The following is a 274,472-nucleotide window of genomic DNA, read 5'->3' as shown; positions in this document are numbered from 1 at the left end:
CTCCACCCACCAATCCTCCAGACTTTGCTCGTGAGTCGTGACCTCTCTGAGCACTGTTTTACTTCTTATGAAGTTGCTAAAAATTCGCAGATACCTTAAAGAAATATATCGTTCTTACTAGATGGAATCCGTAAATTTCCTGAAAGGTGGTAAGAAGTGGTAGCCATCAATGGACAAAACTTTGAACAAATTACATTGAACGGATTTTTCAGAACAAAATTTAAAATTAAAAAAAAAAATCTTTAAAACTAATTTATAGGCCTAATAGAATGTGAAACTAAAAATAAAATTAAAAATATATTTATTCAAATATAAATATTAAATTCAAATATGTTCAAAGAAACGTCCACAATGTAGAGCAAATCTCGTAAAAATAGTACAAGAGAAATCGCAGATATTAACAATATCGACAAAAAAAGACAAACAAAAAACAATAATGATAATGAGCCCCATCAGGTTAATTGGATCGGTGGCGGAAAATCTAGTCTATCGAATGCAGGCCACTGGCTAGAATAAATTACTTAATAATGATTCAGAAGCAGAGAGGATGGAAAAAAATCGACCAGTCTATTATTATGCACCGAGTCGGAGTTAGATCGAGACCTAATTGGGTGTTATTTTCCGTATCTTGATTGAAAATTGCGCTTCATTTTTCCACCGGCATCAAACAAGTGATGCATCTTTTTCGAATCTCAGACGACGCGATCGAATTTGAATAATTTTGCATTTTGGAACATTGTTAAATTTTTTTTACATAAAGCAATGTTCATAGTTCAGTAACTGCACCGCTGCCAAGCATCAGCACTTTCAAGTCACAGTTGTTCTGATTTCAATTGTTGTGTCACAGTTTCTATTCGATCCTCAAACTTCGGTTCTTTATGTGTAATCCCAACCATGATTTTTCTTTGTTGTGGCGAATTTTAATTATAATCCATTCAAAATAAAAGTGAACTAACGCCATCAGGATTTTTAATGTATTGCAGTCACAATTCGTTTGAGAATAAGACAATAATTTCTTTCTCATTTTATTCTAGTCAAAAAGAAACACAGTGCTGTCTGATAAGTTCGAACATGTAACCAAACCTACCTGCAAAAGTTGTCCGGTTATCAAGCCTCTTAAATGCAGAATTTTTCAATATATTAATTATAGTAACTACAGATTATAAACTGACAAACGTTGTCCCAAATCGCTACTTATTATTACACTGATTGAAAATGCTGATGCCAGACAGAACAGATTGCGTCTCTAATCTTTACTTCGAACAGGAACGAGATAATGGAGACCTCTACTTTCCATTAAAATTCGTTAGAGATATAAGCAGTTTTATTGTTGAATATTAATTTGCTGCTGTCTTAATTGAACATGTTTTAGCGTGTTGAAGCTCCACTGAACATTATATGGACACGGTTCAGTGGTCACTGAAATATCTCAAAAAATAAAAAATGTTTACTTGGATTCACCGAAAAGAAAAGAATCAAGATCAGCTTGACATTACCTCTCTCAGAGATCAAGTATATGAAACATATACAAAGAGTGAATAGTTTTTCAATATATATAATTTAACATAATTATTTCAGAGGAAACTGTCAAAAAGACATCGAAGAGCTCTAATGGGACTTCCAAACGTTGCTTTTAAAATACTTCAGTTTTAGTACATGAGCATTTGGTTAAAATGTGTGAGGGGAGAAAGTAGAGCAGTGATAAAGTACACAATTATAAGTACTAACATGATAGTGTAAGCCTTTTCTAATAAAAATAATAAGTAATAATATAACAGTAATCATAGTCAAATATCATCTCCCACTGAATGACTGAAAAAAATTATCGAATATCGGATCATGCGCAATAGTAATTATATTATAATAAATATATATATTTATATATATATATATATATATATATATATATATATATATATATATATATATATATATCAAAATTTCATGTACATTTCAATATTCGTATAAAGTTAACACCATTCATAAATTCAATACTTCTTTTAATACTTTTGATATATCCTTTAAAATAAGCAGACTATAAATTTTTTCAACTCAAAACTTTCTTTTTTTCCAGTCCAATAAAGCTATATAAAAAGTTGCGAAGTCAATTGTATAGCGATATAGAACATTTCTCAGTAACAAAAAAGTTTAATCTTTTAGAAACCCTACAAAGATAAAAGAAGAACCGTTTCAGTATTATTTATTTAAGAGCATGATGGCGTCAGAACGTTACAATTAATATTGCAGAAATTAACGAATTACTTGGTTTTATTATCTTTATTTCTTCGAATTCTCAAATTTTTTTAATATTTTACGATACAGTTATTAGGAATTTGGGGTGTTAATAATTTTTTTTAGTTTAGACGGGCTGAAATGAGCACCGAAAATGGTGAACGCAGTGGACGCCTAAAAAAGTTTGTTACCGACGTAAACATTAAAAAAATCCACAAAATGATTTTGAACAAAATAAAGATAAAATCTCTAAAGATATCAACTGAATGTGTACATCATATTATTCACGAATATTTAGGTATGAGAGAGCTTCTGTCAAGTGGGTGTCGCGCGAGCTCACTTTTGACCAAAAACATCGACAAGTTGAAGATTCGGAGCAGTGTTTGAAGATGATCAAGCGTAATAAACCCGAGTTTTTGCGTCGATATGTGACAATGGATGAAACATGGCCACATCATTTCATTCCGAAGTCCAATCGATAGTCATCCGAGTGGACTGAACACGATGAACCCGCTCCAAAGCGTGGGAAAAAGCAACAGTCCGCTGGCAAGGTTATGACCTCTGTATTTTGGTTTGCGCATGAAATAATTTTTATTGACGACCTTGAAAAAAGAAGGACCATCAACAGCGGCTATTACATAGCTTTATTGGACCGTTTGAAGCACGAAATCGCCAAAAAACGGCCGAATTTGAAGAAAAAGAAAGTGCTGCTTCACCAAGATAATGCACCGAGTCACAAGTCAGTAAAAACGATGGCAAAAATCCATGAATTGGGCCTCAAATTGCTTCCTCATCCACCGCATTCTCCAGATATGGCCCCCAGCGACTATTTCCTGTTTTCAGACCTCAAAGGGATACTCGCTGGGAAGAAATTATCGTCGAATGAAGACGTGATCGTCGAAACTGAGGCCTATCTTGAAGCAAAGGACAAATCGTACTACAAAAATGTTATCGGAAGGTTGAAGGGTCGCTATAATCAGTGTATCAAACTAATTTTGCCAAAAAAAGTGTTTTACTATGGTAAGCCGGGGACATTTCAATTGACTTGCTAAATATTATTATTTGCTTGCATTTTCGGACTTGTGTAGATATATTCTTTTTTCAAATTCACTACTGTACAAATAGTAGATGATTTTCTAAAAAATATATAAAAAATATTTCCTCAGAATGTCTATTTATATAACCTTGTATTGTGTGGAATGTAATTTTATACCCGTAAATAGACTTCTGTAGAGAAGATAAATCACAATGCACTGTACTTTATTGATTATTTTATAAGATTTGCCAAAAAAACATTAATATTACATTGAGCTTTAAATGAAACAAACAAATCACACCAAAAAAAATGTTTGTTGGACACTGTTGGAATGCAGTAAACCGATTTATAATATATGGCAATGTAAACAAATAATTATGCAATCTAATTTGAATTCAACGTATAACTCTAAAACAGTTGTTAAGAACGGGCCTACTCTAACAGATGTTTTGCTGTACAGTCTGTTAAAATAATAAGATGTTTGTTAACATCATGATGCTTGTTATGAAAAATGTTTCCATATATCTCCACAAATATTTATATAATGCAGATCCCTAAAAACAATATAATACCGTATTGTCTTTAACATCTATTTCAAATTCCTTAGTCGCTTTATTTTTATGTTTAATATTATTTACTAAATATTTGTAACATTCTTGGATATAAAAATTAACTGAGGCAACTGATATTACATTAGTTGTTGAGATGCTAGAGTAAAAAGTTCAACTCATACACGGTATATACAAGATTCCACTTTGGAAGGTTGTCATAACCTATAGAAGCTATGTGTGATAATAATATTCTTGTTTTATTTGGAAATGTCATGTACGCTATTATGTACGGAATATAACTTGAATATCTGCTGCGGCTTCCCTTAGTCGTATGGATGTATGGCCATCGGTTGATTGAGGATTAAGACTTTTGGCGTAGAATTAAAAATATATAAGAAATAAAATAAAATATACAAGAAAAATTCTAAAAAAATTAAATGGATAATCAAATAATCAATCAATTAAGTACAATATTTGTTCATTGGGAATTTCAATCGTAGCGTAACTGGAACCCAATCTCGTCCGTCCATTATTATTGCCAATATTATTGAATTTTTTTTGCACTGTTTTACAAAATATCCAAAAATAAAAGTCCATTATTATATATACTTATAAATTATCTCAGAGTGGTCCAAAACGTTATTTGTACCTACATTTCAAACTAATTTACGCTAGTATTAACAAGAAATATTTACATATTTCAAATTATATAAAAATTTAAATGATACATGTTGCTGTTTACTAAACATCAAGTCATATATTACGAAGCAATATCGATATATTCCCGTAAAGTGTGTCGTTACTAATAGAAAGTAAGCTATCTGGCGACAGTTTATCTTAAATAATTGAACATCCGACACGGATACATGTGTAAGATTGATTTTCTACAAAACAGACTTAAATTTAATGAGAATTTTCATTACTAAAATTTCTTGAGAAAGTATGATAATGGGTGTTTATAAATCAATATAAAGAGAGACAAAGTTAATATAAAGAACACTACATATCTTGAGATCCTTACATCATAGAAAGTACCTTCTTGTATGAAAATGTAATTAACCCCAATAAAAATTGTATGCGATGATGTATCTGATATGTATGTTAATGCATCTAATATCTAATATTTTTAGTATAGTATCAGATATATAACCTTTAACTGTAAAAGACCTTCTAATAAAATAAGCGAATTACAGAAAGTCATGTAGGTCCAATTTGAATCAATATCTCCCAACCATATTTTTTCTAATCCTTATATTATTGGGCTGCATTATAACACCAAACCATCTTATAATCCAATTATGCCAAAACAAAATTATTCAATTAATTACCAGTGCATATCTCTACGTAACCAACGAAAAAACCATACGGAGTTATCCAATATTTCGCCTTAAAAGGTGAAATAAGGTTACTAAATCACTGCAACGTAGAGTAGAATTTTACTATTTGAACAACATGCAGGAAATCAGAACATTCAAGCTAACTAATAAAAATCACATGAATTTGTATAGTGTATAAGTGCTTAATTTTAAGTTTAGCTTAAGTAATCTCATTTAATTTTAATTTAGGAAATACTGATGTTTATATCTAACACTCCTCATGGTTGTATATTGATTCAAGTACAATGAAATAATAGTAATAAATCAATGTTACAAATTAAGCTAGTACTAAGCATATTTGATATAAAATATAATTGATATATTTTAAAAGTTAATAAGATTAAGTTAATTTAATAAGAAATGTTACAAATTATGTCAGTACTAAGCATATCTGGTGTAATAGACAATTAATACATTTTAAAAGTTAATAATAAGAAATAAAATATATAACGATTCAACTTATATAATAGTATTAAAATTAAAATCACTAGGCAGAACTACATATATACAGAATGCAAATATTAATTCACCAACGCAAAATTTTAGATACTCCAGTTAATCGTTTTAAAAATATGTTATATGACATTTTCCGCATTCCTTCTTGGTGGTCCTCCTAAAGGAATATGTCAGCAAATTCATATTATCAGTCGCCAGTATGTCGCCAAGGATACACGTATTAGTCTTCTGCCTGTTCCTTATTGGCTAAGTAGTGACCGTGCAACTTCCTGTATCATTATTTATTCATCGCAATTCGGAAAAATGCAAGAAAAATGTCTAATTGGCCAGAACCACGATCACTGCGTGGATAGGATTTAATTTTAGTATCCGAAGGAATACGTTTGCCAATGTTGCCGTATTTCTGTGAAATACATACAATATAATATTTGTTGCAAATAAATGTTGGCATATACTTTGATAAGCTATGTTTATTGGTAAAAATGTGAAGTAACACAGCAACTGTTAAATTCAATAGTTGTGACATTAATGTTATTTTCGTTATGTTATTTATAATTTTGTTATTGTTGGTTTTTACTTATTATCATAGATTTAAAATAACCAGCCACTAAAACCCATTAAAAAGACTTGGAGGACTAAAAAAGTTCCAAGACGTGAATTGAAAGACTTATAGAACGATGATTCCGTTCACACCCTCAATAACCATCAGTCAGATTAACAGTTGATGAATAGAATATTTCCAGATGTTTACATGCTATGGGGGAGGTCCAAGAGGAAGGAAAATAGGTACCATATAAAATGACTGAAAATACCAATTAAAACCATTTCGAAAATACGAATTTATTGCTGGCCAGGTAACAAAGGAAGAGTTTTCTACTATGACAATCCCAAATGCAAAAAGTCATAGGTTAATCCAGGAGAATCATCCACATGATACCGAAACCATCACCGAGTACCGCCATAAAGTTTTATTGTGCATCTGGTGAAACCAGCATGGTTTAGTGTATTACAAGCTGCTTAAATTGAATGAAACTGTTCCTGCCGATGTCTGTCGGTACCAGTTGAGCAAATTTTTGCGAGCGATTTATTGTTGCAAAAAAGTTGCAGTCATCCTCTTAAATGTTGAAACTTAGCCACACTTTACTAATGTTGCATCATGGCTTGGTTACTACATGGTTTCAAAATGCTGAAGAAATATGAAACTTAATTGATGATTGGATCGCTGCCAAGCTACAATTCTTCTTTTGACACATCATGACCATGTTGCCAGAAATATTGGAAAAAGTTCTAGAAAATAATGAAGATGATTTCGATTAATAGATATTGTACCAATTATTTTTCATAAATGCATTTTTAAAGTCAATACGTAATATTTCAATGTTATAATCGTATCGTAATGGCAATGGCTGGAGATTTTCAATTTTTGCTTCAACTTGAAGAAAAAGGCTACTCGAATGCTGTATGAAGATTATAGCAACCATACTTCATCGATTTCAATACGGAAATACTGGTTTCGAGGTTTTAAAAGCACTGATATTAGAAACGAATAGAAAAATCGTTTTGGATAGTGAAAAAAAATTGCACACGACGATTTGAAGGCATTATTCGATGAAACCGTTAATGGTGATCTATACTGACTAGAATTGATGCGTTTGAGATGAGCACTGTGCGAAAGACAATCAGAATACGAGCAAGGATACAATATTGTTATTCTTGAGCGTAACAATGGTCGAAAATATATTGCAAAACAGGTGAAATAATACTTAAAAACATAAAATGGAAAGTGCTACGCTATCGCCGTATTCTCCAAAATTTGCCACTGATTTCTGATTACTACTAGATCTAATATATGAATCTTAACCTGTCTGAACAGCGTTACACCTCTTATGAAGATACAAAAAATGGTCTCAAACGAAAGATCCACCGATCTTTCGAAATGATATCCGTAAATTTCCTGAAATATAGCAAAAAGTACTAGCTATCGATGAACGACTCTTCAATATTGTACCGATTTTACACAGTAAAGCTACAAATTGAAAAAAAAATCCTTTCAAATCAATTTATAGATTAAATATTTTTCGGCAAATAAAAAGCAAAATCATACATAAAAAAAAATTTGTTAAATCTATGTTGAAATATCAATATATTCCTAATATTCCTACTTTTTCTACTGTTCTATTTAATTTTAATTTAAAGAAAAAATATTTTTAAAAATAAAATATATTTTATTGCGTATAAGTACGTATATAAGTACTGGCTTGATTTAACATCCTTTGATTTCACGATCTCAAAAAATTCAACCGTGAATACCTATGTTTATCGATCCAGGAAAAATTAAACAGATATGGCTTCAGGAATGGAATCCATAAATGATAAAATCTCTCGTACTTCAAAATTTACTTCATAGTATAAAATATCTGTTCTCATCGAACAACCGAATTAATACCATATATGGAATATAACAGCTTTCAGACATAATCTCTAATAGGTATTTTCTCAATCAAAAGTATGTAATTTTCAGATTTCTGTGTCAATTATCGGTGCCAGACGGACAGCACCCATTTTAATGGAATAAATTATTGTTTTAGTTTCATCGTCGGTTCTTCAAAGTGGACAAAGCGAAAAAACGCACATACTGTTAAAGCAGCTGTGCGTGTAGTCTTAAACCTGCTTTTTCTGCAAGTATCCGACTGACACAAAGACCCAAGCCCGTTCTGCGGCTCAATCCAGCAAAAATGCGGTGACCGACCTACGACACGACAAATTCCATTATATAGCATGACGATCGAACCAACGTTTAGATCGTACGAGAGTTGCAGTTGCAACAGAGGGAACAGCGCCATCGTTAAATGTTCAATTATTGCGAATGATATAAAAAGTTTGCATCAGCCTCGAACCTGTTATAAAGTAAACATAACTTTCTATATTTGAAACGCATAAAAATTAAACTAGGAATTTAAAAAAATATATACAGCTTCATTTAAATATACTATAAAAAATACATCAATACTTGTTATAATATGTATCTATAGCCTATCCAAAGAAGTTTTGTACATACGTCATCTAAATTTGTGACGTCAAAACATCGTAATGTTGGCGCATTAACTCTGAGTTTCAGTTTGGTTTCACTTTGACATAAAATAAAATTCTAATCTAAATAAAATAATTCAACAAAAATACTGGTATCAGAAACAATTTATTTTACGAGGGTCACTAGTTGTATTTTGGGAATAGGAATAAAAACAAATAGTTAAGCTGCGAATATATTTTTATTGTTTTTCAAAGTACTCGTCACAATGATCGATACACTTTTGCACACGCTTAAACTAATTTTCAAAGCATTTATTCCACTCCGAATGAGGTATCTTCACAGCATAATTTTTGAACCCTTCAATAGCTCCTTCGGGCGATGAAAATCGTTGATCACGCAGTTTATCTTTCACGGATGGGAACAAAAAGAAGTCATTGGGTACCAAATCAGGGCTGCACGGCGGATGATCCATCAATTCTATGTTTTGAGTGCTCAAATAGCCTCTTGTTTGAGCCGATGTGTGAGAGCTCGCATTGTCATAATGAAGAACAATCCAGCGTCGCTTGTTTGTTTTCCTTACTTTACCAAAGAATTCTGGTAAACAAATGGTTGTGTACCAATCATAATTTACTGTTCTACGATCCTCTAGAGGCACTGTTGCAATATGACCAGTTTTTCCAAAGAAATAGGCCACCATATTCTTTGAAGTGCTTCGCACGAGAACAACTTTTGTTGGATTTAGTACATCTTGGAACACCCATACAGTCGACTGCGGCTTACTTTCGGGCTCATAGGAATATATCCTTGATTCGTCACCTGTCGCGATTTTATAAACGTCTTCGAAGCAGCGCGATTGAATTTCTTAAGCATTTCTTTGCACCAATCGACACGAGTCTTTTTTTGAGCGATTATCAAATTGTGTGGGATCCAACGCAAACATAACTTTCGCATAGCTAAGTGTTCATGTCAATTCGCATATATACTGGTGGAACTAATGGTTAGGGATGCCTCAATAGGTGTCATGACTATCTTGCTTAATAATTTCGCACACAGCATCGATGTTTTCTGGACCAACAGCCGATTTTGGACGACCTTCACGAAACTCGTCGGACAGCGAACTACGACCACGATTGAATTCACTAAACAAGCGACAGACGCTGATAATTTTTAAGTGTTTTTGTGAATAATTTTCCAGTCTTGTGATAATCACGTTGAAAATCGTAAAAAAATCATCGCAAGAAAATGTTCAGATTGGGGAAGTTTAATGAATTATTTTTTACACAAATAGAGATGACTTAATGTATATTTTTTATACTAATATGTAATTCAACTGTATGTCTATAGGTCCTGGTATTCTTCATATTCATTTAATGGATTCTATTTAATCAAGTTAGATTTATTATTATCCGAAAAAATTAAAAAGATTTTATTTTAACAGTAAAGTGTGGCTTCTCAAATTTTAGACATTTTATATATTAAATAAATCATTAAGCTATGGAGAGATAAGATGCTGATATCGAATAAAGATGTATCCTGTTTCCTCTTTATGTAATAAAACTAAACTTTCACAATAACAGTTAATAATTAACAAATTTGTGGTTTTTATTTTGTAATAAATATTTGCCTGATTTACGATGCAGTCGCTAAGAATAGGAAAAAGTAGAGGACCCTTTAAATTAAATGTTTTTTTTAAATACTGGAACCTTTATCTCGCTATGTCGTCGGTTGAGTTTGTCAAATTTTGATGAACAGTGTTTTTGAATAAGTATCATCGTAAAAGCATCGGAATGTGATTAAAAGTTGTTTGATATGTAATAACATTATGTCATTATTATTGCTGCAGCAAGACGGTGGAAGAAAAAAATTAGTTAACGAGTTACGTTAACTAATTTTTTAACGAGTTAACTTTATCCAGATGCAGCACGACGAATTCAGAGGTAGATAATTATTTATGATCAGAATAAATATCCAGAGAAATGAAAGAAAACAGATGGTTTTTACTCTGTTTAAGTTCAGTTGATTCTGCAAATAACTGCTGATCCCCTTAGCGTTTTAGAACCATTTATAAGACGGCATTACTAAAATGTAAGTCTACATATTCCAAGACCACTACTCCAATTCCTAAGCTATGTCCGGATTCTGTTGTTAATATTAGATTACAGATCAATATTATACAAACATTTATAGTTTATTCAAAGTTTTTTAGTAATGCGTCATGGATATTTGTGACGTCGAAACATTGCAGTGTTGCCGCATCAACTCTGAGTTTCAGGTCAGTTTAGCTTTGACATACAAGAAAATTTTAATCTAAATAAAACAACTGACAAAAATGTTATCAAATATAATTTATTTTAACAATATAGTACATTTAAGACATATATTATAGAAGGACTTAAAACTTAATTAAGAACACAGGTATAATAATTTTAGGTTAGATCTGTTTTGTTTATATTGGACTCTTTTACACAACACCCATGAGGTAGAGTTTCTAGGCGCGTATTTTTATGTAGTATCACTGTATATTTTATTCCTTCTGCTACATTCATTGTGTACACACACCATTCTTCATAAAATTAATCACTGAATTATCTATAATGCATTTACCATATCTACAAAACATTCATTCTCTCCTCATACGTTCTAACCTAATACTCACGTTTAATTCCGAACAATTACAATCATATCTGTGCATACAAACCTTTTACGTCCTACAATACAATTTTCTAGAGTTATATTCAATTAATTATGTGCATATCTTTAGTTGTTTACACTCGCATCACTCTCTCTCAGGAATTTCCAGCATTGCATATCATTATCACATATCCTGAAAGTTTCCTTCAGTCACTTTCATTTTCCCACTCATTGTCCAATTCAATCACTAAACTGTTAATTTCTAATCTGTTTAAAACATGTTCACGATTCCACCATTTATCAATTACTTCCTCTGTATGTCTTATCAAGTTCATTCAATCCGAAGGTGTTATGGTTGACAATGCTTCCTTCCACATATCCGAACAATTTTTGATGGAATATTCTTATTAACCAGCAATATATCTGCAATTAATGGTTAATAAATATAATGACCAACAGAACCTAATCGAATTATATTGTAACTTTTACCTTTTTCCATCAATTCTTGTTGTCTTTACATTTTTTTGTTACAGTCTTGTCAAGAGTGCCACAATGAGTCATTTTGAAATATTCAAGTTTCATCAAGATACACAAATTCAAATAGTTTATCTTCCTTGGCAATGTCCAGAAGTTCCATTTCTCTCCGAGGGTTATTATTACACTATTTAAATCCTATGCCCTGTAAGAGTGTATAAAAGGATATCTTATATCCCTCAAAAAGCTGCATGTCCCTAACTCTTTTATGTATACTTTCCAGACAGACAATTTTCTCTAAAATAATTTTATTAAATTATATTTATATCGATAAAATAGTTTGTGTACTTACTGTTCTTATACATATCGTATATTTGGTCTCGAATAGAGCCAATATCAAGATTGTCAAGATTCATCACCCACTTTTTATGTAGAAGGGTTTCCTTGAGTGAATTTAACGTATTATTCTTCATTTTGTAAGCGATGTTATTCACTGTATTTACACTAATATTTATTGTATGCTGTATTTAGCTTGACAGCGGCCCGCTAAAATACATTTTTTCAATAAAATTGTAGGGACTTATTTAATATCATCAATAATTACCTCTCTAACGGAAATTATAGGCGAAAGGGGGCCTCGTTCCCTTTCGAAATAATTTATTAAAACCCCGATCAATTTTAAATAGTGCATAGATCATTGCAGAAAGAAAGGCAGTCGGAGGCTTGACCTCTCAAATCGAACTATTTTATATAACGAATTTGTTTTCGGATGAGAGTCATTTTGTAAATTCAAAAGTAAAGCGTCAGAAAATCCTTATTCAGCCTATAGATATATCACCTGCGATGTCAATGCAAAAAACAATCGGCTATTACTTTTTTGAAGATGAAATTTATGTTAAAGTTTACATTCAAACGAATCAATATACATTTTTTCAATAGACTTTTTAATCAATACGCTAAGTAAACGCGCTAAACTAAACTTTCTTTTGGGACACCCCATATCTATCTTTGATATATAAAAATATTTGTTAACAGTCCGTGAACGTAGAATGGTAAAATGTGCGACCAGATAAGATAACGAAGTTATTCCGACTGAAAGAAGCAAATTGACCCAGGTTGAGTTTTTGTTTTCTTCTGTCAACCCACTTTATTTGTTTCTATGATACATACTTATAATAAAAAACATTATCCTATTATGCTTTTGTTGACTGAAGCATGTTATTTATCTTTCTATTGCTATTTTATTATTGGCCATTGGTTCGCATCATTATCTGCATATGTATTAATCTACTCATTTATAATACATACCACAAAGATATGACCTTATTAATTTCTTCAATGAAATGGTATGCGGTTGAGATAGTAAAAATTAGATTTAATTATCTTTCTTTAATGATGCATTGTTAGTTACATACATTGTAATTATTGGTTTTGTTAATATATGTAACGGAATAACTGTATTTTGCTAGATATTTTTGCAAATATATAAAATATTCACCATGCTTTTATCGACAGTAATTATTCATGTTTCTGTCAACAATAAAAATTATCAATTTCCTAGACCACGTAGAAATGTGAAAAATCATATTGTTATATAATCATATAATATAATTTGATATTTGTAGAAGTGTTACAGCAAATTATACTAACCTAATCGCTTCTAACCTTATTTAAAGTCAAAAGCCATTGAAATCATCACATTCATATATTTTTTCTAAATAATCAGAACATTATTTACAGAAAGTTTTTTGCGCAATAATGTAATAAGTTTCTGGCAGACTGTCAGCAGGAAATAGACTATGCATTAATTTTCAGAATATATAACACCATAATCAGGGCCTAACTTGATTAAAGCTGCTCACTGGGGCAACACATACGTAGACCGAACATTGACGTCTCTACAATGTTAATAACTCTCATACATCACAAATTGTTAATTTGGCTATCACGAACCTCCACTGTATTGTCTTAACCAGAGGTTTAAATTACCGGCGAACAAGACTTTAATTTTTTTTTAACAAGATAGACACCCAACTAGTATATATACCCACGCTGCTAGCAACAGGAATCTACACCAAGAAATTTGGGAATCCTATAAAACCCAATCAACTCCATCTGAACCCTCGACCTATCCTTTCTTCCACCATTACTAATAATGGGCTTTCATCTAGTCTTTTGTGACAAACTTTCGCCCTTCGTGTAAATAAAAAACTTTTATATTATATAGAAACACTCATATTAAAAGTATCTAAATTATGATATAAATCTAATTATTATATAAATATGCGCTTCAGAAACACAGAGAGCGCCACAAGCAGGAAATATTTTAACGAGAAATTAAAAATATATATTTTTATTGACAAAAAAATTTATGAGTAAAAATTGGAAACATCATGTTAGCCCAAAAACCAAAGCAGATTAGTCTCAAAGTCAAGCAGCTGTACTGGTTAGTCGGAAGCCAACTAACCTCTTAATCTCTTGGTGTTATGCACTACATGCACCTTGTTTATCCGATGTTGAAGCTACAGATTCATCTGTTACCATATAATCTATATAGAAACAAATGTTAAATTCTTCATTTCAATTTTAAAATCTCACATTTTCCTTATCTCTCATATAAATATAAATGTAATTTGGTTTGTGAAATCTTATCTCCTAATTGTAAATTGTTATATGACCTTAAATTTAATATAATAATTTTTATTTTCTAAACCACTAATACTTCAATGTCTAAAAAATATATTGAGAAATACAATTGACTTTATTAAAAATTGTGACCATTTGCTGGTAACAAATAACAAAAAAAAATTCATTTCAATTAAAATATCACACTTTATTTCCTTAAATAAGCAATTCAACTAACCTCTTGATCTCTTGGTGTTATGCACTACAGGCACCTTCTTTACACGATGTTGAAGGTATAGATTCATCCACCATATAATCTATATAGAAACAAATGTTTTTTTCTTGTTTTATTTTATATTTTATAATTTATTTTTTATTTCAATTTTAAAATCTCACATTTTCCTTTGTTTTGAAACATATTATATTTGCACTTACCTGTAATTCAAATTGAAGAATTTAATTTAGAAAGAATTTCTGGTGATTTCGGTATGAGGCTTGGCGCCATGTTTTCCTTTCCAATTCATAAAAATTACGTGTGAATAATGGGTCTATAGTTCTCCAGTCTGAAGAATGATGAACACTATTCTGCCTACATAAAAATCTATAAGGAATTCTCTTCAGTTTGGTATTATTGAATATTCATCATTAAATCTTTTCTGGCTTAAAGAAGGATTCTTTTGAAAACTATGTCTTAATATACTTTGTCACCTTCATATCCTGTATTCACAACTATCAAGAAATCTACCCAATACAATAATACTTAGTATATTTTAAAATAATAATAATCTGACAAAATCAAACGTAAATAAAATCCAGATTATAGGGTGATAGTTGGTGTTTTTTTTTTCACTCAACATTGCTTCTCATTAATTTTATCATGAAACATTTAATTCAAGAAAGCACTTCTAAAATATCGTTTTGATTCAATTAGTCGTAATGGAAAACTATACGCCTTGTTTTTTTAATTACAGTAGTATGATATAATTAACACATTGGCTAACTCGACCTTTTCTTACTATATAAAAATCGAATCGAATCGAATAAGATTAATTACGTTAAAACATAAACAAATGAATATATAGAGATTTACAAAGTATCAGTAAATGTAATGCAGCTATCCTCGATTAAGAAAGTAAATAATTTTCTTTTGGCAATACGACGGCAGGTTTATGTCCTCGGCAAGTATGACAGTAAAAACCAGCTTCATTTACCATTGCAAATTAACAGTATATCTAATTAGATATTCTACATCCTCAAGAAAAACAGTATTCGTGCAATGCAATCAACGACGTCTAACCTCATTTTACTGCTATTAAAGTTGTCAAACTAGACAGCCAGTAATCTTGCGCCTGTAGGCGGAAACCTCTCGACGAAAAGCGAGAAAATTAATGGATTTTCTCATTGAATCGTCTCCCAAGAGAATAAAAATCATTAATAGCCCGACTAGCGCCTGCTGTACTACTTTAAATCTAATTAGTTTGAACAATAAGGATTCTCAAGATTTTTTCCCACCATCTACAGCTTTATAACGAAAACCAAACTTGAATATACGAGGTTATGTCGTATGTTTGATTAAAAACTTTCTATTTGTATTTGTAAATATGATAACTAAAATACGATTTTATGAATTGAATTACATTTAAATCCGATCATTGTGAATCTGTTTTCTTCTTTTTTATATTTCAAATTGTCGGTCGGAGTACACAATACCAAATATTGTAATAAGAAGAGACTAGCAAAATTATGTTTCTTACTCTACTTTGTTGTTACAAAATTCCTTGCAACTATTGATAGTACCTTCGTTGGCCAGTTCGCCTTTAATAATTTTCTAAACTGCAATGTTTCTACCTTCCCATGGTCTTCAGGTTATGGATTTATTCCTAATCATTGGTATTCTCAAATTTCAATAGGCCATAGGTGAGCAACCGAATTATCTATGTTTTATCTGCCTTTGGTGACCGTACACCTCGAACTGTAATCTGCTTAAATTCCGTTAGGTGCTTTTCAAAGAATTATTACGATTGTATTACAATAATTGTAGTGTTTGTTTCCAAGTACCAACATGTTAGGCGAAGAAGTGTTTTTTTATAGCTTCCGATTCATCGCCAACCTACCGGTTACAAAGTTTTGAATTTTTATTGCGATCAAAACACCTTCTTTTTAGTAGTTTTATTTCAAGTATCAGAAGTGGTGTCATATTCTTCCTAGGCGCTAATAATAATCTCGATATATTTTTATTTTAAACTAAACGCTACTAAAGTTCGCTAATTTTAAACAAAAGGGCTAAAATTATGAACACTACCAATAATTAATTGAACAAATTAGTATATCTTCAAGTGACTTGAGATACCTCATCGCCATTTATGTCAAAACTTCTTAAATCGAACTGATAAATATACGATAACCTACAAAAATGCTGAAAAAATGATGCACTATAGAAAGATCTTTTTAGAGACAGCATGGTAGATATTTTATTTTATATAACATCTAAGTATTCAGTAGCAATGATGATGGAGAGATATCAATCTACACGTACAAAATGTAACAGAACCATTCCGTGCAAAACATCTCTAATACTATTACTGCATATATATCTAAAATAATCTGACGCTTTTACCAATTACTATAAAGAAATAGAAGACTTGTAGGAAAACCCTTCAATTAAGAAGAATTGAAATTAAATTTCTAACATGTTATGTATAAGGATAGTATTTTTTTATAGAACCCCCTACTTATTTTTGAAACTTTATTAATATATATTTATGTTCACATAAAATAGATATCAAAAGGATGGATACTATATTATTTTAAACTATTACGGATGTTTGTACTTGTTTGTCAATCAAGTAACCTTTAATATGTAATTTAGATTGTATATTGTATAATGCGTATTTTGCTTGTTGGTAAGTCTGTAGCAATTTACTATTGCTAAATATGGCTCTAAATATTGAGTACACCCTAAAATACAAATGCGGTATATTTTACTATGTAATAAATTATATTTCCTTTAATTAATCAAAATATATACCTAGTTAATTTCTAGACTCTTTCTTCATATTACGGCATAGGTTAGGAGGACATTTTTAATATCTCACGCAGAATAATTCAGCCATTATTATTAATTAATATTCAGATTTTTTCCTACAATAAGGTTTCTTTAGTTTTATAATACTCAATTATTCATTTTATAAAACATAAGCTTTTGTTATTTTTTGTATATTTAAACAATAATAATATTTTTATCAGGAGACTATTTTTAGACAATAGTTGAAATCTTCAATTAGACACTATAGATAAAATCCTAGCAACCCTAGCAATGGTAATAGATTTACTAATACGATAAGGCTACAAGAGAATAATTTTACCTTTTTGTGTTATTCTTAGTTAGACTATTCCTTCAAAACAGATTATTGCGAATTTTAGTGGAACAGAGTGTTTAAAATGTTCACAGACCATCATTCGTCACAAGTTGATCTAAAATTTAGACAACATTTTTATATTAAACTTTAAACATTGACAACATTTTGTGCGTTCGTTCATTACTTTAGGAGATGTGCTGTTGTCTACTTGTAGTAAGTCATCTAAAGTAACGAATAGAAGTATAGTACCTATAGAATCTGGAACCTTAAACATTTTATATTGTCTTGGAAAGCAACATGAAGTAGTTTCTCAAGTAATCTTCATAAAAGTCTATAGTCAATTTAACCCTTAGGAAAAACCTGAATACAAAAGGCGATGAATGGATATATGAGCACAAATTAAAGCAAAAATCTCATGGAACGAATTTCCAATCGACATAATCAAACAAAATCGACCAATTTCTGAAGTGGGCTGTGACTGATGATAAAAATTCCGATCACAACAATATTACATAAAAGCTGTTGTGGTCAAGCCTGGATTGACGGCCAGAAAGTTTTGCTGTACGTTTAGTTAAGTTTGATAAGGAATCAAATACTATCAATTATATAATTCGAAGCTATACTATGAACCATTCGACTCTCTGAAGGAAGCAATCATCCAGAATATATCAATATTGGTCATTAGAACAGCAATTGTATTTAAGCAGACAAGTTTTAACAACGCTAGCATATACTCATAGATGGCGACTCATCAGAAAGTCTAATAGCTTTGTTGGAAGATGCACATGCATCTACCTTATGGTAGGACTTAGTACTAAGTGATAAGTACCTATTCCTGTTGTCTGGCGAAAAATTATCCTCAAGAGAGTCTTATGAAAATTAACTACTTCAATCCATTAACTATAGAGACGAGTGAGCGAGTGTGAAGAAATTACCTTTAAAATACGAAAAGTTATCAAACAAAATTTGGAATATTTGGCCTAAACCTAAAATAATGGATCTAGTTTTACTACATCTAATTTATATATCTTATATATCTTTGACTTAACTAGAGACCATATTAGCGAATTCCTAAAGGAGTGTTAATATAAAAACTAACGAGTTTGATTACAAGAACTGCAAAAAATAATATTACATCAAGAAATCGCAATTTTTTGCTCTAATATCTGATAGAGCAACTGAAATAAACCAACCGAATAATTGTTGATCTGATTATACCGCCATAAATTCTGTATGACGTCATTATTTTTAATTAGGTTTTAGTTATTGCCTATCGTTTCATAAATTTTCGTATAATTTAAAATGATGAACTGATAGATGTAGTGCACTTAATGACGTATTTTTTTATAATTATACTAAAGCCGAAGCCTCGTTATTTAAGTCATTGAAATTAATTAGAACATTTATTAAATATAATTTCAGTAACACTTCAATTTAACATTATCAAGTTGCATTCGATATTCACTAAATTAGTTGTTTAGTTACCATAAAATAATAAATAGTCAAGTTACCAAGTTTTAATAACAAATCATTTATCATTTCTGAAGTGGTAACCTCATCTCGATGATCTTTGCTCCAATCATTAAAATAAGTGAACATAATAGAATATGTTAGGTGCGGAGGGCATATCCATAATTCAAAATATAATGGTCAAAAGGTAGTACTAATAACCCTACTAATGTTAGTATTACAAAAGTATATTCAAATATTGTTGTAAAAATGTTGTATAGTTATTATGTCCGATTCCACTACAGTTTAAGAGCACACTAATCTGTAAAAATTTCAAGGCATCTATATAAAATATAACAGGTCAATTGAAAAGTCCCCGGCCTGACACATAGATAACGGTACTAGAATTAAATCCATATGTTTTTTAGTTAGCCTAAGCCTCAAAAGATGCGTGTATAAATTTGACAGCTGTGGGATCATTAGTTTGTGAACTATAACATTTTGAGTGAAGTAACTTTTGTTATTGTAAAAAAATGGATAAAATGGAATTTGGCGTGTTGATAAAATATTGCTTTTTGAAGGTAAAAATGCAGTTGAAGCACAAACTTGGCTTGATGCCGAGTTTTCGGACACTACCCCAGGAAAATCAACCATCAATGATTGGTATTCTAAGTCTAGACGTGGTGGAATGAGCACCGAAGACGGTGAGTTCAGTAGACGCCCAACAGAGGTTGTTACCGAATATGAAAACATTTAAGAAATCCATAAAATGATTTTAGATGACCGTAAAGTGAAATTGAATGAAATAGCAGACACTCTAAAGATATCAACTGAACGTGTACATCATATCATTCACGAATATTTGGGTATGAGAAAGTTCTGTGCAAAGTGGGTGCCGCGCGAGTTCACTTTTGACCAAAAATAACGACGAATTGATGATTCGGAAGTTTGAAGATGATCAAGCGTAATAAAGCCGAGTTTTTACGTCGATATGTGACAATGGATAAAACATAGCTCCATCATTTCACTCCGAAGTCCAATAGACAGCCATCCGCGTGGACTACACACAATGAACCCGCTCCAAAGCATGGGAAAACGTAACAGTCTGCTGGTAAGGTTATGACCTCTGTATTCATTTCAAACAACCTTCATTAGTAATGGCAGATTTTAAAGAAGAATGTAGAAAATCTCTGCTCCATAAACAATACCATATTGGTTAATATTTAAGCATTTTTTAGTTTTTTTTTCATAACTTAATTATGCACTAAAATTGGCCTCATAAACCACCAATTATATTGCTCCTAACATTTATGAGTTCACATACACTATAGTCTTACACCTGTTTCACTTGCGCAATACTCCACGAGTTTGAGGCTGTTAAGCCTGCTAATGATTTGGTGTTCCTCTAGCCTACACCATAATTTTAGTACGTATTATTATTTTGGATTTTTTCGAAGAACCCAATACAGCTATCGAGATATAAAACATGCATTGTCTATCTGAACTGTCTGCTTTCCAGTCAAAAATTATAGTACTGTACACACATATTAGTGCCGTTTGTACCAACCAAAAAAAAACCAAAACAACTATTAAAAAATAAATTCAAATTCCCCTTTAAGTATGCCACTCCTCTTGATCAGTAAATACATCCAAGAAAATGTTATTTATCATTGATTTATTATTCATCAGAACATGAGGAAGAAAAGCATCTTCGTTATTCGATTCCATTCTCTCCCGTCATTTCCTATTTGATATCAATTTTTAGTAAACGAACCCATCGATTTATTTTACGAGAATGTTCGTTACCATCACCAAGTCCTCAATTGGAAACTTTTCATAATTAAATTGTACGATTACGCAGCTTCCTATAGACCTGCAACCGTAAAAATAATGATCGTTCCACATAGATGTCAGCCGAGAAACCATTAAAATACCTATTTTCTCGCAAGAGTGTACGTTGAAAAAGTTCTCTGATGCAAACATTTATGTACTGTTATCTATAAGTGCTTCTTGTGTGATAGTTTTATGAAATTTGTTAGAAAAGTAAAGAAGGTTTTTATTTCAGTGATAAGAACAGGTCATGAAATTATAGCCGTATATTTCTTGAAGTAATATAAGGAATGATATTGTATTTACAAATATAAATACTTCAAATGCATATATTTGTATTTCAATAATTTCTTGTCTTTATTAAGTTATTTCATTTTCAATGGTGGCTTTAGTTGGAACTATTGATACTATAACTAATAAGTAAAAATTTGCTCTCAGTTTAGTTGAATTAGTATTGTTGACTATATTCTGCATTGAATAAGTAAAGCTGCAGTTTTAAAAAGGTGACATGTTTCGGAAATTTTTCACAGCCATCCCGATTTTACAGGGACACAGAGGCTCTTAATTAACGTAGTTTGTAAATATCACGGTAAAATCGAACACAGTTTCTGTTTTAAAAATGCTTGTTTTACTGTTTTAAAAAAGAAGACAACTATGTATGAACTTTATGATGGTGTTCAATGTCAAGATTAAATAATTGCATTAACTGTGTGTAATTACTATACAAGCATTTTGATTTTAATCATCATACAGGTCGTTCTAACAATTTTTCCTCTTTATAATAAATATCTATATATCTCAGTTCCTCATAGTTTACAACATATAGACTATTTATAAATAATCTATACAAAATAAAATTGAACTCACGTCATTATGATGCCTTGTCTATTCATATTTGTAAATTCGTTTAAAAAAATACAGTATTTTTTATACTCATTTTATTCTAGTTAAAAAGGACGCAATGATATTTGATGTTTCTGGACATGGAACCCAATCAGCCTAAAAAATTCACTTAGATGTCGTCTAGGATAATAAGAGGCTATAAACCGGCAAACGTTGTTTTGGTAAATTTTATATCACTGCTGTTTGTGATGATTCTAATGAAAAGTCGTCTCTCAGATTGTGTTTCTAATCAGTTACTTCATAAAAGAATGAGATAATGGGGGGCCCTTCTTTTCTGTGTCTATTGATAAAATCTCTCAAAAATGAGAAACAGTATAAAGTTGGATTCAAGGAAAAACATCCATATATTAAGCGGATGACGAATCAAGATCACTTTATGATATGCAATTTTATGAAGCCTATAAAAACAGTGAGTAGTTTTTTCAATAGAAACATAATTGAATACAATTATTTCAGAGAAAAATGTAGCAATTAAAAGTAATCACAGAGAACTTGGAGATATGGAGCTCTTTGAGGGATGTAAACTATCCTTTCAAACACTTTTATATATAAGTATACAATTTAAATGCTGCAAAGATAACCCCCAAAGTGGTCTAATGGAACTTGTTTTTCAAAGAATACAGTTCTTAAAAACATATAATAAATTTACGGATGATTTTTTATTTTGAGCTATCTGGATGATATATGGATATTTCAAAATGGAATACTGTGCCACTCTTGAAAAGCTAATAAAAACAGTGTATTAATATAGGATAACTGTAGAAAACCATTTCGTAGAGTTTGAAACATTGGTATGCATAGATTTAATTAATTTAATCAAGAATAATGTCATTTAAAATGACTTGACAGAAAACACAGCAATGAAAGAAACAAGAATTAAATGTGAAAATAAAAAGGAAATAAGCTCTACCAAACTTGGGAAATCATTCTGTATGGGGTATACGATGGAAACTTGGACAGAAACAGTGCTATTGAGAAGATCATCAACGGCAAACGGGCAGACGAAGGTACAAGCAATATTTTTTTTTTGTTTCTCTAGGAAGTTTCTAATACTGCACAAGTAATGCGGCCCTGGCTACGAACACTGTGTACTGTGTGACTACTTTTTACTATCGACTGTTTCAGTCGCTATTTTTGTTTATTGACTAGTGTCATTCTACTGGTTTTTAACGTTCTACCATTGCCGTCCACGACATTGAAAACATTGTGCCGAATTTATGATTATGTAGATTTATGTAATCTAATATATATGTTTTATATTTTATTTATAGTATGATTGTAAATAACAATAGCAATTAAATTGTTGATAAAGGTAATACCAATAAAACACGATACAACTATTTAGTGATCTTTACTACCTTCCTCTTTTTCAAATCAAATATATAAATTGTAAAAATAATCATTCTAAAGGAAACATAATATTAAAACGTTTCGAACTTAATAGAATACATTAATTATCTCTATCATTTTCTTTCCCAAAGAGTTCGAGAACCAGTGCTTACATCTCCGTCTCACTTATGACACGATTGAAAAAAACTTTCGTAATCACACATTGGAATGAAACAGAAATGGTTTACTTAAATTATATTGTGTCATTGTTAGTTTCCAAATAGTAAAATAGATGTAACATATTTGGGATCATCATTCCATTCTTTTTTTCATGCCGCCAGTTTAAGATTATTTAAAATGAAATAATAATAACTGTAATGGTATGATGAGTGACACATCTAGACATGGGGGTTTAGTTTATAGTAGAATAGATCCTTCTGTAAACCCTCAGTAACAGGTTAATTGAAAAGTCCCCGGCCTGGCACATAGATAGCGCTACTAGAATTAAATTAATATGTCTTTAGTTAGCCCTAACCCTCAAAAGATGCGTGTATAAATTCGGTAGCGGTCGAATAATTAGTTTGTGAGTTATAGAATTTTGAGTGAAGCAACTTTTGTTATTGCGAAAAAAAAATTACACACGTGTTGATAAAATATTGTTTTTGAAGGGAAAAAATACAGTTGAAGCAAAAACTTGGCTTGATGCCGAGTTTCCGGACACTGTCCCAGGAAAATCAACCATCAAACATCGGTATGCTAAATGCAGACGTGGTGAAATCACCACCGAAAACAGTGAACGCAGTGGACGCCCAAAAGAGGTTGTTACCGGCGAAAACATTTAAAAAATGAACAAAATGATTTTGAATGACCGTAAATTGAAATTATATGAAATAGCAGACACTCTAAAGATATCAACTGAACGTGTACATCATATCATTCATGAATATCTGACATGAGAAAGCTCTGTGCAAAGTAGGTGCCGCGCGAGCTCACTTTTGACCAAAAACAACGACAAGTTGATGATTCGTAGCAGTGTTTGAAGATGATCAAGCGTTATAAACCCGAGCTTTTGCGTCGATATGTGATTCAATGATTTTATGATATACATGGCTCCATCATTTCACTCCGAAGTCCAATCGACATTCATCCGAGTGGCCTGCACACGATGAACAAAGCGTGGGAAAAGGCAACAGTCGGCTAGCAATCTTATAGAGTCTGTTTTTTGTGATGCGCATGGTATAATTTTCATTGACTACCTTGAAAAAGGAAGGACCATCAACAGCGACTATTACATAGCGTTATTGGGCCGTTTGAAGGACGAAATCTCCGAAAAACGGCCGCATCTGAAAAAAAACGTGCTGCTTCATCAAGACAATGCACCGTCACAAGTGAGTGAAAACGACGGCAAAAATACATCCATCGACCATATTCTCCAGATCTGGCCCCCAGCGACTATTTCCTGTTCTCGGATCTCAAAAGAATGCTCGCTGGGAAGAAATGTTCGTCGAATGAAGAGGTAATCGCTGAAACTGAGGCCTATTTTGAAGCAAAGGACAAATCGTCGAGGGTCCCTATAATCAGTGTATCACCCCTGAACGGAATTATGTTGTATAAAAAAAATAATTTTTCCAAAAAATGTGTTTTACTACGGTAGGCCGGGGATCTTTCAATTGACCTGTTAGTAACTATTTTCAGTCGCTAGTTTTTTGACTATCGACTAGTTCAACTGTTTTCCGACTATCATCCAATCTTTTAGTAGATAGTTCGCAATGGAAGACGGGAGCACTGGTAGGCATAAAATTTGGCAGGGTTAAAGTTTATACGGAGAAAGAATTTTTAAGCCTCAAATATTTGTGAAGTACGCCCTACAAATAAGTAAATTCCAATAAAACGAAATATGTCCAACTCATGGAGACAAGAATAACCGTCAAATCGATAACACAAAATATATAAACAAATATTTTAGTTTCTAATTTATATTTGTAATTTAGTTTATAGTAGAATAGAGCCTTCTGTAAACCCTCACTATTGTTTTGTATTAGTTATTCAATAGTCTCCACTTCTTTCCATAAAATAATATAGTTTTTAATGTAAAATATCTAAGATCTATCTAAGACAAACTTTGTCTTAGAATCTTCACAGTACTATTCACCTTCCTATAACCATTCACATTTCATAGTTTATTTGTCTTACACTGTTAACTAGATTTCTGATTTCCAACAATTTTAACTTAATCCAATCCTCTTATAACATAAATAAGAATATACATCCACTAGCATTGCGTTCTTTAGCAAACAACATTCTTAAATCACGAATCCATTTCTCGCATAAATATCCACAACATATCTAATCGTTTAAAATAAACTGAGCTCGTTTATAGCAAACTGAAAATACCTTCCGGAATGTGACGTGTACGATGACTGCAGCCAACATAGAACAATGACGGAAAAATATGATTTCATCTGAGCTTATGGCCGTTTCTGGTACGACCTCACATTAATAAAGCATAAAATGTGGCGTCGCCTAAACGGTACTCTACGTCGAGAAATTTTGCTTTTAACCCAAATTCGACGTTCAACGGTAATCCGGTACGATTTAACGTACTAACGTTGGCTTTTGCAGTGCTACTAACACGATAATGCAACGGGATTCGCTCTCGAACTTGTTTTTCGGCGAAGGCCGCGCGGAAAAAAATAATTGCAAAAACGACATCAATAATTATAGGGTCGTTGTATAATCGGTTCTCTTTTTAAAATCGTCTTCTAACTGCGACAACTGGTTATTATGTGATTCAAAAATTAACGGTGCTTGATTTTATTAACTTTTTAGATATATTAAGCTCGTAAATATAATTTTTACACATCTCGTTTACATTCTACTGACGGCTCGAAATTATTAGGTTGCCGTTTTCAAGTTACTGTATTTTATTACGTATACCATCATCATTATTTCTGTTGTTATTTTTTCACAATCTGTTTTAATACTTTATATCCTGACACTAAAAAAACAACAAAAAATAATCGTACTATTATTAGATGTCCCGTATACTATTAGTACTAGTATACTATTAGCAGATGTACAACGCTTACGCCATTTTTCTAACAAATAGTGATCGAAATAAAATCTATATTCTATCCAAAGTTGCAGAGTACTACTTCATCTCAATTTTTAACGTCAATACGTCACAACGTTGCCGCATTTCCCTTTAGTATTTTACTAATATTAATTTATTTTAGCTTTAATATATAATAATACATTTTAATATAAATAAAATAATGAAAAACATTTTTACAATTACATTATAATACATCTAATGCATATAACAGGTTAACTGAAAGCTCCCCTGCCTACCACAATATTTTTTTTATTCAACATCCCCTCAAGGGTGATACACTGCTTATAACGACCCTCCAACTTTTCGATACCATTTTTGTAGTACGATTTGTCAGATTCGTCGATCACCTCTTCATTCGACGAAAATTTCTTGCCAGCGAGCATTCTTTTGAGATCTGAGAACAGGAAATAGTCGCTGGGATATTTCGTCCTTCAAACAGCCCAATAACGCTATGTAATAGTCGCTGTTGATGGTCCTTCCTTCTTCAAAGTAGTCAATGAAAATTATTCCATGCGCATCCCAAAATACAGACGCCATAAACTTGCGAGCCGACTGTTCCGTTTTCCCACGCATTGCAGCGGGTTCATTGCATGCAGTCCACTCGGATGACTGTCAATTGGACTTCGGAGTAAAATGATGAAGCCATGTTTCATCCATTGTCACATATCGACGCAAAAACTCTGGTTTATTACGCTTCATCATCTTCAAACACTGATCCGAATCATCAATTTGTCGTTGTTTTCGCGGCACCCACTTTGCACATAGCTTTCTTATATCCAACATTCAGTTGATATATTAAAGTGTCTGCTATTTCATTCAATTTCAATTTATAGTCATTCAAAACCATTTTGTGGACTTTTTGCTCTGTCTTCGATGCTCGTTTCACCACCTCTAGACTTAGCATACCAATCCTTGATGGTTGATTTTCCTGGGCAGTGTCCGGAAACTCGGCATCAAGCTAAGTCTTTGCTTCAACTGTATTTTTTCGCTTCAAAAGCAATATTTTATCAATACGCGAAATTCTTTTTTATTCATTTTTTCCACAAGAAGAAAAATTGCTTCACTCAAGATGCTATAACTCACAAAGTAATGAACCGACAACTGTTAAATGTATACACTCATTTTGAAAGTTAGGGCTAACTAAAAAACGTATGGATTTGATTCAAGTAGCGCCATCTATGTGTCAAGCTGGGGACTTTTCAATTTACCTGTTATTATCGAAGGACTTAAAGTGTAGTTAATTAAACTTCAGAGATACAGATAGAGTTTTTTAATTGCAGCATTCTCCCTAATACATTTGCCATATCTGTAAAACAGTTAGTATTCGTTTTCTCCTCGTACATTTTAACCAAATGCTCATATATATTCTGAACAATTATACACTTGTCTATGCACATAAATGTTTCATACTCTACACAGACTCTTACAGTTATCATATATTAATTATATACTTACCTTTAGATGTTTCCACTGTCACATTGAGACACTAATCAAGTCAATAACTAGGCTGTTAAAATCTAACACTAGTTTACAATTTCACCATTTGTAAATTTCTTCTTCCGTGTATCTGATGGAGTTCATCCAAACTGAAGGGTGTTATTGTAGACAATCCTTTCTACATATCCGAGCAGTTCTTGCTTGTACTGCTTGAATATTTTTATCGACCTGCTTGTGTATCTATTATTTGCCACATCCCATTACAATTCGGTTGTTGGAATTTTTTTGTTGGATTACTGATTCTGGCATGAAGATTAATATATCTGCAATGGATTATTAAAAACTTTTTCCTATTTCCACCAACTTTTGTTGCCTTTACACTTTTTTATTAGCGTCATGTCAACGGTGAGCTGATATTGAAATACCTATCTGAGCATAAATTGGACTAACAAGTCTTCTTTAATTTTATTATGTGCTTGTAAAAATTGTATTCATTTAAAAGCAATGTCTGGAAGTTACAGTGGAACTCTTCGTGCGTTAGTCTGCTAGTGCTACTGCATGGATGATACTCGTTCACAGCCTAAAGAGGACTAAACTCTGGTAACAGGATGTAAGATGTGAGAACTGAACTATAGTTTGTCACTATAAATAGACTAGAGTGTGTAAATTGTAATAATAATTATTAGCAATAAATTAATTGTTGGTATATGAAACCAGTTTTAATAATAAATAAATTAAAAAATATATATATTTAGAAAAAAATATAAAAGTCTGCTTTTACTAACTAGAAGTTTATCTGGACTGGACCTACAGTTTAACGTGGGCTCCAAACCACGGTCCTCAGCATTAAGCCAACCGACTGGCGAGTGACCAACTTTTGAAAATCATCCCAGAAGACATCCGGTCTTACCCAGCCTGGTTACTGGCGTGATTGGCATCATTTTCCTTGTAGGATTTTACATTCTTACCTAGCACAATCACAAACATAAACTTACGACCATGCCCTAGCAGGATTCAAACTCGCGGCTATCGCAACAGTAGGACGGCCGTCCTATCGCCTTTACCACTGCGCCACCAAGCCGGCATATATTTATTTTAGAGTTGCTTAAACAAATATAAAAAATAGAATAAAAGTAATAGACCACTTCATAATACAACTTAGAAATTACATTATATTTGAAATATAAACCAAAAACAAAAAAAAACAAAAAAGTTAAATAAATAATTCAAGGAATTTTATGCAGGGAAATAAAAATATGCATCAATTTTAAAGTAAGTTGGTGCATAAAAATCGTAGTATGAATATTAATAGATTCCTTCCTACGTGATAAACTGTTAAACTGTACGTAAAATTATTCATCCAAAGAAATTGGAATTATGGGCGGATAAAATTTTAAATTTTTTTCTTACAATAACAATCTTCGCACAAAGATTTTATTACTCGCGAGTTTTACATCAAGCGTTTAAATCATACCAATAAGCAGTCGCCTGATTCACTTGGCTTAGTTCGCTTGAACGTTTTGCTACTGCTTAAAAACCACTTCATTAACATTATTTTAAGCTAATAATATTAAAATTTTGAAAAGTGTGTCCTATCTTTGAAAAGAGAGAAATAAATAGATTAATAGGTATAGACGTAGAAGATAACTCTAAGTTTTTATTTCATTTAGATTTAACATTAAATACACATTAAAGTAAATACACGTGTTATAATACATTTCAACTAAAATCATATTTCAAAATTTGCAAACCTTTTAAAAAACGTTTTGTTAGAAATGGTTGGTGATTTATATACACACTCTACAAAATAAAAATAACTGTACAAGCATGTAATATAAATATTGCAAATACAAAATATTCACCTATCCAGTTCTTATATGCATATTCAATTCATATAACAGTTATATTATTTTAAGTTGCATGTAATCATAAGTTATAAAATGTTTTTGAGTCACTTCGTGAAAAATTCCCCTGAACTTGTGGATCAATGACCAACTAATGATACGCGTTACATTCCGGTTGGCCTATATGATTCAACATTACAAAATAAACAGAAGTAACATTTATCATCAATAAATCTTTATGGAATATTAATCAAGGTCATCGCGGTTTATACCTCTCTTTAAATGTTTAATTTATGTCTTTTATATGGTATATTTCTTTACAGCAATTTCGGATTACTGTAAATTTCTGTTATACGAACTGCATAACCAGATGTTATATATGCTTGACTACCTGTTGACTACATATTAACGATCACATTTAGTCGTCCCTCTCTCTCTCTTCCTCAGAGGCGTTTACATAAATTGATATTTTACGTATTTTGCATACTGGACATAAGTCTACGGTTATCAAAAATTACAATGTAATATTTAAATTACTGACTATTTTTGTGCCACTTTTTGAAGTTTCCCTTTTCTTTTTTTTTTACTTGTTGAAATGTTAGTTAAGTTTAAAATAAATTTTTAATTATAATATTTAATTTATAATTATTTTTAAATAATTAGGTTGTAGAGGAGGCTACCATACATATATTAAGTCGGTTAATGTATGTTCAAAACTCAGTACAATGTCCCATCTTCCGGGCAATTTACGGATTCTTTCTTGAAAGAACAATGAATCTTTTGTGGCTAGCCACTAATCGACTCACATAAGTAATTGGCGTTGGGAACTATCAACTGAAAACAGTCCAAACAGTAGATAGTCACAAAAGAGTCGAAACAGTCAAATGCACTGTTAGACTGTTTATATCAATTTGTGATGTCAGTCAAAGATGTACGAACCCTTTCCTGTATGAATTGTGAGAGAGGAAAGGACGAAGATAATTGCTTGGAGCAGTTAATTTTATATGTTCTTATATTTTCCAACGGTAGTATAAGCGAACGGAGAGAGAACATATTCCTTTACGTACTAACTTTAAAATAGAAAAGGAAAAAAGTAATTACCGAATAGTATTAACTTGCAATTAATAATTTCATTTTAAACGAAGTAGAATTACTTTTATATTTGTTTGTTTTTATGGATCTGTAAAAAGGAATGGAATTTTTCTATCTAAATTCTATCTAAATAAATGCTTTATCGTATTTTAACATGTTAATTGCTATATTTTTAAATAATATACTATAGTAAATATAGACAATGCAATAGAACTTAAACATAACCTAAAAGCTAAAGAATTACAATAACCATTAATACTAAATAAAAATTAAACATATACCTACTCATAGAAAAAAAACTAATTTATGACATAATTAAAAATGATCACTTTTTTAAATAAAGTAAATGCTTTATTTATTATTCAACGGAAATATTTTTTTAACAAAAATCGAAAGATTAATCGAAATATTACCTATTTTTGCCATAAAAACAGTTAAAAGTATTTTACTATTTATCATTCACAATTATAATCTTTCTATCCTATTACATTAATAATCCTGAAAAGTATCGTTCCAAAATGCTGCTCTGTTAATATACATTATATACGGTATATTGTTATTTACAAGCAAGCTACCAAAAAAATCATAAAACTATATATATATTATACATAAATATATGTAAGCATAAATTGGGTACATTTTTTTCAAGGTCGCGGCTAAGACGACAAAGCCAGAACGTAAAAAATCAGTCGAATCAAACTAGTATCAAAAATAGTAACTAAAGGTACACGCCTGAAACAGTCGATAGTAAAAAGTAGTAAATTCAGTCGAACCAATAATAACAACTGAAACAGTCGATAGTAAAAAGTAGTCAATTACCGTTGATAGTTCCCATCACTGTAAGTAATGTATGTCCTCAAGTATATTTTTGCCGGTTTTGCAACATATGGTCCAGCGTTGTCATACTGAAGTATAATATTGTTTTGTCTTTGCTCGTATTCCGGCCGTTTCTAGTGTAGTATTCGGTCAACGCATTCGATAAAACGCACCATTTGTAGTCGTTAGCGATTCCCATTGGTGGTCTCATTAGGTTTTAGCAGCTCATAGTCTTGTTCGGGTGTCCAGAAAGCTGTTTAACTTCGGTGTCAAAATCGCCATTTTTAAAATATCAAAAGCAGTATTCACTTGTTGAAATCGATTAAGCCAGCTGCCACAAGGGTCATATAGTATTTGATGATCTTCAGCTGTCTATCTTCAAAGTGAAGTGAAAAAGTAAAAGTTCCTGCGAATACTTGCATTGAAAAATGTTTTTGCTCACCTTTCCATGTATAGAAAAGTGAGGCTTCAATATGAAGTAGGTTATAAATGTACCTGTTGCGATAATACTCGGTAACATCATCTGTTGTAGTTCCTTTATAAGAACCTTTATGAGGTGTAGTATGATAAAATAACTTCGTTTGTTATGATGTATGTTATATACGTATACAGCATATATTTTATTGTAACCTATAACAAGTCAACTGTATAGAAATAAAAAATCTCCTCCGGTAGGTAGTTCAAGTTAAAAAATAGCAGGAATTGCGGCTAAAAGCTTTTACATCTAATTCCTCTATATATTGTTAAATATTTTAGAGCTTTTCAGATTTAAGTGCATTATTCGCAATATATATCAGGTTATTTGTAGCTCGGACATGACTACGATAAAATGGCGATAAAACTACGATTTGTTGCCGTTTAAAATGCATATAAAAATACCTTTGATCTTTATTCCTACATTAAAATACATACATAGCTATTTATAATGCACATATAAAGTATTTTTACAGAATAATTTTAACAATAATTAAACCATAATATTTTTTATTTAATTGATGTGTCATTAGTAGCACGAAAAATTATGTTAGCATTCTTCAAAGGTGATTAACAAGTTAAAATAATTTAATATAATAAACGACTAAAAATCAACGTTAATTATTCTGGACGCGCTATAAAAGGGATACCATTTACCTTCGGGAAAAAGTATACGTTATCATTGGTTTAATTATATTGGAGACGGTGAAAATTGGAATAGGCCACGTTTAAAAATATATTGCTACCATCACCAGTGATCTAATTCAATTAATTATTAAGTTAATTATGGTTCATTAGTGCTTATGTGTCTGATTTAAACACGACCTACTGATAAAAATCAGGTAGCCATATCTACAGTTGCTTTTTTGTTTTGTGTTTGTCGTATGGATGTAATTATTGGCATATGTGTTTTTCTGTTTTCATTATGAAATTATTCTAGATACAATCTAAATTGTTCAATAAGTGCGCGGAGACTTATGTGTTTCTCATAAATAGAATTAAATATTTCATACATGATCATATTTTTCATATATATTTTATGTTGCTCGAGATGATAGGGAATAAAACAAGATATAATAGATGATTGGTAAATTTTGTATGTACGTATTTCGATAATCGGCATCTAATTACGTTTATTATTTGTTAATTATATTGTTTTGTTCTTACATACTTGATAATTTGGTATGGTTATGAATATTTGATGATATTCGCAAAAAGATAACAGAACACTATATTTTTATTGGTAACTGAAGACACTGGTGAATAGTAGCAAAGCTTAGACGACAAACCAAGCTGATAAAATTACAAGACAAGAATCTAGACATATAAATTACATTTGGAGCACATAAGTGGTGTGAAAAAATAAATATAAAGGAAATACATCAATAATATGGTAATATAGATAATTTTACAACAAATGAATACATCCACATCCACAGTAATGAAGTTCTTTCTTTGACTAACAAGTCGCTGCCAAACACTGTCATAATCCAAAATTATAATGCACCTACACTAGTCAAAAACTTCACTCTTGGTTTAAAGTGCACCAGAATATCCTCGAACATTTTCTCTGTCAGCACAATCATCAAACCTCAACATAATTTCACCATCGAACCATTAGAGCAGAGAGTGAGAAGTAGATTGCCATCTCCAACATCATTGAATGAATCTCCGCTTGTTTAGCTACAAGAAATGGGACAATATTCTGTTGGTAACTGTTTAAATTCACTGTAACTGTAACTATATAGTAACCAGGTTTTATTGAATTGAAACAGTATTAAAAGAAAATAATGGCTAGGCACCTTATTAATATCTTACAATACAAAACATATTGGTCTTCATTGTATCCTCTCACTTAACATGACAACAAATTAATCATATTTTTAAAGCTCCTAAAGCATCAGTTTAAAAGTCAGAATTCTAACCCCAAAATTATCATTTTCATATTCAAACTCTCTATGGTAACTGAGTAAAATATAAATTCGAATTATCACTTATTATAAATGCTACTAAACCAAATGTAAACAAAAATATAAATTTGGAATAGATTAAAATTGAACCAAGATATATTTAAAGGTTGTTTGAGCAATGTGATTGAACAACTGAATGACTTTCATCTGAATAAAAAATAAAGCCCCAGTAACTTTTAATTCAAATCTTACAAATCATGCAGAAAACACAAAATAATCTTAATAAAAGAATTTAACCGACTTCAAGAAACAAACAAGGAACTCCCTAAAAATTTTAAAAATAATCAAACTTAGATTTATAACACAAAAAAAAACGTTGTAAAATAATATATATATATATATATATATATATATATATATATATATATATATATATATATATATATATATATATATATATATATATATATATATATATAAAATAATCATTGTAATAACAAAATAACGATAAACAAAATCCATATTTCACCCATGAATAGGTTTTGAAATATATAGATACTTATATAGTATACATATATTATATTCTACTATATACATACAATTTAGCTTAATACCTATCTAAACCTATATATCTATTTACAATATTATTTTAACTACTACCAACTGATCACTTTGAAGCCGGTGCCGAGCAACACATTAGATTTATTTAGTTTCTAATTAAATTTTTTGTATATGTCACAAATTTATATTATAATTTTTGTATTGTTTGGGTTGGCACTGACATCAAATTAAATCAATATTGGAAATAGATAAATAGGTTTAGGTAGATATTAAGCTAAATTGTGTGTTTATATAGTAGAGTATAAAATAGTGTAGTAGATAGGCTAAATAAGGCTTTTGTACATTTTAATTTTATTATTACAACGATTATTATGTACATATATTCTTTTAAAACATTTTATTTTGAGTTAAAGATCTAAGTTTGATTATCTTTTAAATTTTTAGTGAATTCCTTATTTATTTTTGATGTCCATTCAATTTTTGTGTTAAAAATATTTTATTTTTTTCTTTTTAGAGGCAGTTATTTCATTAAGTATAACAATGGGTAAACCAAGAGAGGTGCAGCCTGTATGAGGAAAATTTGGAATAAAGAAACAATGATTGAAAATAAGGAAAGCTTCAGACCTCAGGGTCCGCTACATAGTCTACATATCTAAACTAGAATAACAAAAAGTTGTTGCCCCCGTCGGGAATCGAACCCGCAACCCCCGTGTATGAGCTGAACGCTCGAACCAATACACCACAGAAGCAGATGCCGACCCTATAATTATGGCTTCTCATATGATATGGTTAGTATTTAAAAACCAAACTGAGTGGGTTTTACACTGAACTACTTCCGATTTTCCGTCACATCAGCAATAACATTATACACAAGTATCTGATTATTTTACAGAAAAAAATTAGTGAAAACTTTATAAATGGCTTAGTGTGGTTTTCCCTCGTTTTTCCCCCTTACCTCATCTAATCCTGACTTAGTTTCAATGGGACCACCTTGGAAGTGCACTTTCGGATAAAAAATAATTTTGAATATTGGCCCATAATTGACAGAGAAGTCGGCGAACATAGAAAATATATCTAGTCGAGTATGGAACATCCTCCTTTTTTGAATCCGTTTAAATTTCTTTAAAATAAATGCACCACAGCTTTTTATTTTCAAGTAGTTCTATCATTAAATTACACCAAGTGCATTTATATGGTATTATATGTGGGTTTGTCGGCCTCCATAAAGAAAGTTCTATAAACCGTGACAACTATTTTTCCCATATCACCTTTGTATTGCCTAGGCATAAGAAAATAATGAACCAAATGACTGTTATTATCGTAATTACGTCAATAGTTAAAACCTTAAATAATACACGGCCCTGTTTCTCAAAGTTTTTACTTTTATCAACGCAGCTAACTGAACGATGCCGATTTTTGAATCAACTATATTCGCAGTTGCTGCCCCTACAACCTAGTTTCCACACCTCCACTCGCTCTTCTGCATTTCTAGTCGCAAAAATCGTGGAACGACCTCTCTGTACGACGCACAACCGGATTCCACCGACATCATTGTCCGATTTTTTGCTTTTCTACCCTATGCGGCGACATCGAACAGTGGCTGTTCTCGGAGACGATATGAACGATTCAACTGATTCAATTTAGTACGAGGTATGCTCTCGTCCTAGTTATTTCAGACTAAATTAAGGTCGATTGATAGTTATCCGATGGTTTACTCATCTACGAGTTGTTGCAAATAAATATGTGCTTACACGAATAATGCCTTGCATTTTCATTGTTGAACAATATTTAATATAACTAATGATCGCCCAGTTGCCGAAATTCGATCGCAATGTTTTAAATTAATCATGTGTTTCTCATAAAAGAGTAAAAGGATTAATTTAATAATAATATGTTACTAAAAATTGTTTTCACGGTGTTTTCAATATAAGACCTGAAATGTATTTGATACATAATATTAATTAAAATAATAAATGTCTCTATATTAACACATCTTAAAATAGATGCAGAATAAAAATATAGGTATGAAATAATAAATTATGTAATACAGGTTTGTATATTAAAACAGAGAATATATGAATAAAACAATAGTGAAGTTGATTTTAGGCTTTAATATGTAACAGGTCAATTGATATTTTTTTGAGAAAACCTAGTTTATATATGATGGCAGATCCTGTAAAAAGTTCATGATTATAGAACACTGGTAGAGTATCTTAAATTTGTATAACAGGTCAATTTTGAAAAGTCCCTTGCCTACCATAGTAAACACATTTTTTGGCAAAATTATTTTTTTTTATTCAACATAATTCCCTTCAAGGGTGATACACTGATCATAGTGACCCTTCAACTTTTCGATACCATTTTTGTAGTACGATTTGTCCTTTGCTTCAAAATCGGTCTCAGTCTCGGCGATCACCTCTTCATTCGATGAAAATTTCTTCCCAGCGAGCATTCTTTTGAGACCTGAGAACAGAAACCAGTCGCTGGGGGACAGATCTGGAGAATACGGTGGATGAGGAAACAATTCGAAGCCCAATTCCTGGATTTTTGCCATCGTTTTAACTGGCTTGTGACACGGTGCATTGTCTTGGTGAAGCAGCACTTTCTTTTTCTTTAAATGCGGCCTTTTTCCGCGATTTCGTCCTTCAAATGGTCCAATAACGCTATGAAATAGTCGCTGTTGATATTCCTTCCTTTTTCAAGGTAGTCAATGAAAATTATTCCATGCGCATCCCAAAATACAGACACCATAACCTTGCCAGCCGACTGTAGCGTTTACCCATGCTTTCGAGCGGATTCATCGTATCGGATGACTTCGGAATGAAATGACGGAGCTATGTTTCATCCATTGTCACATATCGACCAAAAAATTCGGCAGCTGTCAAATTTATACACGCATCTTTTGAGGGTTATGTATAAGTAAAAAACATATTGATTCCCCCAACTTCCCCAAGCAGAACATGTTGAATATCTTGGCATGCACTTAAATCGACGCCTAACCTAGAAGAAGCACATACTCTCTAAACGGAAACAACTGGGACTAAAATTATATCAAATGTATTGGCTCATGGGGCGCAAATCCAAGTTATCATTAGATAACAAGGTATTGCTGTATGACTCTATACTCAAGCCCATTTGGGCATACGGAATCCAGCTATGGGTTACCGCTAGCAAATCTAATATATCCATCATTCAACGGTTCCAAAATAAGGTGTTGCGTGCCATTTTTGATGCTCCGTACTATATTTCAAATAAAGTGATACAACGCGATATTCCTCTAGAACCTATAACGAGTGTAATTCAATGTATTTGTATGAAGTACTTCGAAAAAGTGTTAATGCATCCCAATGTACTCGCTAATCAACTAAATATGCCACGTGATAGTGAAGTGCGTAGACTAAAACGTTTAACACCACCTGATCTGATTACTGGACGTATGTAGACTTTAGAATAAGCTTTAGAATAAGACTAATTAATTAAGATAATATTTTATACACAAGATTACTTAATGAAGTGATTTTCTACATGCCATGTATATATAATATAAACATAAGAAATACTTATTGCCAATAGGGCAGATTGTGGACTCACGAAGAGTAATAAAAAAAAATTTAATTTACTTTTAAACAATCAAAGGATAAGTAGTGCTCCGTATAAAAATACTTTTGCTATGTTTTTCTACGAATTTATATTTTATTACTGGTTCGACAAGATTACCTGTAATTTTCAACTTCTCAGGATGGGTAAAGCTTTGGATACGTCTCCAAGAAAATATAGAGAGTTATAAATGTTATAATGATAGCAGCTATTGTTGGAGTCCCAAAGTCCGTGGTCAATCGAGTTAAAATTAAAACTGATATTAAAAAGCTTTCCCTGGTACCTTTCCTATAATGACCTGGCGTAATCAAACATTCGATACAACACGATATTGTATATTGTCTCAAGTCATTATTCTTGTCCCATGTCACAAATATTAGAAACAGTTAAATGGACTATTAAATTAGATACCTAAATTATAGGAAAACAAGAAGCATTATACTTTTGTTAACCTAAAACTACACATTTTAATTAAATATAGATAAATGTTGTTAAGTCGTCACAATATGTATTGTATCATTAATTTAATATTAATAATTAAACTTGAAAGACAGTGTTAACAATCATAAAAAGAACATGACCAAAAACTACTGCTATATATGAAGAATATAATTTTACAGAACATAGAATGTATGAAATTGACGAGAGACTTCTATAATAATCTAAATGTTTTATCACTCTCGACTATTTATAAAAATATATAACCACTTTACCGCAGTCAACGTATGTAATTACTTTTTTCATAAAACTAAGTGTTGTACGCATTACAATTTAAACATCATGAAGATAATTTATATTTGTTACTTTTCTTTGGCTAAAATTAACAAGAAAAGCTGACCACTTTGATGCAATTAAAATAAATGTTTCATTCATGATATATGCTATTAGATACATACATATAATTTTATCAGCGATATCTATTAGTGGTTTTTTTGTATTATTTAATTAATATATTGTTACTAGTCGTTTCCGTCTAACTCGGTCTCTGGTGACACAAGATCAACAGTACACAAGATCAGATGGTTTAATCCTTTTGAGTCTGTGTCCTGTTCTGGTGGTATCCAAAAGTTGCAATATTTCAATATTAGAGTAGATAAAGCATTGGTCCCAGTACATTTCATTGTGGTACACCTGCTTTACCTTCTTTTATTGTAGAGTAAGCTTCTTCTTGCTTAACTCTAAACATTCTGGTTGTAATGTATGATTTTAATAGTTCGGTGTGTTTTTCTGGTAGCATTTTCTGTAGTTTATGAACAAGGCCTTCATAGGATTTTTCGTAGGATTTTTCAATAACATTCGTTATTCTGGTCAACTGTTAAGTGTTTGTTAATAAACCCAAACTGGTGTGTTGGTATTAGGTTTTCTCTCCCTATATCTATTAGTGGTAATTTAATATATATATATATATATATATATATATATATATACAAATTGTATCAAACTCTCAGAGAACTTTGCCACTGCCTCTATACCTATAAATACAAATACCTGTAGTTGTACAGATTCAACAACATATTGTCGCAAGACAAAATCATCCTCTAACATGACAACACTCGGCCACACGTTACAAGACTGGTGAAGGATACACTGTTGCAACTTGAATTGGAAGTTCTGCCCCACAAAGTATTTTCACCAGGTATAATGCTTACCGATTTCTACTTGTTCAGAACGATAGTACAAAATGACTTGACTGACACACGGTTTCTAAATAGTACAGAGGTGCAAAATGCAGAGAATCGATGATTTGATCACTGCCTAATACGGCATCGCCATGTCGTTTGAAATATGGGAAGAATTTGTAGAAAATGGTGGAGTATATTTCGCTAATATATATTATACCAATTATTCTTAATAACCGTCTTAAAATGAGAAATAATCAGATTACATTCGATTAATTTTTTTTTGAGATATACACAAATTGTGTACTCAATTGATGCAGCTTTCGCTAACACAATTGAATCCGGCTCTTCGAATCCAAAGCGAGTGATTGTTGGAGTTTGTGAGAGTTGGACAAATTGAAGCAATTGAATGAAGACATTTCTGAAAAATACCGAGTTTATAAAAGAAAACAAAAATATTCCACCAATAACGTGCTAACACAACTGAGGACAAAAATAATTATTGTTAAAATCAGTAAATTAAAGTACCAATTGTCCATCTTATTCGCCAGATTTAGCTTGTCTGACTTAGTGTCGTTCGAGGAAAACAAGTTTCACCAACGAAGACCTCGATATTTGAAAACAATTATAGTGATGGAAGCTATAACATGGAATAACAATGAAATAAATGTAGTTTAATAGGTTTGCAAATTCCTGAAAATATCCTACTTAGTTTTAAAAAATAGATTTCAGTAGTTACATATCTCCAAAGTACACCGATTAAGAATATGACTCGCATTTTGAATTACTTCCATTAGGTTCCCAGATATGATGCATTGAAAACTGATAAATTTGTTATATCGCCGAAATTTTTTGCAATTATTTTACATTCACGTGAAAACTGAAAAAGAGTTGAGGATTTGGGATTTTCACCACAAGAATAGCAGCATATTTTTCTGTAATCAATCTGAATTTCATAGGTTTCTGGATATGTTCATATTCTTGAAGAATATCTACATTCCTCTTGTTCATTTTCTCGTCAAATTTTTCAAGTTTCACATATTTTGTACTGCAAATAGTACACTGATTAAGAATTCAAATTTCATTTTAAATTAGCTCCATTACCTTCCGAGATATGACGCATAGAAAATTGATAAATTTGTTATATCGCCGATTTTGCAATTTTTTGACATTTGCAAAAACGTTTGCACTACAATGTACCCCCCCCCCACATTTGAAGTTTTCACTACAAGGGTAGCAGCATATTTTTCTATAAACAGCCTGAATTTTATTGGTGTCTAGGGATTTTTATATTTTCGAAAAATTCCTGCTGTCCCCACTTTGTTATTCTCTCACCAAATTTTACAAAATAGATCTGTCTAGTTACTTTCACATATTTTGTACTCCAAAGTATACCAGTTAAGAATATGACTCGCATTTTGAATTACCTTGAATAATTGTTCCATTATCTGAAATAGCAAATTTTGTACAGTGTATGTCGTTAAGTCCTGTTGGATTAAAGAGTTGATTACTTATCTAAATGTGAACCTACTACACGAGTAAACAAAGTAAGCAACCATTTCTCAGATAACCGTTCTAACAGGACTGGGTACGCTTATTCTCATGCAGCAGGATGGCGATTTAGGTATTTTCTTCAAAGATTTCAAAGATTGTCGTCGGCATTGTTGGGAACAGCTGTTACATTTTCCTCGCAAGAAACATACACACAACGCTTATGAAATACATCAGTTACATATTAGCATTTTGTTGCTAGCAAGAAACGTTTTCAGACACGGAAATGTTCAAAAGACTATGCGAAACTCGGTAATTTATGGGTACAAAATTAACTGTGAAAATTTACTTAAATAAAGGAGAAAATAATGACCAGAATACTTAACGGCTTTGTCGTTTGCTATTATTCGATTTTATTTTGTAATTTTCTAATTTCAAGAAACGCTTTTAACTGTTGAAATTGCTTCATAAATTCAATGTTTTTAATATAACGGGAATTACTAACATTCCTAAAATATATTATATATATATCCTTATGGGCTTTTGAGTTGTTTCTTAGTTTCACAAACAATTTATCTCTATATATTTATTGGCCCAGCAAAAATATTGCCTCCATTTTTGAGGAAAACTGTAGCACCTGGAGGCATTGAAAAGTCAATAGTCATTTAATTATTGTAAATACATTCCTTTAATATGCATTTCCACATTGTAAAAAAATTAATTACCTAACTGTGTTCGTTATTGTATTAATATACATGCTAAAGTCGAATTTGAATTTAAAAATTTATTTATTCATATATTTGTTGTTTTAATATACAAACATGTATTACTTCATTTATTATTCCATATTTATGTTTATAACATAAAAGTAAAGATCATATGTACTCACTTATCTTTGATGATGTGAAGTAATTACAATTCTGAAAATAATCTTACTTATGATCATTTTGTTATAATGTTAAATTGTTATGAATATAATGTCATAATGTTGTAATGTTAATATAATATTATAACGTGTAGTAATTTAAACTAATCAATATCTGTTGATCATTGAAACTTAGTGGAAATTAGATTTAATTAAATGCAATGTAGAATAGGTTAATGACAGGTTATTAATGATAGGTTTTGGGACATTTTAATATACAGCCATATATTACTTTAACTCATATTACATATTAAATATATTTATGATATCATATTGAAAATATTGTTAAAAGAATTTTAGTAGGTTTTGAGAAGATTTAAGGTTTTTACCACAAGAATAGCAGCATATTACTCTATAATCAACTTGAATTTCTTGGTTTCTGGCTATTTTCATATTCTTAAAATATTCCTACGTTCCCCCCTTGGTCATTTTCTCGTCAAATATTTAAAAATAGATACTGACCGCTGATTTTAGTAAGCTAACATATCATTTTTAAATTATACTCTTTATTATGCGATAAAATAATTCGAGTCGAATAAAAATGATCGTTAAAGCATGATCGTGGTCGAATTTCGACCACTGAGCAATTACTAGTTTATATTAATAATGCTTTATATTTTCTTCTATTACTTATTACATTGTTTTGATTGTTTTAAGTCTATGTCATATTCTGTGTATGGTGTTATCCAATAGTTGTAACACTTTGATATTAACATGAGAATGGAGTTTCTCCTCATACCTCTTTCCAATTATATTGATTTCCTTACCGACGGAAACTGTAGGTCAACATAGGTTTTTAACATTTGTTTGTATAATAGTAATTTTCCTTTTTTTTAACTTATTCCTTCCAGAGAAGTTTTGCATCAAGCTATTTAGATATTCTTAGTGTTCATATATGGAATTATTATTTAGGGTAAATTAGATGGCTCGGTGAATGGAGGTAAAACAAAATGAAACAGTGGTTTTTACATTATATAACCGTTATTTATTGAAGTAATATAAAAATGTAAAAACACAAATGAAAAAAAAAACGGCTGGCAGCGGTGTTACCTGAAGACGAGGCTTCGGCAGTCGATGGTGGCACGCCTAAACCAAACAATGGTTGAGCACTGAATGATTGGAAACACCCTTCAATAACATCCCAGATAAACGTCTCGGAGTTGCCAGCTATTCGTTATCGGGTTCTAGTTGGCGCTGCTGGCACCCCGGCCGTGTTCAGCATCTGGGATTATATTTCTGGGTATTTTATAGACCGTTATTCCACTATGTAAAGTTCGACATGCCTCAAGGTCGCTACAATTATATTCTTGTTTGATTAGAAAAAAATCTGCTACCGAATACCATCAAACATCTTTAGCACGTAAGCATTAAGTACCTAATACCATGTATACAGAAAAATCATTACTGGTTCTTCTAACAGAACTAGCTAGACTAAAAGCGCAATATTATGGTTTGGCACATATGTCATTTTATTCTACTGACATCAAGCCCCAAAGTTATCCATCCGATATTTTGTGAAAGTAACACCGTCATAGATTTATACCTCTTTGAAAATGTCAAGTTTCATGTCTGAAGATATGCATTTGTGGCACGCATTTGTTTTATTAATTAATCAAAAGAATAAACTTATAGCATGCTCTAACCTTGATAGACTCGTAATTTAAATTGAAAAAATTGATATATGTTCGTTTAATTTAAGCGTACATAATTAAATATCTAAAGCACAAGTATTGCCTAGTAATTAATTTTATAGTTAATTATTTTTAGACGGCATGAATTTTAACGAATTTCGTGAAAATCTTAGAAATCCCTATTAAAAGCTACTTTATAATTTAACCGTCTCTTTTCGGAAGGCAATGGTGAAATTTACATTTCAAATTAGTAGGGAGTTCTAAAAGTAAAACTGTATTAACAATTCGACAACCGTCCTAAACCAATAGCCGGTAATGGTAGGCAAATAACACCCTAGAAAACAAAGGCTTATTGAGGAAAAAATGTTAATGTTTATTTTCTAGAAACATAAAATGCACATTTATAAAATATCAGCTTTGTTATGTTAATATTGCTTCTAGCTGCCTATTATTGTTTTAGTTCATATAGATTTTACCCTTATGTTTTAACCAAATAAATTTTAAAATTAATTTTAATACATTCACTTGTTAGTCCTAATGATCAAGACAATAAAATGCTCTGGTTTGGTCTTGCTCTGGTTTAACGATAGTTACAGGTTCGAATCCCGCCAGTGCATTGGATGCATATTGAGTACAATATAAATAAACAAAGAACAAGCATACGAACTATATCAGTAATCAGGTTGGATATCTTCTGGGATTGGATCTAAGTTAGTCACTCGCCATTCTGAGGATACATTAGAAATTATCATGGTTTCGAGATTCGGCTACTTTCGGCACTATTCGGATAATGGTCGGCGCAACATATTTCGCAGAAAATCAAAATGATAAAAAGTTTAAGCTAGTTACTTTACGGATGTAATTTATTTTGGAAAAATTATTTATTTAACAAGATTATTTTAGAACCAAAAATAAATAATCAGGTTAAATATGTTTTGATCATATTTAAAATATTTTTTTACAATTAAAGTTCAGATACATACATGGGACTTATCTCACTCATATATAATAATTTCTTGCCATATTCTATCTATCTAGATTGAGCACTTTTTATTAATCTGTTATTTTTAATTGACTAACTTACGACTAATCAAAACTAATACATCAGTACGTATTAAAATAAAAATCCTATAACGTATAAGGTTATTAAGATATATGAGATAAATCTTGCTGTTTTACTAGTCCCTTTGGTTAATTTTTTCGCAAATCATCATCAATTACAGCCTTATTAGAGAGTACATATCTTCATAATCTTTTAAGTTTTAAATTACTACCGTTATACATGTAAAAACAGCGAATACCTTACAGCTTTATACAAAGTTTGCGTATTATTAATTCAGACTAATAAGATTTCATTCCGTAATTAATGAATGACAATTTTGATCTCAATGTTTCACAAAACCGTACAAAACATATATTGTTATAACATAAATATCTCACAATATTGTGCAGATACCATTTTTGTAAAGCCTTGTTAAGTTAGTAAAACTTTTTACACTAAATAAAACATAGAGTGTGTATGTTCTTTAAAAAAATTTCTGGTTATTTATTAACCTTTGGTCATATGGAATCCAACTATGGGGAATCGCTAGTATGTCAATATATCAATGCAACAGTTCCAAAATAAAGTGTTGCGTGCCATTGCCCCGTACTATGTTTCAATTGACGTGATACTAAGCAATATTCCTCTAGAACCAATAACGAGTGTAATTCAACGTGTTTATGTGAAATATTTCGAAAGCGTGTCAGTGAATCCCAATATACTCGCTAATCAGCTGAATAGTGCGTAGACTAAAACATCTATTTCATCATCTGATTATTGGACATATACAGACTTCAGAATAAAACTAATTAATTAAAATAATATTTTATATAGGAGATTTTCTTCATGCTATGTATTATTATATAAGCATAACAAATACATATTGCCCTCTGGGCAGATTGTGGAACTACTAAGAGTAATTGTCGTCTGTTCCAAGATATCTAATAACATATTTCAATTCTAATTCTACATATACACTACATATGTAAAGAAATCAACTAACCAGAAGGTAAAATAAACTTTTTGAGGATGAAGTAAAATCCAGCAGAAGGGTCTCAAACTCAAACAAGGTATATTTAAATAAATAGTTGCTATAAAGAAATTATATTTGACAAGATAAATATAGCTCAATATGAATCCTGTTGAAAATGTGACTATTGGGGTGGAGTAGTACACAACACTACCTTGTAATATATGTTAGATTTGTATATATCAATATTAATGTTATGACATTTAGTAAAAATCAATATCAAACAAAAATCAATTTCTTAAAGTACATGGAGACTACTAGATCAAAAACATAAATTTACAAAAAAGTGTTCAGGCCTACAAGAACATAAATTATTGATGATTTTAATTTACATATATTTATAATGGTAGGGTTTTATTTCCATGTATTTTCTTTATTTTGGAAGAAAATTATCGATATAAAAAGCAGATAGGGGTCTGTTTCTTTTCATGAAATAGAGACCTGATATGACAACATAGATTGCAAATCCAAAAATATATATCACCAATTTCCACTTGCTTTTAATTAACAGACCATAAATGAACCGAAATAAAGTTGTAAATCGATGGTAATCCCCAGACAGTAGCATTCATTTATATAATCATATAATAATATGGTAATAACCGGTATATTTCATTCTGTTAGAGCCTTTAATTAAAATATCTTCAGCTTTGGATGTCATGTGGTATGCACATACCATACATAAAATTGTTTATACGATTAGTCGTAGGAATATATAAAAATACCTGAGTTATTTATATTTCGTACTTTTAAAATATCTTTTATATTACTGTACATTTTTAAAATATAAATTAATCCAATTAAATAATATGAAATGAATGTATAATGAAGTAGATGTTATTACATAAATATTTCCAAACTCTCGTTTTATGTAATAAATGTATTATAATTATATAGTGTATTTTACAACTAGATTGGCTTTTTATATATTGAGAACTGCGTTTTATTTCTAATAGGTAACATAGCCAAAGTATAATAACGTTTTATTGATAATTTTATTATATGACAAGTAAATAATGATTATTCTAGAATTCATTCTTAACAAACTTATGTCAAAAATTGAGAATATTTCTATATGAATAAAATATGAGTCATTATTACCAAATTAATATTAAATTGCAATAAGACTGACTCTTAATAGATTAATAAAATTTTAAGGATCATAAGAGTGACTCAAATATAATCATCATCGTCATCACGTTGTATTTTGATGTAGGTCTCTTATTTTCTAAATCGCTCGGTAGAATCTTGATTGAAATAAAATAAATAGAAAGGTCAATTATTTTGTTTTCAAAAAGGTAAATTTCCATTGGTAAATCCATCTCCAATCCTTCAGGTGTACAGGAGTCACTACTGATTTCGAGAAAAATTACATAATTTTTAACAGGCAATTTATGAACGCTACCTAAAAAAAAACTGTTTGCTCTTTGAATATGCATCGAGACATTTTCAAACTTTTTCAAAATTGGAAAAGTGCCGTTTTGCAAGCACGTGTCCCATTGATGCGAGAAGTCGATAGTTGGACGGAGCAAAGTCTGTAGAGCACGGCGGCTGCGATAATATGTCCCATCCAAGTGCTTTCAATGCTTCTTTTTAACCAGTTTTGCTTTATGAGACGGTAAGTTATCGTGTTGTAAAATCACTTTCTGTCATTTTCTGAACATTTTCTGGACGTTTTTCGATCAAGGCAAGATTTAAATTAATCATTTGTTGCTGGTATCGATCATCACGCCGTTCTGGTTCCGCCACACACAAAATGCATTTAAGGTTTTCAAAATAAATCCACTTTTCATCACCAGTAACTATTCGATGCTGACATTTCCTCCGAAGCAACATTTGAAAGTACTTGCCTAACTGAAGTGGCACTCATCTTCCCATCCTTTGTCATACTTAACGCCTCTGCCTATTATTTTTGAGTTTGGATTAGGTCTTCACCCAATAAATCTTTTAGATTGACATCTTCAAACTTCTTCGGTCCACCGAAACGCCCTTTGTCTTATACATCGAAATTACCACTTTTGAATATTCAGAACAACACTTCACGTGTTTGTAAGATAAAAAATGTCTATAAATTTCTACCCTCAAACGATGACTTTCGATGGCTTTCTTCTTTGGTTTAAATAAGAAAGGTTAATTGCAAATGCACGTTTTCAGGCACGAATCACTAATAAAGAGGTGCTTCTTTCGCAAAATACATATATAGCTTTGAAGATTGATGTCAGTAGAATAAAATGACATATATGGTAAACTATAACAATGCATACTAAGTCTAGCGACATCTGTTAGAAAAACCGGTAATGACTTTTTAGTACATTTGGTATGGTAGTTTTTTAAATATCACAGAACAATTGTTTCATGGACATGAATAAATTTTCCAGTTGCAAAAATATTCAGTTTATGATTCGATATGAATTTTAATTAGGTATAAATAATTAAATGTTTATAATTTTATCTTACGTTATTAAGTATGAAGCCACTACAGTATTGTAAAATAAGATTTTGTCTATTTGATAAAACAAACTCTCTTATAATAGTATAGAGTATCTTTAAATTAACAGTCACACAAATGATTTCTTCGTCAATGGCCAAAATCAAATTATTTAAACATTAACAGGATCTATTAATCAAGCGCGGGTAAAGCTATCATTTCATCGAGCTATTTTTCTATGTCAGAAAATGAGTTATAATGTGTTAAAGTTGAATCATTAAGTAATTAAAGCTTTTAGTATGTTTTCCACGAATCGTAGATAAAGGAACTTTATAAATGACCAAAGATATTTGTTCCGAAGCTTTTGAAATGCACTGTAATATTACATATAGATTATTTATTTTTCTAAAAAAATGCGTTTATATTGTTATAATAATTAATGAAAATAAATCAATGTCGCAAAAATAATTAGTATACTAATTGGAATAAATGATTGTTATCAATAGTTGAGCATTTACTGTAAAAGAATAAAATCTTATATTTTATTCAAAATATTATGAATCACTATTTTTCAACTTGCCTGGTAGCAAACAGCTGCTATATCGGAAAAATTCTTTATTTTTGAGGCTATACACAAATCGACCCTTTTTTAGTATCTTCATATAATATTCGATGTATCAGATCACAATGGGTAAAGCCTAGTGAATACGTCGGATACGGTAAAAGCATATAATTGCATCTCTATCGGGAAAAATGGTTGTTTTCTTTGGTTTTATCATCCTATTCTGTGTCTTCTATTCCTCGAAATTTTTTCCTCCCTTTTTGATGAAAACGGCAGCACCGAGAGGTTAAAATTAAGTGAGTGTTTGAAGTCGCTAACAAAACAGATCTTCTTAGCATCTGTTACTGGCTATTGCTGATCTTTTTTGCAACAATATGTCATTCATTTTGTTGATTGGGCACCAGTAGATATTTGCAATAACAGTTTCACTCGGTTTTAGCAGCGCGTAATATACAGTATTTTATGGCTTTTGCGCGCATTATTCTTCCCGATTATAAAAATAAAAACTGGCATAGCTAAAATATTTTAATTACACTAAAACTTATTTATTACAAAGATAACTGTGTATACGGGATTAGTGACGACGGCCTTCACACCGTCAAAGTGACACCAAGTGTGCGCCCTTTAACAGATCGATATTTAAACTTTCTGTATTAACGAAGACTGTATAATTGCTGTTAGAAAGATGTTCTGTAAAGACTGCGAAGGTTGTTTTAACCTTTAGGCTGTATGAAGGTTGTTTTGCGAAGACTGTGAAGAATATTAAGATTTTGCGTGAGGATTGTGTTTAATTAGACGGGTACATTGCATTTTAACCCCCATTGACTACCTTGTGCCGTGAAAATAGACTGGCTTAACTATTCCTCTCGCCACATGAGTAGTAGTTATCTATAGAATTATACCTTTCCCACGGATTTTCAAGATAAATTTATTGTTTTCCAACTAATTTTTCATACTCTTAAAGGATCAATATCTTAGAAATTAGCTTTTATGTATAATTTTTTCGAATATTGTCTAATTGATTATTTTATATTTTAAGAGTATTAAATTATAAAGGATTTTCTATGAAGGAAATTTTAAATTTGTAAAAATATGACCAAGGCCCTTTATTAACCAGACACTACTCAATTTTCAAACGAAAACAGTTAAATAAAACATGTGTTAAACTAACAGTAAAACACTTCTTTGATTATCCGATAATGTATTGTAAACACAACGATTTCATTTTAATATACCAAACAATGAATGCAATCTATCACTGATAATGTCGTAATATTACGACGTACCATTCAAGCGGCAGTCAAATCAAACTAATGACCATACGGCGATGAAATTATTTAGAGATCAAAAAGATCTATTAGACAACGGTCAGTAGTGAACAGGCGGAATCTGCAGCTGTTAAGCTATCATTATTTCGAGATTTTTTCTTTCGTTGGCAAAGAGTCAGCTGTTCAATAAATTATACACTTTTGAATTTTAAGTATATAACAATCGTAATCATCTGGGCCTTTTAATTTGTTTGTTGTAGAGGAGTGTATGATGTTAAGTCGACTAATGGTCTGAAAAAGTGTTAAGCCCGAGTCATATAATTTGAATTTAAAGTTAGCTGACGTATAGCTACCGTAAAAATTATTGTAAATCTCTGTCTATTTTTGAAGAAGCTCTGCAGTCTTAATATACAACAAGTAATACAAATGTAACACGTTTATAAATGTTAATATTATATGTTAAGTTGTTGAATTAATACCTACTAAAATATATTTAATTGTTAATAAGCTATCAACGGTATATTAACTTCAATTAAAAGCAAATAAAAGCCTATAATATACGAGAGTGTTCCGATAGGTACTTAGACTACAAAAGAAAAGCGAAAATATTGGAAAAGTAGAGATTTATTTCTCATCCAAATCTCGATGCAGGCCAATAATTCGGCATAGTACAGCCCTGTGACCTTCTCTAGGTAGCCGATGTAGATCCCACCTTGTCAATCCCAGAAAACGCTGACCATCACCTTTCCGGTGGATAGTACAGCCTTCGACTTCTTCGGACCATATTCGCCGAGCGAAGTCCACTCTTTCGACCGTTCGCTGGTCTCTGGTGTATACCAGTGTATCAATGTTTCATCGACGGTGACAAAATGATGCAGAAACGCCTTCGATTGCGTTTGAATATCGTCAAACACGGCTCCGAAGTGGTCCCACGGTTGCTCTTATTATCCGAAGTGAGCAAACGCGGCACCCACCGGGCGGACAGCTTTCTGATGCACAAAATTTCATACAGGATGTGACCCACACAGTCTTTTCAGATGTCCACTGTTTCAGCTATCGGAGTGCCAGGGCTCTTCCTGAGAGGGGGACTCAAACGTCGACCTCAGAAGCGCGCAGTGCATCCTGCGCGGATTATGTCATGCACTGACTCTACCAACGAGACTCTGGCGACCGACTAAAGACGGAATAAACCGATAGAACAGGTACCAGGTCTAAATGCCTGATACCGCAGGCTAGAGGCGGTCCAGCCTTCAAATACTCGACAGATCAAAATTTAAGGGGAAATAGTAATTTCGAATTAAACAAGAGGGGAATATTACTAGTGGAGATAAGACGAAGTGGTAGATTAATTAGTGGTAACATAAATAGTGGTGATGTATTAAGGAAAATAGTGGCCTGAAGAAGTCGAGGGAGTGGTTTAAAAGACATCTGCTGCATGCGATCGCACACGAGAAAGCAAACATCGGGACCCAGTAAGCTGGTTTAGGGTAAATGATGTGTCTCGGTGAATGGAGGTAAAACGAAATAAAACAGTGGTGTTTACATAATGTGACCGTTATTTATTGGCAATATAAAAAAAATGTGAAAATACCAAATAATAAAACGGATGGCAGCGGAGTTACCTGAAGACGAGGCTTGGGCAGTCGATGGTGGCACGTCTTAACCAAACGAGGGTTGAGCACTGAATGACCGAAATACCCTTCAATAATATCCCAGATAAACGTCTCGGGGTTGCCGCCAGCTATTCGTTGTCGGGTTCCAGTTGGCACCCCGCCCGTGTTCAACATCTGCGATTATATTTCTGGGTATTTTGTAGACCGTTATTCCACGATGTAAAATTCGACATGCTCAAGGTCGCTACACTGGATAATAGGAGTTTAGCTCCTTTGAGGGTAAAACCTGTCCGATGGGGACAGGCATGAGGGAACCAAAATCAGGACTCACAACATCAGGAAATAAACCGAGTAGCGATCAAGGTAAGAAGTAGGTAATGTGGTAAACACCTTATGGATTGTTAAGGTGGCTTAATACAGAATGGAAAAGCGTCCTTAGGGATGTTCTCTTTTTTGTTAGGGCAGATGGGTATTGGGATGAATTCCGATAATGCAGCATTAGGCGAACATGAGGGAGAACATCCACATTTTTCTACAAAAAAAAATGAAACAGGGTTTGAACGACAATAAGATGGTTTAAATGCCCATCCCAGCTTCACACGTTATTCACATAATTCACACAAAATAACAGTTTTTCTTTTTTAAGTCCCCTCAACATATGTATTATAGGCCATCTGGCATTTATATACATCAAAAAGTGGGTAAAATAGATCATAAATGTATATAGACAAACGTATGGAACATATATAGATGGAGTAATTAGATACAGTCGTATAATATTGAACATACCAACATATATAGAACGCATATAAATGGAACTGTACGTGTAATGTAAGTATTTAAATCATATTCTTTTTAGTTCCATGATATTAACAGCTTGGACAAATTTGCTGAGATGAATAGGTAAATCATTATGGAAATCGAGAAACTCTCAATATTGTCAAAAACTAACATTCTACGAGACTGTAACACACTCTGTATGGAACGCCACAGTGGGTACATTATGGGGAGAAGCTCCCTGCAGAAGTTACGAGTGCATAACTTTATAGTGTCCCAACATGAGTCGATTTAGAATGATCTGGCAGAAGGTGATTTTGAAGAGGATGGTGGAGGAAAAGAAATTGTGCAACAATTTATTGCTATCTCCAAGTAGGTTCGAGGCCAGCTGGGTCATTATCAAGATCATATCGTTTTCTTTCCTTTGATTCCCTTGTGGAAATCCCGTTATTAGAAACTTAATTATCAGTTATGGTTTCAACGATTTGGATATGGTAATTTTGATACCAATCACAAAAAGTTACCTGTAGGACCAAATAAGATCGAAGACAATTAATTTATTGGTTTGTATCAATCAATAAGTTTCAATCAAAAATCTAGAGTTATGGACCAATTAAATAGCAATACCAAAAATGCACGAAACAAGCTCCTTTGGTCACATGCGAATTCTTTCAATATGATACTTATTTACCAATGTTCAAAAAATTCAGACATAAAAAAATAGGAATTTTTCTAATACTAGTATGTTATTTAATCTGTAGACCTTCACATAACCTAACAATTAATACATTTAATTTTATTTACACGCAATATTCTTAACATAACGAGTCGTACACATTAAGAAAGTTTTATGCACTTGCCGTCCGAAAGAGAAAATAAAATTAAAAATTTACACCGGGTTTTCGCTTTCTTATGAGCCCAAAGCTTCAACTAACAATTACGTAGAATTTTTTAATGTTCTTCTATGCTGTTACGTCGCCATTTATTGTCCAAATTGTTTAAATAACTAAAATATATACTCTAAAATTTATATATGTAATTTGAGGTGATTTATATAAAAGCACATAATAATATAATAAAAAACAAACAAGAGAACATACAGACGTAAACATATGAGTCGCTATTATTTATCATTCAAAATAGCATTGGAGCTTTGATGTACTGCTATTAAAAATTATAAGATAAACACAATTATCTACGCACATTTTTAACATAAAAAATAATTTATTTCTGTTTTGATGCAGATAAACACAAAAATATAATTGGAAATATTTCACAAGAAAAATGTCCAAATCGTAAAACATTTCATTAAGTTTATGTGGATACCGTGCTTTTAATTATTTATAATTTGTTCTTTTATAATTATTTATATTCTATAAATTATTTAAAATTTACACTGTTACACAAAAAAAGCGTATTTTTCATGATCAGCAGTTATATTTAGAAAATGTAAGGGTTACTATGTTAAAAAGGGTCGACAAAGCAATAGAATGTACACAGGTAAGAATAATTAAACCCCAATTGTGAACAGTGTGAAAATAGTGTGAAAATGTATATATGATAATAGTGCTTTATCATAGCATATAATTATTAGTTATTATTCAATTATTCAATGAAGCATATTGTAGCGCGTTTGAAAGATTTTATTCTTATTAATGAGTTCTGGATATAAAGGTATCGTCATTCTTTTACTCATCCAAAAGGCATTTTACTACAAAAATAATGATGCCCGAAAAAATTCGATTAATCTTGTCCTGTCCCGACCATCAATCTTTAAAAAAATTGGTGACAATCTTTAACATATCATAGTAGACCGATATATTAATATATTAAAATTTGGAACCATTTACCTAATTAACGTAAGATATTGTAAATAAGACTGGATTTTAAAACAAGCTCGATAGATGGATTCCAGGTGATCTAATAGTATCAATATCAATCAGTATCAATAGATAACAATATCTGCTATCAACTGTAAAAGCAATTTAAGCACATAATTAAACAACAGTTAAAATTGGTTAATTGGAAGGGCGCGGTCTTCCCTTACGCTACACAATATTAATGAATCCGAAAAAATTGGCTCAGGTTAGTTGGGAAGTTCTGGACTTTGCTTTAAAGATGTAAATCTGTCTTCAAAAGAGGTTTCTAGGTATCACTAGGTCCAGTTTCACTCTCAGAAATCAAAAAAAAAATGCTCAAAAAAATCTCGAAAAGTAGCCAAAGATCGTATATAGAAATATTATGTGTCATTGATTAGTTTTTTGACATTTCTTTGGAAAACAGGAAACACAGAATTAATTTTCTATTGAACACATTGTTAATAAATACCAAGTTAAAAAACAGTTGGCAAGGAAAACTATCAGAAAGAATAGATATACCAGGGCTGAAACTAAAATCAAGGAAATACTTACAAGGAACTATTAAAATCAGAAACTATTAAAATCAGAAGAAGAATATCAGAATCAGAAAAGAATGGACTAAATCAAACAAGATGTTGTGCTGATTGTAATCAAAGAGTTATGGAAATGGAAATGCCTAGACATGGGTGCTCTGTATTAAATCGTCTTCGAATCGAGGATAGCCGTTTTCGTGACATTTATGATGTATTCGAGACAGCATGTGGATGCGGAAACAAAAGACAACCATAACTCATAATATAAGAGATTACTAGATAAGAAAATTTAGTTAAGAAATCAAAGGAATTAATACTGCTACGTCAAAGTGCCTTATATATAAGTTTTCTCCTTTTTATGACTTTAAGAATAATACTTTAATATACCATCACGATTTTATTGATGGAATATGTATAAATTCCCATCAGTTTTGTAAGAAAAATTCGGCTATAAAGAGTTTTAGTTGACTAGAAATAGATTGTAACAAAACTAGCATTATAAAAGGTAACAGAACTGAAGTTAATTGAATAAAATACTCTGAATTCAGGTTATCAGAATAATAATATTCTTAACGACGACATAAATATAAGATTTGCTATATTGGGTCATAAAAGGAAATGCCTAGTATTATTCGAACTCCTTCATAAAAGAACTTGATTTCTTTTCGGTCTGATAACTTTCGCTTTCACGAAATTAAACACCTTTAAAAGGAACTAGGTTTACCACAAAATAGGGAAGTTCAATAAAAAATTTTTTATTGAAAATACGACCAGAAAGTCGCTATTTCGAACAAAAATTTACATTCTCTCTAAATTTCAATGAAGCTTTTACAGAATAGGCTATTAGAGCGAAAAAAATATTTTATAATATATATTTATTATTTCACGTTCAGATGTTAAGTAGTTACTACAATAATATATTTGAAAGCTCATCTTTATATCTGCGGTTGCGTAAACAAAACTAAAAGCTTCCTTTTACAATTCCACACACTACAGAATTTTTCATTATGGATCGGCCAATGCTGATAGGGAGGCCATATTATTTTGGCACCCTGTTTTTTATTATTCTATCACTGATGACAAACCCAGCACGTTTAAAACATTATTACTAACATAAATGTTCGTTAGTACAAACATTGTATTCATTTTATGTCTACGATGGCCATTCAATCTCGACTTTCAAACATTCTAAAATAAATTGCTGAATTTTGTATCCACAGTTTGATCAAAACTTGTGCAAGATTCGGATGATCAGAAGCTCAAATATATCATAAGATTTTTTTTTTTGACCCATAGCAATATTAACAAGAACAACCGGCATATATTGACCACTTAATTCTACACAATTTGTCCATCTTTCAGGCAATTCATGGATGCCATTAAAAAACCTTGAGCCAAATCAATCATCAAAACATTTTCTAATTTCTTCGAAATTGGCTTCGAAATGTGCTGCTCTGTAAGCGCCTGTCCAATTGATGTAAAAAGTTGATAGTCGGACTGGGCAAGGTCTGGGGAGTACGGCGGGTGCGGTAATATGTCCCATCTAGTGCTTTAAGCGCATCCTTGACCGTTTCTGCTTTATGAGCATTATCGTGCTGCAAAATTACTTTACTGTGTATTCGGGCCCATTCTGGACTTCCGGTTTTTTGGTTTTTCGATCAATGCATGGTTCAAATTAATCATTTGTTGTCAGTGGTTGGGCCCTCATTCAATATCTATTGCCGTTTCGCTTTTCAAACCTTTTCGGTCTACCAGAACATTATTTGCCAGGCACATCGGAATCTCCACTATTTAATTTTCGAAACTACGTCTCACATGTTTTTAAGGTTAGAACATACTCATATGTACAACTCAATACATAAACTCGTAAGTTTCTACCAGCAAACTGAGTTTCAGCGGCCGGCTTTTTTTCTATTTACTCATTAATTTTTCGGGCATGAAACTTGGCATTTTCAAAGAGGTATAAATCTATGACGTTATCACTTTGGTAAAATATTAACATGTATCTTTGAATCTTGATGTCAATAGAATAAAAAACATACATATCAAAACATAACATTACATAATTAAGTCTAGCAACATCTGTTAGAAAACCGGCAATGACTTTCCGGTAAACCTGCTATTATAATAGATAGCTTAACAATAAATTATATTGTTAAACACATAATGAAAAACTAAAACAACATGGTTTCATTGTTAATTCTATGAATTTGATATTATTCAAAACAGTAAACATTATGAAGACATATATATAGTAAACCGTTTCTTGTGTATTGTGCTCGGCCGACCACATTATAATCAAAGCCTATACACAAAAAGATTATTTTTACTGAACTTGATATTTCTGTAAAAAAAACTACGATCACGAACCGAAAATAAAAATCCGCCCGATCTCAAACAAGGCGAAGAAGCGACATCAGCGGTCGCTGGAGCAGCAACAGCGGAATCTACAAGGTCGTTTTGTCAATGACCGCCGCCAACATTACTTCCTTGAACTTGCCGCTGACGAGGACGACACGATCCGGCGCGGTTTTGGTGGGAGAGAGACGGGTGGCGCGACGACCGCGACTAGATTAAGTTGCAATGCTCTAATAGTCACCGTTTAGAAGCTCTGTTGTCGGTAATTAAATTAAGCGATAGTTATAAAGCACGGCACACTACGCTTTCGAACGTACGGATATTCAGGTAGACATTGTGGGCCGACCTATCCAGGATAAATTGCACGGGTATTTATAATGGTGATGGTTTATTAGAAATCGCCATTGAAATGTATACGATGCTGGGTCTCGATACGAGTGTCCTCGGAGCAGTTGTTGAGTGACAACACAATAAACATTTGTATTTCTATACAAGAATATTGACTGACTAGATACTATCGACCATGCGTATTTATCAAACTACCATCCTACGTTATAGTTAAGTGATACATATACGATTATTTATGGTGTTTTATAATTTTTGGTTTCATAGAGCATGATGATGCATTCGATCCATCAGCTGGACACGAGACCGTATGTAGAGAAAGAGAATAACCACTGGCTTTCTAACATTCCTGGATTGGTCGAAAAATATTGATATACCAATATATTAATATTCTTGGCTAATGGTTTTTTTTGACAGATTATAAGGAAAAAGAATTTTTAGGCCTAAAATTTGTGTAATATTCCCTAAATTAATTTTTGTAAAATTCGGAAACAAACAACGGGCAAATTTTAACGGGAAAAAAAATGGTTTTTCCACTTCGTTAGCCCGTAGCGGTGTATGTTTCATATTGATTTTTAATATTTTTGTGTATTCTTGAAATACCAATAAACCCCCTTCTAAGAAAATTGAATAATAAAATTGTTCCTTGATTATCTTTTACCTTACTGAAACAGGTCCTGGTATTAGGGATGCTGTATAATGAATGTATGCTGAAGTATAGATATTTTTTATTCTCCGATGTATCAATCTTCATTATCTGCATATTTATGAACGCAGGGTGAAAAAATATTGATAGGATTAACAATAACAAGAAGTACAGTAACAATTTGCTCAGTTTGTTACAAGAATTATTACCAACATTACTTAACCGTAACATTATTTAACTAAATTGAATCATTTATTTTTTTTAGTATTTTTTATTAATCTCCTAGAACGTCAACAATCTGCCCCTGGGCAATAAGTATTATTATATGATTTCAGTTATATAATATTACTATCCTGACATGTAGTAGATCACTTCAGTAAGTGATCTACTGTACAACTTATAATCTAAATCTTATTCTAGATACTATTCTAACTCATTTTAAAGTCTATCCTAACTTATTCTAAAAACTATTCTAGCTTATTCTAGAGATTATTAAATCTCACTCTATGTGTCTATTAATCAGTTCGTTATGGGGTCTATGGGGATATCGCGCTGAATCAGTTTGTTGGACACGTAGTATGGGGCATATACGATGTCTCCCAACAGTTTATTCTGGAACCTCTGGAGGATAACTATTTTAGATTTGCTACGTTAGAATTGAAAGTACCTCACAATTCAATACCATAGGTCCAAATGGGCTTAAATATTGACTTAAACAGCAAAACCTTATTATCTAATGATAATTTATATTTACGCCCTATCAGCCAATACATTTGATTTAGTTTAAGCACAAGCTGTTTGCGTTTTGTAACTATATGTTTTTTCTATGTCAAATGTCAATCGAAATGCATTACCAGATATTTAACGTTGTCTACTTGCGGAAGTTCTTAATTATTCAATTTTACTGAGGGATATGTTCTTCTTCTACAAAGGATGAATGTCATATGGGTAGATTTTGTACCATGGGATTTTTCTTTTTCTTATTTTGTTTACTTTTATTCTTATCATTTAAAAAATATTTGGAGATCCTTAAACCATTTAAACCTTAAAATTTAACAGTCTACTGAATTACAAATTCTCATTTATGTTAAAAATATACGTAAAAATAATCAGATTGCTTTAAATTAACATACATTTAGTAAAATTTTCAATGAAACTATAATGAAGAATATTGAAAATGTAATAGTTTATAGAATAACACTGTAGCTACAGAGCTAGCTGGTAGTACTCTATCAACGGACAATGTTTCTTGAAGACAGGGGTCATTTTCGTTGTTTTTTCTATTCCAAAAAAAAGAGAAAAGCACGACACAGGATGGTGTTTATAAATAATATTAATGGTGATGGGTGTTTAAGTAAACACCAACGTCATAATTGGCTTACTTGTTTTCCCTTTGGGAAGTTCCATTTTAAACATGAACTTCGCCCTAATCCGCGAAAGAGTAAAATTTCGTTTCCACATGAATTAATGGTGAAAAAATTGCCGAATTTTCCATTTGTTGAAACACCATTCGTTTCTGTTGAACCGCTGTTGAAATAAACAAAATCCAGGCACATATAACAATGATGCGCAAAAAATATTGTAGTCAAGCCTTGAAAACCTTCACAACCGATTGTAAAGCCAGGGTTAATGCCTAAGAAGGGTTAATGGTAAGTATTTCATGATATTAGAAAGAAATTGTCTATCACGAATTTCTCGTTAAATGGACTATCAACAACTAATGGGATTACGGTGTCTAAAAAACCCTCTAAATGTTGTAAAGCTGGCTCAAAAAAAGGTTTGTGAAAATCTCTCGGTTCAAATTTTCGCGCAGAAAAGTTCTGAAGTTCTATAGTGACAGATATATTACTTTACTGCAAAAATTACAAATGGTCATCGATAAAAATGAAAGAAACTGGTTCCAGACTTAGTTCCATAAGTTTTCTTTAACATCAGTCCAACAAACAATTTGTATAAAATTAGCCATAAGCTTATTATGAACGTATTATTAAAGTTAAAGGAACATAAAAAATGGAAAAAATATTACGTGAAGACAAGTGATGAAAATCGCAGGATAAAATTACCCGCATTACTAGAGTAGCCTTTCTACTGCAACCGCCTGATTCTATGGGAATCTGACCCCGACAATAAAAAACGATTCATTTTCTCAGCAATCAGATTTAGATGTACCGTTTGTGTTCAATTAGCATTAAACACTTGTTAAAATGATACGCGATTAAAGGTAGATCTTGAGAAATGATAACGGGTAAAAATAACAATTTAATTATCGGCCATTGTTTTTCTTTTTTTTTATTCTGTGCGTTAATTAATTAATTTTATAATCTGTAAGTAGTTGAATGATAGATATTTCGATAAAAGAGAAGAGCATGAAAAAAATTTCTGATCGCATAACTGTATGTTAAATGACAAAATTTGCCTCTCTTTTTGAGGAAAACGGGATATCTGGAGGCGTAAAATTTGGCAGTGTCAAAGCTTATATCGAGGAAGAACAATAACAACAAAACGTGCTGTATTTGCAAAAAATATATCGATTTTTTTTCTCCGATATATCTCCGAACTACTATTTTAAGAAATATTGATATATCGAAATATCGATATTTTTTAGGTTTACTGAAATGAGATGAAAGAAGATGAGAAAATGAGATACTGAAAATGACGCCCAAAATAAATAAACAATAAAGGCGCCATAGAAACGAAATGAGCCAATCAGATCCGATTTATCGCGATTTACCTGTGATTTGTCTGTAAAGCTTTGAGCTTGAAAAGACTTTATCGCAACCAACGTACCATGTAACTAGGGTGATAGTATGACGCCAATATTGAGTCCATTTATTTCAGGTGACAGTTTAGAAACTTATCAAATCGTCTTTCTAAGTTATTTTTTAGTTGTTATGTTGTTAGTTGTTAGGCAGAAGTTGTCTGTGGTAAAATAGGGTTACCTGAATGTAATCCAAACTTGCAGCAATTAATTTCAATACTTCTATTAATTCCTTCAAGTTTTCTAATTCTATGGTAGAGAAGGTGTTAGTTTTATCTCTTCGATCCGATGGTTAAATGTTTTTCGAACTACGAAGATATTGGACTCTTTTTAATCTTCTAGTAAATGAACAAGATGGACATGTGTTAAGTTTATCCAAGTTAATGTCCTATAAGTCCTTTTCTTTGAATAGCTTGTAAATATATCGTTTATGTAAGCCAATAGATTGTACTAAAGATCGCCATGTGATCGAAATTTAGCCACTATTTATTAAACTAATTTTTTTATTATTTAATAAATATATTGTTACTAGTCGTTTCCCTCCAACCTACAATTTGTCTTTATGCTATCTTAAATCTAGGTATATAACTAGGAGGACCCATCGGCCCTAACTCAGTCTCTGGTGAACTAATGTTTATACATGTCACTGCTGAATTTTTTAATATATGCCCCTCACTACACAACACTACACAAGATCAGATGGTTTGATTCTTTTGAGTCTGTGTCCTGTTCTGGTGTTATCCAAAAGTTGCAATATTTCAATATTAGTATGAGAATGGAGTCTTTCATCATGCCACCTTGCAATTCTCTTAATTTCTTGACTGTGGGTATCTGAAGGTCTCGATGTAGGTAATCAGTCCTATAGTATTTGGGTGCACCCAGAATAGCTCTCAGACTTTGTTCTGAAAAATTTGTATTTTATTAACGTTACTCTTTGCAGAACATCCCCATAATTGAACTCCTTATGTCCATATAGGTTTCAATATTTGCTTTTATAATAGCAATTTATTATGTACTGATAATTGTGATTTTCTTCCAATTAGCCAGTACATTTTCCTATATTTCAATTCCAGTTCTTTTCTTTTCTTCTTTATATGTTCCTTCCAGCGAAATTTTGCATCGAGATCCGTTCCAAGATATTTAGCGTTGCTGCTATATGGAATGATAGTGTTATTTAATATTATTGGTGCTTGTACGGTCTGTTTATAGGTGAACTGCACATGTACAGATTTACTTTCATTAATTCTTATTTTCCAAGATTGTGCCCAATTATATGTAATTGATCAAGTTGGTGAGTTTAATAATTCCCCTTCTTAGTAGTTTTTGCAGTAATTCTCCTGTTATTAAATCGTAGCCCGGTGATTTCCTGGGGTTAATGTCAGTTTTAATAACTTTGGTTAACTCTTTCGGCGTGACTAATTCAATCATCGAATTTTCAGCTTCTATGTACGGTAAATTATGTTCAATATTAGCTTAATATTCAGCAAATGCTTCTGCTTTTTGGCGATTGTCACATACCTAATTCCCATAGGCCCCCCATAGGCCTCTTATAGGTGGACTGTGTAGACATGAACGCTTTAGATGTTTTGTATTAAGCTAATCATATTTCTCTCACAACAGAGTGCAGGGAATAATTTAAAAATAATATGTTAACTTGTGTTCACAGTATTTTGAATATAAGATCAGAAATATATTTGATACATAAAATCGATTGTTATATTATAGTATTGATTTAAATTACTACACCGCTGAACATTATAATAAAGCATCAAAAGTAAGATTTGAATAGAAAGCGCTAAAATCATCCATTATTTTGATATCTCGCACCACCAAAAAATGCTTCTAGGTCTTCTAATAATGGATTTTTTTTTTTGAAAAATGCAAGAAAGAAAATATACACGGATATATGAGATAATTTTATTTCTCGAATTTAATATGTTTCATGGGTCTTTAACCACGAAATGACATACTATACAGTTATTCCATATAGCTTCCAACAGATGTGCAACGAAAGAAATATTTACCATCACTGTTTACGGCCAAGGCCGGGCACTCTTCAACAATGTTATTCAAGCTTTTCAACAATTGTGTTACTGTTAATAAATAATTTAAAAAAATAATCATATTTTAATTATTACACAAGATCCATATAACTGTTTAGTTTTATATAATATCCAACGGTTTATCTATTCTCACACTCTCGTGTTGATTGTACGAAAACACTTGTATCTTTTGAGAAATATCTTTTGTGTAGTCACGCCTCATTTAAATAATTCGTAATAAACATTCCTTATAAACAATACGATGCGTAATAATAATGTTCTTATATCAACACAATAGAACAAATGTTCTGGAAATATTTTTTAAATTACCTTAGCTTTGTTTAATGAAATTGGAACAATCTAAGTATGTTTTAGATTCTACTGTAAAACAAGATATAAATAAGTTATCCACGTGTCCAATGAAATAAGGTTACAAGAAATGTGTCTGTATGTAGTTGATTGAGTTAACCACGGTAATTATTAAATAAATTATAGGCTTATAGCTGGCCAATGGTTAAAGGATGGTCGTCCTACAGTAGCGATAGTCATGGGTTCAAATTCTGCTGGTGTATGTTCGTAAATTTATGTTTATCATTGTTTATAATTGAGAATGTTCAAAAGTCAGCAGTGCAAAATGCGACGTTTCCAAATTCGCCAGTCGGTAGTCCGAGAATGTTTAACCAGTTTAATGTTGATGACATTGATTCAGAGTCTACGCTAGAGTACGTCCAGTCCAGATAAAATAAGTTAATTGTTTGGTCCACTTAGTAAAATGATACTCTAAAATACATCCAAAAAATACTATTACATAATTCTTTTGAAACAAGACGCAAATGAATTATTTATGCTATAAGATGCTAAACCAGCTGAATAGTCAGTTGTGAGACGCGAAGAATCAGTTCTATGCAGGAACTATTTGTAGTGCTGTTATATTAGTATTTACTTCAGAATGAGAAGTAATGAGGAGAAAACTTGTGTAAAGCTTTGTTTGTTAATGAAAAGCGGCTTTTTTCAATAGTACATACGTGTGTCAGAGTATTTGTCTCGAACACATTTGAACGACCCTCGTACATAGTAAATTGATTCGGAACCTACAAATAAGTATTACTATTTTCACTATTTTATGTCAAAATAAAAGTTATACCATTTGAAACCCTTTTTAGCATTTGATACATGGTCTTCGAGTATTAGAAATATATATTGATTTTGATATCGAGAGCTATTTTAACTCAGTATTATCTTACATTTTGCCGCTTGTTATTGAATATTTATAATATAAATAAAATGAAAAGCATCTTAAAGCATATATCAGCTCTATAAATTAGAGATTTACAACAGATGGTTATACTGTGTATTAAATTACACTGAATAAATTTGGTTTTCTTCAGGGCTTCAGTTCTCAGTATGTCATTTCGTCGAAGTGCGAACAAAATGATTTTTTGTGCGTTGAAAATGCCATAATTTTTGCTTTTTTATTGAATACTGTGTGAAACTTAGGGCAACCATCAGCCGTCGATTTCAACAAGTGAACACTACTTCCGACATTTTCTTTTTTTAATTTTGACACTGAAGACAAAGAGCATTATGGATAGCCAAATTTTGAAGATGAGGATTTGAAGGTCTTACTCGACGAAACTATCAATGGGGTCGCTATCGACTACATTTGATGCGTTTGAGCGTGAAATGCGTAAAATACTACCGGAATGCGAGCAAACACACAGCAATGTTATTCTTCAGCACGACACAACGCTCGACCACATGTTGCAAAACTGCTGAAAACCTACTTCGAAACATTAAAATGAGAAGTGCTACCCCACCCGTCGTATTGTCCAAACCTTCCTCTTTCTGATTACTAATTGTTCCGACATATAAGTCATGATAGCGATTCGTAAATAGCCCTCAAAAGATACAACCTTCTTGCGAGATGAAATCCGTAAATTACCTGAAATATGAGAAAAATCAGTGGCTATAATAGACAATATATTGTATCGATTTTTGATAATATAGCTTCAAATTAAAAAAAAAACATTAAAACTAATTTATAGGTCTATTATAAAATTGCGACTGAACCAACTAGTATCCTATAAAATGACAATGTTTTAAGTTCAAACGAGATCATTAGGAATATGAGTTATTTTTATCACCCCTAGATTTGAAATATCTCAGCTAGTGCCGACGTCCTATGCTTAGCGCACATCTAACTGTTAACCCCGATGGAATCTTCGGCGGCCGAAGAACCGTCCAATGGTACCGACTCCTGGTGCTCTTCGTTGCGTAAAAGCGACGACGCGACCTTCTTCGGCTTACTCCCATAGCGGAAGGCCCAGAAGACGAACACCGGGTACCTCATCTGCAGCAAAAACGTCCAGTTGCAACCAACCCAAGCAGCAATTGGTTCTAGCCATTCTGCTTGTTAATTGGCGCGTTTCAAACAACTAAAACAGTATCAGTAGAATAAACTCAAATATCCACAGTGACTCTAACTAGTGTTGGTACTATATTTTCTTGTGTGTAGTGTCAAGTTCAAAAACGTCCAAAGACAATCCGAGGTTTTTAAATAAATTCCTTCTAACTAAAAAGGTAAGAATTAAAGCTTTAATATATATTGTTGTTAAAATAACATTTTATTCAGTATACATACAGGCATATCATTTTTTTTACCTCGAAATATTTTGTGTCTTAGAAAATTTGATAGAAAATACAACATAAAAATGAATACCTAATATTATAATTTTTGAATATTAAAAATACTCTTCTAAAATTTTCTAAAGCTTTATGGGTAGTTCAATATCATTTATTAATACCAATTAATTTTTAAATGAATGAATATTATTATGAACAAATATATCATGTATCAAAAAATGTATATATTTTACCGATAAATAATCAAACTAATGACTCAATCATAATGACATATTTCTATCAAAAAAAAAACATTGCTTTATCATAAAAGTATTTAATTGATATCAACACTTTTATCAGACAGAAAGTAATATTTTAAACGCAACATATACACAAGCTTTATCAAAATGCATATGGTGTACTTCAAGAAACAACAGCCATGACAAGAAACGTGCTACTATGCTTGAAAAGATATAATGAGAAAAATAAATCCAAGAAACCAGACAAAACAAATAAGAACCTATCAACAAGGCCTACAGTAAAAGCATTTTTTTATATTTTAAACCTTAATTAACGTCTATATTTTGTTACTAAAAATATTTGACAACTAAAAAATGTTTAACGATAAAATTTAATTAAACATTCCTCAGATGTTTATCCCGAAATGTAATGACAGGAATTCTATTCGATAAAATATAAAATTGAGTGCTTCAAATACTGCCAATATTTACTTTCCATTATTATTTCCATCGAAATATACCTGAAAATGGCGATAAAATATTAATTTGTTTTGCGATGATGTTTTACAGAACAGCCAGTATTAAATAATCGTAAATTGATATTTGAACAGTTATGCACAATAACATATTTAATATAGTTCAGTTGTTAACCGTACCACAAAAAAAAATAATTGAAAATAATGAAATTAATAGCAAAAAATATTCGACAAAAGATCTTAGAAATATTATTCTCTATTAGTAATTAAATATATATAAATAATTTTATTATAATTTATTAATTATATGAAAAAGATATATATAAGAAATGAAGATATATACTTTTGGATTCCGTATTATGGTCTACGTTACTAGAATAGCTGCAGTTTCCAGGATCTGCTCGGATAATTTATTAAATATAATACGGAATCCAAAAATTTTTTATATCTTCACTTCTTCTTAGTTCTTTATTTTAATTGAGATTCACAGTGCTACCTTCAACAACAGCTTTATGATAATTGTATATATAGTAATACCCACATATTTATAAATTTATTTACGTAAATAATTAATCCCATGTAGGTAAACATATCATTATAGTAACGAATTCATTAATCATGGTAAATGTAAAGCCAAATTTCAGGATGATTAAAATAAGATTCAAAATTCTTAAGATAAGAATAGTTGAACAACGTATCCATCAGAAGTATAAAATTCAAGCCATTCAAGTTAAATAGCTTCTACTTCACTGTGGTACTGTTCCTGTACTGGCTTCTGTTAATGAATTGAGAAAAATTGTACCATTTGAATTGTTGAGTTAACAATGAATGAGACTAAGTAAAACACTGCAGTGATTTTAATTGAATTAAGAGAAAAATAGGAAACTTTTAAGCTCTTGTTATAAAGATGTGTAACCTTTGTAAGCTTAATTTAAGGCTTTTATGCTTAATTGATAGTTAAACTACTGTTAATTTCCCTATTGACTATAACTTTATTTATTCCCTATATCAACATTAATTTCATTTTAGCAAAATCTAGTACCTCACTATCGTCACTCACTAAATATGAAGATCTAGTGTGATGTACTAAAGTGTTCGAAGCATCATTAAATAAGTGTCAACATTAATTTCATTTCAGCAAAAGCTAGTTCCTCAATATCGTCACTCAATAAATATGAAGATCTAGTGTGATGTACTAAAGTGTTCGAAGCATCATTCAATAAGTGTCAAAAATTTAATAACTTTACCAAGAATTAGTTCAAAAGAAGTTCATATTGAAATCGAGTCAAAGCGATTAAACCCAAATCTCTATGAAAAACGTATTTAAAGGTTAGAGCAAAAGAAAGCAATGAACATTTTGTAGTCAGTTCAGTTTCAACCCTTTCAAAGGAATATATATAGATATACGATATGTAGATATATATACGTGTTATGTTATATAAGAGAAATATAAATTTAAATAAGTTCTCAAATCATTAGTCAGAAAACTACAGTTTGATCTACATATTAGGAAAAAAAACTACAAAATTCTACACCTTATGAATGAAATCCTTCTACTACAATATTCCAGCGGTTAAAGGAGGATTTAAAATTAAAATGAAGCATCGTGGATAATATATTCCTATAGCATATTTGCATGGCCGCAGAGAATGTATTGAATAAAAGATAAAATTAAGACCTAAAAATAAATAAATGTTTACTCTGTGTCATAAATTCGACACAAATTATCTGAAAGAAGCTTAATATGAATTTGTTATATATTGTAATTTATCCATAAGGGTATACATATTCATAACACTTAAGAAGATGTCTAGTAAAATTTAATTTATGCATATGTGTGCGTATAATTTTCGGATATTTTTACTCTATAACATAGGTAAGCATCGATTTTTATAATTTCGTCGCTAGAATATGTACAAAAAACCAGATTCTGTCATGTAGATAAGTATTATTTAAATTTTTGGTATCACCATAGCAGCAAGCCATTATTACTAATTGAAGCATTTTCTATTTTAATATATAAATAATTATAATTTTAATTTCATGCGATCTATGACACAGTCTTGATCAACATCCAATATTAGAACAATACACTTGATTAATATCAATCATTATATACACTTATTTATAAATATTTTATTCGGTTTAATAAGACAATGCTCTAGAAAAATAGAAGATTCTGCTATTACTGCCATAGTTTGAATCCTTGAATGAAGATGACAGTATCCCAAACGAAAATCAACATAATAACATCGATAAACATCAAGATCTACAATAAAATTAGGAGGGGAACTACTATTAGCATATGCTGATAATCTAATATAATAGCCAAATGAAGATATATGCTAGAAAATAATGGAATTGAGAATAAAGAAAAAGAAAATAAACCTAATATGAGTTGTAACAAAAATAACAAGAAACAATAAAACGATAAATTGAAAACCAAGAATCCGGATATTTATGGGGTATATAATCATTCGTTAATGAATGATTATCGTATTCATAGGAAAGCGTGAATAATCCCAGTTATGCCAAAAACCAAGTTAGATAAGACTAGATGTCTTCTGGCATAGTATTTAGGTAGGTATAGTATTAAGCAGTGGATCGTAATTCGAAGCCCAAGTTAAACGGTAACCAGTCTACTAATCGTCGTTTGTTAAGTTGTTATATACAACCAGAAATACCAGAAATCTAACTAGGCAAAGAAATATTCTTCAAAATATATAACAATATAAAATATAAAAAGAAGTAAGCAACTTTCTTTGTCATAGGTGGTAAAGCAAAAAATTCTCAACCTGGGACAGAGATGGCGTTTCAATTAGCATTTTCCGTTTGCTTCTGTGCACATGTTCAATTCACATGATAGATTTCAACCCATTATCTCAAAATAATACATGCATATCGTATCTTACAGTCTATCTATACAACTCTGCGTTTTAGGTTAGCTAAATCTTAAGTATATTAATATATTCTTCTCTCTGCCTCTTGCATTTCAGTTATTAAGAAAATGGATACCTGTACCCAAACTTGAAGAAACTTATTTTTGAGAAGTGCTGCGAATGCTATGAAGAATTTAAAAAGGCCGTAGATAAATATTTTCACTCTCTTCCGGACTGTAGGTTCTGAGAAGAAATACTATTGGACCATTTAACTTTTTATATTACAATTTAAAAAGTACGTTACAAACATCCTGACTAGATGCATATGACAGGTCCAGATCTAAGAATTTAGTCCCAAAACTTAATTAGCGTTTGATGGATGTACTCCCATGGTGCATAAAACAATTAAAATGGTTTTTATTTCTTCAACCACCAAGTAGGTCCAGTATTATAACACATAATCTGGTACCCGTAAAGACCATTGGTACCCGTAAGTCTTTGTGCATGTCCTCATTTCTAATATTCTATTATGCATTAACAATACTATGAACAACTTTTTGATAAATCTAGATCATATTAGCTAGCGTTGGGAACTATCGACTGAAAACAGTCGAAACAGTCGATAGTCGCAAAACAATCGAGATAGTTAATAGTAAAAAAACTAGCGACTAAAAATATATATATTATATATGCTAATATTTTCCAACGGTAGAATAAGCGAGACGGAGATGTACATATTCCTTCACGTATTTTTAAAGTTTAAAATAGAAAAGAAGAAAAATAATTACTGAATACTATTAACATGCAATTAATAATTTCATTTTAAACGAAGTAGAATTACTTTTATATTTGATTGTTCTGTGGATCTGTAAAAAGGAATTGAGTTTATCTATGGAATGGAATAATACCCCACAAGGTCTTATCGTATATTAATATGTTACGAAATATGTTTTAACAAAAATCGAGAGAGTAATAGAAATATTACCTATAATTGCCATAAAAACAGTCAAAAGTGTTTTATTATTTATCGTTCAAAATTTCAATATTTTTATTCTATTACATTAACAACCTTGAAAAACATCGTTCCAAAATGCTCCTATATTAATATAAAATATATTATTATTTACAAGCTAACTACCAAAAAAAATCATAAAACTACGTATATTACATATAAATTTATGTAAGCATATAGGGTACATTTTTGTCAAGGTCGCGGCTAGGAGGATCAGTTCAATGAAACTAGTAGAACCAAAAATAGTAACTAAAAGTACACGACTAAAACAGTCGATAAATAGTAACAAAATCACTCGAATCAAAAATACCGACTGAAACAGTCGATAGTAAAAAGTAGTCAATTAGTAAACAGTGGATAGTCGATTTCAGTCGATACTTCCCTACACTAATATTAACATTGAATTTCTCTTTGTAACCCCATAGTTGTGTACCGTAAGCCCACAGCGGCTTTAATTTTTTTTATATAATAATCTATAATAGTCGTTAAGCCACACACATTTTTTAAGCCTCATACAAAGTTCTGTTAGTTTCTTTTTAACATGCACTTTCCATTGGAGCTTGGTATTTAATTCCATGCTCAAAACTAGCCATGTTTCCATACTAAATTACTCTAGCCGGCTTGGCGTAGTTAAGGCGACAGGACGGTCCACCTACTGTTGCGATAGTCGCGGGTTCGAATCCTGCTGGGACATGGGCGTAAATATTTGTTTGTGATTGTTTAAGATTTGTGATTATCATAAGGCAAGAGTGCAAAATCCAACAAGGAAAATATTTCCAGTCACGCCAGTAATCTGACTGGATAAGACCGGATGTCTTCTGGAATGATTTCTAAATTGGTCAATGGCCAAATGGTAGGTTTAATGCCGAGGATTGTGGTTCGGAGTCCACGTTAAACAGTAGGTCCAGTTCAGATAAACCCTAGTTAGTAAAAATGACTCTAAAATATATTTTATAAAAATTACTCTAAAACCAATTACCACTGGCGGGCAATGTATTTTTTCACATGTTAACAATATTAGCAAAAAACGTGTAGATGTATTGAACATATTTATCAAACATAACAACACAATAATTACTTTATTATTTTCCGTCTTGCCTCTCAACAGCTTGTTAATAATATAATAAATAAAGCGTGACAAATTACCATAATATTTTTTCGATGTATTCTCATTATATTCGCCAACTATCTATATGAAATTAATCGACAAGGAATAGAATAAGATAACGCGCGTTATAAAAAGCGATCAACGGACGAAGCGATAAAAGCGCTATTTTTCTACTAACGGATATCACCACAATTAACTCTATCTCGGCCATTAACGTTTAATGCTTAAAACAGCCTGTTCTCCGAAACATTTGATTTGAACGCCTCGATGCAAAATCGACCGTTTTACATTCAATTTTATTGGATCTATAAAAAGTTTTATTGACTAATGTGAGGAAATAAAATGAACGCCGGGAAATGAATGCTCAATAAAAATGACGCTACATGAAGTGCCGTATCTCAGAACTGTGTTAACACAGTGGGATTTTAAATGGCTGGTCAAGGCGGCGCAAGGCATACTTTATATGCATTTTGTCGCACTGAAAAAATGCCATTAAATTTTTACTACGTTTATATCAATATCTTGAAAATACACAATTTAAAAAAACTTAAAATTAAATTTCATATAAATTACACCATAACATGTTAAGTCATCTGAAAATTTAAGAAACCAAACAAAACGTTTTTTTAATACAAATTCGATTGTATTCCATATTGGAGACGTGTTGAGAGACTGAATGTAGCTAAATGTTCCTGAATCATTCTATATTACATCTTCAGGGCACTGAATTTTATGATGTTTGTGGCTAAAATGTTTTTGTTGTTTATTACTACTATTTGATTTGATTTTCTGTCTAGAACAAATGACATATAATTATGAATACCTCTCTAAGTGCTAACGTGCTAAGGGTTATAGAGATTTAAATTGCTAAAGCACATAACGTGTACTACTTTTAATATAAATACGATCAAATTAATATTGGTTAAGTTGGTGGCAAGGTTATGGCGTCTGTATTTTGGGATGCGTATGGAATAATTTTCATTGACTACCTTGAAAAAGGAAGGACCATCAACAGCGACTATTACATAACGTTATTGAACCGTTTGATGGACGAAATCGACGAAAAACAGCCGAATTTGAAGAAAAAGAAAGTGCTGCTTTATCAAGACAATTCACCGTGTCACAAGTCGATGGCAAAAATCTATGAATTGGGCTTTGAATGGCTTCCTCATCCACCGTATTCTCCAGATCTGGCAACTATTTCCTGTTCTCAAATCTCAAAAGAATGCCCGCTGGGAGGAGATTTTCGTCGAATGAATATGTTATCGCCGAAACGGAGACCTATTTTGAAGCAAAGGTCAAATCGTACTACAAAAATAGTATCGAAAAGTTAGAGGGTCACTATAATCACTGTATCACCCTTGAGGGGATTTATGTTGAATAAAAAAAAATTCGCCAAAAAAATTTGTTTTACTACGGTAGGCTGATGACTTTTCAATTCACCTGTTATAGGTGCTCGACGTAACATACCTGAACACTGTTTACAGATCTCAAAATAATTTTCAAGGTAGTGGGGATGGGCTTAAAGAAGTTTTGGACTGAATTTATCATTCTTGTAGAGCGTCTTGATGAATAAAATTTAATTTTGCTAAAAGTTGTTGTATAATTAGGAACATATTGAGTGATAAATACATATTATCTACCCCCGTAAATTCACACAGGTATCCTTAATTTATACTAGTACTAAGACGTTACCATAATGAACAACATAACTTTCCTTTGACGCAATCTAACAATAAAAAAAACAACATTAAAACATTAGACAGCGAAAAAATGCCCCAAAATCTCCGTTTCTTGAACTCATCCGTTTTTTTTTTCGAGTAGCAATTGTTTGATGGTTCACGATCGACGGTTTCACGCTAGTGTGAAATTTCAAATAACTGTTCACCACTTCATTCATTTTTTATTCCGTTTTCCTCCTGTAACCGATTTAAAATATATTTTTAATAGTTTTTTTCAACGCACTAGGTCCGTTAGAAGATCCACTAGCTTCTGAGTATACTGTTCTCTGATCATATTGTTTACTGCCACTGTTAAATGGATATAGAAATTAGTTTCACATGCTTACAAGCACAAAATACTCATTCACTATACGATTCTAATTGTACTATGATAACAAGGTGAAATTGTGAGTCAGATATTTTATAACACACGCAACATGTCGGTTAGACAATTATATAATTTTAATTAAAAATAGTGTACAGTTACTTTTTAAATAAATGAATTTTGATTAATTTTTTTTATTTTGTAAATCGAATTATATTGTTCTAGAAAAATTTATGAACTGTATGATGCTCACTATATTATAACTAACCAATTAAATCTTATTTTTCATTATACATTTATTTATTTTGTGGTTTAGAAGTATTATGAAAGTAAATGTTTTGCTGTTGGAGATTTTTAAAAACACTTGGCTTGGAACACTTTCAAATCAGACATACTCAGATAATCTATAATATATATTAACCTTATTCAACTATGAATTATATAATAGAAATATATATATATATATATATATATATATATATATATTTGATGTGGGAATAAATGCAAGAAATTATTGTAAAACTACATATCTATAAATTCTTATTTAATAACAAATAGAAATAGAACTGTAATATAAGAAAAGAAGACACATACGATATCTCAAAGTGAACACAAGATTTGAATTAAATTAAAAACAGTAATTTTTAATAGTTGAATCGTAAAATTCATAGAATAATGTAATATAGATTAGCACATACGTAGTCTTTTATCCTAAGTTTTCTATTTTTGCAATATACAGCTCATTCTAGGCTTGTCAACATATATATTTGAAACGTACTAAATTACTTTATCTAGGGAGTCAAATAAATATATAAATACTCACAGAAAAAAAGATATGTACACAACCAGGAAATATCTCATGAGTAGTAGAATATATAGAAACCACATGATATGCACATCAATAACATCCATTTACAGAACACCGATCACCAGTACTGCTCGACCAGCTCTTTTTTCGAAGATGCATTGATAGTTGCAGGCCAAAACAGGCACCAGTCACACATTGTGGATACATTTGTTTATTATTCTACAACCCTAAAAACTCGTATGCTGCTCCAATTTTACCAACCCTAATGTGCTATCTGTTCAACAAAAACTTCAAAACAATAAAAAATCATAAAAGATTCCGACAAAAATCATTTTATAAATAATGCAAACAAATTTGCTCTTAATAGAATCTGGTCAGTATGGCTGATATTATATATTATGAATAGAGTTTGAATTGAACAATATCGTATGGAACAAGTAGAAGTATATGACAAAAGAAATGAACAGACACTATTTCTAACCTATGTAGTATTTCTAACCCATTGTTATATAAAGGAATGCATTTATAATGTAAATACTTGTAAAATTAATTTATATATCGTTTTGTTAACAGAAAATATGAACTTCAGCAGTATTCGAACTCGCGACTATCGCAACAACAGGAGGACCGACCTGTCGCCTATCCTAATATAAACATTTAAATAACGTTATAACTACATGTCACTTCTAATAATTAAGCTCTGTAAACTTAATGATGTCGTTTGTTGCTTTACATTTCTATTTGATATCCTTTTGAAGCGTAATATCAACTAAATAACTTCTTTTATAAAATAATTCTATTGTAAACATTCTCTTCTATTGTCTTCTAGTTTGTTCTCTTCAAAAATTCTATTGTAGTTTAAATTTACTTATAAATTCACTAAATTTTATATCTGGGTTCGTTCTTTTATCATCATTGCCTTTATGTTTACTTTGTCTGATTCGGAATACCATATTAATAGTTTATATTAGAATAGAATACATTAAGTGCTTGATTGTAACCTGATCAATTCTTAACTTCACCGGCTTCGTTGGTGGAAGGCGATCCTCCTACCGTTCGAAACGGGTTCGAATCTTGCTGGGACATCGATGTACTTTATGTTTGTGATTGTAATTGTAAATGTCTTAGGCAATAGTTAAAAATCCGACAAGGAATAACTCAGTCACGCCAGTAACAAGCCGGGTAAGACAGAATATCTTCTGGGATGGTCTCTAAGTTGTTCACTAGCCAGTGGGTAGGCTTAATATAGAGGACCGTGGTTCGAAGCCCACGTTGGTCGTAAGGTCGTAGGTCCAGTCTAGATAAACGCTCGTTGGTAAAAAAGGAGACTTTAAAATATCAAAAAAAGTATTCACTTTAAAAAGGCATTTATTTATTCAGAATTTCGTAATGAAAGTGGTAGTTAAAAGGTGTTATTCTTGGTCAGTATACTGAGTGAGGTTGAAATTATTAATTGAGCTGCAACAGTGTATAGTTCACAGCTGATGCCACGTGTAACCCAGCGTTATCATGCAATAGGATGACTTTGGGTTTGTTACTCGCTATTGCTGCACTTTACTTTTTACAACAATACTAGGTTTAAATTATTCAAACGACAATAATAACGATTTGCAGTAACAGTTTCATTCAGTTTTAGCAGCTCCTAATACGGTACACCTTACTGTTCTCACTATATGTACTGGAAGACTTTATGGTCATGAATATCTCACTAACTGATTCTGTTCCTGCAATGCCGTAGAATACTTATTACTGCTAAACACAGCATATTAAAGAAAACTCTTCTTTATTGCCTGCAGGCATGAAAATGTGATGCTGAGACGGTTGGAAATGGCATTTTCTGTCAATTTATGTGCTAGCCATTTTCCCTCCTTTTGGATCTCTCCCCCCCCTTCTAGTTCTTTTTTTGCCTGACAATTTGTCTTGCAATTTAATTCGTTCGACCCTTCTTCGGTTCTCCAGGTTGCTCTTTATCATTGACATTAAAATCACCGCCATTAAATCATTAAAACCAAAATTGGCAATTGGAATATGACGGAGCAGCAAGCTATTTTATTCTATCAATGATTCTTGTACTTAACTCATGATATTTTTTGGAGTCAGCTTTCCATAAATGTCTCAAAACAATCAATAGTTAAAGCCTAGCTTCATATCAATATAGACACTCTTGTAACGCTTATTTTGCAGAACATTTTCAAGAAATGGATGATTGAATATTTTTTGGCCAATATATCAAAATTTTTTCAGTCGATATTTTTTTTTAAAAGTACCGACAGTTGTAAATATGAGTATCGAACTTTGAGTTACAAAATTAAAATGTCGATATTAAAAGCTAGGGTTTTTGAAAGAGAGTATCAAACTTTTGTTTTGGGATTTCTAGCCTCTTTCCTCAAATTAATTTTAAACGAAAAAGTAGGATTGAAGTGAAGAAATATCGATAGTATAAACATGAATTATAATATAAATTAGACTTTATAATTTTTTATCCAGTTGGTCCAAGAAGATACAATAATATGAATTTATTTTTTCATCATTTTGACTGACTGAATAAAATTCTCCATTGAGTATCAAAAAACTAATACTAAACTACTACTTGGTCGATTTTCGGTACCATAACCGACATCCCTACTGTTGCTGCGATTTGTGTTTACCTATTTATTCACCGATTACCACCATTTATCGCAAAAACAGATGGTTTTACTCAAACTCAGTGATATTTAACCTTTACAAAACTGTAGAAGGAACACAGGCAAAAACGCATGAAAAGCAACAGACTGGAATGGAGAATTTTAATCAATTTTCTTGACAAACATCCAATTCATCGAGACAATTACTTCCGTGATGTTGGTTTTTCAAAGTTAATTTTCGCCATCCCGAAGCTTGTGAAGAAATTTAAAGCTTGTTAAACGAGGGACCATAGAACGAACGAGGAATTGACGTTGAAGTTAAACGTAAAAATGAAAATTAACTTGACCTCTTAAGGAGGGCGACAATTTTTGCTGACGACGAAAACTGGCTACGGTTATGATTTAATAAGTAAGACATTCTGATCTGGAAGAATTTGCATTTTTTAATGTGTAACGAGAAGTTTTACGATGGGAAACGAGCATGGCGTCATAGCAGGAACTCGTTTGCGACTACGCCGCTTGAAATTAAAGCAATCCAAGAACGAAAAAAAACCGACTTTATGCAGTGAGAATTTACTTAATTTATGGTAAATAATGTTAATAAAGTTTATTAATGCAAATTTCGCAATTATATTCATAAATTATTATTAATGGCACTACGGAAACGAAGCGGTTATTCAAAATTGCAAATCAGTAGCGATAGATTATTAAAGTAGCATAAGACCAACCAACAAGTAATAAAGTTGATGGACGAAATACAGTAAAAACTCATTATTATATAGGGCAATAAACTATAAACAAGTTTAAATCAATAATTAATAATTAAAACGTTCTTTAATGACTGCCAATAAGCAAATAGCTACCATCTGCAACGCGCACAATTTTATAACTTAATTCCATCGTTTTTAATACAGGCTTTCGTCGATACTAATTAAGGCCTCATATTACAGTTAAAAAATGTGTAAATATGTCTTTATTTATTATAGAAAAAAATTATTGGTATCCAATATGTAATTGCTATAAAAATGCTAAAGATTCCTTTGATCTTTCCAGATTGTGCCAAATTGATGACACATCAAACAATAAATCCACAGCATAAAATAAAGAAACCTAGAGGAGCATCTCCTATGCTAAAGTTGGTTCTAAGTTACGCTCGGAATCCCCGTGTGAGGGCGCGTACGCATGCGCCGCGTGACAGTTGGTTACGGCGGGAAAATTAAAAATGTTTAGCGGGAATATTAAAAATTTTAGTGGGAAATTTAAAAAAATCTTTTAATTTTATTGGGAAAATAAAAAAATTAATATATTTAAATATATTTTATTAAGATATTACAATTACATTAATTTTCCTTGACCATAAAGACATTGATATAGTCACAGAGATATCTACATTACCCAAAATACGTAATCCACTGATATTATTAAATTCAATTAAATTTCAAATAAAACCAAAATGCAATTTTTCAAAAATATTTAATAATATAAAATAATAATATTTGTATTGGTATAGAATAAATACAAATATTATAAAATAACAAAATATTAAAATATAATATATAATTATATGTACATATGTACATAACTAAAAAATAGTGAAATATAAATATATAAATAAAAAATTATTAAATGTGGATATAAAAATGGCTGCAATATAATTGAAAACATATCATATCTCATGGCAAGTATAATCAAAATTGTCTATAGAGCTTTTTCCCTTTTTCATAGTTATTTAGTGCTATCAATTCAAATTAGATGTATTAAAGCTCATATATTTTTGTTCCCTCACACTAAAAGCAGAGCAGCACAGCTGAAAGTCTGTGTCTGTAATTATTTTACTTACTTGTTTAACACAAAAATGTATTGAGACAAGTTATAATTATTTTTACATTGTTATTGTGAAAATTATGGGACGGATAATTAAAACAGTTAAATCGTATGATATACGTCACAATGGAGAAAACATACCAGAAAGTATATACTTTAAAAAGTATAATACTTTAAACAACAGAAACAAAAAATTATGTTCCATTTCAGTAAATAATAATATATATGAGATATATAATAAAATTATTTCATTTAAGACACAAAAATGCTGATCGTAATTTATGTCAGACACATAAAAATGGCATCATCAACCAACTGAAACAATCAGTTTATAAAAATGAGCCAATCAAATGCCTTTGTAGGCCAATTCAAATGAACCACTCAAAAAGTGATCTCAGAGCCAGCATTTTAAATTTATATGATAGGCAGCGTTAAAAAAACGATTTTTAGTTAAGGCATTTGGGCATTTGGTTGATTCTTATACAAAGTCTGCTACGCAAACACGGCACGTGGTACCATAACATCACAGGACATCAAATTTAAATTTAAAAAAATATATAATTTCACAAGCAAACCTACTTTAACAAAATGCCATAAATAATCTCACATAACCTCAAAATAATTTAAAAATAACATAATGATAAAAAATGTCTAACCCATCAGAATAAAACAGTCAATGTACGTCATAGATAACGTTGAATATATTGCCTATTGCAGTATGCAAAAATATAAGATTCATTTTAAATCCAGAGTGGATATTTTCTTCTCGTTTAATCCTAGTTAAAAAGAGATAAAATGGTGTTTGAATCGTTAGAATATAAAACCGAATCAGACTATAATATTCGATTTGGGTTGGTACTACTGGACGATGTTGCCAAATGCCTACAACATTCTAGATTAGAGATAATAGAGTTTATGAAGTGGTAAGAGTTGTAAACCAAAATTCTAAGTTGATGCGGCAATATCGCGACTGCTAATATCATAAATTTTAATGATGCACATTGGTATTTTCATTGGACGGGCTATTTGTAACCCGTAGTTTTAGTAACTACAAATGAACTAATCAAATGCGTTCTAGGATAGCAAATCAAACCAACTAATAAATAATAAACAATTCGAAAAGATAATCGCAATGCCATCTAGTTAGTGGACGCCACGAAACAATTCTCCAAGGCCACCTATTAAATTAAATCTCTATTTATAAATTCTTTCTGTCTATAAATTACAGTGATTGAGTAGAACAACTTTCATTAATATTAATAATTTCCGAAATAATAAACGAACGAAAAAATCGTGTATACAAACATTGCTTTTTGATGAGATAAACTTCAGTTAAAGTTGTTAGCTTACTACTTATTTATAACAGAACATGAATAAAATTAATTCGATGCAAACATTCATACAGTATATTACAAAAACTTGCATAATAGTTATACAGTTTAAACCTGTGCGAAATATATATTAAAATAGTCATATAAGAAAAATTAAATTAATTATTAAAAGATAAGAAACAAGTTTTTATACTTTGAAACAATAATAAACAAATTAAACAAAATCAGAATTGTATGAAAGATAGAACATTTCTAGAAAATTGATTTCTAATAAATGTGAAAAAAACTGCATAATTCAGGTTATTCTTATAGAAAACTAACAAAATATATAATATCAAAATATTATTCAACTAATCAATCTTTTTGCGAAAATAACAAGAACATAATTTAAGTTAATCTTTTATAACATTTAGTTAAAAATAAGTAAATACCTTATTTTAGACTAAATAACTAAGTTTTATAATATGGTGGTGAATTATTTTTAATTCAAAACAAGCTAAATTCGTATTTCAATGCACTTACTTCCGTAATGGTATTTTGAAGAAGTAATGGTATCATTACTTCCGTAATGATTATATTATTGAAAAACATATTTAATTCTATAGTTCAGGTAGTTTCAATTGGAACTCGCTAGTCTAAGAGATATAGCATTTTAATAATAGTCAGACAATAATATGGGTTTATTTTTAACCACCTTGGCCCCTTGAATAAAATTCCGTTTTATCATAAAAAAACTGATGTTGCACTCTGAATAATTTCTGGACCTTAATTGAAATAGCAGATTCACGAAATTCTTTAATCTTTGGTTCTAAAATCATTATGATATTCCAGTCATTTTTAATAATGAGACAAAGCACAAAGTCATTTTTAAAGAATTCTACTATGTTCATATATCGTTGCGACACCTATGATGTTAATCTTCCCTGGCACGTTAGCGAATCATATTTGGCTTCATAAAAAAATTAAATATATGACAGTTAATAACGTTATTTTTGCGAGTCAATATAAATTTTTAAAGGCTTTAACGTCGAATAACACAAATAACTTCATTCAAATCTAATCTAACAGTAACTGTTATTAAATACTAAAACTGTCAAAAGTCGATTTATAAAATGATTTTGCTTTATTTTCTGTTATCCTAATAGTAGCTAAAAATATTGAAAATTAATAGACTTAACTAGAGAATTAGTTGATCTAAAACAGGCCGAATGTGCTGTTAAATCTCTGTTATTATTGTTCATGATTGAGGCGAAGATTTATCGCATTATTGGAAAGCAAAATTTAATACCAATTTCGTACACACCTAGTTATTTTCTTGCATTATCTACAGCTGCGAATTATACAATTTCATTATAAATCACGTTCGCGCCAAATAATACTTTCCGCGAATAAAATTCCATCGAAAAGCGAACCGTTCTTGGTTTCAATGCCTTTGGAGATGTATGCAGACACCGGTAGATGCAAAAAACCATGTAGCACTGCTAACGGTACCGCCGGTACCGTTATCGGACCATAATTATTTATAATTTTATTATTTATTGTTCCAAACCAATTCTAATCTTTCTCATCGAGTCGTGAGCCGACCATTTTAATTGGTCCTCATTGTTGCTGCGCTGGATTTCCTCTGGGAAATCGCCGAGCCAACGGAGCCGCGGAAAATTCATGTTATTATTCCAGACGATGTCTTTTAAACTATTATATGATCCAGAATATAGTTACGGTTATTACATTCTCAGTTTAGAATATACTTAGATTGTTTAGAGAATTAATTGAAGGGAGTTAAATAATTATCCGTTTTAGCCGTTTTATTAGTTTTATTATAGGAATTTTTTTTTAAATTTAAGATGTAAAAACATAATTCATATTATCAGTGGGGAAATAAGTAAATCAGTGGGGGAGGTAAAGAGATTCAATCAACTACAAAGACTATTTAGAGAGATGCAAATATGGGGTTGAATGAAGACCTCAAACCTACTAGTAATACAAAGCTGCTAAAACAAAGTTCTTAGATTAAATACCTACGCTTATGTTTACATAACCAACGAAGAACTGCACGATGGCCTTGAAATCAAATGGATCTATAAAGTTGTCCAAGATTTCGTCTTAAGAACATGAAGGAGGGTTACTAAGGGAATCGGTATACCCTTAAGCTTCAGCTAAGTAGTCTAATTTAATTTTCTAATTAGTTACTGAATTAATTTAGGAAATACCAAAGTATTTATTTCTTATAACTTATCTTACTTGTGTATTAGTGCAAGTACAACAGAACGATAGCAATAAATTAGTTTTTAAATTAAGATTCCACTAAGCATATCTAACTTAAAATGTAATAAAGAAAATATGATATTCACAATAATTATATATTATATTTCTATCGATGATTATATCACAATTATATTGCCCTACTTCTTCCACCAAGAAATCATATCATAAACAAAAGTTCTAAATCTCTTTTTAACCGACTTCGAAAAAGGAGGAGGTTCTATATTCGCCTGTATATTTTTTTAACGTACGTTCGCAGATTTCTCCGTCAATTGTACGCGATTTTCAATTTTTTTTTTTTATTCGAAAGAGTGCACTTCCAAGGTGATCCCATTGGATCCAGATCAGGATATGTGGGGGAAGGGGGGAAATAGACGCAAACGCTCAATTTTCAAAGGCACGTACAAAGTTTTCACATATTTTTTATTAAAAATATACAAATATTTATGTATAATTTTATTGCTGAGTTGATATGACGGAAAATCGGAACTCGTTCAGTGTAAAAGCCATTTAGTTTGTTTTTTAAGCACTGACTATACCATATAAGACGTCGTAGAAACATTTTAGACAACTGCCTCTATGGTGTAATGGTTAAAGCGTTTAGTCCCAAACGGAGGTAGCGGGTTCGATTCCTGTCGGGGACGATAACTTTTTGTTGTTGTTTAGTTAAAACATTGTCAAATCACCTAGGCTAGATAGCGGACCCCGGGGCATGAAGCACTCCTTATTTTCAATAATTGTTTCCTTTTTCCTATTTTCTCTCATACGGCCTGCACCTTTATTTGGCTTACCCATTGTAATATTAAGTAAAATAGCTTCGTAATTTATTAAGCAAATATCTAACCCTAAAAAGAGAAAAAAAATATTTTTAACAAAAAAATTCAAACGACTTCAAAATATAAATAATGAAATAATAGAAGAATAAAAATAATCAAATTTAGATTTTTAACACTAAAGAAAAGCGTTTTAAAACAAAATGTGTACATAATAATCGTAATAACTAAACTAAAATAAACAAAATACTTATTTCATTTATCTACTATTTATCTACAGTGGTAAAGGCGATGGACGGTCCTGCTACTGTTGCGATAGCCGCGGGTTATAATCCTGCTGGGGCATGGTCGTAAATTTATGTTTGTGATTGTTTAAAATTTGTGAATGTTCTAGGCAAGAGTGTAGAATCCGACAAGTATCCCTGTCACGCCAGTAACCGGGCTGGGTAAGACCGGATGTCTTCTGTGATGATTTCCAAAGTTGGTCACTCGCCAGTCGGTAGGCTTAATGCTGAGGACCGTGGTTCGGAGCCCACGTTAAATTGTAGGCCCAGTCCAGATAAACCCATAGTTGGTAAAAGGAGACTTTAAAATATATTTTAAATAAAAACCTATTAATAATTAATTTAATAATCAAACTTAGATTAAAATAAAATATGTACATAATAATTGTTGTAATAATTAAATTAAAATAAACAAAATCCTTATTTAACCTATCTACCATGCGTATTTTAATCAAACAATATAAAAATAATAATATAATTTTGTGACATATACAAAAAATTAAATTACTAACAAAAAAATTCTAATTTATTGCTCGTACCGACTTCGAAATACGAAGTATGAGTTAACAACTGCTAAACAACCTAACCTGACTCTCAAACTAGATATTTTTGACATTTATCTACATAAAATAACATTTAGTATTATTGTGTAGTGTATATAACAATCATGGAATGGTCAAAATTGTATTATCGACATTCATTTGTCCTTTAGTTTGAAGAACTTTTGGCTACCACAGGAATTATCTGAAAATTCCATCTCGAACCCATTCAATATCGCTTGTTTTTCATCCACTTCAATATCGTTTCATTGCTTATCGGACAAAAAAATATTTTGGGAGTATTTCTGTGGAGTATCATGGCTGGTGATGAAAAGTGGATGTACTACGATAGTCGCAAAAGCACAAAGTCATGGGTAAATCCAGGAGAGCCATCCTCAATGACACCGAAGTGAAATATTCATGGTCAACACACTCAAAGTTAACTTATTACATAATAATACTCGGCCACACATTGCAATAATTGTGAAGGACACATTGGTGCAGCTTGAATGGGGGATTTCCTCCCCACTCACTGTGCTCACCGAACATAGCTACTTGTGATTATAATCAGTTGACTCTACCATTCTCGCCAATTTTTCTCACTTCGTTTAACATTACCAACTATTTTCTAAACATTATCGGTAATCTATGAACAGATTGATTTCTTCAAATATATTTTTTTCAAATTTAAGAAGAAAAGTAAATTTTCCCTATAAAATTCGAATAAAAAATGAAAAAATATGTGATGCTGATAGAAAAGCCTCTTATAAGATATTACGACACGTCTTGTCCTGAATATTATCTAAAAATCCCATCATTTACTGCTATTAAGTTAAACTGCTTTTACCACGAATGAAATCACCATTGATCAAGATAAACCGCAAAGATATATAGTATGTAAGGATTATATTTAGACATACCTTTAGTATTGGTTAGACAGATACCATTATTTATTATTCCTGTAACTTAAACTTTTTTTAAAACATATAAGCTTGGAAATATTTTAGGTAAGGTGAGACGTTAAAATATATATGTAATACACGATTATAAAACAAGCCCCTTTAGTGAATTCAATACTTTCTTGAATCGATTCCTGATACATTAAAGAGTTTGACAGTAAAATACTTAGACGGGATTTAATACTTCTATATCTAGATATAGAAGAATATCTTCTGGTAGATATTAAAAAAATGTTATTAAGAAATGAAGTTAAGAATTTAATTGGGATTAAGCACACATATTTTTTGTTGTTATGCAAGAGAAACGATGGGAAGCAACTTAGTTAAATGGGGTACTATATTCCGTGCATACTGAGTTCTTCAAAAAATCGATCAATTATCAAAAGTTTTCCAACATCAATGTTTTATACAAACATGTAAGCAATTTTGTTAATTTTGTATTTTCGATGAAATAAAAATATACATCATAATAAATACCACCCAATTTCTTTACCTACCTTTTCGAAATTAACAAAGAAAAATAGGACGAGAAGATCCTTCTTGAGTGTTCATTTTTAAAACATAATAGCATATAGTCTATTCAAAGTTATTTTGTACATACGTCATCTAAATTTGTGACGTCAAAACGTCGCAATGTTGCCGTATCAATTCTGAGTTTAAGTTCATTTTAGCTTTGACATTCAACAAAAGTCTAATTTAAATTAAACAATTAAAAAAAAAACTTTTATCAAATATAATTTCAAAGGACTTAACAGTGCAATTGTCTGATTCTAAAACGAATGTACAATTTGCGACATGGTAATACATTTAATATCTTGATTACGTATGTACAAAAAAAAATGTTAGAGATTTTAAAAAGTTTATTTAAAAAACATTAAAAATTATGAGTTACTTTCAAACCTCATCAAAAAGGATCACAAAAACCATTAAATAAACAGACCGTTATTAAAATGCCTTAATGATAAAATATCGTTTCGTTTCGTATTAATCATCGTTTCACGATTATAAATTCAAGATGAATTTTAAATTGTTATTACGACATACCGCATTCATTTAAAACTCATAAAGTCGAACCGTCTTACATAATTACCACAACCGTTACGTGTACATGCAAGTTTGTCAACAGAGACGACACCCGTCCTCTATTTCTGAATAAATTGGGAGCTAGTTTCACTAGTCGAAGAGGCCACCGTTCCGCCTTCTTATGCGAATTTAATTGAAACGGTTTCCGATTTTACTGTTAACGAAATTAGAGCCGGTGGACGATTGTTTGTCGTCGAAGCTGTTATTTCTTCGAGTGCGTCCTCGGGGAAGGCGAACCTTCTTGTCCGGTCGAGCTGGGGATCATTTGTCTGTTCACCGTTCGTGAAATTGGTTGTCGGAAAAGATTATTTCGAACGTGGACGGTGCCAGATCGGATCCGACATGCTTTCCGTTTGTCCCGATTATTTAACCGATCTCTGGGGATTCGTTCCTGTTTTGTTAAAAACAGATTGTTACGCTGCGTTTCGTTCAATTGTTTGATACAGTTCAGAAATCGCAATAAAGATGTTCGTCAAAGCCGGCAATGAAAGAACAAATTAAACAAAATCATTTGTTATTTTGATATAAGTAATAAATAAAGATGCCGTAAATAACTACGTACTACTATGATAAAAACTAATAGTAAAATATTAAAATCGTGGCTTAAAATAGGACAAACTATCATCAAAGACCACTATGATTTATCGACTCACTACTTTTAAAATGAGATAAACACAATATTTTTGTAACCAACTCCCGCGTCTTCAGTCTTTACTCCTCCTAAGTTACACCCTTGGATTTGCACTACTTCGTTCATTTACACACCCCTACGCCAATTCTTAAAATAACAACGCTGCGCCTCCCTCATTTGGTACAAGCTTCTTCTCCTTCCTTGGGCAAGAGCACATTCGATGGGCGATGGCTTCAAATACAAAGCGCACTTAACAATGTCTTGGTGGTGGATGACTCAACAATAACCACTGAACTCTTCACAAATTCAAAATACCGGTTTTTTTATCAATCGGGTATTCCATAGAATTATCCTTTTATTTCGGTATCACTTTTCCTTCTTTATTTTCTTATTCTGGATGGTTTCCAGAAAACGCTCGTGAAATTCTCCTCACATGATAACGTTGTTGAACATGAAGGCTGATTACTGCACAACTAAATCCGAGGTCTCCTCAGTAATATCTTATCCTTCACATCACTATGTATATACTAACACTTTTTCCTCCTACCATCCTTAAGCCGAAGCGCTGACGTGTATCCGCTACTTCACACCTCAGTCTCTTTCATAGCAGATGAGTGAACTCGATGGCTGTAGATAAAATGGCAGTGGCTCAATCTCAATCGATTTAGCGTGACATTCTTTCACCACCCTCCCACCTCTATATACGAAAAATTGAACAACTGCCATTTCCTCTGTCTACATCTATCGATGTAGAAGCTTCTTGAATTCCCCAAAAAAAAATCAATTTCCTTTCACAAAATCTAACCTAAACCAAACGCATGAATGAATTACTTATCTAGTTACCAAGCAACTTTTCATTCAAAGTGTCAGTACTCTGGCATGTCTTAGTAGTTGTTTTATATATAAACTTTCAAGTTTGTCACCATTCTGTTACTATTGTTATTGATCCTTGATTGAATTATAACATATTATTAACAATACTCCGGCGAAATGATCACATTCGTCAAAACCGACAAAGAAAAACATCTTATCACTGACTTGGCTTTATAATAGCACTAACCATAAAGCCCTTTAATGTTATCGAGAAACATATAATATTAAATAATTAACATTTTCAATCAAATAGCATCAGAAAGATACAACTTCCGATTACTTATAGAAAATAATTTCAATGGTCAAGGCTAAATAGATATCCAATTATTAGGTTCTTGGATATATTTTGATCAGTGATATTTATTAATGAACTGTTAAATTCGAAAGTTTTGACATTTCACTACGTAAAATAATTTTTTTTTTAATTTTTGAATCGAAATTCAAATTTCAAATCATTTTTTCAAATCTTGAATTGTACTACCCAAGCGCATGCATTACCTTTGGAAATGTATACTAATGCTGCTCCATTATATCCTAATTTTCGGTTTCGGTTTCACAGATTCAAAAGTGGTAATTTTCATAACAAATAACGACCCAAAGGATCAAAAAGACTGAAGGCTATACAATTTAAGATTTATTGATGATTGAGAGCTCAAACTCTAAAATGACATTCACACAGTATACCAAACGCTGAATCAGTTGGTTCCAGAAGTATACATACGATGGAAGTGATCCACCAGAAGGTGGTAATATAGCTATTATGCGAATTGACTGAAAATGAAATTTGAAACCATCTCAACATTGCAGTTTCATTGCCAGATAAGAAACGACGATCTTTCGGTTGCATATTGTGACTGGAGAAAAAAATGGTTCCATTATAAAAATCCCAAGTGCAAAAAGCTGTGCGTAAGGCTAGGAATATACAAACACATCGACACCAAAGCAGAATATCCATGGCTATATTCTGTTGTGAAAGATACACTGTTACAACAGAAGTAGGAAATTCAGTCTCATCCAGCTTACTCACCAGATATAGCACCTTCTGATTACCGCTTGCTCAGACTGATGTATTATAACTCAGGTGATACACAGTTTCGAATTGCTGAAAAAATTCCACAATGGATCGCTTCTGAATCAACATCGTCTATTCGATGATATTTTTTCGTGATGCCAGGAAGATAGCTGATAAAAATCAATAATTCAAACTGACTAGGAAACTAATAAAGTAAGAACTAGATATGATAAATAATAAATAGTAGGAAAACTAAGAAAGAAAAAATAATAAAATTCGGCTTGGTGGCGCAGTGGTAAAGGCGATGGGACGGTCCCCCTAATGTTGCGATAGCCGCGGGTTCGACAGGCAAAATCCGACAAGGATCCCAGTCACGTCAGTAACCAGGCTGGGTAAGACCGGATGTCTTCTGGGATGATTTCTAAAGTTGGTCACTCGCCAGTCGGTAGGTTTAATGCTAAGGACCGTGGTTCGGAGGTTACGTTAAACTTTACGCCCAGTCCAGATATACCCATAGTTGGTAAAAGGAGACTTTAAAAAATAAAAAATAATAACAAAAATAAGAATTTTCACCAAAAACAACAATATTAAAATTAAAAAACAATTTTAGACCACAACTACCAAGTTTATAACACATATTTTATATAAAGACATATAAATCTTGATAGAGATAAATTGACAACAAGAGGGCAATAAAATAAGAACCAGATATAATAACCAGGGCGTCAGACCTATTAACTTGTAGGAAAATTATGGGGCAGTTTAAACGTAATACAAGCCACATAAAAAGCTAAATAATTTATTTGGACGTAATAAAAATGCATTTTATAGAGGATATATGGTGACGGGGACTGAATTTTAAACAGTCGTTTTTAGACAAATATGACATACCGATGAAGCACGGTAAACACAATAAGATATTTATCAAAGTCGCATGGTTAGTGAGAAAGTTCAGTCTCGCCGAACAGCTTTAGATTTATGTTGGTTATTGTCAATAGTTCTTCCACTGACATCTACTTACCGTACTTGTTGAGCTTTTGAGATATTTATGACCATGTTTATGAAAGAACGAAACAATAAAGATGTGTATAAGTTTTGTTTAAAAAAAAATCGGATACATTTTTGATAAGTATAGAGATTGAAATACTTTTTCGTCGTCTAAAAGCATGTATTGCAGAATAAAGAATATCTTGAATGTTAGCGGCAATAACGCAAGTAATAGTAAAACCCATCGGCCCTATTCTTAGTCTTGGTTGTAATAATGTTTATGTATTAACATAGCTGTTTATTATTAAATGCACCTCACTACATTACACTCCACAAAATCAAATGATTTGATTACTTTGCGTTTGTGTCTCATTCTGATATTTAATCACCCAGATATTTTTTTTTCTTTTTACATGCACCTTCCAGCGAAATTTGCCATCATGATTCATACCCATATACTAAACCGTTGTTACTATATGGAAATAGTATTATTCATTGTTACTGGTTCTTCTGCGGTTTGATCTGGCATGAACTGCACATGCACAGATTTATTGTTGTTAATTTCTATTTTGCAGGTTTGGTTCTAATTTTTTATGTGGTCACTTGTTAGTGTATTCGTTTAGCTTCTTCGCTTTTATATCCCTATATATTCTATTATATCCCACAACAAAAATGGCAGTATCATCAGTACATTTAGCCATCATGCTATTTTCAATTTGTGATTATCCCATGTGTAGGGTAGATAAAGAATTGGCCCGAATAAACTTCCTTAGTTTCTTTCTTGCTTTAGTTTCTTTTATTATAAAGTAGCATCATCTCGTTTGTTTCCAAATAATCAGGCTGTAATGTTAGATTTTTATAACAGCAGACACTTGATGATTAGAAGAATGTGAAATAGTCCAATGAATCATAGTTTACATTGTTTTTGACAAACGGGCAATTTTATATGCTCTGCACAGTCAAGCATGGTGGAGATCTAGTTATAATTTGGCGGAAATATTATGGCATTCAACTGGTTACCCTAAATGAATATTTCGATATACTCAATGACAAAATTCTTACTATGAATAGCAATCTTGATGCAAAACTTCACTGGAAGGAATGTATAAAAAAGAAAAGAAAAGAACTGGAATTGAAATTTAGGAAAACGTATTGGCTAATTGGAAAAAAAATCACAATTATTAATATATAATAAAATGGTATTATATAAGCAAATACTGAAACCTATATGGATATACGGAATTCAATTATGGGGATGTTCTGCAAAGAATAACTTAAACAAAATAAAAAAAAATCAGAACAAAGTCGGTCAAGAAATCAAGAGAACTTTAAGGGCGCATGAAGAAAGACTCCATGCTCATGAGAATATTGAAGTATTGCAACTTTTGGATACCACCAAAGCAGAACACAGACTCAACAATGAAACCATCTAATCTTGTATAGTGTTGTGTAGTGAGCTGCATATAATTAAAAAAAAATACGGCAGTAACATGTATAAACATTATTTCACCAGAGACTGAGATAGAGCCGATGGGTCCTCCTAGTTATATTCCTAGATTTAAGTTATCATAAAAAAATTATAGGTTATTCGGAAACGACTGGTAATAATGTAATAATTAAATAATAAATAAAGAAAAGCCAGTACAATTGCCGTACCTCAACATAATTGGGCCTTTATGGAGAATCCAGTATGAGGAGTAGATTTCCATCTCCAACGTTATTGAAGCAATTAGCGGATATTTTCGTACGAGAATGCGACAACTTTCTATTGGAAACTATTCAAATACTATGCTACTATGCAGCTGTCTTAAAGCAAATAGTGGCACTACATCTTGTTTACATATAAATAATGTGTATATATGAGGTGTTCATATTATTTTGTTCATCCCCTATACCTGGCCCAAATTGTGATTCTATTTTAATTGTTAACCCTTTTTATTTTTATTACAAACTAATTTAATTATCTCTGAAGTAATATGATTATTTAAAATAAAATAGTTAATAGTAGCTTTTTATAACAACTCGACATTTCCTTTTATATCTTACCAAGTCTAAGCCTTGATATAACTGATTACATCTAAACGTTAATCTTATCTACAAAAAGATTAACATTCACTATTATCTGATTTCTCCAAGAGTTCGTGAACGCATATTAGATAATCAGATACGGTCTTTGGGTCGATAAAAAGTAAAGTTACTAACAAGATTTTAAGTCAGTATTTGAATGAGATGAATGAGATTTAATATAAGGATTTTCAGGTTTGTTGTTTGCATTAAGTAAAATAATTCTATTGCTTGATGGAACATAACAGTGTGTAATTTAAGTTGATTGTTAACACCGGTTTCTTGTTAGTATTTAAAATCAATGACGATAGGATTGCATATTTAAGCCCCATAATTTCTTATGAACGTAGGGCAAACGAACGTAGAACGTAAGGCGTAAAATATGTAAAATTTAATATGTACTTCCGTAAGGTTTTGTAAATTTCCGACAAATCAGATATTATTCTTCCGTTATTTAGGTCTATGAATATAAAGACCTTACTGGAACTGCTTCACTTAGCTTTCGAAATTAGTATGTTTTATCGTTCTGATATCCATTCATGTATAAAATATAAGTCATTAGAGAATATAAGTATTCAGTAAGTATTAATTCATTAGAGAATATAAGTCATTAGAGATATATTTAGAAAATAGACCTTATTGGTATGGCTAAGATATTAACCTAAACAGAATTGACCTTTCAGTTTCTCACTAATATGGACAAAAGTTATAATATATTGAATCTAAAATTGATGAAGAAGTTCGTTTCAGTTACTTATTATCTGCAACGACGTATACCGAGAAACAATAAATAATATATTGAGTTGGAGAAAAAGTAATTTCGGGTGTTATGATTATCACAGCGAATTTATTTATAACTAGCGACCCGCCCCGGCTTCGCATGGGTGCAATGCTGATACTAAATTAAATACACTACAGAAAAAATATGGACGTTGTATATAAAAACATAGCGGCCCGCTCCGACTTTGCACGGGCATAAAATATATATGCCTATGTCACTCAATGAAAACATGATTAAAATCGATCCAGTATTTTTGGTTCATTCATTACTGCCCTTGGCCTGCACGCATTAAATTTAAAGTAAAACAATTCCTCTTCCCCTATACTTACTATGAAGATTTCCTGCTATCTTTGGAATATCTAAATTCATACAATTTTTATTACATTACACATTTTTAAACGCAAATTTTAAATTTGTAATATCTCCGAAAATATTTGTTTAATTTACATGCTGTAAGGAACCATATTGATCTATATTAATTGCACACTGTATTTAAGGTACTTAATTCGATAAGGATTAATGCCGTATTGCTTAAAATAGCTTCGTAAATAAGCCATTTTCTCACGTAAAAAGTAAACAATAAAAATGGTTAATGTGGGTTATCCCTAAAAGATAAATATATACCATCGCGGACTTTTTTGTAGACCTTTTTATGGTGTACAATACTGTAGTACATTAATTTGATCTAACTCGTAGGGTTAGGCAGCGTTTTTGCTAATTGCTAAATAAGCCTAAAAAATAGGTTAATTTACGACATCACGTTAGAAACCTCTAAAATTAGCAATGTTGCCTTAGTATATTATGCATGTATTATACATATAAACCTTCCTCTTGAATCACTCTATCTATTGAAAGAAACCGCATCAAAATCCGTTGCGTAGTTTGAAAGATTTAAGCGCACATAGGGATATAGGGTCAGAAAAGGCGACTTTGTTTTATACTATGTAGTGATATATCTACCTATCGTTTTCTACAATATAAATATAACTTACCTTTCCAAGTTGCTCGGTTATTTTCAATATTCAAGAGTGAATTTAATGTATGTTCAATTTCTGTACTTTCTAGATTCTGTTAATTCTTCGTATAACTGTTTTCTTATGAGCCGCACAAATGATCCAAGTACTATAATTATTTAACCTGGACAATTTCATAAATTGCAGGTTTATTTTACTGCAAGAACAATTTGTTTGTTCGCCTGTTCGTAAATTGCTCAGATTACCATGCAATTTTAGTTAAAAAATCACCGATTTATTATCCAACATTCACATTTTTTAGTTGTAATATTTTAGTTGTATATTTTAATATAACTAATTGTTATTATCATGCAGAAGAGCTATTTGATAATTAATACGCGTCATTTGAAAATAATTTTATGCACCTATGAACTTTTTCTGAAGTTTAAATAATTATGAAACAAAATGAAAAATGAAACAGCTGTCTTCTTGTTAAAATAGTGTTCTATCGAACAAAACTTATTTCATCACAGAATTTGTCTTTATTATTTTGTTTAGAGTAATAATATATTAATATGAATGATTCCTAAGCTATTTTTCCATGTTTGTAATTTTCAAGAATAATTTTTGTCTTTACTTTCTTGAGATAATAATATATTATTGATATTATTGATTTATAATACGTTTGGTATTAATTTCGATAATTCGAATTTTAGAACATTTAACAGACTATTATATTTATTGACTAATATGTTTATTTTTGTTTTAGGTAACAAGCCAAAAATAATTACGAACAACTATGAGAATTAAGGTAATATATGTTTTAATCTTTATACTCAATATTTATAACATAATTTTAAATAAAAATATATGTTATGAGACATTTATAATGGGTTATTAATTTAGTTTTGAGGGATTAATAACAAATGGTGTTATTAAGACTACTTCACATTTACACATTTGTAATGGTCTGTCAAAATTACAAAGAACGATCTGAATGACTAGCAAGGCTATGAACACGATTTGTTTTCGAAATCCTAATAAAAATCCAAAAAGATGAGAAAAGTTAGAGTTTATTATCATTCACTGTAATACACAGTTTTTATTTTATTACTAAATACAAAAATATAATAATTATTTCACGGAATTTTCAAATGACATCAATGGTTAACTTCTTACTTCGATTTAGTTTGATACATTTCTTTGAATTTCTGTTATGATCTAAAAGGGTTAAGTATGATTCCAGAATGTCAGTTTAATTTTTGATTAAACATTTTATTTAATGCTACTTGACGATATATATTATCGTAATGTAAAAAAATATTTTTACAGAAAAAATAAGTTCATTCTTCATAAATAAGTTGCTAAAAAGTAAGTAATAATCAAACTTAGACTTTTAACACAAAAAAAAGTTTTTAAATAAAAATCAGTTTGAAATCCGTTCCCAAACACTTAAATTAAATTAGATTTGTTTTGTTCCTAATTTAATTCTTTGTTTTATGACATAAAATTATATTATTATTTTTGTATTGTTTGAGTTCTCGGCATCGATATCAAACTGATTTAATTTTTTTTTAATTATTACAGATTATTACGTACATATTGTATTTTAAAACGTTTTTTTTTCGTGTTAAAAGTCTAATTTTGATATTTTTTTATTTTTAGCCACGTCCTTATTCCAAGTCGGTTCAATTTTTTTTGTAAAAATATTTTATATTTCTCTTTTTATTGTTAGATATTTACTCAATAAATTAAGCTGTTATTTTATTAAGTATTAAAAAAATAGGAATAAAGAAACAATGATCGAAAATAAGAAATGGTTCAGGCACTGGGGCACGGTACCTAGCCTAAATGATTTGACAAATGTTCTATTTAAACTAGAGAGAAAGTTATTGTCACCTAACCCCAATAATTAATTTTGTTATAGCAATAATATTTTCTAGGCTCTTAGATTTTATATGTATCCAATAAATCATATTATTAGCCTTTCTTTTCTATTTTCCTGACTACTAATAGTTGTTACACCAATAGTCAGAGGTCATAAACTTATTGAACTACATCCTTTTTTATCTTACTTAACTAAATACTCTACGATAGTCATCCTAAATCAACTCTAACAGTAACCATTTAGCGATAAACTATTGTATGAATGGCCAATCAATAACAGGCAATTTTTTATAACAACCCGATAGATCATATCAAGCCTTTTTATCAACATATAATGATCGAATCGCGCATCAGCTTCATTTAAGCCGTTCCTGATTCGGATCTAGACCCGGGCGGTCTGTGATGGATCGGTTTTGCAATTTGGAAATAAAGGCGATATTAAAAAAAACGATTGGTGCTTTTTAAAGTTGGCCTAGCATGGCAAACGTGATTAAAGTAATACAATGATCGTGTTGATCAGATGATTATTCGATTACTCATATATGTTGAGTAACTGAGAAGATAATTTAATTAGTATTATAAATAAAGGTATGCGCGTGCCTTATGAGAACATATGCATGTCATGGATATCAAGATGATAACTTAACGGTTTTATAATATGTTTATGATTAGAGCTTTTTGCAATAACATAACGGATGTTTTTTTTATTAATTGTTCATTAGATTATTCATTCTTAACTAATTGAAATAATGAGTAAAAAATGTCTTTATAAATCTATCAATTCCAGAAATACGGTATTACAGAAATAAAAATTAAAGAACAGAAATTTTAAAACAAAAACTATTATTTATGTTACTTTAGAGGTATTTTGTTTTACGGAAATAAGTGGCGACGTATTGGACATCAAAAGCTATACTGCCGACTCAGTCATATTCTAATGTAAACAAAACTCTTATTTCAAGACACACCTCCTTCGTAAAGGAACGGCTAAAGGGATGTGTCTGGACATTGTCCAGTATTTATTATGAACCTTCGCCTGGCAGTTTACCTTAGATCATCTTCTGAATGCATTGTATTTGCCAAAATTTCCATGTCTTGCCCTGTATAGAATGGTTTTCCTGGTTTCGATAATTCCGAATTCCAATAGGCTCCTGGCTGAGTAACCAAGCTATTGCAATCCGCATTTGATTGCCGTTCACTTTGAACTACAAACTTCTGTTCCAATTCCGTTAGACTATGTTAATTCACAGCAACTTAAGTCCATCTTTGGTGGCCTTATACACTGAACTGCTCGATATAGATATTGATTAATACTAATGCAATTTTCTGAGAATTTATTTATTGAAAAATTAAACCTGATATATTACCTTAATATCTTATAACTAATGAACATTCACTTATTATAATAACTTTTATGGATTATCATCAGAACTTTTATATATTATTAGAAGAATACTAATATTTTCATGTCGCGAGGTCGTGAAATATCACTGTTACAGATTCAGCGCTAAATAATTTACTAGAATGCATTCCATTCATTATCCATGCGTTGAATAACTTATTTTTACGTGTGTCGATATTCCACTGAAGGAAAAAAAAGCGTTTAAATATAACGTTTCCACGATCGCAGTCGCATTTCGAGCCGACCACCGAAGCAAATGGAACACGATTTTCCGAGCTGGTAAATGCGTAATTTGTATGGAAGTTCGTCGGTACCACCCAGACACGCTCCACAGTTCCTAGAATGGTACCCGCTGGTGCATCTCTTAAATTATAATCGTTTCTTTCACAGAACGTAAGGTTCTCATCCGGTAATGGCTCTGTGTAATTCATAACTTGTTTCTGTTTCCGATAAAGATGGGACTTCATGACTATATTACTGTGTTGTTATCGTCTACGTGTTCGGATTGGAATCCTTTCTTCAAAGTGGTGAAAACAAAACCCAACACTTCCTTCAGTTAGCTAGAAATGATCATACGTACATTTTACTGAGTCCTTAGTTAATTATCCTGTCATTTTGTACTCTTTTTGTAAACTCAAAAATGCAATACAAAAACAGTGATACATGATGTCTGATTAATTACTAATATTAAATTTCGTTTTCCATCAGTAAAACTGAGAAAAAAATACGAATAAGGAATAAGACAATTTGTACCTGTTTTTAACGCCCAAGCTCAACCCATTAACCCATTAACGCAAAGATGATCGCTAGACTCGCTTTAAAATTAGACATAATGAATGTTAAACTTGGCACTTCTAAATAAACGATTTACCAACACAACATTTCAATTAAATTAAAAAATGCGTTTTTCTTAACTGTCATTTTCGCACACATACCTGATCAAAATACACGCAAGCATTTTCTACATAGGATAGGCTTATGCATAGAATATAATGTCAGATAAGTGACATTTTTCACTAGTACTTTATATAATTGTAATTGACTTAATTCAACTTAAGTTAAAAAAACTTTATTCAACTGTTAGATGTGAGCTTATTGGCATATATTTTTAAAAATATATCGAGTGATGATCTAGTGGGTCAATTGTCATACAATAATTAATTTGTTTCATACATGTGACACCATTGCGTTAAAACATCATAAGTCTACTGACGTCTCCAATTCAAAATGTGCCCAAACAATGACAAATAGATGTATTTGTATTTCTACAATCGCTTTACGAAGAGTACAAAGTAAAAATGCGCTTCATGTCTTCTGATGTTATCTCCTATAAAGCTCCACTTTTACTAACCCTAATTGGCAAAGCTGATTTTACTTATTGATATATTCCAAAATTCTAGACTGATAAGATAATTATTTGTATAAAACTATTTTTCTTTAAACATCTTATCATTCTGCTGTAAACATATTGTCATATTATCATTACATTACCAGATCGAAGTAAATTGTGTTGGAAAATGTCTAAGATAGAAAGAACTCCAGAAAACTGAATCAAAATAAGACAGTAGAGAATCATACAATAAGCCAAATTTTTCTAATATTAAAATAAATTTTAATACCAATTTATAAAACAATAACTAAAATATATAACTTCTAGTACAATAAGAACTGTTATTAAATATTTAAAACATAACAATTGATGTGCTAAAAGCACTGAGCCTTAATATGTCAGTGACTTATGCTCTATAGTGATAAAATTTCAGTGGTCCTAAGACTACTGTGACAAATTAACCATTGTAATAAAATATACAGGTGTTTTAAGATCAATTTCTCACAAATATATAGTTTCCTGAGTACCGAAAATATCAGTTCCTGAGGTAGTAATGGAGAATAACTTGAAAAAAGTAATTTTGTTGAGAAATATTTATTTCAAATCTAAAATCCCAAAATATAAAAGGCAACCCCGTATAAAGATTTTTTTTAAAACAAGTCACCTCGTTGCCTTCGAAAGAAAGTACCATTCGAAATGGTTGCGGTACTAAATATGCGTATTAGCATACAATGTTGTATAGGTATCTGGTAAAATAATGGCTATTCTAACTGTTTCTACCTGCCGCCGCCACTAAGATTAGAATTTTTCAAAGCCGATCTGCCCATGTATTATGCATGCCGTACACTTGTTACCCGTTCCCGTCAAATGAGCTATTTTCTGCTCAATTAGGAGAATCGGAATTAGTTTTTGTCGTTACCGAACGGCAGGCCTCGTTAGGAAATGGTGAGAGACACCATGGTCGTTATTTCTTGTATAATTGAGTTGTGCACGTCATAGGCTGGTTCGATACAACAGGACATAAGACAAATAATAAAAGCAAAAAACGTTCACCTATTCATAGGCGTAATACAATTAGAATAGGATACATGTTAACAATTTACGATGATCCAAATATTAAAATTAAACAATTGCTTAATATTTATAAATTAACAAAATTTTCCTCATGTAACTCTTCCTAATTATTATGAAACCTAAAATTAGCTACCCATCACTGATTACATAAAAAAACAACTTATTAAAAAACAGAAAAATAAACACCGAAAGTATGTTAAACTAAAATTACTTCAAATGCCCTTAATTTAAAGAATTTAAATTATTAAAGTTCAACGTCTATTAATTTAAAAGACAATTTTATTAATATTATATAGTTAACATTATAAGATAAATAAAATCAATTATTTCTGAAACCCATAATCTGCATGGTAATCAGTTATCAGAAAGTGAGTGTCATGTTATTACATCAAATAACATCTAAAGTGTTTTATTATGAATGAAATTGTATTTCACTTACTGATTTACATTTAGATGAAGCCTATTTTCATCATTATTCAGCATAATTCCTTATCGACACTACAGTTTACAGTATAAGAAAACTACAATACCTATTTATCTATACAGTAAAGCTTGTACATGTCATATTAAAAAAGAGTGATATTAATGATATAAAGAAAACTGGCTCTTAATAACAAAATCAAAATTACATAAACACTTACGCGAGTCGTTTTTAACCAATCTGAAACAAATCCTTTGAAAATGGATCCAAAAATAAATAAAACATACCTGTTTAATATGCATTTCGTACATCAACCCCGCCTAACCTAAAACTGTCAAAGCAAAATCGAAACCAAATTTTGCGATTAAAAGCATCAATGGCCGTTTTAATTAAAGCAGTCGTGGGCACAATAAATCTCACTCGCCGGCCTATTAATCAAACAAAATCCAAAACTGACTGATTGACACTTGGCAAACAGGCACAATTAACTTGTCAGTTTTTTTCCCACCTGCTTTTCGAGAGATACCGATCGGGCACAGTGAAGAACCGTCAAGTTATGCTAAGTATTATTTTTGTGAGGATATTTAAATTTGTTTTTCTTCGAGCAGATGACTTTGTCAAGTAAAAAATGTGCGTGCTGTATAATGTTTTTTTTTGTGTAATTTAATTGAAGATGATGTTCAGTGATAGTTTTTATCAGTGGCATTTTTTTGGGTGCTAAACGAAAATGCTTTTTGAAGGTTAGAATCACACTATATTTTTTACGTTATTTTTTAATTACTCAAAACAGTAAATAAATAATTAAAAATAACGATTGTGCGGCATTTCTAATATTAAAGTTATTGGGATTATATTAGAAAAATAGACATATAGGTTAGAATCACACTGTTTTTCAGGTTACTTTTTGATTACTCTAAACCGTTACATTTTTAATATTAAAGTTGTTGTGATTATATCGGAAAAATAGACGACAGATATTTTTATATCTCAAATGTCTGGTTATATATCCGTTTACGAAAATCTTACTTTGTAAATAAGCTATTGTTACAAGTTTGCTAAAGCATAGAGACTTTTATAACCCTCGCTTATGGTTTATGAAGAGTACCTTTATGAAAAGAGTCATAAAATTTTTTTTTGTTTTGCGTTTGTTTGTTTCTGGAAGCTGAGTTAATACGATACGAGAACCAATCCAAATTTATTGAGTAATAAATAAGTACGAGAACCTTAATATTTACAGTTTATAGGACACTATGTAAAATATAATCTCCTTATAAGTTTCGATGAATGCAAAGTAAAAACTTGCGTTAAACCCGAAGATATAGTTAACAGGATCGTTACCACGGGAATTATCTTGACCTAGGGTCGAACACAAAACCGTATAAAATAGCTCTGCCCGTTATATATGATGATCAGCGTGAAATTGTGTGGGATAGTCCATTAAGTCTTAGTAATAAATAACTTGAAGGTGTTTTTTTGTTGTTGTTATTTTTACAAGTACCTATATACCAACTGAGGTGAAAAAATATCATTAAAAATTGTAGTAGTGTTGGAAAACAAAAATAAACAACAGAAACAATATATTAAAAATACAAAATAAAAGATTGTTTAATAGGTTTTGTCGTTCTATAAGAATAATGCCGGTTATGATTTATAATAAAACTCGATAACAAAACTACTAGAGGTCAGAAGTAATTAAATTTGTTAAATATGATACATATTAAAACAATTAATTTGCTGAATTTACTGATTAGGAAATTTTTTTGCAATAAAAAATTGCTCGCTTCACCTAGGAACATTCCTAAGGGTTTTAATAAATCTATTTCTAGTTAATCAACGATCAATAAGGAAGAAGCCATAATATTATTAATGTCATCTAAATTATTATTATGTATCTGTTAACTAAATCATCATTAGATTTTGTTAGAAAAATGAGTATTAAGGATATTAAGTTGGTAATAAGTAAGTAATTTTCATGTTTAAATTAACCTCTTAAATATAATTTAAGGATATTAGGTGATTGCATGTATATTAATCATTTTTCACTTCAAAAGGATATTTATCGAATAATGTTTACAATACATGTTAATGAAAATATTTTCCACAACTTTTTTTCATTTTCCTGGCAACATGACAATAACGTGTCAAACAAGTTGGTTTAGCAGCAATCATCGATCCTTGTTTGCATTTCAAGTTTTTTTCAATAAAAAATTACTCGCATTACCTAAGAACATTCCTAAGGGTTTTAATAAATCTATTTCTAGTTAATCAATGATCAATAAGGAAGAAGCCATAATATTATAAGCCATAATGTCATCTAAATTATTATTATGTATCTGTTAATTAAGTTATCATTAGATATTGTTAGAAAAATGAGTATTAAGAATATTAAGTTGGTAATAAGTAAGTAATTTTCATGTTTAAATTAACCTCTTAAATATAATTTAAGGATATTAGGTGATTGCATGTATATTAATCATTTTTCACTTCAAAAGGATATTTATCGAATAATGTTTACAATACATGTTAATGAAAATATTTTCCACAACTTTTTTCCATTTTCCTGGCAACATGACAATAACGTGTCAAACAAGTTGGTTTAGCAGCAATCATCGATCCTTGTTTGCATTTCAAGTTTTTTTCAATAAAAAATTACTCGCATTACCTAAGAACATTCCTAAGGGTTTTAATAAATCTATTTCTAGTTAATCAATGATCAATAAGGAAGAAGCCATAATATTATAAGCCATAATGTCATCTAAATTATTATTATGTATCTGTTAATTAAGTTATCATTAGATATTGTTAGAAAAATGAGTATTAAGAATATTAAGTTGGTAATAAGTAAGTAATTTTCATGTTTAAATTAACCTCAAAAATATAATTTAAAGATATTGGGTGATTGCATGTATATTAATCATTTTTCACTTTAAAGGATATTTATCGAATAATGTTTACAATACATGTTAATGCAAATATTTTCCACAACTTTTTTCCGTTTTTCTGGCAAAATGACAATAACGTGTAATAAACAAGTTGGTTTAGCAGCAATCATCGATCCTTGTTTGCATTTCAAGTTTTTTTCAAATAAAAAATTACTCGCATTACCTAAGAACATCCCTAAGGGTTTTAATAAATCTATTTCTAGTTAATCAATGATCAATAAGGAAGAAGCCATAATATTATAAGCCATAATGTTATCTAAATTATTATTATGTATCTGTTAACTAAATCATCATTAAATTTTGTTAGAAAAATGAGTATTAAGAATATTAAGTTGGTAATAAGTAAGTAATTTTCATGTTTAAATTAACCTCATAAATATAATTTAAAGATATTAGGTGATTGCATGTATATTAATCATTTTTCACTTTAAAAGGATATTTATCGAATAATGTTTACAATACATGTTAATGCAAATATTTTTCACAACTTTTTTCCGTTTTTCTGGCAAAATGACAATAACGTGTAATAAACGAGTTGGTTTAGCAGCAATCATCAATCCTTGTTTGCATTTCTTCAGCATTTCAATACAGTGTTCCAGCCAAGCCATGCTATATAAATCTGATCAAGAGGTAATTACTATGACTGTGGAGTACACTACGTGCGTCAGAACTTCCTATTCGAACTGCAACAGTGTATAACAGAATGACTTTGCGTCTATAACTTGCTATTGTTGTCATTTAATTTGCTCAATTGACGTCGGTAGATATTTGCAGTAGAGGTTTCATTCGGTTTTACACTACAACTTATTGATAACCCGTACTATATCCCACCAAGGCTTTATGGGTATGAATATTTCGATTTGGTGTCAATGTGGATAGACTAACCTATGACTTTTTGCTCTTGGAGTTATCGTAGTAGATCCAGTTTTCATCTCAATATCCCACAGATTTCTTTCCTCAGAATACACCATAGAAAACTCCTTCAGATTCATCAGCTGTTAGTGTCTGAAAGTTCTTTGACAATTCGAGTTGGATCTTGACCTTTGTCGTCCAATAAGCAGTAAATGTTAAAACCAAGATTAACAGTTGGGAGATTGGGATCATTGGGAAGCAGCATCATCAAAAAGTTGCTAAAAATATTATGATATTATGAATATTATTTAAAATATTGGAAGATATACACAAATCAACCATAAGGAATGTCAAAAATGCAGTTTTGAGGTTTGTGTGACATATGTATACCCTGATGACTTCAATAAAATTTAATGAACTACTTTTATTTTATGACCAAAACATGTCATATACATACATGTCAAAACTATCAAATATAACTGTTAGGTTAGACTGTTTAACAGTTGTTTATATTGTTACTTTGCATGTTATTATAACAATATATATCGCTGATCAAAATACGGGCAAGCAAATAACACCGCCCTAAATCAGGGAAATAGGAGGTATCAAAAAGTGGCTCGCAAGTACTGGAAATTAACGCTAATATGTTAATGCAGCCAAATTGAAATTTCGTCCTTGTAAGTCAAACCGCATTTCTATTGTAAGCAGTTTAATCCCGTCTTCCTTAATATCCTTAGGGTGAGACTTAATGTGTTTCTATAGCGCGTGTCCAGAATAAATTACAGCTATTAAATTTTCTTGAAGTTTTAAATGTATTCAAACATTATTCAATCGATAAAATGTGACTTTTTTTATAAATGAGCAACGCTAAACTTTCTTCAACAGCATACACATACGTACATTTAACAGTCTCAAGGTAACGATTAAAGCACTCTCATTTGGTTAATGGAGGTTCCTGTTTTCAATATTGTTAATTGTGCTCATTTAAAATTCTTGTCAAAAGTGATCAAATTTAATTAAGATGGACTGAATACCATATCAACATTAACAGAGATGTAACAAACTAGTGAAGAACAATGAAAAAACTGTATCCTGTGATGTTTTAATAACTTTGATGTTGTATTTCTAGTTATAGTGATTACAAGCTTACAGTAATATAATATAAGCAATATCTTGTATATCGAAAATTCAAAGTAATGTCCAAATAGCAACACAATTATCTGATTTCAAACATATATTATTGTCCGAATTCTTGTTGTATTTCATAAAGTTTCCTTTTTACCAACTACGGTTTTCCTTTTTTTTACCTGGTTTACCTGGACTGAAGTTATTGCTTTTCTATTAACCATTAAATATATATTTATATAGAATAAACACTAACTTATTATAACACAAAGAGAACCTATTAACTAAATATATTAATAAGAAGAATATTCTTTATTTCTAAATCATCAAAAATGTCCATTCAGTTTTTTTTCATTTTAATATTTAATGCGTTTATAGTAAATAATCATGCTTATTATTTGTTCTTCAAACCTACTAGTACTACCACCTTCACTGCAATTTTTGTTCGTGATAATATATTGATAATGAGTTGCAATTATATTTATTTAATTTTCAATCGCACAGTATTACATAATTTGTTAAGATCCAGTAAATTATGATTAAGATGTGGGATTATTTAAGGAGCAAAATAAAAAGACAAGTTGATATGAATCAATGTTTCTTTTTAATTGAATGCCCTACTTTTAACACGCATTTAACAAATTAACAAATGCAGTTCTAGGTATATTTAAGTTTACTTTAGTTGTTATTAACTTATCATTAAAACTACAATATGTAACCAAAAGCCACTATTAACTTAAAAACAAAAATCAACTAAGTATAAAATCCTGTTAAATCCTGTTAAATTTGTGGAAATAACCTAGCTTCTTTATATCAGCGTTGCTGTATTCAAAAAAAGTTATTTAGACTTTAACTTCACCCTGGTAAATCAATATACGTAGATTATTATTGCTTATTTCTGGATCAGGATATATAAAAAAAGTTTACGATAGGAAAATCGTGAAAATCATTAAACGAAAGCACGTATTGCCGTTTGTCAGATTTTTAGACTCTGCATACTTAAAAATATTTGATTAAGAAACTAATACATACAATGTGTTATTACAGGATATAAATCAAAGAACATAATAAACATATTACGTTGGAGAATCGTATTTAGATAGTCTTCCAGATATATCACGAATAGAACAAGATCAATTATTAAATAACAATTATGATGTACTTATTATTGATAGAGTTGTCAATATTTCAACCAATATAAGTAGCGTTGGGAACTATCGACTGAAAACAGTCCAAATAGTCGATAGTCGCCAAACAGTCGAAACAGTCAATAGTCAAAAAACTAGGGACTGAAAATAGTAATTAGTATTTTCAGTCAAATGGGCGGTCCAACTGTTTTGTTCATTTCCTGATGTCAGACGAAGATGTATGAACCCTTTCCTGTATAAATTGTAAGAAAGGCAAAGATGGAGATAATTGCTTGGAACAGTTACTTTTCTGTGCTTATATTGTCCAACGAAAAGAAAAAAATAATTGCTAAATACTATTAACATGCAATTAATAATTTCATTTTAAACGAAGTAGAATTATTTTTATATTTGAATGTTTTGTGGATCTGTAAAAAGGAAAAGGATTTTTATATGAAATGGAATAATACCCCCACAGTTTGATCGTATTTTAATATGTTAATTGCTATTTTCAAATAATATACCATAATAAATATAGACAATACATTAGAATTTAAACAAAATCTAAAAAATAAAGATGTACAATAATGCTAAATAAAAATTAAACATACACCTAATCATAAAAAAAACTAATTCATGACATAATTAAAAATGATCACACAATAACTATTGAAGCTTTTTTAAATAAAGTGAATAGTTTATTTATTATTGAATGGAAATATTGAATAAAATATTACCTATTATTGCCATAAAACAGTCAAAATAATTTTACTATTTATCATTCACAATTTTAATCTTTTTACCCTATTATATCAACAATCTTGAAAATTATCGTTCCAAAATGCTGCTATATTAATATACAATATATTGTTATTTACAAGCAAATTAGTAAAAAATCATAAAACTATATATATTACATATAAATCTATGTACGCATAAATTGGGTACATTTTGTCACGACTAGGATGGCAGAGCTAGAACGTTAAAAATCAGTCGAATGAAACTAGTAGAACCATAATAGTAACTGAAAGTACACGAGTGAAACAGTCGATAGTAAATAGTAACAAAATCAGTCCGGCCGAAAATAGCAACTGAAAACGGTCGACAGTAAAAAGTAGTCAATTACTAAACAGTGAATAGTCGATTTCTATCGATAGTTCCCAACACTAAATATAAGCTTTGTAGCATTTACCCCTCAATAAAAATCAGCAAATTTTGGTAAAACCATACATTAAAATCATATCATCAAACATATATGATAAAATAAAGTCACTTTGATAGAAAAATGTGTAAACGTATTGCTAAAAAAACGGTTATACTTTCTTCTATAATATTATTATCGGTTTATTACATGTTACTTTATACTATCTGGTTTTTCAGTCAAGTTTTTGTCGAATTCTTGGACATTTGGCCAATAAACCATTCTTTAATACGTAACTTGAGACACCGTTCATTACTATTAATGAAGATTTATTTTAACCGTAATGAATGAAAATCACTTTACGGTCGCTAAACTGGTTTGTCTGATAAATAATCATAATAGCCACCGACGACATGATAAAAAATCACATATACAAGATAGTTATAATGGAGAATGACTCACCGAATTTAAAATTGATTCTTCGAAGAAAAAACACGACGATTCGTACATTGAGAGACGCATGGATTCATTGTTGTGTAAAGAGCTTGTTTTTTAACAGGCTTTGATCTAACAGAACCAAATATGTGGTAAAGAAACTATTTGGTTACAAAAAACTTAAATGACGCGTTCACTCTTTAAATGTTTTGATTAGTTTTTTCCAATATTTCTGAAAATAATAAGGGTTTTCTGGGAATCAAATTTTATTAACTGGCTGTTTTTTTTTGTATTTAATTTTATTTTTAGAGTAACTATTTCATAGTAGTAGACAATTTTTTAATTCCTCATTTTGTAAATTTGCTTTTTAAATAAGTTTATTGACAAAGGTATAGCGAAAAGTAAATTTTATAAAGCATTTATTAATAAAACTGTTCGTTTTATTATCCCATTCCTCGACTCCTATTTCCATTATAGTACTTTTCACTCACTTTGGTCACCTGCACTGGTCCTTTTCTACTTGCTTCTTTCCTATTGTTTCCAACAGCAAGTATCGCAGTACAATTTCCATTTGTGATATATCTCATGTGAGAAATTAGGATAGACTTCATCACACTTTCCTGTGATACATCTTTAACTTATTTTTTAGGCTTCCATTTGTTAGTCTGAATATACTAGTTGAGATGCAATAATTTAGGGGTTTAGTGTGCTTCGGTAACATTTTATGAAGTCTCGCATAGTAAACTTCGCCGAAGACTTGAGCTTTATCCAAAAATATAGCTGAAAATATTTTTTATCTTCGTAAGTTTTTACAATAATATCAGTGATTATAACAGATATAAACAGATGGGCAAGCAGCTATCACCTATCTTTCAAACATCTGGAACATAGTTTAATCCTAAGTTTGTAGGTTTTATAAATTGCTTCCTTTTTAAATTTTGCAGCCCTTGTCTGGTTATTAAATTATAACCAGAAGCTTTCTTTGGTTTGATGTCAATTTTTATAACTTTGTTGATATTCTTTGGCGTGACTTCGTCAAATGTTCACCCTCATCGAGCGATTACTTATATTCAAATTCACTTTGATTTTATTTGCAAGTTTCCTTTAAGAGGCAGCTATAGCTGCTTCAAAGCTCGAAAGAAACTCATAACTCAGTTATATTTGAAAGGTATGTTGTATACAGACGTCTAATTAGAATTTTTGACATCAGGCAACACAGTTGGCGACATTTTCTTTTGTCTAAGGGCGTTTTCACATCTGCCGGCACAGACATGAGACCGATATCGGTGGATCCGTAATCTCACGTAAACAAACGGAACCTTTACACACTCGCTGATATGTCGATATCGTGTCGTCGCCGGCAACGGCATGTCGGCGGGAAGCAATCGCTCCACTCGTGTCGACGCCTATTTATTTTCTGTGTACAGAGATATATTTAAGGTTAAAAGAGGAAAATGTTTAGCTTCAAATATGATATTGTAAGACTAATTGAATTAGTAGAATAAAAGTCTTGTATATGAGACAAGAGAGAAGTGAAAATGATAAAAACAAAGTACGGTGTCATGTCGGTGCCGTGCCGGTGACGTGTCGGTACCGGCAGATGTGAAAACGCCCATTGATATATCAAGCACAGTTTTATATTTTTTGTTATATATTATATGTTAACTATAATCTATCCAATAAAATATCCAATGCACGTCATCAAAATGTATGACGTCAGAACGCCACCTTAAATTAGAATTTTGGTTTACAACGTTTGCCAGTTTGTAATATCTTATTATTATTACTAATATTTTGTAGACATTTGACAGTGACCACTACCAATACAAATCGAATTTTATAGTTTGTCACATTACACAGCATTCGGTCTCTTTTTAACGAGGTAACTTGAGAAGGAACAATCCACTTCGAATTTAAAACGAATATTACGTTTTTACAAACTGCATTTGACAGTATATTTGACGACATGTAAATGGCTCTATGCAATTGGGTGTTTTATTGGAAGGACTATACATAAATCCAGTGGTTTCATTTTTTTATGAAAAACAAAAACAAAGTGAAACCAGAAGAGAGTAAACAGAGTAAAAAACGCTCGGAAAATCATTATATTATTAATAAAATAACAATGTTTTTCGAGTACGTCAAGATAACGTTCAATAATTGATATAAAATTACTAAATATAATCACCATATTACTAATGTAGCATCCCTTTAGTCAAATTCCAGGTGGTGTAAAACTTAACTTATGGGACTGGACTGAACCAAAAACTTGGGTTCATGTTCTCCCATATCCGGTGTGTTGTTGCTCCAATATATTGCTTAATTGCCAACTTTACCTAAAATAATTCAAAAATGTATTTATTTCAATGCATGTGATGATTTTACCCTTAGTAAACAATTTTTACATTCTTAATAGTATGATATTTGCTTATGAAAAGATATTGAAAACACCTTGTATAAAATCAAACAGAAAAAATGCATACCGCCTTGTCGGCCGAACAAAAAATACCGCGACATCACCAAGACAAAAAACCACTTAAGTACATCCCGCCTACTACGATACAATCGGTCGTCTCCTCACGACCGACGGTCAACTAGATCAAGTTTTATCCCATGACCGTTCGGTTCAGCGAGCTGAAGATGCGTCCGACATCCACGACAACGAGCTGACCGCGGTGCCCCGGCACTCCCCCCTCCTCCCCGTCGTCGCCGCACCCCTCGCCATGTCGATTAAAATCATTATCGAGCATCAGATTTTTTCCGAACGGTTCTCGTTTCAAAGATGATTTATGTTCAAGGTCTCGTCTCCCTGCACCCCCTTCGAGCCGGGCGAAGATTCCTGCGTGGCACCACTCCCGTACTGCGGAGTACAATTACACCAGCTCTGAACTATTTGTTTGATGGCCTTCTTCATTTTTTTCTTCTCGTTGCGTTTGTGTAGTCTTTTTCATTTTGATGCAGCTCGCGTCAAACAAGATTATGATTTCTTATGGCTTGTTAAGAAGCTTAAGCAAATTACCGATCGATATAATATTGTTGAAAGAGCGAACTTCTTTTGTTTAGTTTCATTTATGTTGAAGACAAAGTGTAAAAATATTTAAAGATCCGTCGACGTATTCATTTAGAGTATTATACTTGGATTTATTACATAATAAAAGCAATAAAAATAGGAAAAACTTAATAAGCTGTATCATTTGGACTTTGACACTCAAACTTGTGGCTGATATTGAAAAAAAGCACAAAACATCTGGAAAATATTTTTATTTTATTTTATTTCAAATACAATTTTAAGTTCTCTTGAGAAAAAAAATATGGCAAAGCTAATTATTATCCTCTAGGAACGAACGCACGAAATAATGAGCGTATACTGACGCCCGAAGCCCCAGCAGCAATTAAAGAAATATATTAAATTTCATTCGCCCCTGTTAAATAGACAATGGTTTGATTTTAATGACGAAAATGAGAAAATGTATTTCAGTTCCAACTTGCAAGCCTCCGAGGCCTCGAACTGCGACTGTTTATTCTGGTTTAATTAAAATGCCGTTCTTTAATATTTGAAGTCCTTTTGCTCTTATTCCGTTACCAGGTACCCAAACAAGTAAAAGTTTTTAAACGACTAGAGACTCTCCAGCTCAACTATTAATTATTTCCATCTCAAGAATTACCTGAAATTTCCCTGGAGTGGAATAATCGCTGTTATTACTTCTTTAGAGTTTTTAATTAGATATCTGATTTAAATATTATATATTTCAGTTTATGAATTTATGTTTTAAAAAATAATGCAAGTATAATTAGGTAATCATAATTATGTATTCTTTGAAACAGATTGTTTCCCTTTAAATAGAAAACAGTAGTTAATATTTCTTTAAAATGTTTATAGGGAAACACTTTTCAATTTTAAAACTTAAATTCATGTCAAAATGTTCGCTCATATAATATGACGTCAATATATAGTTAGTAAAGTCATTTATTTCCATCCTATTTGCCTAATTTAGTAGTCTCAAAAAAACTTTTATATAAACCTATTTTTTTTTCAAAGGAAAACATAATAAGTATCAGATATGTGTATGAATATATAGATATACTAACTATACTGAAGATGTATATCTTAAATTAGAAGATTACTTTTTAAAATAACAAGAGTTAGAAATTATTATAGAAAAATATCACTAAAATTATGTCGAATAATGAAATAAATCCCTCATATATTTCATATTTCCCTATCAAACGACAGAACTTGTTGAACAGGCTTTTAACGAGTTGATAATCTCGTAACATTCATCTTCAACCGTTTTGAAAATTTAATTTTTAAGAGTTAAAACTAATATCACTATTAAAATAATTACATAACATTTCTAATTTAACTTAAAATTATTTCTAATTTTACAATTTATGATTACGTAAAGGTCCTTTTTAACAAAATACTCACATAATAATGTTCTGCTAGAAACTCAATTAGACAACTAGTGTCTCAACTAGAAACTCTATCTTTAATATAACACATATATAAAAGTGTTCTTAAATTAATTTCTATGACTGAAAACAGCATAAGTGACTAACAAATCATTTTACATCAGGCGTTAACTGACCGTGTCAAAAGTGATATAATGTCTAAGTTCTTTATTGTTTTCCGTTATCTATATCAGTTCTTAGTTTTGCAACATTCTCATATTGCCTCATCCGTCTTTTAACATCAACTGGTGGTTTGTGAAAACCAGATTTATGTTCGACGTTGTCATAACTCTTCACCATATCTTCATAATTTATAGTGATTTATTTACTAGTAAAACATCGAGTATTATTTATGTATGTACAGTATTTTCATCAGCTGTAAATTTTATATTAACCAAACGTTTTAAGCATTTGAAGTAATTCGTATATTACTTTTTAACGCGTATTAAGTTCATCAAGTATTCAATAAGTTCGCTGTAATAAATTAGAAATGTTAGAATACTGGAAAATGCCACTCTATAGGATCAATTACCTCCTCAATTAACAAAACGTGTTATTCATATATCACTTTATTAGTTGATTTCTAAAAACGATCTGGAATCGATGGTGGTGAAACTAAACATTACGAACATTGTTAATTTAATACGCTGGAATGTGCTAGCGAATAGAGAAGATACTGTGAACATAACTACTGCATATTTAATATATTCAAATTTAATTTAATATTGAGACTTAAAACGACGCCGACTTTTGTTTTACCAATAACTAAGAGATGGTCCTCAAACTTATTAAATAAGCTAGTAATAGATTACTGACTTAACTTATGACTAAAAATAAGAGATACCTAGTTGTTCATATAACATTAGTGATGAAATACATTCTCTCCAACAATAATACAAGCTCTCCTCGTTCATTTTAATGCATATAAACACTATATTGTCCTGATTATGTACATGTGGCACCTAATAACCTGCAAAGAATATATATACTCATGTATAAAGCTGTCAGCTAGACTAATAGTTCAACACATTATAACTAACGTTGGGTACTATCGACTGAAAATGGTCAATACAAAACATGGTGTATAGTCGCGAAAGAGTTGAACTAATCGATTTTAAAAAATACTAGCGACTTTGTTTTACCAATAACCAAGAGATGGTCCTCAAACTTATTAAATAAGCTAGTAATAGATTATTGACTTAACTTATAACTATAAATAAGAGATACCTAGAATAAAATTTCAAAAGAAAATAACGGATGTTGGTTATGCAAAGTTGGACATATAACATTACTGATGAAATACATTCTCTACAACAATAATACAAGCTCTCCTCGTTCATTTTAATCAAATAATTATTTAATAATAATAATTTTATTTAATAATAATAATTTTATTTAATAATAATAATTTTATTTAATAATAATAATTTTATTTAATAATAATAATTTTATTTAATAATAATAAACACTGTATTTTCCTGATTATGTACATGTGACACCTAATAACTTGCAAAGAATATATATATACCTCATGTATAAAGCTGTCAGCTAGACTAGTAGTTCCACACATTATAACTAACGTTGGGTACTATCGACTGAAAATGATCAACACAAAACATGGTGTATAGTCGCGAAACAGTTGAACTAATCGATTTTAAAAAATACTAGCGACTTAGATATTAATTACTATTTCAGTCATTTTTCTATTAGTGATAACAGACGGAGATGTACGAATTCCTTCCCGTGCTAACTTTGAAAGAGAAAAGGACGGAGGTTATTTGATTATCTGTGATAAACAGATAAATTAGATAAGTCATCTTAAATACTTTTTAATTGGCAAGTTGGAGTGTGAAAAAAGAAATGGAAGAATAATCCCAAGTAAATTCAATCACATATCAATATTCGGAAAGTAACAATGACATGATATAATTAGGGCAATTAGTTTATTTCTATTTCAGGCCAACACGTGCTTACTAGATTTTTTTCAACCATGTCATAAGTAAGACGGCGATGTACATATTCCTTTGCGAACTTTCTTTGGGAAAGAAAAGGAAAGAGAAATTGCTGTAATTTATTACCTTAAAAATAATTTTCATCTTGAATTATGTAAAATTATTTTTATATTTCATATATTTGACTTGATTGTAAAAACCACTAAATATTTGTATTGTATGGTATTTTCTCATTCAATCTTCATCAACTATTAAGCTAAGTTCTTTATCATTAAGAATATTTTAAGATAATTAATCCTTGAAATTTGAATGACAGAAATTTTAACATTCAAAAATCTTGAACAAATATCGAGAATCTTAGAAAATCGAAGAAGTCAAAAAAAAACAATAGTTGCCAAGATAACATAAATACAGGAAAAATAGTTTTTCTATTTTTCAATCAAAATGTTCTTTTTTACCTTTTTACATTAATAAATAATATTGCTATATTAATGTACAATATATTGTTATTTAAAATCATAATAAAAACAAAACATAAAGCCATATATATTATATATAAATCTACGTAAATATAAATTTAATATAATATTTTGAAGGCCGTGAGTAGAACGTCGAAGCCAGAGCAGTCGAATGAAACTTATTAGTCCGAAAATAATAACTGAAACACGACCAAAACATTCAATAATAAAAAGTAGTCAAATCAGTCGGACAGAAAATAGCGACTAAAACAATCGATAGTAAAAGTAGCCAATTACTAAACAGTCGATAGTCATTTTCAGTCGATAGTTTCCAACGCTAATTATAACCATTATTACTAGCTATATGTTTCTATTAATTAGGCATTAAGAGGACGGCACTATTTTACTTCTCATATCTGATGAAAAAAATTAATAAAAAGAGAATATTAAGCTTATTTAATTTTTTTAATTCTTAAGGCTTGGTATGCGTTAATTTTAAAAGAATTACTAATAATACATTTCATTAAAATTCAACATTGCTTATATATATTTATTTAAGAAATTAACTGCGAAAAGTACAGAATTCCCTTGAGACCCTTTTCCAATCATCTCTTATATACAAAGTACGAAATTCGACGCGCTAGATGGTGCTCGAGATTTTTTCAAGCTATTTGCCCGGCAATCCATCATAGTTACCTTCATAGGCGTACAGATGGGATTCTGTGAAAGCGTCAAGATATAACAAGGATTATATGATTTAATTAAATACATATGATCGCATTTGATATCCGTATGAAAACGGCTTTTATGTGGTATAATTTTTTCCTCGACTTCTTAATTTATCACTCAACTCAACGCTTCCTAATATAATAAAACCTCTTCGAGTATACTAAACCATACCGCATTTCTATGTAAATTCTTGTTGCTTTCGGATTTACCAGTTATGAATAAATGAAATAACCAGACATAGTTAACATAACAAGTCACGAATCGGGAATGTAAGACGATGTTAAAATTAAAATATATTATACTTTTATATAAAATATTATTTCCTGAATATTTGCAATTATTCATGAAGTATTTATTGAACCAGTCTACAGGAATGTTGTATAAAATTAAAATATACACGTCATTCTATCCGAAAAACTATAAAAATCAGCGCGGTCACAATTATTACACCGGTCAACATAATTTTTGCTTATGGGACATGTGTACGTAATTTTTCTTATTTTTTTTTAACCTAAATAAGAATAATTTTACGAAGTAAGAATAAGAACAAGAAATAGTTCTGCATTTATTTTTATGTGTGATATAATTCTAAAATCCAACTCAATAAAAATACCTCAATAAAATCAGTTGTACCACAAGGAAGTGTACTGTGACCAATGCTTTGTCTACTCTACACTTGTGATATACCACAAATGGAGAATAATACGATGGTTACATTTTCTGATGATACTGCGATTATAGATCTCGGAGACAATAGTGAAGAAGCCTCACTAAAATTACACCAGGCAAGTGACAATATAAATAATTGGACACAAGCTTAGAAAATAGAAATTAATGAAAGTACAAGCACAAATAACATTAAATAATATTATCATTCCATATAGCAACAACACTAAATATCTCGGAATGAATCTTGATGCAAAACTTCGCCGGAAGAAATATATAAAGAAGAAAATTGGAATTAAATATAGGAAAATGTACTGGCTAATTGGAAGAAAATCACACTTATCTGTACATAATAAATTGCTATTTTATAAGCAAATTCTGAAACCTATATGGACATACGGAGTTCAATTATAAAGAGTAACATAAATAAAATACAATTTTTTCATAACAATGTCCTGAGAGGTATTGTGGGCGCACCCAAGTACTATAGGACTGATTATCTACATCGAGGCCTTCAGATACCTACAGTCAGTCAAGAAATCAAGAGAATTGCAAGGGGGCATGAAGAAAGACTTCATTCTCATGAAGATATTGAAGTATTGCAGTTTTTGCATACCACCAGAACAGGACGCAGACTCAAAAGAATCAAGATGAGGTGCGTATAATTAAAAATATAGCAGTGACATGTATAAACATTATTTCACCAGAGAGTGAGATAGGGCCAATGAGTCCTCTTAATCGGAAACGACTAATAGCAATGTAATAATTAAATAATAAAAAAATCTTGGATTTAAGTCTCTTTTTAAGTCATTGAGATCTTCAAATTTGAAGAGGTGTGGTATTTTTGGTTCAGATACAGATGAACTCCATGATGGATGGCTTCCTTGAAAGAATTGTTGATTTCCTAATACAGGAGGAGCAGGTACAGGTTTTTTTTGTGTGCGATACTGGAGCTGATATCCTTGGTAGATCAGGATAAGATGGTTTCTTTGAATTTTTACCTTTAAATGGATTTACAATTAACAAATAACAATATGTCTGATGGTCTGCTTGGCTCTGCAAACTTCATTGCTCTTTTTTCACCTCTGTACCAGCCGACAATAAAACGTAACAATAAAAAAAGAAAAGAAAATGAATTCACCCTCCAGAACATATTTGCAAAGGTTACATGACACATGCGAAGCCCATCTTTTGTCTTCACTTTTAACAGGTAGATTTAAGTCAACTTTATATGCTTCGAAAATCTTTAGATTTGAATTTAAATCGTACTGTTTTTCTTAGTTTAATAGATCTGCCGCAAATATAACAAAACGAGTTAGCATCTCGTTTACAACTTCTCGAAGCTATTTTGAACTGGTAAAAATGTATGTGAAACACATTATGTCCCTGTAACAAAGAGTTATAGTCTGTTATACACATATTAGCGACACTAGAGACACTACCCCCACTCTTACGTCCCTTTCAACATCCGCAGCGCACAAAGACCAACATTAATTGGGGTCGAAAATCGAAAATGGTCAAATCGCTATAACTTTTTTGAAAGCAAACATTTTCGACCTACAATCGCACTTTTCACATAATTTTGTTCATATATATCAGGATATATTAAAGTAAAACCCATGCACATGGCATTTTTATTTTTCTCTACACCGGTGTTATATTTATGGTATAAAAGTACTTATTAACGAAACCTTTGATAAAATGTTGATCGTATAAGAAAATACTGTGCGAAAAAGATCCTATTCGAAGCCCAAAGAAGCTTCATAAATGATTGCAAAACCCACATTGATACCGAGAGATGTAATACTAAATGTTCAATGATATTAGAAAACATGTATTCATCATAAGTTGGGTAAGTCGAACTGGGTCAAAGTATTAATCCGACTGTACCATTGACGCTGAAAATTTTTTAATAAGCGATTAGAACTTATCTATAGAGAAGGCCAATCTCTCTATTTCTGTAAAACAAGATGTTTTGATGCATCCACTGTATGCCCCGTACCTTGGTCCGTCCGTCTTAATGGCATAAAGAGGTTTGTGAAAATCATTTGAGTCAGTTTATCACCTTGTTTACGTCTTTGTTTAGTGTCTTAAGTTTATATGAGGAAATAAATTTTGAGAAACATTTTTAAACCAAAATACTTTTTCTCCAATCAATTACTTGTTAATTTAATAAACAAATAATATGTTTCATTTTGATTAAAGATATTCAAAGGGTCTGGCTATGCCTGGTTCAGGTTATTAGATTTAAAGAACTTCTGAACAAAGTCATCTATCATAATTTGAAAGTCGTGTTGGAAGTCTTTTTGACGGATAATCTCTTTCGAACACTTCCTTAATTAACCCTATTCAATTAACTCATGTGATCATCATTTGAAATTAATATCTACTTATTAAATGAATTTCCACTTTACCGAAAAAAAATATTTTATCGAAAAATTATCCAGTTGTATTATAAGTAATTAAAGAACATCATTAATTAGAATATTTTAAGATGATATCACGGACTTAATAATATTTTAATACAGAAAATCGAAAATGGCTTAATAATATTTAATGTTTAAATTTAAAGTTAAATGATAGGTGACTTAGAATTTGGTTGATATTGTTACTGAATATGATAGAGCGAAGACATAGATTGTACATTTGGAGGAAACAATTTTTATTAATAAATAATATCTCATTGATATTAGTAAAAATTACAATCTGAACAATATTTACGAGTAATTTTATATCTTTAGGTTCACTCAATTTGTTTACACTAATGTTAACATATACACTAACATTGTACTCTGCGTTTACACTAACAACACAGTTCCCTAGAACAAAAAGCTTAATCTCTAGAGATCGCTATTTCTGAAGTATCGATATATCGATATTTGAGAAAAATCGATTTTTTTGCCCGGTATATTTTTGACAAATAGAGATATTTCTTACACATTACAAAAAAACATTATAAATTGGTACTTAAGGTTTAGTGTATTTTGGTACATAATTTGCTAAAATATCCCTTTTGCTACAAAAAATATTTCGATTTTTATATGACGATATATCGATATAATTTTTTGAATATCGACAACGACACATCGATATTTTCTAAAATATCAACATATCGAAATATCAATATTTTTTTAGCCAACTGACACCCCTACCACAAGACATAAGCAACAGCCCTTAATACTTCAGTTCTAAAACCACGGAATTATATCTATAGTCTATTCAGTTTTTTTGTACATACGTCATCTAAATTTGTGACATCAAAACATCGCAATGTTGCCGCATCAACGAGTTTTACTTCAGTTTGGTTTTGACGTATAACAAAATTCTAATCTAAATAAAGTAATAAAACAAAATTGTTATAAAATATAATTTATTTTAACATTAAAGTACATCTAAAAACTACACATAGTTATACAGCTACAATAGTTTATAGGTTAGAGTTATAACCTCTTATCACTATTGATTTCAAACATTTTGCATACGTCTGACAACCGGACTTTGACAGGCTCACTTGTTTACGTATTTGAACAAGAATAAAAATATTGTTTGATTCTGAAATGAACTTACAAATTGCGGCAGGCAATACATTAAACATCTTGATGACATATATACAAAAAAAGACTATATATTAATTTTCTTGACAAAACACATGCATGGCAACAGATGACATATTTGTCTCATGGTTTTCTTATTCAGTTACCTTTATTCTTCCTTACATGTGCCCTTCAGCTTCGAAGCTCAGCTTCGCCTCCAGAGCCATACTAAATATTTTGTTGTGCTGTGTACACCTGAATATTATTTATTCTGAGGGATGTATTAATTTCTTTTATATGCAAAATTGACATGGAGAGATTTAGTTCTACTTCAAACTGATTCTATATTACTTGGTACAATTGTTAATTTTCTTTGTATTTTAATTACTGCTTCCTGATAATCTTTACCTACAGTCATTATGGCAGTAGTATCCAAAACACTACCTTGGGGCATTCTTGCTTTTATTATTTTAATTTCCGAATAGGCATCCTCATGCTTAACCTTGAACCCATCTTAACTTAACTTATCTTGATAATATCTTGCTTATATTTATAATTTTATTTTTACTTAAGAACTATTAGAGGCAACGTACGTAAAATTAAGCAAGAAAATAAATTGTATATATTTGCCGCATTAAATGATCTGCAACCAGGTACGAATAGGAACGTACCAACGCAACTGAAATGATACGTGTGTGGGCTGCATTGCGTGCAGACACTTGGAAAATCTGCAGTGTTCTCTTTTCCGTCGATTCTTTGTCTGCAAGCCCTCTAATTTAATAGTTAAACGGTTAGGGTTATATAACTCGCCTTTCAAGTCAAACGAAACCAACCTGTAATTAATTGGACCTTCTTTATCATTAGGACGAATTAATTTCTAAGAATAACAGTGCGTGAAAAGCTATTACAGTAAAAGGTATATCTACGTCGTTTCTAATGGATGGAAATGGTTAGGTAGAAAGAAAGTTAACGTTAAGGTTGATTAAAAGCAATATTTCAAATATACATATAGAATTGAGAAACTGACAATTTCACCCTATATATCTTCCATAATTAGCGTTTCTTAGTTTCAAATCCAATAATTCAATAACTAATATAGATTAACAATTCTTGTTCAAGCAGGCGAGAGAAAGGGTGGTATTTTAATTACCGTCAAAATATGAATGTTTGAGATTCAAAATTATTAGGCCCTTGCATGTATTTTGATCAGCTATGTTTATTTGTAATGCGAAGTATCGGTGTAAACAACAATAAACAACAAAAAAACAATATTCATTGTCATTCTAAATAATCTGACCAGGGACAAGCATCTTATCCTACTGCCAGTACTAAAATATTTACTCTCCATTGTTTTGTTTTTTTTTTAACAAATTACTAGAATTAATTTTAAATATAATTTACATTGTTGTAATTTGAGTTTTAAGTATTTCAACATTTAGTTGTTCCAGTGGATTCCCTTCCATTTTCTAACAACTGGTCAAAGTTTACCTCACCTGTGTTCTTTTAAAGAGACTCTATTCAGATTATACCAAAAAGTATTCACGATCTTTAGAAACTCAACCGCTTTATTTAATACAATTCTACAGAGGTTGTGTGTTTTTGATATTTGCCAAATTTTCTTAATAATCCTATTTTCTTTAATTTCTTGTTAATCTTAATAATCAACACATCTGTCATATGCCTTAAATTTTTGTTTTAATTTCCTCTATTATAATTCCACAATACATACGGTAGTCAATAGTAGTAGTATAGGAATAATAAAGAATAGTCAATCATTAACTCAGATTCCAGAAATCTTTATATGGTTTATTTCGATTTGATATATTTCCACGTTCCCATCGTTAAATCGCCCCAATTAAATTCCTAGCTAATAAATATAAGTACTTTAATAATAATCAAAATAACACAATACAAAATGAAATTGCTTTGACGTGAATATAGATACACAAATGAGGCAGAGATATATATAGATTATTAAATTATGAATCCTTATTAGCAATACCCTTTCGAACTAATTCTCAACCGTTATATTCACTAACAAGAATGCAGACCAATTAAAATAAAACAGATAGTGCATCAATATTTAAAAAAACTCGTAAAGCTTGACGAATTAGTGCCCCAAAAATAGAACCTGAATATTTATCCGAGAATCAACTTAATTATTTCACAAGCTAAATAAACCGTCAGTGAAATGAAACGGTCTTCTTCTGTAAAACTTTCAAACCAGAAAACCCAGTTCACCTATCGGACATTCTAATCGCAACAGCGCCAAACACTGTAACAAAACCAAGAAATGTTCACCCAAGACGTTACAGAAAACCATTCGTCTCAAATCAAGTTTCCATTTGCATATCGGCCACCAAATAGACGAACGAAGACCAAAAGATGGACGCTAGTCTTCGATTTACCTTCATTTTTACTTCCCCTCTCGCTCGTTCGTTCTTAGGTTCCCGATCGTCCTTCGATCGGCGAAGGCCTTGACAATGGCATACGGCGACGGTTCAACGTACCTGCGCTGTTGCAATTTACATTTCACGCAACCGTTGCTTGCACTGATTGGCATGGAGAGGGGGTAACGGATGGATTCGCGGTAGCTTATCAAAGACGCAACCGCGAATGTTTAGAAGACCGTAACAGAACTCGAGGAAGGATGTAAAAATTAAAATGCATATATATATATATATATCTATATATATCTATATATATATATCTATATATCTATATATATCTATATCTATATATATATATATATATATATATATATATATATATATATATATATATATATATCTTGTCTCTGCAGTAGTTTGAATGTAGTAGAACTTGGAGGAACCAACTGGTGGAGAAAATTCCAACCAGTGCATCAACAAAGGCTGCAATTAAGGAATGGCTTAAAGTACATAAAATAAGTTTCATACATAAAATAAAATATAATATAAAATAATATATATATATGTATATATATATATATATATATATATATATATATATATATATATATATATCATCATAAAATCAGCTTTTAAAGAACTTGGAATTGTCCAAATTGGCTTTATAATTGTATTATAGATCAACCTCTTTGATTTTGGATCAAATTGAAAATATATTCCGACTAACCAGTATAGTTGTTTTATTTTGGTTCTAATGTGTTTGCTATATAATGTTTGCTTTTTGTCTAACGTGATAACTTTTTAATGCTTAATAATATTTTAACATGCTCACTTTCCATTTTAATATCGTTTCAAAATTGCTTAGCGGCATTTTGCGGTACAACGTTGCCAAATTTTGATTTTAAAAATTACGCGTCCGTAGTTTATTTTTTATATATATTTTAAAGTCTTCATAATAAAAACTAGGGTTTATCTGAAGTGGACCTACGGTTTAACGTGGGCTCCGAACTACGGTCCTCGGCATTACGCCTACTGACGACGAAAGAAAACATCCCAGAAGGCATCCGGTCTTACTCAGCTTGGTTACTGGTGTGACTGGGATCATTTTCCTTGTCGGATTTGGCACTCTTGTTTAACGACAATTACAAATGTTAAACAACCACGAATATAAATGTATGACCATGCCCCAGCAGGATTCGAACCCACGACTATCGCAACAGTAAGAGGACTATCCTATGGCCTTTACTACTGCGCCAATCAAGCCCGGCATTTGATGGAATTTCAAATAAATAATACAAATATAACTGTTACCAGAAAATTAGTATAATAAAAATTAGGAAAGATCATCTCAAGTTTAAGTAAATTTTGTACATTTTTGTCATTTTGTAAATTGGCCTTTTAAACTTATTAAAGTCTTTTTTATTTCTATATTTCGAACCAGATAGACAATTTTTATGCATATACATTCTTTGTTCCAGGTAAGACAATTTGCAAACATACAATTCATCGCATCCACCATCAGGTAAGAAACCATTACCATTTACATCAACTGCATGAAATCACAAGTACGACGGACCACGACTGTTAAAAATCCGAAACATCATTTCTATTACGGGCAACTATTTGTTTGGAGCGAGGCACAAAAAGGAACGAAATAGAAATAAGTAGACACTTTGAAAAATCGTTTTGAATAATGTGGCAGCGCCTAGGCGCTACCAGGAACGATCTCTTTCTCTTTGCGGTCCATCGCCCTCGATGAGGACGATCGCGAGCCCGAATAAAAATCTCGAGAACGAGATGAGGCGCCTGGAGGCTGACCGCGCGTGTAACTGACCTACGATGAACTTCCAAGGCCGTTGCCTGGTTATTATTAGCCAGCTCTCCAGGCTGGCTGTCTTAATGAATGTCGGACTTGAAGCCGTTGCAGACTGCCGCTGGCGCAGGCCGAGGAAAGGCGAAATTTTCCGATAGCCGACGGGTCATTTCATGGTTGCTTTTTTCGCCGATAATGATTTGCAACCAAATAGGTAAAGCAAATTGCTACGAATACTGCAGAAGCTCTATAAGGAAGAGGATTTTTCTCCGGTATATAATCGACTTTGATTGTAAAAACGTTGATGGACGCAGGAAACATTTTGACGTTTGTTCCTAACAATCAACCAATAAATACCATACATATATTCAAAAAAAAGTATAAAAAACATATATTAGCCTATAGATTTATTTTAATGCTTTAGAACAGATGGTGTCTATATGTATTAAATGATTAACCGATGGATCTGTATTAACCACATCGGGTACATAGGTAACCAACTTCATGTTGAAGTCTTATTGACACATCACACTGCCTTCAGTTTTCAGTATATGTTATTTCGAAATACGAAAAAAATATTTTTTCAGTGCATTGAAAATGTCTGAATTTTTACCTAATAAGTCGCATTTACGGGAAATTTTACTTTTTTACTGCCCCTTGGGGAAAAAGGTGGGTGAAGGTCATCGAATGCTGTGTGAAGCTTAGGGTAACCATACTCCATCGATTTCAACGTATGAATACTGGGTTCGATGTTTTAAAAGTGGTGATTTTGACATAGAAGACAAAGAGCGTTCTGGAATGGCAAACAAATTTGAAGACGACGATTTGAAAGCATTACTCGATAAAACCATCAATGGTGATCGCTATCGATTACAAATGATGCGTTTGAACAGAGCATTGTGCGAAATTTATCCTTCTCCGAAACGTACTTTGAAACAAATGTTCCCGGAATACGAATAAAAACGCATCAATGGTATTCTTCTGCATGATAAAACCCAACCACATATTACAAAACCGATGAAAACATACATGGAAACATTAAAATGGGATGCTACTACACTCGCAGCATTCTCCAGATCTTGCTCCTTCTGATTACTGTATGTTCCAACATATGAGTCTTAACCTGTCTGATCTGCGTTTCAATTCTTATGGAGATATAAATAAATGGGTCGGCATCGAAAAATGGTGTATAAATTCAAGTCGCCTGAAAGATTGGCAAAGTAATGGTTATCGAAGGACAATACTTTAAATAAAAAGTATTATACTGATATTACAGAAAACATAAATTACTGAAAATGATATGACGTTAAAAATATTTAAAAATTAAGTAATTACTCATTGCGAAATCCTATCCCCCTCAAGCCAAACTGTCAACATGTAATATTATTTGCTTGTTCGCGTCGTTAATTTGAACCTATTTTTCCTATGGACCGATAACTTTTGGTTTTCTTTTCACAATTATGTGTCTTCTCACACACTAGTGGTTCATTGGGACTTTTTCAAAAAATTCATTTTATATGTCCATATTCACCTTATTTAGTACCGCTGGATTACCACTCCTTCCCAAATTCATAAAACCGCTTCAGGTCCACCGTTTTGACTCAATCAAGGGGAATTCATCTGAATAGAAGAAAGCTTTAAGTGTTTTTAAATGTTTTGAAAAGTGATTCAAGAAATTAAATTTAACATTGAAAAATCTGTTTCGAAGACATGCACATCCCTATAATTACCTACCATATATACATACTAGTCACTCGAAATACTGTGTACTACAAAGACGGTTTTTCGCAGACTTCAAAAGAGTCTTTTTTAAAGAATTGCATCTGCATAGAAAGACGCGTGGCACAAATGAAGAAATGAATATTTTGAATATTTGAAGCAATCAGTTGAAACCTATTTTGAAACCAAAAATTAATGGAATGTTTTATGGAAAATGCATAAAAAATTATAGAAATGCTGAATTTGACGATCGATCCTCGAAGGTGATGAATGTATTGTTGCTTTAAATAAATATGACACCATTAAGTTTATAAAATTAATAAATGAATAGATACTTTTTTTAAGTTTCAAAAAGCTATGTGTACAACGCGTGTCACATTCAATAACAGTATATTCATTTTAATTAATGATTATAATCGATAAAAGCATAAGGAGTGATGTGAATACATTAAAAAGTATCCAAAAAATGAATCGATAAGATACTTAATTATTTAGAATGAAGAAAAACATTAGTTCAAAATAATAACATCAGCTTATTGTAATCCTCATGATCAAATGACTTAGTGAGAATATGCTTGAATTACATGCGGGAAACTTTTAACACAGTTCAAAAACTCTTAGTGAAAACCAGCATATTAATATACGCATTTTGTAACATCCCTTCAATTTACCACATTTAACCCCCTACGCCCTCTAGCTGTTATGATAAAAAGGAATATCATACAGAGGCGCATTTTTAACAATCTTATGGATTCCTACAAAAATAGAAAATCCTTTTGTGGTAATATATTATGTATCATACTGAATAATAATTTTATACGTCCATATTATTTGATGATTGCGATAAAAATACATGAACCGTATCATTCTCGAAACATAACTGTAAGATGTGTAAATATAATCCAGTATAGAAATTTATTTAGTGGCACTATAGTAATACCAATAATGCCACACCTTAAATGCATAATATAATGACATACTAACGTTGAAGCAGCGACCTTGTTGGGCAGCGACGTGGTAAAATTGAAAATCAAAGTATCTCGGGTCGCCACTCTAAATTATAGGTGTAATTTTTCATCTCACTTATCTGCTAGCAGGAGAGATCTACGCAACTATTAAATTCATGATGACAAATGGCCTTTGAAGTTGGTCTCAATGTACTAAAGAAAGTTAATTCCTTGATAAATTTAACATCTTTATGAGTACATCGTTTCTGCATTGTTAGCCATAAAAATACAAAAGTTATCTATGTATAACAGTATTTTACTATATATCTTGATGTGAATCACAATGTAGTCACGTTAAAGTAATACAACAACATAAACATGTAAGCAGATGTATACAAACCTTTTAACTTACCATTAGGAAAGGAAACATGTAATAGTTAGTTAATTATAATAATTGAGATTACATATAGAACTTGAGAATTTGAAGTAAAATAACGGAATTTTATGTTATTTAAAATTCAAGTTAAAGAAAGTTCCCAAAAATGACATCAAACTCGAAAAGAATAAGAATAATCAAGATATTAACTTGCTTAAACAGTCTTTTCTTCATCGAAAAAATGTTGTGTAACCAAACCACAAAATTCGATTTTAACCACTGACTTGAAAATAACAGTTGTTTCGTTAAAATCACTATTTTCTATATACAACGATTCACAGAACTTATCCTACTCATCGTTAGATATCTGTGTATCAGAATAATATCCAATATAAAATACAAAACTTAATTTCTGCTGTTACAGTTATTGTACAATTCTTTTAATTAAATCTATATAATTAATTATAAATATTACCGTTAATTTGAGGTCAAACTTCATTTATGAAAAGATTATATGTTAAAGTATACACCCAATATTGATTATATTAACACAATGGTTATAAAAAGCAGAAGGAAACTAAAGTTAGTTTATAAACTGTACAGAAATGTAGATTTCAAATGTGTGTATAGTAGCGTTGGAGAACTTATTATTATAAGTACTTATTATTATAGTTACTTAAATAAAATAATTATTTAATTGTACTAAATTGTTGTTGTAAACATTGTATATTTTTTGTATTGTATTGTATTGTAAATAACTACAGTTTATATTGTAACAGTAGCATTAATAGTTATTTAAATAAAAACAGAAATACTGTTCTGCGGTTGCAAGTTAGTTGCAAAAACTATATAATAGATGATAACTTATTTTGGGCTAATATTTTGTTAGTATACAAGCTAAATTGGACATTTGTGATGTTTAGCAAGTCTAATATTATTTGTGTCGAAAAAATAGTGACTCGCAAGCATGGGTAAGAACAGATTGTCAAGGTAGTAGAAGATATCTTCTTCAGATGAAAATGCCGAAAATTGGAATACGTTTTGAAAGTACCGATATTAATATTATTAGGCTGTCTATATAGCTATTCCTGATGGGCTTTACTTAGTTTTATCACTTCCTTTGTGCTTGCCAATATTGTACTGATAACACATAGCACCTGTCACCAAAATAGTAGCATCTACTACAAAACATTAGTTTTAAACCAAATTTATTCGACCTTGTCATCAATACCGCTGCATATGATAAAAATAATCCATATAAAAAGATTTCTTAAAAAGCATAACTGTAACATATCAATTTTTCATCACCTGTGATGACACGGTTCAAACCTTTCTCTCGCTTGAATGGACACGAATTTTAATCGATTAATTCTTCAGTTTCTCATCTTCGAAACTATTTGGGTTGACCAAAATATTTTTTGTCAGCTGTATCGAAATCACTTAACAATACTTACTGGTTTTTATCAATGAAGTATGGTGTATATTCACCGTAAAAAAGAAAGTTGTAAATTACCTCAGAACCCATCATTTTCCAAACTGATAAATATTATAGTTCACAAAACACCTCAATTGTTTTCACTTCAGTAAAATGACATAAAAAACTACCGCTTAATAATAAAGCTTTTATATAAATATATCTATATATTATGATAAGCTTTATTTAATATACTTATTGTTGCCATTTTGAAGGTATTATGCCTCTCTCAGAGAAACTCTTGCTCTATCTTCAAAAAGACAGGGGCCGTCGATTTTTATAAGTGAATTTTCTTTTCGGGATGAACTAATCCACCATACAAAGGAACCAGTTGTAACTACTGGTGCCAAAACACCACAGAGGAAAACTACGATTAATTGGCTATTACAGTATCTAAAGTCGCCAGGCTAGCTTGTTCAATTTTATTTAAAAAGTTATATAGTTATGTATAACTTTTTATAGTTATGTTGTTATAGTTATATATTCACAAAACTGTGTCAAACAACAAATAAATATTACATTTCATAAAACACAATACTGGCACCATGAACACAAAAAAATGATTTTTGTGCATTAGTGATTTTAAATTATTCCTAGTTAAAATTTGCACAAAATATGTTGTTTTTCAATTAACATCGTAAATTCTAAGAGCTATTCTTACCGCTCACATAGACATGTTCTAAAACACTGTGTCTTCTTTTAAAAAATAGAACTAATTTAAAAATTAATTTATGTTTATAATATAAAAATAAAAGACTGTTCCCTTATTAAATAATTAAATGTATAGATTCCATATAAAACCCATATAAAACAATAAACCTTCCAATAAGACAAATATAGATTTTTTCGTCTCATCTTACCCTGATTAAAAAGAGACAGAATGATATCTGATCCATTGGAAACTGTAAGCATATCAGTCTGCAAAATTCGATTTGTGTTGGTAAAGAACGACACTGTTGTCAAATGTCTAAAAAATTCTTCAAATTACTAGTAAACCAAAATTCTAAGTTTATATATAAAAATATCCAAGTTTATGCATGTTAATCTCCAGAGAGCGCACCAAGCGGAAATATTTAGAGCGGGATATTTAATTTAAAACAGAATATTAGTTAACATTTGAAAGGAACATTTTCTAAACACATAAAGATCTGATCTAATCTAAATTATTGTGTTTAACAAATATGAATAAAATCTATTAAAAATACACTGAAATTCATATTTTTAGTTTAAAATTTCAAGTTTTAAATTTTCATATTTTTTTCTCATCCGCCATGGCAAACAATACTTTGTTATTTTTCTTATTGCAATTTCTTCTTTTGGTTGCTGTTGACAATTAGCCATATTTAGAATTGAGAATATTGAGAATTATATTTGAGATTTTCTGATGAAATCTAATTGAGAGTTGTAACTAAATTAAGCAAATATGTTTTTGGTATTTATTAAAAATCAAAATATATCATATTCACTAATGAATTAAAAATAGATTCCCGACAGCGTTAAAAAATAAATCAGTTGTTTTTCCTTTTATATAGCCCCCTGGTGACTAAGACGCACAATAAAAACATAGTTACCATTGCGACTATTTCATTTCCCATTCTATTACTCTATGTTTTGTAGTTTAGAAGTAGAGTATTTTGTTGTCATATATTTTTAAATTGTTACAAACTATATTTCGATGATATAATTCAAGTCATAAATATGTTTAAAATACCATAAGCTGTCAACTAATTATGTCCACTTTTTGTCGAAAGAAGGCCCCACGCGAACAAGAAAAATACAACTCGCGTATTTTATGCAAGCTAGCAGCACCAGACCCGATGACACACTTTGGCCGGCGCTAAAATAAGAATTATTCAACATCTAAGAATTTTTCCATCCCACGAACTAACTGTACCCTGTCCTACTGGCAGAGATCTTCGATATTCAGATTCAGTCGTAGGAGGTTCTTATTTCGGCTGGCCTTTCGCTTGACCGATGAATGATTCTCATCAGGTTGACCACCTTTTCGTGCAATTCCTCCTATTCATACGCGCATATAAGAATTAATCGAGTACGGTGCAGAAATCGCAATATTGACCTACAATGTCGCTATTGCATTAACATGATTAACTAAGCAGAGTTCGAGTTTTCTGGTATGGACTAATTCATATAAGTTCAATTCAATTTTTAGTAATAATATACGAAATAATAAATTTATAATTATTTTAGTTACCGTAGATAATCAAAACATGTATCTTTCATTTAAAATAACTGAGATCTGATGACTTTTATGATAAAAATTATCAGCATCTTTGTAATAAATTATTTAGAACAATTTGTACCTTTCTTTCGATATTTATTGATACACAATTATTGTCTAACATTTTTTTTATTAATCCATCTGTTTTGGTCTGAGATAATGTTAATATTCTATTGTCCAGATATTTATCCATTTATATTTTGGAGCTGATCGTTTCTGTTATAATTTAATTATTGTAAAGGGATTATTCTCGAAGAGTACACAGTACACATAATTGTGTTGTATATTTACAAAATTGATCAATAACAGAACTTCATCAAAATCAGTAAATAGTTTCAGTGGTGGGAAATGTTTTTGCAGCCTTTTAGATAGTTACCTAACATATCAAAATCGAGAAAAAGTTTTTAAGAATAACATGTATTCTGCCAAGAAGTCTATTCTGTAGCCAAAGAAACATTTCTCAAAACATACTTCCTTATTTTTTATTTTAAGATTGAACATTCCAGTACTAGTATTCTTTCTAATCTACATAATCTATACTATCAGAAATTTTTAAATCAAACTTGTCAGTTTAAAAAAGGGTTCCTCGTTTGACCCTCTATTTCCCTTTACGCTACATATTTGTATTCAAATAACACTATAACTTAAATTCAACTCTGAATCGCCAATTTAATGTATATACACTAATGCATTGACATTAGCAAATTTACTCTACTATGATATTTGGAGTGATTTTCGAAAATGTACACACACCAAAACTTGGTTAATTCAGGTTCAAACGTGAGTCTAATTTAACATTTAATTTCACTTCTAAATAAGTTGACTGGATTCCAATTTGCATATTTATTCTGCGAGAGAATCTAAAAATAAAGCCAGAAAAGGGAAACGAACTGTTTGTTTCTGTTTACATTCATTAGTTATTCTTTACGTATTTTGAACAGTCACTTTTTGAGACACGCTTTCCTTAACCGCAATAGTCAATTTATACATTTCTATTTCTGGTTCTATTTTGGGGGACCTCTCATACATATTATAATTGCACTGTTTTGTTTACGTACTCGATAGCTTGATGGCTACGAATAGTTGCAAAACATGTTTGCCGACCTAAAAACTACTTTCCTTGTACTCGATATGCAAATTATCGCAAAAAGTCGAAATATTTTTTGTCCAAGACGAAGTATATTTAACATCAAGAAATCGCTGATATCCCAGAGTGAAAATCTATAGCAAAATTAATTACTATATTATTATGTTGTTAAAATACTTGTAAGATAATTACAAACAGCTTTTCTAAAATGAAAATAAATAAACTGCCAGTTTGTTGGAATTTTGATTCAATAATAATTACCTACCAACAACAATGTTTATTTCAAAAATGAAGTAACGCATGAGGAAGACAATTAAAAGCTAAAAGTTATTCAGGAAGAAAATTGCACCTCGCATGATTAATAAAAAGGCGTTATGATTATATGAGTATTTTTTCTTTATATTTTACAGTCTCTTTTTTACCAATGAGGGCTTATCTGGACTCGAAGAAATTTAATTCATCAACAATCGACGTGTTATTGCTATTATCGGAGAAGATTGTAAAATAGTTGTAGGCGATAAGAAGTTCACTGGGTTATCTAGTTATAAATAAAAGTCTGAATTTAAACAATAGTAATTTCAACAAATATTTAATATTAAGTATAGAGCCCAGTAATTTTAATTAATTAATAAATAAAGAAATTAATTCCACACGTTACTCCTATGGATTACTAAATCCATTTTTAGCTCTATTTGCACAAAATTTTAAAATTAAAATTATTTTCTTATGACATTTTCTTTTTTTTTTATTACTCTTCGTGAGTTCACAATCTGCCCTATTGGCAATAAGTATTTCTTATGTCCATATTATATATACATGGCATGTAGAAAATCACTTCATTAAGCAATCTTCTGTATAAAATATTATCTTAATTAATTAGTCTTATTCTAAAGCTTATTCTAAAGTCTACATATGTCCAGTAATCAGATCAGGTGGTGTTAAACGTTTTAGTCTACGCACTTCACGATCACGTCGCGTATTTAGCTGATTAGCGAGTACATTGGGATGCACTCTTTCGAAGTACTTCACACAAACACGTTGAATTACACTCGTTATAGGTTCTAGAGGAATATCGCGTTGTATCACTTTATTTGAAATATAGTACGGAGCATCAACAATGGCACGCAACACCTTATTTTGGAACCGTTGAATGATGGATATATTAGATTTGCTAGCGGTACCCCATAGTTGGATTCCATATGCCCAAATGGGCTTGAGTATAGACTCAAATAGCAATACCTTGTTATCTAATGATAACTTGTATTTGCGCCCGATGAGCCAATACATTTGATATAATTTAAGTCCAAGTTGTTTCCGTTTAGAGACATGACATTTTCTAAATCAGTTTTTATATTCGTTGGAAAAATTTCTAAAAACTACTTTTAAAAAATAGTACAGCTGACATAAATCCTAGTTGATAAAAATATAAACAATATTTTTAAAGATAATTAGACATGGTAATTTGTTACATTACTACAAAAATAAAGCAAACCATTATTGTTTTAGTTGGTATATTAAGGTGAAAATTTAGTGGTCCAAAAAATAATTTAAATGAATACGTTATAATGGTTAAACGACTGACTGACTTTGTATGGAACGGTTCGGTCACTTCCTGCAAAATTTGTGAAAATCTACATGAAATCGTATAAGTCGATAATCCTACTCCACTAGTTGTATTCACCAAACATTGCCTCTTTTGATTGCCACTTTCTTTAGTGGATAATTCGTGGTCTGACCAAAAATGGGGTCGTTTTTTAACCCATAACTTTTACACTGGCTAAGTCATAGCTAGCAAAGAGCCAATATTTACTCAATAATTACAATAAATTACTAATATTAGGCCTATAAATTGGTTTTAAAGTTGTTTTTTTTAATTTGAAGTTTAATTGTGAAAAATCGATAAAATTTATTTATTCAAAGTATTGTCCACCGACAGCCGCCACGTTTTTCCATCTTTCAGTCAATTTAGGGATTCTATCTCGAAAGAACGATGTATCTTTTGAGGGTATCAAGGAATCGATCCATTTTTTATATAAAATAAATTTTTAGAAATAAAACGCTGCTCAGGCAGGTAACGACTGATATATTGCAACTAGTACTAATCAGAAGGAGCAAGGTCTTCAACATTAATGTGTTGCCAGTATATTTTCACCAGTTTATTTTAGTTCTTGTATCAAGCGCATCAGTTATAGTCGATAGCGATCCCTACTGATGGTCTCATGGAGTAATTTCTTCAAATCCTCGTCTTCAATTTTTTTGACAGTCCAGAACGCCTTTTGCCCTTCAACTATGGAAAAAAAAAATTTAAATTCCCACGTATAAGATTTACTCGGTATAAACTTAAACATTTTTAACGCACTGAACAAAAAATGTGTTCATATTTCGACGAAGCACTGAACATATTAGCAAGTGAAGTCTATAAAAGAGGCTTCAACTTAAAATTGGTTACATATATACCAGATGCGATTTAATACATAGTGATACAATCCGTTGTAAATCTTTTAAAATTTACAGGCCTGATATATTTGAAAAACCAAAGAAAGGAAGCTACCAACTTATGTGCACTTCCTAAATATTTTCTTTACCTTTTTTCATTCACTTTTAGTAAAATTGATGTCTCTTAGTTAATGGATCTTTAACCTCGTTTTAGTTCCAAGATGATACCTAAATATAACGTTTAAACAGTTACGAGCAATTAAAACCAGCAAAATAACTAGCACGAATTTAACGAGAAATACTTCTCGCCAATCTCCGAACCCGTATTTAGCATAATTACTTTGAATCCCACGAAAAGAAATATTTAGGTTAGATTACGTGTCCTCTTCGGTCCGATTCCGCCAGCTTTTCGACATCGGGTCTTCGTGCGCCTCGAACAAAAGACCATCGGATGCCCGAGTGGCCGGATGTATCCGGCGATGGTGGTTCAAAAAATGCAAATGACCCAAGATTGGCCATCTTAGGAGAACGAAAACAGTTACGCGACGCAAATAAAGATCGTTATTAAGGTTAAGTAAATTCCGACGTAACGGATTACGCGAAAGTCGATAACTTTATTGATACATAAAGTAATAATTTGCCCGATAAATGACGAAAAAGTACGTAATCATGGTCTAAAAATTATAATAACGGTTTCGCGGAATTAATTTACTGGCGCCGAGGCTTTTATTCAGATTTATTATGTATTAGAATTTGTAATTAAAGTTATTTCATCGACATGAAAGGTCTTCCTTGTCCTTACAAAAGCCTGAGTACTACGAGGGTCAAGCTACATTTTCTGAAAGTACAAAACCTAGTTAATCACTACTAAACTAATGGTTGTTTATTAAATATTAGTAAAATAATCATTTTAAGTTATGAAATTCTGCTTCCAGTAAAAATCAAGTAAAAATTGTAGAGATATCACGAGAGAACTCATCAGATAGAATTGGGTGTTTGAAAGTATCAGATATCTAAATATCATTGTAAACAACTATTAAATAACCTAACATAACCGAACTATTAAACTCGATGATTTTTATATTGTTCTATAAAAAGTAACAGTATTTTAATTAGTATTATTGACTGTCTATATCAATATATGAAACGCCCAAATTTGCATTTTCGCTATTCATTAATCTTGTTTGTTGAAAATTCTGTTGCCGAAGCCCATCAAGCACTTTTAGAAATTAATGGTGATGCTGCTCCGTCATATCTCGATTATCGGTTTTGATTTCAACGATTTAAAAGTGGTGGTTTTGATGTAAATGTCGAAGAATGGCCTGAAGAGCCAAACAGTTCGAAAATAATAGTTTGTCAGACTTGCTGGAGCAAAAACCCAGCTCAAACTATCAAAGAATTGATAAGATTGCTTAGCAATTCATGAATAAACTATTTCCAGATGGATAATATTAAAGTCTTGAGGGAAAATGTCAATACAAACACTTTCAACATAGCGTTTTTATAGCTTACCAATCAAAGAAAGAAGGGTTTTCTGTAGCGTATTGTGACAGGAGATGCAAAGTGCAAAGTAACTACAACAATCCCAAGCCCAAAATGTCATGGATTAGCCTAGGCGGAATATTCATGACCATAAAGTCTTACTGTGCTTATGGTGGGCTGAGCAAGAGGTAGTTAGGTGTAGTATTAGGAGCTGCTGAACTCAAATGAAATTGTCGCCGAGAATATCTCCTTACGTCAGCTAGACAAATTCAGTGACAAAATTGTTGACCTTAGGATGATGTATTGTTGCCAAAATCATCCTCTTGTATGACAACGCTAGACCACACATTCAAGAGTTGTGAAGAATACTATTGCAGCTAGGGGAAGTGCTGCTACCTCGAAAGGGAAGCGCTACTACATCGAAAGTACTCAACAGATATCGTATCTTCTGACTAAATTAGTTTGAATGCCGCGGCATTGGCAGATTTCTAAAAGCTAAGCTAAAGAAATGGCGAAAATGGAGGTGGAAATATTGCTCTTTCAATGCGTTATCACCGGGTTGCGGTTCTCAGTAATTTTCGGGAATGTATAGATAGTATAAAGATATAGTAAATAGCCCCCTATCAGTTTCTATTAAATCACAATCACTATCAGTAAAATAATTACTTATGCCACAATAATGGCGAAGCTAGTGACTCCCCACAAGTAAAATAAAGGTAAATCGGTTTGTGTCCCATCATCTGGCGGATTAAAGATGAAAAAGTAAATCTGTTGACTGATGAAATAAATAAAATGTATGTTAAAATTGTTAGTAGTTTACGGTTTTAATAATCGCGCTCCTTGGATATTCTTATATTGAAACTTTAAGACATTTTCAGAAAAACGAATCGGATAAATAATATTCAATGACTGATGATTAGCACTAAACAAACTCGTATTTATAGTTTCGATTCTTTTTGCTTACTAGATTTGGCAATGTGTAACTATGCGTAAAAATAGTTTCAATAAAAAATATTTGACACAATTGTCATTCTGATGGTATTGCTCAATACTTACATAATCACTTTTAAACTAAATAAGGTTAGTATAATTAATGTTGAATATTTTATTGAAAACGGAAATTCTTATTATAATGATCTATTTATAATTCTATTTATATTTTATAGTATTTTTTCTATTTAGGATAATTATATTTTCCCCTCGTATTAGTAATAGTTGACTAAGCCAAAAAAAAAATTATGTTATAACCGGCACTCCAAAATTGGTTAACAGTTTTTATTATTTGATTTATTAAATTTTCTTAAAAATTCTAGGAAGGATCCATCTATAAATTTAACAAAAAAAATCTAAGTAAAGTAATTTATTTCCAAAAACTAATTTAGAAAAATTACTAAAAAAATTTCTATATTTATTGTCAGGCCTAACAGGCTTTCCTAAGAAGCGAACTAAATTAAAAAGTCAATTATCAATAAATTATGAAAAACTAAGTATATTAATTGCCGGCTTGATAGGCGCCGTGGTAAAGGCGACAGGACAGTCCACCTACTGTTGCGATAGTCGCAGGTTCGAATCGTGTTGGGGCATTGTCATAAATTTATGTTTGTGATTGTTTAATATTTCTGATTGTCCTAGGTGCAAAGTGCAAGAGTGCAAAATCCGACAAGGAAAATGATCCCAGTCACGCCAGTAACCGGACTGGGTAAGACCGGATGTCTTCTGGGATGATCTCTAAGTTGATCACTGGCCAGGCTCAGTAGGCTTAATGCCGAGGACCATGGTTCGAAGCACAAGTTAAGCAGTGGGTCCAATCCAGATAAAGCCTTATTGATAAAGATAAGACTCTAAAATATAACAAAAAAATCTTTATTTGGTGCTCTTTTGATTATGATACGATCTATTTTCATTAACAGCTTCAGATCTAACTATGTTGAAATGGTTTCTCATTGATAGTTATGTACAAAACATCATGTACAATGCTGATGAGAATCTGATCTCATAAAAGTAGTGACAATTTTACATACTTCAATTGTTTTGCTCGAAATAATATTGGCAAATATGAATTATGTTTATCTTGTCAAATATATGTTTTGTAAAAATTTTTTGCGGACATTTAACCATAGATGTGTACATGTTTTCGATAAAAACAATTCACCGTAAGTTTCTTCAATATTTTCAGTTTCAATGATATGAAATTATATCTACAATTCAAAAGTTAAACCAAAAAAAAATAGCACATTAATTGAAAAAATATTTTGAGGAAAAAATTAAATCGACTTCAAAAAATAAATAACAAACTCCCTAAAAATTAAAAAATAATCAAACTTACATTTTTAACAAAAAAAACAATTTATAATAAAATATGTACATAATTATTATGTACATATTTTATTATACACTATTATGTACGTTGTAATAACTAAATAAAAATAAACCAAAATATTATTTAGGTTAAATATTTAAATTTACTAATTTTCTATTTAGTAAAATGAAAAAAGAATTTTGAAAATCGACCCACACTTGATGGAAAAATAAGCGAACATACATTAAAAAAAAGAATTTTTTTTAAATTTAATTTACATTACCACGCTTAACAGTGACAGATATTTTAGTGTCAAACGTCTAAACTTTAAAACCTGTAATAATGAAGACGTCCGTTTATTTTTGAAGGAAATTAATTTTCTTTTTTGAGATTAACTGAACAAATCTCAAACTCATATCATTGAATTGATTGAATTCATTGAAAATTGAAATCATTGAATTTTAAAGAGTAAATGTTTGATGTTTTACATTTTTTGGAGGTATACTGATGAATCTATTGTGCCTATTATAGACGCATCAAACTGATATCAGGTCAACTAAACATATAACTTACGGAGAGCTGTTGATGCACGCAAAATAAATATCTGAAAATATAATAGAATCCGAAAATATTTATATGTTTCAGAAATTTAAATAAAGCAATAGTCATCTTAAAAACAACTTTTATTGAACAAGTAATATAACATTAAAAAATAAAAACACATGTCAATTCCCCATCTAAAATAAAAAAATATAAGGAAAGCTTAGAAAACATCCGTTATGGTTAGACGTCTAGCGTAAAAAGGAACAAATAATGCAGTCGAATACACAAATTTACAAGCATCAGTGAATGGTATCTACGCTTCAGATCAAAAACACCATCAAGCTTACATATATGGACAACAATGAGGAAGTCCTTCCTGACTGTGTTCGCGGCGTTCTTCGAGGAATTAATGATTTAACAGTACCAGATAGCATAAATATATCCGAGTTTATTAACCCTGTTGCCGGCTGTTTGCTTTTTTCCCCGATTAGCACCTGTTGCTCTTTTTTTTACGAGAAAACTTCTAGAGTCCGAGCAACTACCGGGCCATTTAGACAGAATTAATAAAATCACTATGAGCATGTCGTGTCGACAGGTAACTGAACGGATGTAGCAACTTGTACTGGCATATGGGAGAATGTTTCGTTATCAAGACCTGTTTTAAATTAGTGGACGTTGTTCGACCTTTCAACAGCAAAATTGTATAAACCATATGGCATATGTGTATCAATTTAAAAATAGATATGTCTTTGGTATATAATGGATATTCAAACATTCTAATTCGATGATGACATATTTAATATTTATTTTATTCAAATGTATTCAAATCATTTTTTATAGATATTATCTGTAAACATGTTTAATTAGTTATGTGTAAATAACTATTTATTTACAATTAATGTTTTCAAAAAATATGTTAAAAAGTAAAAGAACTGATAATCAGAGTCCTTCCTCAGCGCCACCTATTGGATCCAATTTTGAATATAAACCACTTCGGGAAACACTCAAACCTACACAAATTTAGGAAAAGTTCAATGACGAACAGTCGTACAGACCTTGTTATGTTTTATAGGTTTAATACCAATTGAATGGAATTACTATTTAAAACTGCCAGCTCATTAACACAGCGAACAAGGTAGACCGTCTAGTTACTGAAACGAAAATCATGAGTTCGAATCCCCTTCGACACCCCCGGATAAAAATATAAGTCCGACAAGAAAAAATCAAGAAGAACAGATGTTTTCTAAATTGGCTATAGCTGTTATTTCTAGGATGTGTCTAGCCTATCCACTGTTAAGTAAGTCGATAAGCTTAATGCGCCGACTAACATGATTTTAAGCCCACGTTAAATGGTAGGTCTAGCTAGCTCAGCTGATCCCCAGTTGATCAAAAAGAAACTATAATACATAAACAATAAAAAAAAGACAAACTAACGTTATATTTTATTAATTTATGGAAAAAAAATTAAAGAAATTTAATAAATAAAAATATATAAATTGCAATCATCATAACATTTTAGTGTCATAGAAAGGTTTCTTAATATGTATAGTTGATAAAGAATACCTTGGACAACCGAAGGAATTGTAGTATAAATTATTCGATGGTCATAGCAGGTAAAACAACTATAGCAAATCACTGTCGATCGTATTGCAAACAAGACAGTCATTGAAACTGAATGTCTGCAATCATCTCAATATTCAACAAATATTATCTTTTCTACCACCTGCTTGATATTTAATAACTCCTGGAAAGACTTAAAAGACGTATATGTACACTGACATGGAATTCAAATGATAGGAGAAAGACAAATAAAACATATCATCATCACTCTAATAATTCAATAAAATACTAACAAGAAGCAAAAAGCATAAAAAAACAACAATAATTAAATTCCAAGTTAAAAGGGTAGCGGTTTATTGTTCAAAATAAAATATTAAACGATAATTTGTGCTAATAAAGAACACACCTATTAAAAGTTTCATTAAGAACACTAAACGTCAAAATCACACTCGTTGGTTCGAGCTGGAGCCTCAAGACGTTATTTTATGGCACAAAAAAGACGCCAAGCCATATTCTGTTCCAGTTATTCGTATTTTATACAATATGTAGCAATACTAAAATGATAACGCTTCTTTTTTATGGTCCAGCAAATAAAAATGTTATTAAAATAAAATCCAACTGTTCAATTAAAGAAAATGCTGTTCTATTTATACCATGTTATTGAATTTCTGTTTATTCTCCAATCATTAAATTATTTTAATAACTTTCAATAAAAAACAGGTCAACATTATTTAAAAAATTTATATATTAAGGTTTGCTTTATTAAATAAAAATATCTATGGCACATTTTCATTGCTCCCTCTTTATTCTTAATATTTGTTTATATAGTCCTAATAAATTAAAGAATATTTAGCATTTTGGCTATTTTGGCATTTGACATCTATTTTGTCAAAGCGATTAATGCTCATTAGATGTAGATTATGTTAAAAACCTATATGAAACGCTGCTGAAAAGTTGTGTGAAAAAGAAAATAGAGAAAGCTTCAGTTTTGTCGCGTCCTTCTAGTAGCCAAAATATTGATTACATATAGGTACCCCGTAAAGAACCTACAAAGGTGTCTTTTTGTAATGTTTACATGAATCGTAGAGTCTAAAAAATTGGAATATTTTTTACTAAAAGTTTAAATAGAATTCCTGCAGTATCTTAAAGTTTTGCCAAGGAGTATATTTCAGAATACAGCGATTTTTTATATGCTGTTGACAGTTGCCTATTTAAACTATTGTTTGCTAATCTGTTATATATAATTTCCATGGAAAGTTACACCATTAAGCAGCATAATTAAATATTAAATTGTTATTATCAACAAGAGTGTTTATTAGGACCCCAATTTTTCGAAGATATTTAGCAACATGGTCCACTAGTACCAACCCAAAGCAAATTTCATAGGTAGATTCGATTACACTTTTACAAACTGCAATTTTATTGGCAAATGACGTGCATTATCTGTTTCATTGAACGGGCACTAACCATTCGAAACCATTTTATGATAATCATGTAAGCATTTCGCAATAAAAAAAAACTTGATCAGTACGTCCACGTCCAATTGCTAACTAAATAACACACTTAATGTGATCTTGACAATAGAAAATGAAACTGTTCGAGGAAGAAAGAACTTTTAAATTAAGAATAAATATATCTGTAAACAAAAAAAATGGTATGACGCAAAGCTTCAAAAAGGCCAAAGATTGCGCAAAAAATATAAGGAAGTTTCGTTTTATATCTTTGTTGAAAATAATAAACTGTTATATACCTGCGTACAAGAAAATAGTTGCAATGTAATGATTTAACCATATAGCGGAGCCGACTCGTTGAGATTTCGTTAATTTTCGATTCTCTATAATCAACGGTTCGTTGAAAGCAGTGGTTATTACTCAAGTCGGCATGTGGTAAATAATACGCCGTAATAGTGGCGATGAGTAGGATTCAATCATATTTGACTCATTCAAAAGCCTCATTCAAAAGTAATATCGTTGCTCATAATGAGGATGATACATTGAAACTGCAATTTATGCAAAATGGGTGTTGCCTATGCACGTTAAGTATATGCATTGGCGGAAAGGTCTCGCTATGAAATATTGACATTATATCCGTTGGAGACTTACGCGATGAAAAACATTAAAGTAGCGGCTTCCGTCAATCAAGACCCTTAGAAGATAAAGTGTTGTTAGCAGGGGAAAAACTTTATATCCTTTATGGGAAATTAATTAGATAAAGATGACGGCAATGATATTTAATAGATAAAAGCGAAGAAATTAATGAATAGGATGGTTACACAGAAGACGTGTATACCGGAAGCGATAATATCAGTGATCATGAAGCTAAGCAGGTTTATATTTATGTTGTGTTTCCATCAGGATGATGAGTATGCATTTTACATTCTTGTTTTTATTACATATGTATTATTATATAAATATTGCTGACAGATAGTGTATCTCATTGTTAACAAACCAATGTTGTTTCTGGATAAAATTAACCTTCAAACAACCTTCATAACTTTACAAACATTAATACACTTAATGTGATCTTGACAATAAAAAATTAAACTGTTCGAGGAAGAAAGAACTTTTAAAATAAGAATAAATATATCTGTAATTAAACAAAAATAATCGAAAAATTTAATTAGAATGTAAGTATAAATGAAAAAATGGTATGACGCAAAGCTTCAAAAAGGCCAAGGATTGCGCTAAAAATATAAGGAAGTTTCGTTTTATATCTTTGTTGAAAATATATTTAATAGATAAAAACGAAGAAATTAATGAATAGGATGGTTACACAGAAGACGTGTATACCGGAAGCGATAATATCAGTGATCATGAAGCTAAGCAGGTTTATATTTATGTTGTGTTTCCATCAGGATGATGAGTATGCATTTTACATTCTTGTTTTTATTATATATGTATTATTATATAAATATTGCTGACAGATAGTGTACCTCATTGTTAACAAACCAATGTTGTTTCTGGATAAAATTAACCTTGAAACAACCTTCATAACTTTACAAACATTAAACAGTAAACGAATGAAATATTACTGACTGCATATATCGCAGGGTACAAAACACGTCCTTTTCATCTGCCATATTGGCGACCATATTGTTTACAACAATCATGTACAATTCGAGGAAACAGATCTTAAACTATTCAAAGAGACTAAATATTGGCCCTGATTAAATTATTCGTAGAAATATTATGTCATTCTGATGCCAATATATGGAGGTCTGACAATTGAGCTTGACTCAAATGATTTAGAGAACTTATAACACAACGTGTTACTGTGTATTAAATCATAATCACACAGTTTGTAATCAACTTCATGATAAAGCGTCACTGCCAAGCTTTACTTTTCAGTATGTGTCATTTCATCGAAATATGAACAAAAAAATGTTATAGTGCGTTAAAAATGTCTGAAGTTTTACTTCTTACTTCAATTTGAAGAATAAGGCGATTAAAGGTCATTAAAAACTTGATATTTGAACTATATATTAATAGAAAAATTAAAAAATTACAAATTAAAAGCAGCAGTATGAGAATTACCCGGTCCCGCATTGTAGGGCTGTGGCCACCGAAAAAAATATCGATATTTCGATACATCGATATTTTAAAATATATCGATATGTCGTTTTCGAATATTTTAAAAAATAATTTCGATATTTTTTTGCAATATATATTGGTATTTTTATACAAACCCTTACAATTAAATAATATTAAGCACCAAAATACACTATAACCCTTTAAAATTAAGCACCAAGATAAACAGTTTATTAAAAATAATTAAATGGTTTTTTATGTTATCAGTACTTAAAAATTAAACTAAAATTAAAACCATTGATTTGACAGCTGCAATATCTGCCCAGGGCATAGATATTTTTAATTTACACTGTCTATGTGTTATTTGTCTTATGTAAAAACATAAAATTCGATAAAAAACTAAACTGTACTAGACCGGATATATTTTTAGATGGATTTTCACTCATTCAGTCAGCATCAAACTAAAAATAATTTAAATAATCACTCACTGGGCTTTTGGTATACTGTTAATTCAAAAAACTTCCTTCCATACACTGAATGAAATATTAATATCTAAATAATTTGCATTTGATTCTCATCACCTCAACGTCAAATCAAACAACGGCAATAAATCAAAAGCGAAAATTGATCTCATCTATCTAACACCGGCAGACCAAAATTTTAGACGTGATCTCAACGAAAAACAGTTAAACGGATGCCTGAATCCGACGTCGAAACTGTTATTTTTTCGTTTTCGTCCATTTTTTTATGACAAATCATTCGAAAGCACCGTAACACCGACGAATATTCTTCCGAAACGTATTATACACTTTTTAACCGACTTCGAAAAAGGAGGAAGTTCTATGTTCGGCCGATTTCTCCGACAATTGTGGACCGATGTTCAAAATACTTTTATTATTCGAAATAGTGCACTTCCGAGATGGTCCCATTGGAACTAAGTTGGAGGGAAGAGGAGGAATTCGAGGGAAAACCTTCAATTTCCAAGGCACCTACAACGTTTTCATATATTTTTTATCTAAAATAATCAGATATTTGGGTATAATGTTAGTGCTGAACTGATGTGATGAAAAATCGGAAGTAGTTCAATGTAAAAGCAATTCAGTTTGCTTTTTAGGCACTAGACATATCATAGGAGAAATCGTAGCAGCTGTTTCTATTGTGTAATTGTTAGAACGTTAAGCTCGCACGCAGAGGTCGCGGGTTCGATTCGGGTTTGATTGGAACATTTGTCAAATTACCTAGACTAGGTAGCGGACCCCAGGACCTGAAACGTTCCTTATCTTCATTCATTGTTTCTTTATTCTTATTTTTCCTCATACAGGCTGTACTTTTACTTGGGATATCCATTGTAATACTTAATAAAATAACTGCATAATTTATTGAGTAAATATCTAAAACTAAAAGAAGAAAAATAAAATATTTTTAACAAAAAAATTGAACCGACTTCAAAAAAAGATAAGGAACCCACTAAAAAGTAAAAAATAACCTAGATTAACTTAGATTTTTAACACAAAAAAAACGTTTTAAAATAAAATATGTACATAATAATCATAAGAAACTTATTTAACCTATCTACTACACGTATTTTATATTGTACTATATATACACAATTTAGCTTAATGCCTACCTAAACCTATTTATCCTTTTGCAATATTATTTTTGACTACTACCAACTTATCACATTGAAGTCGGTACCGAGCAACAAATTAGATTTGTTTTGTTGGTAATTTAATTTTGTGCATATATTACAAAATTATATTATTAATTTGTATTGTTTAGGCTTGCTATTTTAGACTCGTTTAACTACTTTTTTGTTAAAAATATTTCATAATAAATCAATATGCCATCGTCATCAGACATATGGTACCGATGAAGCTTTTAAATCGTAACTGTAGTTTGCATTCTCAGTTGATACGTTCGCATTTTTTTTCTTGCCGCAACGTTTTACTCCTTAGATGGAGGAGTTAATTAGTTAATTAGTTGTATCAGGTAAACGAGAGGGGATAGGTTTGGAATGTAATTAAGCTGAATGTTGAGGCGTAATAAAAAGCAAGTAGATATTCACTTGCAAGAAGCAGATATAAGGAAATAAAACGGTAACAGTACACCATTCCGTTTTACCATAAAAAGTCGGAATTTATTGTTGATGCTATCTAGTTCAGATCCACATATTTAGCAAGTCTATAGCTCGGTTTTATGTGTTTCCGATAGTATCGATACTATATTATTCTTTTCAATCATAAAATCTTGGCGATGAACTAGACTCCGATTTTATTAGTATTTTAATATATTTGTCGATATTAACACTATTAGAATTTTTGATACAAATTATAAAACAATATTGGTTGAGCTAATTACTGGAATAACTGCTTATTACTATTATTAATTAATTATTACTATTATAACTATTAAACTGAGATAATTTTAACATTTTTCTTCATAAAATAACAGTTTTCATTTATAATTAGATGTATAGAAACTCTAATCACAAAACGTTCAAAATTACATTTTCAATACACATTATTTATCTTATTGGATTTGAAGAAATCTGTTTAGTTGTGATTTTAACACCAGTGAGAAAAGGTGGCCTCGATGACCAAAAATGTGTGAAGACAATGAATACAGTTATTGTACAGACATCTTAGCGGTTCATAAATTAATCAATCATTCCTTCCTTCCTAGTTTTACTATTTCTCAAGTTATAAATGTGAAGTTTTCTGGATCTACTACGACAAACCTAAGCACAAAAACTCAAGCATTACTCCAAAGCGAAATGTCCCCGAAGTCAATAAAATCTTGAAACATATATGGTGAAATCAGCAAAATATGGTATATTAAGAGCTACTAAAATCGAATGAAGCTGTAAATACAAATATATGCCGACATCAACTGAACAAATTGAACGAATGTTACTAAAAATATGGGAAAAAGTTGATTAGTATGAATGATGTTGAACCAATTTTCAAATATTAGAATACATGCAAGCCCTTAATACATTACCAGGTCTAGATAAAAAAAAAGTTTCTAGAAATGCATCTTCAATAATTACATTTTCATGTCAACTTTCCTCTAACTAGTGTATTTTTTGTAGCATTATTTTTCTTTACTATTAAAATAAACCCAATTTTTCTCTGAACATCTTTGAATATCTGCAAAAAATCAGGTTTGCTGGGATTTAGGTCATTCAAGAATTATTATTTTATTTTAACCATTTTGAATCAAATGGGACGTGAAACATTATATTAATGAAATAATACTTTAGAATTAAATTGAATAGAATTGGGATTATTTTTTATTTTGTATGAGTATGAGACCACAGTCAATAGCATGACATTATTGTATGCCATGTCTTTTTCGTACCTATATTGTTTATACCAAAATAGAGATGCGTATGCTTTAATAACCAATTTTTGCCTTAAAAATCAATAGTGCTTAATATTCTTAGTTTAGAAATTCAGTAATTATTACTTAACCCTTGTTTCACAATATTTTCCCATCAAACTATTGCAAGTCAAATGAGTGTGTCAACAATGATGTCATCCATATATCAGACAAAAAAGGTAACAAATATGTCTAAATATATTTTATTACCTGAAAATAGACTTTTTGCAAAAATAATTAAAATAACATTCAAATAATTGATCATTGAAACCATTACTTTCTTAATAAATTTATAACAATAGAAAGTTGTTATATGTTGAAAAATATATAACTAATAATATTGAAAATTTTGCTGAAGTATGATAAATTAATAAATTGAATAACTTTTTCATTACATTGTAGGGTGGTCAATGAACACCATTTTATTTCTATATTCAGCACACATAATAAAGCTGAACAGTTTTTAATTTAAATATATAAAACTACCTTAAGAATTTTTAAAATCCCTATGAATAAAAAGCTTGAATTAATTTAAATAATCTGTTTAATAATAAACACATGAACTAATACATTGTTTGCATATTCATATGAAACAAGAAAACTCTTCATATCGAGAAAACCTAAGTACTTGTTTTAATAAAACACATAATATAGAAGCCATAACTATGACCACAATATTACATACATGGCATTAATTTTCTGCAAACCATTAATCCGAATATGTCAATTCCATTGAACTGGTTTCCATTCGGTCAAATGAATTTAAAACTGTGATTCCTCTATTGTCCGACAAACACTGCACTGTACGATCTGAAGCCATCTATAACTAATGACTATTCAACTAAATTATGCACCTTGTGGGGAAACCGTCGAGAGCTATAAGCACCGCGTAAATTTACTTGCGGATTAGTTACATGGAAATTTGCTCGGAGTTTATAACCTCGAAGCACACGGACATAAAAAGAATAGCTTGATAAATAATTGATGGTGCGTTAAATCTAAAATTTTATCCAATGGATACGGTATTTTTAATAGGTTTTTTTTCTCTTCGTCGTCGTCAATAATTAACACTCGGTTGCGCTTAACGTATTTATAGGTTGGAATATAATATAGAAGCTCTGATCGCTACAGCAACAAAGGAAGTGAAATTCGATATTACGGAAAGGTTGGTGGTGTTTGAAAACGTAGCGTTGGCAAACGCAGAGCTAGACAGTCGTGATATTAATTGAATTGGAGGAAATAACATAAGTCACGTTCTTAAAGCCCATCAAGCCAGATGAGATAAAAAAGACAAAAAAAATGCGTTCAAATATCTGGATTATATTCTTTTTTCGCTTTAAAAGGACATTTTTTAAAAAAATCAACATATTCTCATCATTTTCTATATTTTCCCATCTGCTTAGCCACGTGGCGACATTGTGGTGTGAAAAGAACGGTATTAGCTGTCCAATCATCCGTGCATTTTACACTTATTCAGCATTTAGAACCCTGAACTGACACTGAAAATATACTAAAACAAAAGTCTTCTTCAACAAACAATTTTGAAACGATAAAAATGTTTTCAGTCAATTCGTGTGGAATCTTCCTGTCATTTGGATCTTTCTCATCAGCCAAAAACAATCGATTCATCTAATTTGAGCCGCGTTTTCGTCCTATAACTGTTGCAATTTATTATCCCATATTTTGTTTGGCCTCCAGGTCATTATTTATCATTGACATCTAAATCAACACTTTCAAATCGTTTAAACCAAAACCGACAATTGGAATATGATGACGCAGCATTACCATAAGTTTCTAAAAGTATTCTAAGGTTGATGATTACTAAATAATTACTGCCAAAGTAAAAACTTCGGTTTAACAATAATGTGTTATTAGATTGTACCATATATTTTTATCAGCGATATGTATTGGCCAGAATGCGAAGTATTAATATAAATAATTGTTAAATAACCTAAGCTATGTGTTAAAACCAAAAATTGGAATATGACGAAGTAGCATCACCATAAGTTTCTAAAAGTATTGTTATTGTACTATATTTCTCGATATTAAGTCGCTATATCAAAAAAAAATTCTTTTAAAATAATTTGTATATAATTGGTCGATAATTACTAAAAAAATTCTGCAAAATTAAAAACTTGAAATTGACAATAATATTTTATTAGGTTGTACCATTAGGTATTTATTAGGTACGTCATATTTTATCAGTATATATGTATTGGCCAGAATTCGAAGTATAAATAAATAAAATTCGATAATGTTAAAATTTCTTGATAAAATAACAGTTCTCAATTAGTATTCAGTGTAGACAGATTATAATCATGAAACACTCAAAATTACATTCAAGAAATCTGCTGTTATACTGCTTCGTCCAATCCCACTTGCGTTTTTGTTTCTAAAATTATTTGATGGAATTTGGCAACATATCTCTTTAAGTCAAACAAAAAAAGGTATGATTATGGTATATGAAAAGGTAGAATTTTCCTTGATTACAGTCTGTATACACTGAATTACTCAATAATACTAAATGTATGTAAGTTATCGACAGAAAGATATCATTTAAATTGAAATTATATATTTCTCATCCACTTTTAGGATTTAACCCTTATATTAAAATTAACGTTGAATTTCCATAAATGTAGCTCAAATCAGCTTGTTGCAGGTTTGTTAGCAATGATCTCTATTAATAAAATGTATCATTTGATTTAGTGAGCTAATAGCAGAGTTTCGCTAATTATTTTGGGAGTTGACCTCAAACTATAGAATAAGAAAACAACTGGTACTTCTGGTCATTTTACTATTCTAGCATAGAAGAAAGTTTGTATTTCTATAGCTTAGATTTGCCTTGTTGCTGTAATTCAGTCATTATGGAGAGACTTCCTCAAAAACCACATGTGCATTATTCTTGCATAAATTTTACAAACGCAGCAAATCAATGACTATAGCGCATAGAAGTTTCTGCAAAATGATATAGTAAGCATTCAACTTGAAAGTACCCAATTTCTTCAAATTTAAAGCTTAACATTATATAGAAAAGACAATATCCGGGAGACCACGTTTAAGAAGCACATGGTTATTTTTCACATATACAAAAACTGACACAACAATAAATTCCAGCTGGTGCAAGAAGTACAGCAGACGAACGCCCGTTAAAAGAAGCTTGAACTCGTAAACGAGAGAAAAATGTTTTCTTTTTTTGTCTTCCTTCCCTTTCTGTTTTCCGTTTTCCAACGTTTACCAATATCTTCTATCCAACCAGTACCAACGAGCCAGTGACCAACTTTGAGACCATCCCAGAAGACATCCAATCTTACCCAGCCTGGTTACTGGCATGACTGAGGGTGATTCCTCATCGGATTTTTCACTGTTGCCTATAAAGACATTTACAATTACAATCACAAACGTAAAGTACATATATGCCCCAGCAGGATTCGAACCCGTAACTACCGCAACAGTAGGAGGACGGTCCTGTCGCTGCGCCAACGAAGCGGGCAACATCTTGTATTAATGAATCTTATTTCCACGTTCACGTTGTTAGTGCTGAAATTCATATTTGAATGTGATTTTTAATTTTTTTTTCGAAAAATACACTTAAATAAATCCTCTAAATACTAACTTGCATTTGAAAAACCTTAATATATTAAAAGAATGAATAAATACCACCGTTTTATATTCAATAGGCATCACAATATTAAGGAATATGTTAAAACCAAATGAATGAAGACCTTGAATGAATCAGTAATTCCAATAAAGTCTTAATTAAAATGTGTAAAAGAGAATGGTATTCAACATTATTATGCAAAGCTATTAAAAACAAACAATTTAGTGTTCCATTCAACAGCACTTAGAATTATAGTTCGAGAAAAAGAATAATATAAAATTATATCCATATGTGCATTACTTTCTACTTTTTTCTAAATCTTTCTACCAAAGCAAACGACGATTTTCAAACTTTCACGCATTCCAATATTAATATTAATTCCAATCGCATATGTCAAATTCATATTCGTATTAAAAAAATCGTTCCTTCCTGGCCAATCAAGCACGTTCTTCAGAAGAGGGTTGAAAAAAAATAGAGACGATAAATAAAAAAACAAAGGCATTAAAAATAATCGTTAAAAACTTTCTTTAAAATATGACCCCACTCGGTGTAATGTCTGGTTATCTCGTTTCAATCGAGAACTTTTAAGAGTCTTAAATGAAATTTTTCTACTTTAATGCTCTCTGTAACGGTATCAGTTAAATTTATCGGAAAAGTTTCGAAACTCGGAATGTGGATTCCAATTAAGCAATGCTGACAAATAAATCCCAGCATTTACATGATACGATTTTTGCGTTAGTATTAATTACGTTAAACAATTAGCCGTGTGGGAGATTGATCACGTCAATTGGTTGATTGCAGCGGCAATTTTCAGAGGACTAATTTTAAAGCAACTGTTGCCAGAATGTTATAGTTTATTGTATTCTATAGAATGCACTTTTTTAATTGTATACAATAGGTTTACACACTTAAAGCACTTATTTATTTAAAAATGGTTAAAGTCGAATTTGGTTTGGTCATTTGGTCAAGGATAGTCGTGGTCAACTATCAAATATGGGATCATCAAATATCGTTATTTGATAATATATGGTCCCACTTGTAGTAAGTTATACAATAAAAGAATTTTTTATTTATTGTTTCTGACGCCTAATTAAAAATATTAAATATTGTTTCTGGAAAAATATTTTCGATATATTTTAATACAATAGAGTCATTACTGTTTTATAAGAAAAACTTTTGCAGAAGTAATCGCATTATTGTGAAAGTTTATGAGGAAGTAGGCCTATCTAAAACTAAAAATAAATGTAATGCATATCTAATGTAAGATGTGTAATATATTCCCGGAGTTATACAACCAATAAAATAATTCAAAATCGAAGAAATAAAGTAGTATTGAGAAAGAAATGTCTAAATTAACCCAGATCAAATTTTCCATCATAACTATGTTCTACAGCATGTTGAGCTTCACACAGGCTAGACTTCTGGTTTTTTTCAATCGATAAAATACCCTTACTCTGCAGTCACAAATAAACAATTTTTTTTGGGTTTGCATCCATAAACTGCCTGAAAGATAGTAAAAACTTATATTTTTCAATGAACGATACTCATACTTATAGAAATGAACCCAAATTTTCAGCAAAAATTAGCGAACATAATTGATAGGAAGCTTACCACCCTTACTTCATTTCAAAATATTTTAGTAAATCAAAGCCTTGTTAAAAAGTTTTTCATGTATTTTTATTACTCGATTAAATCTTTGAATATGAAAACATCATGTTTAAGCGTAAATTAGATAAATACAGTTCTAAGCTGAGATCAATTGTTATATCTAAAATAACTTGTACAGAAAATGTAACTGAATCAATAAAATTCGGTATTTAATCAGCAGAGAGTGGTGTGAATATGCGATCAGATTACTGACCAGTCGGCTTGGTGGCGCAGTGGTAAAGGCAACAGGACGGCACCCTACTGTTGCGATAGCTACGAGTTCGAATCCTGCTGGAGCGCGGTCGTAAATTTATGTTTGTGATTGATTAATATTTGTGATTGTCCTATGCAGGAGTGTAAAATTCAGCAAGGAAAATGATCCCAGTCACGCCAGTAACCAGGCTGGGTAAAATGTCTTCTGGTGGGATGATTTCTAAGTTGGTTACTCGCGTGGTTCGGAGCCCGCGTTAAATAGTAGGTCCAGCCCAGTACCTTCGCTTAGCAATTGTTTAGGCAATAGTGTAATATATGACAATTATCACCTCAATACTGCTAATAAGCAATATGGGTAACTCACTAGTCATAGTCGCTATGCTTCACAAATTGTTAAAGATTGATCCAAACGTGAGATAGAATCGAAAACATGTGAATTCAAAGACCACTTTAAACAGTAGATCTAGTAACAAAAAAAATAGCAAAAGGTTGAAATGGCCTAGAAGATTTTTACTAATTAATTAATTGTTTGGCTATTTATAGTTACTAATTTAATAGATTTATTTATTTTTAAATATTATTATTGAATACACGGTTATTATATGTACTAAAGAAATTATTAATACATTAATAAATTATTAATATAACAATAAATTATTAATAACTATTTTTTTAATAATTTTATTTCAAAACTTGTTGTTCTGACAATATTCTTTAAAACTACCATCCATTCAACATATTTAACCAAAACGTTCCCACCGTTTGTTTAAGTGTATTGTCACCCATTAACACATCCCAAACTTTTTTCACCTGTTTTTCACTTCTCGCTACCGAATTTTATACTCGACAACCTGACTAATCTTTTTTTTATTTTCTTTCAGGTAAACAACCTTTGCATGTCGTAAAGAGAATTCATTGTTTGGTAAGACAGATGTAACGTATTAATGACGCATTCAATTATCACTATATCACCAAACATAAGTTTAATTTTTTTTCTGTATTTTTTATTAATAGTTTTATGTAAAATATATGTTTCATTTTTAGTGAGGTACTTGGTAAAAATGCTATAACATTAGAGCAAAATTTAATCATTTGGTCAAAGAATAATTAGTACACTTATTTACGTTTAATTAGTTCTATATTTTTATAAAATATGAAATTATTTTTAAAGTAACTATGTAGGTGAACATGTCCACTGTTTTTTTTTTTGATGTTTCTATTATTATTATTCATAAAAATCTTACTAGCTTAGTAACTTAAATATTGAAATAATTAAAAAAACCCTTATGTTCTTCCATATTTCCTAATTAAGAACTGTAAACAGAGCTGAGCAAAATACTTGCTTGATTCGAATAATGAACTTTTTACAATTACATTTAATTTACATTTATAATGAAGAGTTTAATTTCGAAAGAAATTTATTAAATAAAATTCACTAAGGATAATGATGATATCTTCTTCAAGGGAAAACTATGCTACATTTATTTAATATCTGTGCATCCGACTATAAAACGTTCCCTAAATCAAGGATGCATTACACTTAAATTGTACGACCGATTAATATTATACTAATAAACCAATGTCTAATGATTTAATTACTAAACTGTATGAAACTCTGAACATATTTAAATTAAATTAAAACAAACGCAATATAGAACCGAAACGAATCAATGAAAGGGTTTCATGACTTTAGCATCGCAATTAAAACAAGCAATAAGTTTAAAGTAGTGACATCTATATATTGGACACAAAATATTTCTACAAAATTGCCTATAAATTTAAATATATTTTTCTTATGAGTATAAAAATGATAATTGACAAGATACTTGACCATTTGACAATGTTGAACAATAGAGGTGCAGTGTTGCCATTTTTTAAAGGTCACCATTTTACTTACGAGAGTGTACTGCGCGTAACGTACGTCTGCAGAACGTACTTATTAATAAGATAATAAGGAGCTAAAGGTATTTATGTTAAAATTTCATCAAAAGTCATTACTTTAGAACTAAAAACTAAAACGAACAGCAAGATAGAAAAGTTTAAGAAGAAATAAGAGAAAAAAGAATTTTCTAAAAGTTCCTCAAAGTCCGATGAGTCTTATTCCAATCCATAATAATGGGTAGATTCAAATGTATATATTCTTCTTACTTAATTAATAATAAATTCTCTCATTATAAACACACATTTCTAAAACTAATCAGATACCTATGGACATTGCTGAACCTCTTTTGCTACGATTTTTTGTATCTTTACGACTTGTTCGAACACGTTTAAATTTTCAATAACAACTTTTTGGGAATTTGCTTGCGAATTGCAACTATATGGTTAAATAAACAAGAATACCAGAGAACTGACATCAAAATAACTCACTTCTAATTTTTCTACGACGTATTTGTATTTCGGTTACGTATTTTAATTACAAGTTATTCAAATATTGCCCAACCCGGACCCTAAATGACCTGGCACCACTGATATATTATTAGTCCTAGGAACTATAGAAAAATAAACCGACCTAGATATGAAATTTCATGACCATTTTTTTTTATTTCGCCGCTCCGGCGTTAAATTTCGTTTCCCATCAAAGAGAGGACGCCCCCTTCGTCTCGACCCTCGGGCACTAGACATTCCAAGCACCATCTCCAGCAAATTATACCCGTCACCGAACAACATCATTGTTATTTTAAAACGTAAAACTTCGGAAACTGTTACAACCATAGCTGCACCGGCTCCAGGACAATCTTCCGCGGAATAGCCAATAAAACCTCCCCACCATTTTGATCGTTATTGGTGTCGTTGCTCGGGAAGCAGAAAAAAGAACGCACGGATAAAAATTGCCGGCGAATTCCTGCTGTAATAGGGATGTGTAACTGAGAGGAAATCCTGAGTGAGAGAGGCAATTAAATTGTTCCGTTAGATCTATGTTTTACAGGATCATCTTTGGCTGCTTGAAGATAGATAGCGGTCGATCCTTTGTTTGGTAATTGGTAGTTTGAACAATATTATCATATCATCTGTAGTTTAACTATTTTAAAACTATATATACCAAGTTGTTCAATAATAGGAAAGATTATCTAAAATACATTGTATTATTCGATAAAATATATTTGAATTTCAATAAAACCATTCAGTCGATTTCATTCTTTAAATGTAAATCCTGAAGGGTCTAGATATAGAAACGCCTTTCCCACGCGTAAGATTTTCGAGCTGTAAGAACGAGGAAGCTAAATATGGTTAATAGTGTGGATGTTGCACTAATACGTATTTTAATTCAATGATTTTCTAAACGATTGTTGAGCTTTTTGAGACGGTTCGTTATTTTCATGAAAAATTATTTCTCCTTTCATACATTTCTCAATGATATCAAAGTATCGGATACTAATTATTCCTTGATCTCTGGTTTTCACTAAAAATTTTGTGCAAATTTGTTTTGGTGATACAGCTTCCAAATTAATTTTACCCATAAAACCAAAAATATTGTGACTTGAAAACTTTGAACAGTTGTAAATATACAAATGAACTAACAATTTGTTGCCTGAAACATGATATGTGAGCCTTTATAAAAGTGTGATATTATTGTTAGGTAAATGATGCAATAGAATATTGTTTTTTCCTCAAACTTGGATATATATCCAATAATTTGAGTACAAATTATCATTATTAGCTATTTTAATACTACTAATTCTAAATCCCTAGACATATTAAAAACGACAACATTTTCAGCGACACTAAATATTGCTATACATTAATCTCCATCTATTAGAGACATTCAATTATTAGAGACATATCAGAATTATTTTAATTAAAACTGAACTGAACTGATGAAAGTGACCAGCAGAACGATAATGCTGCTAAGCGGCCAGGCAGCTTTTTGTTAAGATCACTGTGTTTTAGAACCGTATTATCACTTGATATTTTTGGTTATTTATTGAAAAAGGTATAAAATTCCTGGAAAGATGACCTCACGAATTTCCTTCTTATTTGATGTTATTATTTATAAAATTCATCCGATCCATATGCAAGTTAATCACTATTAATATAAAAAAAAAATTAAAAATGGGATAATTTAATCGGCTTACAAGGTAGTTCTCAAAGTTATCGTGTCTATCCATCACATGAAGCCAGAAACTTAATATTCAGGAAAAAGGAAAAAAATCAAGATTCGAGGAGTCATCTTCGAGTTTGTAACTGCTTAAAACTGAGTTAAACCATAATAACCATTACAAAATCCACATTGATTTATCAAAATGTAGAAAAGTATTTAGGCTCTAAACATATTGTAACAAAAATTTATATTAAAAAATTTTTATACTGTACTTGATCTCTATAAAAAAATTTTGCAACAGTTAGGCCAAATCTAACACTAGGTTGGTGATGTCATCTTCGTAATTTTGTCGAGATTCCATATTAATATATAATTATAGGTAAGATACGGATACACTTCTACAATCCAAAGATAAAAATTTAGATCTAGGCAATCACAAGAGGAGAAATCAGACGTCAAAGTCAGTTTGTAATACCATCTACTTGGAAAACCCCACAAAAGTTAACTAGAGTTAACTTTCGTTTGAAAATATATAGCATTCACCAGCTTTGGTAATATTTTGTTTAAAAAAATAGCTCAAAGGGCGAAAACGAATTCAGACATTCACTGAGAAGAATTGTTATATATATTACTCAAAATATGTTTATTTTCTACAACGATTTCCTATCAATCTGGCAACATGTAGTAAGTGGTAATCAGAAGGCGTTATATTCAGTGCAAATAGTATCTCCTTCACAGCATTTGAAACCTATTCTTTCTTTCTTTTACATTTTTTGCCTAACAAGCATGAAACTGTGATGTTGAAACAGTGCTAAATGGCATATTCAATCAAATTGTGTGCTAACCTTTTCAATAGTTCCCATCACATATAACTTCTGAAAAGAGTTTATTCGCCAACTGTTAAGCTCTTTGGAAATTGTTTGTGAGTTTTAACTAAGTTTTCGTGCAATAAAGCTCACAATTCAATCTCTTCAAATGTTTTTTGTCCTCTAGGCCATTCTTTGTCATAAATATAAAATCACCACTTTTATCAATATCACCATGAGTTTCTAAAAGCGTTGTATATGCTTCGGCAGCAGATTTATTCAATTAGTGAATATGAAAAATTCAAGTTTGAGTATTGAATGACTAGCGTCAGTATACTGTAAATAACACAATAATACTAAATAAAAAATTGTTTTATGTGGAGAAATGCCAATATCATAGGATATTTCGCTTATGACCAACAGATATCTCATATTAAAATACATGTAAGCACCTAATTGGAAAATCTATCTAATAATAATAGCTTTGTGTTTTTAACAACGTTTTGAACAACCCTCATATATACAGATATGAATCTCACTAATTGGTTACATGACAAGGGAATAGTATTTTATTTCAGCTTCTAAAAGAAAGAACGATTCCACAATCGTAAATAGCTTGGGAGCCATCTTTCGAGTGGTAAAAAAAACCTTATATAGAACCGCTTTAACATAAACGTGAACAAGATAACTGATAAAGTCAACGGAAATAAACATAAAACGATCGTAAATCACTCCATAAAACGGACCCGAACCTAACAAAATCGCCGACAAAATAGGATCCGAAACAGATTCACGTGCCGCATTTATCCAAAAGAAAAAAACCCTCTCGAACGATAAACGATTACCCGGTAGAAATCGTACCGATAAGAAGGCCGTCGCAAGTCAATCCGAACTGTGGAGAGGAAATATGGATCGGAACGTCCGCGTGACCTCGATGACTTGCCTACGTCTCGGCCTACTTTCGATGTAATCGCCAAATGGCCTCTGACACTCACCGTTGGATAAAAATGGAAATATTCGTCACGAAAATGGCCGATTGGAGCGTTTTAAGTTTACATATATGTCGGATGGGCACGGCATGAGATATTGAGAAAAATCACTATGACCCTTAGTTATGAGAATCAGGAACAGTTACTTCGGTAAGAATAAAACAAAAAAAATACGTGGGAGTTTTTCACGGTTAACGATAATAGCAGGTGTAGATAAAAAGAAATGAATTATTCTTACATGATATAATTCCATTTCAGCTTTATTTAACCTACTGAACACATTAGAATAATACAATTTGGCCTGTTATAAAATCCCTTTTTGGCCTGAAACCGAGAAGAGGAATCCGATTACGCATACCTGGTCGCGAAAACCCGCATGAATAAGCGATTTGAACTGGTTATGTGAAGACTGCTTCAGCGATACTCGCTAAACCCCATGCTGATCATGCTGATCCCATGACCCTAACTGATACCTCTTACTGTTGAATACTAATGATATAGTTTGTCTTCGTAAAATGGTCTTAATGATTTTACGAAGTCAAACAATATCATTCCAGATCAGCAATTCGGGTTCCGCGCCAAACACTCAGCCGTTCATCAGGCTCATCGGTTCTTGGACCTAAACAAAGCCTTTGACAAGATTTGGCACGAAGGCTTAGTAGCGAAATGCATCCGATTAGATCTACCTGATGACCCAACAGCTCTTATAAAGTCATTCCTGTCAGGACGATCGTTCCAGGTGAAGATTAAAGATATTCTCCCTAGCCGGAAAACCATCGACGCAGGAGTTCCACAAGGTTTCCCTCTGGCACCCGCTCTATTTAATATTTTTCTCTCAGGTATCCCTAGGAGACCACAAGTTGCGGTAGCTTTTTACGCAGACAACACTTACTTTGCTTCTTCAAGAGTAGCACCGCACATCCGAAGCGGACTCCAAAAACAACTCGATGAAACGGTCCAGTGGTTACATTTCTGGAGGTTGCAGGTCAACCCGCTGAAAACCCAGGCCATCTTCTTCCACAAGGAGCGTTTCGCACCGAGCATTTCGCGTCTTAAAATCAAGAACGCCGAAATCCCATGGTCAGAAGAAGCCACCTATCTCGGTCTTGTCTTTGATCACAAGTTTAGGTGGAATTTCCACATTCAAAGGTCCCACCTTAAAGGTCAAGGTATTGTTAATTTGCTGTTCCCGCTTACCAACAGGGCCAGCAGGCTTCGTCTCTCTATAAAATCTCTCCTTTACAAGATGCTGGTTCGATCAGTCGTTCTATACGGCTCCAGTGTCTATCTAAAATACGTCTCACCTAGCCAGGTGAAACGTCTTCAAGTCTTTCAAAACAAAATTCTCAGGAGAATATTCAATGCCCCTGGTTCGTCAGAAACAATCAAATTCATAGAGAAACAGACGTCCCCCAAGTTCACGATTTTATATCCTAGGTCTACTGGAGATATTTCTCCACTCTTCGTCTCTCGGACAATAAATGTATTACCGAGCTGGCCGATATTTTAGGCCAATAACTCAGACCACGAATAGCCGGATGTTAATTATTGGCCTAAAATATCAGCCAGCTCGTTAATACATCTGTTATGCGAGTGGAGATATTTCTCGAGTAGATCTCGGATATAAAAATGTGAACTTGGGGACATCTGTTTCTCTACAAACCTGATTATTCCTCATGAAACAGGGCGCATTGATTATTCTTCTGAAAATTTTATTCAGCAAAACTTGAAAATGTTCTAGCTTCACCTTCTCTATGTTCAAACTTGAGACCTGCCTAGATGAAATTTATTTGAGATAGATACTGGAGCCGTCTAGAACGACTGATCGAACCGTCATCTTATACAGGGGAGATTGTATTGAAAGAGGAAGCCTGCTGGCCCGGTTGATATCAACACATATATATAAGAACCAATTTTAAAGGTTTATTAAAAATTATTACATTAAATATGTATTTTGAAAACATATCGATATCATTGATACAGATCAATGAATCAATGTACTTAGTTAGTCAGATCTATAAATTAGTTTTGAGGAATAGTCAAATTAGTCCTGTCCTGTCTTTCAGGCAATTCACAAATTCCATTTCGAAAAAACGATGTATCTTTTGAGGATATCGACGAATCGACCAATTATTTGGTATTCTCATAAGAACAGAACCGTTGACCAAACAGGTTACCACTCATATATCAGAACAAGTAGTAATCAGAAGACACAAGGTCTGGAAAATACGACGGAGGTGGTAGAACTTCCCATTTTAATGTGGTCGTGCGTTGACAGTCTGAAGAATAACATTGTTGTGACTTAAATTGTAGTCCCGAATCTTTTTCTTTTTCTGGCTGTCCATAATGCTCTTTGCCTTCGGTATCAAAATCACCACTTTTAAAACGTAAAAGTCAGTATTCACATGTTGAAATCGATTCAGCATGGCTGCCATAAGCCTCACACAACATTCAGTCGCACTTTGCTTAAAATTGAAGTAAAAAAAAACTTTCGACAAATACTATTTACTTGTTCAATACACAGTAACACCATCTGTTGTAAAATCTCCTAAATTAATTTATAGGTCAATATTATTGCTTTCATTTTGTGACTTTCAATGGTTACTGTACTTAATATCGAAGCTTAAACCTTAACCAATGTAATACTTAACGAAGGCCTCGTTATATTATCTTAATAGCAAAATTTATATAGTTTTTTAAAAGGCAATTTTGATAAACGCGGAATATAAAAAGTTTCAATTGTATGAAATAAACGAAAGCTCAATAGTCAATTTAGAAAAATGCTTTTGAATACGGGACTGATTGGTTTCATTTTATATATGAATTATTTTGCAATTTTTTCCACGAATGTATACAGCCAAAGTGAAATTTTATCGCATTTTTCAAATAAAATTTTATGTTTATGTTTAAAACCATTTGAAACACGTAAAATGAAATATGAATAAATAAAACATTGATTTTTTAAAATAAAACATGTAAAAAGTTAAGATATTTTTTCGACATATGAGATCTACTTTTTTTCAATATACTTTTTTCAATATGGCAATATGACATGATTTTATTTTGCATATTCATTGCAAGCCTTTTTTTATATGTCAGAGTCGGCGATTTATCTGGACTGTACCTACTGCTTAAAGTAGGCTCTGAACCACGATCCTCGACATCATTCATACAGACTCACGACTGACCAAGTTAGATGTAGGACATCGGATCTTACACAGCCAGCAGTCTTCATAGCCATTCACTCACGTGATATGACATATATTTATAATTATTACATTTAGAATATATACAATAACAATATATATAATATTTTTTTGAACTGAAAGAAGTGACGACTTGTTGAATGAAACTCTTAATTTTAAACAATCCTCTCATCACATTTCATATCTAGAAAAAATCTACACTTTTTTAAACAATCAGAGTTGTGTTGACCAATATAACATTAATTTTTCTGATCAACGTGAACTTCAACCACATTCTTGAAGACATGATATCTTACTCTACCATAATATCGATATGGAGAATTTTATAGATTATTTCCTAGCAGTGTTCAAAACAGCTATAATCGTATTAATGAAATAATAGTACCGTCGTTTTAACCACAGAGCTACCAAGTCGAGTGTTCTTGCTTTGTATTCAATGAATGTACTTTATAGCACAATTTTTGTGAAAGACCAATCACCTAAACTTTTCTAATACGTTCCAAAATGCACCATAGCCGCTATTTTATTTTCTTAGTTGATAAGAGGTATAATTAAGTTCGTATTTATTTGTTATGGTTACTAACCCTCAAAACGTTGCTACAGTAACGGATGTAGTATAAAATATTCAACCGAATTACCGAACATTTACGTTTGAATTTACAAAGTACAATTTAACCTATTAAAGTTTGCAATTAAATACCCAATTTCAAAAATTATTCTCACAGCTTCCCATTAACTTTGCTTCCCTTATTTGTACTTGATGCCATTATGATGTTCCTTCGGCTTTGCCAACTTAATTTTTTGCTGCACTAATGAATCCGGTCGAAACAAGAAGCGAAAAGCTCGGCGCAGCATGCAAATTAAACGACCAAATAAAGGCGTACTTTTAATTGCGCGAGTGTATAACAACACTCTGTAGATGTCGGGACTTGGGATCTATATTTTAATAACCGACTCGGTGAGAGAACTCTTTTATGGATATAGCCCTTTGATACACATTTCGAGAAGACCAGAGCAGTGTTAGCAGACTTTCAAATTACTTTCTCAAAGGTAAGAATCAGGAACAAATAAAGAAGGGAAAAGATTTGAATAGAAAAAATTAAAAAGCTCCCTTAAATGTATATTTAGTGGATTAAACTTCTACTGATGATTATCGTTAACTAGTCATTACCAATTCTCCTACGGGGCTTTCTATTTATACTTTGAGCCTAATAATGAAAACACAGTAGTTTTCATTTATTAACAAAATGGCTTACCATTTTTCGTAACATTTCTTCCACTCTGATTGAAGTACCCATAAAACATGGTTTTTCGATGTATCAAAGTTTAGTGCCAAATCAGAACTGTACGGTGGATAACTCATCAATTCGACTTTTTGGCCAGTCAAATACATGGTTTCAGTCAGAGAACTTTCATTGTCATGATGAAAAATGATCCTTCGTTGCCGCGTCTGATAAACAAATGGTTGTATACCATTCAGAATTCACCATTCTGTACTGTTCTAACGGTTGCATATATCGTGTCGTTCTGAAGAAACAGGCCATCATTTGCTTCGAATTGCTAGGCGTACGAGTAATTTTTGGCGTATCTAGTTCATCTCAGAAGACCCATACAATCTATTATTGTCTTGTTTGGGGTTCATCATCTAAGGTTCTTCACCGATGTGGTATAATGTACACCTTTTAATGCACCATAATTGTATTTCTTGGCCATTTATTTGCACCAATTGGCACGGGCATTTTGCCAACTTATTCGGAATCAAACGTAAAGAAGTATTTTTACAACTAAATATTCATGCAATATCTTATTGATGGTTATCATACTAATACTAAATGATAACTCAATTTCGCGGTAAGTCACATGACGGTCTTACTATATTATTTCGCGCACAGCGTCAATGATTTCTGAGCTCTGAGCGATATACTGCCATAAATTCGTTATACCAACGCGTAATATGGTCAAGAATGCGTCTTCAATAATATTAACTAATAGTTAGTCAAATTAACTGGATATTATGTCATTAACAAAAAAATGAATAAATCCTACAACTAAGTTGCACTGTAAAGTTCATATAAACTATATGAAACAAGTTCAACAAGTATCTTGGTTGATAGGACAAGGCCCAATTCTCCAATTTCCAGACACATTTCTCAGTCTAATATCAACCTATAAATACCAAAAGGTAGTCATCAACCAAAAAAGATAATCAGCTAACTTATCAAGAGTTATCAAAAATAAATTATTTTGCTGATCATTTGATGTTATTTGGTAACGAAGTTAGAACATTAAACAGTAAAAAATCCAGGTACAATTTTTTAAAAATATAAAGTCATCAGTTATTAATTGTAACTTTTCTTATTTGCAACTAATATTAGTATAGACTTTGCAAATATTGAATTAGTTTCTAGAAAAACAAGAATTTAAATGCAGTTTAAATATGATTCCATTATGGATCATTAGCAGTGATCTACACGAAATAAACATATAGAAAAAAAACAGAATTAAAGAGATATTGGGCATTTGAAATTTAAATTAAATATTGAAAATAATCGAAACTGTAAAAACAACATCTGCTTATTTAAAACAAACAAGAATTGCCTATAATGGAGATGACACCACATAGTCCCGCCAAATAAATATACAGAAGAAGCCAAATCAAGCCGGCATCGTATATAAATTTTGTAATAAAATATTTAAAACAGCTGAACCTGTAAAAAAACATCTGCTTGATTAAATTAACCAAAGATATTTTTCAGATGTAAATTGAACACTATCAACATGTTTATAAGATGTTTATGAGATATTTAGTGGAAGATTAACAAATAAATCCATCTCAGTCTTGCCAATAACAAGATTGGATAAAACCTGATGCCTTCTAAAATTATGTCCATGTTAAACACCCTTAACTATCTTCTTACCCATTTTATACTAAAAGAAAGCATATCGAGAGTAGGAAATTAAAATATTTTAACAACTAATATAGAAACAACATAAAGGTTTAAAAATCTGTATTTCAATTATAATAACTAAATATGAAACGATTACAACAATTTGTCTGCATATCGTGCAAAAAGAAATAAAAAATGTTTGAATATCAATTGAAACTAAATTCGATCGGAGTTTTTATTTTGCTCGATGCAGGCACAACCTGCAATTTGAGCCCATAAAATTTCACGTACGCTGGTGAAGTTAATATTCATTTATTCAAATTTATCCACGCAGAGTACTCAATATATCCCATCAGATTGAACTGAACGAAACGCCAGCCTCACCGAAACTTATGCGGTAACATCTGCCATATGACGAAGCCGACGTACACATTTTTCGATGAGATGAAATTTTCATAGCCAACAAAAAAAATTGCACCTGATATATATACTAGTACATCCCCATATTTCAATTTCTGTAACAAATATGACAAGTGAATAGGGACAAAATCGTGTATATTCCTGACTTTATACAAATTGTCAATAATTTTTTTAATATAAAGTGACACAGATCATTAATTCTCATTATCATTTGCTTTTCGATGGTAAAGAAATGTGTATTTTCTCAGTATATACTCCCCTCCAATGCTAGTTCTTTAAACCTACCTCAAACATCTCTTTCAAGCAATACTTAAACTAACTTTATAATAGTATTTTTTTACTATCATCATTCTATATAGAGTTGGGAACTATCGAATGAAAACAGTCGAAACAGTCGATAGTCCCAAAACAATCGAAACAGTCTATAGTCAAAAAAATAGCGACTGAAAATAGTAATTACTATTTATACCGAATATCGTATTCATTTCTAAAATTGCCAGTCTTTTATTGATGTTATCTAATAGACAATTTTGTCATTTTTTCACCATCCACTTGTTAAAATCCTGGATTCAATGGGATTTAAAGGTTGAAAACATTCTGTTAAGATAGTCCATTCGTTAACAAATAAAAACTGTGGTGCTGTTCTTAATAGCCAACAAAATAAATTGTTGAATATTAAAGTAGAATTTTCCTATCAGAAAATGTATTTATTACAAATATTTAATATACTTTATTCACCTTTTTACGGTTAATATTTTTAAAAGAAATTTAACAACTACTGTAAAAAAAATTCAAATCTTTTGGATCCATTCAATTTCTGAAACCTTTGGAACCTAATTTTGGTTTTCAAGATTTTAGGAAAAAAGTTTCGACAAACTAGAGGCTTGGACAAAAATCGTGAAAGTTTATTAAAAAAGTATTACCTATTATACCAGTCCAAAGTATTACCTACTATGCCAGTCAAAAGTATCTTACTATTTATCATTTACAATTTAATTTTTTTGCCCCCGAAAACTAGCGTTCCAAAATCCTGCTATATTAATTTACAATATATTGTTATTCACAAGCAAACTACAAAAAAACATAAAACGACATATATTACATATAAATCATAAATTCGGTGCATTACTTTCAAGTTCGCGGCTAGAACGGAAGGTCAGAGCGTTAAAAATCAGTCGAATGAACTAGTAGAACCGAAAATAGTAACTAAAAGTAAACGACTGAAACAGTCGATAGTAAATAGTAATAAAATCAGTCGGACCGAAAATAGCGACTGAAAACAGTTAGTTACTGCTAAAAACAGCCGAACCAAAAATAGCGACTGAAATAGTCGATAGTAAAAAGTAGTCAGTTACTGAACAGTCGATAGTCGATTTCAGTCGATTGTTCCCAACACTTATTCTATAGCCAATGTTTGAAGAAAGTGTGTACTTACTTGATTACAAATCTACTATTTATACTAACAAAGCAAATATTAGGTGCTTGTAGTTTTAGGTCAGCGATATATAATGCTGAAAATTCGAAGTCCCAATATACAAAACTGTTAAAAAATTTAACCCAACTTTTAAATTCGATGGTTTTAACATTTATCCACATAAATTAACAATTTTATTCTATTCAGTATTATTAACTTATTCAGTGAATATAGTCGCTAATCATCGAACACTCAAAATTGTATCTTCGACATTCATCCTTTATTGTTTGATTTAATGAAATATGCTGTCAAAACCCATCAAATACTTTTAGAATCTTATGGCATTGATGTCAATGACAGAGAATTGCCTGGATATCCAAAATATTGCAAGACATATTGGACCAAAGCCGAACTCAAACTCTTAAAAAACTTTCAGGCAGATTAGCAATTGACGAATCAACTATTTGTAGATATTTACATATGATGGGGAAGATTCAAAAGGGTTTCGAAGTACTAAAGAATTGCGAAAATTGGTTAATAATTAAAGATGTCGAACCAACAAGGTTGTAAAAAATGATGGAAAATATTTTGATTGATATTTATTGTACAATTGAATTGAAAAAATTACCAGAGTACATGCAATTCCCTATTATATTCATCTAATATGTTCTCATTACATTAGATTATTCCATATAAAGTCAATTTTACCGATAACATGAAAAGAGAAAACTGTTGAAACCATTGTTTTTGTTTTTAGATATGTATTGCTATATTGGTATTGAATATTGATAGACCTAGCTCATTGTAACTAAATTTTTTAACTTCAAATCACCGAGATAACGTTAATGTTTTACTGTATAATACGATTAACAAAATATGTCACACTGCCGTAAAGCTGGTCTAGTCACTTTCGGCATCCCAATCACGTCAGTTTGCTTAAAATATTTCGTATATCTGGTTGATAATTATTGTTGAAGTCAATGAGATGATGAAACATATTATTTGCAAAGTTTAATCTCAATGCAAACGATACTGGCTTCAACCTATACACTAATTGACGCTTATATGAAATCAATTTCAAATCACAGTTCAATGTTTTCATCAAGGTTGATTCAGACACATCTAGAACAGACGAACATTTATGAAGAAACATTCTTAATACAGCGACACATGGTTCCCTCCATTCACTTCCGTTTCTTATAACGTTTAGAAATTAAGAGAAAATGGATTTGTTTCTGAACCACCTTGTATTACAATAAATAATTTCTATAGTTAACCATATACTATTTCTTATTTCAATCAAGTACATTATCATTGAAAATATACTTGTTAGCTTTTATCAGGTCTACAAATTAATTATCAGTATTTGCAGATAAATAGATGGTTTTACTATTATTAAATCGCATCGGGTAGATTTATAACCAACTTCATGTTGAAGCCTCATTGACAGGTTTCAGTTTTAAGTATTTCATTTCGTCGAAGTGTGAACAACACATTTTTTCAGTGCGTTAAAAATGTTTTAAATTATACAGAGTAAATCGCATTTATGGGAAGTTTTGCTTTTTTACTTATTAATTTGGAGAAAAAGGCAGCTGTATGTCATCCAATGCTGTATTAAGCTTATGGTAATTATTCTCCATAGATATCAATATGTGATTATTGATTTCGACTTTTTACAAATAACGATTTTGACACTGAAAACAACAAAATATGAAGGTATTACTTCATGATGATCCATGTAACATGCACAAAAAGTATGCAAAGTTATTGGGAATAACACATGAAACCATTTCCGAATTATTCAAAATCTTGTACGTATAAACCGAAGCCAAGAGACACTAAAGGGGGTTTGATCATGTATAAAATGCTGCTTAAATAGAAAAATAGGAAAGGTCTCTAACATTATATTACTACTGATGATGAAAAGTAGATCCATTACAACAAACTAAAGCGAAAAAATCATGTGGACTAATAACAAAACCAAATCTCCATGGCTCCAACCAATGCTTGGTGGGATCATTTTGGTATAATATACTATGAGCCACTAAAACTAAATTTAACCATCAATGGGAATCGCTATTAACTACAACTGTAGTTCAACTGAAAGGCCGGAATGAGCAAAGACACAACAATGTTATTCTTAAGCATGACAACACTGGAATATGTTGGAAAACCGGTGAAAATATACTTGGAAACATAAAAATGAGAAGTGATGCCCCACCCGCTGAATTCTCCAGACATTATTTCTTCTGTTACTACTTGTTCCGGTATATAAGTCGTGATTTGTCTGAGCAGCATTTCACTTTTTATGGAGGTACCAAAACTAGGTTGATAAAGTTCTTTAAAATTAATTTGTAGGATTAGTATTATATTCAAATTTTTCCAAAATTACCTTGTAAATCAGCTTTGCATATTTTGTATTAATACGAGCACCTCGTAATCGAATTATGAAGATTAAACTGCTCTTTCATTAAGCTCTTAATAGATCCTTGTATGCGGAATGAACTCGACTACACCCAACAGATTGCGGACAAGGCGTTGATTTTGTTTTATTGTTGACGACGGTTTAGTTGCATAGAAATGTGGCCCGATAATGGAAAAGAGAGGGGATTTGTTTTCCATTAGGAGAAAAGCCAAATCCGAGCGAGCAGTGGATTTTCCTTCGGGTAACGGTGTGAATGGTCTCGGAACGATATTTTTCTAAATGGGAATGTGACGGAAACGATTTATGTTACGCGAATGTTTAGGACAGAGATTCGTAGTTTAAACACTTTATCACTGATAAAGTGGAAAGTTGTTAATATTATTAGTTTTGTTCATCTTTTAACAAACGATACCTTTCTGTTTTTATAAACATCATCATAAGGACACTCACTAATGGCATAATGACGGTAATAAAGAATCACAAAAATGTTGATTTTTAATAATAATTTACAATTAAAAACCATTCGTTAATTTCTTCTTGTGTTTGTTTGTGAAATTTATCCAAACCGATGATGTTATTATAGGCAATGCTTCTTTCTACAATATATCTTTTTTCAGTCATGTTTCTAAGAAGGTAAATTACATAAAACACAAAAATTAAATGTATATTTATGAATGACAAACACTAACTTAGCTCCAGGAATAAAGTTAAGCCTGTTCCACCATGAACAATGATATATGTGTAATGAATTATTAAAAAATATTATGGCTAACACAACCTAATAAAACGTTGTGCTAACTTTCACCTTTTTCCATCAAATGTTGTTATCTTTACTTTATTATATGCTTTCAAAAAGGACTGTCTTTTAAAATCAATTTATTAAAGCTTCGTTAGACCTCTTCGTGGGTTATCTTAATACAATTTATATGCTATGTTGCCTAACAGTGTATAACATCCCCCAAAGAACTGCATATCCCTAAGTTTTCAATTGATCCTTTCCAGAGTAACAGTGTTCTTTGAAATAATTGTGTTAAATTGTATTCATTGTTTTTATACAGTTCAATTAATTTTCAATTTCGAATAAGGTTAACATCAAGGTCATTAGGCTCCCGCTTTGTATTGTGCGACTCCTTGTATTCATCCGCTCTCACTGCTTATATTAATATTAAGCTCAGCTGTAATATGCTAGAAATATTTCCAATAAAACTGCAACAACTTAATATTTAATAGTATCAATACATACCTGCCTAAGGCATATTACTGGCCCCATTATCTCGTTCATGTTCGAAACACCTGATGAAAGACAAAATGAGTTCCTGACTCTGACTATTTAATGGCTTAATATTTTCAATCAGAGTAATCACAAATAGTAAACAGCAGTTAGAAATGTATCAATACAAACGCCAAAACATTTGCCGGTTAACTCTTTAACGTAGTAACGAGTAACGCTAATTTACAAAATGAAAAAGAAAAATCGGCGCCTAGTTTAAAATAAATTTTACATTTTTTGCAAACTGAATATACATATGCTTTTAATATATAATGAAGATGTTACTAGTAGTTTTGTTTATTTCATAATTTCATCACGTTAGACAAAAAAACACATTTGAACCAAAATAAAACAACTATACTGGTTGGTCGGAAGATACTCTCAACTTGATCTAAAATCAAAGATATTGATTTATCAGTCAATCATAAAGACAATTTGAACCTATGGGGTGCAAATATGGGGTTGCACTAAAAATTCAAATCAACTAGTCATACAACGCTGCCAAAACAAAATTCTTCGATTAATTACGAATGCCTATCGCTACGTAACCAACGAAGAACTTCACGATGATCTGGATATCAAATGTATTTGCGAAATTATCCAAGATTTCGCATTAAAACACGAAAGAACATCACTAAATTGTACTAACGTGGAAGCAATACAACTACTAGACAACGCTAACGCTAACGGAAATCAGAAGATTGAAGCGAACCAAACCATACAGACTTATATAAAGTGTATAAGTTTAGTGTAAACTATAGCTTAAGTTATTATAATTTTATAATTGAGGAATACATATTGATATATTTATCCCGCACTCGTCTTGCTTGTCAATTAATCCAAGTACAAATTAAATGTAGTAATTATAAAAACATTGACCAAACTGTTATAGCATTGATAATGGAAGGGAGCATTCCCCACACTATAACCATGAAATAAGTACAAAATACTATCATTATAACGCCTGGTAAAAAATTAGTAAATGCAGAGTAATACTGTCTAAAGAGTACCCAATGATAGAACGATCATAAGTTGAGAACTGTAACACTAGTGTTATTGAGATGAAGTATTCTTACACATTGTTAAAATATCTCAAAATAGGCTAAAGGCCTAATTTTTAAAAACAACATAAGGACAATTTACTTTGCCCGAAATAAAAATGATTTCAGCAAACAAATTTATTTGAGAACTAGTTTCATTCAAATATCACTGAAGTCGTAAAGTAAAAGAAACTGAGTAAAGATCTAGTTTAAAAATTCATAGGCGAGCATGTCTAAACACATATTTTGTAAAGTATATAAAGTATTACAGATGCATGTGAGTATAAGTTTATAAGGATATTATTAAAATAAACTTCAAAAAAATTAAACATCCACCATCAAATGTATATAATTTAAAACTTTTTTGTGTTGTAGTTACTATCAACTATGTAAAATTAAGATTTTGATAGCCATTTGAATACATTTGCTTCTGTACCTTCAAATTTTCATCATAACATTTTTCAGCAGGTTTGCCATCGATGCAATTTCGATTCGGTCTTATTAGTAAAGTAAATTATTATCGTACTTACACGAGCAAATTATTGCGTTTTTAGAGTTATAACCAGCACTTATTAATTTTCTTGCCAACCATTATAGTGATAGTATTTTTACTAATTTTTCTTCTATATTCTATAACATTTCATCATTCCTATTTCATTTTATGTCCAGTGTGACATTCACTCAGTGTATTCTATAAAAATTCTAGTATTCTATATAAAATTATTATTTCAGTTACAGTAACCATCAACGTATTGAATCGTTATTTTCCTTGATACATCCCAGCTCAATTTTTCCATTCCAAATGAGTTTTGATGTTATTGCTTCAACTGAACATTGAAATCCTTGAAATCACATTCATTTAAGTATGCATTACTAATCCTAGCCATCTTAAGAATAGGATGGATATACCTTAGTGGCTGATGGTCATTGAAGAAGAATGTTGAGTCAAAAAGCTGCAAACCTGATAAAGAAAACATATACTATAATATAACTGCCAGCTTAAGAAAATTCTTATAACTCCCATTTATACCACTCATTCACTTCTTGATTTCATTCATATTCACGGACAGCAGAGCCAATTTTGATGACACACGTTTTATTATATTTTGTTTTTAATTTAATCTTGAAATTTTGTTTATATTCATACGATAGGTAGATATTAAAATGGCGTCGAATGTTTACTTCTAATTTTGACGAATTGATGATGCTTAACAAACTTATTAAACAGCCTAGCATTATAGTTATAGTATTTTTATTTGTTTATCTTCAATATTATATCACATTTCAGGTCCAGTGCGACATTCACTCAGTTTAATTCTACAAAAGTTCTAGTATTCTATATAAAATTATTATTTCAGTTACAGTAGCCATCAACGTATTGAATCGTTATTTTCCTTGATACATCCCAGCTTAATTTTTCCAAGTCAAATAAAATTAAAAAATTTTAAATTTTTAAATTATATTTCTATTAAAATCTTAGTAATCACACTTATAATTTAAACTTAATAAAACAAATAATTTACTCTAGATTCCACTTTTGACTCTTTATTAGAGTCATCATGCCTATTGTAATATAGATGGCAAACCCGCTGAAAAATCTTATGATAATTTTAAAATACAGATGCAAATATATTTGACAGTCCTACCTGGTAAGTAAAGGTAGCTTTTTGCTTATTTCTTGCTCGAGATTAATTTTTCAAGTTACTGTAAACTGAAATATTCTGCTGAGATTTCCAATAAAAACGTCAAACGATGACTGACACTTGTAGAGTAAGTGTCAGGCCAGAAATATAAACAGCAACCCTCGAGTAGAGAGGGGAAAAGATAAAGGAGGAAGGAGAAATAGAGATACATACGTAGATGGGTATTTTGTTTCAAATTATATAATCCGATATCAAATACAAATCCGAAAGAAGCTTGAAACTAACAATGAAAAATGCATCGGATAGCTCACGATCTCGTTCGGACCAAGGGCCCCAAGTGATTTATGAATCGAACAGCTCCTGCTATCGATTTAAAAGTTCGCTTTCGGCAAGCGGCGTAACAAGAGGCGGATTGTTCTATTTCTGAAAGCCTTCCAAACTAAAAACTATACAATAGTAAGAAAGTTCGTATAAAGATAAATGTTGAAAGTTTCTAGTGTATTTATTTTGCATATAACTTTTGCTTTATTTTAAAAATTACCTCAAAGTTTAATACTACTGTATAGAAAATGTTTGAAAAATAATAACCTTTAAAAATGTAATACACTGTAGAAATATATTGTTAAATATTTAAGAGATTATTGCTTTAGGCAATATAATAAAATCTGTACCAATTATCCCTTATAAACAGTTTCATTGAAATGACTCACTTGACTCAATTATATGTGTTATTGTTTATGACTTTATTTCATGAATAGTTCGGTGGATCATCTAATGATTGTAAATCAATGGAATAACACAACGCAAACAAACACACAACACAACACAATGAAAATTGGCTAGCGACATCAAATTACAATCTCCTTCATGGTGCTTTAATAGTTTTAAAATCTAACCTCTATATCTTCCAAAATGAAAGTGATTTTCTCAAAAATATAATTATGTTCACGGAGAGTTAAAAAAAGCTATCAAAAATGATATCAATAATGATATGTGGTAATGAAAGGTGTGTAAAATATAGCTCCCTATATTACCCCTTTGATGAAAATCATTTTACAAAAAAATATATGAAGCTTTAAAAGAGTCAAAGGTCAGAGAAATCTAAATTTGGTAAATAATAATGTTGAAGCAATTCGTACTTTGCTTTTTGAGCTTTTTGAATATGCAAAAACACATTTATTCTATAAAACCCGGTGTAGAGAATAAAATTGTTTTCACTTCTATCTTTCTCAATTATTTTATTTCTAATTATCCAGAAAGCTGCAATAACGATCTTACTTTACTGTTTTATAAAATTAAAACGAAATTATCAGATAAAATAATTTTGCTCCAAAAAAGCTGAAACCAATTTTGATTCTTGGCCAATTTCTAAATACCAACTCGGTTCGAGTCCAAAAAGGCCGTCTTCCGACCACTTTTTTCCACAAAGGGTCCTACATGGACATAAGAGATCCATTGAACCATACTTTAAATCCATTGACCTCTGAATTATTTTCAGCTCCCCAAGGGAGTTTTGCTGATATTGCTTCAACTGAACATTGGAATCCCTGAAATCACATTCAGTTGAGTATGCATTACTACTCCTAGCCATCTTAAGAATAGGATGGATATACCTTAGTGGCTGATGGTCATGGAAGAAGAAGAATGTTGAGTCAAAAAGCTGCAAACCTGATGAAGTAAACATATACCATAATGTAACTGCAAGCTTAGGAAAACTCTTATAACTCCCATTTATACCACTCATTGACCTCTTGATTTCATTCATATACACTGACAGAGGAGCCAATTTTGATGATACAAATTTTATTATATTTTGTTTTTAATTTAATCTTGAAATTTTATTTATATTCCTACGATAGGTAGATATTAAAATGGCGTCGGACGTTTATTTCCAATTTTGACCAATTGATGATGTTTAACAAACTTATTAAACAGCTTAGCATAATATATCTATAGGGAATTCGAAAAGGACGGTATGTTCAAAGAAATCCCCACGAAACTATAGATTTTAAAATGTCCAAGCAAGTTTTAAGAAATATCTTCGTGGCATAGACATTCATTTGGGTACCGTACGTTTCCGCCTTAGCGCAGCTCGGTCACGGTATCGAGAGCTGTTGTTCACAATTGTTTCAACTGACAACACTCGTGAGACGGCGACGATACATTCGCAGAACGCAAAAACCGCAAACGGATCAGAGATGGCACGTGCATCGCATGGAGAACGGGTCGCTTTTTACCCGTGTGTGCGTATATGTGCTGCTCTTGCTGTCAGGAACCTGCAGACGCATGGAACGTCGAGGAAGCTAGTTTTTCATCGGACAACAAGTGGGTCATTTCGAGATACAGTTAGACCTCCTATTGTCCATTTTTAATGAAGCCAGATGGTTTGCCATTCATATATCAGTTATCAGCTAAACATCAAGGACATGCCATATGGTCTATATAATAAGAAAGTATATTCGCTTTATGAAGTCACACCTAAAATATTCGCAAATGATGAGCTCAGAAATACGGTACTTTTATTGGATTTTTATGATCGTATTATGTCATAATATTACCTAACAGACATATTTAGTGTATTTTGATATATTTGCCTTTTTAAATATAACATTGGTATAAAAACTATTTAAAGATAATTTTCATAGTTATTATACAACTGACAATTATATAAAGCAAACAAGTTGTTCAGTAAAACTAAAACAATACCTTAACAAAATATCAGCCAGGTACTACATTAAAGCTTATTTCCTTTTAAAAAAATTTTAAATAAATAACATTATCAAAATTATGAGGAGAACATAACCAATTACCAACAGTACAAATATAACGACTTAACTTCCAATTATAGTCATTCTAATTAAAAAATATATACAGTCACAAGTTAATCAATAACTCAATCACAATCCAATCAATAACAGTTAGCAATGGTGCATTAAAATACTTACAAAATTAGTCAATAATACTCTTAATCAATCACAATGATTATGATACTTTAATTAATAATTATTTTTGATATTTAGGTTCAAGATATATTAATAATAACTTTCTCCATTTTATTTTAACATTAAACTTAATAAATCAACCATAATATAAATGATTTTTCCAAATAAAGCATTTTAAAACTAATTGCAAAAATGAATTAACGATGGCTATAATGTTACAATTAATAAATTCTTACTAAGTTTCTCTAAAGGTTATTTACAAAAAACTATTGCTTTTAATGGGGTTATACAGTTTATTATATTGAGATATGTTGAAATAGTGTCAACGCCAATTTTGTTCGCCAGGATTAATAAATGAATGTCAAACCTTCAACCTAATACTTGGTAAGTTGAACGTCATTAATAGACTTTTTTATATTCTTGACAATAGACGATATATTTGTAAAATCAACAGCTGATGAACAACAGCAATCAACAGTTTTCTTCGTCATTTTTGAAAGAATTTGATTGAACTATACAGCCACATTCATAAATATTTATATGTCTTCGTTTTATAGTAATAAACCATTGAAAACCAAAAAAAATACTTGAAAGTATGTATATATTATATGAATATACTTGAGCTAACTATAGAAATAAATAAATCATAGTTTCTTGGAAGAAAACTGGAATAAATAATTGCTGTCTTTTTTTACTTTCCTAACAATATCATATCTGTCATATTCATGTGATTTAATGGTTGAACTTTAGAGTACACTGGAAGATAATGAAAAATTCAGCCAAACTTTACAGGATTCAAGAAACCCAATCAACATCATAACAATTAATGGGAGTCACAGGACTTCTAATACTGCAGTAAACATGAAAACACTAACAGAAAAAGATACGTGCCGAATCTCTGGATAAAAGTTTCACTACGTCCAATATTCCACCATTCTAGAAATTTGATTGGTTACTTTAATATGCGTAATTTTAAGTTTTAATGAAATTTGATACCATTTGACTTTGACTTTTCCATACAAATTTTATTATAATATAATCACATTTAAATTCATATTTTTAACACTGTTCCATTTCAACACATTTTGAGTTTATACTCCACTATTTTTCAACCAAAATAGAATATGCTTATAAACTTACAAAAACCCTATGTATATATTTGCGTGCATACCAGGTAATACAATACCAGATAATACAAATGCCATACGACACATGCGCTTAATACAGATAAAAATATCTATCAGCTCTTATTTGAAAATAGGTGCACAATTGACGGAGAAATCGGCGAACATACATTAAGAAAAAAATATACAGCCGAACATAGAACCTCCACCTTTTTCGAAGTCAGTTAAAAATAAAAATAAACGCGCCATAGGCACGAAATAAACCAACCAAATGCATTTGCGACCAAATGCATAATAAATAAAAAAGTAGTAAGTTGAAAGTAGTGACATCTATATATTGGACGTCGCGAAATATTTCCTCTAAATTACCCATAAAGTTAAATCTCTATTTAAAGGAAATTATTACAATATAATCTTATTAACAATACATTTTAAAAATATCTTAAAGCATCTTTAGCCCATCTGAGATACTAAACACGTCAAAACTAATCAACAACATCTATCCTTTCAAACTATCCTCGAAATATTCTAATTAAATGTCCAAATTAAACTGTTTTCGATTACTGAGGGATATATTGAATGAATACGAACGAATCCGAATCGAATGTCAGGTCGAAATCGATGCTGCTGCCATCGACAGTGTTTTGATGAAGGGTCTTTATTGAAACCTATTCGGACGTTTTCGTATACTTCGCCTCGATTAAATCGTTGATTGAAAACGACTCAATGCTCTTTCTATCATTTTGCCCTTAGTCATCTTTAAAAATCATTTTTCATTATGCCGTTTGGATTATTGTTTGTTTGTTCGTACAGAATAAACTGGAAAAGGAAGACGCGATAAACATTTTTTTCTGTCTGGAAATTATGAGGGCTTTTAAATATACGATACGATAAAAGCTTTTTTACGTTGTATGTAATGTTTTGTAATTTTTTTTTCGTTGCGCAGTATGTAACTAGAATTCTGTTAAAATGGTGCGAATGAAAAGATTTATTACATTAAAAGATTTTTTATTTTCCCTGGTAGTTCAACAACCTCCCAATAAACAATAAGAGTTTAAATAATATCTATCAAAAATATAAATAAAAGGTAGAAACTTATTTCAGTAAATTGTCTGCTGTTCTAAGAATAACCTAAAACTTACACTAGAGTTCGTAGCTACGCATTAATCCGACCGGACACTAACAAATTTAAAATAAACGAAAACATTTAACAATAATTCATTTTTAAAAACAAATATTTTCCTATAAAATGACTTAAAAATGTATATATTTAATAACGAAACAAGCTGCTTAAAAAATATTGATTTTTTTATTATTTCAACAACTTGTACCAAAAGAAATTTTCACAAAACCTTTATGTCAAAACAAGGTTCTTCGATTGATTACCAATGCCTATCGCTATGTAACCAATGAAGAACTGCACGATGACCTGGAAATCAAATGGATTTGCGAAGTTGTGCAGGATTTCACCTTGAAACACGAAAGAAGATTACTAAATCATACTAACGTGGAAGCAATACAACTGCTGGACAGCGCGCAGGATGTCAGGAGATTGAAACGAACAAAACCATACGAACTTGTGTGAACATTTAGTGTGTATTATTAGTGTAAACTATAGCTATAAGTTAATAATTAATAAATAATTATAATTTTATAATTGAGGAATACATACTGATGTATTTTCTCGCACTCGTCTTGCTTGTTAATTAATCCAAGCACATAGGAAAAGTAGTAATAAATTAATTGTAATAATAATAATAATTAAGATTGTACTAAGCGTATCTAATAAAGATGTTATAAAAAACCTTTATTATTAAAAATTCATTCTTTAAATAATATTACTTAAATGTTTTCGAAAATGGAGTTTCGAAACAATCACTTTTAGTTGTACTATGATTTCAGTACAATGATTTGATTAGTTCAGTTCAATCCCGTTGCTGTTTTTCGCCGATAGGTCGATTCGTAGATAACCTCGTTTTCGATACATTGTTTTTCGTAAGTTTCCTGAAAGATGGAAAAACGTAGCAGCTATCGATGGACAATACTTTGAATAAAATATGTTTATCGATTTTTCACAAAAAATCTATAAAGGTAATGTATAGGCCTATATGTACAAACGATTATCGATATCAAAAGATTAAAACAACAATTTTAGCAATGTAGATTTACTAACAATTGGCTTTTAACAATCATGTTGATATTATGAATCAGAAAGTTAATAAAATAATTGAATTGAATTTAAGATATAAGTTGTAACATTTTATATATTTGTTATAACTATAGAAAAATAAAATGCAATAAACCTAGCATACTTCCAAATGCAGTGTTTAACAGTTAGAATTTATTAAAAAATACATTTGATCATAATAAAAATGGATTAGAATCACTTCATCAACACTAGGGCATTAAGCAGCCTACTGGGGCTAAGAGAGCAACAACAGAACAAAATTCTATACTCAAGACTGACACTAACTTAATAATATTTGGATGTTCTTAAATATAAATCTATCTATATTGTGTCATATTCTATATGAATTTAAAGGTTGTACATTTCAATGTACACTTACAACCATTTTTTAACTTCTTCAAAATTGGCAATATGCCCCATCGATGCGATAAGGTGGTAGTTGGAAAGAGCCAAGTCTAATGAAACTTCACATCCAATATGAGTATGTGAAAAATGTGTATTTTGTTTATCTTACTCTTTGTAGGACATCCCCATAATTGAACCATATATGTCCATATAGATTTCAGTATTTGCTTATATGATAGCAATTTATTATATACTGATAATTGTGATTTCCTTCCAATTAGCCAGTACATTTTCCTATATTTCAATTCCAGTTCTTTTCTTTTCTTTCCTTCCAGCGAAATTTTGCATTAAGATTCATTCTGAGATATTTAGCGTTGTTGCAATATTGAATGATAGCATTATTTATTTGTTATTGGTAATTGTATTGTACTTGTATACTTGTATCTGATTGTAGGTGAACTGAACTGAATCTATTGGATTATGCACAGATTTACTTTCGTTAACTTTTATTTTCCAAGCTTGTGTGCAATTATTTATATTGTCACTTGCCTGTTATCATTTTCGTGAGGCTTCTTCACTATTGTCTCCGGCAGCTATAATTGCAGTAACATTAGTAAATATAGCCATCGTAATATTCTCCGTTTTGTGGTATATCACAAGCGTAAAGTGGATAAAGCAGTGGCCCTAGTACACTTCCTTGTGGTACACCTACTTTAGCTTCTTTTATTGTACAGTAAGCTTCTTCTAGTTTGACTCTAAATGTTCTGGTTGTAATGTTCGATTTTAATAGTAAGTGTGTTGTTTTGGTAATATTTTCTGTAGTTTATGAACAAGGCCTTCATGCCAAACCTTATCGAAGACGTGCTACATCTAATTATATAGCTGAGCAAACTTTTTTACATTCATTAAAAAATTTACTATTTTGGTGGAACGTAACTTGAAACGTGTAGTTTTGAGGTTAATACCAGTAGAAAAAAATCATATATGTATCAAATTATAACATTATATATTTATGGCTAGTGAAATCTGTTACAAAAACCAGAAAGTAGTTACCTATTCATCTGGTACGCACTAAAAGTTTAAATTAACTCAAATGGTGCTATAAATATATCCGGAATATATTAACGTTAGATAATCAGTGCGTGGGCAAGGCTTGTCTCCAATGATATACGGTTCTGCGCGCTCTTCGACATAACAGATCCTTAGTCGCCATATCTGGAAGGATCTTCTATCGCCCTTAACCCCGAAATGTAAATGTCCGCCCGAAGAATTTCCCAAGTACCGGTCCTGGTATCTGGTCGTGGACGACGCCGAGTACGTTGATCCCCATGGTTCCTTATATGCAATACACCAAGTCGACCTACGACCTCGGTTCAGGTTCTGGGAATGCCACGGGCTGGTGGTGGGTGGTACCGCGGTGCCATTACCGCCGCCTGATGGCCCTAAGCGTTATTCAATTTCGCTCTTTTTCCCGTGTTTTAGAGGCACTAAGCAGGCAGCCGACAACTCTCCACTCTTAGCGCTGTAGAGTCGTGTTGTCATTCGGAGACGTTCGAGATTTTAACGACGTGTAAACGGCTTACCGAAACGTCTGAAACGTTTGAAAACATCGACTGATACTTAACTCCGCTTTAGCGAGAGCTCATCCAGAGCTTCCTCGGTCATTTCGCATTTTAACGGTGTACAAATAATGACCCTTTTATTCAATCGTATTTGCTCAACTAATTCCGATTTTGTGAGAATATTCCCAAGACAAGTCCTACATAAAATGATTTATATACGTTTTGCTTATAAAGTGTTGTTTTTTGATGGTTTATTTGATATTCAATTTTTTTTTATTTTAATAAAAATAAATTGTAGTTAATTTAAAATATATATGCAAATCAAGTTACCAAAGGAGTCAAGCAGACTCAAGCTCTTCAAATAATTGCGTTTATACTTTTGTTGTTTGATTTGAAGGCTGCTCCATCATATCATAAATATCGGCTTTAATTTCATAGATTTTGTAGTTATGATTTTGATGTTATCGTCAAAGAATGGCCTGGTGAACAAAAAAGTTCTAAAACGATGAACTGCAAGACTTATTGGATGGAAACCCAGCTCAAACTCCCAAAGAACTGTCAGAAACCTTAGCATTTATTAAATCAGCTATTACCACCTATTTATAAGCGATGGGAGATATCCAAAAGGAGGAAAACAAAATAGTTAAAACTAATTGACGAAATTACCGTTTCAAAATTGCGATTTCATAGCTTGCCGGACAAAAAAACAAATATTTTGGAAGGAGTATTGTTACTGATTACTGACGATGAAATTAGATCGAGTATGAAAATCTTAAGGGCAAAAAATCATGGGTTACCTCTGAAGGGCCATCCACATCGACACCGAAGTGCATGTGGTGGAACCAGCTGATCAGATGCCCGGGATCAGGAATTACATGCCTCAGTACATACCTTTTTAAACTGAGATGAATAATCAAAATACCACACCTAATATCTAATATCTATATCTATAATGTCTATCACCACCTGTCACCTAATAGAATGACACACACTAATACGGCGCCGATCTTCGGGATGACATTAATAATATGTTGACAAATTAAATATTTATGTTGATTAAAATATTTTAAAATTTTAAAGAAATGCATAGAAAACAAATTTTAAAGTTAAGAGATATAAATTATCTTTGTTCGTCATAAAAAAACTACTTTCTTGTTTACTAACACTTGCTTAGCCCTGAAAGAAAAAGCCCAGGAACGTTAAATCGTAATAAACCATCATTCTTTATGTTAACAGAGTATACGAAAGAACCTGCCTTCGTTCTGATATCTGTTTGAAAAGCACTCGGGACCACTTAAAGTGTTCCAATAGAAGCTGCTAATTGTTCTCGGGGCTATATAGAGCCTCCGACGGTTCGATATTTCGATAGTCTCGTCTCGCCATTGAAATTCCGTCCGGTCCATCACGATTTTTGATTTTCGTGAGGGCAATCGCTCCATGACGTGAGAATTAATCCGATATCCCTTTATAAGCTGTTGGCATCCATGATTGGTATTCAATCCTTTTCACGAGACGTTGCTCTTTCCGTTCAGGTCTTAGTGTCTTATCAGTTAAGATGCAAATCTAACTTTCGCATAATGTTGAATTAAAGCGATCGTAAAAAATTGTTGTCAGGAATATATTGTCGAAAACGCCAAAAAAAATCCATAGATAGTCTAGAACATCAACGAAAAATCAAAATATAATTTTTTTAATAGTATATGAAAAAAGGGATTCAAATAATATAGTCGCAGAAATTACATAATAAAAACTACCTAATCTAATTCATCTCGTACATATAAAGTCGAAATATCTCGATATATCTCTTATGATAACAGGTCAATTGAAAAGTCCCCGGCCTGACACATAGATGGCGCTACTAGAATTGAATCAATATGTTTTTTAGTTAGCCCTAACCCTCAAAAGATGCCTGTATAAATTGAGAGCTGTCGGATCATTAGTTTGTGGATTATAGCATTTTGAGTGAAGCAATTTTTGTTATTGTGAAAAAAATTTATAAAAAGGAATTTCGTTTGGATAAAATTGCTTTTTGAAGGGAAAAAATACAGTTAAAGCAAAAACTTGGCTTCATGCCGAGTTTCTGGATACTGTCCCAGAAAAATCAACCATCAAGGATTGGTATGCTAAGTTTAGACGTGGTGAAATGAGCACCGAAGACGGTGAACGCAGTGGACTGTAAATTGAAATTGAATGAACTAGCAAACACTCTGAAAATATCAACTGTGCGTGTACATTATATCATTCACGAATATTTAGATATGAGAAGCCTCTGTGTAAAGTGAGTGCCTCTTGAGCTCACTTTTGACTCAAAACAACGACGAGTTGATGATTCGGCGCAGTGTTTGAAGATGATCAAGCGTAATAAACCCGAGTTTTTACATCGATATGTGACAATAGATGAAACATGGCTCCATCATTTCGCTCCGAAGTCCAATCGACAGTCATCCGAGTGCATTGCACACGATAAACTTGCTATAAAGCGTGGGAAAACGCAACAGTCGGCTGGCAAGGTTATGCGTCTGTATTTTGGAATGCCCATGGAATAATTTTCATTGACTACCTTAGAGAAGGAAGGACCATCAACAGCGACTATTACATAGCATTATTAGACCGTTTGAAGGACGGAATCGCCGAAAAACGGCCGTATTTGAAAAAAAAGTGCTGCTTCACCAAGACAATGCCACGTGTCATAAGTCAGTGAAAACGATGGCAAAAATCAATGGATTGGGCTTCGAATTGCTTCCTCATCCACCGTATTCTCCAGATCTGGTCCCCCGCGACTATCCTGTTCTTAAATCTCAAAATAATGCTCACTGGGAAGGAATTTTTGTCATATGAAGAGGTAATCGCCGAAACTGAGGCCTATTTTGAATCAATGGACAAATCGCACTACAAAAATGGCATCGAAAAGTTGGACGGTCGCTATAATCAGTGTGTCACCTTTGGAAGGAATTATGTTGAATAGAAAAAACTAGTTTTGCCAAAAAAATGTGTTAACAGAGTTTTATAAACACTGAAACAAATGGTAACCAGACAAAGTAATGTCCCATTGATCAATTGTCGCTGATATGTTATTTAATGGTCGGACCAGGTTTGAACAACTTACGGTGAACAATTTTTCCTGATTTCACCAATTACTAGACACCATCTTCTAGGTATCAAACTCGGTGAGATTTCCAATCGTATATGAAGCTACTCTGGGCTCCATAAATCACGTTCTTTTCTTCACACATTATTGTCATACATAATCTACTTTTCATTAACCGTAATCATTCATTTCAAAAATGGCTTTTGTTTTATTCCACCAGCAATTCACACATGAAAATTCTACCCACTAAATATTTGTGAACATGTGAACCTAAGTATCAATTTTTTTTTAGTATCCATTCATATATAAGCACCCACCTCAATTATTTTCTTTCTTCTTCTTCCTTAAATAAATGTTTTTAGTCTACATATTAAGTCTTTGTAGATGACAAACTTTGTCGAAACCTTGCACTAGATCTAAAAAATGCTGAAAAGTCTAATGTTTGTTAATGTTTTAATCATGCAGAAAACGTTTCTATTCAGAATATTATTTATTACAATTCTTCGTTTACCATAAACTTTATCATTAAATTAACTATTATAGAATGCAGAACTACAACTATAACGATAATTAAACCATAATTTATTGAAATAAGACTTTTACTCTTCAGTGACGGAAATAACATTTTTCATTTGATGATTAAAACTGTTTTATTGCCACCGATAATTTTACCACATAGTAACATAAGAAAACCATAAAGACCTCGTCAATCTTGAAACTATGTCTTCCTGGGTCAACGATTGTACAAAACCGAACGCATGTTTACTTACGAACAGATCTCGGACCTATAAATTCCGAACGTCCGAGAAAACTGGTTGCAGCATGAATTGGATGGACCCAGCTCTCAATTCGACAGTTTTTACGACTGATTCAGGTTCAATGTACCAACCGGGCTCAGTGGGTCAGTGGTGCCAACTGACGGTCTACGGTAACGGCACACATAAAAACCGGCTTCAATATGGTGAGCTCTTCGATCATCCGTTTTGGTTCAGTCTTTGTTTTTTTCTGCGTCGGTGTGGTGGTGTCGAAATCGAACGATCATTAAATCCGATCGGAGAGTGCCGTGATCTTGACCGTTTCGAGGATTCATCCTGTGTTTCAGTGATATTACATTTTTGAATAAGGTACATTGAGCAAAAATGGTTACTTATGGGTTATACTACCTTGTAATATTAAACTTGAGTAAACTTGAACTTGTTTTTTAAGTAGGTCGTGATAATTTTGTTTTAAGAATGTATCATCATTAATAATGCTAAATATTTATAAATTATTGCAAATCAGTAATCAAATAATAATAATTCATTATTAGTATTAAACTTGTTAAGATAATATGTAATAAAATCTAATATTATTTTAAATTAATTATAATTATATTTCATAAAAAAAAATTTATTTTACTATACATATATGGGAAATATAAGTTATAATTATTAATTAAAAAATATTTTTAAAGCTTTAAATTACCTTGACAATTTTAATTTATTTTTTATTATATCGTAATATTATTATAATTTTAATATACATCTTACAATATTATTATAATATTTACCATTAAAGGTGTATAATGTCAAAGTTTGGCCTTAATATACTCTTGAACTTGTTTTTATTAAAATAGTCAATCTAATATAGCTTATTAAATAATAATATGCTTAAAAAATTGTTTAATATAGCAAGTACTGTTTTGCTAATTAATGTATTCTTGTAATGGTATAAATATAAATATATTATTCCTTACACTATATATTTATTATCACAAAAATAAAGAACTGTTAAAGATTATATTATTTCGCCTGAACTACAAGGGATTGGACAAAATAATATAAACACATCACATATGTACAATAATTTTTAAAACAATTGAAATTATTCGCGAAATAAATTCCTAGGGTATCTGAATAATTTATTGAAATGTTGTCCCATTCTCGTCCAAGAACATCCGCCTATTACTTCTATGATGTTCGAGATGGAAATCTACTCCTTACTCTCTGCTATAATGGTTCAATTATATTGAGGTTTGACTCTCTAGATCGTAGAGTTCTTTTGGGGTTCTCCATACATAAAACCCATCGTCAAGTGCCCATATTTTATGATCGTTGCACCACTCCTTTCGCAGCTCAGCATTGATTTCTACATTATAAATGATTTTGCTTTCAACGAATGTTATGTTTGTGGAGCTTGCATAGTACTGTTTTATCAAAATAGTATTACTCAAGTTTAGTTTTGCTGTCACCCTTGAATTTTTACGGCATAAAAAGTATTTGTCAACATCATTAATTAATTACTTCTTTTATATCATCTATGAAAATGCGTATGACTTTGCATTATTGCAACTGAAAACTTTTTTTAATCTAATTGATATTAGACAGATTTTAGATAGTCTTACAAATTTTTTGTTATAGCTCTTGTCATTCATATTTTGGTCATTCTCATTGATGGGTAATAAGTTAAATTGAGTTTACTAATTTTTATAGAACTAAAAAATGTTAAGAACAAATAGTTTTTGTTAGAAGACGACTTAAATAAATCATATTGTACAGCGTGACTTTTGGTATCGTTTATAAGATAGCGTGATGATTCAAATTCTCGATTACCATACACTCTATATTACGACAACCCCCCTAAAAGGCCCGTTTAAAATATACGGCAGACACTCAACTATGTCTGGTAGGAGCTTGAAGTATTCCAAAACTGTCTAGCTACTTGAGAATCTTCATATAGTTGCCCAAGTAATATACGTACAATGTAGATTTTATAAGATAAGGTAAATTTTCACATCCCCTTTTTTATATAATATAATAGTGAAGTAAAACTATCCACAAAACCATTTATTGATATAAAACAATAAATTATATTATTAACGACTCTTTAACCAATAGAATATACTGGCAGACGTTGAATAACAACTGTTTTATGGGAAACAAATTATTGGATGAAACACATAATATTGATCCAAGATTGCTCAGATCCATTTATCATGATTTAATCTCGCTACGAGAAAATGATTTTTGATGTGTAATACAAAGATCGATTAAGCAACGATCTTCTTTACTGGATTGCGATAGTCCCATATATTGAATGACGTCCTGAACAATAAAGCAATGATGGTTATAACGCTGCATATTTCTTCTCGCGCTGATCGATTATTCTGTTCGATATAATTTCGTCTCAGAGCGAAGAAGAAAATGATTATTAATTTCGTTTTCTTTTGTTTTTCAGATGGCCTACGCGCAACAGTTGGTCATTAGTATATTACTGGCACTTTTTGTACACGACTGTCTTGGTAAGTAAACATGTTTGCGTTGTTTGAAAATGTTTAATTAAAACTCAATATTTTGTAGTATCTGATTAATTGATTTTATATTTCAGTTCGCAACTACAATTCGTTAAAGTTAATTAAGTTTTGAAAAAATTGACCTAATAATATAACTCATTTAATTTAATTAATATAGTTGCACTGATATACTTTGAAAGTGTTTATAGAAAACAACAAATTGAATAAAATGCAAATAAAATGCTTTCAAATAAATTTTAATCTGATAAACTGGTGGTGTAGACGAAAAGAATATTCAATGACATTATTTTAGTTTTTGATAGTCAAATCACACTAGTATATTTTAACATATATTAAATTCAATAAATCGTGTATCGCACTTAAATGTGTTATAGCGCTTTCTTCCTTTCCATTTTCGTCAAGTTTTTTTTCTCTATATTTTTTATATTATCATTAAAACTATTAATAATATGGGGCTGCTCTGTTAACTTAAACTAAGCTTAACTTAAAAACTTATTGAAGTTGTACGAGTTATAATCAGTAATAATCAAAATCTCCTAATAATAAAATACAAAATCAAGTAGAATTGTAGAGTGGCTAAAACCTCGACTTTACTGTGTTTTAGTGAATTAAACGAGGAATTATTGAATATTCACCTTAGCCATCTTATTTAGCTTCTCATATATAAAAACTGCTACAGAAAATATATGTATAGTCCTTCCAATAAAACAGCTAATACACGTCACAGACGACGTCGAATACACTGCCAAATGCAGTTTGTAAAACTGTAAAACTCGTTTTAAACTCGGAGTGAATGTTTCCTTCTCATTTCATCCTAGTTAAAAAGAAACAGAATGCTGTTTGATGTGTCAGAACATACAACCAAATAAGTCTACAAAATCGATTTATATTGGTACTGGACGACCCTGTTGTAAAATGTCGACAAAATCGTAGAAATATTAATTATAATAATTAGATTACAAACCGGCAAAAAAAAGTAAACCAAAAGTTAATGCGGCAACATTGCGATCTGCTGACGTCCTAATTTTTTATAACGTACATTGGCTATTTTATTGGATAGATTATGGAAAACATCCAAAGAAATATCGTAAAAGTGTATTTTGACAGTCTACCAGTAAACTAATAAATCACTGACACAAGTATATTAAAGTTCAGTACGTTACGTCAATAACAGATTGTATTTATAGTGTATCCAAGCATAACATTATGTTTTTCTAATCAAACGAAATTTATTTCACAAACCTAACATAACTAAAATAGTATAAAAAATGCTTTAAATTACATTATTCATTTTAAATTACATATTACATAAATTCAATAAATTTTATTAAACTATACAATAAAACTGAAAAATTATGTATTTGTAGGAATATCATTTAAATTCAATAATTAAAATACTAGATGAATATCACTTAAGTACCATTTATCAGTAACATTTTTTCTAAAAATATAATATACTCAAAAAATTATTACATTTTTAATCAAATACTACAAAACAATTATTTTTCTTGACTTATTTTTTAAATAATATTATTAACACAATTAATTCCAGGTCGAATAGCATTTGAGAAACTAACGGACTATGACTACAAAGGCACCACATATTACACCGTCAAGAACTTAAGTCTTTACGAGTGTCAAGGATGGTGTAGAGAAGAGCCTGACTGCCAAGCCGCCGCTTTTAGTTTCGTACTGAATCCACTCATTCCAGTTCAGGTAATATAACCTCCATTACAAAGAATTATGATTAATTAAAACTAATTTAACGATTTAATTATTGTTACAGGAGACGCAGTGTCAGCTTCAGAACGAGACGCAGGCAAATATTCCAACCGCTACGCCTCAACGGAGCGTGAACATGTACTACATGTCGAAGCTCCAGTTGCGTAGCGACAACATCTGCCTGAGGCCGTGGGCTTTCGAAAGAGTGCCGAACAAAATGATCAGAGGTCTAGACAATGCATTAATTTACACGTCGACCAAGGAAGCTTGTCTCGCAGCTTGTCTCAATGAGGTAAGGTCCCGCAAGTATGCTAAAACAATTTCAATAAACAATTAAATGGTCGTGATCGAAATCTAATTGCTGATCAAAAACGAGGTCGCATTTATTTCCTTCAATAACTGACCTCAATTCTTAGAATAATAACTAACGCGATCTTAAAACTAACACGTAAAGATCGTTAAAAGATATTTAAAAAATGAACACAGCAGATTACAAGACATGAAAAATCGACTATATTTAGCTGATATTTAGCAGCATATACTTGGTATTGTTGATTTTTAATTTTGAGCGATAATCAAATCTTATAAATTTCTTTATAATACTCTTCTGTATCGAACTTCTCTGTAATTCACCTTTGATTCCCTGTTTAATTAAAAAATATACTGCTGAAATTCATCAAGTGCTATTGAATACTTATAATGAGCAATACCGCACGGAAACAAATGTGAATATAATTTTTTTATATATTTTAAAGTATCCTTTTTACCAACGAGGATTTATCTGGACTAGACCTACTGTTTAACGTTGGCTCCGAACCACGGTCCTCAGCATTAAGCCTACCGACTGGCCAGTAACCAACTTAGAGACCATCTCAGAATACATCCGTTCTTACACAGCCTGATTACTGGCGTGACTGGGATAGTTATTCCGTGTCCGATTTTCCACTGCTGGCTATAAAGACATTAACAATTACAATCATAAACATAAAGTACATCCATTCCCCAGCAGGAATCGAACTCGCGATTATCGTAACAGTAGGAGGCCATCCTGTCGCCTTATCCACTGAGCCACCAAGCCGACTACTTTAATAATGGTTTTAATGATTCAAAAACTTAGTTAACCAAATGAGGGCGTCACGCCACACAAGATGAATTAAGAATGCAACTGCAATGAAAACTGCATTTGTGAATCGTTTCTGAAACAAAACAGAATGGAGCCACGCGACAAAAAGTGGCACAAAAACAGATGAAACTAAGTACTAGTGTGTGCAACTAAGTGTTAAAAGAAATGTTCACTTTGAACTGCTCAAAATTGGCTCACCCATTAATTTGATGCTCAGCTCACAACAGATAATGCGGTTGAAGGAAACGTTTTAAAAAACCCCTTGAATTGATCAGACCAAAAATCCACCAATTCAATGACGTTGGATATAGAAATCACATCCTCACCCTCTGCTCTAAAACTCTCCATGACGATTCAGTTATGTTGGCGATTGTACTGACCAGGGAAAATGCATGATGATATTTTGGTGCTCCTCAAACCACGACTGAACCTTTTTGGCTATGTATATCATCTTGGGATATAGCAGTGTTTGCCAGCAATATGCTAATCATTAAATGAAGCTAGTCATTCATCATTGAGGATGGCGAGATGTTTAGTCTGAGTAATCCTACCTTGATGTGGATCAGAAAACCGGCTGAATACCACGATATTGCCGCCCAAAACATAACGGAATCTCCTCCATTCTTGACTATAGAAAGCAAGCAGTTCAAAGCATACGGTTCTTTTGAGGTTCTCCATAAACCCGGCCCTTTGCAGTAAACTACGTAAACGATAATTAATCGGGCCATAGCACATTCTTCCTACCACGAAGAATTCATATTTTATTATCGTCACTTCTTTTGCTGCTTAGCGTTGGTTTCTGTCATATAGGGTTTCGCAGTCTACGACTTCCATAAAAGTTGGTTCTGTGAAACTTCAACCATACTGTTTTTATCGAAACAGTAATATTCAAATGAATATTTTATGTTTGCTGGAATTACCATGGATAATCGCATTCATGACGTGAAGTAAAAATCAATATGTCGTATAAAAAATGTCAATTCAGCTGAAGAGCTAGAAGAGATTATTATTCCAGAAAAAATATTTGTTTGCTGAAAAAATATCGAAATATAGTAATAGAAAATAACAGCCAAATATATATATATGATTCAAAAAAGTATATACAAGCTAACAAAAACATAAAGTATAATAGATTCCGAAAGAATACCATCTGTAAAATAGCTTTCAACGTTTAGAACAGAATAAACACTATAAAAACGTTCTCAAATTGGTTTAAATATAACCATTGTTTAAGATAAATTTATTCAGATATGAACGAAAAGATTTTTTCGATAATTTACTTTTTTCGGGCCAATTATATTGTATACATTGTCCATTTTTCATTTAATCATGGGAACAGTTGCATTAAATAAGAGAAGAGGAAAATAAATTACGATATTTTAAAACATAATGAGTCTTCAGCATCCAGGCTACTGCTGGCCGGGACGGTTACAGTTTTAATGACGGTCATTTTTCAAAAGACCTCTTTGCAAAATTAAGACTTGCTGCTGTGGCTGCGCGGCAAAAAAATAAGCAGGAAGAAATATTAGCAATAGAGCGAAACAATTCGTATAAAATGCCAGCAGCCGATTTACGAGGAAAAAAACTAACTGTATATTACCATAAAATGGTAATCTCGTATAGAATTGGAAGAAAGTCTGGGAATTTATTTGGTGTAATGAAAAGTGAACGTAAAATTGTCGGCATTTATAGCCAACGTTACCCACTTACGTATGCATAAAAATCTACGCCATAAAGATTATTTTTATGTTCGTGCGTCTCCTGTATCTTCGTCAGTCGCATGGTGCACGATGAAGGTGGTGCAAGCTATTTGTGTTTGTGTCAAACCACTTTTGCTCTCGTTGCTAAATTTAACTTCCTAACCGTTGTTCTTTTTGCTTATGACATTAGGTGTATGATAGTTTTTTTCACTTTAAAAGGGCATTTGTTTAGAGAAATTGGTACACTATATGTTTGCCTGTCGAAAGAACGATATTAGTTAAACAGCGAACCAGTCGTCATTTTCGCACTTTTTCGTATCTTTCCTATCGCATATAAAAAATCTAGAGAAATTTGATTCATTAATTACTAAGTTGTTGAGCTTGAGCTAGGTTTTCATCCAGTAAGACTTGCTTGTGCAGAAAAAGTGTTTGATGGGGTTTCTTGACACATTTCTTCTAATCAAAAAGGTAAAATTAAAAAAAAACGTAATTAATGTCAAAAATGCGACCGTTCCGTGATTATCGTCTGTATACACCGAATAACTCAACAATACTAAATGCAGAACTATTATTTTAAATAGAGAAAAATATATGGCCCTATCTGCCTTGGAAGAATCACCGATTAGCGAATCCATACAAGTAATATAGGATTCTATGAGTTCTCTAGAGAGTTTAAGATCGGAGGACAGTCCACCCTCAGGTCACATACATCAGAGACTAAAAAGTAAAGGAATATCTGGAAATGAAAGAGCCGACCATCTGGCAAGTAGGGAAGAGGAGTTCAACGAACTGTTCAGCCAAAAAGATACCAAAGTCTATATGAAAGGCCTAAATAGGCAATTGACCCAATTAGAATGGGACTTTCTCATAAAAAACAATAAATTATGGGAAGTCAAGAGGATCTTTTATCAATCTATAGACCATAATAACATCAATAGACACAAGTCAAGCGTCCTCGCACGACTGCGAATGGGGCACTGTATGTGCCAAAAATATGATGATTTGAGGAGACAACTTGAGATGCCGACAACATTGGAACAATTGGTCCAACCTGAGCAAGTGAATCTGCTGATTGACTATCTAAAAACCATAGACCTACTTCAACACTTGTAACATACATTTATTATTGTGTAATTGAAAAATTTTATTATATATATTCTACTGTTTATAATCTACTGTGTAGTATTTTAAGCTGTTAATGTTCATATAATGTATTGTAATTCACCCTTACATTCACCCTTACATAAATAAATAAAATAAATAAATATAAATAGAGAAAAATGAAGATCATCAAATTTAACAGTTAGATTAGGCTGTTTATCAGTTTTTTGCATAGATACTTATGCTCATCAATATATATCCCTAATCAAAATACATGTAAGCACTTAATATTTTATATAATTCCTTTGTATCAACTAGAACTTATTTTAACTCAACCTATTGCTTAACAATCAAACTAATAAAAGTCTTCAGTGTTAAAATTGCCTGGCGACTGACCAACCTATAGACCATGTCCACCTAATCTGATTATTGGCATAACTTTGATAAGTGTTCTTTTAGATATTTTACATTATTTCGTTTAGATAACCACAAACTTAAGTTACAAGCACATACACCGTGAAAGGTATTCGATTGCCACATTAGTAGCAGTACCATCCCGTCGCATTCACCAACTCATTACCAATACAAAATACTAAATACTAACAATACAATTTGTTAGGGTAGTTTGGAGTATAGTTTCCAAGAAAAATAATGTTGCTTTTATTTCGCAGCTCTAGAACACATTAACAAGTCAATTGAAAAGTCCCCGGCCTACCATAGTAAAAGTAAAACACATTTTTTGGCAAAATTAGTTTTTTTTATTCAACATAATTCCCTTCAAGGGTGATTCACTGATTATAGCGACCTTTCAACTTTTCGATACCACTTTTGTAGTACGATTTGTCCTTTGCTTCAAAATAGGCCTCAGTTTTGTCGATCATCTCCTCATTCGACGAAAATTTCTTCCCAGTGAGCATTCTTTTGAGATCTGAGAATAGGAAATAGTCGCTGGGCGCCAGATCTGGAGAATACGGTAGGTGAGGAAGCAATTCGAAGCCCAATTCATGGATTTTTGACACGGTGCATTGTCTTGGTGAAGCAGCACTTTCTTTTACTTCAAATGCGGCCATTTTCGGCGATTGCGTCTTTCAAACTGTGTTGGTGGTCCTTCCTTTTTCAAGATAGTCAATGAAAATTATTCCATGCACATCCCAAGATACAGATGCCATAACCATAACCTCTGTGGAGCGGATTCATCGTGTGCAATCCACTCAGATGACTGTCGATTGGACTTCAGGGTGAAATGATGGAGCCATGTTTCGTCCATGAAGCAAAAACTCGGGTTTATTACGCTTGATCATCTACAAACACTGCTCCGAATCATCAACTCGTCGTTGTTTTTGGTTAAAAGTGAGCTCGTACGGCACTTGCCACGCCATCTATGTGTCAGGCTGGGGACTTTTCAATTGACCTGTTATTTTAACTAGCTATTCTGCTGTTTATGCTATCCAGCAACAAGGTGATGGCACACATTCATTATCTCGACATTTAATATCGTTCTTAATTCAAAGTGAGGTTATTGTAATATTAGATTAGCTTCATTTTTGTACAAATAAATTTTCGCTCAAAGACTTTTAAAAACCTAAGTGTATTGTAATTTTTTTTTGTTTTCAGAATCGTTTCACATGCAGATCCTGCGAATACAACTACATCACGCTTCAATGTCAGCTCAGTGACACAGACAGGCGATCGGCAGGACAGTTCGTACAATTTGTGGATGCCCAGGGAGTAGATTATTTTGAAAATCTGTGTTTGAAAGGCAATCAAGCTTGCAAAGGTTAGTAAACATTATTTATTTTTACACTCACGCAAACATGTTAATTTTTTATTACCACTAGTGGTTAAACAATCTGTCCAGTGGAAATAAGTATTTCTTATGACAATTATTATTTATATGAAATGTAGAATATTACTTTAGCGCATCTCCTGTGTAAAATATTGCTACAAAGTCTATGTATGTCCGTGTATAATAAAATCCAATGATACTAAACATGTTTAACTGATTAACAAGTATATTGGGGTGTAATAAGAGTTTTTTTTTTAACTCTTAACACTAACATTTTCATTTACATACGTGTAGGGTTCTAGAAAAGCGCATATCGCAAGAGCTATATCAATTAATTAGAGGCATAGTATGGACAATCGTCTATAGCACTCTACACTTTGTTTTGGAACCGATGAATGATAACTATATCAGATTTGCCAGAACTACCCTATAGTTAGATTTCATAGGATCAATTGCAGTAATATCATATTATATACTAGCGACCCGCCCCGGCTTCGCACAGGTGCAATGCTGATTCTAAATTAAATACACTACAGAAAAAATATGAACGTTGTATATAAAAACATAGCGGCCCGCTCCGACTTTGCACGGGCATAAAATATATATGCCTATGTCACTCAATGAAAACATGATTAAAATCGATCCAGTATTTTTGGTTCATTCATTACTGCCCTTGGCCTGCACGCATTAAATTTGGAGTAAAACAATTCCTCTTCCCCTATACTTACTATGAAGATTTCCTGCTATCTTTGGAATATCTAAATTCATACAATTTTTATTACATTACACATTTTTAAACGCAAATTTTAAATTTGTAATATCTCCAAAAATATTTGTTTAATTTACATGCTGTTAGGAACCATATTGATCTATATTAACTGCACACTGTATTTAAGGTACTTAATTCGATAAGGATTAATGCCGTATTGCTTAAAATAGCTTCGTAAATAAGCCATTTTCTCACGTAAAAAGTAAACAATAAAAATGGTTAATGTGGGTTATCCCTAAAAGATAAACATATACCATCGCGGACTTTTTTGTAGACCTTTTTATGGTGTACAATACTGTAGTACATTAATTTGATCTAACTCGTAGGGTTAGCGTTTTTGCTAATTGCTAAATAAGCCTAAAAAAATAGGTTAATTTACGACATCACGTTAGAAACCTCTAAAATTAGCAATGTTGCCTTAGTATATTATGCATGTATTATACATATAAACCTTCAAAAGGAAGGTTCTCACTCTATCTATTGAAAAAAACCGCATCAAAATCCGTTGCGTAGTTTTAAAGATTTAAGCGCACATAGGGATATAGGGACAGAATAGCCGACTTTGTTTTATACTATGTAGTGAGTATGACTTCGATTTGCATCAGAAAAGCCAATATATTTTATTTAAGGTCTAAGTTATTTTGGTTTAGCTAGTATGTCTTTGTTCCAAGTTAGACGTCATTGTAGATGCACGCCAAGATATTTACCATACTCCACCTGGGAGAATTGGCAATTATTAATATTCACTGATAGGCAGGTTCTGTGTAAGGTAATAGTCACATGGTTATATTTTATTTCATTAGCTTTAATACAGCAGGATTGTTAGCTACTGTTCTATTTTATTGTGGTGTATTTAGAGTTTCCTTGCTGCTATCATTAGGGAGATGCTAAGGTTACCGTGTCATCTGCGTAATTTTCCACAGTAGTGATTTTTGTGGTGGATAGAACATCAGTACATAGGATATATAGTATGGTTAAATACAATAGTTGGCCCAGTACACTGTCATATGATACTCTTCAATATATTGGTGTTTATCATATATTAGAGTCATATATCATATATTAGTGTGTTCATTATCTTGTGTTATAGCAAACTGTCTATCTGTAAAGTATAATACCACTAGCTAAAAGTTCGGATGAGAAGTATAAAAAAATGCAGCCGAAGAATATATTTTAGCATTTAGATCTATATTTATTTGCTTTACCAGTTTATGTCTTTGTTCTACAGTTCAGTGCTTATTACGAAACCCAAATTGGTATTGTACATTTTATACATTTTTCTTCAAGGTGCATACATTTCTCATATTTCTTTTGATATTACATGTAGTAAGCTTATAGGCCGACAAATGGTAACCTCTTTTGGTTTCTTGAGTTTTAAAACCATGATGATTCCAGCCACTATGTCATAACTTTGCTTTTTGCAATTAATTTTCCTCGTAATTATTTATTTAATTTCTTTGGCAATTCACTTTTTCATAGGGTAGGTCCATTCGAAACAAAGAACAAATAGTAACCTCTTTTGGTTTCTTGAGTTTTAAAACCATGATGATTCCAGCCACTATGTCATAACTTTGCTTTTTGCAATTAATTTTCCTTGTAATTATTTATTTAATTTCTTTGGCAATTCACTTTTTCATAGGGTAGGTCCATTCGAAATAAAGAATTTAGGAAATATCCTAAATAATTTCAAATTATCTTCCCCATATTTCAGACAATTTTAAAAAATCACCTTTATAAATTTAATTATAATTCTTAAAAACCGGAAGAATCATTCTCCTCAGTAATAAAACGAATATTATATCTTCCTTAAAGTCACAAAGTAAAATAACTATTCAACTTTCTTATTTATAAAAAAAACGTATACCAACTGCCTACTAATGTTGTTATTTGATGACACTTTGTGAAGTGTCGAAATTAAGACATTCGATGAATTTATATCGACTTGAAGCACAATAAAAGTTGTAAAAACAATTAGTGTCACGAACAATGGCGGTTTTTATTGAAATCTTTATTACCATAACAGTACATACTGTCATAAAAATGATGCTTTTTCGATGATTATTTTATATATTCTTAACGCAGTTATTTGAGCATGTGTGTTTTAACCATAGACTGTCGGTAATTTCAATTGCCTATTAGTTTAAAATTTAAGACCATAAAATAAAATAACAATTAAATTTCCTACCAAAACAACATAAACCGTTAACTCACAGCTATTTACTAGTAATGCTGCTATTCTATGTCAACTACAAAATTAAAATTAAGGCAATAGACGCATCTATAATGAAACAAAATACGGTAAAAACTAAAACAATAGAGTAATCACCAACCATAAACGATTTTATGACAACGTCTAAAGTTGATATGTTTTTTAACTGAAGTTGTTCATAGAATGTAAGGTTGATTAGCAACAACACTGTATGGGGAAAAATATAAAAACAATTAGGCTGAAATCATCAGTTTCCGTGTTTAAAATGATTTTATAAGGTCTTTTGGGGTGTTCTAGCTACCTTTTTGGTCATACCCAACACATAGATTGGATATAGTTAATTGTTTGTTAAGCTTTGACCATAATAAATATATCAATATTTCACCAACGGTATCTGATGTAAAAAAGAATAGCTTACGTTTTTGTTGGGAAACAAAACTGAGAAAGCGTTCATCTCTGTGATATTCGGTAAACCTATTAATCAATTTACCGAACAAATGTAAGCAGACTTGAGTGAGTATTGGTATCATTGTGCTCAAAACATTCGTTTCTTTTAAAATTACGTAAATAATGAGCAAATATTTTGAAGACCCAACATAAATGAATTATTATCACATATTTTCAGCAAGGCCATAGGTTGAATTCTAAGAAATGTTATCATTTTCAATTATAAAAATACCATCTTTTCATAGATGATTAAAGAAATACGTACATTTTTTTAAATGCTCTAAGAAAATTACAGTTCCCTGCGTATTATTTGCTGCACCATTAAAATTATAATATATAAAATTAAAATTATTTTCTTTTGCAATCCTTTGTGTTTTTTCAGTTATGTTTTAACTATGATTACAGTCTTAACCTCTTAAGTTTTAAGATTTATTATAATATTTACCATTATTTTTCTAATTATCAGATATATTAAACTCACAGTACTTAAATGTTTACTTAATTAAACTAATAATTTTTCATATTCGTCATGAAAAATGCTTATTTTATATTTTTTAATGTTAATAATAAATATTGGCAATCTGAAAGTCCATTCAAAGCACACATACCTACATTTTTATAGTGTATTGTGATTATTATAACTATTCTAATAAAGCTTAACACGACCTGTCAAATTTTAATTTTATGAGTACCTAATTTGTATTAATGATTTAAAACATTCATTTTTTGCATTCACATAATACATATAGTGCACATTGACGTGTCTGTGTACTAACATAACGCTCCAATAAGATATTTTACTGCACCTCTCATATTCACCAGGCATTACTCCTTGTGATAAGTGATTATTTTAGAGGATTCAACACAATTCGACAGATCCCCGGTTCACTAATTTCATATAAATCGACAATTGTCTCCAGGAAGGCAATACAAACTATATTAATTTCATAGATAATACTTTAATAAACTCATTCAATCAACCAATTTGATATATTTTCTTGTGAAATAATTAATCCAAACAATCAGATCGAATTGACTTATGTTCTCTAGCCGGAAACATCTAATTTCATCAAATATTCTTCGATATATAATAAAACTATGATAGCATCTTGGGGCTATTTTTTTTTTGTTTTGTAGGTATTGGATGGCTATCTACTCCGGAAATTATTCAAATTTAGATTTCAAAATAATATGATGAATAAAGGACACCATAAATTTAATTTTGAAGTCTAAAAAAGCATCAAATATTCCGCCAAATAACGAACCGAATTTAATATCTTCTTTAATATAAAATCGTCTAGTTGTATACGCCGCTATTTTTTTTATTCCAATTTTATTGTGAACATTTTCGAATTTCTATCGAGTCTACTCGTCCGTTTTAATTTCCGGTCGCTGTAAAATGACGGTATCGAAAAGAGCATCAACAGAAAACATTAAAATCGTCTTAACATCACTCCCATTTCTATTTGTAAAGAGATGTTTTTGTCTGGGGTTCGAAATAAATCTGTTTTTAATATCATGAAATTATTTTTGACAAAAATGTGTCAGGGAGAGCAGGTTTAGACATTCACATTTTTTTTAAATTGCTAATATCGTCATATAAATGTACTCTTTCTGGTGACGCAATAATGTGTCGATGGAAAATTTACTAGAGTTTCAGGATGTATTGCCAAAATAAATTATTTCATTTAAACTAGACGGACCGGTGAACTAGATCACCTACAGCTGTATTGCAAATTTTCTCCGATAATAACAGTAGCAAGTTCGTCAATTGTCGGCGAATTATCTCTTTCGAAGCTGTTTCCCCAGGTTTGGTCCAATGCTGTTTTAAACATCTTAACTAAATCATTGTTTTGATGAAGAAACCTTTATAGTTCCTACGACAATAGTTCGCTTCACTGTCGAATTGTGAGCAAAACGCCTATCAATTTCCGCATTTGGATTGCCTATAAAATAAATTCGTAAGAATTGACAATCAGTATCTAGCAACAACAACGCTCCTAGTACGTGAAATTGTATCAGATTTTGTTAACATATTTCTGATAAAAAATTGAAAAAAGTGGGTATAAAATTATCCTATATCAATCAATAAAATAAATATATTCCCTAAAACTGCAAATTATGTATAAAATATAAATATAGTATAAAAATAAATGAATCTATAAAATATAAATATTATCATAAACAAAGAATTATCTCTTCTGTTTTTTTCCTTTTTTCCCCTTTATAATTCTATAACTTTTTTTATAATATTAATTACTAGCAAAAATTTGGTATCACTATTTTGTACATAAAAATGTAATTGAGACAGTCAGCTAAGAAATCATATCTTTTATATTAAAGCAAACTTATCTTAAATTCAAGTTCGGTTTTCAAACCATTCCTCATCAGACCTAACATTTGCACATCTTTTGAGTATATCGATTATGCGCAAATTGTGGTATACTCATGACATTATCAGTAATTTCTGGTGTATACGGGTATGGAGACTTGAATTAGAGATACAGATTTTCACGAATTTTGCCGATAGATACAACCAAATGTTCTTTTGTTGCAAAATCACTAAATCTCACTTTTACTTATAGTCCAAATTCGTGTCAAATACACGGCTATTTTGACACCAAACGTTTGAAACCCTCATGATAATGACGCCAATGAAATTACTCTTACTCAGCTGAAAATGTCAATAAAGGGAATGAAAACATATTTTGCTCGTGCAGAATCGCTAAAAATGTAAAGCTATAAGGATGTTGTTGAGAGATATCCAATATTACAGTATGACCCTTTACGCCAGACTATTTTAATATAACTTACTGATGTCGTCTTATTCTCGCGGATCTTTATTTGTACTCTTAATTGCCTTTTTTTTAAATAGAAATTTGTAATAGAAAATGGCCAACATTGAACAAATTATTATGTTTATTTTAGGTAACAGAGTCTTCCAAACACCAAGAATCGGAGTAGCAGACAACAAAGTAGCCCAGTACGCCAGTCTCCACTATTACACAGACAAAGAACTTCAAGTAACGTCCGAAGCTGCGTGCAGATTAGCTTGCGAAATCGAAAACGAATTTCTATGCAGGTCGTTCCTCTTCAAAGGACCACCACAAGTAAAAAAAAACCCATCGAACTCGACAAAAAGCTTATAAAAATAATTATTTCGCTGTTTAGGGTACCCAATACAACTGCCAACTGTTCCACTTGGATCATAAAACTCTTCCTGATGGCCCAAGCACTTACCTCAACGCTGAAAGGCCACTGATAGATAGTGGGGATAGAATTGGATCCTATTTTGAAAATACCTGTGAAAGTAAGTGAACAGTATAATACAAAATATATTAATCGATGATCTAATTAACATATCTACTAAATAAGTCTTAAACTTGATTTAATTATAATAGACATAATCTGTATTTTCAATAATGTTGCATACTCAATTGAATTATTTGCTATTTTAACGAAATCATTTTAGGGCATAATCCAGTAATCCAACTAATTGTATTAAAATAGAATATATCATAAATTAAAACAAAGTTAAAACACTGTAATCTGTTCATATATCAGTGACACAAAATAAAAACAATTATATCATTGTTTTTATGCAATGGAAAATATGAATGTATTTTTGGAAAAAAGTTAATAAAACATTTAAAACTAAAAACAAACATAAACATTTCAGAACCAAAATAAATGTTTATATTATTTGTTTTAAAATACAACGTTGCTGTTCAGTCGTTAATGTTATAAAACTTCTTTAGGAGAAACATTTTAAAGAAGCATTACCACTATTTTTCGTTAGTTGATGTCTCTAGGAGGCTTTTGTGTTGCTAAACATTATGTCGTAAATATTTTTCGCGGTGCCTTATTTCATTCTAGAACAACTTTAAAAGTTGTAATTTGCAGCAGTAAAGTAGTACCTATTTATAAACTGGAATTTTCAAGCCACCGCATATTTTTATATTTCATTGTTTAATAACGAACAAGGGTCATAACTTTAATAAAGCTAAAGTTTGTAAAATGTTATGGAATAATTTTGATATATATTAATGTTAAAATCTATTAGCACACTATTATACGTTTTAATAGGATTAATACAATATAATTCCTATTCTATATGTTAATTTGCTTATTTCCATCCCGCTTAGAATCAACATCTCCGCCGGGATCTGGCGAAAACACGCTTCCAGTAGTATTCGACACATCCGAAGACCCAACCCTCAACAATCTCACTAAAACCGCTGACGTTAACTGCGACAAAACAGGAACTTGCTACGACGGTAAGTCTACCCGAACAAGAAAGGAAATAAAATTCTTCAATTGCGGTTTTATTTCAGTTGCGGTTAACTGTAAAGACACCAAAATCGCCGTCTCCGTCAGAACGAACAAACCTTTCAATGGCAGAATTTACGCCTTGGGAAGATCGGAGACATGTAATGTCGACGTTATTAATAGCGACCTCTTCCGGTTGGATCTGACAATGTCGGGCCAGGACTGCAACACTCAATCTGTAGTAAGTATGCATTCTAAGCATATGAATTATTAAATTGATAGATACAAAAACGCATACTTTAATTTGCCTTAAAATTGTCTTATTTTAATGAAAAAAATGGAAACTTGTTGACGGTACTATCGATACTTCCAACCCTGGCCAAATCTTATTCGAACGTAAACAAAAATCTTATATTATGAATGTCTCATTTTAAAACAGTTACAAGTATAGTTCGTTCAATACAACAGTGAAGTCACGTCATCTAAATCTATAATATCAAAACTTCGCAATGTTGCCGCATCAACTTTGAGATTCAGTAGTTCATTTTGACTTTGACATATAGAACATTCTAATTTAAATAATATAATGAAATAAAAATGATGTTATCAGAGGTAATTTATTCTAACGTTATAATACATTTTAACGCATATATTATCGAAGGACTTAAATTACAATTAATTATACAACCACAATAGTTTGTAGTTAGAGCTCTTTTATTATATTTACATTGAACTCTTTTCGACACCACTTATGAGGTAGAGTTATAGGCGTGATTTCTAGACTTCAGCATTTTCAATTAGTGTAATCACAAATGTTAAGCAGTGATTTTAAATTTATCAAAATAGACAAAGCTCCAATGGAATGTTTGTTGGTTTACTCCCTCCAATGATTTGATCCTCTAATTATTTATTCACTAATATTTTGAAGAATCTTATGGACATTTGACAATCGAGGAGTTTTATAGGTTCGGTTACATGATTCATACATTTTACTGATTCAATTACATGTTCGGACGTATCAGACAGCATTATATCTCCTTTAAACTAGTATAAAATGAAAATAAAATATAGTGCATGATTTTAAAACGAATTTATAATAGGGGATAGGCAACCCGTTTGACATCATGATGACGTCAGTTCACTGTTATTTTAAATGTACTATACACCGATTTCGTCAAATATCCTGTCGCGCTATATAACTTACATGTCACATATAGAAGATGTTATAGAGATTGTTCACTTAGTTTTATATTCGAAATAATCTTAAAAATCTCTAATCTTTAAAACGCTAATCTTTTTTCGGTACGTCGACGAAACTCGTACAACCCAACAATTCATCGTTTAACGCAACTGCAAATTTCAAATGTCAAACATATCATCGGTACACTATACTGTAGGTATCATTTTTTATGTTAACTTTTATTTTCAGACAGGAGTTTACAGTAATACAGTAGTACTTCAACATCACAGTGTGGTAATGACCAAAGCCGACAAGATCTATAAAGTAAAATGTACCTACGATATGTCATCAAAGAACATCACCTTTGGAATGATGCCTATAAGGTACGAAACGAAATTAAAGTATCTTTACAAACCATCATATTTTTTGTTGTTGTTACACCAACACAGGGACCCAGAAATGATCAGCATTACATCTGCACCGGAAGCTCCACCACCAAGGATTCGTATCTTGGATAGCAGACTAAGGGAAGTAGAAACAGTCAGAATTGGAGACAAGCTCACTTTCAGAATTGAAATTCCTGAAGACAGTCAGTATTGTTTTCTATTAAAATTTATATATTTTACACGTATCTTTTATAGCGCCTTACGGGATATTTGCCAGAAGCTGTGTGGCCATGGCTAAAGATGCTAAGAGCACCTTCCAGATTATTGACGATGAAGGTTGTCCAGTAGATCCCAGTATTTTCCCTGCTTTCACTCCCGATGGAAATGCCCTCCAATCAGTCTATGAAGCGTTCAGATTCACTGAATCGTATGGCGTGATCTTCCAATGTAACGTAAAATACTGCTTGGGACCATGCGATCCGGTAAAATAACTCGAACCTTTTGAAATTAATTCCTACTACATGAACGATTTCTCCTCTAGGCCGTATGTGAATGGGGAAGAGACTCTCTGGAATCATGGGGCAGAAAGAAGAGAAGCGTCCAAAATCAGACTGATGACGACAAGGAAGAGGATATGTTCTTGAGTCAAGAAATCTTGGTATTAGATTACGGTGATGAGAAGCAGTCCGAGTATTTGAAGAGCGATCCAACCAGCGCAGAATTTGGCAAAGACAAAACTGTAACAATCATCGAGCCCTGTCCGACCAAAACATCTGTCTTAACTTTAGGCGTAACATGTGCTCTATTAGTTTTACTTTACATCACCACTTTATTCTGCTACTACATGAAGAAATGGCTCAATCCCAACAAACATTTGGCTTAAGTCTAAACAACTGGAATTTGACACAAGACAATCAAACAAATGACCTAGATGTGGTTGGCATAAGAAACCTGCCTACATACCTAGACGCATTTTCAATTTTTAGTACCTTTTTAATCCATGCAGTGGCAATAAAGGACATACTCATTACATTAGGTATAGATTAGAATAATCAGTCCCATTCCAGACCATTGTTTTTTTTTATTTGTAAATAAATCCAAACACCTTAACTCAAACATCATGGTAAATTAGGACTTTAAAAATGCGAAATGGGAACGAGACTGTTTATGTGATATTTTACACAGTACTTCATTTATTTTTATTGTAAGGACGAAGAAGTATTGTGTAAAAATCAAACCTATAGGGTTATAAAGACCTTAAATCTACTAGATTTTCAAGCAAGTTAATGAAAAACAATTTTTCGGGCACTGGTGATGGTTTCTTCTTGGTGGTGGGCTTTACTTTGAACTTTGCTATTGAAGTAAAAATGAAAACAAAGAAATTTTACCGTTACAGATAGAGACTCAAATCACAAGATGGGGGGACATAAGTATTTTCTCTAATATATTTTGTCCCCTAATCTTTTCCCTTGCTAAGCATTGCACAAACAAAATTATTTGTGACGGTAAGATGCTGCATTGTGCTTCGTATTTTTATAATTTCGGCATTCCATTTTTAAGTTATTTATATTATTTATTGCATTATTTTCTCGCTATTATCAGTTACACTAAAATAATTTAAGGATGTATATAAACATATTTTATATAATAGATTTAATCTGAGGCGTATTTTTTACTCTCCTTTTATATTCGATAAACCAGTTTTTAATAAAAATATTCCATAAATAAATTGCCTTTTGATTACTTAATTAAAAATTGGGAACCATAATTTTTGTATCAATTTGCCAACTATTTTTCTATTGTAATGGTATTTCATTCTATTAATCCAAGTCTAAACCGCACTACAAAACCAATTATAAATTCACTTCTACATATTTTGCTGCAATTTTCATTTTGAAAATAGTAGAGACCAATATTAAATTACGGTTACTAGATGATGAATTTATTACCGACTGACAGGTTACCGCTATTATCAGCTATCAACAACACAGCGACTTAAAAAAAGATTAAACAGTGATTTAAACAACTATGGACATGAAAAAATATGGTTTATCAATCATATTTGAATTCAACAAGTGCTCTCGGATAGCCTAACGGTTGAATATGACATGAAATTGAATATTTATTTGTACTTTTCTTTCTTTTATTCATTCTTTACTGTTTTCTTAGAGACAATGGAATAAATATTGTTTATTTAATATTTATTCTGTTTTATTTATATATGAATGGTAAATCGTAGGTGCAGAAACAGCATAACAATAACTAGAAACCATAGAAAAATAGCAGTGACTTCCAGGTCACTTTTATATTAGTGATGTCAGTAGCCCTCAGTAGTACATTAGTGACCTATAAGTGGATTTTAAGCTGCCATCTACACAAAATACTTAATATACACATATAATTATAAATAGTTATTAATCATGATAGTGAACTTTAATGATGCTAAGCTTTAACACTGCTATTTTATATTACTGTAATAAAGTTAAATTACTAGTAAATTCACTGTAAGCCAGTTTATTTTATTATTGTCAAAATTGTTATTTTAATAATCATGGAACCTTTAGCAGGTAAAATATTTGCTACAAGAATTGAGACGTCAACTAACAGTATGTTGTATAATAAAAACTCATTCACTATAACAATTCGAAATAGAGTTCATAATTTATTAACAAAGTAAAAAACTAACAATACATGGTCATTTCCCAAAGAATCTTAACATATAACTAAATGAAAACTTTAAAATATCAATTTATTATTTAATAAAAAATAAACTTATTGAAATTCGTAATCTTCCAACATATGTATCCTGTGTTGGGTAAGTAATGCAACATCAATCATAGCTTCAGGTAATAATAACTCAGCAACAGAGTATTTTAAAGATTCTTCATATGCAAATACAATGCTAGTATCAAACAGCATCATTTTATTTTCTGCTAGAGCCAAAATGCAATTTCTGGTTCTTGCCATTGCTTCTCTTATATCCTTTGGTATAACCTAAGAAAAGGTGAATAAAAATGTAACAAATTTATAGATATTAAAATACATCACTCTTACCTCATCTAAATTTTGAATAAAACCTCCAACATTTTCATCTTTATTATCTATAGGAGGGCTGATCCATATATATCCATTATTGCCAAGTATTAAACTAACACCAAAAGGTAGATTATGAAAGTGAATTTTACTCTTTTTCACTAAAGAAGGAAAAACTTTAATCAAAATACCCTGACCAAGCTAAAAACATATTAAATAGAGAATTGCTATTGCAGTTAATTAATAACAACCTTTCCATATCTTAAACTCCTTGTATGTAATGATAAACTACCATCAGAAAAAACACTTTGTACTTCAGCACTAATTAAATCACCTTCTTGAAGATATTGCCTCATCATATGCTGATCTTCTACTGACCTTCTCCTCTATATCGAAAATAATTATTATTCTTAATAATCATTAAATATTATCAGCATACCAATTCTCCACCAGGTAAATTAACAGATGACAATTGTAAAATTGAATCTAATCTGGCATTTGTATCAACTTTCCAACGTTTCTGTTGTACTTCAATAATTCTACCAACAAGGACTTCGCCAACTTGCCCATTATACCTACTTTTTAAAGGACGAATTGATATTAACTTATTTACTTGTTCCTTGACTCCTGCAACTGAAGCTTTAAGATCACCATCTTCTTCATATGTTCCATGGCCTCTAAAATAAAATATATTTATAAGAAATATTTTCAAAATATTGCTAGAGTACAAAATCAAACCTAACAAAATTTGTATTAGAAGCGTTTATTACAACTTCCCCGGGGGTAAATATTTTATAACATTTTTGAGTAGTAGGCAGTGGTTTAATTCTATTTGAAGCTGATGCTGTCCGTATGTGAATTTTTTGGGACATCTTATGTTAAAAAACTTTGTGATATCGATAAATTTAAATCTATTGGGGATACAGTATAACCGTGTATACAGAAAATGCCAAAAGTAAGGTTATGAATCTTATTATTATAAAAAAATATGTCAAAATTTAACATCAATTTGGTGAAGATTATAATGAATTAATGAATTTTAGCTGTTCAAATTAATATATCAATATTCTAAAATCATTATTTATATTATTAACTATATTATATACATAAAAAATATTTCAGGCTGTATATATGCAACTAAATATGTAGAACATATTTTTAAATTATTTGTTTTAAAGAATATGTGAACTATAAACTAAAAATAGTACAAAAAAATTAATAAAAAACTTTAATAACATCAAACCTAGATTAGGGAATAAATATAAAGAATATTTTAAAACGCATGTTTTATACATGGTTATGTATAAATATATTTAAAAACAATTTAAATGTCATAACACATATTTGTCAAAAATCAAGTTGTATATATTTTAATATTTCTTCCAAATTTCTGTGATATATATTCGTACAAAAATATGATATCTCTCAAAAATGGATTATATTTTTATCAAGGAAATAGTAAGTTAAACTTATTAAATATCTTAAATATTTAACATATAAATAAATTTGCTTAGATTTTGCCAAACAACTATGTACAAAAGCAGCTAGAAGTAAATATAAATGTGACTTTGGAAGCAAAAAGGCGTTAGGGCAGCCAACTCCTTATACACATCCCCATCTATTAGGAGAAAATGAAGTGACCCCCATGATTAAAAAGGAAGAATATCAATGTCGTAGGCAAAAGTTATTGGAGTTAATTTCAGACTATTCATTAAAGAATAATGCCCCTTCTAAAAATCATATGGTATTTACTACCAACTTATATACAACTAAAAATTATTCTATTAACTAAATTATTCTAGATAGTAGTACCAGCTGCAACAAAACAATATATGTCTGATAAAATTCCATATATATTTCGCCAAAATTCAGATTTTTTATATTTAACTGGATTTCAAGAGCCTGATACTTGTGTAGTTATAACATCTACACAAAGCCCTGGGTAAATTGTAGTACAATGAAAAAGAAGATTTGTTAATGCTGTATTTTAGTGGTCACCGAACAACACTATTTACAAGAGACAGAGATAATCATGCTGAATTGTGGGATGGCCCTAGAACGCACCCAGAAGATGCTCCTGAATTTTTTGGAGTAGACCAAAGTTTACCTATAAGTGAATTGCCAAACTTTATGGCTTCATTTAGAAAATCATCTTCATGTGTTAATTTATGGTATAATATATCAGTTTTTTTTTATGCAGCTAGTTAACAAATATTTATGTAGGTATGATTTTGAATCTAAGGTAAATATGGAGACCGCCAATACAGTTAGAGATTATTTAAAAGATTCTGGGAATAAAAACTTTGATTCCCCAAGAAACTTCATACATAAATTAAGGCTATATAAAAGTCCTGCCGAAATAGCTTTAATGCAAAGATCATGTGATATTGCGGCGAAATCAATAGTAGAGACAATGTCTTTTTCTAGACCAGGAATTGGTATGTCTATTAAATTATATTTTTTAGATTACTTCAGTAGTACATTTATAAATATTAACTATATGGATTACAAATTAAATTAACTGGATAACCATACAGTATAGATGTTTTTAATTTTCGCCTTTAGCTTTAATTTAATTTATTATTTATAAGTATCATTTTAGGAGAAAATCAACTATTTGCTAAAGTTGACTATGAATGTCGAGCCAGAGGTGCTGAATTTCTCGCTTATCCTCCTGTTGTTGCTGGTGGTAATCGAGCTACCATCATTCACTATATTAACAATAATCAATTGGTTTATGGAAATGAACTAGTTCTTATGGATGCTGGTAGTTTTCTAAATATTACTGGCCTCAAAACTTAACATTTAAACATATTTATAATTTAGGCTGTGAATATCATGGGTATGCCAGTGATATTACTAGAACGTGGCCAGTAAATGGAAAATTTACCGATTGCCAACGTGAAATCTATGAAGTTGTATTGGAGGTGCAAAAAGAACTCATCCAATTATGTGCTAAAATGCCCAGTCTGGACACACTCTTTGAATGCATGTGTCTCTTATTAGGAAGAAAATTACAAGAAATAGGTATAGTGGGAGTTCAACCATCAGATAATTATATAATGAAGGTATGTAGTACAGGTAAAACACTGCCGAGTTTTGGGCGTTTTCACACCTGCCTGAACCGACACGACAACGATATCGGTGGACCCGTAATCGCACGTAAACAAATGGAACCCTTTCATACTCGTCGATATCGTGTCGTCGCCAGCAACGGCATGTCGGCGGGAAGCAATCTCTCCACTCGTGTCGGCGCCGATTTTTATTGTGTAGAAAGATATTTTTAAGGTTAAAAGAGGAAAATGTCTAGCTTTAAATATGATATTGTAACACTAATTGAATTAGTAGCATCAAATGGTACAATCATTAGTATTGTAAATGATAAAAACAAAATACGGTGCCTTGTCGGTGCCGGCAGATGTGAAAACGCCCTTTGGGGTCACAATCAAACGGTTAAATATTTATATCACAAAAATTACAGTTATTCATAAAAGGAATACAATAAATTTAACATTATAAAAAAATATATTTTCAAAAATTATTTTAGGCCGCTTATCAGTTGTGTCCCCATCATGTCTCTCATTATTTGGGTATGGATGTTCACGACACACCGTCAATAAGTAGAAATATAAAAATCGAGCCTGGTATGGTTATAACAATCGAACCAGGTATATACATCAGCGAGAAATCTTCTGTCCCAAAACAATATCATGGCATAGGAGTTAGAATAGAAGACGATGTACTAATTACAGTAAATGGACCTGTTGTGTTAAGTAGAAAGTGCCCCAAAGAAATTGATGAAATTGAATCAATTGTATGCGAGGGAATGACAAAAAGTTAAACTTTTTTATGTGTTCAGTAATGTGTCTTGTTTATAATTCATTAAATGTGGATAATTTTAATACTGTAGTTTTATTTGCCTTTTTAATATTTAAATTTTTGGCTGTTCTTAAGTTACATTTTACGTGCCTTGTATATTTAGGTCTAGAAATTGGTAACTTAAATTCAATAATAGAAAACATCACCATTGTTAGTAAAGCTTATCGTCACGTAATTAACGCTTCACAACATGAAATATTGTTACTAAATCACACCGACATGGAAGCTAGAAGTTTGAAGCGGACCAACATCACGAATTTCTATAAAGTGTGATTATTAATTTTAGTGTTAACTTAAGTATTACGCTTAAGTAAGCTTATTTTAATTTGAGAGATTTAACTTTTTACTCAATTTTGGAGAAATGTTTCGCGACGTCCAATATCTAGATGTCACTACTTTGTACCCATTGTTTTAATTAATATGCTAAAAGCCATGAAGAAATTTGATTGGTTTATTTCGTTTCGTTTGCATTTTGCCTTACGTAGAAAAGAGTATGTTTGGGTTTTTCATACAGTTTAGTGATTAAATTATTACTCATTAATTAAGTAATATAATTTTAGTCGGAGTACAACGTAAGTACAATGCATCCTCGATCTAGGAGGTGTATACCCGAATTTGCTAGTTGCAATTCAACCAAATGAATAGCTCCTGAATGCAAATCTTTTAAGATAAGGTTAACCGTAAGCTCAATACAAGAGAAACTTTGATACAAAGCGATTAAGTACTTAAATAGTGCAAAATTTAATCCCCCACCAAAAAACAAATGTCCTACTTGAGGAGGTTTACTTCTTTAAAAAGAAATATTTTATACTATTCGAATAAATACCTTGGCTTGAGTTTATTTAACCAAGATAGTTTGGAAACATTTTCCAAACTATTAGAGCTCATGGATTGCGGAACATACATTCTTCAAACAACATATTTGAAAAATAATTTAAAGAACTCCGCAAAAGTTCAGTTTTTTTCATTTGATTCGCCTTTAGGGAATTGTGGAGAGCTTGAAAATGAATGTTGAGATGATAATGTCTGTGTTTACTATATGGAAGACGTACTTCACTACATAGTATAAAACAAAGTCGCCTTTTCTGTCCCTATATCCCTATGTGCGCTTAAATCTTTAAAACTACGCAATGGATTTTGATGCGGTTTTTTTCATTGGATAGAGTGATTCAAGAGGAAGGTTTATATGTATAATACATGCATAATATACTAAGGCAACATTGCTAATTTTCAGAGGTTTCTAACGTGATGTCGTAAATTAACCTATTTTTTTAGGCTTATTTAGCAATTAGTAAAAACGCTGCCTAACCCTACGAGTTAGATCAAATTAATGTACTACAGTATTGTACACCATAAAAGGTCTACAAAAAAGTCCGCGATGGTATATGTTTATCTTTTAGGGATAACCCACATTAACCATTTTTATTGTTTACTTTTTACGTGAGAAAATGGCTTATTTACGAAGCTATTTTAAGCAATACGGCATTAATCCTTATCGAATTAAGTACCTTAAATACAGTGTGCAATTAATATAGATCAATATGGTTCCTTACAGCATGTAAATTAAACAAATATTTTCGGAGATATTACAAATTTAAAATTTGCGTTTAAAAATGTGTAATGTAATAAAAATTGTATGAATTTAGATATTCCAAAGATAGCAGGAAATCTTCATAGTAAGTATAGGGGAAGAGGAATTGTTTTACTCCAAATTTAATGCGTGCAGGCCAAGGGCAGTAATGAATGAACCAAAAATACTGGATCGATGTTAATCATGATTTCATTGAGTGACATAGGCATATATATTTTATGCCCGTGCAAAGTCGGAGCGGGCCGCTATGTTTTTATATACAACGTTCATATTTTTTCTGTAGTGTATTTAATTTAGTATCAGCATTGCACCCGTGCGAAGCCGGGGCGGGTCGCTAGTCATTAATAAAAATACTTGAATACTAGTTTCGAGAGTTGCTTTTAAGTGGTTCTTAAGTGTTGACATCTGTGACAAAAAACGCAAAGGGTGGTCAGTAATGTATGAAGATGTTAAGTTAAAAGTTATTGAAAGTTCAAGAAATCAAGGCCACCTGTAAATCATCTGTGCCCTTCCGCAATAAATGCTAAATCTAACTTAAACTGGATCTGCTGCTATATAGGAATACATACAGGAAAATATACAAATATTTATTTTTATTTAAATAGATTTTTATATGTTTTAAAGATGACGTACAAAATTTAAGTAGAAATAAATTATTTGGTTTGGCAATAAATCTATATTTCCTTTATATGGTATTTTATATTATAAGATATTAATTTCTATTTATCGTGATGATTTAATATCTTTAGTGTTTAAATTAGTAGATATATATTACATAATCGTATACACTTTTTGATGAAACAATGTTAAAGAATTTTAAAAAGTAACTAATAGAAATTTTGATCTAATTATTGTAATAACCGACAGTTATTAGTACTAAAAAAAAAGTGGAATAGAAATCAGAAAACAATAATTGTAATTAATAACTTTTTTTCAACGTATTTTATGAATTTATTTTATTAAATAAAAATAAATAAATAACATTAACCTATTTCATCTTAACTTAAGCCAAATTTCGTAACATCACAAGAATTAAAGCTTAAAACTAGTATACAACTTAACTACCAGTCTAAATCAGGATTTTTTATCGGTTCTCCTCCTGGATAAACCCCAGTGAGACAAGCCGTACAATGTCCAACTTTGGTTGTACTTTTTGTTTTTAGATCTGATCGCACTGCCTTTATTAAACCTTCGACACTTAAATACTCCAGTGTGTCAGCACCTTAAATGAAAAATATTGTTAATTCAATTTTATGTATTTTGTTAATTATAGTATATACAATAAAACAGCCAATGCACGTCATCAAAAATTATGACGTTTGCCAGTCTGTAACCTCTAATTATTATCACCAATATTTTTAGGAATTTCGTAGACATTTGACAACATGGTCGACATGTTCCGACGCATCAGACAGAAAGATGTCGCTTTTTAACTTGGGTTTGTTTTTAATTAATTACTTCTCATATTAGATGTGCTTAGTACAATCAAAGACAAGCAAGGCGAGTACGGGATTAAGCCGATATGTATTTCCAAAATTAAAATAAAACTAAACAGCTTAAGCTAAAATTAAGAATATACTTATACAAGTTCGTATTGTTTGGTTTGCTTCAATCTTCTGATTTCCTGCGTGTTGTCCAGTAGCTGTATTACTTACACGCTACTGTGATTTAGCTTCGATCACTTCGTATATACATTTGATTTCGAGGTAATCGAGCTTCGTTGGTTACCAAATGATAAACTTTGGTAATTAATCGTAGAACTTTGTTTTGGCTGTATTGGATTACTAGACGGTCTGATGTTTTAGTGCAACCCCAAATTTGCACCTCATCGGTCTAAATTGGCTTTATAATTGACTGATAAATCAATCTCTTTGATTTTAGGTCAAGTTGAGAATATCTTCCGACTAACCGGTACAGTTGTGTGACTTTGCGTCTAATCTGCTCTGCTTTTTGTCTAACGTGATGTTTCCAATTTAAGCTACCATCGAGATGTCATGCCGAGGTATTTAACCGATTCTGTTCGAGGAATCGGACATGCGTCAGGTGATATAATTAGGTTTTTGTCATTTCGCCACAACGCAAAATTAACATGGACAGATTTGGAATATTATCCAGTCTCTAGTCCATTTGCAGATCTTATTTATGCTACTTGTACTTTTTTTACATCTTTAGGAAGAGATATATCTTTTGCTCTGATAACTGTGTCGTCGGCAAATGTTCCAAGTGTTGTTTCTTTTGTTGTTGGGATATCAACAGTGTAGAGATAGATACTGCAGCAATTAGTCAGTTACTTCCAGCCAAAATAGATTTAAGTGTTGAGAATGCCCCTTCATGTGACACTCTAAATGTTTCTTCCGAAAAGATATGATTCCAGTAGTCGATGGTAATTCCACGGTAGCAATTTGATCATTTTGTAGAGAAATTTCTTCGAATGCCTTTTCAACAATCGCTGTAACTCTGTGCACTTGATTGATTATGGAGTGGTGATTTTTAACTTGACTAAATTAAAAATTACTACTTACTATTATACATCTTTTTGGTAGTATATTTGACGTGCATTGGCTGTTTTATTGAAAGGACTATTTATACAAGTCTATTATTATTTAAATTGTTATATATCATATGTACTTTTAATTATCTAGAAGCAAAAATAATTATTTTAATGGAAATAAATGCCATCATCTATTCTAATCATTTTTTTCCCTATAAAAAGGCATTTATTGAGAAAAATTGGTACAATATATCTTGATAAAAATGTTTTCATTCTCTACAACTTTTTCCCACCTTTCTGGCAACATGACAAAACCGAACTATCTTGGTTTGACAGCGATCGAACCATGGATCTATATTTGTACTTTTTCTGCATTTCGAAACCGTGTGCCAATTAAACCAGACTGTATCGATCTGAACAAGTGCGATTATGGCATTATGCCTGGTAAGTACGCTAGTTACGGTAGAACTTTCCATTCAAGCTGCAGTTGTGTATTCTTCACAACATTTACTACCGAACACTATGATCGAGAAAGAAGTATACAAGAAGGTAACTATGCATTTATTATTCCCTCTGCACATCGTGCATTGGCAATAACACATCGTTAAATTTGTTTGAACAAAATTAAAATTGAAATCCCACCATATGCACAAGACAAGATTTTATGACAATGAGTATTCTACTTCGATGTCGATGTCGCTGACTGACGACCGAACTAACCCATGCTCTTGGAATTATCGTAATAGATTCACATTTCATCGCTAGTCGCAATACTCCACTGAAAACTCTTCTATTTATGTCTAGCAAGCGATGAAACCGCGATGTTTGGATGGTTCTATAACATTTTTAGTTAAATTTCCCCCATTTCCATCTCCATATATAGATGTTTGAAGATAGTTGATTCATCAACTGCTATACAGTCTGAAAGCCCCCTGACCGTTTGAATTGGGTTTTCGCACAATAACTTTTGCAGTTCATTATATTCGAACTTTTTTGGTCCTCTAGGACTTCTTTGCCATAAACATAAAAATCGCCACTTTATCGTTGAAATTTAAACCGACAGAAAATTACTTATTAAAATTGGACTTAAAAAATCAGATAAAAATATGATTGCATAGAAGAAATTCGAGATAATTTAGACAATGGCAAAGTTGATTAGGGTAGAGTTATTGACTTATAAAGATATTCAGCTCGCAAATTGTTTGAAATGAACGTATATGGCATATGAAGGTATATGGTATAAAAGTGAAGCTGCAAGCGTTGAATTCGACTTTGATTTGACATTGTAATGTTTATATTATGACATATAAATTACATTTGTTATCTGATACATTGTTTTATTTTCTCTTATTTTCATTCAATATTATTTTAAAATTGAATATGTTTAAAAGAGTTTTCTTTCTCCTTTCAAATTTATTTTAAAAATGAATCTGCTTATAAAAGGTTCTTCATGTTACATATTATAGGAGATGAAAATTGTACTTTTTGTATTATATTTTAACTTGAGTTTCAAGACAAATTTTAAGTTAATTTGTGAATTCAAGATAATTTATTCTGTTTATATTATATTCTTTAAATATAGGTATAATTTGCAAGGGCTGGCAACGTCGCAAATTCAGATTCTTGTGAGCCTGCTATGATCCTCCAAAATTAGACTCTTGTATTAGGATATATGGTGCAAAATCAAACAATAAACGTTAAACAACAAAAGTAATGGATGCTGAAAATGGAATTTTGAGCGTTCTGTGATTAGCGTCTGTATATAATGAATAACTCAATAATACTAAATCGAAAACTGTTATTTTATGTAGAGAAATGTTAAAATCATTGAATTTAACAGTTTTTTACATTAATACTTCTCATTTTCATCTTATTTCTCTTTTCATTTGATCAAAATACATTAAACATCTAATACCATATTAAATTGAATATACTTACCAACGTGTTTGGCCAGTTCCTTGGAATTTAGTTTGTTAGCTACTAATTCTTCTCTTGTAGGTATGTTGATGCCCATGTAACAGGGATACTTCAGTGGTGGACTTGCAACACGAATATGGACCTAATTACGATTAAATGATAATGTATGTTGCTAGTATATGTTAATAGTTAATTTACCTCAGTGGCACCAGCGTTCTTTAATAATTTAATAATAGGACCAATGGTATTGCCACGTACTATAGAATCATCTACAAGAATAATACGCTTTCCTTTTACCATGGCTGAAAGCGCGCCAAACTTTTTAGCAACTAATAGTTGACGTAACCTATTACTGGGCTGTATGAAGGACCTTCCAACATAACGGTTCTTGCATAATACTTCAGCGAAAGAAATACCACTCTGCATAAAACCATTAAATTATATATAATACTTGGAGAACTATGGAGAAACATACCTGTCGAGAGAAACCATGTGCTGCCGCATTACCAGATTCTGGAACGGCGCTAACCAGATCGGCTTCCACTGGATGTTCGATTGCTAGCTGTTTTCCACATTGGAGCCTCACTGAATAAACCATTTGGCCCTCGAATATACTGTCGGTTCTTGCAAAATACACGTATTCGAATATACAAAACGCCTGCGAAGCACCATCAGGCCTTTTAACAATATCAATTGTTCTTATTCCCTCTTTGGTCATTTCTATAATCTCTCCTGGGTATACTTCCCTCACATATTGAGCACCAATGGACAAGAAACCACAGGATTCCGAGGATACCACCCATCCTTCGGCTTCCTTACTTTCATCGCATTCTCCCGCTAATGCTGAAGGTTAAGAACAGATTTATGCTATGTTTAAGGGTCTATAATGAGAATAACTTACATTCATGTAGTGGAAGCATTTTTCCTAAACATAAGGGTCTGTTCCCATATGGATCTCTGATGGCGTAGATTCTGTCCTTGATCATTATTACCAGAGAATAACTCAGAGGTGCCAGATCCATAAAATGTCTAATTCTTGCCGGCCAATCCGGTTCACCGTTTGGTTCACCTTCAGGTGGATTTAAACATAAAGCTTGCGTAATAAGTTCACTATCAGAGTGTGTTGATAAACCTACTCCATGATCTAAAACCTAAAATATTAAATATATTAATAATAAATCAGTAAAAACCGCAAATAAATAGAAAATGTTAATATACAATTAAGTTTATAAATGGTATAAAGCATGCAGTTTTTGTTAGTGCAGAATATAAATATATTAACCCATATTTTTTAGTTTTGGTAAATCAGTTGGTAAAAAATCACATTCAACTACATCAACTTGCCTCAACTGAAATAATTTTCAGACCTTTGAAAACTGAATAAAGGGTGGCCGAAGATTTTAATATTATTCATATAACTCCCCTTTGAATGACAAAAATATAGGAAGATAGTGGGGATGAGAATGAAGAAGATAATGGAAATAATCTTAGTTGGTAACAACTAAAGGCAAAAGCTAATATACAGTTGATAGAAATAAATATGATTGATAAATGAAATTAGGGAATATTTTTCAATGGCTACAGTTACCTTTACCGAAAAGCATTGATTATAATTGCTTCAAATTAATAAAAACAAGACAAAAATTACTATGATTTCTATCGTGATAAAAAAACAAATGTATCTCAAACAACATGATATAATAACTATAAGTTTTTGCAATGATCTTACTACCTTTTAGTCAAATAGATAAATTGCAGAACAAAAAAAAACAAAAAACTATTACAGGTGATATTTTTATACAATGAATGTATATGCAAAAATTATGAAGTCATTAAAACAAGACTTATTATTAGAACAAACATTTTTAGTAAAAACATTAGGCGTAATAGCCTAAAAAATATGATATACTATGTTTATGAACATATGTTGTGTTATTTGTATATATTCATATTGTACAGTTTAATGATATGTATTATTGACATTGACATGACATTGACTACATCACTTGACAGATTCATGTTTATTTATTACTATAAGAACACATACCTGTCTTCTCAAAGTATCACAATTAACTAGTTCCCCATTGTGAGCCACTGCAAGAACTCCATGAGCAGTATGAACCACAAAAGGTTGACAATTAACTTCTTCGGATGCAGCCGAAGTTGAATATCTTGTGTGGCCAATGCCCACACTTCCTCTCAATTTTCTTATTGAATCGTCCGTAAAAATATTGTTGACTAAACCCATTCCTTTTACTACATTGAAATGTTTTGAAGATTTCCCTTCGCTTGTTACTATACCCGCCGATTCTTGACCTCTGTAAGTGTTAATTCTATTAAAACGGTTCTTAATTTCCTAAAAAATACTTGCCTATGTTGTAGAGCTACTAAACCCCAAGCAATGATCTGTGCGATGTCCAAATGTGTCGGCCAATCACCAGTTCCAATAGCTCCAAAAACACCACACTCGTGAGTGAGACCTGACAATGTCAATCCCCTGTCCTTTCTTTTGTTATACCCCACTGTACCCTCTGCTACATCGTATACCACATTATTTTTATTCAGATTTGTATTTTGATCATTTAAAGACATTATGTTTCAGTGATAAATTCTAAGATGTTCTAGTGTACCTTCTCGGAAAGATTTAACAGCTACTTAATCAAAGATCCAATGTTATCCCTCTATATAACTTTTATACTCTTAAGTTTGCACAATTTTCTTATTTGTTTTAATTGCAAAGTGATAACCCTCCAGGGTGTTTTTATTTTAACGTAGCAAATGACCACAATTTCGAAACCAATCAATTCGTGATCATCAGAACTGTTTGTTTATAAATGGACCATAAACTTGTATCAAAACATAAACATAAAATACTGTGCATTTAAATTCCATAAACGTCATTATTCGGTAAAAATATAAGATTACTAAATAGTGTTCGTATTTATGTCGTATATGTACTATTTGTGAGTTTTTGTTGTTAACGTTTCGTTCTCGACATATTTTATCATCGATTAAACGGATTTATTAAGGTTTATATTAAAAAATTGTAGTAGTTTTATCTTGAATTTGAAATAGTATTGAGAAATTTGTTGTCCATGAATCAAAGTTCTAAACAATTTAAAAGATTTTATTTAAACGGAGCGCGGGCCAGTTTAAGACGTTGCGGCGTTTCAGTTGCACACGTGAATTCCTAACCTAATTCTGTTTTTTCCTTAAATTTTAATTCAAACTATATTTTTGTGAGTTCATAAATAAAATTATGGCTAATACAATAAAACAAGGTAAATATATTAATATTACTTTTTTGTCAATGCAAAGTCGAGCTGCTAAGACATATAACATTAAGAAACATCTTTCAATACATAAAATAAGTTTTACATTTTTGAAGACCAAGGACGGGTTTTATTTATATATATATTTTAGTTAAGGAATATCAGTTGGGCAATCTTATAATTGAGGGCAAAACAAAACAAGTATATGATCTTCCCTCATTACCGGGTCATTGTATTTTACTTAGTAAAGATAGAATTACTGCCGGTGATGGTGTAAAAGCACACGATCTCAAAGGAAAGGCTGTTATTTCAAACAAAACTACATGTAAAGTTTTCGAAATTTTAAGTTCCGTCGGTAAGTATTTACTTCAACGTTTAGCGATATATTCACATCATTCAAAATATGTTTATGTTTAGGAGTACCAACCGCGTTTGTTAAATCAGCGAGCGAAAATGCATTTGTTTCCAGAAAATGCGAGATGATACCCATTGAGTGGGTTACAAGGCGATTGGCTACGGGTTCCTTTTTGAAACGTCATCCGGGCGTTAAGGAAGGATATAGATTTGCACCCGTAAAACACGAGACATTTTTTAAAGATGATGCTAATCATGATCCCCAGTGGTCAGAGGAACAGATTATCAGTGCCCAATTTAAAGTAAATGGAGTTTTAATTGGTAAGTTTACTCGTGAATAATACAAATTTTTTATATTTTATTAATATTAATTGCTCATTTAACTGCTTGAATATACAAATCTTGTGTAAGTGTTCAATTTATGGTGATCACTATTTTTTTATTATATTTTGATAACCCATTGATAACCATCTATATATATATATATATATATATATATATATATATATTTATATATATATATATTACACTTCTGAACCCCCGGTTTTATTTATTACCACATTATTTTTAGAAAAATTTAATTTTTACATAATTTGGCAACATACATTTGTTATAACATTACTATTTATTATTATTATATATTACTATATTTTTAGGTGAAAATGAAGTGGACTACATGGCCAGAATATCTATAATAGTCTTTGAAATATTGGAAAAAATTTGGCAAACCAGAAACTGCGCCCTTATCGATATGAAAATCGAATTCGGGGTAGACACGACAGGTCAGTACGACAGAATTTATACGTTTCAAACCGTTTCCAAGCGAATTAGGCTGATACGCCAGTAAATAAGTTTATCGTATTGAAAGGTTTTTTCCACTAACCTTTAACCTGCTTGGACAACGTTCTGACGTTACACATTATTTTTCAGACCCCCTGCTATGAAGAAATTGATAGTGTTATCTTTTATAGTTAATTTCAAAACAATTTCATCAGCTTTGTTATAATTATTGAACCTAATTTTAAAGAAAAACATAATACATAACAATAGCGTGTTGTAATTTGATATGTCTTAAACGTTTTAAATATTGGCTTTGAATATTTTATTAAAGATATTTCTTATTTTTAAAAACTTTTTATTATCAATTGGCGTGGTATTGGACCACCCAAAATAATTCAGAAAATAAATAATGTTATAAGATTGTGTTACTTTGTAAAAACACGCTAATTTTGATTATTAGGTAAATTGTCCAAACTGATTTTTGGTGGGTGAAAACCCGGAAAGGTTTACCCACTCTATTGATATTACACCTTGCTATTGCGGTATATGACTTAAAAATTTTTTTAGTTACCTGACAGTTTTGTTCACTTTGTTTGGTCAACTATGTCAAAAAGATCTATCATATCATCAAGAAGCTATCATTTGCGTCTTTAGATCTGTCTAATACATTCTATCTGATTTCTAATACATTGAATTTTATCATGTCGTTTACACTAGAGTTATTTATTTTCGTTAATTTCTACCAGGTGACATTGTTGTGGCTGATGTCATTGATTCAGACAGTTGGAGACTCTGGCCTTCAGGAGACAAAAGACTAATGGTGGACAAACAAGTATATCGTAATTTGGCCACAGTAACTGAACAAGATCTTGATACCGTAAAAAGGAACTTTGAATGGGTAGCTGATCAACTAGATCATCTTTTGCCACCAAAGTAATAATTCGATGTTTTAAATGCTTTATTTATAATTGATAATCCATTTACATGTTTCAGTGATCACTTGGTAGTTATTATAATGGGTAGTCCCAGTGATAAAGAACATTGCAACAAAATCAAGAAATACTGCGAAGATTTAGGTTTGAATGTTGAAACGCGTGTGTCATCAGCTCATAAAACAACAGAGAATACATTGAAGATCATTAGTCATTATGAATCTCTAAATATTAAAGTTGTATTTATTGCTGCCGCTGGTAGATCAAATGGGCTAGGGCCAGTAATCTCTGGAAATACAGATTTTCCAGTAATTAATTGTCCACCAGTAACAAAAGATGATATAGATAGGGATATATGGTCTAGCTTAAATGTGCCTAGCGGTTTAGGGTGCACAACAGTTGTCTACCCAGAAACAGCTGCTCTAGCTGCCGCTCAAACCATTTCTCTAAATAATTACATCATTTGGTCCAAATTAAGAGTGAGAAGATTAAGTAACTACAAAACATTGCCAAAAGCCGACAGTGAAATAAGAAAAAACTAAAGTGCTTGTTATATATTTTTGATATATAAGTTTCATTATAATACATTTAAAGTTTTCAATAAATATAATCATGAAAAATTGTCATTTAATTATCCTAGTGCTTTAAACATTTTTTATTTCGTTTTAGCGTGGAAAAGAGATTGTTTATGACAATATTAATAGTTCATTATTATATAAATTTTTGTAATGTAGGGCAACCAAACATACACAAATATTTGTTTATATACTGTCATTAATTTAAGGTTATTTGTTATTTTTCGCCCACTCATTGGGAATAACTTTTTGAAGTGTTTTAGGGATCTTTTTAATTCCTTAAAATGGCAGATTATTTTTCAGAAATGGGTTGGAGAGAACTAGCAGATGGTGAGCAGCCTAATCACTTTCTACATTTGGCAAGACTATTTAGGGATTATAACATGTTTGAAGAGCTAAATTCATTGAATGGAGAAAAATTACCGCCTCCAGCATCGAAGGCCTCTGTAGAAGCTTTAATAGATGAGAAAATAACCCAAGATGGTAAATCCCATTTATTACACTACCTATTTTGTAATTAAAAAATATTAAAATTAATAGGTCATCAATGCCCTGTCTGCCTAAAAGATTTCTTAACTGGTGATGTAGTTAAGATAATGCCTTGCAAACACAAATTTCATCCAGAATGCCTTTTGCCATGGCTGTCAAAAGTCTGACTTTAATTTTAATGTTGCGAACAATATGTTACTCTTAATTTTTAGACCAATTCTTGTCCGTTATGTAGATATGAATTACCAACAGATGATGAAGATTATGAAGCTTGGAAAAAAGAGAAAAAAAGAGCAAAGGAAAGAGAGACTGATATTGAAAATTTGCATAATAGCATGTTTTCATAAATATAATATTTATCATTTCAAAGAACATATTTTAAAAAGTATATATGGTTATATTGTATGGTTATAATAAAATAAATTAGCATTAGTTTTAATCTTTATTGATGATACATCCAATCATTTTCTAGTTATCATCACATTTAATAACATTTATATTAGTTTACTTGAAACAAATAATAGCCTATTATCTAAAAGCATTAAGTTACATTGAACACACATGCAACATTAAAATATATTAATTATCTTAAATGAGTTTTATATTCAACAGGCATTCTTTTTATTATATTCAGATTTTTAGGGAAAAAGTACAGATTTATTTTTATTAATTGATTATAGGAATATATAGGTTTAAACTATTTGTTATAGTAGTTAATTATAATAATCTACATCATCTGAATATGTTTAAAAAGAATGTTTAAACAATTAACATTTAAACCAGTATTTACTTGCTCTAAGAATAAATTATTTATTAAAATTTTATCCTTAATATATAATACATTTATCACAAAATATTCATAATTTTTTGTTTTATTTTAAACTCAAGTGGACATAATCAGCTGAAAAAATCATAATTATATTTTTAAAACAAATTCTATATCACAGATAACTTTTAAATGATTTTAAACTTAATATCATCTTTTAAAAACAACACAGTGGAAAATATTTTAATTTTAAAAATATATTTATATATTAGCGATAGAGGGCGTGGTAATATCTTGTAACTACAGTTCAAAATTGCTTAAAATCTTTTGTATACGTTAATAGATTCTATGTTTTGGTCTTAATTTATTTCAGGATCATATATCAATCTTAATACATAGACACATAAATACGTTGGATATAGCTAGGATAAACAAGAATGTGCTACTATAGTACCCATAAAACACAAAAATCCCTTTTTTAAATGCCATTAGTTGCGATCAAATTTCACGAAACATGCTTGAAATTTAGTTAAAATGTCCCACGTTTAAAATATGCCTTTAACCATGACGTTGTTGCCCACCCCCATCCTGGAATAAACGGAGACGGCCTTGGTGTATTGTTAAATAGCCTGATTGGTGACGCAAAGGGTGTGTTTCAAACGCATGTGACTTCTCAACGTATCGATTCTGCTGTATGTGGCTGGACAGTAAGGGCAGAGAGATCTTTGAGGAGTATGAGAATGGAAATGATGCCATCTGTTGGTTACTTCTTTGCTGCAAGCTTTGCATCGCCATAAAAGAATGTTTGACGGTGATGCTTCGAACATGTCTATGTAGGAGAGAGTCCCATTGGAACCGTGAGATAACTGATTAACTTGCGGAACTGTAAAATAAATATTAAATATATAGTATATTATAAGTTTGGAAATATTTAAATAAAAATGTAACTTAAATATAGAATACAATTATTACAGAAGATAGGCAGCCAGTAAACATCTACAGTGAAATCTTGAGTTGCCGCAGCATTACAAGATAAACTCTAAAACACAAGATTAAATATTTCATAAATGAAAACTCAATAAAACAAAATCTGTTTAGGTACTTATTTATTTAAACATAAATACAGTAAAAATTAATATAGATACGTTTAAATTTTGGAATATATACCCTGGTTACGATATAGTCTCTTAAAAAATCTTATTTTATATATTCTCTACTTAAAAAACAAAAAAGAAACAAAAAAAAATATATGGAAACTAAGAACTAAACCCCCTTTTTTAAACAATTCGTATATAAAGTTCCAACATGGTTCCTGAATTTTTGATTATTTTTGTTTCTTCCTATAAACATATACAACCAATTACTTTATATACACATTATTTCAAATATAAAATTGTTGACCTTAGATATTTAATAATAATTTGCACATATATAAATAAAAATCAACAATAAAATGAAAAATAAAAACTAAAGCCCTTTTTAAATAATTTGTATATAAAGTTCAGATGTGTATTTTTTATGAATAAATTCAATTTATATATACAGTCGGAATATACCCAGACAATTTAGATAATCAACTAATTACTTTATATACATATTATTTAAATATTAAATAATTTCATAAAATTAATAATAAATTGCACATATTTAGACTAGTTAAAAAATATTAGGGTACAGTGAATTGTACTGATTTTTTGGCATTTGGATCTTTGGCTAATATTTATAGTTCATTTGTAATTTGACTAGTATATTTTCTTCTTTCGTAAGGTATCCTGTAAACACACTTCAATATCATTGCGTCAAAAATAAATTATTCTACAATAAATCTAAACTTTAAAAACTAATATTGAAAATAGACCAGCAGCAGATTAGGGTGGCTTTAACTTATAAAAGAAAAATATAACGACAGTCGGTTGTTTTGTAAAGCCAACTTAATGATGCTGCAGTTTATGGTAACTGCCCTTTCTTTTGGTACAAAATCATGTAATCACGTAAGACGTGAAACTTGATACTAGATATGATCCTTTCAAAGGAATATATAATAATTAAAAAACTGAAAATACAGATATTCCTCATCTTATCGAATTAATCAAATTATATTTTTCAGAAAAATGTATCTAAATATATATATATGTATATAGTAAGTTGTAGCCAAAAATATGGCATGGCACATGTTTTGTTTAAATAAAATGTGGCACAATTTTCACTGTTAATTCAAATAAGGATAATAAACATGTTATTCAAACTTGACTCACATTCACAATATTTAAGGTAATACTATATATACATTTTTAGTTAATGAATAGTTTTACCCTTAATTGTATTACTAAACCTATTTATACAATATATAAAAAGAATTGACATGTAATTGTTTTAGAAAAAAGTATCTCAATGGTTTTCTTGTTGAATATAATTTACAATGGAAATGCGAGTATTAACAGAAAGATAACAAACAGAAAAACGTATATAGCGAATAATAAAAATTGCACTGTTTAATCCTGGCACACATAAAAAAATCATATAAAGGACTGAGCATTGGTATGAACATTCAAAAGGGCAAATGCATCTTTCTCATAGGTGGTGTACTGTGAATAACACGGGTTTGTAATGTAATCCAATTTCAATGGATTAATACAGACACTTGCTTTAGAATTTGTAATTAATGTGATTATTTAATCTTAATGATTAGTATTCCACTCTACCAAGTAATTTAATAGATAGTTTTTGTGATGTTACAGAGTTCATATTGGTGATGTAAATTGTCCCGTTTGTTGTTGATTTGGATAAGAAATTAAAATCGAGACAAACGTTATGTATAATATAACCTATTTATGATATGGCTTCGCGACCAAACCCTTGTTACACACTATCCTTACCCTAAAAACAGATTAGCTAAGCGATAGTCGGATGTTTCGTTCTCATGTGAAGCAGAAGTGTGTCGCTACGAGTGTATACAGCTGGACAGTGCGCGCACGTGTAGTGACCGGGATAGTGGACATAATAGTGGTTCCTCGTGTTGCTGACAACTTTACCACATAAGATGCATCGTCGTTTTTCATCCATGTTGTCTATACGTTCAAACAACTGAGACACTTTTAAGGCCTTCATGTCTGAAACAATAGAAGTTTGGATAATTTACAAAGACGCAAAAAATATTATCGAGAAAAAACAAATGATAAATATAATTAATTTAAATTTTACAATGTTATTATGAGGGTTATTAACTGCCAATTTAAATTGTCTACAACAAAAATATATTTCATTGTACTCTATAAATACATACCTTTGTAATAATTCTTCTTAAGCACAACATTTAAAAAGCTTTAAATTCTTGAAGAATTAATAAATAAAAATAAAGCCATATTGTTTTTTGAAGATATCTACCGCATCAATACTATGTGTTTTCCTTGGTTGCTATTTACAGCCCAGGAATAGTTTAGGAAAATAAAAGACAACCACTTGAAACACACCATTTTTAATAAAAAATAATAGATTACATAAATGCTTTCCAAAGAATTCAAATAGTTTGGCGTCTTAAGACTAATATAATCGAATATTACAAAGTCAAAAAACGCTGTTATAAAACTTAACTCAGTTTTAAGTAACAAATATTATCTCTTAAAGTTTAATAGTTAAAAATATAATGAACATGTTCAGTGTTAAAAAGCATTAGAAACAGTTTTATATTTTTCTCATTCTGCGAAGTTCCACCGACAAGTGGAAGCATCAAAGAATATTTATTAGGACATATCATGTACATATGAGCATTATTCCTCGGGAAATTAGTTGGCACAAAAGGTTAACTCAGAAGGTAGTATCATAACATTAAACAAACGGAAAAATGACAGTATAGATTTTCTATGTGCGTGAATAAAAAACCAATGAACTTGTCCATCAATAAACAATACTACCATCTGTCCAACAGAAAGGAAATTTGAAAAACAAGGCAAGATTGCAATAATTTTCAAAAACAAAAACACCGTTCAATCTCTAATAATAATTTAGGTTCCTAGCCCGAACAAGATTCAGACTAAAATCGCATATATTGATATAAAAAACTATTTTAAATAAAGTTCCACTTTTATTTATCCAAAGCAGATCGGAAGTATATAATAAAACTGTATAATATAATAAAATATATATATCAAAAAATGTCCGCAACCTTTTTTTTTTCATTAATTGATAAAAACCAGTAACTCCGCGTCGTTAGCTCCAGGAGCTTGTGACATATTTTCAACAATTCAAAAATGAAAATGTAACGGGTATAAAGCTGTAACTAGTTAATATATTTATGTATATATATATTGCACTGAAATAGGTTGCATATAGCACCAATGCTTTCCTAACATATCACATTCCTTCCTAGAGGATTCGTTTTTTTACGTTAATTTTAGTTAAAAACTTTAGTCAAAAAAATATCATATTCGCCAATAGTATTCTTCAAATGCATGTCGACGTGTGTGTTCATAACGCGCCTGGGTGATGAAAACCCAACATTTCTCGGTGAGCCTTGTGCAAGGCCATGTTCGACGATTTCTTTGGTTAAACAATTGACAGAAGGGGCATGAACGTGATATTGAGCCGCCCGATTCGTACCGTACTGAGGACGCAATCGGGTCGCCGAAATACCGACGCCCAGATCGAATCGACGAAAGACCTCAACGGCGAAAATATTAGATATACTTATATTTATAATTTTATATGGGATTTTTCACTGATGCATTTTCTAATAAATAAATGATGAGAAAATTCGTATCGATTTATCATGACTTATTGTGTCGACACAAATATAAAAAATACATTTTTACATATCACTAATCATTAAAGAACGAAGTTACACTTCATCGATACCAACTTTATCATTTTCCAATGTCAGAATCACTATAACGAGCGAAATATCCCATATTGATATATTTTTCTCAAAGATCAATAACTGAATAAACATATATATATTTATATATAAAGCGAAAAACAAAAATATCCCTTACAAAACACCGTTCTTATTATATTAACACCGACTCAAATAGTTTAAAAAGTATTTACAATAAGGTACTATCAGATTTAATAAAAAGTATCACGTGATAAGACCCGAAAAACTCGATACAAAATTCAAGGCCGATCTATCGACTAATTAATGATACTATATAAATGTAGTATTGCACATGGTTTTGTTCTATTCCTTATTTAAAAAACAAAAAAGAAAAACGTACATGGGTCCCAAGCAAAAAATCGTCAACATTTTATAGTACAACTATTTACTGTACAAGTTGTTTTAAAACTTTTTTTTTTGAAACCAATATGGTATCATAAGTAAATTTGTCTATCTAAAAAGGCCGCAAAAATTACACAAGACGTCGCGTGGTTGTTTTTACGTTTATTTCGAATATAATGAATCGGTTTGGGGAGTGAGTGTCGCAGGACGACGTGACCGAATGTAGCAAGCGACGTTCAGGAAAACAGTATTTCCCAAATATAGAATACGAGATTCTTAACCTAACAATTAGTAATAAGTTCTTAGACAATATATATATTTGAGATGAGAGTAACTTGAGGTAATATATTTTTAAAAAATATAAATATAAAATTGCACTTAACATATAATTATAATAATAATAATTAATATTGTAATCATTTAAGAAAACGTAGTTAGTTTTGGCAATTTTTTCTCTCTTAAACGTAAGATTTTTCAAAAACGAAAAATGTTTATAAGGTGAGTCAAGGAAAAAAATGTAGAGAATATTAACAAAAATAATAATAATAATAAAAAGGAATATATTATACTAAAACGTAAGTTTTCTTCTCTCCCTTGAGTATTTGGTTAGTTTTTTTTGAGTCACCCGCTAAAAAATCTCGGACATTGTCATTATCTTTCTCAGCGGACGGGTTCCAAACTACTTTTTCATTTTTTAAAATTTCTCTACGCCCAAATAGTTTTCATCACAGATTTAACTTTTCTTTTTGCTTTTTTAAAAATGTATGTTTTCTTTAAATGCTAATTGATTCTTTACATATATATTAATGTGTCTCACTTTGAAAGAAATGCCGACTGTTGTGATGTTGATCATGATCACAACTGTCGGCTTTTCGGAGAAAATAACATTTAAGTATTAAGAGACATTCGATGACTTCGGAAGCCTCGAACTTTTACAATTAAGAGTAAAATATGTTGATTGCATAGACTAGAATAAGAGTAGATCTTTCTTGCGCTCAAGTAAAAGGTATAAATATATATTTTTTTATCTCTTTACATACATGAAGTGAGATTGTTTTGTGGCAGTTTTTTTAAATGATCTCTCTTCGCCTCCTACTTCTCCGTCATCAATAATAGAGCCAAAATATTACTGACACCGAAGGTCTACAAACCAATTATGCGAATCAATGAAACTATGCACAAAATTACTGCAACAAAAGAACCTCATCAATAAAAGCAAAAAAAATATTGTAGTTGACTATAGCAGCGACGGGACTCACGATTTTAATTCTTGTGTGTTTTGCTTCTTCAACATTCCTTTTCTCCCTTTTTCACTTTCGTTGTTAAGGTTCAGAGAAATTATTGAGCAAATATTTTGTTTGAGCTTATGTTGATTACAACTTTCAATAGAGTTCGGTTGCAATTTAATTTACTAATGAAAATAATCTTTCAATTGTCGTTTATAGCTTGTAAATCCAATTGTATATTCATCATTATATAGTTTCTTCCACAATTTTTTATATTGTTTCTTAATACTCAATGCATTTCAACCAGCACTATATTCAGTTCATGTTAGTATTGCATATAGATGTTATATATCAAGTGCTGATATCCTTACAATAACTGGATTATTTGGAATTTCGTGATATTATAGATATCGGTGCCATGTTGATATAATATTCTGACCAAATAATTATATGTTTGAATAGTGTCTATTTTGGGTAATTGACTGATCATTGACATCGCTTATTATTATATTGTTGTAAGTTAAGATAAAGAATTTTATTTAGTTATTGATTTGAACATCTTCGAATGATATTATGTTTAGCAACAAAATATTTTTATATGTATGACTTTCATATGACTATGTTGTGTCTTTACATTTGGCAAACTTAAAATCTAGCTGATTTATTGAAAATTTTCGTATATTTATAAGTCATATTTATGTGAGATTAAACATTTTATTTTTAAATGATTTTAGCTTTTAATGGCATTGAAGAGTTATGTATGATATTGAACTCATTGAATAAGTTTTAGATTCACATTGGTTAAGTGTTATATAAAAGAAACAGTTTCAAACGATGGAAAAGTTTTTCCTATAATTTGACTCTAAATGGGAAGGAATGTCGAAAATCGACCAATCTGTAGTCAAGTTGAAGAAATCGTAGCAGAAACGCATTAAAGAAGATCGTGAGTCAGGTCGCAGGTGCGCAATCGCTAGGAGTCGCACATGGCCCGATAGTAGAAGTAATAGTAGAGCCAAAATCAGTCGGCTGATGCGTCACCCGCCATGGTAGCTGGGGATGGTGACGCACCCGGCTCGATCTTGGGCACTGTATCGAACTTCCTCGTGTCCGGATTGTACCGGGGATGTTTAAATTTGCAGTGAGTGCGCAGGTTGTCGCTCCTAGTGTATGTAGCCCGGCACAGGGGGCACTCGAATCTGCCGGGGAAGTGCACGTGATAGTGGTTTCGGATGTGAGTCACTATTTTCCCACAAAGTTTGCAGCGGTGCAGGTTGCAACCGCCCGGCAACTTGTCAAAGGTAAGCCGCATGTGCCAGGTTTTTGAACCTGCAATCAAAAAACCACTGGTTACACTACGGCCTGCTCCCGTCTAGTAAGCTTCAGCGCATAGAACGTCACCTCTCTTTCTTATTTAGACCCATCATATCAGCATCAACTCTCGGGCCAAGTCCCATGCGCATCAACCTACCGCACCAAACCATTTTCCTGCCCGCTACGGTCGAACCCAGAGTCGGGTCCGAACTGCAACCAGGAAAATGGTGTCGGTGCATAATTTGCCGGCTTTGTCGTCGAACGACGACAAAGTTGAAAAAAGAAATCCATTGGTTCCGATCAGAATCGGACTCAGAAACAAAAACTTTATGTACAAATCCTGAGCCCTTCCAGTCACGAAACCAACAGCGCTACTATTACGTTTCTCTCTTTAAATAATTATGTTATGTTGTTAATGATTAATTAATTAAAAAAATAGTGACAGTATAGCAAAATAGTGACATAGTGCACCCCACAGCAGAAATAGAGAAAAATGTGTGAATGAAAAAAGAACGAAAAACCTGCTCACTCGCCTGTAAACTCTCACTTTCTTTTCGAGTCGGGATATTTTCAAAATGTATGCGATCAAGACATACGTTTGAAAGACCGTCGCACTGACCAAACGGTGCAACTTATAAATCGGTACACGTCTTGGTTTGAACTCTAAATTACGTTCACTTTGTGACTGATTCGGTAAGACTGGAAAGAAAAGCGATGACGAGCTTGTTCAATATTCTTGTTTTAGTATTTGCGGAGGAAGTAAATGTATTAGAACAGCATGCAAAGCATCTAATTTTGTTGTTTTCATTTCAGGTTAGTTTTACAATCTATCGTACCCTTCACCAGACTTAATAATCATTATATAAAATAACATCACATTTCTATTAATTGTTTTCACATAAAATTATATATGATCAACATAAAATTTATTGATAACACTAGTAATAAAATATCATCTTATTATTAGATTCAGTTTATGAATATATAAACTTTATTTTTTATTATTAAATATGATTTATTTAAGATTATATTAACATTGTTTTAAATTTTCTTCAGTTTAAATATGTTCTAATGTATTCATATAATGTAAATCATGAAAATTCAATAATTATAATATTTAGTTTGATTAGACATATAAAATTAATTTTGGAGTAGATATACGAAAATTGGTATAAAATATAATATTTCAGTTCTGTAAAATAATTGGCTATTATTATTAGTACACATTTATTATAAACTGAAATATAGTTTGATTTTGTTTTAAAAAAAATAAGCACATTTCACAATAAATGTGCGTAATCTCATCTATTAATCTTTGTTAACATTGAGGCCCTTATCTTTAACTTATATCTGATAAACTATAAAAGCGGCAACTTTTATAAAAATTATATAAATATATTATTTGTAAAAATATGTTAAAAAAATAAAGACATGAACTTTAATGTCCAATTTCCTGTTGGCTAGACGGTTTATTAACTAAACCATATCAGACTTGAGATATTATTAAAAACGGCAGCGACAGTTCTTAAAAATTACGAAATTCTCTAAGATAAAAAAAGAATAAAGAAGATAAAATTAATAAAAAATTCTGGACAGGGGTGATATAAAAATAAATATAAAAAAAACCTGCCTGAATGAGTGCATTAGAAGTACAAATTACCATTTTAATTTTTATTCACATAAATTACTGAATATATATTTCATGAGAAATTGAAATCATTTCAGAATAACATTTCAAACACTTTAAAACGACATTTCAGTATTCTATAGTATTTTTACAATTGTTTAAATTATTTTTTAACTAAGTGCCTCAATCTAGTCGCCTTATTTGTATACTTTTTATCACTACTTTAGTAATTTTCAAATATATTACGGGCTTAATTAAGTAATTACTTTAAAGAACATAATATTTTAAATAGAGAAATTCTGTGTTTTAGCATTTACTGACGATTATAGAATACCTAAATAATAAAAAGGTTGGATTTACTAATATATAAATAAAGGTAATAGTCAAATTAAATATTAGTTTAAATTAAATCTTACATTGTTGATTGTTTAAATCCATTTAAGGTACTTGGTTATTATCTTTGATTCTTATTGGGGATTACATTTCTTATCTAAACAGTCATGTGAATAAAATGGTATAAGTGCTTTGTAAACATTAAATACCCTTGAATACATTGTAATAAAAAAAGTACACGGTTAATGTTTTGAAAATAATTAAAAAATCAGTACAACAGAGTATTTTCAATTAAAATATACTATTAACATAAATAATGTGTAGAGTATTGATTATTATCATATTATTATTTATTAATTTTAAGATGAATCTGTCGAATAACAATTCCTGGATATTAGTTTTTGCAGCTCATTATATTAATATGAAAAAGGAGCTCTGGCAAAGAAAATACTTAGAGTATTGCTCGTGCCTCTTAAAAGTAGTGATTTTTATTTGCTAGAAATGGAAAAACTCGGATAGCCAATAAGTTCAATAATGACGAATTGGAGGAATTTCTCGATTAATAGTGACATACATGCATGACATTTAAGAATTCTAATCTACCAGGTGTACCGGAAAGTTATTACCGGCTTTTCCAACAAATGTCGCTAGACTTAAGTATCCAATGTTATGATTTGACATATATGTCATTTTATTCCATTAATATCAAGCTTCAAAATACATGTTATAGTTTGCGAAAATAACACCGTATTAGAGTTTTATTTCTTTGAAAATGTCAGGTTTCGTGCCTGAAAACATACATTTGCGTCACGCATTACTTTTATTATAAATTAATCAAAAGGAAAAGGCCGCTCAAAGTTATCGTTTGCTGGTAGAAACCTACGGCGAGCGTGGTTTCGAAAATTTCAAACCAAAAATGGTGATTTCGATAGATAGAAGAAGTTCAAATAGAATCCAAACTCAAATACAATTGGAATAAGCGTTAAATGTTTGGTGGGACCAGAATGGCGTGGTGTATTACGAACTGTTAAAATAGTTAATAGTGATCGCTACCAATAAATAATGATCAATTTGAACCATGCATTGCTCGAAAAAGGTTCAGAGTGGACTTGAAGACTCGGTAAAGTGATTTTACAGCACGATAACACGCAGTCTCATAAAGCAAAACCGGTTATGGAAGCACTGAAAACTCTTGGATAGGACATATTATCGTACCCGCTGTACTCTCCAGACCTTGCCCCGCCCGACTATCAACTTTTCGCATCAATAGGTAACGCGCTTGCAGAACAGCATTTTGCCAATTTCGAATAAGTTAGGTAATCGCTAGATGAATGGTTTTGCTCAAGGTACAAATAGTTTTTTGGGCATGATTTTCGTAAATTGCTTGAAAGATGGGCAAGATGTATAGAATCAAATTGTCAATACATTGAATAAATACATTTTTCCATTTTCTTGAAAATTATGTAGTTTTATTCCGAAAAAAAAAATTTGACATTTGACTTATCAACAATAGAGACGCGCATGAAAACTTCGGGAATGGTAAATGAGAAACTCATTTTGCACCATGAATTTAAAACTAAGGAATATAGAGAATTATTTTTTTACATTTGGATAGAACATTTTAACTAGGTCTGCTTTTTAAAAGATGGCTTTGGTTTCATTAATTTTTCTAGGTTCTCAGTTTCATCATTTTACATCACTTTTTCGAGTTTCATATAAAATCGCGGTTTTCTATTTTTTATATGTTAAATGTATTAATTAAGCAGCGAGGGGAGTTTTAGTTTTCTGTCTTAAATGGCTGCGATAGCCGCGGGTTCGAATCCTGCTGGGAAACGCTCGTAAATTTATGTTTGTGATTGTTTAAAATTTGTGAATGTTCTAGGTAAGAGTGTAAAATCCGACAAGGAAAACGATCCCAGCCACGCCTAGTAACCAGGCTGGGTGAGACCGGATGTCTTCTGGGATGATTTCTAAAGTTGGTCACCCGCCAGTCGGTAGGCTTAAGCCGAGGACTGAGGTTCGGAGCCCATGTTAAACTTTAGGCCCAGTCCAGATAAACCCATAGTTGGTAAAAGGAGACTTTAAAATACACATATATAAAATATATGTATATAAAATTCAAAGACAAAAAATATTTGAATTAAATTTCTTTCATAGAATTAAATTTCTATGAGGGCAGAAATGTGGTATTCGCAGCCGCTGTAAGAGTCCCATCCACTGTATTCTCCAGATTTGACGCCGTGCTACTTCTTTTGGTTTCTGAACCAATGAGGAGGTCATCGCTGGTACGGAGGGCCACCTTGCAGACCTCGAGAAAACGTATTTTTCAGACGGGTTAAAGAAGTTAACGAAATAAATTGCCAAAATTTTCGTTTTTCTTTTGTAGACTAAGTACTTATCAAACCACCCTCGTATTTTAATTACTGACTGTTCTGACAAAAGCAATACTATTTAGCAGGTCATCGGTCCATTTCTTTTGCAGAGGGTCAAAATAGCCTGAGATTGGAGAAAAAGTAGTAGCCGTCGATGAAAATATTTTTATTAATCTGCATTTATGTACTTTGAAAAGCAGGACAACATTATTTTTCAATACAATGGCAGACATGTCGAAATCAATCAGAAAATATTTCGTGACACTCAATTCTTATCATTTTATATCTACTGATACTTCCGATGATGTTTGAATAACATTTTTTCGATAAAAAGTCGTAGCAAGAAAATGCGAGAATTTCAAAACAGATAATTTAATTTCTTAACAATCTTCTTTTAGAAATAATTCCGCTTTCGTTGCTTTTAATGAAATTCGAACATAACAGCTTTCATTCGCCGATAATTAAAGACGTCTAGAGGAGTGAGATGATTTTTCCTAGTCCAAAAGTTTAACTGAAACAAATTACCGAACGATTTATCTAGTTTTCACGGTCAACGGGAGAACTCCCGATCGTTTATCATCTTTGCCATTTGCTCGTCACGTCACTTCAAACGGCTTATGGAGTTCGCCGGCCTTTTTTATTCCCCCAAGTCCTATATAAACAGGGTGGAAAATTACGATAATTGAATTTTTAGTGATATTTATACGGAAAAGTGGAAAATTATAATCATGCTAACACAATTTAATTGAACTTCAGTTTTACCTAATAGATGATTTTCAAATCACATATTTCTAATAATACTTATTCAATGAATTCATAGATAAAAGCTACAGTCATTTGTTTGCTCAGTCACAAGTTATCGTACTTTATCACATAACGACGCTAAAACTAGGATTTATTACGCTTGATCATCTTCAAACAGTGCTCCGAATCATCAACTCGTCGGTGTTTTTGGTCTGAATGATATGATGTACACGTTTAATTGATATCTTTAGAGTGTCTGCTATTTCATTCATTTTCAAAACCATTTTGTGGATTTTTTAAATGTTTTCGTTGGTAATAACCTCTTTTGGGCGTCCACTGCGTTTACCGTTTTCGGTGTTCATTTCACCACGTCTAAGCGCGTTAGCATACGAATCCTTGATGATTTTTTTTCTGGGGCAGTGTCTGGAAACTCGGCATCAAGCCAAGTTTTTGCTTCAACTGTATTTTTTCCCTTCAAAAAGCAATATTTTATCAACACGCGAAATTACTTTTTAACATTTTTTTTCACAAAACAAAAGTTGCTTCACTCAAAATGCCATAATTCACAAACTATTAATCCGACGCCGTAAAATTTATGTGTCAGACCGGGGACTTTTCAATTGCCTATTAAATAAACACAAGTGTTAAAACTGGTTTGCTTGTTTGGGACATTTCGATGACATTCTTTAAAATATGGAGGTAAACCGGCATATTTTGCGACATCGCTTCGGTTCGAACCCTACTAGGACATGGTCGTTAATTTATGTTTGTGATTGTTTAACATTTGTCATTATCCTTGCAAGAGTGCAAAATCCGACAAGGAAAATGATCCCAGTCTGGGTAAGACTGGATGTCTTCTGGGATAATCTCTAAGTTACTGGTTACTCCTCGGTAAAATACGTCGATAAATATTTAAAAAATAGTCCTGAACCATTACATAAGACTAGAAGAAGCTCGATATCTGGTTTCCACATGAATTAATAGTGAAACATTTCCTGGACTGACTTTCTTTTTGTGAAACGAACTCGAATAATTTTACAAACGGGCGATGGAGATGGACGAAAAGATCGCGATAGAAGCCAGGAGAAGCTCATAAATGGTTGTAAAGCCTGCATTGATGCCAAGAAAAGTGATATTAAGTGTTTGGTGGGATTAGAAAATAATTGTTGCTCGATGTTATCGTTAACTAATACTGTTGAAACAGGTGACTTAAAATAAAAGTCAATAGGAAAGTCGTTGTCTTGCATTGCAACAAAGTTAGATAACAAATGTCATTAGTAATTCGGTAAAAATTGAGAGAGACTGACTGGGAAGTTTTGGTTCAGCCACTGTATAGCACGGACCTTGCTCCGTCCAATTCTCTTTTAAGTAAAATTATCCTAATGATGTAAAGCTGGTTTCAAAAAGGCTTGTGAAAATCATTTGCTTCAGATTTTCGCCCAGAAATCTCATAAGTTTTACCTTGATGATTTTACCAGAAAATCTTCGAAAATTATTAAAAAATGGCCAGTTATTAATATTTAATTTGGATCACTTTACAGTATACACTATTCTGTTTAAAAAAAGTAAGACGTAAAAATCGTGATATTGTCTTCCTTGCAACATGGTTAAGAGGTCAGATTTATGGACAGAAAACCCTTTCTTTTTTTTAAAGCACATTGTTTTTCGGGAGGTTAAGAATAAATAACCTGTTTGTATTTTATTTTATAGATTTTGAAAAATACAATGGCTGCAGCTGCAGTTTGAGCTAGATTTAGGACTACAAAAGCAATAAGCGGTATTACGACATCCATAAGACACTTATAATGTTTCACACTGTCAACCACATTCATCAGATATTGTATTATATTCCATCTTATTTTCAATAAGCCAAACATTGGATAACTTCACTGAAGTTGTAAGAAGATGAATGAAAGTAGCGGCTACTATTAGTAAAAATTGACAATCTACACATTTTTTAATAATAAAATCTTAAATTTACAAAAAATACCCTAACATGAATTAAAAAGAATCCGTTAAAAGTATTAAGTTGTTTCTCCGGCTCTATTATATAACTACTACTAAAAAACATACAATTTTGCAAGCAAGTAGAATAACGTTTACGAACCCTTTGAAGCCATACTATTAGTAATTTTTCGAGCAATCATTAAAATGGTGTTACACGTAAAGGCACATAATTATGCTATATATCGACAAAAATTCTATGAAGAATAATTTTTCGACTGTACACTAACATTCAATTACTTAAATTGCACATTTGGATCGAAATAAAAGAGCGACTTAAATAGATCGTCTTGGTTACTGCATCATTTAAATGCGGGTAAGTGTGGCGTCAAATATTTGAAATTATATTGCTTATTATTATAAAGTTCTGATAATATCAAAATAACACTTCTATTTCGGCAATGGCAATACTACCGTGCTTGATATTGATGAATACATTATTTTAAATTTCGCTGGAAGGGATTGCGCGCTTAATTCTGAAACAACGTTGTGAACGGTTGAAAGTTATTGAAAAATTTAGAGTTATGAAATTTGTTACGTTTATTTTCGCTGCAAATGGTAAAAGTAATGTAATCTTGGGTGCATCCTGAAAGTGTAGCTGCTTGAAGTGTAGGTTTCGAAGTAATGTCATAAAAATGGTAGATAAATAGAAGGTAAAAAACCTGTTAACTGATATTAGACAGTGTACTGCTGTAACTTGATGCTGTGGGACTATTTTCTATGAGGATGTTTTAAGGGGATTGATGGTAACGACAACGACAACGAACTTAGCGATATTTTCATTGAGCTGGGCGTGAAATAGAGCAACAAATAATACACAATCTTTGAAGTAGTTTCGTATAAATAATCCGAAGCTCATTTTCTTGAATAAATCAGAAATTATTTTAAAATCTTTTACGTATATAATTTTAATAACGTTATCCTATGAAGAATTTTACTATTTACAAGTAGAGTGTGCATTTTTTGACAGTGTGACAATTGATTTACTAGTGGCCAATAGGCAGTCAGACCTTTAAAACATTTTTTTATTTAAATTAAGACATTTTAAAATTTGATTCTTTTTTTAAGTTAGCACGGCCTTGGTTAATAATATTCGCTTGGATTCGTCCAAAAAAGTGAGTTTCACTGGTTTTTAACATGAGTGAAAAAATCCAGCGATGAATTTGCATTAAATCTTGTTTTAAAAATAATTTTTGTTTTTCAGGAAATGTTCTTAACGACCAAGCGTTTTTGACTTGTATATATTGTTTAAATGCATACAACCATCAACCTGTAGAGGGTTCAACATTTACCGATGAAAAGCAAATTTGGAATAGATTCATCAAGGGATTAAGGGATGATTAGAAAAAAACCTTGTTGACGTCTCTAACTTCACATTTGAATAAGTCAATCAATTTTGAAACACATTTCGACCTCAAACGATTTTGCTCTCGTTTGCAAATAAAAACACTCCATTTTATGTCAACATGTCAAAGTAAGTAAAAAATAAAATGATTTTCTGTTGATAGTTCTCTATCATCATCATGGTGTTTTTATTATGAACTCCTTTTGCTCTTTATACTAAATATTATGTAGGTGTTTGCGTGAAACCCACTCTTGATTTTTATTATCAAGATAATGGACCTTATTACATAACATTGGATTTCACGGCATTTTCGTTAAAAAATCAATTCATACACTGCCATTCCGCAATAGTTCTGTTCGCCTGATACCTAATAAACTTTTAAAAACCTATAGATTTCATAGAATAAATAACTCGCCCGTGTTTCATTTCAGAAGCCTGCATCACAGTAGGAAGTCCAATAAAATATGCTAGTTAGTAGTACTTTGCCAGAAGTATTTTTTAGCCTCATATAGGACACAATTATTGTTATCTTCATGTATAATAAGTGTTATAAGTATTACACAAAAATCAGAAGGAGCTACGTCTGATAAATATAGTGGGTGGTGTTTCTATGTAAAGTTTTACAAGATTTTCAAAATAAAAAATAACATTCTCTTACGATATTTTGGTTTAGTTTGAGCCTTCGATTTACTACCTTTATAAGTTTTCAAATCTTTTACTGTAGTATTTGCAATAAAACAGTCAATGAACGTGATAGACGACGTGATAGACGACGTGATAGATGACGTCGAAGATAATGCAAAATTCTGATTGTAAAAACGCAAAATTCTTTTTCGGGGAGGATTTTTGCTTGGTTAAAAAAAGACAGAAAGGTGTCTGATTCGTCGGGACATATAACTAAATCAGCTGACGTCATAAATTTTGATGACATGCGTTGGCTGTTTTATCGGATAAACTAGATATGTTTTCTCTTTGATGTCAAATTCCCTGTTCTTAAATTTTTCGTCTCTTCAGTATGCTTATAAATATAATCGTTATCCTCCCCTTCATGCGTAGACTTTTTTAAATCAAAGCAAAATATGTCGACTATTAATGAAGGTTCCAGAATGATGAGTTTTATTTGTACACCTAATAATTAATGAAATAGACTTTCAAATTAAATCATGTTTAATTATCATGCATTCATACGTCATATACCTCAAAAAGTTTTGTGACGTTGAATCTTGAGATTACGTTATGTAAAACATTAACATTTTTCAGTATATGTAGTTTGTGAGAATGCTGAAAAGGTATACTCTGATATTAACACCAATGATTATTAACGTACGATTTTCACAATTGTCGGTGCTTCTCCGTTCGCAAAAGGCGTGGCGATAATTAGAGTAGGCGGTCTTAACTAAAGCCAATTACCCGGAAAAGACAAGAAACCGCCAGCTCCCAGAGACCAAAAAAAAATCAGCGCTTCTTTCGCCATGCCCCTAACTCGATTTGCACATCGTGTCAACAGTTCTGCCGTTCTGCACTAATTAAAAACGTCAGCGCGGCAAAGATGATTTTTCCTAGTCCGAAAGTTCAAACTGAAACAAATTCCCGCACGATTTATCTCGTAGTTTTCACGGCCAGAAAGAAAGAAAACTTCTGAATCATTTATCATCCGAGTCGTTTCCCCCGTTTTCTTGCCGCGTCATTTTAAACGTCTTTCAGTCCGTCATTTAATTTTTACGGACTCTCTGGAAAAACACACTGAAAACACAAAACAAATGCTATCGTGTGCGATATTCCATCGGTTTTGATTACACTCGGAGTAAGTTTCGTACAAATACTTACCGTATATTGTGTCATACATACTTACTTTTTAAGTTAATCTCACCAAAAAAAGGAAAATAAATCATTCATTCACTCGGAATACTGACGAATGGTAACCGCGGAAATGAAGCTATTTTAGTTGTGGAATGATAGCAGTAAGCAGCCTTTAGTTTTATAAACATCCGAACCAAAAAAAAAAATTAAACAAGTAATTTCAACATATGGAAGATGTTTTTAAAACTAAAAACGGTTTATGTACAAAATTAGATAGAAGCCAAGCAATCATTAGTGGTAAAAAGTCAAGCATAGTGCAATAGGACAAGGTAGTAGAAGGGAAGGTTAGAAAAAGCAAACAGATGCAAACGAGTGAGTATATTAAATAATAATATTTACAAAAAACAAACATTATATACATGACATATAGAATATATTCGAAATAACAAACAAGCGAAAAAAATTGAAATGAAACGAAGCAAAAAAAGAAATCATTATAAAAAGACACAGCCATAGCAGAACTAAATAAAATTTGTGTATAGTTTCTTTTTTGTAATACAATAGTACAGTTAACTAGGTCACAATACAAAGGCATCAACTCATACTATTGTACTACAATAATGAGTGTGAAGATTCTCCCTCTTAGGGTCCTGCAACTTACCATCTATCGTGTCGGTCATATCAGGTGGTGGCAAATTTGCCAGTTCATTGTTATCAGGAAGATCTGGTTGACTCGTTAACGATATTCTAGCTTCTTCCTGGTGAACACTCACGCTACCTCCCTGGTCAAAAAATTAATATAAATATAATATATAAAAGTCAAACATAATAGATGGATTAAGAAAAAAAAATTGTAAATGAAACACGATTTTTTCAAACTTAAGTTCCTTTTCATTAGTTTATTATATATTATTTATTATTTAATTTCTTTGATGTTTGATTATCATGAAATCATTAATTTCTGCATTAATATAACATATATTGTCATTGAAAGACCCTCTTTTACAACCTAGGAATTAATTCATAGGTGGTACCACTACACAGTAGTATTTTGATAACAGCCAAGTTTACTTGGGAATGCACCTTATATAATTAAAATAAATTCATGAGGTGAACTAATTTTTCAAAAATTAATTTATCAAAATAACATTGATTTAAAATTCAGCAAAAATATAATAAAAATGTCTCATTATCGTGAAATAAACTTATATTTGGTTTAATTAAACGTTCACAATAAAATACTATACATGTAATAAAAATAATAAAGAAATAATGACTAAGAATAGAATAACATTTAATATAAAACTTTAAGCAACAAGAAATGTATAAAATAAGGGCGTTAAATATATATAATGTATAAATTTAAATTTTAACACTTAAAGAGCTTATATTGATCTCACTAACTGTAACCTTACAAACTAAAATACTACCAACATACAAGAAAAATAAAACAATAGAAAAGCGTCAAGAAATACCCTGAATGCTGTAACAGCAGATAGAGATGCTTTAGACTAAGAAATCTACTAACACTGATATCGATATATATGTGTTACTCTAAATATAGTAAACAAAAAAAAACAATATTATGGCATATTCTGGTACACTAGCCTTGGTTGTTATCATATTTATGTAATATTTAAGAATAGTACTACATAACAAAAAAATGGACCCAATATTTCCATATACGCCCTAGCTAAATTTATAACACTATTTCTTTATCACAAGCATTTATAAAGTATTATATAAATATATAGATTGTGTAAAAATATGTATATTTTTTTTAATATATAAACTTTCTTTTATACGAGGTGTGGCTATAAAATAACGAAACTGATGCTACTACAGATAAACTACGCATGTAAATCGTGTAACCAACAGATAAGTGGAGTAATGATTTCTTTTTCAATTGTTGCCCTTTCTGGTTTTTTGTTGTAGATTTTTTTATATTATAAAATCATAAGTGTAAAAAAACAGGAACAGTTCAAGCTTCATATAAAACGTGTAAAGTTTTTTTTATTGAAACTTATCTTATTGAATATTAGTATATATATTGTTATATTGAAATTGGAAAAATAACTGAATTAAGACACTAAGCTAGACAGAAAATTGGATAACGAAATATGACCTTGAAAGCCAAGTTGTGTAGTGTACGGACAGCAGAGTAAAGGCAGAAAATTATTTGCGAAGTTATAGCATTTTCAAAAGCAGTATAGCTCTGTAGCTTTTTCATTCGATTATCTAGTGAAATATCCACATTTATAACAATTAGTAAAAATTATTTATAAGTATAAACAATTAATTTCGGTGAAAAATATTTTTTTTAACAATCATGTGTACTTCATATTGAAATCGTAATAATTCACAAAGTTACGCAAATTTTGTATAAAAAGCTGTATGAAAAACTTTGAAGGCCTTTGAAAATGATGTAGACTATAAAACATTTCTGAAATTGAATCGGACTTCCAGATTATCGGAAAGAAAAATGATGAGACATCTGTATCATGAGATTCTTGTTCAATTCGGTAAAATGATGAGAGAACAGAACAATGTTACGCGCTTTTCATCAGAATAATGAACTACTGAGATCTACAGTTTGTTTAGACATGTAGGTGGTCAAGTACAAAATTTCTCTGTTTAATTATCTGCTTAAGTTGGTACCATGTGACTTCACATAAAGTTGTGAAAGACATAACGTCGCGATCGAGCCAATACCACTCTCGTTATTAGCCACACCTATATAGGAGAAATAGTTTTACTCAAAGTTTTAAGGTGCTTGAGTCAAACTTACACCATTTAAAACGCCAGGTAACTTGTTTAAAACAAAATTATCCCTCTGTTATAATGTATAAATATATAAAAAGTGTCCCAAAATTTACATGACATTAGAATTTGTCACCAAAAAAGAAAAGATAAATCAGTTTGATAGCTGACCGTTGAAATTTAATGAATGAACGTGAATGAATTGTTGAACAGTATTTCAAAAATAATCCCGGCTTCGTCATTGTCTTTTTTGAGGTTCAGAGAGATATGAACACATCGACAATGTGTTATTATTTGATGTGAATTTTGGGTTAGAGGCATCAGTGGACCTTTCTTTTTGGAAAATGAGGCTGGTCAAGAAATAAACGGTATCACGACATTATTTTTTTCTGGCTAATTGCTTTGAACATAATCTATCCTGCTACAAGGAAATTCAGATATTTATACAAAAGAGATAACAACGCAGTGAAGGTCATTTGCCTGATGTGCCATTCCACATGCTATCTTTATGATTCATTAAAAAAAATACATATTTTCTATTGAATTCAAATATTGCGTAAAATTTGGGACAGCCTATACGTGTAAAATTGTTTTACAAAATATGTTTTATATAGATATGAGTGATAAAAATACTGAATTTTTGATTGGTCGAATCATTTTCAAACAAGAAAATGTCAATTTGAAGTGTTAAAGCTAATTTTGGTACTAATAATGAATGATATGACGAAAACAATAATGTTAAGCTATAAACCGATATTACTTTCGTTATTTTTATTTTAATGTATCTCTTTCGCTACGAAAAACGACTAGAAATTTTGGCTTCATCGGAAAAATGCGCGTCTAGCTTTGCTTTGCTGAAGAATCGGATTCATTAAAGCAACCTGTGGTTGACATTTTTGATCGAACTACCGTTTCCGAGTGGTATTCTCGCGCGACGCACAGCCGATGTGCTTTACACTTATCGTGGTGATTGACGATTTCTAATCGAAAGTTCGTGCTGCCTTCTGCGAAAGAAGTCCTGATATCTGGCATGTCTCCGCTCCACTTTCTGCAGAACTTGCAAAACATTATGTTCTGTTGTTCGTCATACTGTAACCATATGTACGATTCCAGCCACGAGTGTCTGAAACGGGAACCTTTGCGACCGACTTGCGGACGGAAGCCTATGCCCGAAGTCGGCGCCGTTGTTGCCTTTGTGACGGTTTGAATTACCGAACATTCCTGGGAGGTGTTTTTTCCGCTGATCTCCGGCGGAACCGGCAGTGGTACTCGATAGAAACTGGGCATGACCTGCATGTTGGTCATTTCGATTCCGGTACCCGGACAACGAGCGGAAGGCTCGGACATTGCGACGTCTCCTGTTGGGCTATCCAGATATTGCCGTAACGTCAAGTGTCGGTCTTTAGATGCGGTGGTGAGCAGAGCCAAGGTGGTACATTCCCGATCAGAGTAAGGTGACCCGGGTGGCTCCAAGTGGCGGCCCCAAGAGGTAGAAGGCGGGAGGAAAGGGTTAGATGTCGTCTGCGGACAGAGAAAGGGAAGGATATGTGTCAATGGCCGGGTTCCTGTCTTTGTTTGGGTAATGCAACGAATCTCCAAGTCGACACGTTCTCAGAAATCGCCCTGGAGACGCGCATAGCAGTTCCGTACACCCCACGATATACGGAACCTCCACACGTCCTTCCTCCTTCTACCTCTATACGTGGGGACAGACAAAACGCGATCATGTATAAAGAAGAGTAAGAAACTATAAAAAATATAAAATCTAGTTAAAATTCACAATTTATCACAGTAACAAATTTCAATATGCATGACATAAAATATATTTTTATAGGCATTCACCAATAATCCAATAATTGAAGCTTTATATTGGCAAATTAATAGATTAACCAAGTTTCGAAAAAAAGAAAAGTATAACACTGTGAAAAGCATTTCATATGTAAGATCACCTTAATAACATTACCATTCCAGAAACTATTGAAAAGTCAACCAGTCAGTGGTGACCATAAGTACAAGTTATAGTTGTCCTAGTTTTTTTGTGCAATTATTTATATTGATTACCACGAAAATAAAATGATGTTTCATGAAGTGTATTATTGTACCGATACCAAAATTGCACTAGTTAAGATACAAGTTTTTTCGGCATACATCATATTCGCAACATTTAGTACCCAGTGATTAGTTTCTGGTTTGAGGGATTGTGAATTGGATCGACATTTTGTAATTCTGAATGTTCTCATTACTGAACTTGTTTGAGTAAATTGATTGAGCCAGAAAATGCATGAAGAGCATTGAGAATGGAAAAACTTTAGTTGAATTAATACACTTAACAATTTAAGGCGGTAAAAATATAATAAATGGAAAAAATAATGTTTGCAGAAAGATCGTTATCTAAGTGGATACTAGCTGTTGGGGGGCATTATAAGGGACCAAAAACAAATCGAGGAGTGTTGAATTATTTTAGGAGAAAAGTATTATTACGAATAAGGCGGAATATTTCTTTTTGCCTTAAATCGGATGCTTAATGAAGGATGTGTTAAGTGTACTAAAATTCACTGGCCATTATACGGAATTTATTTAATCCATTCATAAGTTTTTAATTTTTTCAAAACAGGTACTACTTACCAGATAACTTAGTATCAATGCATTAATATTTGTATTTACTTAAATTCAGAAAATAATTATCAGTAAATTCTAAATAAGCCCTATTTCCCAATACTTAACAAACAATTATTGCAACATTTATCAAAAATTTATTTATAGTTTCTTACTCTATACGTGAAATTCGCTAAAGAAGTGCATACCGTCATTGCACACATATCCTTTCACATAAAAATCCGTGATTTTTGATGACGTGATGCCGCTACGATGATAAGAAATCTCGAATATAGTTAAAAGCTTTACTAATTACTAGACAATACCTTTTATGTCGATATTAATACATTTCTATTAAGACTAAACTAGTTATTGTAGAGCGTTTTAAATTCAATATCCTGATTGTGCGAATTGATTGATTGAAGCGATGGCGTGAATATAGTGAATTCATTTCGGCTGTATCCATTTAACTGTCCAATTTACACCGTTTGTTAGTACACATGATTTTCATTTTATATTCATACATGGTAATATTTACTAAATTATGTTCCTTAAATGTTTTTTTTTGGGTTACTTGGTTTATACCTATATTGAGAATTCACTAATTAATGTGTATTCGTCATGTTACTTGGTGGAGATTCATATCCACTGTTGAATAAATCAAATTAACTAAAAGTAAATGTAGGTGTTATGATGCTTTTAATTCAATATACTCTAAGAGTTATTTGCTATAAATAACTATTAAATTGTTACTTTATCAAACTGACTCATACATTTTATTAGCATTTCGTTAAATCATAATAGATTTTTTCATAATTCTATAAAAAAAATTGACACTATTCAATTACAGGAATTCATAAAGCTGGAATAAAGGCTGAAAATAGTAGCTTTGTATGGTATCTGTAGTTCTTCGAGAAAAAGTAGATCCGACACTGGAATATGGGTATAAGGGATGTTGCTATGCTATGGTAACTAACACAGTGGCTTTGAATATTCCCAAATAAAATATTTAAACAACAGTAAAGTTACTGACAACAATATACCAATTGCTCTGAGTTATCGTATGCAGATATTAACAAACACCTTCGATCTATCCTTTGGGTTCCCTGTCACCGTCTCTACTACCAACCAATAAATTGCACACTACTAGATCGAACAATGAGATTTACAACAAGGATTATGGTGGGGTTGAGACATATGGAGAACACCTGTTTTGAATTATTTGTATGTCGATTATCATCACATAAACTGGTTAAAACTTCACGCTGGCAGTTATTCAATATTTTTGGAATCAATATCATGATGTTTTTCGTATTTCTAAAAGGCCAATTGAATTGAAATTGATTACATAATTGTTATATTCTTAGTGGTTGAAAAATATAGATATTCGGATCAGTTTCTCAGAAGTACTGCTTATTTTAGAATTTAGTCATTTAATCGCTTTAATAATTTGAAAAATTACTTGTAGAGTCTCGACCCAACATAGTCGTTGTTTATTTTAGATAACTCAAAAATAAATATATCCACCATTAGCAAAATAATTATTCAGTTAAGGAATTAACTGTGGTACATTATTTTATATCAATTTCCATATTTAGGAATTACTTTAAAATCACTCATATAACTTAAATCTATAAAATTGATAATTATTTTGAATATTCATAGTTATTAATGTACCTACTATAAGGTACTCATATTAAATTTGCAACCAGACAACACAGACAAATGTTTAATGTTATTATGTGATAGAAACACTAGTCACTAAGATTTTGATTACATTAATAAAAGTTGACGTACAGCTAATTCTGAGTAATGAACGTTGTTGTTGGGTAAAATTTGACATTTTTTATTGAGATATTCGACACCAAAATGTTTAAAATGGAAGTACGTCCACGTCTTGGAAGTACTTTGATTGGAGAGGAAGGGTTTCAAAAGTCAAATAAGTCATTTTATTAAGCCCTCGTAAAGCAGTAGCGGCTGCAACCTCTTACTGCTGAGATAGTCACGGGTTCAAAATTCCAAGATGGGTATTTTTATAAAAAAAAATAAAAAATATCTCAGTCACGCCAGTAACCAAGGAAGCTCTTGTAAGTTGGTGATTCGCCAGCGAGATATGAAGATTTCACTTTTTGTGTTAACTTGATTTTTCAATTTTTAATTTTTTCGATAACTTCATCTTTGTATATTAAAAAAATATTTTTATACAGATAACATATTTCTGATTTTAACCTAGCAGTCTACAGTAACTATTAAGAAAGAAAACTAGTCGAATAATTTCGATTAAAATGCATTTATTAATATTAATAGAATTTATACGAGAAATATTTAAATTAAGAATGGAGATCTGATGACTGATAACTCCGCGCTTGCCAAAATCGATTTGAGACCATTGAAAACAGATCGTATCTAGAAAACGACCTACCATTACTTTCTGTATTCTGTATTGTGATTTGTTTGTCAGAAGCCAGAGTTTAGCATTCGCATTATTTCTATATTCAAATTAGGAATTATTTAGATTAGACCTACATTGCCAACACCCATACAGAATTCTAATTATCAAGAAGATATTTAAAACCGATGTAAAATATTAACACGCTGTCGCGCTTGTATATTCTGCCACATAATTACTGGCTTGTTTGTTTTTTTTTCGGGCAGTGAACGATTTATTATTTTGCAGGTATCAGTTATGTGTAATACATTTTTATGTTATAAAATATTGCAGATTATTACTTATTTCCCTTATATTTTTATATTGTCGCTTATTATAAATATTTTTTTTGAGGGGAGATGGTTTTTTCCTTTGCAAGGAGATTCTTAATTTTTTAAAGATTCAACATTTAAAAATTTTAAGGTTATAAAAATGGGTTAAAGTTTGATTTCCAAAAGGTTGTGTCACAACATATAGTGGAATGAATTCGTTATCTATTAGTGATAATGCGAAGTATTAATGTAAACAACTGTTAAATTCAATTATTTTTGACATTTCTTGACACATAAAACAACAATTTTTCATTTAATATGCAGTATATACAACTCAAAACTACAACTTCCACATTCGTAACTTTTTTGTTAGGTTTGAAGAAACCTGCTGGTGAAGCCCATCAAACACTTGTATGATGATGCTGCCCCGTCATATCTTAATTGTTGGTTTTGGTTTCAATGATTTAGAAGCGGTGATTTTAATGTCAATGACAAAGATCGGCCTAGAAGCCCAAAAATTCAACATTGTGGTTTCATTGCTTTCCAGATAAAAAGAGGATTTTTATGGCATATTGTGACAAGAAATGAAAAGTGGAACTAAGAGGAAAGAGTTAAAAGTTATTGCAGCTCGAATGGAAAGTTGTGCCGCACCCATGTACTCACAGACATAGTGCTTTGTGATTACCACTTGTTCAGATTGATGCAGCATGGATTGGCTACGGTTTCGAAATAAAGAAGAAAAATGGATCGACGACTAGATCGCTGTCAAACTAACATCGTTTTTTCTACAGGGATTCGTTATATTTCTAGAAAGATTGAATTGAAAATATTTCGGTTTGCTGTTTATTGTAGGTACATTTTTTAGGGAGTTTAAAGCATGCCTTATTTCTGTCTTAGAAGGGGGTGAAGGAAATTTTCATTTTTATTAGGTAGAATGATAAAAATGGGCATAGATTATGACCGCAAAAAGGTGTGTGATTTAAATTGTTGCCTCTATTTCTTCAATTTTTAAAGTTGTTTTAAATTGTCTTACCTGATAAATGAACGGCCACTTAATGTGCACTCTAAACCACGCTTCTCGGTATTAAATATACCGAGTGTCAAGTGAATGTAAGAGACCGTTCCAGAAAACATCGTGTGCTACCATGATTTCTAGCGTGAATAATTTTTTTTGGTCGAATTGCACACCCTTCACTATATATAATCACAGAAACTGTGACAAGTATAAATGCACAACCATGTTTCACGGAATGGAATTTGACACATTTTATTTAAACGATCTATAATAGCTACTTTTTACGTAAATTAAATATAATGTTATTAACAATTGAAATATTTTTGGATATTAAGTCGTTGTAATGTGAAATAATGTTTCTCAACATATATACGGTTCAAGAAAAGGTAATTTCAGTTTTTCCTAATAGATGATAGAAAAATAGACTAGAAATACTTATTTTAGATAGAAGGGTAGTGTAAATCGTTTACTGAATAAAAAATTATTGCGGATTGAAACTAGATATTTTAGCTTTTTATTGCTTTTTTACTTCCGAAAAAGAAAAATGCAAAACAGGCTTTACGTGTAAGAGTGTTTACTGAGATTGAAAAGGAATTGTTGGTTATGAACTGTTCGAACATGTCCTAACCATTAAATTCGACTCGTTACCGTCAGAAAATAACAGTTTTCGAAAAACGATTTTAGAAAAACTACCAGAATCATCAATAGGCAATGCGATAACTTTCATTACGACTAGATTACTATATCACACACATTTTTAGTTATTCGGCAAAAATTCAGAGATGCTGAGACGTTTTGACGCATTATCGCTACGTATATCTCCGATCTTGCTCTGTCCGGGTAATATTTACTTCGGCTTGAAAACGTGTGGATGTGTGGAAAACGTTGTGGTGGATAATTCAAATTTATATAAATAAATTCGCTTTGCAAAACATGAAAAAAAAAAACGAAATTTACCCAACTCATTATAATATCGAGAAAGATATATTAAAAAACAATTAGTTTCATAATTTTAGTGTAATGCCTTAATAGTTCATAAAAACTTTATTTAAAACCATCTAAAATGCCTGGAGGAAAAAATGAATTAATATATCAACTTAAAAGCAACATAATTCCAAAAAAAACTAAATAAAATTCGAAACACATGCAGCAAGTACAAATATTACAGTAACACACAATGGACAGTTATTTGTATACTCCGAAAAGAAGACACGCTATATCGGTACCAGTACTGAGAGTCAAGTGGTACTTACAGTTTGTAATGCTTCGGACATTGAATGGTAAGAATCGACAGGATTGTTGCTGTCGTGGAGTTCCTGTTTTACATGGGGTTCCTGTTTTATGTGGGGTTCCTGTTTAACGTGGAGTTCCTGCTTTACCGGAGCCCCTCCGGAATCCCTGTCGGACCGCCCGCGGTCCCTATCCACTGGCGAATCGGGTACAAAAACCTGCAAATATCCATCAGATTGTTTGTCAACAGTTTTCAGTCCAGATTTCATATTTTTGGAGCAAACTGACTAAACTTTTAATAATCAGCTGTGATTATACATTTGACTTACGCATAAGTCGTTTGTAGTAAACTAAAGTTTGAAATTTTACTGGAAGAAATAATGGATTGAATGGCGATCATTTTGTCATTATTTATAAACAAAAACATGATAAAATGATTAAAATATTTGACTATTTGACACTACAAGATCGCCAGTTGTTTTATGTTTTGTGAGGTAAATCTTGGACCTTGGACATTAGCAGAACCAACATTCAATGTTGTACGAATATTCTGGACTGAAAGATGGAATGGAATTTATTATTCGCCTAAGTAACACGTCATACAAATCTATTGAAACAATATATAGATAGGAGCTCCCAGACCACCAGAAAAAGTGGTGCGCTATATTAGAAAGGGAAGTTTTTGAACAATATGTTAAATATAGTGAAAGTCTGCCTGCATATTTAGAACGTAAATTAACGATACTAAATCAAGTGGTCTTCCAATAACAAACAGTTCAATTGTTAAATCAAAACAGCGTGGAAGAGTATTGGTTGAAGGTTCAGGAACATCAATATGGAGTTTAAATAACAATTGCAACTGAAGACTTCTAAAGATTTGCTCAACCAAAATAATTCATTGAATGGAAGATTCAAATGAATGCTGGCAAAACCATTCTAAGCGGACAAAGCTGAAAGTTGAGTACTTGAAATTGTCATTTGGAATTCAGAGAAGACAAAAGACATTAGGGTTTCGTGAAGAAAATTTTGAAAAAAATAACTGCCTTTTCTATTTAAATAGAAACTTGTGCAAATTTTGAATATATGGCAATATTTATAATATCTATAACACTACATAAAGATATGTTATAAATCGATAAGTGATTCGATCACCGGCTTATAACCTCTAATTATTATTACTAGTGATTTTAAGAAATTTGCAGAAATTTGACAACATGTCCCACCAGTATCAATCCTAATTCAATTTTATGGATGATTGGGTTATATGGTCGGACTGATCAAACAGTATTCTATATCTTTTTAACTAGGATAAAATGAGAAGGAAAAAATCGTTCCAGATCTAAAACAAATTTAACATTTTTATAAGCTGCAATTGAACGTCAAGTATGCCTTCATCGGTTGTTTCATTGGACGGACTATATTATACACATGACCTATACACATACATTGAGTTGGAACTAAAGTAATTTTTGTTTTTTTTATGTTATGTTGCTACTGCTAATTTATTATAAATCATACATATGTGCCGTAAAATTATAATTCCGTCACTGTAGAACTTGTGTGATTTCAACGAGAAAAACTGAATCAAGTGGTTTTCACAAGCGCCCTTTGACGCCATTAAGACAGTATTACAGAGACAGAAACAAACGGTAGTCGATCGGAGCAACGTCAGGCAATACAGTGGACACATCAAAACTTTTCGGTCAATTAATTGTTCAATTGTGGCCTTTTTTAATCATATTACTTGTTGGCAGTAGAGTTGTACTAATGGTTTAGATATTTTTCATTTAATTTTAGTAGCGATTCACGAGTGGACATTAAATTTTTCACTGTTAATTAATGTAGAATCCTTCGTTCTTTTGTTTCCGTAGGCAAGATCGTTGAGATGAAATATAAATTTCAGGGATTTTTATCGTTAGCACCGAAATTTCCGGAACACACGCTATCGAACACTGATGTTCACTTAAGCACTTATCACAATCAACACCGCACAATTTTCGATGACCATGTGCAGAATTTGTTCCTTTTCAAATAACTGATTAAACAGAGCAAGTTATTATATTTCTTACATTTCAAATGCCCATAATATGGCTTCATTCAATTTAATTTAGTGTTGTTAGATATACGCGTCTTCAAAGTCATCTACTGGGATCATTTATATTTTAAGAAAAACCGAAATTACTTTTTTCTCAACTTGATATTTCAATTCCTGCGAAATCTAATTCAGCAAACATGTGGGTGACTATCAATTCTATGAAGTATTTTAATGGTTATGACAGACTATTTTACAATAATTATAATGATGATATGTTGTTAATGTATGTATATTATATGTATATCTATGTATAATTTTAATAAGAACGAGTATATCAAAAACAGTTACAAGACATGTTTGGTAATAATTTTATACGAAAACAAGAAAACAAAACCAGAAGTATGTAAATGAAACATTTTAAAAGTACTACAGATAACCCAACAGGTTTTATCAAAATGTAAACAAGACCTGTGAAGCGTTTGCGTTAGAAATCGGTGGTATTATTTTTGTTATCACTACTCTATAAATATTTGACCCGTTCACGACAAACTTATTATTTGTACAATATCTCAGAAAGTACCAGGAAATATTATATAACTGATGGTACCACCTTTCTTTAATGAAGAGCAATCTGTTTGGTTTGGTTTGGTTTGGTTGATCAGTAATTTGAATAATAAAAATATAGCAATACGCAAATTAGAGATAGAAATATTGATTTAAAGTAAGATTACTACTACGCCAATGGCAATTCGACCACAATCCGAATAGTTTCTTGTTCAAGTCGCGTTTGCAAGTATATTATACGATTTCGTATATGTCAAACTGTGTATGGATATGATATATCGTTTTGCCCCTTTTTTCTTGAAACAGTATTTTATTCAAAGAAAGTGTTTTCTCTTTTATACATCAAATACTTTGTAGGAATGTTCGTCTGGCCGGACGGTCGGAATGTGTGGCTGTCGATGCGATTGTTTGTACGAACACTCACTACCATTTTGTGGAAGGAATTCGCGCGACAACTGAAAACACTGGTTGAAGAAATACTTGTTTATTTCGATTTATAATTGATACATGTGACCGACGGGAGAATGGACAAGATATTAGGTTAGGTAAAGGAAGTACGGTAGTACCGTGGAAGTGGTACTGTTACAAGGGACTAGAAAAAAAAAGAGAGCAAGACGTCGTCGTGGTGGCCTAAAGGGTCGCTACAACTTTATACATCTTACACTTACACAAGTATCTCTTAAATTAGTCTACTGCCGAGTCATCAAAAGCGAAAGAAGTTGCTTAAATTATCTGTATTAATCTATTGGAATTAGGAAATTACCACGCATTGCCTCCTAAGAACATTTGAAGTATCTCATCTGCAGTTTTCTCCAAATTTAAGTAAAATAGAAGTGCAAATGACTTACTCGGTTCAGAACTTGAATCAATAATAATTTGAGGTTATGTTGTTACGGCTTTCCAATTTTACGGTATAAATTTTTAAATTACTATTTGAACAAATGCCTTGGATTAACTTGAAGTATTAATCGATATTTCATTAATATTAAGAAAACATCATTAGGTTATTATTTGGTTATATTTTGGTAAAGGTAAAGTATATAAACATCAAAGAGTTAGTTTAATTGATATTAATTAATTTTAATTCTTTTTGATAGACGATCAACTTTTCTCCTGATATAATTTGAATCCATGTTATTCTGAAAATTCATTAGATGGCTATTATGTAACATTATAGCAGTATTCTAAATAACAGGGTAAGATTAATTTATAACAATGTTACTAGTGCAAAGCATAAAAAAACAATGAAGATATAATTTATGTTAATTAACATTTTGTAGCTGGTATGAACAAAACGGTGTGCAGCTGGGGGGTTGCAAAAAGAAACCTAATATCCTTTTGATCGAATTTTATCTAAACAAAACTCTTCATGTCACTGTTAACGCGCAAGACATAAGAGTATTAACGGTCAAGAAAGAAATTAAGTGGTTTGCCAAAAACACCCAGTGAGATTGCGTGACCATAAAAATGTACCACAACTGCTCGACAATAATGGACCTACCCGGAGGTTGAAGAGACAAAAATCCTTTGAATCCGTATAGTTATGTTATGGGCGAAAATTATGCCGTATTTTAAATTTATGTGGAGAGTATCAATAGGTGGAGAGTATCAATACGGGGGTCATTATTTATATTTCGGGAATAGTAAAAAGCCAAATAGTTAAACTGCGAATATATTTTTATTGTTTTTCAAAGTACTCGCCACGATGACCGATACGCTAAAACCAATTTTCAAAGCATTTATTCTATTCCGAATGAGATACCTTCAAAATTATTTTTGAACGCTTCAATAGCTTCTTCGAGCGATGAAAACCGTTGACCACGCAGTTTATTTTTCACGGATGGGAACAAAAAGAAGTCATTATGTACCAGATCAGAGCTGTACGACGGATGACCCACCAATTCGATGTTTGAGTGCTCAGATAGTTTCTTGTTTGAGCCAATGTGTGGGAAAACTCGCACTGTCATGAAGAATAACAATCCGGCGTCTCGTTTGTTTTCTTTATTTCACCGAAAACTTCTGGCAAACAAATGGTTGTGTACCAATCAGAATTTACTGTTCTACGATCCTCTGGAGGCAGTGTTGCAATATGACCAGTTTTCCCGAAGAAACAAGCCACCATTTTCTTTGAAGTGCTTCGTACGTGAAGAAATTTTGTTGGATTTGGTTAATCTTGGAACACTCATACAGTCGACTGCTGCTTATTCTCAGGCTCATACGAATATATCTATGATTCGTCACCTGTCACAATTTTATAAACGCCTTTCGAAGCACTGCGATTGAATTTCTTAAGCATTTCTTTGCACCAATCGACACGAACCTTTTTTGAGCGATTATCGAATTGTGGGGAATCCAACGTGAACATAACATTCGCACAGCTAAGTGTTCATGTAAAATCGTATATATGTTGGTGGAACTAATGCTTAGGGATGACTCAATCTCACAATAGGTGACATGACGATCTTGCTTAATCATTTCGCACACAGCATCGATGTTTTGTGGCATAACAGCCGATTTTCGACGGCCTTCACGAAACTCGTCGGACAGTGAACTACGACCACAATTGAATTCACTAAACCAGTAATACACGGTGGTTTTTGGTGGAGCTTCATCGCCAAAAGTCAAATTAAGTTTATTGATGCACTCGTGTTGTGATAATCCACGTCGACAATCGTAAAAAATCATCGCACGGTAACGTTCACGATTCAGTTCCATTTTTTGTCGAGACGAAACTTTCAACTAAATATACAATAAACAAATAGCGTCCGTGCGACAAAATGTTCTGAGTACGTATATCGTTAAAAATGTTAAACTTTACGATGGAACCATCAGATGGACTCACATGACAACAGTGTTGCCAATTCCCGAAATATAAATAGTGACCTTCGTACACCCTTCAAACGCTAATTAAATTTGGGGTTGAAATCTTCGGTCCGAACTTTAAGAACAATGTCAATGAAAATTACTAGATAAATGAATGAACGATAAGTGAAGAACTAGTTCTAACATGTGTGCCATGTGATTTTTCTGTCATAAAATTACGCCAGATTTGTAATAAATAGAAAGCACAGTAACTTTGTATAACTGTGTTTTTTATTATATTATAAAGTACATAAGATAAGGTTATATATGAAAGAGCATTTCAGGTAAATTGTCTTAATAACCTTGCTCGTACATATGCACTCTTACTGCATAAATATATCTAAAAGTCGATACCGCAGCGCTGAATATCACAATCCCATTTCTTTCAATTCAAGGTATCACAAGAATGATCTTGCAAACCACCTTTCCCTAACCTGTCAACTGTCTTAGTTGCTAACAAATAGCTGCCACATATTTCATCACGTATATTTTGGGACACTATATAAAACTAAAATTGTTAGATAAGAAATAACAGTTCTAACAAACTTCCGAGTCCAAAAATTTAATAAAACTGTGTAAGTAGTTTATTAAAATTGTATAGGTTTAAATTAACTTTTGACTGCCAGATTTCAATTAAAAACCAACAGAATACTAAATGAATTCCCCCAGTTACCTTCAGATAAAATTCTTGTAGTTTTTAGTAGTTTTAAGTTCCTATTTATTTTTTTGAAATAATCTTGAAGGTAAATTTAGTTCAACTTTCCTATAGTCTACGTTATATTTTATTATTTTTCATTTATAATCTTTTTTATGGATTATCGAACTTTTTTATATTTAATTTATATAAAATATATATCAAATAATATATGTAGAATGTATTCTGATCTATTTCAGTACATCCTGAATGTAACATATCTCAATGATCAACGGATTTATTTAAAACAATATAGTTAAGAAAATTTTAGTGATCAATACACATTCTACGTTCCAGATTCAAAGGGCTTAAAACGTATGAATTCCTTTATTTGGACTATCGACAAATATTTTATTTTTTAAATGCTTTCAAGTGGAATAACGACGAAATATAATATAGTGCTATAGTGTCTGGTTCATGTCCGAATTAGTCAGAGGGGGAATGAGTAAGTTTCTTAATATAAGTATTTTGGTGCAAGTGAAATTATTCATTTGAAATTTTAGTCCTAGAGAATAGTATTAACATGGTGAGTGTTATATATGTGATAATATTAATCTTATCTTCTTCAAAATTGTGATTCAGAAAAAGTTATACAACATATGAGTAAAATCCCAGAGAAAATGTGTCATATCCTAAAAAAGGTTATTCAATTAAGATGATAACGTTGTCAGTGTAAACATAAATTGATGATTGAAAATAAGATTAAACAATGCGAAAATAATTTGTTCCCATTTCCTTCAAATATTACGGAAAATTGAATCCGAAGTTGAAAATGTTTTCTGGGCTAAATGATAATTCTATTATTATTATTAAATCGTAGTTAGGGTTTAGTCCGAAACTGTTAAGGCATGATCTCTATTGTTTTAGTCCAAGCAAAGTTAGTTTTTTATGTCACTGCTCTATGTTTTTTAGAGCCGTGATTTTTTCGTCACTTTCCACTGAATAGAAAGAGTTTGCCAAAGTAGTCTCAGATTTTAACTAAGACCAAGATGAAGTTTAAATTTTTGTTAAATCCTTCGATAGTGTTAGCCCTAAATTCATTGAGGTTTCAACTTTTCAGCTGATTCATCTGTGGCAATCTAGTATTGCAAATAACGTTTTAGATTAATTATTAACACTATTATTAAGGCAAAACATAAAACATTGCTAATATAATTAATATCAATTAACTATAAATACACTTGTAAGTAAAATGTAAATACATTTTCAAGCCAGTGTGGACTTCCGGCGTGCTAAGCTAAGATTTTAGGTTACTTCCAACTTCACAGCAAACAGTGATTAGGTGCTGATGATAGTATGCCGGTTTAAAATAATAAGTATTTTTTAGTAGCGCTCAGGTGAACTTGTTAATAAAATTGTTATTCAGTATCAAAAGGATAATAGCCAAAAATTTAAATAAAATAATTTAAACGTTTTGGTCCCAAGTTTTATTATGAAAAATGTTAAATTATTTATAAGAAGCATTATTTAATAAACAGTAGTTTCTAGGTTTCATAATATTATTGTTCCTTAATAAAAATATATGGTAAAAAATAAAGGCGATTCTGAGATTTACACATGCGCACTTTAATATATTTGTTTAATCCTTTGAAATACCGCAACTTTGATATACTTTTGACGTACTCCAACTTTTGAGGAACCTCAATATATAATGTCACTCATAACTTACTGGAGAGAATAGGAAAGGATTGCAAGACCGAAATAAAAAGGAAACAAACGCAAGATGGAAATACCGTAATAATTTCCATCACGTAATAATAATGAGGTAAATATACTTATTTTTTATTTTTCCAGTTTGTAGAGGAAGAAATGGTACTTTTTTCCTGAAACTTTTTTGTGAATTGTTCCTGTTTCTATTCATATTTCGGCTACGTCACTTTGAAAAAAAAAATTAAATGAAAAATTATAAATTTTATTGTATCGCATAAGTTTAGTTTTGCACTACTCTATTACTTTACTATTTTATTAATTAATGTGTTAATTTATATATTTTATTGCAATTTTTAAGCGACATTCTTTAGTATTTCAGTAAGTTTGTGGAGAACAACAACAGTAGAAATAAAAATGTTACTCAAAAACGCAATGAATTATTAAATTAAATTAAACTTAAATACACGAGTTAATAATGTACTCAAAACAAATTCGAGTGTGACTTAAATGGTTTTAAGTAGTTTCATCAATATGGATGAGAATCAAAGGCTAAAGACGTGTTCAGAAATCGGTCAGGTAAGTGTCAACGTTATTTTTTAGAAATGCAAAAGAATTTTTAGAATTTTGTTTGCTACGCCGATTATTAGTGTAACTTTTTGTGTGTGAAAACACTCTTGACTCACACCCAAAAATTTATTTCCTAGAAAACGATTTTCATCAAACAAAGATGTAGTAATTATCACTGCAGTGATAGAATCCATAAATTACATGATATTTAAAAGGTTGTTGAAATTGTGATACATGTTCTTAAACAATATTATTGTAAATAGAATAAGTAATCTCTATTTTTATGTTAACAAAATGGGAAGTACAATATAAATATAAAGTGAAGGAACCTACTACTCTAATAATAGTTCGTGATAGTTCGAACGGACCCGCGGCTGTGAGATGCCTGATTTATGAGACACTTTTTTAACATCTATTTTATAAAAGCTGCTTGTTCCGTTTGCGTGTTTTTGCGTTAGCTGTGATAAAAGGCTCTTGCTCATCAAACCTTCAAACATTCGTCTTGTAATGTTTATAATTCGATTTTTGTTTATTCGATTCGAGACACCTTAATTTTTTTATGGAATGGAATTGAATGAAATAGTGCCAGAAAGAATGTATAGGTGCTAACTTTTCTACTTTATAAGTCTTAAGAAAATTCAACACACTCTCGTAGAATCGATTATGTATCTTGTGCTGCTATTGTAGGTTTTTATATAACATGTTAAGGATTTTATAATCACATTTATTTTTTCTTATATTCGCTGTAATTTCATCAGAAGCTTAACAGCTACAAATTAAATTATTGGTGCCTTATAAATCTGCGGCAGCATAACATGGGCTTTAATTTCATTGATAATGAATGATACTGGGGTAAAGTGTTTCGTATCAAAAATTCTGCAGGAGAATACTTGTATAAAAAGTAGTTTCATCACCATGGATGAGAATCAAAGGCTAAAGACGTGTTCAGAAATCGGTCAGGTTAAGTGTCAACGTTATTTTTTAGAAATGCAAAAGAATTTTTAGAATTTTGTTTGCTACGCCGATTATTAGTGTAACTTTTTGTGTGTCAAAACACTCTTGACTCACGCCCAAAAACTTATTTCCTAGAGAACGATTTTCATCAAACAAAGATGTAGTAATTATCACTGCAGTGATAGAATCCATAAACTACATGATATTTAAAAGGTTGTTGAAATTGTGATACATGTTCTTAAACAATATTATCGTAAATAGAATAAGTAATCTCTATTTTTATGTTAACAAAATGGGAAGTACAATATAAATATAAAGTGAAGGAACCTATTGCTCTAATAATAGTTCGTGATAGTTCGAACGGACCCGCGGCTGTGAGATGCGTGATTTATGAGACACTTTTTTAACATCTATTTTATAAAAGCTGCTTGTTCCGTTTGCGTGTTTTTGCGTTAGCTGTGAGAAAAGGCTCTTGCTCATCAAACCTTCAAACATTCGCATTGTAATGTTTATAATTCGATTTTTGTTTATTCGATTCGAGACACCTTAATTTTTTTATGGAATGGAATGAAATAGTGCCAGAAAGAATGTATAGGTGCTAACTTTTCTACTTTATAAGTCTTAAGAAAATTCAACACATTCTCGTAGAATCGATTATGTATCTTGTGCTACTATTGCAGGTTTTTATAGAACATGTTAAGGATTTTATAATCATATTCCGACAGACATTACCAAGCGATTTGATTTTAGCGATTCTTTATTTTTTCTTATATTCGCTGTAATTTCATCAGAAGCTTAACAGCTACAAATTAAATTATTGGTGCCTTATAAATCTGCGGCAGCATAACATGGGCTTCAATTTCATTGATAATGAATGATACTGGGGTAAAGTATTTCGTATCAAAAATTCTGCGGGAGAATACTTGTTACCAAACATAAAAATTATGATATCCTTACCGTTGATGCTTTTGTTTCCGAATGGTCGAGCGAAAATTTAGTGTCCTTAAAAATTTAAAAACACAGAACCGGTATCGACTAAATACATATAATATAGTGTCTTTAATATCAACAAAGGAAGATTAAGAAATTGCGTGGCAGTGTATATTTAACCCATCAAGCAAAATGCTTGCTATATTACGAAAATATAAAAATTAAATATTATTCGAACGGTTAAGACTTGTTTCAATTCTTAAAACAATTTTGAGGGGAATCCGTGGAGAATCAGTAAATTTCTCTCCATTTTGGTGAAATTGACAAAAAGGGAACATGGCCGTACATCGTCTCAACCCAGCAGAATATTATTCGCGCTAAAACAGATGGTTATTTTGAAAATCTTCCAAAATTTTACCTTTTAGATAGGTAGCAGAAATGTTTGGAAAATTTTATGGAGCTAAAACGACACTATCTTGAAACTTAAATCTATCTAAAACTATTTTATTTTTAAAAACATATGGTACGACCCTCCCAGCAATTTAGAATTAAAATTTTATTCCTCTTTCAAACAGTATTACAAATTAAATAAGGATCTAGATTGTTTGAAATTTAGTGTTTTGCTAAAACATGTGTACTTTGAGCTGGTTTTAATTTATTATGTCAAATAGGATTGTCGCTTGACCCGAGCATAAGGACGCCCTTAAAATGGTTCTTACTTAAGTCTTACACAACTTATCACGTATTATAACGTAACTTAACACGTATTATCTAAACACTGCCACGTCCGATTATAATTTGATCCGTGACCTAGTTAAAGTCTTTTCATTTTTACTAAGATTCTTGGATAACCGCAAAAGATAGATTTTTGCCGAGGAATTTGTGTTAAGGTAGACGCGGAAGACATATTAGACACAGTCGCTAATTTGACAATTCAACATCATTCTGAAATATTACATTTACCAAAAAAAAAACACTTTTGTACATATCGCACAGGCCCCGTATTATATTAACCAACAATTTAACCATCACTTAATTATAAAGTTTATTCAAAGATTCCAAACCAAGAAAATGTCTTTATTTAGGGGCCCAAAACCAATAAACATAAGGTTAACGGTTAATCTGTGGTTACTTGTTCATATAGCACGCATAAAACTTATCGTAAATTTAAATATTTAATAATAACCCTATTCAAAACGCTTTAATAGCCATTACTTTTTAAGACGGTACGTTGGTTGTTGTTTTTTTATTATTAGAGAACAGTTCGATATTTACGGTCTCCATATGTTCGTGGTAGTTAAAATGTGTTCCATCAAGCACTCACCGACGCTCTAAAGCAAAAAATGTCAGAGGGATTTTTAAGAACTACGAATTTACTGACAAGAACTTGTATATTTTCGTGCAAACTTTATTAGTTTTTTGAGGTGATAAAGGGTACTGCTCGCCAGATCATGTAAATTCTGTATATACTTTTACTGGGAACACGTGTTACAACAGATTTCAGTGATGGAAATAATGTTCTATCGTATAAAAGTTTAGGCACATGAAAAACGTGCACATGTCGTTTAGAGAGTAACAGATGTTTCGTGTACATCTTAGAAACGCTATTCGTAAGCCATGATAACTTACCGTTGTGGTTATATTGGGTGTTAAGATAATAGCCAAAAACCATAATTTAAATGTTCTTTTTGCAGACTAAGCTATGGAGCACCATTGGAATATAAAGTAGGGAATCGTGAGAATGATTTTTAAAACAGACTTAAGACATATCGATTACCTCAATTCGACAGCTTCAATAAAAGCGACAATCATCCCTCTAATTATGGTACATTCGACTTGAGCACACTAAAAGGTTACTTGTTTGTAAAGGGTCTGACATAATTTGAGCGGAGGTCAATGACCGAGATTTGGAACCTGCGTTAAACTGTAGTTTTAGTCGTTAAGAAGACCTGACATGCCTTCTGCACAGAAACATCAGACTTACTCACTCTTGTTATAGTGGTTTATGACATTGAAACCTGATGCACTAGTAATATAATAAAATAAATATACTTATAAATTGATTATTGAAAGCGCTGTACTACTAGAATTAATCAACGATTTGACATAGAAGCAATAATCTTAAAATGAATTTTATATTATTACTCACACTTGCACTTACACGTTCATACTTACACAGAGAATCATTAATTATCATACATTTCCCTATCGAATATCAACGATTTGAGCTTTTTTAAATATACCTAAAAAATTAAAGGCAATGGTGCGAATCGAATCTGACTTTCATTATCACAATCTCTCATATTTAATAACATAAAGAAAACATTGTGGTTTTCGTATAGACTGACTTAAATAAATAACGGAGTCGCAAAACTTCCAAGTAATTTGTTCGATTAGCTATCGAAAAAACTGAATAATTTTTAATTACTTTATACTTTCCTTGTCAGACACTTTGGCACTGACCTACCTATTGAATAAAGCACAAACCGTTATTAGACGTGTTCTATAAATTGATCGAAAAAATCAATACAATTAGTTTAAAATATCGTTTAGGTAAATATAAAAAAACAATAAAATATCTTGCTGGTTTATTTAGTAGCAATTTTGTTGAATTAATATTTTCCAATAGTTTAATGGGGTTTCTTATTTACAAGATCAAGTTTTCAATAGTTTAGGATATCGTGTCAAGCCAAAATAGTATCGAGACTTATAATTGTGTTTAAAACATGTTATCATACATGTTTTTATCATTTTAATTATCTTTTCAGCATTTGCTTGTTTTAATATATTTAATTATGTTTGCATTTCATAAAAAATTAGTTCATCAACAGTTTTTTTAGTTGCGTTCAGAATTTATTATTTATCACAGCTTTTTAGTATTATTATTACTTTCCACTTTCTTATTGAGTGCTTGAACAAGTGTAGTTAACAAAAAAATATGCCTCAAATAATATAAATCAGATATTCCAATTATTCTTATATCTAAAATGTGTATTAAACAAAACATTTGGTTAAAAATGTTCGGGAAGAGTGATAATAACCTAGAATAATTACAATTGTGGCATAAAACAAATTAGGTTTTATATAAAATCCTAATGAGAAACATTCCTCTAAAACACAACTCACAGCTTTAAAATAAGAATTTCTGCATTAAAATTGTTGAAATTACATATTTTATCACTATTGTTTAAGACTGGATTAATGTAAGATAATTAATTTTATTCAATTTATTCAGTTCTTCCGTTATCAGATATCAAACCTATCGTAAGTATTTTATCCGTGCAAATCAATGATTAAAATTCAATATCATCGACAAATATTTTCTTGCAAACTTAAATTCCCCTTCTTTTTAATCATGCAGGAATTGAAAACTGTTATAAACCAGCACATTATTATAATTTTTGATTAAATATAAGAACATAAAATAGGTTTCGTACTTTGATAAGGTTATCTTAGCCCTATAGGGATTATAAAATGAATGTTGCCTTATGGAAGGGACAACAACCGAGTTTATATGCTAAAACAATTAAATGTCTGCCGCGGCTATTTTGGCAGTAGCCCATTCTTAACAGAATTTTGTAGTATAATGTGGATACTATTTCACCAATACCTAAATACTTTTGTTGAAATAACATATACTAACACTATCCCATCAAAGATACAGAGTTGGTGGGTTATGTCACGCTATCTTATTGGAACTGATCTAGGTCCAAGTCTAAATGGAAGTAGTGTGTTTATTATTTCGAAATAACACGATATTAATGAAATAACCCTCATTCAAAATTTTAAATTTCAAATAGTTTCATATGATTTTATCGATATATTTAAAATTAATTCACTGATTTGGCTAAAACCGGAAATTTTGACTTAAATAGTAGTAACAGTTAACTGGGTCTAAGATCATCCGATCACATTAACGTGGATAATTAAAAGCACGACGTTAAAAATAAATATAAACAAATAATATTTACGAATGTTAACTTCACTGAGTTAACTGAGAGCTTCTTAGAATTTCTATATCAAAGTGCGGAAAGAGGTCATTTTTATCAAACGACCCAAAATTTAAATCGGTAAAAGTTCAAATTCCAATTGAGGAAAGAAAAATAAACATTCCCATACACGCGATATGAACTGAAACTATATCAAAGTAAAGAATCTCTAACCTGTGAGTCAGAATTTCTATCAAGAGAATTCGATGTGTTATCACAGTTGTTATTCGATGCCGTCCTTTTCTTTTTCAAAGCCGGACTGTCCCTTCCTGGTCTCTGCACCTCTCGTTCCCTACGCGGTGGCGGCGGCCTATTCTCCATCATCTCCCTATCATCACTTTGACTGTTCAAATTGTTACTGTCGGACAATCCCCGAATCTGTAAACTCTCCGCCGTCTTCAAGAATGCCGGCAGCAAATTTTGGGACACGTTGACTTCACCCTTGTACATGAAATCCAACAAGGCTTTGACCTCGTTAGGACTGACATCTTTGAGGAATACAATTGGGTGCTTGTTGGGCGTTTGTAAAAATAATGTTTCAAAATATGGAGAACATGCTGACAGTACAATTTGATGAGCCTGAAAGATTAGAAAGCTATTAGTTCCAAGTTAAATCAAGTAAAAATCCACACAAATCAATTAAAAATCACCCAAATACAATTTGATTGCAAGTATATGACTCATTGATATTTGTTTAAGGAATTTTTTTATTTAATGCCAATTATACATAGATATATATACAGGACTATTTAGTTTACGTCTCTATATAGCAGATTTGAAAATTTCCAGTTTCTCTCTATTTAAGGAACTATCAGTGACGTGCTTTCACAATTTAATACCTGCTGATAGGAAACTAATTTATATAATTTCTAACAAAAAAATTATAACTTACTTTAATCAGAATAGAATACGATTTAAAAAATGTTGTTACATGCAGTTACTTCTAGTTAATTTTATTTTTATATGCCCTGGTCATTCTCCCATTTTTTATATAAATAAATACTAAAAATATCAGAAAGCTTCCTAGAAATGATTCAAGTTAAATATAACATAAGAGCATCTAGCCGAAGCAGTTAAGGCTTTAAAACAAAACGATTAATATCGGAAGCCAATATATCGGATGCAAAAAATATACTAGAACTATAATATTAAAATTTTATTATTTAAATAGGAATTCTCTGAAAGAAGAATCGTATTCATAATAGAACAAGCATCAAAACATAGTGAAATATTTGGCATTCATAATATAAAAATAAACTTTCAAAGGTTAAAAATGTTTTGATATTCTACAATTTTTATACATAATTTAACTAAAAATAATAGGTGATCATGTTATATTTAAAGGCAATTTCTATTGACAAAACAAAATTGTGTGTTTAAATAACATTTTTATAAATATTGTTATCATAGTATAAATCATAAATCTCCCTACCAGTAAGTTATCTCCCAATAAAGACTAAAAAACATATGTACTTAAATGTGCATTAAATTATTTTTTGATCCCAGTTGCCAATTCCTCATACAAATGCTTGTGAACAATTTAAAATTTGCTGAAATACTAACAGAAATGCAGCAAATTAGAACAATTAAAACCTATTGGAATGTTTTGTCATGATATCAAAAATGAAATATTGTGTTAATTTTTGGGTACATATATAATTTCTTTGAAATGTGAAGATTTTTACATTTAAATGGTAAATATAAGATTAAATATTTCGGGACGTAGTTCTATTCAAGAATTTTCAAATGAAATATGAGAAAGCCAGTACAACTGATATAATGATTATTAAGAATAAATTTACAACACCATCTTGCAACTTACAGCTCATACATCTGTACTTTCTATTTAAGTAATGAATACCAATAAACGTTGTCAATATAAGATTTCCAATTTTTAAGAATTTTTCCATATTGTTGTTCATTAAATAATTTAATGTGTCTAATTAAAAAACCACTTTAAAACAGATGGCCTTACTTAGCCTCATTATTATTATTATAATACTACAACAAAAATCTCAGTTAATATAGAAATGATATAAAATTGCTAGTTAGAAGGGTTTAGTATCAGTGAAATTAAAATGTAATTTTATCTATTTACATCGTTCTGTCTTAAAGGAAATATTTAAATTAGAAAATTACCTGTGATTCAAATAATAAATCAATAAATCTACTAATAATATAGATAATTAATGTATGTAAAATTGGCTTAATATGAATGAAATTTAATTATAAACTTCACTCAACCACAATTATGACGCGTCTTTAAAAAAAATTCTTTCTTCTTTAATTATTATGTTAATGAAATAATTTGAATTAAAATTATACTTCCACTTGCTTGAGCTTTCTTTATCAACGCCATTCGATTATCATTTGGTATCACAGTATATTTTCTAAGTAATTGAAGTGTTATTGAATGGAAAGGAAAGAAAAAAGAAATTGTTCAGGCTTTCTACAAATCAATTTGTTATTATTAATATGAGTGAATAAGAGTATGAATAAAAAATTCTGAAAGTAGATAATAACGTTACCGATATATTAACGCAAAGAACCGATATGTTACCTGAAACACTTGTCCGTGACTGGCTAGTGTTACATCACATAGAACTTGATCCCTAAGAAAATCGGTGAGCACGTCTGTCAAATTTTTCAAATGGTTATTCCATCTAAGGCAGTATTGTTGGGAGTCCATTTTGGCTTAGTAATTTTGGAATCTGTTAACATCACACACATTATAACACACCGAACATACGTGCTGTGGATATTTTATTGTTTTCACAAAAAATAATAATACTTGAAAGTGACATTAAAAACAAATGAAGATCAACAGCTTGCCATCAAAAAAGATCTAATTTTTGACTATACCCGGCCTTGAATAATCCTAGTAAGCTTAATGTTTGCTTTAGCATAATATTATTTGACAGCGAAGACGCCAAATTGTGATAAATTTAAGCAAAGGGTCAATGATCTAGGCGCTAAGAAACCGACGTATTTTTGCTGAAATTTACCGCCTCGATTCGAACAATTAAAACTAGTACCAACGTAACGAACGGGTAAATTAACAACCGAGAACTAACTTTTGTACGTTTTTAACCTAGAATAAAAATCTGGCAGCCAACACACCATGAATTTTCCAAAAACAACACTCACACCTCGCTAAAGAAACAGACACAAACTAAAAAACCTCGACGCATTTACACAGACTACCGGATAAAATTGAGCCGCTATTAGTTAAAATCAAGATTTGCAAACTGTTCTTAAAATGAGTTATTTGACCTAAAACTGTAACCATGTAGAAAACAACAGTTAAGTTAACTTGAAGCACCGATTCAATTACATAGAAGAATGCATTTCACGAAGGAATCTAACCTCAGTAAGACGTCACGGCTGAAAAAACCGTAGAAGGGCGAACCGCGGTTCGTTGGCACTAAAGTTCTATGCCCTTAAAAGTACATTCGTGTAGGTCGCATCTATTTTTAGATTTATTACTGTTGAATGAGCACATATAAGAACACTATTGGGCGTTTTAAGGTTATAAAAATCAACTGGAACTAGGATTATGATTAGGAGTGACGTCGATTACCACGAGGGCTCAATTTTTTTAAGACGCACTCGCCTCTTAACCTTCCGATAGCCCGCCATTGTGATTTCGACGGTAATGATTTCTTCGAATGTATTTTTAGATTTGTCCACGCGTCCCTTGACCCTTTTCTTCCACTATACCGTACCCGATCTTAAGATTCAGGCCCCATCGGGAGGCTTTCGAGCACTCACGTCACAGAAATATCCGATCAACCAAAACAAACCAGAAAAAAACCTCAAACTTACCTCCTACAATTTTAGACCAAATGATTAGCGATCACAGGCAACTAGATAAAATTTCTGAACTGTTGTTTTTGAATTGATGGGCGGCTTGACAAAAAACTCATAATATAAAAATCTACATTCGGACGATTTGTTTTGTGAAATTTGATCGCGAACTGATGGCGATTTTTTTCGTGTAATGCTTACATTTAGAAAACGGGACTAAAAGAAAAAAACCAAATTACGAAATGGGTTTAGGGTGACACGGCGTTGTCGGGTTTCGAATGGGCTCCATGGGAGGATGGAACTTAAACTCGTACGCGTAATATTCCTTCTCCTTCGAATTATTACCTCGCGCAGTTTCACAAAAACGCACTTAGAACCCATTTTAATGAGGTTACAAGTGAAAAATCAACCTGTTCAGAAAAAAATCGGAAAAAAGTCTCAATTTTTATGAACTGGATTATTGAAAAATAATACGTATGGCAACACCGCGGCCACGTAATAAAAGACGTCTACGTTTAACTGGTTGCATAACAAATCGACATTTTAATCCAATGTTTACTGTTGCGATTCGCCTTAGAATTTAAAAACACAGTGACTGTGTTTTGGTTTCAAAAACAAAACTAAGCGGAACATAAAACTAAACCGAAACGCTATTTTTAAAAAACTTATCAGCGGTACTATGGTCTAAACAGGAGTACAGTTTTCTTAAACGGATAATTTTACCGGATTTAGGAATACGATAAAAAATATCAATGAGAACAAAATACCGTTTTTGCTGTTTCTGATTTCTACACGGGCCGCTTAAAAATATTTGATCAAAATAAAATTTTTATTACTCTTGATATAATTTTATATTTTTTCTGTTTAGTATTTGTTTACATCTTTATTATGAAAAAATACATAGCGTAACAGATACTGCCTGATTAGAAGTATTAGGAAACTAATTAAATTTCTGTTTTCGTTTAGTGTTCACACATAATTATTTTTTTAAATGGTTTTTACCTATTACTATGACAATCAAATAATTAAAATCGTTTGTCAATTTTGGTAACCTATTTGATATTGATATATTTATTCATATTCCTAAATGCATATTTTGTAATAATCAGTTAAAGGAAGAAATGCTTTAAAATTCAACAAAAGAATTAGAGAAATCAATTATAAAATTATTTATTTTAAATCACGGACACTAGTTAAGTATTATACGTGTTCATGTTTCTACTTATGACATTTGCGCATTCGCCATTTGACTTGATTAAGAAAATTCTTTTAAAAAGGTTTATTGTTAATACACAATTGTGAAATATCAAGCAGAATGTGTTATTAGTTAAAGTAACTTATTATTTTAAAACGTATTGGATAAATATTACATTTTTATATTACTACTATTTTATAAAAATGGGTGCGCAAATATTTATTAATACTTATAACAAAGACTATATTAAATTTTTTTCGTTGTTATTTAGGAAAATATTTTTATATAATTTTAATTTTAAAATACTTTTTATTTAATATTTAATTGAATTTTGTTACAATGAAAAAATCTTCTTTTAAATAGTATACTATTATTTAGCTGTAAATATATATTTTTTAGTTTTAACCATTTTTCTTTCGCCAAGTTCTTGTAACAGTGCATGTTCAGGCATTGCAGATAACAACAATGCGGTTATGGGCACAATGGTAGTCAATTAGCAGAAATAATGTGTATCTATCTCATTACAAATAAATAATAGGAGTTATTTGTGCTACTTTAAAAATATATGGATTTTATAACAAACGAATAGAAATAGAAATACAGTGGATGACATAAATAAAAGTTGATTTTATTGATAATTTTAATTAAAAAACTATGTAGTATTTGGGAAATGCATTTTGATCACATTGCCAATAACTTGTTACTGGATATTAGATCCCAGCGATTCGAAAATTGAGATAATTTTTGATATAAAATAGTTATGAATCTGAGCAGTATAGAGTCCCCTTACCTTTAAAGGGTTCTTCCATGTTATCAGCCGGTAATATTTTCTTTTTTCATATATTCATACAGTTACGGATATTTAAATAAACATTTCGAACGGTTTATATTTAATTGAACTTGTGACTGAAAATGATGTTTTATTTAATAAAAAAAATCTTCATTCCTGGTGACTCTTCATCGGATGTATGCTGGCTGGTTAGGATCTTCTTGATTTTTTTCTTCTTGCTTTTTATATTCTTCGTTTCGCTGGTGGCGTTCATTTTAAAAAGTTTGGACATGCAAATTTGATATTTAAACAATGAAGCATGCATAATTGAGTGATGTATTTCAAGATTTTAGATATGGAATTAATTAATGAAATTATTTTTTTGTTAAACATGCATTTTTTTGAAGGTTTATTCTCTGTTCTTCGACATTTTGATACGAATTTTGGAGTTGTGCTAGAAATCAAGACGCCCGATAATGTGTTTACTGTTTACAGATGAGTATCGTTAAGCACCTCCTCCAAAATTCCATCGGATACGGTGGTCGCATGCAAAACTAACTTCCTCGGCGGCCTGGCCCTGGCTACGACCCCCACAATTCAGCCTTGACAGCAATCGATGCGTTCACCTTGACCCTGGGACCTCTTGTTCGGACACTTGTTGCTGATCGCGCGTCGGCACGTGGACGTCGGGTGTCGCGCCGCAGGCACGTGTCGTCTCACGGTGGAGGAGGCACACGTCGCGCCCGTCCGACCTTGATTCCGATTTCCTGGTCGCCGGCGTCTGGATAGGGTTGCGTTGCCTCTGGACGACTGTCGACAACTAAAACAATTATTTAGTACGGTGTGACGGATTACGTGCAATAGTTCGACGCATGTGCAAAGGGCATAGCCGGTGCAGTTGCAACGGTCAACCCCCACACCCCCACGGCACCCGGCGCGTGTACGGAAAGGGCGGAGTTTGGTGCGTTCGGTCGCTGAAGCCTCGCTGAACCTGGATCCCGCTAGATAGTTTTCGGACGCGCCCTGTAACCCGGAATTACGTCGGTCGAGGGTGTGGGGCTTGGCGGGATGCGAAGGCCGGGCCAATGGGTCGACCGGGGGTTGTTCTTCGTCAGTATGATGCGCGGTTATGAATGATGAGCGATGAATATGAATGATTCGGTGCAACTGGGACTGGGTTTTACATTTTTTTTTCGTCGACAGGAATTTTTCTGGGGAATTGATCTGACGCATTATAAATAATTAAAATTGGTATTTAATTTTGCGCTACCATGCTATCCTTTAAGTATAAGTTCATTTTTAACTCATTACATGCATTTTAAACATGTTGGATTCTAAGGCTGGCAACGCTAGAAGATTGGTAACGGTTTCGAGTATAAAAGAATCTTTCCTCTTTATTATTTCATTTCCTTAACACTTCCGTATAACCTTGACCTAACCTAATATTCTGTCTATCCTTCCGTCGACCACATGTAGTCTTTGATATAGAAATAAACTGTTCTCGTGCAAATTATTTCCACAAAATAAAGTCAATACACTCAAGCAAAGAACGAACATTACTCAGGAGCCTATAGTTACTCCTTCTTAAGGATATATAACGTGTGACGTTGTCTAAAATGGAATATGGTAGTCAGTGATTTATTTCGAGTCATAACGCACCACTTAGAATCGTCCTGGGGGCATTCCACACTAGCCCGATCGCCAGTATATACTGCGAAGCAGAGGTTCCTTCTCTTGTTTCAAGACGTGAGGCGTTTTTGATAAAATAAGCTTATTGAAATTCAAGTCAGGGTTATCAACACAAAGACCAACAGAAAGACTAATATAATAAATTTCATACGGTGTGTGATCGCCCAGCTCCGGAATTGCTACCAGTCTACGCTCTCGGCAATAGATCACTTTCCTGGCAACTATCACTTGTAACTGTGGATCTCTCTTCTTCTGGGATGAAGAAATGGATTGGTTGGGAAATAGAGGTAAAACCGTTAGATTTAGGTGGCTTCCTTCATATCTTCATATGAAACAAATATCTTCATCAAAACTCTGCTCTTTAGACAATTGGATCTGCTTGGGTAGGACTTGATGGAAAAAAATAAATTATAACAGGTAAAGAGATAATTTTGCCAGGGCTTTAATATTGCCAACATTAGCAGACGCAAACTGTATATATTTCGAACGTTTTTATTGATTTTTGTACTACTTTCGACATTGGGCAACTTTGGAAGCTGAACATATCCCCTTAAAAATTATTAAAGCTCTTCAGGCGTCTTAGGATGGTTCCATTAGTTGAGACGGGTATGACATTTTTTTAACAAATTTTATGTTAATTAGTCTTACATTCGATATGCTTATATATATGTTGTACTTGCATTAATATACAAGCAAGGCGTGAACGAGATTTAAATTAGAATAAAACTAATCTACTTAAGCAAAAGTTAAAAATACTCTTACACACTAAATTAGTTTGTGTGGTTTGTTTCGCTTCAATCTTCTGATTTCTTGCGTGTTGTCCAGAAGCTGTATTGCTTCCACGTTTCTGTGGTTTAGCAACCTTGTTTCATGTTTTAGGGCGAAATCTTGGACCACTTCGTGTATCCATTTATTTCCGATAGTATGGTGCAGCTCTTCGTTGGTTATGTAGCGAAAAGCATTGGTAATTAATATTGAATTAGAACAATGTTTTGCGTTGCGTTGCATTACTAGTTGCTTTGATGTTTTCTTTGTTTGTTTTCTGTCTTTGATATACCAATCACTTTGATTTTAGATCAAATTCAGAATATTTGCCGACTAACCAGTACGGTTGCTTTACTTTGACTCTAATTTGTTTTGCTCCTTGTCTCACATGATGTTTTCAGTTTAACTTACCATCGAGATATATTCTGAGGTATTTAGCTGATTCTGTTTGAGGAGTCGGGCATCTGTCAAGTGCTATAATTAAGTTTTTGTCAATTCGCCGCAACGCAAAATTAACATGAACACATTTGGAGCTATTAAGCTGTATATCAAGACCATAGAAAGCTATGTGAAAAATAAGAGACTAACATAACATTATCCGAGCTCAGAACGGCTACCAACTTTCATGATATTTGATGAAGAATATATACTGCGGTACCAACAGCAGCGTATTGCTTGAGAAGTGGACAATCTCCGTTTGCGCCATAGATAGCTGATGAATATAATATACGCTTTTAATTATTATGACGCGTTGTTATAAATGTCTCAAATTATACAGTTATACAATGGCT

At 31.3% G+C, this 274,472-nt stretch overlaps 7 protein-coding genes and 2 long non-coding RNA genes across 16 annotated transcripts; 4 read left to right on the top strand and 5 right to left on the bottom strand.

Annotated features, from left to right (window-relative positions):
* Positions 1–11,079: 11,079 nt before the first annotated feature.
* On the bottom strand, positions 11,080–12,290 carry LOC143196061 (uncharacterized). The gene is made up of 3 exons (XR_013005654.1): positions 12,140–12,290; positions 11,803–12,084; positions 11,080–11,736 (listed from the first exon to the last, which is right to left on the bottom strand). It is a non-coding gene; the product is annotated as an uncharacterized LOC143196061 (long non-coding RNA).
* Positions 12,291–65,357: 53,067 nt separating this feature from the next.
* Positions 65,358–204,587, top strand: tyn (trynity). 2 transcript variants are annotated; one of them, XM_076403324.1, is made up of 13 exons: positions 65,358–65,635; positions 186,091–186,154; positions 187,719–187,882; positions 187,953–188,180; positions 193,427–193,589; positions 199,952–200,133; positions 200,195–200,333; positions 201,169–201,300; positions 201,358–201,533; positions 202,722–202,855; positions 202,922–203,061; positions 203,114–203,340; positions 203,400–204,587. In XM_076403324.1, the coding sequence occupies exons 2-13, from the start codon at positions 186,091–186,093 to the stop codon at positions 203,739–203,741; spliced, it is 2,091 nt and encodes a 696-aa protein (XP_076259439.1). In that variant the 5' UTR covers positions 65,358–65,635; the 3' UTR covers positions 203,742–204,587. The 2 variants fall into 2 exon arrangements, with proteins under 2 accessions (XP_076259439.1, XP_076259440.1); XM_076403325.1 differs by lacking the exon at positions 65,358–65,635 and adding an exon at positions 183,852–183,998.
* On the bottom strand, positions 96,590–99,888 carry LOC143196089 (uncharacterized). Its single transcript, XR_013005661.1, has 3 exons — positions 99,627–99,888; positions 99,560–99,579; positions 96,590–97,074 (listed from the first exon to the last, which is right to left on the bottom strand). It is a non-coding gene; the product is annotated as an uncharacterized LOC143196089 (long non-coding RNA).
* A 769-nt stretch (positions 204,588–205,356) lies between the features above and the next one.
* Rrp4 (exosome complex component Rrp4) lies at positions 205,357–206,858 on the bottom strand. The gene is made up of 5 exons (XM_076403328.1): positions 206,630–206,858; positions 206,331–206,568; positions 206,143–206,277; positions 205,913–206,092; positions 205,357–205,852 (listed from the first exon to the last, which is right to left on the bottom strand). Exons 1-5 carry the CDS (start codon positions 206,761–206,763, stop codon positions 205,631–205,633), a joined length of 909 nt encoding a protein of 302 aa, XP_076259443.1. The 5' UTR covers positions 206,764–206,858; the 3' UTR covers positions 205,357–205,630.
* Positions 206,859–207,195: 337 nt separating this feature from the next.
* On the top strand, positions 207,196–209,793 carry LOC143195851 (xaa-Pro aminopeptidase 3). The gene is made up of 8 exons (XM_076403327.1): positions 207,196–207,349; positions 207,406–207,635; positions 207,694–207,833; positions 207,883–208,062; positions 208,115–208,329; positions 208,494–208,658; positions 208,718–208,959; positions 209,439–209,793. Exons 1-8 carry the CDS (start codon positions 207,307–207,309, stop codon positions 209,730–209,732), a joined length of 1,509 nt encoding a protein of 502 aa, XP_076259442.1. The 5' UTR covers positions 207,196–207,306; the 3' UTR covers positions 209,733–209,793.
* A 2,154-nt stretch (positions 209,794–211,947) lies between these two features.
* Positions 211,948–218,696, bottom strand: LOC143195844 (amidophosphoribosyltransferase). The gene is made up of 7 exons (XM_076403313.1): positions 218,141–218,696; positions 217,817–218,087; positions 216,671–216,920; positions 216,245–216,612; positions 215,968–216,189; positions 215,791–215,911; positions 211,948–212,583 (listed from the first exon to the last, which is right to left on the bottom strand). Exons 1-7 carry the CDS (start codon positions 218,359–218,361, stop codon positions 212,423–212,425), a joined length of 1,614 nt encoding a protein of 537 aa, XP_076259428.1. The 5' UTR covers positions 218,362–218,696; the 3' UTR covers positions 211,948–212,422.
* A 32-nt stretch (positions 218,697–218,728) lies between these two features.
* Positions 218,729–221,727, top strand: Paics (PAICS bifunctional enzyme). The gene is made up of 6 exons (XM_076403322.1): positions 218,729–219,050; positions 219,193–219,396; positions 219,459–219,716; positions 220,052–220,177; positions 220,922–221,108; positions 221,169–221,727. The coding sequence occupies exons 1-6, from the start codon at positions 219,029–219,031 to the stop codon at positions 221,647–221,649; spliced, it is 1,278 nt and encodes a 425-aa protein (XP_076259437.1). The 5' UTR covers positions 218,729–219,028; the 3' UTR covers positions 221,650–221,727.
* A 146-nt stretch (positions 221,728–221,873) lies between these two features.
* LOC143195848 (E3 ubiquitin-protein ligase RNF181) lies at positions 221,874–222,603 on the top strand. Its single transcript, XM_076403323.1, has 3 exons — positions 221,874–222,165; positions 222,223–222,332; positions 222,384–222,603. Exons 1-3 carry the CDS (start codon positions 221,967–221,969, stop codon positions 222,516–222,518), a joined length of 444 nt encoding a protein of 147 aa, XP_076259438.1. The 5' UTR covers positions 221,874–221,966; the 3' UTR covers positions 222,519–222,603.
* Positions 222,601–269,662, bottom strand: fru (sex determination protein fruitless). Of its 7 annotated transcripts, none has more exons than XM_076403318.1 (6): positions 269,282–269,662; positions 268,017–268,167; positions 265,631–266,035; positions 251,235–251,429; positions 241,573–241,693; positions 222,601–223,820 (listed from the first exon to the last, which is right to left on the bottom strand). In XM_076403318.1, the coding sequence occupies exons 2-6, from the start codon at positions 268,143–268,145 to the stop codon at positions 223,558–223,560; spliced, it is 1,113 nt and encodes a 370-aa protein (XP_076259433.1). In that variant the 5' UTR covers positions 268,146–268,167; positions 269,282–269,662; the 3' UTR covers positions 222,601–223,557. The 7 variants fall into 7 exon arrangements, with proteins under 7 accessions (XP_076259433.1, XP_076259434.1, XP_076259432.1 ...); XM_076403319.1 differs by lacking the exon at positions 222,601–223,820 and adding an exon at positions 224,029–226,047; XM_076403317.1 differs by lacking the exon at positions 222,601–223,820 and adding an exon at positions 226,397–230,701.
* Positions 269,663–274,472: the final 4,810 nt, after the last annotated feature.

Source organism: Rhynchophorus ferrugineus, unplaced genomic scaffold (genome assembly GCF_030347505.1).
Source record: "Rhynchophorus ferrugineus isolate W39M unplaced genomic scaffold, kcgeb_rfMv2 rfM4, whole genome shotgun sequence".
NCBI classification, from domain to species: domain Eukaryota; kingdom Metazoa; phylum Arthropoda; class Insecta; order Coleoptera; family Curculionidae; genus Rhynchophorus; species Rhynchophorus ferrugineus.
This window is presented reverse-complemented; position numbering and strand designations above follow the sequence as displayed.

Bases quoted from the DNA above. Each gene is read 5' to 3' on its own strand.
- tyn (XM_076403324.1), top strand. From the start codon at position 186,091: ATGGCCTACGCGCAACAGTTGGTCATTAGTATATTACTGGCACTTTTT. The intron at 187,883-187,952 runs GTAATATAACCT...TTATTGTTACAG, and splicing joins ATCCACTCATTCCAGTTCAG to GAGACGCAGTGTCAGCTTCA. The intron at 203,341-203,399 runs GTAAAATAACTC...TTTCTCCTCTAG, and splicing joins GCTTGGGACCATGCGATCCG to GCCGTATGTGAATGGGGAAG.
- Rrp4 (XM_076403328.1), bottom strand. From the start codon at position 206,763: ATGTCCCAAAAAATTCACATACGGACAGCATCAGCTTCAAATAGAATT. The intron at 206,569-206,629 runs GTTTGATTTTGT...ATTTTATTTTAG, and splicing joins TCTAATACAAATTTTGTTAG to AGGCCATGGAACATATGAAG. The intron at 205,853-205,912 runs GTAAGAGTGATG...ACCTTTTCTTAG, and splicing joins TTATTCAAAATTTAGATGAG to GTTATACCAAAGGATATAAG.
- LOC143195851 (XM_076403327.1), top strand. From the start codon at position 207,307: ATGATATCTCTCAAAAATGGATTATATTTTTATCAAGGAAATA. The intron at 208,330-208,493 runs GTATGTCTATTA...GTATCATTTTAG, and splicing joins TTTTTCTAGACCAGGAATTG to GAGAAAATCAACTATTTGCT. The intron at 208,960-209,438 runs GTATGTAGTACA...AAATTATTTTAG, and splicing joins CAGATAATTATATAATGAAG to GCCGCTTATCAGTTGTGTCC.
- LOC143195844 (XM_076403313.1), bottom strand. From the start codon at position 218,361: ATGTCTTTAAATGATCAAAATACAAATCTGAATAAAAATAATGTGGTA. The intron at 215,912-215,967 runs GTAAATTAACTA...AATCGTAATTAG, and splicing joins AGAACGCTGGTGCCACTGAG to GTCCATATTCGTGTTGCAAG. The intron at 212,584-215,790 runs GTAAGTATATTC...TTTTCATTTAAG, and splicing joins GGAACTGGCCAAACACGTTG to GTGCTGACACACTGGAGTAT.
- Paics (XM_076403322.1), top strand. From the start codon at position 219,029: ATGGCTAATACAATAAAACAAG. The intron at 219,051-219,192 runs GTAAATATATTA...TATATATTTTAG, and splicing joins GGCTAATACAATAAAACAAG to TTAAGGAATATCAGTTGGGC. The intron at 220,178-220,921 runs GTCAGTACGACA...AATTTCTACCAG, and splicing joins ATTCGGGGTAGACACGACAG to GTGACATTGTTGTGGCTGAT.
- LOC143195848 (XM_076403323.1), top strand. From the start codon at position 221,967: ATGGCAGATTATTTTTCAGAAATGGGTTGGAGAGAACTAGCAGATGGT. The intron at 222,166-222,222 runs GTAAATCCCATT...TAAAATTAATAG, and splicing joins TGAGAAAATAACCCAAGATG to GTCATCAATGCCCTGTCTGC. The intron at 222,333-222,383 runs GTCTGACTTTAA...CTTAATTTTTAG, and splicing joins TTTTGCCATGGCTGTCAAAA to ACCAATTCTTGTCCGTTATG.
- fru (XM_076403314.1), bottom strand. From the start codon at position 268,145: ATGGACTCCCAACAATACTGCCTTAGATGGAATAACCATTTGAAAAAT. The intron at 251,430-265,630 runs GTTAGAGATTCT...GGATATTTGCAG, and splicing joins ATAGAAATTCTGACTCACAG to GTTTTTGTACCCGATTCGCC. The intron at 245,193-251,234 runs GTAAGTACCACT...CTCTGTCCGCAG, and splicing joins TGTCCGAAGCATTACAAACT to ACGACATCTAACCCTTTCCT.